The 202,196-nt window shown below is 30.1% G+C and overlaps 1 long non-coding RNA gene across 1 annotated transcript; it reads left to right on the forward strand.

The window, feature by feature from the left end:
- The first annotated feature begins 39,937 nt into the window (after positions 1-39,937).
- On the forward strand, positions 39,938-182,726 carry LOC118065246 (uncharacterized). The gene is made up of 3 exons (XR_004690147.1): positions 39,938-40,175; positions 153,929-153,978; positions 182,651-182,726. It is a non-coding gene; the product is annotated as an uncharacterized lncRNA (long non-coding RNA).
- Positions 182,727-202,196: the final 19,470 nt, after the last annotated feature.

Genomic DNA, 202,196 nt, shown 5'->3' on the forward strand with positions numbered 1-202,196 from the left:
AAAATAAAAACTTAATAATAATTCCCTTACATCGCAAAATTCCCAAGTACTTAACAAACAATGATTAAAATGAATTAGACACTTATAAATACCATTAAAACGATAAGTACAATAATCCAATATATAAAATAAATAAAGTTACTGGAGAAGATAAAAAATAAAAATTAAACAGATGCTGAATTGCAACATGAAATCGCGAAGATTGAGAGAACAAGAGCAGAAGAGAAAGAGGAGAGGAGGAAGAAGAAGAAGGAGTAGTTGGAAGTGAATTAAAAGTTGCTTCTGTGAGCGCCTCGTGGACTGACGCTTCTCTATACTACTTTTGCCTTGGGTTACGAGCATAGCAGGCAGCAGCAATGCCTGGCATCACGAGGTAGAGGACTGGAAGGACTGACTGAAGGGTCTGAGTTGGCAATAGTGAAGTAGGTACTCATGGCGACACTCGGGAGCGGCCTCATTGTCTCTGGAGAGGCTCCGTGCCGCTTCTCGCGGCCCATCCGCAGCATCTCACCCATTCTGGATGGTGCTGAGGAGAAACGAAGCCATCCCCCCTCCTCTCCCCGTCACCGTCAATCTTGCTTGCAGCAGACGTACCACTACCACTGTCGAGTCCTTAGGCTTGTACTTGACGTCGTTCGTCCGTCCCTCAATCTCTTCTTGTGCCGCAGTCTCTGGGTGAGGGTGACGATGGTGTTGCTGATGTTTCGGGCCAACGGAGATACTCGCAAAAGCTATCCCTCTCCCGAAGCCTCTTTCTTCTACATCGAGCTTTAATAAGCTTATGCAGCACTCTCAACTATCGTACCAGCTCAATACCATACTCAGGCCTCTTCCTAACACTTTTCCATTGATCTAGATGACAATAGGGCATTATATTTACTTTCAAACATTTTTCTCTCATTGTCAGTTTCAATATTTTTTATTATCAAATCCTTCCCAATTCTGTTTACTTATTTATACGTTTTTTTTACATTGTACTGAAATTAAATATGATATCTTTAGAGGAAAAAAAAAATTTTTGTTTGAATTAAAACAATTAATTTAATTCAATTACATAAAATATAAAATAATTTGTGAGTATGTTAGATGCAAAATGTATTTTTAAATTAAAACAAAAAAAAATTGAATTTTTTGATAATTTATAGTTCTTATAATAATCAGTCCTTTTGTTTAAATGAAATTCTCAGCATTTCCGTAAATGAAAAAGAATTAGAAAAATTTTAATTGACCTTTTTTATATTAGAATAAAAAAGAAATAGAAGAGACTGATTAACTAAACCAGGTGAAAATTTCAAGAATTTTTGCTTGTCTTGACTCTTCATTCTTCTTCTAGTATCTTTTTTTTTCTGTACTTGTAAAAAAATCTTGTTCATAGTATATCATGTAGTGCCCAACGTCGTCACGGATGAAAGGAAGTGTCTAGCAAGCGTTGAGGAATTTACACAAAGGGAGAACATCTTTCGCCTCTTCTTCTTTTTTTCATCATCGTCGACTCCTCTAGGGATGTCTCTAACCGTCTTGCTCATCAACCAAGCACTCCACTAACGCTGAAGTTAGATAGTCGTGAAATTTAGTTGCCATTGTCTCACAGGAACACCCGATCACGCCCGAGCATTTGTGAGTTGCTGCCAAACGCTGACTATCGGGCCGTGACACGAATTTTATTGTGCCTCTACTGCTCTCGGCCTATTATATCTTTTTGAAGAATAATACAATACGTGAAAATGCTCTCAACATGTTTTTTTTCTGTTTGTTTCCTATTTTTTAATATTATTTATTTCAATATTGATACAAATCAATCAGAATTGTTGAACACTTTGATACAGCATTTTTTCCATTATTTTTTCTTTTATAGAAAATGTTTCTCAAAGTGAATAAAATAATATGATCATATGAAATAGAATAAAATAATCATTCACAATCGATATCAAGTTATAAGTAACCACATGGAAATCAGAGGTGTCCATGATGTTTCTTGGAGATGAATGAAATGTATCCAGATGTAAAAAAAAAGTATATATTTGAGATATTAATAGGATATATCTTATCTAGACATGTTTTTTGTACCTGGATATACTTTGGATACATTTCATCCATTTCCTAGATTCATCATGGATACATAAAATTTCCGTGTGAGGAATGAACTTATCAATCAATCATTCGCTTTAGATTATTAGAAAAATTTTCTAAAGCATCAACCGTTTTTACCTTCCAAATATTTGAACAAGCATCAACCATTCCCCGAATTCATCATCACTTATAGATGAGTAGTGAGGGTAGTTAATTCTTGTTTAGTCGATAGTGTAGTCTGTAGAGAATGTTAGTTGAGAACGTCATTAGCTGTTGAGTCTACCGCAATGAAGCTATAACCATAAGTGTGCAACGAGCGAAACTTAGTGACAAACAAACAGATGTATTGGGGCTATCCTAAGGGAGTTTTAGAATCACTGGTGAAATTGTTTGATATGCAATTTCATTAGAATCATTTCCATGGATCATACGGTTCTATAACCAATCACGTGGATCATCGGAATGTATTGCATTAGCTCGTATACACGTAGATTTATAGAGAGATATAGAGTAGAAATCATTGGATTATCAGGACATGTGAATTAACTCATTACAACGACTCTCATGTTAGATGGAGTGGACATAATTACCTCGACTACAAATGCATTCTATTGCGTTGTTTAATAGCCTAGGAATTTTCATTTAAATTTCATTCCATCAAGAATATTTTATATATTATTGGATAATTTATCCATAAATATTACTAAAATATATTTGTAAAATTACTTAATTTTTTTGCTTGTGAATAAAAATTTTCTTACAGTGTTTTTTGTTCTAATTTTTTGCCTTTCATTTTGTTAGAATCAAGAGGGAAACAATAAATGTGGCAATGAAGTTGCAGTAAAGTAACTCTTCGGTCGTTGGAGAAGGCGTAATCGGTCGTATAACCCGTCCGAGATTCTGCCACGCGTCCTTTGGGTTCTCTACATCTAACCAACGTGCTTCTTTCATTCTCCTATTACGCATTTCCAAGTCGTTGGTCTGGAAACGACGAGATAAGACAGTCTACTCTCTTGCTAGAAAATGGTAGGATCTGCCTATACGGACATAACATTACATTATGAAAGAAATTTTACGAGTAATATTATTTTTTCAGATGTCCACATTATTATCTTTCAATCATTCCTCAATATCTATCATAAGATCATCATAATTATCAATTTGGATGAAGCAGTCAACTTTGTCTAATATATTTTAGCATCATGTTATTTATTTGAAGTATCTAGACAATGTTTCAGTAATATTTTTCACCACTGTTAAACCTTTATTGGATTTAATTTAAAGAAGTTCAATACTTTTTATTACAAACTAATCTGAATATTATTCTTCTGACTACAATACATAACTATTTATTTATTAGTCTTTTTTTTAATCTTTAATTGATAATATAAAGTGTTTTATCTCACCAGCATGCAAAGCATTCCTGGATTGATGTCATCATTCAGTCATGTCCCATAACTGAACCATCATGGTACCTACATGTTGGTCTAGTCATGGGAAGTGACTGGATGATATCATCAATCCAAGAACACTCTATGTAGGCTTGTATATTTTTATTCAATAATGCAGATGATGAAAAATATTTCGAAAACTTTGCTTAATTATTTTAAAGGAATAGATTGATGTCAAGACATTGGCTTCATCCAATTGCTAATTACCTGGTTTGGAGCTGGTCTAAAAGAAATTAGCCAAATAAAACTATTGATGACTACAAGTACTTATTTCAAATCATTTTCTAAAATTCATCAGTAATTTTATCTTATAAACACCAAGCTTAAATTTTCTTTTTATTGTTTATCAACTCCAAGTTCATGAAAAGTTTTTGTTGATGGTAAAATGTATGTATGAACATAATCATTATGAAAAGCTTTATTTAAATATTTATCATTGTTTAAATAATAGTTAGAAGGTATGTACTTTAAATGAAAATTTCCACCGCCAGAGCTATTTCACTCAGTCTGTTATTATTTATGTCATGAAAACTATGATAAATAGAACAAGAATGCTTAGAATGTTTTTTTAGAGCATAAAATTTTTAGAAAAAAAAATATGCAAGTCTTATTCTGAAATTAATAGGTCGAACATAAGAACAACTCTAGGATACATTTTTCATTCTTGATAATTTTTCTGATCATTAGTGTAGAAAAATAGAAATTATAATATTATTGAGGAAAAAATGAATGAAAAAATTTGAAACAAAGACTTTAATTCAATCAAAGCTCTTTATTGAAAGAATTCATTAAATAAATTATCTCTAAGTAACTAGATAAAAAATAAATACCTTTTTTGATAGTACCATTCATGTTAACTTCAAGAGGTGATCAAGAATTACCTACAGTGTTAAGAGTCACCTCATTGAAGATGTGGATCCTAGGATGTTGAAAATTAGTTTGGATTTATTTTGGTTATTATCGTTAAGGTAGAATATAGATAATGTTCTAAAATTATCTGCAGTGTTGTTTAACTACTATCTCTATAGCATGGATCATAAAAGATGTTTCAAACTCACCTTGAGTGCTTCGAGACTATCTGCTCCAGGGTATGTTACCATATGAACCTATAGCATCAATTAATAAATAAATAAAAATGGTGAAATTTTTTTTAGTGGAATTATTAAATTTCTCAGCTGTGCAAATTAATCGTATTTATTTAGGTTGTATATACAATTTTTGTAATTTTAAACTCTCATAAAAAGCATTTTTAATTAATTTCAGTGATGCATGTCAATGAACAATGCTCCTAATTTTTTTTTTGATTTTTCAATACGTAGAATTTTCTGTTGAATTGATTAAAAATTTTTTTAACAGCTAATAAAATGTACTAAAATCGTTAAAGGATATGAAATGCTATTAATCACAATTTTACCATCAGACAAGGGTGATTGCAAACTTGTTATGCGGAATTCCCTTATCAGATACGTTCAAGGTAGTACAAAGTACTCTTAAAAATTCCAAATTACGTCTATTACAATCAATAATGCTAGTGTGAGTTATATCTATGTACTATCAAACTTTTTTACATCTTTTTTTTTAACCCTAGATTTTTTTTATTAAAAAATGGTTATTTTTGAAAGCTCTTAAAAATGTAACATTTAATATTTTTGAAGATGGTTCATAAAAATGTTGAAATAATAAATTCCATTAACCTAATTACGTAAAATTGGAAATTTTTCGATTGAAATAATTTGAAAAATGAAGTTTACAGAACATAAAGTATCAAAGCTGTTTTTTAAGAATAATAAATATTTCAACTGTCTACATAAGCCTTTTGAACTTACTTTCTACCGTCAAGTCTGTGTGATATTAGGTAATAGTTGATGTGAATATTTTAAAGCCTTTAGTCTTTTTTTAACGTCAGTTATGATGACAAATGTTTAAAATATTTTTTCTTCTATTTTCAACAAAAGAAATTGTAACACTGCAAACCTCATATTTAAAAGTGTTTTATCTCAATGCACTAAAAGCGTGTGTAAATGAATATTTACAAACCCAACCAAATATCTATTAAATTTAAATGGAATCACATATATGATTTTTAAAATATTTTCTTGTGAAAAAAACAAAAATATTCTTATAAAAAATAGTTTAGGAACAAATTTGTTTTTATGAGTTATTTTTAGGTTTTAAAATAAGTAATAATTGATAAGAATGGTTGAAACCTGAATGTTTGTCTCCTAACCAGCGAAATTGGTTCAAAGACTGCAGTTTTCTAAAGTTATTTTCACCCAAGATAGTCATACTTTTACGCGTTTTATACAGTAACGAACTTGAAAGCTACAATACCTAACCTATTTTTCTACAGAAAGTTCAGAATCACTTTAGAATGCTTAAAAAATTTACTACAAAATTTCGATAGATTCTATGAAGCATGTAACGTCAATGGCTTCCATATAATGAAGTTAAAACATTTAGACCAACATGCTAATTAGCATATTTCTTGAAAAGTAAAAGATGTTATAAAAAATAGACCATCTTGAAAATATCATCTTGATCTATATATCTTCAACTCAAAGCAGGGATTTCATAGATATGAATTTAATTTATATTAATACTTGGATGATATCCATCATAAATTTTAAATTCAAAAGTGATATTAATATTAGAAGGTTTCGTAGAATTTTCATTAATTCAACAAAAAAGGATATCTTAAGATGGTGATTTTTTATTTAGTTTTGTAGGGTCTATATATGACAGGAATTATAATTTTATTCAGTAAATATGGGGGTTTTACAATTGAAAATTCATTTCCGTCAGTCAAAACCGCCACTTTAACGCATCGAACTCAATGAAATTCCTGACGTGGCAGCCGCATCGAGATTTAACTTGGCGTGAAACGCCTCTCTCTGCTACTTTTCGTTTCACGGTTGCAACCAAAGTCTTCGCACTCTAGTGGATATGTGTACGTGACTTTCAATATCTCCAATTTTCACACGACCACAACAGTCCAAAGAAAGAGAAAAGTCAGAGAGTAACTCTTCGACAGTGGAGTGTGAATATCGTCAGCACTTTTTCACCCTCGTCAAACATATTGTAGTCCCGGTCTCTTTTCAAATACAAAATCACAGCTCTCATAAAAAAATAACAAATTTCATTTTGCCTCATGCATAAGTCTATAAACGCACTAAGAAGATTTCTTGCTACTGTTCACTATCAACAATCATTCTTTTATAATTCTAAAAATATTACTTTATTTATTTATAGCCCAGTTCAGGCGCAATTGAAAATATGTTCAATAAAAAATGCAATTACATTATTATTGATGCAAAAAAATGCGTTGATTCCGAAAAAATTATTCCCAGGAAAAAAAAATGTCTGCGTTATGATTTTTCCGAAAAAATAACTTTAGCCGACTTTAAGCCACACATTTTACTTTATATCTTCTCAGGAACACAAAATTCGAATATACTTTATATGAACTAATTTGTTCTTTGAAGAATGAGAAAAATTTTGGTTACCTCACTTTTTCACATTTCCACTTAGTTTCTAAGATATTTGATCTCAAACGTCATTATTCATCATGCTAACCCACAACTGATTACCATGTGAGTTTGTCGGTATTACAGTGTACCAATCGATTGAGTTCATCCAATTGGTTGGCACTACTTCAGTCTTCAAATTAACCTTTCATAATCTTTTCAAGTTTCTAAATCAATGAATAAGAACAGAACAACAGCAGGATATATTTTTCTTTATCTAAAAAGGAAAAAAAAACCTAAACTAGAAATAAATATTTTTCAGTCAAGACTATCGTGATCATGAGAAGATGTTTTTGATCTAGGAATATCGTTATTTAGTGATTGGTATGATATACTAACTTTTCGCCTGACCATTCATTGATCTACACTACTTAAATTATACCTTCTCAAAGATAAATAAAAAACTGTTGATATAACCATTAATTTCAATGTCTACGCAGATTAAACTCTTTACAGGAAATCTGAAATATGAATTTCTTTATTAAAAGCATAAAAAATGAATAAAGTTATAAAAATACAATCTATATGGTCCAGCTGTCACAATAAAATATTTTCATACAGATTCGTTTTAAAGATTAATTTATTTCTCGTATTTTCGTCTGTTTTTCTTTGGACAGGATTCAATGGTTGAGTGTCACTTACCCATGTGGAACATAATAACATATATTTCAAGTACAATTCGAGTGAATTTCGTTGTTTATCACTGGCGTTGTAACCAGACTAGGAAATATTGGAACGTATGAAGAAATTTGTGCACTTACTCGTGCACTCTCTCTCGTGAGCGCGATTCCGCATTCTAGCCTTACCAGTCGCGAGTATACGAGTCTCACTCCTTTACTCCCTTATCTGCATAGTTTCTCGAGCTTTTAAATCATTGGCAAGACAGCACGAAAACTGGGACATGCGATTCCATCTCTAGAACTTCCTTCCTGAACGTTTGGGCCAGCCCGTTAGATTCCTAGACCTTCGAAAAATTGACACACTATCACTTTAACGATATACAAACATCTATCACTCGCTAAATGACTTAATTAAATTTTTCAACTTGATGAAATATTTAAACGATTTCACCAAAGCTTTTGCTGTATTTTTTTTTATATTATCTAGTATTTTTTCAACTGGAAGTAAATTAACCTATTTCGTTTAGTTGTTTATTGATATTTGTGATCTATAATAATGTATATAAATTACAAGATCAATCAATAAATAATTCTAATAAAATTTAACATTATATCAAATTAATTTGAGTGTCTGAAAGTCCATTTTATTCTTCTATTTATAATTATTTAATGAACTGAAAAATCATCATCACTTATTAACTGTTCTAACTATACTGTCAAAAATAAGACAAATTATTCTTCGTCAAATCATTTTGATCGATTAATTTTAATTCATTAAACAAAAAAAAATTTTTTATTAGTAACAGCGATGATGTTCATCTTGTTTAAGATCTCATGTCAGCTTTAAGTATTTCCAGCCATTACTGGTTATGTCTCGACAGCTTTGCTCCACAAATGTGCCTGCACTGCAGGCTCAATCCCACCCTTTCCTCCACCTTTCTTTCGTCCTCCTCCTTTTACTGTATAACCCCCTTCCTCGTTCGTCTTTTTCGATCCGCCACTATCACCGCGGCAACTACCCCTCAGTCAACCATCTCTTTTACCTTCTATCTACTCCTCTCGTCTCTCTTCGTCAATCTATTTCTCTTTCCGATATACTCCGGTTCCGATACATTCGATTGTTATTCTCTCAGTATCAATGCTTACAGAAAATACCATTTCAGGTAATACACACTTGACTCTTGCGGGATCTATTCCCTCAGAGATTCTTCCATCTCATGGTTGCCTTGAGTTATCAAACATGTTATTTACCACTATATACCGATTCCAATACCAATAATTACTAATATAAAATACATTTTAATGGCTCATAAATTTAAATTTCGTTCGTTTCTTTCTTATTTATTACCTTACTATTTACATTTTTTTTATTCGCTACACTATTTCTTCGTCATAAATTTTTATTGTAATTCTTCGCTGGTTTTATGGTAATCATGTTTTTTTTTTTAATTTAACTCAACTGATTCGAACCTAGGTAAAAATATATAAAAATATATTGAAATATAATTATTCAGCCAAATCTTGTGTTATTGACTATATAGATATATTTAACTATATTTTCATATTTTTCAAGATAAAATATATTTTTCCCATATAGGCTGATATAATAATATATAAATATATTTAATCATATAAGATGACATAGTATCATAAGAGAAACTTTTTGTTAAAATCATTTAATAACAATTAAATTATTTATTATTGATATTGTAATTGTCTAAATAGGCTATTAGCTTTTTAGTAGTCCTTGAATGAATTTTTTTTAATAAATGATGTATATTAAAATATAATTTGATATAATTGTTCAAAATTATTTTTACTCAAAAAAAGTATCAACAATGTGTCTATATTTAAAATCACATAATTGGATAACACTTAAATGATTCATCTATTTGGTTTTATATTATGTTTATTTATTTATTTATTTATGTGATTACACTTTTCCTCAGGACTTTTCGATTTAATTCGTAATAATGTAAACATAAGTACTTATGTACTTAAAAATGTTTCCTGAAATGGCTTTAAATATCGTAATTACCCAAGGGTATAGAGAATGAAGTCCATGAAGTAAAGACTTGAAAATCTAATTTTTTTTTATCATACAAATTATATTTACATCCTTTACTTCATTTAAATATTTAAAATGATGACTATAAAACTATCCACATAACGATTTCAAATATTTTATAAACTAAAAATAAATAATTTTCTATCAAAAAATAAATTTTACTAAAGCTTTAAGAAGATTTTTTTTTAAAAATATTTTTCAACTGATCTAAAATTTTCCCTGAAAGAAATTTCGTATTATTTTTTACTTGTGTTGCTTTAAAAACAAAATAGCGTTTTTATTCAAAAGAACCACATTCATTTCTCTGTTGCTTATTCTTTCAAAGCCTTCAAGCAAACATTATAGCTAAATGTTTAACCAACTCATATCTTCACTAATCATCCTTTCTAAATGAAAATGCTTGATGAATTCCCAACAACTCTTATCAGTCAAATAAAAGAGATTCCTCTGTAAAAACCTTTCAATCGACGTAGAAACAAAAAAGCCTTTCGGTCAAATGCGGATGTAATTATATCGGAAGACTCGGTGACTTAGTTTGCACAAGGTTCAGAACTAACTTGAAGCTTTTGGGCTTTATGCTGCAGCCTTGAATCGTTTTCAGCTAGCGTTCTAATCTATATATCTATTTTTGCTCTCTCGATTCTCATTGTTCAATTTTCTCGTAGTTCTTCTTTATCTTTGGCGCGGGTTACCTTCTCGTGTCGTTTAAACACCTGCGGCTATTTACTTAGGACAGAACGTTCGTTAATTGACTAGCCTGTATGGACTCTTATTAGTTCGTCTTGCGCGCATTTTAGAACTTGATAACTCACACGTGCTTCATTATGATTTCCAAGATATATTTTTTCACATGCTCTCTCTACTGATTCTTCTATCCTTCACACCTCAGTTATTGTTTTAAACAATTTAAACAATTATCTTTATAAAGAGTTCTGCGCGTTTATATAACCTTTGTTTTAAATTAAAAATTAAGAAATAGATTTAAAAATTTATTATTAATTATTGAATTTGAAATATTTAAAAATATTTAATTACAAAAAAAAGGAAAATTAAAAGAAATAAACATTGATTTTATTTGAACAAATAAAAATTAATTATTTAATTAAAAACGTAAGAGAAGGGATGATGGTAACTGGAAGTAACAGCAAAAAATGTCCTTTGAGTGACACTTTAGTTCAAACAATTAAATTATAAAGACGTATTAAATTGTTGTTATAAAAAATAATTTTAAATAAATAATAGTGATAATATTTGTGAAATTAAGAAGAATACAGTTTGGAAGAAAAAATTATTATTTTAGATTAAATAGTAAAAGTTAGTCTCAAATATTTATCTTTAATACATTTCAAAGAAAGAGGAATTTCTTATTTAATAATTAATTTTTGTATTATTCGTGTTTTAACTTGATTTATTATTTGCTAAAATTTTTAACTGGCTTTTAAATTCTTTTGTTGATTTATAAATAATCCTATTGATGTAATCCGATTATTTTGTATTTTCGAATTAAAAAACAATTCGTTTATTATTTGAAATAATCATGCAACAATATTTTACTCCATCTCAGCTATTGCATTAGATGTATGCTGAAAGAAAGTGATTTTTCTAATGTCTTTTAAAAATTTAAGTCATCACAATATATTTGAAAATTAAAAATTTCATTTAAAAAATTAGCAAATTTAATCTTTTAAAAGGAATTCCTTGTATTTATATTAAAAAAAAATTCTAAAACATTTTTTCACAATATTTTGTAACATATAAAATAAATCTCATAATCTTTTTAACGAATCTTAAAACAGATTAACTTTTCAGTTGAATGAAGACTAGAATTTCCTTCATTAAACACTATCTAGATTATCTACATTATAACTTGTAATTATTAATATCTTTTGTATTTTGATTCTTTCTACTTGCTCATAATAGTAGTAACCTACTTCTCTTGCTATTATGAAAGGCATGACCTATTTCGAATAAACGTAAACTTTATGATTCAGAAAAAACCTACTCTACATCAAACAACATTATTTTTTTTTAATAATATCGATTTCTACATCATTGACAGAATTTAGTTGACTAGATTTAATTAATAACAGATGATAGAAACATAATTTCCAGTGAGAAATTACCACTTTGTCGAATCTCTTAATTGAAATTCAATCTAATGAATGAATAAATAGTTAATGAATCACCTGAGTGATCAATCATATTGATTATCAAGTAGTTCACCAAGTATTTCTTGGATCTGTAACTATCAAGTGACATCATTACTATCACATTCAAAAATAGTTTCATTTCATTCAGAAAAATCTTGACTAACTTATTCAAACTCTAGATCCTCGAATAAAACGAATTTAAGTTGTATCTGAAAACAGTTTCTATGTAAGTTCTGATTGGATCAATTGTGATGTAATTCCTCATCTAATTAACTCTGATAGACTCGATTTAATCTGATTTACTTGGACTGGATGTAAAGCCTTGTGGTACAGACCAAATCGAATCAGATCTAATCTAAATGAGACAAAAACTTGTCCACCATCCAATAGCTTCAACATGTAGCCTTCATTGAACTCCCTGATGATAATTGAATAATATTTTTTAAATTATTTTATCAATCATATCATTGATACTCTGAGCTATCAATTTTCTAATTAACTAGAGTTAACAGTTTCAGAGCTAATAGAAGTAGAAGATAAATATCTGATTTAAAACTATTCTTCGATAATTTTATATCATCAATAAGCTGGAGTTAAGCTGCACAATCCATCAACATGAATATGTTTGTTTCCTGAGTAAAAATAATATATATATAACCATATCTAATTATAAATGAGATTTAGTTTGATATACTGATATGTAAATATATTTAATTCTATATTAACATTTAAAGTTGTACAAAATTATTTAAATTCCATATATAATTTATCTGATTATGTGATTATATTATATTAAACATTATATGTAAAAATATCTAATTAAATATTTTTATGTATGACTGTATATAATCATTTTTTCTCGAGTTATTCAAGACAATGCACTTCTTGAATAAAAAACAAATGATAACTGTATTGATGTAATTACCTAATCATATTGTTCTGCTGTAAAGTTGACGTTTCGTATAAAATAATGACTCGTAGCGGATTAGCAATAATATAATAGCGTTAAAGCTGGCGACTGCAGTGGGCGAAGGAAGATTAGGAGTATGGTCTGAGAGCTGGAATAGGGATGACTGGTGGTGGTAGTGGTGGTGGCGGCAAGGGGCAATTAGTTAATTGAGTTGATCGATGGATTTCATTGGCGCGTCGCGCACTGACTCGACGTCTGATTGAGAGCTTCCACTTGATCCGTGTGGACGCGTAATTCGTGTACGTACACGCGGTCTATGTGTCACGTGACAATGAGCACAGCAGGTTTCCAGCATGAACAAAGGTCCAGCGATTCGATATTCACACTCAACCGTTTATCCTTCTCTTCATTCCTCTCATCTCTAACACCACCTCTCAACTCTCTCTCTCTCCTCTCTTACTTTCTTACTCTCTCGAGCTTGCTTTAACTTCTACCCTCGTCATTAGTTGGATACCATGGAATGAGGCAAGCATACACTGGTTTGTCGTTAAAATTATCCCAACTACTGTTGATACTAAACGAGAGCTTTGATACTCTTCCAACATCTGCTACTCCTAGTTAGCCAATTGATTTCCAACATTTTGTTTTGAGTAAACAATGAACATGTTCTCAATTAAAATTTTTATGGAAAGATTTTTTTTAGTTAGTGATAGGTAAAGTGTACATGATGATTAGCAATCATCTTGTTAGAAATTAATAAATGGTGCATAAAATTTAAAGATGATTTTTAACTTCCTATTAGGAAATTATTATAATAAAATTAATTTGTAAAATTCGTACTTACAAATTTTTTTTTTGTAACAAAAAGTCTGTAAATTAAGTTGAATAGAGAAAACATTTGAAATAGATTCTACTTATTCCGTCATTAATTTTTTTTGAAACTAAATTTGTTTTAAACAATTAAAAATTGTTTCAATTTATCGAATGATTATGACAATGATTATATTCAACAAAAATCAATAAAATATGATAAATAATTGATGTGATTAAAAAATTGAAAGATGACAAAATTTTTTCGAACATGTTTTTATAATCATCAAATAACAGCATAATGTGGTAATTATTAAAAGCATTATTTTTAATTGCATAAATTGAATTATTATTATATGAACTAAGTTCAAATATCATAAATTCTGTTTTTATATCAGCAAAGTATTGTTGCCATTACTTAATAGCAGGTTTTCTTCTTCACAGAAACCAGGATATATATTGGTGATCAGCAAAAAAAACAACACTGTTATTGAGTGTGCTATTATGCAGTCATTTTTATGGGCAAAAATCGATTAAATGAGGATTATAAAACAGATTCGTAATTAGAAGAAAATATATTTTAAAGTAGGTTAGTGGCAGTAGTAGCAGCAAGAGCAGTAGTGGTGGTAGTAATGGAGAGCAACGTGTACTACACTCAAAAGGTTGGAAGCACCTAAACCTACAACAAAGTGTTGTAAGCTGGACACCTTAAAAATAAATATTCTGTATCTCGAAACGTTGAGTCTATAGCATAAGTAAATCTGTTATTAGATTGATTATAAAAGTGTATTGATTAACAGTGAACTAAATAATATCACTCGTTAAATTACACAAGCATTAAAAAATTAGCAAATATATAAATTATCATTTCTAATATGTTTTATCACATAATAATTGCATTATGATACTGATGGAGTTAGTTGAACAGCTGACATTAATAAACAGTTTGATTATAATTTATTTGTTAAAAAATTTTTGTTATATTATTTTTAAAATTCAAGCTAATTTCATTTCACTAAAAATATGATTAAATTCAAGTTTGTCTACTGATTAATTCATTTTTTTTTATTTGACATAATATCTAAAAATTTATTCCACCCGCAGGAAATGATCAATAATAAATAATACCCGTATGATTCAATTTAAAATTGGCACTAAAAAATTGCCCACTAATCGAATATTTCAACCCTATTTTTCCAAAAGCTCGGGATAATTTTAACTCACAGTCCAGTTTTTTGTATCAAATCATCAAAAAAAATAAATTTATTCCAACATTGAAAGTAATTATCGGCAATTAGTATTTTTCATCTGTTTTCTTAATTAAAATAGAATAGATTTTATTTTGAAAAAGTGTTTATCAAAAAATCTGCTAAAAAATAAACTGTAATGAATCAAAGTAATTTTTATATCGACTATTTTTGTTCTTGTTTGTTTTTATCAATACTTGAGGGATTTAGAATGAAATTTGTGTCTGCTGAGGATGAATAGAGGTAGAAGTCAGATGTATACTTGAATACAAGGACTAGCGATAAATAGAGATATACCCGGTGAGATACCTATTGTATAGGAACACACATAAGGATAGATGCCGAAGCGCACGCGGTTGCACGCAGCAGTTACGTGACCGGTATGATGATTATGCAAATGGTCGAAGCTCCCGAGTCATGCGTGATTTAGAGCAGAGACACTAGAGATAAGAAGCTAGTCGAGGGTAAAGCTTAGAAATCATCAATAACAATAGGAACGTTTTTTCTCATTTCCAACTGTTATTCAAGCCGTGACGATCGATTGTATAGATTCAACGATTTTCTAAAAATAATAATTCATCAATAAAAAGTTTTTTAACCAACTAATTATCATAATGAAGCTTACGAAATTTTTAATTATTTCCAATTTTTTTTCTTTCAATGTTTTAATTAATTTTAAATCATTTTAATAACAGAATTTAATAATTGAAACATTTCGGAAAAATTCAAATGTTTAGTAATAAAATACTTAAGTGTTTACAATGTTGAACGCCATAAAAAAAACTATAGCATTTATGTAAACACCAAGAAGTGATTAAAATTCGTGTACAAAATTACTAACACTTTTTTTTTATATATATTTATACTTTTTTAAATGTATATTAATATTTCATTTTGAAACGTTTCTTGTAATTTTTTAATTATGAAAAATGTTTAAATTTATCAAAGTGTTTTGTAGCTTTTGTGCATAAAACACTTGAACTAAAGAAAATTCATTTCAAGTTTTGCCTTAAATATTGCGTTTGATAATTGAATAATATTTTTAAGGTATTAAATTTTTTTATAGAGTTAATTCAATCGTCAGATTATTTTTGGTAAATATTTAAATTAATTCGTAAGTAAGAGTGAGAAACTGCGCTGACTAGATCATCAATTTAATATCAATCAATTGTAATTTATTTCAACTTGAGTCAAAAAATCATCTGTTGGTAAATCACACAGTTTTATTTTTTTATCGAGAATTTCTAATTTTTATCTCACTCATTTGATCATTTTCAGAAGCTAAAAAATGACTAAGGACTTACGATTGATCTGAGTGCAGTTTTATTGATCATAAAAAAATCGATGAATTAATAAATCTGTAGTTGGATTATAATTTTACGTGCATTGAAAATTAATAATGACTTAATTATCGAGTAGTGCTCATTATTCGTGTTAAAGCTTGATGTCGGTCAACTGTAGCTGCATGACATAAACTGCTGAGGTATCTATACTGATTAATATTCTTTCATACTAGTGACGAAATAATTTTCTCCAATTTTAATATAAAAAATTTGCCCAATTTTTAGCAAATAACACACTTTGGTGCATTTTTTTCCACCTCGACAATAAAAATTTATATTTTAATTTAATAATATACTAAAAAATATTCCATTCTAATTGAATTCATTTCAATAATTAAATTCTCATCGTAATTTAATTAAAAAAGAAAAACAACTACTCTTGAATAACTATTATTACAACAAACATAATAAACAAAAAAACAACATCAATGTAAAAACATAATTCCACTTGTTTAAAATGTTTTAATAAAACCTTTAGATGAAATTTTCCTGAGAAATATAGGATGCAGCTCAGAGATTTAATTTGAACGCACGTGCGTTTAACATACCGTACACATATTGTTTTGTATAGCAAATACTGTGTTCAGATGCAGAGCAGAAGGACAGTGGTATGAAAACAAGGTAGTTGTTTCCAAGTGTGTAAAAGGAAGAGAAAACATCAAGTAGAGCATATAGAGGTATGGTCAGACGTCCCGGTGTGGCGGCAAACCGAGAGCAGGCGAACAGACAGTAGAAGGCGGATCATATTTCCCCCACCACCCTTATCATTCCCCTCCTTATTTCACCCTTCTGCCACTTGTGCAGATCGCGCGGGTACTCGCGAAGTGCTGAATGCTGCCGAACATTTATCTCTCTCCTTCTCCGCTCTCTTGTTCTCCTTTCCTCTCCTCTGTCGCTGTCTGAACATTGTGGTGGTAATTGCGCAAGCGCATTATTTCTCCTACTCTCCATCAGACAGCGGCGACGGCGGCGGCGATCAACTACCCCACTCTTAGCGAAATCCCGCTCGCACCGCGCCTCACCCCCCTCCCCCCTCACCGCCCCGCGACGAGAGCGCAGTGTCGCGTCGAACCTCTAGCAGAGCGCGTCGCACGTCCGAGTACCGGCCGCCGCCCGTCATCAGTCGCCGTACCGCGCAGCCACGTAACCTCTTACCTTCTTAGTTTTTAGTAGTAAGTAGTAGGGCACCCGACGATTAAACTCGTCAGTAATAAAACCCACTGTGCTTGTGTCCATTAAAATCGGAAGGTCAAGTGAGAATAGACCAAGTTCTAATTTAAAGGTGCTATCGCGGAATTTGTACTACGTGCATTAAAATTCATTGAATTGAAAAATTAAAAATCAAATAAAAACAATCTAGAGTTTGACAGTCTTTCAAGTCCTGAAGACTGAGGAAGTAATTATTAAAAAATAACTCAACAAAAATTATATTCTCTGACGCACACGGCGCGAACACGCGGGCCCTTTAACTCTTTAGAACGCGCGCGCGCCGTGCTGTCGTCTATTGAAGACAAGACAGCAAGAATTGTGTGAATATCCAGTGATTAAAGAGCATAAATAACTGAATCATAGCAGTCTCGACATTGAGAGAAGATACGATAGACTGTGTGAAGGCTTCACGTAAGCCAACAAACGCAACGACGACGAGACTCGTCGCGGCGGCTGCACAAGCGGACAGACGCACGCGAGGAGTAGTCAACAAACAGTCGTGCGTCAACTGATTGACAAAATCAAGAAGCAAAAAGTCGTGTTCCTGTTAGATTTAGCTATCATCCGAGAGTGGTAAAGAGTGACGGAAGATATAGAAAATGGAGCAGAATCAAGAAATAGTTGCAAGCGGATCCATGGCAGAGGTGCCCAACGATCCAGGGTAGGATGATGATGATGATGATAATGATGATCGTCATGCTAAGGATTCTAGATATTTAACCACAACAAGAATGAATGGGGGGTTTAAGTGCAGGCGGACCAGTGAAACTGCCAGTCAAAACCACCCTCGTGTGCCGCCCCTGCTCACGACCTATCTCTTTCTCGCGTAATACCAACACCCAAGCTATGTGAGCCGCATCCAAGCTGCTCTTGCACTTCGATGGACGGGAGAAAGAGGCAGATTATTGACCGTGTGTCCCCGACCTTGTGTGTGATATTATATTTGTAATCATTGTGATCTAGTGGAGATCTCGTGAGACGATTGCTTTTCTCTTCCTTTCTCAATATTATTTTTACCACATTGTTTGCTTTTAAATAATAGTCATTATCAGTGTTCATGTGACTACTTGTCTCTTGCTTATAAGTTACATCGTTTTTCGGTTGTTTCCAAAGTGTTTATGTTGCCGGAAAAAAATCATACCGAGATGTATAGAATTTCGAGAGTTACACCAGGCCACGTGATGAAGCTCCCCGCAGCTTCGGCAATCACGTGGCGTCTTGGATACCAAGGGTGGGGATGATGTTCTCTTGCGGGGGGTAGAGGAAATCAACCGCGTCGAGGGGTAGCTAAATTATTTTGTATTTATTTATTTATTTTTTTTTAAATTTTAATTAAATTTTGTGTTTACGATTTTTTTAGACTGAAATGACGGACTCTTTTAAGCTTTTGAGAACATTACGGTAATATGACCACTTTGAAAAAGTGTGTTTTAAGATATGCTCTCTAAAAAAAATTGTGTTTTAGATTCATAGCAGCGATAAATTTGAGAGAAAAAAAATATGTGGAAAATTATATTTAAATTATTGACGTAAAAATACTGAAATTATTTCAAGTGAAATTCTAAAGCGGATTTTCTGATTAATTTCCGGTGATTAATTCACTAAATTCTTTTATGATACGATTTTCTACGCGATATATATTTTATCCTTCGTGTTCGGATGAAGAAGAGAAAGGGAAACGAGGGAAGAAGAGCAGAGAGTTCATTGAATGATAATAATTTTCATTTATCTGATTATCAAAGTATATTTTGTGAATTGATAAATCGCTCGTGGTCAATAACAATAGGAGTGAAATTTGAAAATTGGTAGAATTGTATGATTAATTGATACCCAATATAATAGTATTATTTGTGCGATCAATAGTCATGAAATTTCTAAATATCAATTGTATCTTGAACGAAATAATCATTATTTCAAATATTAAATATTTTCAATATTATCAAAAACAAATAGAATGTTATTGATTCGAAAATTCTTGTACTTAATCGTAAACTGGTGTAAATAATTTAGATTATCGACTCTATCGATCAAGTAAACAGATTTATATCGATTTAATGAATGAATATTGTTCACATGAGGACAGAGAAAAGCAATCAAGGGTGAATCAAATTTTTATTTCATAAAATCATCAGTCAAGTCGACCTTGTAATAAATCGAATCGTGCTAAAGGGGTGGCACTAAGTTTGAGTGGTTATATATGGATGTGTCCAAGCAATTGAAAAAATATATTTATTTTCCTGTATCAAATCAAATGAAAAAAAAGTCTATCATAAAAAAGCGTTTTTTTGGCAAAAAGTTGTTGGTTGATTTGTGGTGACACCTTGCGTCAAAGAACGGAGATTACGTCGAGGGGGTTGTGAAGCCGGAAGTTACCCTCAGCTGGCAGTTTTTGTTTTATTTATAGTTTGGTTTTGTTTGTTTTATTGAAAAGAAAAAAAAAGGTTATCCACAAATTAAAACAAAATCTCAACTAAAATTCATTCATCAATCTTCAGTGAAATAAAAGGGATTGTAGCTGATGGAAAATCATCTTTCTTTTCCAGGAAAATGTTCATCGGTGGTCTTTCTTGGCAGACCAGTCCAGGTAAGTGTCTTTTCTTTTGTATATATTATTAATGTCATCATGACTGCTCCTTCATGAATAATATTTAATATTAATGGACAAAAAAAACAATGACAAAGTCTGATAATATTTTTGAATTAGATCAAATACTGTGTATTTGAGTCGAGTGTTTGGAATATACTTGTAATGTAAATCGACGTTATAAGCACAGTGTGAATCGTTCATTGGCGATATCTAATCACTTTGACAGCTTCAATCCTAATCTTTAACAAGCATTCATTCATTATATATACTTGAAGCTGATAAATTTCTAATCCATTTTTACATTTTCAATAAAGTTAGAAAAATGTATTATCTTTCAGCAAAAAAGTCATATAATTATAATCATCAATCATTCATATTAATTTTTATTAGCAATAAATAGCTCATTTGAAGTAGGAAAAGCCTTTCGAATATTTTTTTTCCATTATTTAACTGTATTTAATAGTAAATTTGAAATTGAAATATTATTTAAATATATTTTTTATTTAGTTACTTGAACTAAATAAATAATTGACTTCATAAAAATAATTTTATTTTAAGATTTTTAATGAAAATGTTAAATTTGAAGGTTTTGAGGCAGTGAAATAAAGAAAATTAGGTTGAAATTTTAAGGACAGTAAATTTTATCAAGAATTCATCAGATTAAATCAGTGGTCAGATTCTAACTAACTCACTCTAAATACGAGATAGTTTTGGCGTGTGAGACACACACATACATACCAAAATGTTTGTTTGTGTGCTCACACACTTCGCTATCCTCAAGAGGAAAAATTCAAAGAAAAGTATCTACACTGAGAAATAAATTCACTGTGAACAAGTGATATTCTTTTCAACGAATAAATTCAACATTTTGAACAGTCGCAACGGAATATTTTTTGGAATTGACATGATAACGTTTTTATAGATTCAATTCTAATGATTACTTAGAATAATAATTAATTAAAAAATACATTTTTGTTGTGCTCGATTATTTGGAATATAATTACCTGAATATTAATTAGAATTATCTCAGTACATACATTTTTATTATCAACAAATAGCTCATTTAAGATAGGAGAAGCCTAGCATAATTTTATTTTAATATTTAAATTTATCAAATTGTAATTAATATTTATATATTATTTGAAGGTATTGATGACGAGTAATTATTCTCTTTATAATTAGTCACTTTGATGAAGTAAATAATATTTTTAATGAAAAAAAAATGGAAGAAAAGTATATATAATAGTACTATCAATTAAATTGAATGAAATAATATATAAAAGATTTTATTCAATTGAAATGTACTTTTTAGTTGACATAATAAGATCGTTTTTTACACTTTATCACGTCAAGAAAAGACTAAACGAACCGATGAAAATAACGATGAGGTCGAGAGCCTTTTTAAGTAGACAAAAGTCTAGTGCAAATAGCAGTAAAAAATACGAGTAAGCAAAAGAAAAGATAAGACTAAGTTGTGATTGTAATCAGTTGAATAGAGGAACTTGAGTTGGTAAATCTTGAGACTCTATACCTTCTATACCGATGTAAGAGGAGGAAAGAACGATAGTTTGAGCTACGGAAATGCGCGAGGAAGAACTGACGAAGGCAGTGTAGGCTCATTAGCGTTATTTGTCATCGTTACATAAGTCATTCTCGTGCATCTACATTTCTTTGCTCTTGCTTCTGTCAATGCAGTACAAAATGAGCTGAGAGTTTGTGACAATAAGATCCATCTTTGTTTTTTCAATTACTACTTCTTTCTATTAATATTTAATTTATGCTCTATTCCATTCAGTACAGAATCTTTTGAAAATTGTGTATATATTTTTTTATCTACAGTCATTTCAATGCCATTGTTATCTATTCAGTACCACACGTGAAGCCGATGAGAGTTAAGACATGAAAGAAAAATTTCTCAAGGTGAAACGATATAATGTAAATAAATAGAATTTTCATCTTAATGCAATTCACTTCAAAAGTATTTGCAATTTTTTTTTGTCATTTTTAGATCAATATTTCTCTCTGAGAATAAAAAAGATGTACTTTTTTATTTATCTATAATTATTGAAATTATTAGAAAAAAATATTTTTATTCAATTTGTAACTTGTTAGTATTTAATTATTTATTTAGAAAATTAATTTATCGCTTCAAAGCAATTTTACCATTTTTTTCCATGTATGTATTGACTCATACTGAGTAAATTGAATTGATTCTTTTTTAATTCTAGCTTTAGTGAAACGTTTGACTTGTCACAATAATTTATATAGTCTTGAAGTTCATCAATTTCTCTTCCAATATTGATAATTATTTATTTTAACATAAAAAAGAGTAAGATTTTTTATTTTTATTCCTTAAGAATATTTTTTTTTAATACTTTTCTAAATTTGAATAAAAATTATTATCAATGACAACTTTTATAGAATATAAATAAAACTAACAACCTCTTAAATTATCAATTAAAATTTTTCTACTGGATATTATTAGCAATAATTGACTTTAATAAACTAAAATAAAATTTTATTTATTTTTCCATATAAATTTGTTAATGACGGATAACTTTAAAACAAGGAACATTTCTTATTCCAATTATTTTTTTTGCATCTATAATAGTTAAAAACCTGTGAACAAAAATCTATGAAATAAGACTCAGTTCTATTAAAATTCTATACAACCGTTATGACTAGCTCATGGATCACTCAACATTTGATGATGATCTATTTTATTCCACATATTATTGGATCATAAATTCTTATCTCAATTCATTGATTATTTACCTCTCACTCGATTGACTTATCAATATCAGACGAGTCTTTAAACAATTTTTCCCCAAGGGAACTTTTTCCTATTAAAGATCGAATTTCTAGAGTAACATGTTGAGCACAAAAAAATTTTTTACCAAGTTTTAAGAGGTACAAATGAACATGAGCTTTTGTTAATCGGATTGGGCTTCGTTAACTAAACTACGAGACTCGTATTCTCTGTCGCTATGATCCAAAAGCTTGGCAGAAGAGACAGGAGAGAGAGAGAAAAAAAAGGAGAGAGACTTCCCCCTGGTGGTGGTGATGCTGTTGGTACTGAAAAGTCACGGGTATTCCGTGCGTAATTACCCAGCTCCAGTCTATGGAACCGCGACTCGTTACGTTGGTTTTGCAAAGGAAACAGATAAAGAGAAAGAAGAAAAGAGTTTCTGAAACTGCATAAAGAGAAATGGTACAGGATGTATGAGACAGATATATAGTAGTCATATGTATGCATCAACTTTTGCTTCGTCTTTTTCTCCCTCTGACGTTTTCCGACTTCATCGTCGTGTCTGATGCAATCGCGCGCAACCGACGATCCTACTCGGCTCTCTTTGCTATTTTTAAACGTAATTGCACCCGGCCGTTTTTAATGGGCGAGGCCGACAGATGAACTGAGTTTACGCGCATTCGATCAGAAAGAACAAGTGAATATAAACAAAAAATATTTTATTCCATTTGTACTACACAAATATACATTTTTACTTCATCTCTATAATGACTATATAGGGACTTTAATTAAATAATTAAATCAAAACAAAGGATTTCATTTACTTTTTGTCAAAGAGTTTGAGTGAATAGAGAACATAAATGCAGAGTTGAAAACAATATCATTTTATAGTTATCATTTTTTTGTTATTCTCGAGAATGAAATTCACTCATATCTTTGAGGGTTTTAAACAGGCAATTGGATTGAAATAAAGAATTTAGTTTATTTGAGTTGTACTTTGGAACCACTGAATTAAAGAGAGAAATTTACTTTGTTAGTTCAATTTTATTTTTTTTGAAAAATATAACTAAAGTTACTTTATAATCTTTATTACTATTATTACTTAATTGTGAAAAAACTCTTTTCTTGTTTTATGTACATTAATTTATATGAACGTAATGGAGAAAAAATTTATTAAATAGTTTATCAACTAAATCATCTCAATGAAATAATTGTTACTTATGTCACGCCATGAGGCACTATTTATTATTAATTATCGAATTCATGTAAAGAAATATTTTTTATTATATTTTATTGATCAATATTGCATTTATTGATGCTTTAGTGACACTTGAATTTAAACAATTAAATTATAAAGGCAATCGTTGTTATTAAAAATAATTTTTAATAATTAATAGTAATAATATTTGATATTAATAGTGATATATTTTAGGTGTCTTTTAATAATTTCTTATATCACACCTTATGTTTATTAACTCTTCCACAAAAATATTTGTAAAAAAATTTATTAAAAATTACTATCTATTATTTATGATCAAAAGATATAAATATTTAAACAAAACAAGTCTATCATTAGAAATCTATAATTTATTGTCACACTTAAATATCCAACACTTGTAAATAAAATCCATTTTTTACTTAAAAAAAATTTAACATTGCAGAAAGTTCAACTAAAAACATTTCGATATAAGAAATAAATTCTCTGTAATAACGGATAGTTAAAAACATGAAACAAGATAAGATAGTAAAGTTGAATACAATGCTAAAAATTCTCTGAAATACAATAAAGATGTAAAATAAAAGACAAATTAATTTAATTATCCAACACTTTCATTGTACAACAAGTAATTGTTTATTCTGCCTGTATATTTAACGTCTGGAATCTCTAATTAAATACTGCAACTAAAAAACAGTTAAAATTATTTCCAAGACACATTAGAAGTCGTTTAAGTTTAGAAGAAAATTAGCTGTATGTATTTTTTTTGTATACATTCGTTTTATTAAGTTCCTTTGTGTTTTCTCGGTTCTTGTTTAGTGGCCTCACAACCTCTTGTTAGTTGGACGATATTTGTTAACACGTAGCGAGGTCAACGACTCTCACCGACTCGCATAATTCGCAACGACATTTCTTCCGCGTGCGATCTCCGCCACGCGACTAATTTGGTACACGACTTAGAGTATCTTTAGAATAATCTGTATAAAGCTTAAGTTCATATAGTTGTTAAGTGACACAATATCATTCATTCAGAGCTTATTTGATCATCCTCTCTCTCTCTCTCTCTCTCTTCCTCATCTCAGTCTTCCTTTAGCTTTTACTATGGCTATTAAATTATCTGTTTTATTTACTCACATTTTCATCATTTTTAATTCATTCCGATAAGATGATGTTTTTAAATAGATGACCTTGAACGATTTATTTGTGAGACAAGATTTCTCGTTCCTTTTTCAATCTCTCTAGACTATAGACTGTTTCTCACCCGCACACACAATTCTATTTATTTAAATGTGTAGCTTTATAAATGTGTATAATATAAGTGTGTGTGTGTGTATTTATGTTGAGGGAGTAAGTGAGCACGTGCGACATACACAAGAGTACGAATAGAATCGAGGGTAAAAGGAAGAGAGAAGGGGAATCATTCATTCATCGTGTGCAGTATCCTATCGACATTTGTGGTGATTAAACCTACCATTATTTCTGCGACCCACGGACAAGTTCGTAACCCACTTTGCAAGTACAACATTTTTACTTTATTCCTTGTTATTATTCTTCGGCCTTACTCTCACTCATGTCACGCACACGTGTTGCTCAATGTTTCTAAGCTTGTCTTCAGGAAAATGATTAATTATGTGGAAGACAAAAAAGGAAATTTTATCATATGGATTTATTTTTCTTAACTCTGTAGAATGTTACAATTATGCTTTTTCTGTTGGGCATTTCAGTCATTTTCTTGGAATTAATTTTTTAAGAATTATTTATGATTTTCAACATAAATTATGTAACATATTGGTAGCTGTATGATCGAGTGAGTCCGGATATAAAGTAGACTCTGATCGAGCACAGTCGGGTCGATGGTAAATAAGCCTGGAGTGGCAAAGTTTGCTCGATCGTATTCTGGTCAGGCAAGTCCTGGTAACAAATTATAAATGCACGTTTATAAAATCAAGTCTTACAAACCAAATCTTTCCGAGTATTTTATTGGAAAAATAAACTAATTATTTATCGTGGTAATAATATTATTTAAAAAAAAAAAAAATTATTAATACAACAAGAAATGAGTTGACTATTTTTTAAAATTTTTTTTCAACTTCAAAGTCTTCAATTAAAACTTTACTTTTGATCGCTACTGTTTAATCTAAGCCTATTTTTGACTTCAACTTTGTTACTATGTTTCGCTTTAACAGAGTTGAGGTTAAAAAGTTGATCTCATAAAATTTATTCTGAACCTCAAAAATGTATCAATACTATGCAAACAATGTTACAAAAATTTATGATGACATTGATGACCAAAATAAGGCTCTTTAGATCAGTCAAAGACATCAAACTCATCAATGAGATTTATGACTCCCAAAATTCTTACTCCAACAAGTCTACATCAGACTATCAATATTTTTTTGTAAACTACTTTACGTTAAATTTATATTTAACATTGAATAATAAAAAAATATTTAAATAAAATCTCATTGGAATTAAACAATTTGTTCGGTCTTAGTTGGAGTCTTATACAATACAAATATTGAATGGTTTACCAGCGTTGGTAGTCAAGCATGAATCCAATTAAAATTTCTATAAAAACTTCAATCAATATCATGTTCCAAATTGACTTCAAATAGTTACAAAGTCGTTTCAACATCATACATTTTTCTTGCAACATAAAAAGTCAATATTATTAGATAATCTTATAATGACTCACGCATGATACTGAAGTTGTTTGATCAATCGTAAATAAAGCATAGAAGCTATTATCAATATTCTGGTCTGGGTTCGACAAATTGCTCGATATTACTGTTGTGATTAAAAGAAAAAAATTATCCAAGTCTTATGTTGAATTTACATAGAAAAAAATTATTGTGTTTTATCAGATCAAGTTTTATTTTACATAATGAAACATACATTATATATTTTGCAAACATTTACATACTTATTCATTTGTTTAATGTACATCTTTTAAATGTTGCCATTTTTTTTTTCATTCTTATCTTTATGAATTTTTTATTGTAAGCCACTCTGTACATTTTATTGTGGTGTCGAAAAATAATATGATCTTCCTAACATGTAACATGATAGTTTCTTGCAACTTATGAGCAAGAGTACAGTTACATAAACATCGAAGAAAACTCGAATAAAAAAAATAAATGGAATGGGTTACAAATAAAAATACTAGATAGTGAGAATGGAGGTATAAAAAATGATAAGATAAAAATAATACAATTGAAATAAATAAATGTGATGAAGACACATGAGTGTCCGAGCATTTTTGATGTACAGAATCCAATCTATGTAGGTGGTTTAGAAATTTTAATTAGCTTTTAATAATTTAAATTACCCAAGAATTATAAAGATAGAAAAAATATTAAATGATGAGAAATTTATGCTCAAAGAAGGATTTTTTGAATTAATGTCAATGTTTTTTAATTAATTTTATTAAAAAATACTTGAAGAATTCTTTTCTAATTTTTAGAGTTCTTAGTAGACCAAATTTCTATAGAGCTTCTATGATAGTAAAATGTCAGAGTTTATTTAGAATCCCCAGTGGACAAAAAATCGATCATTAATTTTATAAATAGACTCCTACACGGTTTATTATAAATTTCCCAATAATATAAAATTAGGATTAAAAAAAAATCTAATAAAATCTATAAATAGATTTTTTTTCGTATAGGATCCTATCGAGTGTGAAAATTGTATCCAATATTTTCAATTATATCTAAAAGTTTACTTTTTAATTCAATTTTGACGTAACTTCAATCTATTTTTAAAATCTTTTTTTTGTTATCTACAATTCCAACGCCATTTCAAATTTTTTTTTAACTTAGAGGGCCTTAAACTTCACAAAATAGAAATATTTAAATTTAAATTTTGAATAGAAGAAATAATCAACCTATAACAATATATCCAGACTTAATTACACAAATTTTTTTGTAATTACAATCCATTTTAATTCAATATTGAGTAATTGTAATGATTTATTTACGTACATCAGGAGGTCTTATAATATTTTTGAGTACTAAAAATTTTTTTCGGTCTTCACTCTGTAAATCTTGATGGTAGGTCTAGTGGCTTGAACTTCTTTTCGAGTCTGTGTGTGTTCGTTACTCCTATCCAGGATTGTTGAGGCCAGCCTGTTGAGATGATAGCTGAGCCTGTCGATACATCTCGTGCTGAACAGTGCTATTTCTTCTCTGACAGTGCTCATTCCAAGGTCCTTGTGAAATATTTTCACTTGCAACGAACCAGGGAGCATTTACCAAGACTCTAAGAGCTTTGAATTGAAATCGTTGTATTACTTGGATTGAGCTGATGCATGCTGAGCCCCAAAGCTGGATGCCATACCCTCATATTGGCTTGATGATAACTTTGTAAATCAGGAGTTTGTTTTCTAATGATAGCTTTGAATGCCTGCTTATCAACCAGTCGAGTTTTTCAAATCTAAGGTCTATGTTGATGTTGAATGAGATTAATTCTTCAAAGTAATAATTAACTGATTGCTGATTAAAAACCTCCATCTCCAATAGCTTAACCAACTTTTATTGATATTTCTACTTTCCATTCATGACTTTAATAAATTCATGAACTTTAATTACTCAATTACTTAGAAACATGAAAAAAGCTATTGGTTCTAGAGAGAATTTATTAGAAGCAGTGAATACTTGAAGAAAATACATTACAAGAAGTCGAAAAAAGTGCATAAAAGTACAATCATCATTAATTAAAGGTTAAGTATCAGATACAGTTTAAATGAATATTCATTATTGTGATACAGTGAACAAACAAACGAAACTGCTGATGTAATTCACTCATTCACTTTATATCCACCTGCTTCAAGTAAAGTGAGCACTAAAGACGGGATCTAACTTTCTACAGCACCATTACTACTACTACGACTCTCTTACAACTACTTACCAACACACCATCACCACCACCACGGGCTTCTTCTTCTTCACCCTTGTCACCTCAAGCTAGAGAACAAATCGATGTATATACGTCACTTCCGTAAACAACGCAACTCGTTGCTATGTCGTTGTGATCGTTGAGATTTTTCTTTCTCACTTACTTACTTACATCGTCATCGTCATTTTTCTTGTCAGACCATTTGTACAACAATGTATTTATTAAATACTACACGTGGAAATATCTGTTAAAATATCGCTACCTTCAGTCACGCAATCATTGAATAATTGTATGTCTTTAACATAGAAGTCAAATCTATTTTTTTTTATTTCAAATTAAAGCTAATGAATTCAATTAGAACAATATTTTCTTACCCTTATCTGTGATATTAAACTGTTTATTTAGCAAACCCTTTTCAACTTCAATCATTATGCATGGATTAAAGATGAATTATTTATTGCCTTTAATTGTTATCATGTCAATTCCAAAAAATATTCCATTACACAGTTAAATTTTTTTTCTTCAGTGTCTAGTATTAATGGTATTGATAAAATAAATCAACCATGGTCACTTTTTTTTTAATTTAATATTTTTTCGTCACATATTCATTACCAAATATTTGTAAAATATTGATAATTTTTCATGTTAATTTGAGTAATTAAATTAGTAATATTTAGAGACGATATTTAAAACAGTCAAAATCAATCATCTATTTTTTTTATCAAATATATTTAATTACAAAAAAATGAATTATCAATCATCTATTCAAGCTTACTCACGATTATTGATTATAAAGGGAATAAATAATATTTAAAATAAAAAAAAACAACTTTAATTATTGGCCATTTTAAAATGCTTAATATCTGTGATTTTTATTGTAATGTTTAGTGGCTTTGAATAATCAATATTATTCAATCCGGCTTATCGTTACACTTATTTTAGTTGAAATGAAAATACTACTTTATGCCTCTTTAAATAACGCAATTAAAATGCTTCCAATTGCTCCTCAATGGAAACATTATAACTCAATATTCATTCTGACCACTAGGGGAGATCAGGATTAGCGGCTTGTAACCGAGTTGAATTAACTTACTCTCATCAATTAACAAAAAATTTAGCTTCTCTGCGGTTCAAAAAATTTATTTAATTATCAATTCTCATATTCCATTAATAACATTTTTCATCAACATAATATATTATTTTTTTTGCAGTACTACTGTTCGATTTAAAATTCAACATTATAACTAAAATTTTTCATTTTTTAAAACTTCTAAACAAAAAAAAATCAATTAAATTAATAGTATTTAATATAATAAACACTTTAAGTGTTTACTTTCTGAACACTGATATTTTCAGTGCTATCAGCCTAATTTTAGTCAAAGATTAAAATTAGTCTATTTATATTTTTATTAACCCTATTTTTGATTGCATCAGCATTGTACTAAATTGGTGTTTTAATATATTGATCTGAGGTATTTTATATTTATAAAAATAAAGTTGACAAATTTTAATCACTTTATTCTATTACATTTCACAAAGTTAAAACTAGATATCAAAAAATTCCATCAGAGTAATTGCTCTAATAAAATGGGAATAATTTTTTTATGAATAATTCTTCCAAAAATGAATTAACTTCATTTTGTCAAGTCATTGAATTACAATGTACTTCTATTCATCGAATGAAATGAAAGAATTGAAGAAAAAGTGAATATAATCAAATGGTATCGATCAAGTGAGTCTGATATGGAGGTTGATGATGATGAAGTTGATGAAATAAATAGCATTGGTATGCAGATTAATTTGAACGAGTTACTGAAAACACAAATGCTTGAGTTGATTGATACAGTACACCATATGAAATTATAATAGTAGAATTAGCTGCAGTCGAGTTGGATTCTATTATCTGGATGTATTAGTGTGTATCGATAGACGAACCCCTTGGGCGTTCCATTTCCTTGGCATATTCATGTGTGCTGTATGATATAGCTTGAGTTCATTGTTGCAATGAGTCTCACGTGATTGTAAGCCCGAGTGGAAACTATAGTTTGTACTATGACATTAGAGGTTGCATTGCACTTTCCATAGTATTCAACTCGTGTGGGATTGAATTTACTAGATGTACTCTAAGTAACAATAGATCGAGATGCTAGGAAGGAATGACAGTGACAAAACGGAAGTTTGGTGCTTTTATCTGCTTAGGAATCACATTGAAATCATTTTGTTCGATTTTTCTTATCCATTTATTATCATTATTTAATGCAATTATATTTTTTAGAAGATTATTAATAAATAAAGTATTCAGTGATAGTTTTTGTGTGTAAGAGGTAAGATTTTTTTTTTAAAACTATGTCAACAATAGTACTTGATCTATAAATAGGCTCGGGAGCTTGTTTTTTAAGAGGAAATTTATTCAAAAAAAATTTTAATAAAAAAGAAAACTGAAGAATTGTTTATTAAGACAAAAATAAGGCCACAGTAAGGTATTTCTATCGCTTTTGAATTTATTCAAAAATGATCCAAGGTCCTTTAGTATAAAATTAATATTTTTTGTGTTTTATGTTTCTTCTATTATTATTATTAGAGGATAAATATATGCTGAATTTGTTATTAACAATGCTTGATGGATTTGTTTATGTTCAGTTTCTGACTGAAACTTGAACTGACTGGACATTTTTTCTGTCATTAAAATTTTCCAATTGACTTAATAAACGTTTTAATTACTTCCTAATTCTTTTCCGATTTATTTCACATTTTTTTTTTTATTCAAATACGATTGCCTACTCAATCCTATGCACGTAGTAAAACCTGGTATTACTTTACAGCCTCAATTGTTTATCATTATTTTTTTTTATTAAATCTTATGCCTATTGTCATCTTAATACCTATCATTCTTTTTTTTAAAATGATTTCTTTTTTTTTTTTGTAAACAATCTTATTGCCTTTGGGCTTGTGTGATTCTAGCATTGACTTATACTGCTGGACCCATTTACATAAATTAATTAATAAATAATTATTAATTCTAATTTAGTAAAGAATTAATTTCATTCGAAATACCTAAATTAAATTTTCCATCGTAATTTATTTTTTTGATGATTAATGCTTCCATTGAATTCATGATGCCATAAATGTAATCAATTAATACAGTGATTTGAAGAATTTAATAACAATGGTAGCTGTACAAACATAATTAAATTAAAAATTTATTATCAGTTATTGTAACTTATTGAGTACATGTCGAGTTAATATTATGTTTTAATACAATTTAAATTAAATTACATTCAGCATAAAAGTTGATAAAATAAAAAAAAAAAATAATAAATCAATTAAAGGAGTTATCTTCGTACCTGGCAAAACTTGAGATTAAATTGATTAAATGTAACTCTGAGAAACAATTGTTTAAGGAATCAGGGAGAGTATGAAGGTGATAAAAAGGATGTTTTAAGTTGGTTTGAGGCTTGAAAATTACACGGAGGTTTTTGTGGAATTTTCAGGGGGATGTTCGACGTTTGTTGGTCGACGACCGGCCAGGATTCAGCCACCACTTGTTGAGTAATCTACTTAGTTCGCCTGGCGAGCCGTTGAGGGAAGAGAAGAGGGAAGGGAAAAGAGCAAAAGAGAGAAGACATTGAAGAAATGAAAGAGATCAACAATGAACGAAAGACAAGAAAAAAAAATATTCCAGTATTTTTGTTTCCATATATACATTTTTTTGTTCTCTTTTATTTTTCTCTTCCTTCTTCTCACTAATTCTTGTTCTTCTTCATGAATCCTCGGCTCTCTCGAGCCTTTTATCTTTGTCTTTAAACACTGTTCTCTTATTCCCCAGCATTCTCTTGTCTTTTTTCTTCTCTAACTCGACGCTTACACGCGCGCATCTTCATAAATTTTATCTTTGCAGTTCGTAAAAGCGACCGAAAATAACTGGCGGCCCGCCGCCGACGCTGTCGGTGGTAAGTTTACGGTGCACGGTGGTTTAAAAGCCCAATGTTGTTGCTAGCATACGCACATAACGCGTTGCACAACTTAAACGAGCCACGGAATCGCTTAGGCGATGAATTTTATGGTCGAGCGAAATTCTCGAGTGAATCCTCCTTCTTGCTAAGACTTCAAATGCATCTGTTTTGTACCTAATTTTCTATCTTTGTTCATTTCATGTTGCGAACAATTATTTTCTTCTTTCTCAGCCGCTTTTTAGGTTTCTTATTTGCATTCTTTATTAAATAGCTCAGTTCAGTGGAAGTAGAACGAGTAGATTAACGTTTTATCGTAATTGATTCATCTAGAGAAATCGATGTTAGGGGATTTTAATTGTTGGAGAAAAAAACAAATGATTTTCAGGTAATTAATTTTTTTCGCTCGTAAAAAAGATAATCAATTTAAAAATAATTTCGTTAAAATGAAAAAAAAATATTTTTGTTAAATTAAATATTTCATTCACCATGAACTTCTGATTTATTCAAATCTATAATTTAGTCATCTTTTGTTTGTTTTGTTTATATGACAATTTTTATAAACAAAAAATGGCCAGACCGAATTTGTTGAAACTCCTTTCAAAAACGTACGTTTAAATGTACGTACGTAAGTTAATTTTCTATCTTCTTATATGCTTCTAAATGTCTTAAAACATTAAAATTACGAATTTCAAAACAATTACTTCTTGATGACATGTTAAAAATAGTAATTTGAACTATAATTGTTGATTGCATTAAGCGATTATTTATTCAATACAATCTACCATACATGATGATATTAATTTTTTAAAAAAATAAATAAATGACGTTATTAATAATTAACCCATAAATTAAGTAAATTGAGGAATGAAAACGAGCGTTTTTTCGATGACAAAAGTAGTGAATAACAGGAAGTGATTATTTATGGACATGACATACACCTTATCGTAAAATATCGTCGTTCTTTATTACATTAAACAGAATATTTATCTCATAAAACTGTGTGATTAATCTTAAATGTTTCTTCGAAAAGCTCATTCTCTAATCGTTATTACATTTTAAAAGTAATGAATATCAATAATTCCACCTACAACATTGATAAGTTGAACCATAATTATATCATTACAATACTTATTTAGATTTATAATTAGCTTCTTTTCTTATTCTCCGCAAAACTATCTATTAAAATAAAAATAATGTATGGTTATCTTTATTACTTCAGTCTCTAAACTATTAATTGGGACCTCTAGACAAACCTAAATCCAATGACTATAATGAAAAACTAATTTATTTAGTAAAAATGTTATTACCCAACAGTATTTATTATTTAGTAAACAATAAATTTCCCAACAATGTAGCATAGAATCACTCAAGCAATGAAGTAAAACACGAATAAACGTCAGAAACAGTCATGAAATTATATACAGAATGAAATAAATATTTAATCTTAAGGACGAAGTGTTGGCAGTCGTCTTTAACATGGATTGTACGTCCTCATAAAATGCATTATCGCAGTCGTAACCGCGTGTCGTAATTTCGAACACATATGAAGATCATGTGGTGCATATGTGCTGAGTTATGTAGGTTCGACGCATCATCTTGCATATCTACATTACATCGTTTCTCTTGACTCATGTATTTACACATAGAATACATATAACTGTGTTGTATTGGAGCATTGGAGGATGGGGACCGATGCATCGGAAATACCACAACGGCGGTAGGTCCGGGCGCATGTGTAACCGATGCGTTAATGACATTACATAATGTCGAAGTCAATCAATATAATAGGATAGTCTCTATTGTGCCAGCCACATTCTTAATAAGGTTTTATTATTGTAATTCTTCAACTCTTGCAATTACATTGCTCATCATTACTATTCTCCCACAATGTTTTTTCATTTACTTTGCTTATTCAACTTTTTTTCTCCTTTCTTTGTTCTCTGACAATTGATTCACTTTTTTGTCTACGTTTTTTTTTTCAAATGAATAATTGATTGGAGTGATAATATTCTCCAATAACTATGTTGCAATTTTTTGAAATTAGTAACTTCTCATTAGGAAATTATTGTCGTAAATTCGTAATTTTAGCGTATCTTTATGTTTTTGAGACATTCGAAATCATGTTAGAGAGTCTAAAAATATATATATACGTATGTATAAATGAACGTACGTATGTCCGGTTTTTTCCGTTCTCTATATCTCGAGCACCATTGAAGATATCGACTCCAGACTAATTTCATACGAAAGGTAATGCAATGAAGATTTGAAAATAAGTTTGAACAAATTCGGTTTGGCCGTTTTTTTTATAATATAAAGACTGGAAAATAAGTTGAGCAAAGAAGACACTTGAAATATAGTCTACTTATTAGATGATTAATATTATTAAAAATTGAGGTTAATATTAATTTATTATGGTTGTCAATGACTTCACATGGCTCTAGACAATTATCATCTGGGATTACGAAATTAAAGTTTGAATATTTTAATAATTACAACATTGAATATAAACCTGGTTTTTATTACTAGATTCCATCTATTAGTAGGTAAATAAACATTTTTTTTACTTTGTATGAATGAGAAATTCAATATTACTCATCAAAAGAAGGATATACTGAAATTTAAAAGAGTCGCAAAAAGACTTTACGTACATATATTCACGCACCACTGAATTTTCAATGCTTATATTGATTCTTGGGGTCGACGAATATACACATTTACTCACTACGCGCCAGTAGAAAAGGAACGTCATGACTAGACGATGAACTTAAGCTGACGATAACGTTGGATGCTGTCATTCACGTTGTCAATATATTGGGAGGGTAATGCTAGATCTCTTCAGGGACCAGCAATATCTTTCTATAGTAAACAAACTTTCCTTTCGCTCTTAGAGATTCATCTTAGAGTATATCCTACATTATACGAGGTGAATATTTGCCTCGAGTTTTCTCTAAGATGTGTCATCTATTCAATAAAATAATTTTTCATATTTCACGACGTGAATAATTGTCTCTATGCTTCTCTAAAGTTGAAAATAATAAATGAAAGTAAATTTCAACATAGATTAATGTTAAAGAGGGAATTAAAAATTAAACACTTTCGTTTAATTATGTGAATCAATTGTTTTCATTTAACTTAATCGTAAAAAGCAAGTGATAATAAGAATAATTGTTAATTATAATTATTTTTCTATTATTCAGTGAATATTAAAAATTATTCTGTTATTGTATGAACTTTTTTTGATGTACTGTTTAATTTATAAGGTTTATTAATTAATACCAAAAATTTTTACTGAAAAAACAAAGTACACTTGACATAAAAAAGCACTTTAGATTATTTTCAACGCCAACAATACAAAACCTGAAACATGTACGTACACTTGTCCGTACGTACGTACGTGAATTTTTGAACCTTATAAAATGTTTTTAAACGTCTCAATACGTAATGAAATGACAAAATAACAAATTTCGAACATTAATTTTATTACAATTACTTCCTAATGGGAAATTAATAATAAATATTAATTAAGTTTTTGAACAGTTTAAAGAGTTTATTTTCACCATATTATCTTTCAAACAGAATAAATCAATGGATGTATAGATGAAATAGCAACGAGAATTTGAAAATGAATTAAAAATGTTACTTTATTTCATCGTGAAAAAAATTGTTGAGTATTGGCGAGAAAGTAGAATAAATATTTTTTATTAAAGGATTATTTTATATCGTGATAAAAAGTTGTACTAGTTTGTTTACAAATGAAGCCAAGTTTAATAGCAGCCTACATCATGAATTTATCGTAGAAATTATCTATTGATTTATTTAGATATCTAGATAAATATTACAATTTTTTCTCTATTAATGTATGTACATATAAATAAGATATAACAGTAATTCTTGTATAATTAAAAATACATTGATTATTTTAATTTAATAATCAACCAAGTACATTTCAGTGAATCCACAGCAATTCAATCAACGAATCAATTAAAAATGCTGTTTTCAATATTTAATTTTCATTTCGATACCGAATTAATTTACATTTATTTAGACCTGAAATTATTAGCAGTAATGAATGATGGTGACAGTAACAACAATAATAGAAACATTGATTATAATACTGCATAAATATAAATGTGTTATGCGTCCATGTGTTCTTTATTTGAAGTAAAAAATTTAAAAATGAATTTAATAATTTATTATTATTTATTGAATTTATTTAGATAAATATTTTTTTATTATATTTTATTAATCAATATTGTGTTGAATGATGCTTCAGACGAAATTTAGTATGTATTAAGAAAATAGTATCTTTTTCGCATAAATATTTAATTAAAAACGAAAAGAAAAGTAAAAGAAATAAATATCGCTTTTATTTTAACCAATAAAAATTAATTATTCAATCAAAAAAGGTAAGAGAAGGGATGCTGGTACCTGGTAAGAACAGCTAAAAATGCTCTTTGAGTGACATTTGACTTCAATCAATTAAATCTTAAAGACGTATTAAATTCTTATAAAAAGTTATTATGAATAATTAATAGTGATAATATTTGTAAAATTAAAATGAATACAGTTTGGAATAAAAATTATTATACTGTATTAAATATCAACAGCAGCTCTAGATTTATTATTAAATAAAATTTCCAACTGTCTTCTAAATTATTTTGTTAATTTAAAAACAACCCTATGGATGTTATCCCATTATTTTTTATTTTTAAATGAAAGAACAATTAATTTATTATTTGAAATAATCATGCAACAACCTCTTACTTATAATAATTTACGACACCACAAACGCATAATTGAAAAATCAACATCAAATATATAGATATATACATTACCATTTGTGATTATTGAGCCTAGTATTGAAATTGATTTCTCGTGCACTATATTATATTGTCCTGCGGTTTCCTATAGAATTAGGAAGAGCAAGGAGAGAGTAAGAGATAGTAAGGATTCGCACGAGATAGTACCCTTGGGCGATCCACAACAATAGTTTGAATGGGAATGGGCTATCATTGCTAATCGATTGCCACTGGGACATCTTTGATAATGTAATCAGGAAAATCTATGGCCCTATAAAGCAAGAAATTAATTTTCTTAGATTTCTAATTTAATAAATAGAAGCTCGATTTTTTTACAGGTCATTGATTCTTGCTTGTATCATCCTTAATTACCATTCCTACAGATTTAATTATTTACTAATCTTAATAAAATAATTGGTTGGATCAGTTAAAATTGTGTTTATTTTATATTGATGCTTACCAAGTCAGGTTGGCAGCTGAATACAGTTGTAGTACAATTTAAGTGATTTTTCTAATAAAATAATTGAAACTGTTCCTAGAATAGTCAGCATTTGGATCAAAATTGTATTATTATTTATTATCAAAGCATTTATTAAATAAGTCTCTTTAACAAAAATAAATATTGGCACAATACTAACCTATTCCAGGTCCAATGTTGGACCAATGTAGCCAATCTTGATCCAACATTTGGCTGAAAATGGATCAACCTTTATTGCTGCTAAAATTCTAACGACATTAACGTAGAACAACCAATAAATATCTTATGGCAACAAAAATGGTATTGACTTTTCATTAAAAAATATATCATCCAATTAGTGTAAGATGAATATTTATAAACTAGGATTATGAAAATAGCCTCAAATTGACTTGAAGCATAATATTGATTTTTAGAAAGCAGAAATTATTTTCATTCAACAACAATACATACCACACTGAGACCATAATACCTTCTATTGCTAACTTTTGGCAATAAATATTGAATGATGAATTGAATTACACTATGTGGATATTCTTTCAACGATTAAGCAATTTAATTATAACCTCTATGTTCGATTATTTACAACCTTTAGTTTATTTATTGGTTCTCTTTGTTTTTATCACATCGTTTTACAACTATAACAAGTAACCCAGGGATTCTAAATTTTTTTCTCTGACCCTGGTCAAAATTTATCTAATGCTAGCTGAATTAGGATACTGCGCACGTGCAGTTCTATATGCTCAGCACATATCTGTAGTATCTACTGGCTGGCGACTCGATAAATACCGGATTCAATTTCTGCATGAAGTTTCCTAATATACAAATTATATGTAGTATCTCAGCAAAAATTCTTCATCGATTACTACTCATGTCGACTTAATATCATTTGCCTCAAAAGAATTAATTTAATTACCACAGAAAAATGTTAATTGCTTATAAATAATGTTATTCTATATATCTGAGTAAAAATTATCAGGCCTAATAAAGGCCCCATTTGAATCCAAATTATTTTTCGGGCCCATAATGCATTAAATCCAAGTTAGAAAAATTTATTAGGTCCGCAACAAGGCTAATTTATTTATAAAATTAATTCTTTTTGTTAGACAGATTAAACTATTATAATTTTAATAATTGAAATGTTATTAACATCAACTATTATCTAATTATAACGAAATGCGAATGTTATTTAGCATAATTATCACTAATTAATTAATTAAGTTTATGAACCTTTTGGAGAGTGAACAATGAAATAGTTTCTTTAAAGCTACACAATTAATTATTAGCCAAACATGAATTTATATCATTCCCATAGAATAGAAATAATTATTTAAATATTCCGCCAACAGATTAAATCATTCAACTGAAAGTAATTCATTTTTTTCTTAGTATAAAATAATTAACTTGTAAACTTACTGCCACGTTTGTATGTAACTTTTTAACGTAGTACTTAAAATAATTTTGCTCTATTTATCTTCCTACAATCAAGCATAAAAGTCAGCCTCGTAATATCTTTAAGTACTGCGAATGCTCATCAATAATCCAAGAATAAAAACTGAAAAAAAAAGGTAGCATATCTTTAACTGAAATTTATGTGTTTAGATCATCTTTTATAAAGTCAGCAGTGTCTTGTCAAAGTCATTATTTGTCCTGCACGCGATTTCTGTAATATAAATCTATCGTTGAAGGAAAGTAAACCGACGATTGATGTTTGATATATAGTAGAAAGGAAGAGAGTCGAAGTGAGTAGTGTAGAGAGGGGAAGGGGGGATCGGATAAGCGAGAATTTTCGAGACCTTGAAAACGGATAGAAGCAAAGGTAGAGAAGCACACAGTGTAAACAGAAGTAAACGAATTCGACGTAGTATAGGGTCATTAGTCCTGATCGAGCTGGAGATCTATTAGTATTTCTCATAGTGTGCGTGTGTGTGTGCATGAAGCGTAACTTCGTGTAACGAATCAACGCTAGCGATGCTGATTGCGTCTTATCGCTTAAGTAACAACAAGAAGTACCGGCGTCTCGTGCCTCCCAACAGGTGTATACATGTGCCCACATAACCTGACATAGACGAGCCATTAATACAGGATCCATGTGTTTGTGGTAAGTCTACGTATGTTTATAAATGCACTCCTTGAAAGCATGCACCGTCCGTAGCGTCGACATAAATTACCTTTCCATTATCAGAGACTTAAGACTTTGCCATCAGTTATAGCAGTTAAAAGCTATTGAGAAAAAAAATGTCAAGGAGGAAGAGTATCTTTGAGTTTTATGTTTTTAATATTAAACTTTTTTTGGCATTATTTTTGTAACACTGGGGACTATTTTATAAGTAAGTGGTTTATATTGATTGCTTTTTTAAACAAATGAAATGACGGGTCAAAGTGAATTTAACCCATTAAGGCTGGGCTTTAGTAACCTCAAATAACCTCAAATTTGTCTCGTCAAACTGCGTAATTTTGATTGGCTTTTTTCATGTAAAAGATATTTCCGAATATTCAGAAAAATGGTGTATACATTAAAAAACAAAGATTGATTGTGTAAGAGCAATAATAATCGTAGAATAAATAATTTTTTTGTCAACTCTGAGGTGTCATGGCGGGTGCAGTTGTCATGAGTCTTTCACTAAAAAATTATTGATTCTACAATTATTATTGCACTTACACTATTAATCCTTATTTTTCGATATGTATACTACTTTTCTGAATATTCAGAAATATTACATAAATAAGAAAATCAATAAAAATTGCACAAATTGATGAGAAAAATTTGAGGTTAGTAAAGGCCAGCCTTTAGACCCATGGCTAGTACAGCATAGATGGCGCTAAACATTGCGGAATCATCGCAATTTTGGGGAAACATTATTTATTATGGTTGATATAATTTTTTAAAGCATCGAATTTATTACAAATATATATTAAATTAAACTTTTCTATTATTATTTTAGTTTTCAAGGTCGTTATAAGTTTTACATTTATTTAAATTCATGAAAATAATTCTTGCTCCTCATATTTGTTGATTGACTCTGTTCTTTCAATGTGGCTAGAAAAAAAATAATATTCATTTTTTATTTTTAATTTTCTCTTGTGAAATTTGTCTAAATTAAAAATTGTAGAACAATTAGTGAGAGTCGAGAGTATTAAGAAAAAAGTAGGCTAGAGTTGAGATAAAAAAAAACTGGTGAGTTTGCAATTTTTTATATTTACAACTAAATTCGAAGTAAAAAGAATAATTTTCAATTTTATTCCACTAAAATTAATAACATTAATAACATTCACTTCTAAAAAGTAAACTGATTTTTCTTTTTCAAAACAGTTGTCTAAAATTATCATCAATTCCAATCCATTATCATTAGTAACTCTGATAACAATTCAGTCAATTTAAATTGAATGAAAATTTCAAACATCCAATGAACTATCTCGAATAATAAACGAATCTATCAATGAGATATCGAATTGAAGGAAAATAAATTTTCTTTCGAAAGCATAATTGGAGTTCTTTTCGATGGTACATGTATCGAATTTAAAATAGAAATCAAATGTCCAACTGTTCTGAAGAGTATAATAGAGAGATGGGTAAAATTCTCGTCGACCTCAAGAGGAAGAGAATCGATCGGATCGCGAGGCGCGTACGAGGACTCTCGAGGGCGCGCATTTCCGGCGGCGGCACAGTAAATTTTCTCTTTCTGTCTTTCCTCTTCCTGTCTTGCTCTTTCTCTCTTACTCTCTCGGGATTTTACTACTTCCCCTCGTTGACGACGTGGTTGAATCAAAAGTTGTATAATTAATTCGCCGGGTTGCGGTATAACCCGATCGTGTTGAGTGACTATAATTTGCATTTTTATTTTATTGTTTTTCGTATATATGTATTAAGGTATGTCTATGCATGTGTATTTTAGCAGTAAACATAAGACTCTAGTTTTCCAATAGTGTGTATGCGCTTTTAAACTAAATTCATGAGTGTTACGGAGATTTTTAAACAGATGACGATGGATAAATGTGCGATAATTCATACATTTATGGTGTTGTCGCTGCATTGCGGTACAACAGAGGATAGTGTGAATAACGTTTAATTGGCGCGGGAGAATTTACATTTGTGCCGCAGGCTGCTTCGAGCCCTCTCTGCAATCGTGCATCGATAAAAATTTAAAACAGCTCATTGTATTTAAATTTTTGTGTGTATTATATCTGCTCAAATACACATTCTTTTTCCAACATCATTGACGAAATGAATTTTTTTTTATATTGAATTTTTCGATCATGTAATGTTTTTATACAATTTTTAGACCGATACTGACCAATAAGTGAATGAAAGCTAGTATGTATTGGATTAAATATTTAAAGCTAAATATTCATTTGTGTTTGATCAATTCCATCATATATTTAAATTGATCACGAATTTTAAAACCATTGGATATACAGTTTATCAGTTTTATCAATATTTTATTTAAACTTTCGATTTTATCTTGTCAATCATTTTTTAATCAACACAAAAGAAGATTTTTTAGAGATGGAATGATTTTTGGACTTGTTGAAATAATGGATTAGTAATCTAAACAAATGAAAAATTAACTGTTACGTCTGACTTATTAATTTAATTATTTAAAATAAATACAATGAAGATAAAATACAATGAATAAAATAGGAAAATATTAATCTGTGCACCTTTCCTTGTTCAATTAAAGTTTAAATAAGATAAAGATTTTAACTACACTGATAGAAATAAAATAGTTGGATTTCGATTCATCCAACTATTTTAATTATTTATGTGATATAATTGTTGTAATATATTTTTTTTAATTAGGTAATTAACTAATAGAGTAAATTAGTTAATCCTCAACATTAGCTAACAAATAACCATAATTCTATGAGTTATAAATTATACAATCGTTAGTAAACCTATATTAATAATATTATTCACTTCATTAATCTTAATTTTCTATTCATAGAATCATTTTAAATGAATTTAAAATCAATTTCGATTGAAACCATTAACTTGATCATAATAAATTAATATTTTTAATTTATTTAAATTCATCAATATCATGATACTGAAATTCTATATCACTAAACTTGAAATAATTAATTTACAAATTTAATAAACATTTTTAATTCATAGATACCATTTAAATAAAATATTCATCATCAAATAAACACCATAAAAAATGTTTTATAAATTAATGAATCTTCTCTTAAATATTATTACTAAAAAGACTTTTTTTCACGTACAGCCTCTGGGTGTAATAAAATAAGGTAAATGTAGTTCAAAGAATCATTTATTAATTAGATCTAGAAGTGATTTAAAATATTAAAACAAACTTAAACAGTAAAATAATTGTAGAGAGTATAATAAACCATATAATTTCTTAATAGCAGTGTATAATATTCATGGAGAGTTGTACAGTAATTTTTTAACAGTTTAATCTACAATTTACCTTCATAATATATTTATAAAATAGAAATAACAAAAAAAAAAGAAGAAGAAGTCAATAGTGAAATAATTTACCTCGCAAAGTTGATTGAAATGTATCACTTCTATGAATGTTTATTACTACACAAAGGTATAAAAATGGCCTAAAAAAATGATTAAAAAGATGAAAAAATTGCATCGTTATATATCGACGTGGGAGTTATAGCTCACGCATTCGTGATTCACTCTAGTTGTCGGAAGAGAGAAAAGAACGTGGAAGGTAACGAGAAAAAGAGGGGAATTAAAAATTGATTGTACTCACGGCGTGATTCACGTTCATCCTACCTGTGTTTATATTTCTCGTCTCTCGTTCTTTCATTTTTCTCTCTTCTCCTTTTATTTCATCTTTTTCCTCTTACTTTTTATTTTTTATTATCATCATTTCTCGCACTCTTCATTTGAAGTAACGTAAATTCTTTATTAATAGTCTAGTAAATTTGTTCAGACACTTCCGGTTCACTTCCATTCCAAGTAGAAAACAATATGCCAAATAAATTATTGTATCATTTTATTCACATTGTTGATCAATTTTTATGCAAGTTGCTCTATTTATTTCACATTTATGTTGTCTCGATCTTTCATCAGATCAAATTGTTAATTAAAATCGATAATTACTTGTAGTTGTAAATGAACTTTTTTCTAATAAATAGTTTAATATTTTAAATCAATTTTTTTTAATTTTAATTCATGATTTTTTTTTAAGGTATCTCGATTCAGATTAATTTTTTCTAGAGATTTTTTTTTACTACATTAAAATCAAAGCTTTTAAGAAAGAAAATAAGAAAAATCGTTTGAATAAAAAAAAAAATAAATTAATCGTTTGTAATTTAAGTTATTCGAAATCAAAATTTACTGTTCTTTCCATTTAAACCAATGACTAGATTTTTTAACATTCATCCAAAAACGATTTTTCAAATGTTCACAAAAAAATTCTCTATTATAAATACATTTGTAATAAATACTTTGTCAAAAATAAAATTGTATCATACTGTTGCTAAAAAAATAAATTAATAACAATTTTGATTTAAATTCTCCTATAAAATTGGCATTAACCTTTTTTTTCATATTTTTCCAAGTAATAGAAAAATTAATCAATATGGAAAAAGCAACTAGTGTATATATTTATTAACAATATCGATTTAATTTCAAGGAACCTTGAGTATTTTTTTATTGGGTTTGGAGTGATCGAAATACCTGAATTCTTTGAAGATAAATAATATTTATCATTCTATTTTTCATTTTATTTAAATTCAGTAAAAATGGTACTTTTTGTATTTAATTACTCATTTGAATGTATTAAAAGATAAATTCATCCTGATTAATTTATTTTGATTATTGGTATAACAAAGATTTTAGATATATTCAAAGTCTTTTTCTTCTTTGAACTGTAATTGAATAAGAAAAAGTGTACAGATTAATATTTGTCTATTTTATTTAAATCAAAATTTTTATTGCTATTACTAATGTTTTATTTCAAAACATTTGAAGTGTTCTAAAATAACGTCATCTATTTAATTAGCATTGTAGTCACTTTTAATGAACTTGGAAGTGTTTAAAAATTGACTACAATGTTAATTAAATAGACGACGTCATTTTAAAACACATTAAGTGCTTTAAAATAAAACACTAAAATTTGCAGTGTTGAAAATGCTAAAAGTCAAATTAGATGGGTCTCTTATCAACAGTCTACTGAATTTCCTCGAATCTTTACAGCTTACTTGAAGTTCAAAACAGCAACAAAATGCGAAAAATATAGCAAAGTTGATACCAATAGCGACTTACAAGGAATAAGAGGTCATAATTTAGGTGTATGAGGAATAAGAAATGGGCTACAAGACAAAAAAAGTGACTGAAGAAGGTTTAGGCTCGGTCGACGCTTACACCAAAGCGGTCGTGTGGGTGAGTTCGACCCCGCTTAGAGAGGAACATAGGGCGAGAGAGAAAGAGAGGAGAAAGAGGGAATGAGGGTTGGGAAGGTTAGGTTCGCCGGCTCACTACTATTGATTTTTCCCGCCAGACTCATTCCCTCTTCGTCTCACTTACGTTCTTCTTCTCACTCACTTCACTCACCCTCTCTCTCTTTCTCTCTCTTCGACCCACTCGCACTCGGAAATAGCCATCTCGCTTCGATTCCGATCCATGGATATGGATTAATGTCCGCATTATAGTTCCCGCGAAATGTTAGTGTGTCAATTTGTGTGTTCTATTTTTCCCTTTTATTCTCATTACATTTTTTTACATTTATTTTTGTCATTAGGATATCAGCTTTACCATTCTCGCAATCTTGAATACTATTTTATTATCATTATTATTATTTTTTTATTTAACATATAAATAATATTCAGACGTTAAGTGAATTAGACATATGCTTTTTTGTTCCTCTATTTTATTTATTGCTAAATTTTATTATTCATGTTTTTATTTATTAATTATTAAATGTATTAATTGTTCCTTTTCTTTTTATGATTTTAATTGTGACATTCGCTAGATTAGATTTTTTTTTTACCAACATTAAATAAACTATGATTTATATATTCGTGACTGTAAATGCAAAGAGTATTTTTCCTAATTTGTCTGATGTTTTTTGTTAAATATGTAGATGTTTATTCACGCACTAAATGTGCGTGAGTATGACTGCAATGTTTTGTGTACACTGTCTGAGCAGGCAGAAATGTTTACCGAGGGTGTCATGTCAGTTCTCTTGCACACCTTAACAAGAACCTGCCCTGACTCTTAATCAGACTCTTCCCACGATTTGAATATTTGATTTGATGTCAGAAAAATTTTTTTTATCACAAGTAAATTTGTTTGTTAATCCTTTCAAACCTATTACTATTTATTTTTTAACTTATCAAATTACTAAATTACCAAAAAGATCCTTTTTTTCCCAACTAATATTTAAAATTTTTTTTATTAACTGAAAAAAAAAATGTTAACTATCAGACTTAAATATTATTTTATCTTTTAAATATATTAAGATTGTAAACAGTCTAGTAGTTCGAAAAAACGAATTGCAAACATCTGTACAAGTTTCTTGATGATTGTTAAATAACAATTCATTCAAAAGTTACGAACACTCAAAGTCAAAAGATAGTATGTGTAAGCTCATAATGTGAATAAAAAATAATCGCTGGAGTACATATTTGAAAAGCAAACAGTCTAATGCATTATTTCAGCCCCTCAGGATTGTCAAAGTCTGAGCGAAAAAAAAAATTCTATTGTTCTTTATTTTCAAATCTGTTTTATTATAAATCTAAAATTTTCTAAATTTTTTAAAATAATTTTTCTTAGTAGTATGAATTATCAACAGACTATTTATTTATTTCTGAATTTCAAATAATACCACGTACACAAAATTATCCAAATATTACGATTATTAATTACAATAATTCAATCAATTTTATGATAGTTGATGATATATCCAAAATCTAATTACAAAAAAAAATTTTTTTTTTAACAGTAATTGACATATTATATTTTGAAAAAGTATGAACATTATAATTAATCATTAATATCTTGTAATATTAGTCGTTGACACGCATTTTTTTTTAATTAATTAATTCTCCAATATTTAAGCTTTTTTTGATGCATTGTTACGGACAGCATTTATGTTGCGTAGTGTATTATGCACTGATAGAAGAGGTTTGTAATAGAAGAAATTTTTTAATTGCTAAAAAATATTTTTTAATAGATGAAAAATTTTTCTAACTGTTAAAAATCTCTTCTATTAATATGCCACTGTATAAACTACGATGTTCAATAATTGATTTTTGATAATAAAAGTCGTTAAAGAATTTTCAAACTCACCGAAAAATTAATTTAGATGTTTATCTTTAATATAATAATAGACTTACTATTTTGAGGTAATTTTCATATTTTTGCTACACTATCTTAAGCATATCCAATGTTAAGCTATCATAAACAAGCCATAGAAATCGGATCAATATTTATGAAATAGAAAACATGAGCTTGAAGATTTACTTTAAAACGATCAAAATTGAACAATATCAGCAGGAAATATTTTATAAAAATTCTAGATGATAAATGAATCGATAAAAAGTTATTAATAAAGAGTGAATGTAATTATTTTAATATAATCAATTAAAAGTAAAATTGTTTTAATGAATTTTCATGAATAAAAATCATTACTTTCCAATGAGACATTTCTCTAATTTAAAAATATCTAGAGTCTAAATCTAGATTAATCATTTTTCTATCTTGAACATGAATCCTCCGGCGACTTCTCTTGTCTTTTAGTCTCATCGTGCTGTTTCAACATTCATTTTTTTTTCGTCTTATTCGAACACGCATCCCTTGTTTCTCTCTTTATCATCCCTTGTTCTTTCTTTATCATCTTTGTCTTGAAGCAGCTGTCGCACTGTTTGTCTTTCCTTTCATGCACGTGTTTACGCTACGAACTCTATACGTCTCGTCTCTACACCTCTTCTCCTTCCTCATTCCACCTCCTTTCTCATCATGCAACTGTAGGTTTATGCGTACCACGTCGTGATTTTAATGTCTAGCACTTTGACTCTGTAATATTTAGTGTCTTTATGGTGCGGCTCACGTGTTTGCTTCAATGACTGACCAGATGTCAGACAACTCTTATTTACTTGTTTACAAATATTTCCAACAAATCACCTTTTTTTCAATTATTATGTCATAACCCTCTGGATAATTTTTAAAATTCGTAATTTTATCATTTCTTTATGTTTTGAGACATGAAAATTGATATTAGAAGATTTAAAAATATATGTATCTATAATTCGGTCTAGACATTTTTTTTTAAAAACCAAAAGATGATAAAATTATGAATTTTAATAAATTGGAAGTGCATCGTTAGGGCACAAAGTGCGCCGAGACCGATTTTTTAAGATTGAAATGTTTTTTTTTTCTTTTTTCATTTTCGAAGAGAAAATAATTATTAATTAAATGGTTTACTGACTTGAAGCAGAAATGGAAAATTATCATTTCTAGAATTGTATTTGTTCTTTTTTTATTATTAATTTCGAAATGATATATGGCTGGAAATGTTCTGAACATCATATGTATGAGTTGTTTATTTTTTGAATCGGAAAAAATTTTTATGATACCGGGAATGGCTAGGGAAATCAAGAACCAATCTTGATGAAAAATATTCATACGTATAATTGTAAAAAAAAAAAATTATAAACTAATTGGTAAACTCTACTTATTTAATTCGTTGAATTTTTTATCAATTATTTAAAAAACTTAATCTAACTTGAATACTCAATTTGTAAGAAATAACTTTATTAGTCTGAATGTATAAAAAAAGTCCTTTAATATTGAAATAAATAAATAATCATGTATTTAATAAACAATAGTGATTAAAATTATTATTAAATTTTAATGATAAATTAATGTTTTATATAAAAACAAAAGTCATGTATTATTAAAAATCATTAAACATGTCACGAAATAAATTAAAACGTTAATTCAATTAATTGAAAACAATCAATACAGCTAATTAAAAGTTGATAAATTACTTTGCATCCAGATTTTCCAATATTCTATAATTATTACCTAAGGTAGAATAAGTTGTTTACTTGCTTAAATCTTAGTTCTTATTAATTCATAATAATTTCTAACTAATAATTAACTTATAAACAATCCAATAATTAAGGTAGTTTTGTATTGACAGGCTCACAGTTGACAACCATTCTTCTTAATTGATCTGAAAGATCATATTTCTATAAGTTAAGAAAAAAAGAGATTTTATTAGGCCCAATAAAGGTCTCATTCGAGCCTAAATTATTTTTTGCTTAATAGATTTCAAAAAATAAAAAAAATCTTAACTATTTTGGCTACCAATATGTGGATGCTAAACTGCCATAATATTTTTCTCTAAATAAAATGAAAAATAGATAATAGAAAACAGCTAGTGTATTTATCAACATTAGTAAGAGAAGTAAACGACAATAATAATGAAGTATCTGTGGTGTAGCTAGAATATATGGATATTCAAAGTTATATTGGAATATTCGAGAGATACAAAGACTATAGAAATTTAAGCAATTTCGATGGGTGGTTTTGAGTGGAAAGCAAGAGAGCAAGAGTGGGTTTAAACTGGTCATTGGATCGAGTGTGATGGCGATGTCGTACGACGTCGATATTGCCAGTGAATAGAATGGCCCTCGTTGCAAGTCGAGTATCGATATGGAACGTATCACTTCTCTTTCATACTCTCATAGTCTCTTTCTATGTCGTGTATGCAAGCTCAGTTAGGTCAATGATCCCATGGGAGAATTTTTAGGAGCCTTTGAAATCCAATCTCTGCTGAGAATCGTTTGCGAAAAAGCCCTGTATGATATGCAATCATTCGCACAAGTCTGACTATTTTTAATCGAGTTCCATCAATGATGTTTTTTTTATTTTTTTATTTTTTTTATTTGTTACTAAAGTCTCCTTTACTGCAGACGACTGATCGTTATTATACTTATCTTGGCTTTCTCTATTTACATCCCACTGGGATTCTACCGCAATTAATCCCCTCAGTCCGCTTAATTTTCCTGTCGCAATTAGCGCATCGCCTCCTGCTCTTCCAACTGTTCTACATTCTGAAAAGTAAAGTAAATATATATAGTTAACTAGATTTAGTATTTTCACCATTTGTTTAGATTTTTTAACCACTAATTTCATTATCATCCCATAAATCAGAAAGAATTTTTTATTATTCTCCTGCTCGACATTATTTTCACTCCTTTTGTTTTAAAAACTGTGAATCCGTTCATTTTAAAAAATATTTTTGAATAAAGCATTTAATGTAATATACCTTGAATCAACTATAAATGGCTCTAGCTTATTTTTTAACGCTTTGAAGTATTTTTGAAATCGTCATAGTGGAATTAAAATATTCAGTGTTGTTGATCTTTTTCATTATAATAATAATTTTAATTATTTATTATCCTCTTTTTGTTTGCAAAAAATAATGCCATATATTATTATTAGCTATATTAAATATTATGAATGAAAGTTATGAAGTAGAAAAAAATTTTTAATTAATTTTTAAACTAAAAATGATTTATACGAAAAAATATTTCTTCATCCAGAGTCTATTCATGTCCTATCATTTGAGTAATATGAAATAATTATTTTAATGAGGCTTTAAGAAAGTAAATGAAGTGAAAAGGTCAGGAAAAGATTAAATCGAACGAAAATAGACTGTGGAGGATGAAAATTGAGCTACAGTTGACAGAAATATACTAAATTGGTTAGTATGAAATATTAATAGTATCTATTTTTTTTTTTTAATTTTAGCGAATATAAAATTACTTCCAATTATGATAAATTATGTTAACATTGATAAGTAATTAAAAAAAGGAAAATTGTATATACAAACAAAATTTTTTTTTTACATATATTAATGTTAAAATTGTGACGGAAATTTATTTTTTAATGACTAATTAATTTTAATTATCCTATTATGACCTTATAAAAAACGAACTTAAATTTTTAGTCGGGCAGATCATCAAAAAATTCAATAATCTTAATTTTAAAACATTACAAGTTATCAACAGAAATGAAACCCTTTGTTTGCGATTTTTCACTGTAATTTTAATTAAAAATTAGACAAATTAACAGAAGAATCTGTCATTTACTTTATCTATTTTTTTTCTACAAGATTAATCCCAAGGGTTGCAACGCTTGACTTCTCGTTTCCTTCCACCTGTTTTTTTTATTTCTTTTCTTATTTTTCAAGTCGAGAATGAATTTCGCGTCACGAGTAGCACGTGGCTCCAGCTGAAGGGAGTTAGGAAGAAAGTAAAAAGAGGGGTGAACTGAAGGTTGAGAAGAATACCTGCTGCTGTATATCAGTCGTCGACGTAGAAAACTCAAGTTATAATTTTTCTGCTGTCCAGTAAAGACCGTCACCATCTCTTTGTACTTACACACACTTACAAAATAGTCGTCTTTTTCGTTTTCCAACTCTAACACTTTCATTCTGCTTCTCTATAGAAAATCTAACTTTTCTTTTTTTCACCTTATTATCAGTGAAATCTCCGCTGAAATGAGTAATTTCTACCTAGTATTTTGTTACCAATCATGAAAACACTTTTATTTCATTTATCCATTTTTTTTGTTTTGTTTTTAACTCTAAATTAATTTTCAAAATTGATGAACTAATTCTCTTTCAGATAAGATAACCTAGATAGTAACAAATAAATAAGAGAAAATTTTTTTTGTAACATGATTAACAATTCTTTAAAAATGAAACTAAATTTTTATTTTTTAAAATTATAAAGAATTATTTACATTGTGCGTGGGATCAAAGCTAAGACTAAGATTTTAGTTTTTTAATTCACAATATTTTAGCGAAAAAAAATCAAAACGTCGCGATACCTAATCAACATTTCTATAAATTATTTCGATTGGCCATCTTTCCCTCACATGGCCATCTATCCCGGAGTTACCCTAAATAAAAGGTAGAACTCCAATCATAAATAAATACTCCATTTAAAAAAATTACTCCTGTTAGCATGAAAAGTATTTTTAAAAAGGAATGTAATAAAGATGTTCTCTCTAGAGATAATGTAAAAATATTAAACTCAGATGACACCTTTCTCTTTATCTCAAGTTTAATAAAAATGTTAAAAATCATAGACTGATCTCTAGAGTCTATTAAGTGTAAATTACCTCTTTAATAACAATAATGAAATTTTTCTTCATGCTTTACAGGCGATTCATAATATTTATAGTTAATTATCAGCACAGAGACTTTGTTCACAAACTGATTAGATAAGATAATGATAAGTTTTGCCTTGTTAAAGTTATTTTAATTGAAGTAAATATTGTGGTAAGGTGCAAGGGTGGTTTACCCGAAAATTAGGCAGTTGTACGGTTCCTTTCGTTGGTTAGAAAGTCAGTAAAGTCTCTCGTTGTACTCGAGCCAAGTTAACTCGAGCATCAGAAGTCCTAACCTCATCTCTAAGCCACGATACAATATACTTGTGTGAATAAACTCGTATAAGTGTGTAGAGATGCAATTTGAATGTAATCTCAAACAAAACCATTCGGAAGAAAATTCTAATTAATTCTAATTAATTCTAAATACTTATTTATTCACTTATTCATTTAAATATCATACTAGAATATTATCAATTTATTCAAATTTCTTTAACATTTTTTCTCAGTCTAATAACTCCAAAAACATTCCATGAAATTTTTTTTCTGATAATCTTTTAATAAATGGAGTAAAGAAACAAATCAAATTAGATAAAAAAAAATTATTACTGTAGCTACTGTTGATTGTTTCATATTTATATTGAATTACGTAGAAATGAAAATTTAATCTTTTTTTCTTGTAAGAAATTCTTAGAAAAACATGAAAAAAAACAATGAAAACGAATTATATGGCATTCTGTTGATAATATGGTACTCTTTTTCTCTCATAAAAAATAATGTTAAAGCACCATCTGCTGCAAACAAAAAAGAGTGCCATATTACCACCGTCTTCTTAGCAATTTTTTTATTTTTTTTAATATCATTGGAATCATTTGAAGGTATGAGGTAATTATATTGAATTATTTCTACCTGACTGAATTGAAAAATATCCCAGTTTTGTTTTTAAAAACTAATTCCTTTTTTTTCCTGTTGTGTTGAAATATCGATTCAACTAAGAAATTTATTATTCGTTATCATATTTTGCAACTAAAATTATTTATTTATGACAAGAGTGTAAAACTGATTTTTGTTTATTCAACCATTAGTCGTTTTTTCTTATTATTTATTGAAAAAATTTTTAAAAAATGCTGTACAAGAACTCTAATGCACTGATACATTTTTTCATCATAACGATTTAAAAATTTAATTATAATTTAATTATTTAATTTATAATTTTTTTTTCACTCTGTCAGATTCAGCATAAAAATTCCAATAAAAATATACAATTATACTTCTATTCAGTTTGAGTTATTAAAAAATTAATTGTTGGACTCAGTTCTGATGCGAATATTTTGAATTATTATTATTGATCAAATAAAAATTTTTTTTGCATAACAAAAGTGTAGAAAACAGTGATAAGTACCTTTGCATTAGGACATGAACAACAACATACATGTAGACATGAGCTTGTCAAAGGCATGAGAGGAGAATTGTCTTGACTGATTAGTCACGTGTTCGCCCACACTCATTCATTTGTACTTGTCAGTGGTTCTCAATATCAACTTTCGTTACACGCAATATTCGCATATATGTAGGTCAGACTTTAGATATTGTCATAAAAGATACTCCGAGTAGTGCAGAAAGACCATCTCTACTTTCCTCTGTCTATTTTCCAAGTCCTTTCTTTAGCTTCCGTCACGAATAGAAGAGTGGAAGACTTCAGCTCATGTTCTCTCGAGGTTTTGAAATTCAATGGAGCACCTGGTGACACGCCACGATGTTTAGTTGCGTGCGAACAAACCTTGGATCACTTTTGTTCATGTTTTACCTCCCTACTTACGTCATATCATGGAGAAAAAATCTTGAGGTTTTTCTCAATAAAATTTTTCTGCGAATTTTCTCATGTCAATAATGGCATTCAGGTTGCCAAGATGAACTTGATGGATAAAACATGTTATCTGTGGGAAAAAAAAATTCGCTTTCATGAATTATTACGTGCAACAAATTTAGATAATGATAGCTCTAGTTATTTGATGTTCTATTAATATAATTTCTTTTCTACAAAAATTGATTCAAATGTTCTTTTTTGTAATGTCATCAATTGTTATTTATATTATAATATTCAACATTAATATTTTTGAAAAAAATTTAATAATAATGCTAGGTATTTATTATATTTATTTTTTAAATGAGGATTATTAAAAATTAAATATCATGTTATTACTATTTCTATATGCATTGGTGGCATAAATAAAAATAGCTTATAAATGACATTTATAGCTGTAAATTAATCGATGAGAATATTATTTGAGTTAAAAGTGAAGTCTATAAGCCGGAATAAATTAATGCAGTGGTGAATAATAAATTTCACCAACAAAAAGTGCATCAGTTATTAAAATAACTCATTTGATCTAAAACTCGACTGTCTTAATATCGATTTAATTATTGAATATTAACTTATCTAACATGCATAAGTACAAAAATAACAACCTCAATTGTGAGTACTTACAACCAGGAAATGTTGAAACTTCCATTAGAATAACTTTATAAATGGCAGTTGAATCACTGGACTTATTTTTACTGACAAAAGTCATCAAAATCTTTTATTAGCAAACAATATTTAACAATAAATAAAAAGATTCAGTTTGACAGACACGCTTAGGTGCTTTGTACCAAACGTAACTGATTCCCATGAGTTACACAAAATTAATCTGCTAATTTAAGTCTACCTATAGATCTATTTTTTCTACACTACGCGATATAAATGCCGCTCAATGCAAACGTGAATTTGACTATAATTGAAATTTTATTTTTCTTTGTTGCAGGTAAGTCGATGAATACAATGATTTGACTAATGAAAATGCTTAGTGGTAAGTTAAAAATTTTTTGTATTGCACGAACAGTTCAAAATACTTTATTACGAAGTCTGATGTTAAGACGAGCGGAAATATCATAAGGAAATTTTCTTCCAAGATTGAAGGGAATGAGAAAATTCGAAATGCAATTTAAACGGGCGCAAATATAGATGTCAAGATGTTTACTATTAGTTGGAATTGAGCCAAAGATTTTTCTCTGAAAGATTTCCATACGCCTTCCAGTCTTTTTGGCCCTCGATTTTATATTGTCTATCCTTTATTTCTCCAAAGGGTGTTCTATCCTCAAATCATCGACAGTACCGGATGAAATAAAAATTCAATCCCTTCCTTTTCATAAACTCTCAGTAATCCGTGCCAAAAAGTTTCTTTTCAATTTCATACTTTATATATATATATTTTTTTTACTCCAAAAAAACCATCATTTATATTTGAATTTCTTTCATTATTTTAATCTTTGGTTTAATATGAGGTTGAAATTTGCTTTTTCATTTCATTTCCTATACAATTTTCCACAGATCTAATTTCCACTTTAAATATTGAAAGTTTTATTGTGAAATGAGAACGGAAAACCTATTTACTATATTATTAATTAAATAGCAAATTGGCAAATGTTGCAGTTTTTTTAACAGCTGAGTCAAGTTGATAAAAAATTTTATTAGTTATGAAATTTATTGACTTTATGAATGAAGAAAAATAATTGATATCTTATGCAATTATTAAATAATATCTGTAAAAAAAAACAAGAGTATTGACTTTTCCAAGAAAAATTCCTAACTTTCACGATATAATGATAAAACATTTGATTTATAAATAAATAAGTAAATTAATAGATATCTATGATTGATATTTTTTTTTATTCAAAAGTACCTTTAGTAGAGAGTAAAAATTCATTTAATGTAAAATCCTTCAAGCGTTTTATTAAAAATAGCGAAATTTAAAATTTCGACATGTATAAAAGTAAAGGATAATTCATCTAAATAATTTAATGAAAACGTGTGAAAATTTAGAAGCTTTTAGTACTCAAAATAGCAACATTTTATTAATAGTAAAATTTCTCGCTGTTTTTAGAATTAAATTACTAATTATTTTCAAAAATATCCTAAAGCTTTTCAATTTTTACCAATCAATCAATCAACTATTAATTCACCACGTCTTTAAAAAAATAAAAAAATAATCCTTTCGGTAAATAAAATGGCGGAGAAAATATATCAAATATCAAACTATTTTAAATTTTGATTCTATTAATTAAAAAAGGTATTACTTGTTCACAGTAAATTTTTTTTTAGTACTAGAGTTTAAAATTGATTTAGTTTGCAAAATGATATGCAATCAAGTTATAATTGATTTTGAAAATAAAGTAAATTTAATTTGTCGTGAAAGATACAATATAATAAACACAAAAACACACACTTTAACGTGTAGCCTAAATTACCGATCCATTCGAAAATATGTAAACAAGTTTCAGTTTAAATAGAGTAGTAACCTTGCTGTGATCATCTCATTGCAAATAAAGTCTCCAATTCATTATAATCGCGTGCCTTATATTTATTCTCAGTTAACGCTATCCTTATCAAGAATTAATTACTCAATTAATTATTGCTCGATAAAATTGAATTTTTAAATAAAATTATTCTCAACATTCAACTTTTAAAACGAAGATTTTTAAAATAACTCCTAATGTTGAATGAATTATACGCAATAAACGTTTTCGAGATGATCTGAAAAAAGAATAGAAACTAAATTGCGCCACTTAGAATTAGAATGACGCAGTTGAAGTGACTAGATCGCCTTGCCCTGTTGAATAAAGTAACCTGCTTGTTCGTTCAAACACGAGTATTATCCAATGTCTTATATACTTTGCGTTACGCATTACATTCATTATCTTTTCTCCAATAAGTTGTACACGTCTGTTAACACGTGACTCTTCATGCTTCGTAGCGTGCGATTACATGAAGTACTTCATACCATCACCATAATATCTTCTTTTCTTGTTTCTCAAATCTTCAACTTCTTCTTCTTCTTCTGTGCTATCTTTTTTTGTTCATTTTTTTTGGTTTTTTCCGATGGCACCGCTCATCGACCTTCAATGTACTAACAAGTTATCTCTCTGATGACCCAAAGAGTAAAAAATCTATTAAAAATCAACGCTCTTATCGTCATATATTCCCCTTGGTATCACTACAATTTCGATACTCTATAAATTTTTGATTCCTTGACGAAGAATCATAAATAGTTGTGACACTCCTCTACAAATTTAATATTATTATTTTTTTTAATGCTATCAGTTTTGTAACTCCCCAGTTATTATTTTTAACTCATTATTCACTAAATAATTTAAGTAATTTTATATCATACATTTTATACTTAAATATTGATATTTTTGTTTATTAAAAATAAGTAAATACCTAAATTAATTTCTAATTCTTGATGACATTATAAAAATTCTAAATATTAAATAATTACTTTATATTTTTAAAAATGATTAGTATCATCAATTTGATAACTGCATAAGATATATTCGTGACTTAATAAAAAAAAAAAATTTATTACAAAATTGTTGAAAAAATAATAACATCTACTGTCAATGATTGTTACTCTTTTGTTAAAAAAAAACTAGTAGGGTTATTATTGATAAAAAGTTTAATTTTATAACAATAATTAACTTACGAGTACATAATGTTCATTTATTAACTATTTCCTATAAATTGTTATTATTTTGAAAGATACATTGATACTTTCATATAACATTCATTAAAAACTCATGAGATTATTTAGCTACACGTACGTTATATACACAATTTCATGTATACTTTATATTAATAGAGTAATAACATATCTCTACAATTATGTGTATAGTTCTATACATTATTCAACTGTATATTTTCTATAATTACATTATTTATATCTTATTTCAAACGAGAAGGTAAAGTCATTACCATCTACACAAGTCTACACTCTTGTTATAAAATATAAACTATTTATCTAATTAAGTAAATAACATAACATATTATTATACAGATATTTTTTATATTTAATTAATTAAAAAAAACATAAATAATTGAAATAGAAATAAAAATTGAATTTATTGTTAATATAAAATGTTTAAAATGAATCAATTAAATGAATTGTACTGAAATGTAATTTTATTCTATGAATGCAAAATTATATTATACAAAAAACGTAATGTAGCGTGTGCACGAAAAAACAATTTGATAAAAATTCAAACAGTTTAAGATAAAAAATTTTTATAATTATTTATAAAACGAAACTAAACAAAATGTTGTAGTTTATTTATATAGAGAATTCTTATGACAGGAATAAGTTTCTTATTATTAATTGAACAATTGAAATAAAAAATTTCAGATAGTTATAGAGACTCAAAACTTCAAAGTATAAAATAACAATGCAATTTCAAAAATTTATAAACAAATAATCTGATCATTACATAAAAAAAAAATAATGATGCATTTAGCTAATACTTCAACAAGATAATATAAATTTTTCATTTGATTTTGATTCTCGTGATTGTTATTCGAAGATTGGAATTTGATGTTTATTTGAACACGATAAAAATCTCGATTTTACAACGATCAAATGCAGATAAATAAAATGAAGAAAGACGAGTGTTGTAGAAGGACAGCTACTATTATAAGGATCAAATAGCCCGCGACCTTACTCGCATTCTCCATCGACTTGAGATCCCTCCAATCGTCGTAATAAAGTTCTTTAGACTCAAAGTAATTTTTAAAATGTCATAAAACTCATCTCCGCAATAGTCGTGGTATGATTGGCGTTCGTTACGGTATGCGGTTGTGAGGCCATGACCACTGACCAGTACTTGGAGTTACGTGTGGTAACGGGTTACACCTACCTACGAGTTTTCCATGCTAGTCATATATGATCGACATAGTTCGCATGACTGAGAGTGAGTAAGTGAGAGAGGGAGAGAAATTGAGGGAGAAAGAGAGATGACTGATTCTGGATAGTCAACGTCCACGTCCTCGTGCACTGTAACGACATTGAATAATAGAATATTGACTAGCAACTGCGGCTAAAGCCCGAGTTACATCCGATCATTTTGTACGTCCGCTTTGCAGTGAATCAAAGTAAATTAACTTCCAACCCAATATTTAAACAGAGATCGAAATAATTGTGTAAATGGAAACATAAATGATTGTATTTCTTGGATGTTTCCATCTGCTTTTGTTACTCATTTTTCAATCGTTTTACTCATTGTCTCACAATTTTATGTTATTATTTATCGTTTATTAAGAAAAATATTTACTGCGAACAATTAACATTTTTTCTTTCTAAATAAAATCAAAATTTACATGGTAATATTTTTATGGACTCAGTTCTAATGATTAATTAGAATAATAAAAAAAAATAATTCTTAAAAAAAAAACATTTAAACATGCACTCAGAGTGTTGATTAACATTGGAATCACTTTTTAAACACTTTCAAGTGTATTTAAAGTGACTATGATGCTAATTAAATGAATAACATCATTTTAAAACACGTCAAATTCAACATAATATTTTATTGTGAATATTTCCAATTCTTTAGATTAATTAAATCGCCATTTTTTGTTTAACAAAAATTTTTTTTTCAGTGAGAAAAGAAGATTACAGTAAAGACAATTTTTTTTATTCCATTAAAAAAACTGTTTATACATTAATTAGATGTTTCAAAGTAAAAATAGTGTGAGAATAATAGAGTAATGTGTGAAGATGATATTTGTAAACAATGCTTATGACAATTCTTAGCTAACTAAAAAAGTTACAAGATAGTAGAAAATGTTTTAATGAAAACCCGTCATTGTGTGAAACAATTTGTTATTTCTATAATTTTTTGTTCTTATTTTCGGAAGTCTTGAGTGCTTTAAATATAGAGCTACACTCTGAATATACATATATATACTTTTACAAGAAGTTTCTAATGGGAATTTTCATGGTCGCGAATGATTTGTAGACAATGTTCCAACCTACTCGATCTCTCCTACGCAATTCACGTGTGTATGTTACTGTATATATCACAGTGCAACTTTGCCTACTTAACTAGAAAAATGAGACTTGCGTATAGAGTTACTATATTGCACTAATAAAAGTAGTAGTAGTCGTAATAATACAGTCGTAGTTGAAACAAATTCTCGATGAATTTTATCGTTAGCGATTTTTATTTTCTTTCATCTTCAAAACTGAAGTATCAGATTATATCCTAAAGTTTTTAGGTTCAGTTCTTTGTCTACGTTTTTCCATCCTAAGAAACGTTGGGAAAAAAAATAAATTGAATATGCATTTGAATTTTATTGACTTTGTTGATTGTTTTTGTTTTTATTATTACATTACGTACATATTTTGTTTGTTATTCAAGGCAAGTTTCCTTTATTCTCAAATACTATGAACATCTTTACTCTCATATGCATTGGATCTAAAACGACGATAATGGAGTTTTAAAATGCAAAGATAATTTTCAATAGTATTGAATATGAATTGAATAAAAAAATTCAGCTGTTGATTGTTTATTACAGGATAATGGACCAATCAAGTTAGAAGTTCGTTTTCGTCGTTTATTAAAATGTGAAAATAAAAAATGAAATATTTAAATATTTCAATGGAAGTTTGAGTTGAAAATTTTTATTGATATGTTGGGATATTTTTTAATATTTTATCAACTGATTTTATAAATCATCCAATATTTGATGCCTCCTATGCTCCAATTTCAGTACTGTTATTTTGAAGTTTTCAAATATTTTTAACGAATAATTCTTCGAACTTCAATCAGACACACAAACTCTTTTCAAACTTCTTCTCACATATGGAGCCAAACGAACTTTTAGTGAAAATATCTCGAAAACTGTTCTATTTTTCTGAAAAAGTGAAGTGATTTTTACTGGAAAAATGGACAAACTACTGAAGGAATCTTTCCAATTCATTTTTAATTGATACAAAAAAAAATTGACAGACTCCCAGTTGACAACTTTTGTTTTAATTGATTTAAAACATTATATTTCGAGTAAAAATGATCACTTTTTGAGTGAAGCTCAATAAAGGCCCCATTCAAGCCCAAATTATTTTCGGCCCAAAGGTATTTTCGAGGTACGTTATGGCGTGTTGTGGGCCTAGAAAATATTTTTAACGTAATATTAGGCTTCAATTGGATCTGTATTGGGTTTTTTTTAATTTCGGGCCACTTTTGGATCTATTTAGTTTTACTCGAGTAATTAAAATAATTCATATAAATGAAAGATTTTCTTTTATTTCTCATCAACAGCTGTTAAACTACCTTAACATCAAATAGGAACAAAAATAAGTTGAACAGATTGAAAATAATGCTTTCTTTTTCTAATATTCTTCATGAACATCATTATCTTTTATGATATAAAAATATTACAATTAAAAATAAAAAAACGTTTCATTTCCTAAGTTGATCGCATATTAAAGTTTAATATTCCATTTATTAATGTGTCATTCAGTAATCATATTATCTAGAGAAAAATAAAAGGAAACTTGAACAAATGATTTTAATAACGACGTTGAAGAAGGGAAAGGTTGACTCATAAGAAAACTAGTGACTATATATTACAGGTAAGATGAGAAAATAAAAGTTAAAGAATTGGCCTAAGGGTAAAAGCAAGTTTTGCATTGGCGTTGGTGGAGAGAACCTTCGTTGCAGTCGTCGCAACGGCTGGAGTCTTACGCTCCGGAGAAATGTCCAAGGACGTCGTTTGCTCACGTTTGTAAATTATTCTGCTCCTTTGAACGACTACTAGAGCATTGGGGTGACGTTGAGAAAGACTAGCCTTTGATCCCATAGCTCAAGTTGCATTCAAGTCTGAATTCTTGCACTTTGATCGTCGAATTTAGTCGTAAAACTATCGTGTGTCCTTGAATACTTAAAAATCTTTATCTTCTCGAATCATTTATGACGTTTAAGAACTCATTAAAAAGTCTATCCCAGACATTTACTTGGAGTTAGGATAAACTGAGAAAGGATTATAAAAGTTTGATAAGGCGATAAATAATTATCTAATAAAACATCACGAGAATCTAAAACTTTTTATTCCTGATGTTAACTTCGAAATGAGATGAAGTATCTTCTCTATCTACTTTAATTACCAAAACACATTATTCTCTCAACTTTATTCATTTATCTTTCCATTTATTTATTTATTTATTATTATTTTTTCCCCCTTTAATATTATTTTTGGTTTATTCTTCTCATTTGTATTATTCTTATCGTTATATTAAAGCATATTTCTTAAAACTTGAAGTGCTTATAAGTCACGAATAAATCTTCAAAGAAACTTTTCTAGGTAGTAGGGTTTGAAATCATAAAAATTACGATTTTCAAAAGTTAAAAACTTTTTTCTCTTAAAATACTGTTTGTTAATGTTATACCTATTAGATTACAACGTGAAGTATTCAATACAGAATAAAAGTAAAGTAAAATGGGTCTGGCTGAACTCTGTGCCCTATTTATTAAAATCGGTCATTTTGCCATTTCACAGTGTTTTTGTTATAAACAAGAAATAGCTGAACAAAATTTATTTAAACTCCTTTCAAATTTTCTTCATTGTATTATCTTTCGAATGAAATTAGTCTGGAGTACATATTTTCAGTGGTTCTCGAGATATCGAAAACGACAAAAAATCAAACATATATACGTATAAATGTACGTACGTACATCTATTACTGAACCTTCTAAGATGCTTTCAAGTATCTGAAATTGTAAAAAAAACGACAAAATTATTTATCCCTTAAATATTGATGTATAACATAGGTCTAGTGACAGACTTTGATAGCTAGTATATACAATTGAGGATGTATGGAGTCGATTGAATTTTCGGACGGTAATAAATTTGTTTGTATCTTAGTAGTAAAGACAGTCGCTTCAAACTCCATTTCTCGTGCCGTCTGATAACCTTCGACCTTTACCCCTTTACAATCATCGACTCGCGGTAAAGCAGTGAATCCTCACTCTGTGGGGCAATCGATAAATAAAATAGACACCTGGCGCTCCTCGTTTTACATTCATTTCCATTCAAAACTGAAAGACAAAAAATTTATTTCAAGTTTCATTAAAATTTTTGAAGAATAAAATTTAAATTACCGTTGAAAATTTACTTCATTTCTTCATTGTTCAACAATAGAATAATTAACAATAGGACTGGCAAACCTACCATTATTTCATTTTTATTGTTACTGAAATTTTTGATAATTATCTTCAATGAAATTTAATTTACTCACTGAAAATCCAAGAAATTTAAGTGTTTAGTATTAAAACATTAAAAATGTTTTATAATGCAGGATCTAAGTGTTTATAATATTTTTTAACACATTTTGAACACAGTTCAAGGTGTATTAAAATCTATAATTTGTTTACGACATAAACATAGTAAATACTTTAAATGTTTAGTTTCTAAATACTTGGATTTTCAGTGCTTTAGCAATTAATTTTGACTTTTGGTTTATAATTTTATCAACTCAATGAATATTTTGTGTCAGTGACAATCAAAATTATTGTACAAAAATACCATATTTTTAAGTGTAATTTAAATTTTTTACATAAACAAGTAATAAATTCTCTGTAGAACAAGTTTTCCTTAATATTACTGTTTGATTCAACAACTAAAACTGTTTCCATAATTCAAAAGCTTTTTTATTCAGAAGAATCCTTTCTAGTAAAACATTTTCATTTATTTACCAAAAAAAAAAAATCGTGGACAATTTTTATACCAGAATATTTTCACTTCTACAACAACATTTTTATTTTATTCCTGGAATCACTGGAACAGTGATTGGATCAATTAATATCAACTATTTAGAGATATTCTTTCAAATATTTTATTAATAGATTTTCATAAATAATACATGAAATAAAAAATAGGGACTTAAGATTGAAAATGTATGGCAATTGAGAATATTTATTATTATTATTTTTATATTTTTGTTATTATTATTATTATGAAATAAGTTAAATAAAAAACAAATGTAAATCAATATAATGGAATGTAAATTTATATGTAAAAATGTTGAAATACATGTATGGAAATACTTGAGATGTGAATTTCGAGAGGGTGATATCGGTTCTAAAGTGAAATGTAAGTACGATAGGGCAACGAGATGTGAGGAGAGGTAGCTTTCAGATTATGCAGAACTCTATCGTGTATAGTCGTATAGTGGACCGGGAGTTAGAATTGGTGCGTCCATGCCACCAGGCTGGGACAATTTATATGCTAATTTATATGCGCTTAATAACGATGTCCGACGGTGCTTACTGACACGCCCTTTTCAAGAGAAGCCCAGACGGTTGCCGATTAAATTGATCTACAGTACGTTTATACAATTTATTGGGTTTACATTTTTTATAGCATCCATAAAAAATTTCTCACAAATTAATTAACGACTTTTAAAGTGATTGTAAGTAAAGCGTTGAAATTATTTATTTGTTTTCTATCTTTATTTTTAACTTTGTTTTACTTTTATGTTTTTAACATATTTGGGGGATTTAATATACGATTGGAATAAAATTAATTTCGAGGGTCAATGGGCTGTGACTAATTGCCTCGCGCGCGAATGAAATGAGTCGATAAATAAAATAGCAAGAAGCTTGGCCGGCAGGCGTGGCTCATTAGCGTAGATCATCGCGTAATAAATAAGAAGAAAAAACCTTAGGGTGAGTAAAAGAGAGGACAAGTAAGTTAAGAATGAAATAAAGTGAGAGAAGGAAAAAAAAATGATGGTAACAACCGTTGGGCGCGTGGCTTATTAGCCGATCGTTGGACGATAAATATAAGCTTGAGCTACGAAATAAAGCCATATGCATCGCACCCCGTAAATCAAACAGGATTACTAAAGTAGCTGTGAATATAAACCAGCCGAGTTATTTCATTATCTGTCATTTTTGCTTCGTAATCATTTTATACAGGTGTATGTTTTATCCTGAGGAAGAAAAAAATAATTTCTTTTTTATTTCTTTCGGATTGTTGTGTAGTGTGAAAATATACTACGTACTATTAGTCCAGATAATCTGTGCTTAGAGTGTATAAACGAGCTTAACTAATTTGTCAAAGCATGTCGATTTGTTTGAGAGATTAAATAAGATTTGGGATATATTTGTGAAATGGCTGTTGATAAAAAGTATTAGAGTTTGAAATTGTTACAGGTGGTTGACTGTTTATTAAACTATTATTAGAATAATAGGTTTTGGTAATTAAAGATATAAATTATTAAGAAGACATTAAAAAAATCATTGCCTTCTAGTCTACATCTAATGCAATAGCTAAGATGGAGTAAAAGGGTGTTGCATGATTACTGAAAATAACAAATAAATTATTACTTGATTTAAAAATAGATAAAAATGGAATCAAATCAATAGGATTATTAATAAATGAACAAAATAATTTAAAAGCCAATTGGAAATTTTATTAAATAATGAATTAAAATTTTTATATAATTAATACAAAATATTTATATTTATTTTTTTAAATTTTCTTTTCGTTTGTTAAGTAAATATTTTTGCAAAAAATATTTCGGACAACGTTTTATATTTCTTTGCATATTAAATTTCATCTTAAGCATCATTAAACACAATATTGATTGATATTTTAGAGTTGATGAAGATGTATTTTTGTAGGAGAAAAAAAATTTTAATAAATAAAAGTTGTATTGTTCAGAATTGGTCGATAACTTTTCAGCTGCATTGGAATAATAAAAAAAAAACTCCAATAATTTTTATGTAAAAATTTCTCCATCTATTAATCATTTTTCCGATAAATAAAATTGTATGTTTTTTAGAAAGTACTTTTTTACAAAAAAAGTGCTTGAAAATGGTCGTTGATGGTGTCATAAATATCTGAAAATATTTTTCGCACGATTTTTATCTAGTGTATATAACGATCGAGTTTTTTGAAAATATATGTCATTTTCATCGATACGATAGCTCAACGGTTGAAAAAAAAAATGTAAGGTAGTAAAGAATATCTTGAAATATTTCGATATATCACATGTCCGCTGATACGATTGGCTGTTTCACAGCATGGAATCTGGCAACTCGCGAGTTAGGTGAATCCAAATCCACTCGAATAAAAATTAATAGAAAATTTATCGACTTTATTTTTTTGAAATATTTATATTTCATAAAAAAAACCTTCTCAGTAGTATTGATGATAAATTTGACTGTTTTGTATAAATAAAGTACAAATGGTTTGATTTATAATCGATTTTTTATTTGTAAATCATAAACAAAATACACAATTATTGCGAAACACGCATCTGCCTTAAACCCAATTTAAATGAAAAATAATTACTTCGAAAAAGTTTTTTTTTTATTATTGTTATTATTATTATTGTCAGAAAATTTTAAACATCATTGTATAATTAATTCCTAGATATTTTTTTGGTTACTGGACTATTAAGTAAGAAATTAGTTTAATGATGATAATCATTAAAAAAAAATATATTCAAAAAATTAATCAAAGTAATTTTGAATTTATTCTCAATTCATTGACTAAAAGCTATTAAATAACTCGAAGAAAAAAACTCATTTTTTTAAGTATTTAATAAAGAAAAATAAAAACAACTACATATCAACTTTACGTAATTTGATTAAATAGATCGTAAAAAAAAATTCGCAATTTCTTTAGATGATAATTGAAAAGGTTTATAATGAATGAATATATAATACAAAAATTTCTTAAAATTGTTGTCTCACATTCAAAAGAAAATAGTATAATAAAACTAGAAGACGATGATGTAAACTTGCAATATCATCGTTAAGGTGCTCGGAACTTTGACGCGTTTAATGTGTCTCTTGAAGTATTCCAGAGGGGTAGTATAGCAAGACGAGGGATTGGAGGGTCCGCAAAGAGACTTTCATTATGGAGAATGGAGAAACTGTGAGATGACGTTCTCTAAGACGAAGATTATGAAAATTTAACGCAGCTCAGAACAGAGCACATTGCTTTTCTCTCTTGCGTCTTCTATCCTAGTTCATGGATAGACTTTAGTATCATGTTCTTTAGCTTTTCTTTCTCTCTTTCTCTTTGCTGAACCTCGAAGCTAAGAGTTTTCAACGTGCTTCGGACCTCTTTACTCTTCTCTGTTCATTCTTCAACATTGGAGACAACTTAAAAGACTCTTTGATGCGGACTTTAACGCGTTTTTTTATCTTTTATCGGTTTATAAGCGAAGCATAATACTCAGTATCTTCCACCTGATTAACACTATCCTTTTATCCTTTTTTTTTTTGGAATTATTATCTCTCAATTCATTATAATAAATAAACTGAATACCGAGTCCTTTGATCATCACAGTCGAGACAGATATTTTTTTTTTTTTTTGGAAATAAAATAATTTTTTCTGTTTTTGAAGGTAATCCAAGGCTCCTTGTTACTTTGTTATAAACAATATATAATAAATGTTTGATTGAAAACATGATTTTTAAATTTAAAAAATTGAATCATTTTAAAAAGTTTAAAATTTGTATTGAGTTTTTTTTTTTATGAATTTATCATCACTGGATCACTAGACAAAGAAATAACATTGAATCACAACAATAATAGAGGATTAAAATTCTTTCTAAATTTTCTACGAATTTATCTAGAGCACGATATCGAAAAGAAACTCCAAAACAATAACAAAAGATTAAGATAATAAATCAGTCTCGATACATAAACACAGATACTGCAGTGTTTCTTATTGACAAAAACTACTTGGAAAAAATGTCATTGATGGATATTGGCTTTAAATTTTCCCGTGTTTAAATACACATAATACTTTAAACTCTTTTTTTTTGTTTACTTCTCTTCATTTTCTGTATAATTGAATGAGTAACAGATCAAACATCAAATATTAAATCACACAGCTTCATTATCTTTTTTATTTCGTAGCTTGATTATTTTCTACACATTAATGGTAAATGAGAGAAAACTGCAAATATAAATAGCTCTTGAAGAATTTTTTAAATAGACATTTATGCGTTACTTATAAGTAAACAGAATACGAATAAATAAGAAGAGGTAGTTTTGATTTTTTTTTTAGAATAGTTCAAAAAAAGAATGAATTTTTTAAAATTTCTTTCTAATAACTTTTATAACGTTAGTGTAAACATAACTCAAATGGCTATGGCCTCATCGACATTTATTGAACGGTTACATGAAGGTGAAAGATATAAACATCAAAAGAAGGAGAGAAAGACCAAGTGAAAGAGGAAAAAAAATAGAAGAACGTAGAGATAGATCCGGTGACTTGTTAGATCGTGAGTGTTCTTGTTCTGAGACTCGCTCTCGATATTCTTCCGTTGGCCCCCCTGACATTCTGGAGTACTTCTGGGCAAGCCACGACGATGCTGGAAGGTCATATCAGTGGGTTATCACTTGAGGATTATCGTGGGATACAACCAGTTCACAATCCTATACGATCACTCTTGATTTATCTACTTTTTTGTTAACTTTAAATGAAATGGATCCTGTAGGAACTACTTGATATTTTCTTAAATTATCTGTAAATCGTAGAAAAGTATATTTAAATACATTAAAAGACATATACTTTGTCGTCTTTAAATTTTTCAACAAAACTGAATTTAATTGTCAATCCAATTAATTATCTTGAATGATATAAGAACATTTAATGGGTAATTCAAATGATAAATGAGGTATGTAATAAATTTGGATGAAAGACAGAAAATATCTCGAGTCGATTGAAGATTCAGCCTCAATAAATTAAGTAATAACAGGTTGATGATAACGTCTTAATTATACTAAAGAAGGAAGTATAGGATTGTCGTATGTGCCAAGAGAGTTTTAATTAAATTAGCAATTAAAATGATGTGTATATTCCGAGCACACGAGGAGGTATAAAGGACTGGAGGAGATGATTGGAGGAGGATGTCATTCTGGATTCACGTTCCATATTCGGTAAGCTCCGATTTCGTGGTGAAATTCACTTGGGATCGTGAAATCTCTAGTGACTTGATTGAAGTCCTTTGGACGGGAAGACAAACGGGGCGCAAACTGGACTGGCAGGAATGTTTTCTCCCTTCTGAAGCAGTACTTGAAGAAAGGAAGAAAGAGAAAAAGAGCGAGACAACATGGATTTTTGTTTCGACGATAATTGGTGTTCCAGCTCCATTGTGTAACTGGCTATCGGCGTGTACTTGCTCTCAAGCTATCGATACGAGCAATCTCCAGACGGTCTTGAACGCTTGTGAACCGTTCATTCCCTATGACGCTCAAGTCCACTATCGAGATAAGCCGCAGGCTCTCTCTCTCTCTTTTTATCCCTTCAAGTCTTTTTAAATTTTTCCAGTTATCACTTGGTACTTTTATCACATCTTGTAGTTTACTCCGGATTCACTTACTTGTGCATGAACATTGTCTTGTGATGCTGGTGATCATTTAATCAGGGAGTAAATATTCGAATGATTATAACTGAACATCTGGAGAATCTTGATTTTAGATGATTTGTAGCAGTTGTTTGTCATGTTATAACATGACTGATGATATTTATTCTTTCAATCAGCTAAAATAAACTAACTACTACTATTGCTATTGATGGATGTAAATTAATAGAAGTCAATGTAAGCAACGAGACATTGATACATCAATAAGTTATATGTTGAAGACTTCAGTCTACATTTTTCCAGATTTTTTTTGTTCATTCAATTATTAATTCATGATAATAATGAATAGAGAAGAAGGTAGAATTATGGCCCATTTGTTTATTTTTAAGTCCTCTGGGTCGTCCATCAGCCAACCCTTGAATGTATTGAAAAATACCTTCTTGGGAATGAACAGAAAATTCGAGAAGTGATGATTGGTGATAATTTAACTGTCAAAACAAAAAGTGATCCATAATCGTACCTTTTCATCTAATCGAAATTAATAATTAATGTAATAATATAATAACCTACTAGGTTTTTTTTGTCAATAATATTGTTAAAAATTTAATCTGCAGAAATGAGAGAGAAATTCATGAAAGATACGAAGTCATTCACTCGATTGTCTCTTGTACGTTCAACATCATTATCTTTAATTAAAAATAATGATAAATAGAACATATGGTATTTTTATTTTTTTCACTGGGAAGTTCGTCATGTGGATCTTTCGGATTGCACCCAGACCGATATTTAGTAATAGAAATAAAAAACAGTTCATGAGTGATTCCCACAGAAACTGGTTTAATTCCTTCGATAGTCTTACCTCTTAGTAGTAGAAAGACCACAGCTTTTGTGCAAGATCTCTTTCTTTCTCATAGTTTTGATCGTGTCTCTTGTCTCTCTCACTTGGTGCTCTCCAGAGGTGCCGACATGAAGAGGAAAGAGAATCGTGTCCTGAGTTCGCTCTTTAATGCTAATAACCACGCTTCTTCGTGGTCGTCCTCAAGCAAGATAAAGGGAATGACAAGAGAAAGACGTAAAGGGGGAAGAAACTTGAGGCAAGGACGTTGCTGATGCCCACTTTCCGCCAAAGGAAACCTCTCTCCCCTCTACCCCATTCATCAATCCCAAACAAAATCGAATCTCAGCGAAGTTCAAGAACGCTTGAGTGGACTAGTCTCTTCGAAGTCTCATTTCTCTTCTCCTCTAGCGTGCTTCTTCTTCAAACTACGAGTTTTGTTCTCACGGAAAAGACCAATGATCTTCGACTAAGAGCCATCTTCCGTTGTTGTTCCGGCATCTCTTCACGGAATCGATTTGAGATCGAAAACCGGTTCAGCCTCAGGCTTCCGAGGTCATAGAATCTTCCTCCTCTTCCTCTCCAGGATATCCGGGTCAATGATTTTTAAAATTCATCAAAACAAGTGAACTCTTTTATGCTCCATATGGCCTATTACATCAATAAATTGCCCCTTTTATCCCTAGATTATCAAAGAACCAAAACATGCAATCTAGGTTCTACCAAGCAACTTTTTTGGTTGAAATCATTCTAGAAAATGAAAAATTATGCATTTGTTGTTTTATTTCTTCTGACTTATATACTTACAACTCTGAGAAAATATTTTAGTAAATTTGACTATTTAAATATTTATTTTAATGACCATAAATCGATATATTAATATAAATTATTACCAAAAAAATAAGTTTAAATTTTAATTAGTCGTAAAGGTATTATCAATATGCATGTCTAATAGCATAATACATAATGTTAGGTAATTATTAAAAACAGTAAATTAAACTGTATTTCTGTATCTATTAAATTATTTTTTCACTGTAGATAATTCATTCTTTACATTTTAACTTCAAGTATTATCGATAAAAGTAATTCAGAATTAATTATAAAAAATATCCAAGTAAAAATTAAAAAAATTTATGACAGATTAAAAATGTAAATCATCATGATCACATTCTGACTTCATTGAGGGAATATTATTCACAAAACTTTAACTTCAGATGAAGTAATTTTTTGTAAGTAATATTTTTCAAAGAATAATTAAAGAGATAATGAGGCTTTTAATAATTTTTTATGAATAATTAATGGAAAGTATCTGTATAGAATAAATTCACTACTTGAAAATAAACTTCAATATAAAATAAAAAGAAGAAAGAAGCCAAAAATTAATTCACAAAATAAAAACAGTCAGAAAATCCACGTGTTGATGCATAGAAGCATCAACGGGAGGCCGTTGGGAATCGTGTCGTTGGCGAAGTGGGTGGCGCGCGGGCGGTTGCGCAACTAGCAATCTAATTGACGTGTGCGTCGCCTCGTATATTTACGGATGTAATGACCGACCGGTTTGCACGCGAGTTCCTTCCATGTCGTCGTTCTTTTTGATGTTATCTCATTTCTTTCTTATTTTTCCTTTTCTCATGACTTTATCCTCATTCAAGGATAAATCAAACCATCAATACAAGCATTAATAATGTCATTGGGAAGCCAAGAACTGAAAAAAAAAATTACAGAAAAATCATAATGCAATAATCATGACCATTATATTATTATTTATTATTAATGAGAACCGAAGAAATAATTTTGGTAGTAAATGATAGATTGATTTGAGTAGTGATTTAGTCTTGTTAATTTTTTTTTTTGACGGTGCGAAAGATTGCAGGTTGTCGACCGATAATTGGCAAATGAAAAAGCGTCGGGGATGTGCATGGCGTAATACGCAATAATTGGTACTTACTGGATCAACTGGTATCCCATCGTGTTCCTTGTAATTAAAATAAATTAATAAATTAATAACTCATGGAAAAGTAAGATGAAATATCATTTCATGCGTTCTAAATTGGTAGAATCAAACTCTTCACAATCGTACTTTAATTGCCATAAATCCACCAAATAATAATTATCCTTCTTCATAAAAAAAACTTGTGCTATCCATTGGTACTCTTTAGCCAAAAATATGACCACTAATTTTAGTAATTAAAGTAATAAAAAGAAAGTGAATGTATGAGTAGAGATTTTTTTTCGTCAGCAATAAATTCTTCATAATTAAACAATAATTGTTATTGAAAAATATTATTATTACTTCATTAATTTAAATTAACTAGAATCATTCAGCTGCATACAAAAATGTGTGAAAAACTTCTCTTAATGGCAAGGACATTAATTCATTGACGCTTTCGCTTCCATAAGGTTCGTGGAAAATATTTAAATTTAAAGATAAATTGGAAGTAATTTTATGGCAACTGGAATTAAATGCTAGAAAAAAGCTTCGCATAATTACTCAGTTCTTAATAAACTAAATTAAGAGGAACCAGAGTGTGATGGATATTTCTTGGTCCATCTCTAAAAGTGCATAATCCAAATAAAATTTATTAAAGAAAAAATTGGATACATTTTAATATCAAGGTTATAAATATTAATAAAAAAATATTTTATGGTTTAATACAATAATACTCTACAATATATTTCTATAAGTGGATAGAATTTTGTACGATTCAATTTTATTCCTACCCTCAATTCTACGATTATTATTATACTTTATAACTATGAAACAATATCTTGTCTTGTGTATTATTAGATTAGAAGAGAAAAAATATTATTTGGCATCAAACATAACATTATTGTCATTAAGAAATAAACTGAAAAGGATTAAATTGGAATTGGATTCATTATTTACATTCTGAATGTATAGTTAGATCTTTATTGGTAGAGAAAAAAAAATAAATAGAATTATTCTATCAATCGTTGAAATATACAGAATTCAACGTGTTTTTAACCATTCGGTTGGGTTAGGTTCGGGTCAAGTTGCCAAAAAGATTCGAGGGTGCGATACGATTTCCAATTCCCAGTGTAGTTTGATGTCACTAGGGACGAGAAATACGAACGAATAAAGAGAAAGGGTCGACGTGTCGTCAACTGGCAGTTCCATGAAAGTGACAAGGACTTTGCTTGATGTTAGGATCGTGGGATGGGAGGATTTTCTCGTGGTCCCTCTTTCACTCTCACCATGGAAACACATTGAAGGGCGTTGAGTAAAGGTGATACGATTGAAGGGTAACCTCTGAGTCAGGTCGTTGCCCTTGACCTACACTTGAGACAGATTAAAGCTCATTTCGTGATTTTTTCTACATCCACTGCATCCACATATTACTTTTATACAGTCAAGTTATTGCAAATATCAAATTTAATAGAAAAAAATGGTCATTATTATCACCATTACTTTTTACTATAATTAACAACATTGAACAAACATTAAAAACAATCATTTGTTACTAACACTATTTAATTATTATTAACAATAATTTTTTACTGTTATAATGTCATCAATGCTATGCTTTTCACTTACACATATACAGACATTTACTTTAAAACTGTTGTTTTCGACTCTAAGGACCCTCAAATGTGGAGATATGTTGAAATTTGGGATTCCCGAAATCGGACCCATTACAGAAACTTCCCACTGGCAAGTGAAAAATCTAAAACAATTATTTTTATAATTTTTGAAACTTTATTGTTTATAATATTACGTTGTGTTATAATTAATGTTTCTAACACAATTTCGCAACACTTATTACATTCACTTTCACTTGAAATCACTAGAGACATCTTACAGAATAAAAATGTCATCAATTATTCATGTCTCAAACTCATTTTCTTCGTTTATTGTATCTTACAGCTTGTTAACATCACGAATTACCAAGTTTTCATTAAGTTGAAGCTCTAATTTTACAATTAACTTCCATAATCATTTTAAAAAAAATTCTTCCTTGAATTAAATTCATACTGTCAAATAGTAATTCTAATTGAATGCAAATACAACCAAATAAAATGATATAAAAAAAAAAAATAATCAAATAATATTTTTCCAAATTATTTTTCTAAGTAATAAAACTTTTTATGTGATTACTTTGAATAGTGTAAGTATAACAAAGGTTTATTGAGTTGACCCTCTAAAAGTCCAGTGGGTGAGGGATGTCCTTGGAACATATGCAAATGTTGTGGGTGACAAATGATCTTGTTATTTCCGTCATGCTTCTCTCTTTTGTGCGCATGATTGCGTATGGAATATATGTACATAATGGTATACACTGGGTAGACAGTAGTGCGTTGTCCGTAATCTTTTTCAAACTAAAACTAAAGTTTCCCCGGCATGGAGAACTTTCGCTTCATAGTCGCGTAGAGTTTGCCAAGAGGAAATAAAGGAAAAGAAGCCTCAATGTTCATTGAAATGGCAATTCAAATGGCGATTGCAGTTGTTTTTGAATTGGATCAATTGACCGTAGGCTCAGAAGGGGAGGATCAAGGCAAATGAGGAGAGAAAAAAGGAGGGTTGACGATGGTGGTTACGGCGAAGAACTAAATTACAGAGCACCAAGAAGGAAGAGAGTCGCGACACAAGGCGGCGCCTCATGGCTAGCAATTTTCGTGGACGTGACCCGACCTGACGTTTTTCATCGTGACTTGTACCTCTCTTCGAACAATCTCTGAAGACTTTCATTTCTCATATACTCATCTACCAAAGTCTATTAAACCTCCTAGACCTCGACTAGTTACGCTCTAATTATACCATGTCTCGAAAAAATGTCCTTCAGCCATTATCGTATTTTATGAGTCTTAAGTGTATGGGATATTTTTTGCTTCTAACCGTGAAGATTAATCTATACCAGTTATTACTCGGTTGAGAAAGAAAAATTTAATTGAATTTCGCTGCAAAAAACAACTTTATGTCAAGTCACCATTGTTAGGATATTTAAATTTCATTCTAGATAAGTTTTAGAAAAAGTTCAGCTCAAGCTAATTTGAATTAGGATTTTCTTGTTTTTTATACAAACTAATTGTTGAAGTCTTTGACTCTTAGAAAAACTTGCTAGAAATCTAATAATCTAACAGGTAACCTCTGTTGTGTAAAATCAAGATGGAATTTAATTGACTTTTTAATTTGATCGAGTGTTTGTTTCTGCTGCTTTCCTTATTATAAAAAAAAAATTAATACAACTTATAAAATATAATAGATTTTTTAATTTTAGTAATTTCCTTACTCAGAAGAATCATTTTAAATACAACCAATGTTTAAAAAATTTACAATGTTGAACAAAGTGTTGAAAAAAATTAAATCTACTGTATCAAAAGTATTTATTATAATAATTTATAATCATTATAATCGATTTTTGTTCCAGGTGAGTTAACCTCTACGTTACTAATTAAATGATCGATGGATTAATTCTCATCCCAGGTGGTAAGTTGGACACTACATCACTTAATAGTTCTTGTAAAATGCATAAATTAGTAAGGAATTTTCAAATACAGTAGACCCAATTGCAAGAGATTCTTATTTCAACGATAGAATAAAATCTATTAGTTGACTTTACCAACGGCAGGTACGAATCATTCGCCTTGTAAAAGAGTTTTTCCACGTATTTCAGAGTTCCGTTCGCTCTTTTATAAATATTTATCCTCATTTGAATCTGCAGAGTGCACCGACCAACTCTGTCGTACCGCCCGGCGCTTTGGTATTTGTTCTTGCAAATCTTTTATACGTTTCGTACAAGGATTTGCATCCGTAACGGGCTGTGGGAGCTATGGTACTGTTGGAGAATCTTCTCCTACACCTCATTTTTGATGGAATAGTCTATCTCTATCATCCAAGTGATCCAACAACTAAATTTTGTCCAATTTTTTTTTCTTTATTGTCAAAGCTTTCAATACTCTTTTTCAATACTTTCCTTCGTATTCGTAAGTCTCAACAATAGATCTTTAATCCTTTGGTATCAGAAAACTTAAAAAAACTTTTCTAAGTTACATCTAAAAGCAATCGTTTTACTATTCGATTACTTTACTAAATATTTTTATTTCGTAAGTTTCTCCTCTTTACGTTCTATTTAATCCAATCATTCAGAAATTACAAAATAACAACAAATTCGAATTTTTTTATCATCAGTACTTACGAAAGTAATTAGATTAATGAAATGTTTCAATCAAACGTTAAAAGAGAGTTTTAACAGGAAATTATATGGTAGTTTTACTTTGAAGTATATTTAATCCAACATATGATTAAGCAAATTTCCTCTAGATATCTTTTATTACATTTCTCTTTTTTTATAATATTTATCAGTATTAATATAGAGTTGTTTAAAAAGATATAAAATATCGTCAAAAGATCTGCTGGTTGTTTCGCACGCGAAATATTCAAGACTCGAGTCAGCTATTATGACCATTCCAAGAATATTAATTAAAGGCGAGGACGGGAAAAGCCGCGAATGCGCGAGGCTCCACTGTCGTATTTCTTAGAAAATTCCCGAGGTCATGAAATCGACATTCAAAAGAGGGAGAATGAGAAAGTTGAGAGATAGAAGGAGAAAATGAATGCTGTTAAAACTTGTTATCGTTGATAAGGTGACAGAAAAACATTTAGATAAAAATGATTTAATTCGTACACTAATTATAAAAATTATTGAAAGTGTTTTTAAATGTGTTGAATTTAAATATTTACATGCATCTTCTAGAACTCAACCAAGAATAAAAAAAAAATCTAAAAAATGTATTCTAGTAAATTTTTTATCAATTCTTCAAAACTTGAAGTGTTTTAAAATGATGTTGCCTATTCAATTAGCATTATAATTACTTTTAATGCATTTGAAAATAATTACATTGTTAATCACGTGGGTAACGTCATTTTGAAGCACTTTAAGTGTATTAAAATAAAACACTATCAAATTTAAGCCTAGAGGCACAATTGAACTCTTCCTTTAATTACAATAATTAATAACAATTGATTTGTGGTTAAATTTTTTGATAATTGAAATTTTTACATGTTTAATTTTTCACTGTTTAAAACTGGAAATAAACTGTTAGAGAAACATTAACTCATATGCATAAAGTGATTAATTAAAGAAAACGAAATGTTTTTATATAGTTAATATCTTCCATTTTTTATGAATGTAATTGATTGAATATTTATAAAGTTGGTTTACGCTGAATATCATTTATATCTCATTAATGAATAATGATAGAATTTTTTAAATAGTGCCATATTATATTATTTTATTGTTTACTGAATAATTAATAGAAGTATTGATTCAATTTTTAATGTTGAACATTGAATTTTGTTTTAATTTTTAATGGAAAATGAATGGAGACGATTAAAGGAAGTAATTATTATTTCAAATGAAAAAGACGTAGGCAAGTTGAGCTCCACTGTAGCCTACGATATACAAGAGTTTATAAGAGATCCCTGACTCGAGTTCTACGATGTACTTACCTCTCTCGTGCATTTGGTCCAGACGCCCTTGAGTTTGATTATACACCGTTGCGTCTCTCCCTCATCTCCTGCATTTCCACTTGCACAAGCTAGCTTCCTCTCGACTGCATCACATGCGTTTTCAGATGGTGTCCATATTTCCTCGTTCACCTGCACACATTTATAAGTATCGTGAATTACACCTACTCACTACTGCATTCACTTTGTTAAATATTTTCGCTTTTCTCTTATCAAGATTTCATTTCACACTGATACATTTCTGTTATGAATTTTATTTTTAGAGTTATCACACTGGCTATCGTTTGGACCAAAATCAAATTTATGTTCGCCATTTTTAGATGATGGATGAGGCTTGGATTTAGATATGAGAATGGATATATTTGTATTTAAGTATGAAATTCATCTGGTTGTTTAGTCATGTGAATTTATATTTTACGTATTAAATTACACTGAGTGATCTTATTTAGTTGTAGAGAGACTTTTCGTATCGTTAAGTTATTAGAACTCAGTGTTTAAGACGTTGGTGGTTTGTAGTAGAGTCTTGGGCTCAATTGCATTAATGTTTCAAATAGTTTCCACCAAGAGATGAGGACACAATATGGCGGAATGTTCACATAAAAATGGTGAAAATAGTTTTTATAAAGATACTTCTTTTTCTTTAATTTAAAAAGAAACCTTTTGGATCTATTTTATTTATTGGACTCTACTAATAAATTAAATTTTCGTCACTTTTTAAAAATGCATATAATGCAAATGTATTTCAGAGTGAATTGGAAGTGATTGGAATCATATATTTTTAAAATTTATTCCTTTGCACATGGTAGGTTGGATTTTTTTTTTTCGTTTTTCAAGTGAGCATTGTAAATGAGTACTGCATTTCCTTTAGTAATTCTTTATCTGTTCAATAAATCTGTTCTTTACACTGTTTGTTTTATAGTGCCAATAAATTTAACGTTAACTTTACTATTATTTTGTTGATAAACTTTTTTTAAAATGAAAAGAAAAACAGTGGGAATTTTATTACTATAAATTTTCATATGTTATCATTTAGTTTATAATTGAAGTGTAAATTTTCGTAGACTCATCATTCATAGAATTCCCTAGGTAAGTTAGTAATTTTCTTCATGATAAATACTATGTGAACTTCTCTTATGCTTCAACAAAATTTCAATAGCTAAAAGTCCACATACCACACATAAAATCTGTTTTTCAGAGGGTGCATTTGGGGGAGAGAAAAAAAAAAATAAACAGAAGTAAATAGATAAAAAATATGTGGGAAGTAGATAAAATAAAATTAAAAAATCAAGCGAAATATTAACCATGCGAGAGGTCAAAAGAGTTAACTGATTTTGTTGGCACGCATCGTTGAAGTGTATTTTTTTTAGTAATTTTTTTCGTGTAAAAAAAGTGCAAGTTGCCAAAAATTCGAAATGAACCAGGCGTTGCGGTAGTTTAGAAATGAAATAAAACTGCGAAATAATGAATAAAAAAAACTGTATTTGAACTACGCGAGTTTCGCAGTTTCTGGCTGTTGAAAATTTACTTTCACACTTTGTTTAGTACTATTTGTGTGTTGAATGGTTTAGGAAAAAAATAGATATATTCTTGAAAGAGAGAATAATAAAATAAACAAAATAATGTGACATAAAAATGAGTATTTGCCAACGTATAGGGAAAACTTCTTTCGAACACGCGAGGGAATAGCGGATGTGTGTATTTCTTGTGGCCTTCGACTGCTCTAAGACTTCCGGTAATAGCTTGTACTATCACGCGGTTCATTGCCGTACTTAACATCACATTTGCGTGAAAATAAACGCCTTGAATTGGCAGACATCAAGACGCCGAAAACAAGAAAGAATGGTACAATTTAGTTGTAAAAAGGAGCTTGTTGAGATCTTCGATTCACTTTACATATATTTCTTTAAATAAATTCAGATCAAAATTTGTAAAGGTATTTAAAAATATTAATGACTCATTCATTCTATTTATATTCATTCATGGTGAAAATAATCGAAACAGTTGGATTTTAAAGAACTCAACTACAAAATTTTAAATGTATAAATAATTTTTTAATGGCCTTGGTATTATTTTCCGATTAGCAAAAGTATCTCAAAAGTTAAGGGTTGACATTTAAGGTTGAAAATATTTCAAAATTAATTTTGTGAGTACACATTTAACTTCAATTGAATATTTACAAAAAAAAAAGTACAAAGAAATTAGGTCTAGTAGTCTATTTTTTTTTGTTTTTCATTACTATCTTTTGTTTAGTACATTTTCTTTTTCTTCTCTTCATTTTACTGTTTTTTTTTGTTCTTCATTTTTTTTTTCGTTAAAAATTGTCTTCTTTATCTTTTGAAAATAACTATCGCTTGATGCTCTGTAAAATTAAAAAAAATATTCATCAATTAAAAATGATAAATTACTTATTAGAAAAAAAAATTCAAATTGTAGTGAATATTCTTTGAATATCCATTTATCAACACGAATTAATGAATTTTCACTAAAGATCAATTAAAAAATTATATTTAAACCTTTTCAAAAATTGGCTGGAAAGTATTTTAGAGGAATGTTCTCACATTTTTGATTATCATCACTACTCAATGATCAAAAAATAAAAAAAAAAGTTAAACCTTATTTATGAGATTTTTTGTTGAATCGAATCCGGAAATGTATTTTCGTGCAATTTGACATGAAAAAAATAGCAAAATAAATGATACAGAAGTCCTGCGACTAGTGGCGAGATACATCGATCAATCCTGACGTTTCTCAGAACGTCCGAGTGCATGAACGAGACAGAGAAAACGACGTAGGTCGTGGAACTCGAAGTAATTAAATCAGCGTCCCATTAGCAAGGCCCATTGGACCCCGCGTCGTCACGGATTCCATTTAATTAATGCAGAAGGCGATGCTGTGTTGTATAGACAGTCAACGACCAGTTGTCGAACTAAAGCTACGTTAATTCTCAATTTAAAAATTAAATTACTCTTTTTCATTTATCTTTTTTTCCCATCCATTCACGTTGATGCCTGTTGCATCAGTTAGACTATCACTTTGAGATTAATTCCTCAACTACGTGAGATTAGCCAACTTCTTGTTATCAAGAAAATTGTATTCTATCGTAACCAAATCTTAAATGCTATCGACACTGAATATTATTAACTATGATTAACAATTATGATTTATGGTTACTCATTAAATATTCTAGAACTAAAATTTAATATACAATGCTGTTAATGCTTCTTATTTTATTTGAGTTCTTAATTTTGAGTTGGGACCAGCTTTCCTATTTTTAAATCTTTGTTAATTTGTTTTCGGTTCGAGTTGTAAATTTACACGTGATTTGAGCTCGACTATTTTCCCGCTCTAGTTGTGAAATAGATTATTTTTTTAATAACATTCAACGATATTGAATATTTTAAGTATTTGGTGTTAGAAGAAATGAGAAGAAGCCAAGTGGTGAATTGAAGAACAACAATTGAAAATAGTTCAAGAATTAAAATTACTGCAAAGAAGTTATCACTGAATTACCAACTAATAATGGAAATAGGATTCTACAATTCTTTTTTATTTTGTACTCTTTTAAAACGACAGATTGTGAGAGAAGTTTTCACTCACAAATAACGAACTTACGATTAACATTGCCACTTTATTATCTTCCTTATCGGAGCTTCTTTACTTTCTGCATTGTTTTTTCACTCTTTGTAATTAGTCTGACGTTCATTAATTCTGTAGTAAATTCTTTGATGATAAATCTCAGTAATATTTCGCTTTAAGATCAAAAGTCACATGGAAATTTATCAAGTAAAAAAGTTGTTTAGTTATTTTTTATTATGTTTAGTTTTATTTCACTGAATTTGTTTCACTATTTTTTTAATTCAATAAAATTATTAATTAAATCTAGAGTAAAATATTGTAAGATTCTAACACTCAAAAACATATCTTCATTTCAATTTTTCACATAATGTAATTGAGTACTAATGGAATAATAATCTTCTTAAAGCTTGAATATCAAACTGTCTATGTCTTTTACTACGTTGCTTATTAAATTTCATTTATATTTAATCTACTCAAGTATGAAAAATTTGAAATAATATAAAAATGCAGTCTTAAAGTAATTTTGCCTGCTACACCTTCATACTTAACTAAATGAACAGATTATGCACACTTAATTTTATGTTACAGATGCAGTAAAATAAGTTTAGTGCATAAAAATTAACATTAAACTTTTATGTGCTATAAAATAATTTTATTATTGATTCAGAAGGTAGTATTAAAAATTTCTAATACTCCAATATTAATAATTACTCCTGAAACTAAATAACTCCCAATTTTTTAGTTAATTTTCTCATTTTATTTTTCAATTCAAAAGTATTTTATGACTAGTTATTGTTATCATTATTGATTTTCCATAATCTTAAATTTGATTGTTTATAATTGATCAATTTCTACCTTGTTTCATTACTACATAATTAAAATTCTTGTTTTAGTGCTTGTAATTACCCTAATTTCACTCACTTTGAATTCATCAATTCTTTAGATAAATATTAATAAAAAAATGAAACATGTATCAATATTATATCACATATTGCTGTTTATTTTATATTGAAATAATAATTGTACATAAATTATTGTCAAGGAAGATCTTAAGTAGTATATTAGCTATCTCCTATTGTCTAAACCAGGCAGATTTAACTGGTTCTCTGTATTTGACAGTCTGATAGACTCTCGATTCCAATCCTTTGTAATTTTGCAGTAGACCTGGTATTTTTTTTCTCCAATCTAATCAAATCAGTTTGCAAAAATAATACTAGCAATTTATTTGCCAATTTTATTTTAATAATATAAAAAGATCATTGGGAAACATCTTGATCTATAACTTGAATTATTTCTAATCATTTATTCATGAACAATAATTTTTAAATCAACATCAAAGATGTATTAAATTTGCAGCCACTGATGAAAATATATCAATCATTATTAATTATGTATAATATTAAATAAAAAATAATTTGAAAATGATTCCAAACTGATTTTTCATTAATTAACTGTCATCAGATTTCCTAGTATAACGATGGAAAGTAATTTTAATTATTGAATGTTAACAAATAATATAGACTCGATTATAATTAAATAATGGACAATATTTCATCCTTTATTTCTTTTCTCAGTTAAACGCACAGTATTAATTAAAGTTTATTGTTATTTATAATTGAAATACTATCAAGAATTGGGATATTTATATTCATTAAAATGAATATTTTGTTATATAATTGAATAAAAAGTTCTTGATTGCAATACATATAATATTCAATATCACTACCAAGTGGTGAAAAATTTAAAAAGCAATTCTGTTTAATGATAAGTCAATATTTCAATCAGTAAAGATAGTCACTTATAAATGATAGAATAACTTTCCAAGTATACATAATTGTTTTCAATTATGGATATATATTTTTTTCCCTACAAATTGGACTGTTTTAATTGGACATATTTTTAGACAATATTGACTCGGTATTTAAAATAGATATTTGTTAAAAAAGGAAAGTTTAAAAAGTAATGGGTTAATTATCAAGCAATTTAGTCTTCATTCTTGAGAAATTTGTAACAAATTTGTAAGTTTAAGATTATTAAGTGAATATAGTAGAAATTTTATGATTGCAACTATAATGAGAGAACTGAATCTGTTGGGTGATCGTTAGCCCCAACATTCGAGTGGAATAATCCAATTGATCGTCAAGTGTTTTGTGGCTGGGTACTTGGAGAGAAGCTCGTAGGAGTCGCGTTAATGAGCGACTTGCTAGTGGTATTCGATTATAAAGCAATCAGCGTCTCTAGGGAAGGATGGTGGTGTTCTTACTTAACGACGCCAGATGGAAAACTTGCAGACCGTAATTCTTCTCTTGGACTCGTCGTCGTTCTCTTCGTCCTCGTTGTCACCGTCGTCGTCACTGCACAAGAGAGATCCACTTCAACTTTTCTTCCTCGTTGTTTTTTATCGTTACTCGCCCTTAGCTCTTCTAAGAGAAACTTGCAAAGTAGTAGTAGATCCTGCTGTTGCAATTAATTTAACGATGATTTTAATGTTCTTTTTTTTAAGAGTGATCAAGTGGAAATAGTAAAAGTAATCATTTTTTTCAAGTGAGTATAATGTTTTATAGGCTTTAAAATAAACAAATAAAATAGCTCTGGGAGTTCTGTGTGCTCTATTTATTTTTTTATAAAAATTGCGATTGTTAGAAATAATATACAAGTGTTTGATCATACCAAGTTATTTATAATAATATTTTATTAATGTTTATCAAATATAATCATAGTAATGATCATTCGATAAATTAAAACCATTTTTAATACATGTATTTTTAAACTTTCTAATATGCTTTTAAATGTCTCAAAACCTAAAGATATGACAAAATTATGAAAATTAACCCAATAATAACTTCCTAATGGGAAGTTAAAAAGTTCTTTATAAATATTGTTTATGTCAATGTTTAAATGAAGACTTTTTTGGATAAAAATTTAGTTGAAACATAACTGATTTCACAGAGTTGTACAGAAATATTACAGGCAAAAAATTCTTGTGATGGTTGTGACTGAAATTTAATCACTCTTTGATGCACACAGGTGAGCTTTTAACCAGGAAATTTGACCAGAGAAGTTTTACAACTATAATTGATCAATAACAGTGATTATGAAAACTTATTCCAATTCATAAAAAAATTGTAATCATGACTTTCAATCATGTCATGACGATCATGATTTTCTATCTGGGTGAATGAATGAAAATAATTTTAATTCATTCATAAAATCAAGCATTCATATTCTAGTTATTTAAACAAGTGGTTGAGCTTTTTTTCAGATGAAAATATTTATCAAAACAAAATATGCAGAATTTTGTAACAATAACCACTTCGTGCTATCATCAAGTTTCAATTCTCACTAAAAGAGTTATTCCTCGGAATCGAATTACCACACTGGAATTGACATAATTTTGGTCCAATTATTTGCAATAATTAACTACAGTTTTTTGTTTTCCTTTGATTGCTCATAATCGTCTCCATGAGGAAAATATACGATGAAAAAGTAATGCCTTGATGGTATTTCGTTAACAAACAGAAAGTTAATGATGGAAAAGCTAATAAAAGTAATGACATTTTTTTTTACAGCATTATAATATTTAATAGTATCTATAGAAATGGTGACTATAAGAAGTTGATGATGAGTTTATATTGCAAAGGTCATAAGCCGTGACTTATAGACTTAATAAATAGCTGAAGAGACTAACGTTTTCGCATACGAGGTGGTTGCTTCGTGTTACCGGTTATCCGGTGGCGTGTAAACAAATTGGCAGTAATGACGTTGCAATTTGTCAGATGGCCATCGAGAGAGAAAGAGAGAGAGAAGATGTCGATGTATGCGTGTAGTGAGAGGGTGGGAATAATTCCCTAGTGGTTTCAAGCTGAATACCGAGCAATGTGTCGGACGCACGTGCATCGACCGATCGATTTGCATATGTGCAACCGCTTGTTCACTTTTTCCTACTATCCCAGACTCACGTTTACATTGTGAAACAAATTTATAAAATTATCGAGGGATAACTTGACATCGCAGTTGCATGAGTTTATTCATCGTAAAACGTTAAAAAATCGTTGGCATTCATGAATTTTTTAATAGCTAAATTTGAATTTTTATTGATTCGTATTGTTGATAGCCATTTTGATTAACGTTGACCGTCAAAATCATCTAGAACAACAGATAAATTAATCCTCTTTGTTCTTACGAATTTTTATAAGGAAGAATATTTTTAGATCTATTGCACTTGTTGACAATTTGATTTTCTGTAGATCAGAGTATTGGATACTTTTACATCATTTAAAGTGGAGGTTATGTTCAGTTGATTACTGCAGATAAGTAAATAATTTATTCCTTTTTACAAGTCTCCATAGTAATTTCTAGAGCAGGAATATTGTTTGTTTGTCAAAGAAATGTCATATGAGTCTACAAAGGGTTGAAGACTGTTTCAGGAATGAAGCTTCGACCTGTTGCGACCACAGAGCATTTTTTTCTGAACAGATAAAGAAATTATGACATTTGTTGTTTCAATTTTTTTTTTAAATTCCAACAACTTCAATTCAATAAAATCCGAATAAAATTTTCAAAATTAATATTCTAACCACCAAGAAGATAGATTGTTATTTATTAAATACAAAATAATTACGACCTCATTGAATTTTCATGAATTCTTAACATTAATGAGTGCTTTCGTGCTCTAGGATCATTATTTCTTCTACAATATAACTCTTCAACTTTTGCAAGATTGCAAATTTCACTGGAGGATCATGATAGAGTTCAATAGCATATAACATACGTGAAATTTTCTTCTTGAATCTCTTGTGAAATGAGAGACGATTTATTGCGGCTTCTTTCACTGCCATCATCCTCTTGGCTACGGAAGATTTTCAATCATTATATTCCCCATTCACGTCGTACCCCAGGTCCGACAAAATTCCGCGTTCGCCGACGTGGCTATAACGAGCTCGTTATTTCTCCTTTCGGATATAAGATGGGAAATGCTGAACGCCAATCGAATGGATCAATGTTGAAACTCGTTTAGAACTTCTGCTTTTACTACTATCTTCTAGGTGTGGATAATCAGCTCAAATAGATCAAAATAGTGACATGTGATCAACATTGCTAAATTTATTATTTAACTTTGACTTACTATTTAAAAATAGATCGGTGAAGATTCAGTGTTTGCTGTGATTTTCAAACTTTTTCTTAAATTAGGTTTTAGAATGATGTAGAGAAACGAGTTGACATTTTTTTTTAACAAATATATAAACATTAATTTACACTAAGCTAAAGTTTTATCTTAAAGCCACGTAAATCGCACTCTTGTTACAAGTACGACTGAAAGTTTACAGTAAGTAAAAAGCTTTACTTGCATTAAATATGGCTTCCACTTTGGCAGGGAAGTCAAATTTCTACTTCGTGCAAGTCTATTGGTACACTTCTTGGAAGTAAGATTTGTACTTGTCTTGTGTATGTTCTAGGGCGAATTCTAACATTTCCCACTTTTTCTCGATATAGCTACAGCCATTTCTTTTCAACTGAAGTTAAAATATATACCTGTATGAAGTGAAGTTTACCTGAAGATTTATTTTCAATTCTCCAGAGCCATGTTTTTTTTATCTAAATAGGAAAAACTGGGATAAAATGACCTTCTCAGCTTACTAGTATATAAAGGTGGAAAAGTTTTCTTTTTTTTAATAATTATTTTTATGTTTGAAGTCAGCAATTTTTTGCTAATTAAACTTGTGAAGAAGTAAACATTCCATTAATTTACATTAGCCAAAATTTACTAAAATTAAAAATTAATGAAATAACAAATAATTAATGATACTTTAAAGAGTTTTTTTTAATTTAAAAAGTTTATTAAATCAATGAAACGCAGTAGATCATGTAAATTAAAGGCACAAGTAATAGGAAAATTTTCAATTATAGATATAACTATTGTTATGTTTGTTTATAATTAATTGTTGGAATACCTGTCGCTGTCATTGGCAGATATGACGACCAATAAAGTACGTCTCAACCAACTGTACAAACGGATTGGGCTGTAGCAACGGTTTGCCGGGTGAATGAAACCGATGAAAATTGTTCTTCGCTTATCTCTCCATTTCTCTTTCTCTTCAAATGCGTTTGGGGCAAGCACACGAATTAGCCGAATTCAATTGGCTATTTGCGAGTCATTATCAGTAGCAACGAGAACGCGGTTTACTCTCATTCTCAATTCTATCTTGTTGACTTTTCGAAGATGGGAAAATTAAAATATTCCGTTAAATCAATATTTAAAGACAGTCATTGATTTTGTCTATTAATTTCCCCATTAATTGTTTCACTAATGTATTTACGAATAATTGTTATAACTGTTCAATTAATCTATTTATCTTAAACTGATTGGCACATGGATAAATAAAAATTCTTCATCGAATGATCAAAAAATGATTGGAAACTGATCAGAAAAGTTATTACTACTTTCTGATCAATTTCTGATTATTTTAATGTAGTCAAAAATATTTTTTAGGTTGTTATAAAAAATTTCCAAGGGCTCTATTTTTTAATTAAAAATAATCACATTTATCGAAAGTTGATGTAGTTTAACTTATGATCTCTCAAGATCTACTTCTAAGCCACTTGGACTGATCTATTCCTCATGAAATTCAGATTAATTTTAGTTAGAATTGAATGAGTTGAATTCGAATTCAGTGAAATTGAGATTGTGGATGCACACTCATACATGGATGAATGAATCATTCATTAATTTTCTATCTAAATTCTTCTTTTCAATCAATTTGATCATTTTCAAAATTATAATAATTTTTTTAACACAAGCTCTATTCTTTTCTCATCATTTGTCATGATTCATCAAAAATTAAATAAAGATTGGATCCGCATGTTTGTCCGAAAAATGATCCTTATAATTATTTATAAAAAAATTTTTTTTTCTTTCATTACAAAATAAAAAAGACTTCTTCAATTCATAGTTGCATTGTAATTTTAATAATCTCTTTTCATCATGTCTGATCAAAAGGAGCTTCCAAACTCTTTGTAATATGGCTGGGATTTATTTCAATTGTTTTTGAGTATCGAGTTTAGGTTGATTTGAATGCCTAAACTTGAGGAAGCAATTAATCAAAGAATTGTGAAAATTTTTCGCTTGAACAATTGAAGCAAACTTTAAAATTCCTAGTAAATTTTTGCAGAGCTTCGTTTGTTGAAAGCGTAAAGCAGGGGTAAAAGTGCAAGAGAGGGATTGATTAATGCTGCGAAAGTTTTCATTAGTACTCGGCGTGCAGAGTCCTGCACGTTCGGAATCGCGAGAAAAAGTTAAACTGCTTTATATTCTAGTCTCGCCATTTTTCCGGACCATTCGCGGGAGTGAAAGCCATGATGGGTATAACGAAGCAAGGGATGAGACTATATCGTATAGGGGTTGAGAGAGAATACCCAAGGATTAAATAATGCGGTACTGAGAAGAATACTCGACCATTCAAATGACCATAAAAAAAATTGTCATTCAAAAACTTTTATTCTCCCACCCTCTTCTGTGACCTTTCTTTTTTATTGTTTCAATTATTTTAATAACACCTCTTTTAATAAAATAAATCACTGGAATTTATTTTAATACTCACCCTTAATAAGTTATTCTCCAAATCAGTTGATTTTTTTTTTTATTATCAAATATTATTTTAATACATTTTTCATTCAAATGTTGAGATTAATTTTCCAACAGGAGTAAATGAAAATTTTTTTTTATAACTAGTGGATTATTTTTATCAATGTTTCTGCATGTTTGAGCACATTTAATGTATTGTTAAAATGTGAAATAATTTCTAGATTCCAATCTTCCCGCCAAATACGTCGCGTCACACTAGTCAAAGTACTTACACTACGATAGCCATTTTAATTCACGTAGTATTTTTCTCTTATATTTTTTTGTAGGGTTAAAAGAGGTCATTTCGTAAAGAATGCAATTTTTAAAAGTCTTTTACAACGTTTAGGTTTATTAAATTAAATACTAATGAACATTTCTATCAAATTTCTCAAATATGTCATCAAGTAACCTCCCTTTACCCTACACCGTTTAATATACTCCATGTAATAATTATATATTTTTTTTAATTTCTAAAATCTTTCAATATATCCACACATGTTTATTTAAATCTGGCTGTAAATTATTTCTAGTGCCACCTGCTTGATTATCCTTAACAATGATTATTAAAAATAAAAGATCTTTGGCATCAATGAATTAATAATTTTAAATAAATGTCGAGTATTTTTGAACGTAAAAAAAAAAATATTTCTAATAAAATTAATTACGGTAATTTAGTTTAATACTCATCTTTGATAAGTGGTTTGCCAATTCTCTTGAAAAATTTATGGTGAAAAAGTAAAAAGTGGAAATAAAGTAGCGGAAGTTTGATGGAGCTAGAACTATACTGCCTCTAGTGTTTCCCAATGTAAATTACTCTTCTCGCGTGTTTCATCCCCGTTGACTTGAAGTTATTTTTTTTTTCTTGCACATTTTCCAACGATGTTCGATGCTGAGTCGATCGCCGGAAGTCACTAGCCTCGCAAAATTATCTTCCTATAAAAAAAAGAACTAACCAACGACATTTTTATAGACATTGAATTTTCATGAAGACACTTTCAATTTATTTACAGCCACTTTTACAACAGCTATGTCAGAATAATTTAAATGTATGATTTTTTTTAAACAAATATTTTAACCAACTGATTAAAAAGTAAAAAATTATATTGGGATATATCTCAAGTATTTTAAGTCAAGGTTAAATTCTTTTAAGTATTATAAAGTAAAGTCGGAGGTCATGCACGCGCATGGTTTGTTTCCCGCTGATGACGCTTGTTCTACTCTTATATCATATATGTTAGATTGCGCATAAGAGCAAGTACGCATGCCCTGTAATGGGCCCGCGCGCTTTATTCGCTAGCTCAATTGAGTCAAATGCACATTTACCCTACATCCTCGACAATTACATAATGACACAGCATAGTCTCTTCCGCGTAAGTTCAACTTAGTCATAAACATTATTTATTATTTATTTCATCTTTTAAATCGTCTATTAATCATTTGAAAATATCCCATCATCATAAAATCTATTCGCAGTTCAGATAATTATTTATCAAAGTAATAAAAGTAACTTCATAACACCATTACAAATAATGTTTGCAATAAAATTATTTATTATATAGTCTGAAATTATTTATAATCAATAAACATTAATGAAGTTATTTAAGTTAAAAAAAAATATTACATTGATACATTGATAAATAAACCATATTTCATAAGATGGATCTGGGCTTAGTTTCTACTCTGACGATTAATTTAAATCTATAATTTTGTCATCTTTTTATTTCTTTTAATAATTAATTTTTATTGAAGGACTTAATAAAAATACTAAATTTAAAACTTTAGTTTCATTACCAATTGTTACAATTTTTTAAACTATTTTTTTTATACTTTTTATTGAGGTGTAAAACTCTTCCAAATTGCAAGGTACTTAGAAATGATGGTCTATTTATTAACAGCTAATTTTTTTATACTCTTGGCATTTTAAATGCTGCTAATAAAAATATTGAATCATAGCAAGTGATAGCTTTTCGTAATTATTTATCTGAATTTACTTACAAAGTGAGTCAAAATAAAAAAAAAACCATGTGATGATTGTTTTTATCGAAGAGTCTCTTATGTATCAATTGATGGGGAACACGAAGAATGTATTCGTTTACAAGATCGAGTGAGAGTCCGGTTGATTGATCGTACGCGTCTCCAACGCCAAGACTATCATTCATGTTTTCACGCAGGTATACGCATGGTTTTCTGTGAAGCCCGCCGCTGTGTTCTTCCCACAAGGAGTTGAGACAAAAAGATGCCGCCGGCAGTGAGCTTGAAACCAGACACATGAGAGCAAGCAAGATGCCAAAAGACATCGCTCCGGAGGTGAGGAGTCGTAAAAAAGATTAAAAAACGGAAGGCAAGAGATAAAATGAGAGATCCGGTAGCCACCTTGGCTTCGAATAAGAATTCTTCGAGTCTAAACTCTCTGGTGGACCGAAACCTTCTTCGTAATAGTCTGCTCAACATTCAGAAACTTTTTGCTCTTGTTGTTGTTTGTTTCTTTTTTTAATCCATTAGATCTCATATCATTCCAATTATGTATTCTATTAATTAATTGTTATACCAAATCACTTTCTTCTTTGCTTTCATCATCAAGCATATCTATAATTATTTTCTTAACTCTGACTTTTATTATCTTGATAAATTAATTTATATTTTTTGTCTCATCTTCAATCATGATCATCAACCTTTTATTTTTATTCTCAACTTTCAGTTGTTTGTAAATATCACAACGCAACCCGGGAGGTCCACACGACAAACTTCCCAGTGGAAAGAATAAAAATACCATATGTTCTATTTACCATCATTTTTATTATTAATATTACTATTATAATAACTAAATAATATTTAAATGAGTAAAAACAATAAGTGACCTACAATCCTAACTTCTCCTTTATTGTATAGATGAGAATTAGAGTAGGGCTAGTGATTTGTTTCTCTGGTCAGCCTAATATTGGTTGTCACCAAGTGTACATGGAGTTGGGATCAAGAAAACAAATAGCACAGAAACTTAACAAGACACTTAGTTACTACATCACAGTTACAACATACCTTTGGTTGAGACTAATAGATTATTCTGTCAATTGTTGATTTTTTTTTAAATAAAATTTAACTTAAAATTTCGATAAAATGATCAGAGTAATTTAAAAAAAATTATTGAGTTAGAAGAAAGTAATCGAGGAGCTTTTTTGAAGAAATCATAACGTTTTTCTTGAGCTTTCTTACCGAAGAGCTATTGATCTTTGGTTCAGAGGCTGTTAGGAGTCTTTTCCGTCCATAAATTCATCGAGTTATTTTTTCTATACATGCTCATCGGTGCGTGCAGATCAGACGAAGGGATGAAGAGGAGAAGAGTGAAGGGGAGAAGCAAGTCCGATTCGGTTAAACAATGGAAGCACTCTGTGCTCTGCTCGACTGCCGGTGGCAGTGTATAAATCAGGAAGACGACTGTACCTACGGGCTGCGATTGTAGAGGTGTATTCCCTGACTATCGTGATATGGCGACGGGTCTCTCTCTCTGCAGGAGGACAAGGGGATGGGTATGTGTGTAAGCGTCGTCGTCGACGGGAACACGCTAGGGCATGTACAGTCGGTCGCACTACATCCGGCGCACCGGGACGACCTCGATACGTTGTGGGAGACTCCGTGACCGGAATCATGACGTGCTCTCTGTAGTCAAGAGAGAACTCAGATGCTTAGAAGGTGCCATCTTGACATGTCTTTTGCAATTTTAACTTTTAGACTCCTTTCCCTATTTTATTAAAAGCATTTCACAGAGTTTTTATGAAAAAAGTCTTATTTGAACGGTGAAAAATTATTTCTTTTGCATATTCTTGCCATTTATATGCTGGAGACTGCTTTTTGGTTCTTCTCTCATTTACAAAATTTTTCTGACACTTCTCTTTATGCTTCAATTTCTGATAAATTTCTTATGATTATACAATTAATTAAAAATCATTAAAATATCTCACTAGCAATATTTAAATGCTTTTATAACCCTACAATGCATGTTTTTTTTTTTTAGTCTAGCAAAAATATATATTATTCTCTTTATGGTCTAAATTATTTTATGTCATATTGGTTGTATCATATATGTCATTCCTAGTTTCCAAATCATCAAGAGACTGAGAGTAGACTTACGTATGTTGACCAAAATTGTCATTTACGTATGTATCTGTCGTTTTTCTGAAGTAGACAGACGTACGATTTTCGTCAGGAAATTTAACGTCAGAAATGAATGACAATCTGACTCAGAAAGGAAACAGACGGACGTAAGTTTGACGAAAATTCTGACGCCAGGACTGGCTACTGGGGATTGGATGCATTGTAAGTTCGAAAAGGACATGGATTTTTTAATTTAAGGATTATAGGGAATTTTTCGTTATGAGATTAAAGTAGTTGATTTGCAAAAAATAAATAGAATCATTAAAACTCTAGGAAAAATAAAAAATCGATTTTTCCTCATGATAAATTACAATAAATGTCATAAATGAATTCTAAATAATCTTTCTTGTTTTCTTTTAATGCCAGAAAGTTTATAATTCTGTTTTTCCATGCGTTTATTTATTTAGGTCGAACTTTACATACATTCACTAAAGAAAAAATCACCAAATATTGTCTTAAATAGAAATTTATATTATAAATAAAATATCTGTGTTGAACATTCATTTATTTACCAAAAAGTTAGGGAAGAAAAAATTGAAATTTTATTATAAATATTTCATGTTTACATTTTAAGTTATTTTATCTCATGTAATAACTCTGTAATTGTCAAAAGGTTGTTTTGTCATTTCTCAATTTTTCATTCTCTCGCTAAAGTTGGTGTTTAAAATATTCCCATACTTTTTACAAAAATATTTCAAGCACGCACATAGTTAACATATTCATTTCAAAGCTCTTTTTTCCCATTTTATTATGCACGTAATCTCAGAGCAGTCAAACAGAGTAAATAGACTAATAAACAGACTCATTAGATCAAGAAAAAGGCACGAGAAAAAAAATCTCCTCCACTGAATTACCATATAATAGAACAATTTACTCTACTTTCAATCTATGAAGGTTTAATTTAAAAGCCAGATAATAATTAGATCCATTTCAATTTAACTTTCCTCTAATGATAATGATTAGTCCATTTTCTCTATCAGATACTCATCTATTTGTTTGTTTACTCTGTAAAGTATTTAAAATATTCTGTTTGAAAAGTTTCGCATTAAACTTTACAGTCCTTAGTCCAATAGCTTGTAATGGTGAACACTGACTCCAACATGTCTACTATAAACATGCCTCGCAGATTAAATCTACCATTTAAAAGTACAATTCGTTGTCACTCTTTCAAATCTTTATACATAAACGAAATTAATTAGGCTAAATACTATGAGAAGTGGAGTATAATAATTTTTTTGTCAACTATTAGCTCAGAAATAATTTGCACGCATGCGTCAAAATAATTTCTCTGTACAACCTTCAATTCTGCTCTTTCAGTGTTTCGACTATATCCTTTTATAGTCATTAACGTCTGTGAGTTTAATTCATTCCTGGAGTTGCATTGAATTTTCAAAAAACTGTTCTTCCATCCAAAGTATTATTTCACAAATATACTCTCGTTCTATAACATTCAATCACCCTTTCATTTAATGCCATTTTATACTTCATCTCATTTTCTTTTTCACTTACTTTCTACATCATTCTATTGCATATACACTTTCATTCATTCCCATTTCTCTTTTTGCTTTTAGCACTACAGTCCTATACATGTGGGTATACATAATCTTTTCTAAGTTTATTTTTTTATTTTTTAAATAAGAAGATACAATCACACTGAAGTCATTTAGAAGTGGAATGCTGAAGAAAGACTTTAGATGAGATGATGGGGCAAATGATGAGGAGAAAGATAAAAAAATGCAGAAAGTGAAAAAGAGATGAAAGAGGTCAAGAGTTGATGGTTACACAGCACGAGGGATGTTATTTGGTGAATGAGCCCGCATATCACAGTGCTCGGGACTAATCAAATCTTAATAGAGGCGCTAATGAGAGGGCATTCTGAGTCGGTTGTACGAAAGGGGTTAAGAGGAAAAAAAAGTTGAGTTAAGAAAATAAAGAAAATAAGAAAGACTCAGAGTCTCTTGCATTAATCTCTGTGGTTTTGCGGCAATATAACCTCTCCCAACATCATTCCTATGAGCATTCGTCTCACGTTCTAGCAACAATTATTATTGCTACAACTTGAGCAATTTTATCTTTTCATCCCAACCGAGTAAAATCTATCCTTTGTTCGTTTATTCGCTCATTTCCCTCGCTTTTATATCTATTTATTGCTTTGGAATGCGTATAATTATGAACACGTGACTCGTTTAATCAGCCATTTCGGATTCAATTAAGATTGCATGCTTTCGATAAGGCATTTTTAACAGTAAAAATTTCACTGCCCATATGAAAACAAAATATATTTCATTTTAAGAATTAGAAAATTTAAAAAAATATTTTTTTTTGATATGGGAGAATATTGTTATTCAGCCAAATCTTGCTATGAAATATCTAAAAATATATAATTACATAATTAATTGTATTTTTATATATTTCTTAAATAAAATGTATTTTAAACAATATATTTTTACCATAAGAGTACTTATTTTTCTAATGTTACTCATTAATTAATAATTTTATTTATTAAAAGAAGAATATTTTTAATTATCGTTTGTTGTGTTATAAGTAAAGGAATTATTGATATTAATTTTTTTTTCTTTCTATTTCATGTATAAATAAATAAATAAAGAATCAGTAGTGTGAATATTATTTAACAGGACAAAATAAATCAAAAAAAATTCTGGAGAAGTATAATAAACGTATAGAATTGTATTGACTTGGTTTAAAAAATTTGATTATCCATTTAGTCACTTCATTTACATTTGATTATTTTATTCTAATTACTTGTAACAATTTTTACTTTATATTTATTTATTGCATTTTATTGCAGGCAATTGCTTGCAATCAACTGTTGCCTGAGGGCTTCAAATCGAGATAACAGAAAAATGAGTAAATACAATGAGTAAATACAACGATATAACATAACAAAAGAAATAAAAATAATGAAAACGAATATTTTTACGTACCACAGAGGTAAAATTGTTAATAATTATTTCACGAGTTTTTTGGGATCTCTTATTCTCTCACAAAAATGCTCTCTAAAAGTGAAACAGTAAAAATCATTGCTGAATCAGTGAATGTAGTTCAGCATATGATGTTTCGTTAAAATTTAATTTAAATACGTTTGAAAATTAGTATTCCAACAATATAAAATAAAAATAAATAAAAATTAAACGATTTTATCTTTTATATCTGAATCGTATTTGTTTTTCGTAAACTTGCCCTAAATAATGTCCGGTACTGTACAAAGTATCAATAGTTTATTTATAGACATTTTACATTAAATACATTTTATATGTCTTGAAGAAAAAAAAGTCTATTAATTATTGTAATACTTCAAATATTGTTAGAAAAATCTCATTTCTTAATTAAAAATCGATATGTAATATTTATTAATTTAAAAAATAGTTCAATAATGTTTTTACCAAAGTTTTTTTCCAATCTATCTCTTCACTGCCCAATGGAATGCTTATAATTATGAACACGTGACTCGTTTAATTTCCTGTTAGGCGCGCCGGTCAATTTCCTCCCACACAGAGACGACGATCTAACCAAACTATACAATCGATTTTTATTTTATCGATATTTTTTTTTTTTTTTGTCAGTGCATTATATTTTTTTACTCCTTTCCTGGTTCGACAACAAATTTTCTTGTATCAGACTTTTTAGAAAGACTTCATTTCCGTTTTTCGTGATTTCATATTCTTCTACGTTTCTCGAAATTAAAGCATTTTGTTGGGTGGTATTGATACTAGTTGACCTATGACTTTGCAATTGGGGGCATTGGTTTATTTTGTAACGGTTTAAACTCGACTTCTCGTCACGATGCTTGCAGTACCATCACGAAAACTTTTTTTATGTTACTTTACAGTTAGTATTCAGTTTAATGCTGAGCTACTGTTTTATCATGAAAATGTCTGTTCAATCATTTTGTATAAATATACATAACTTCCCATTACAAATTATCACGACTTTCACAGAGTATTTAATTTAAATGAAAATCAATATTTTATTGTTAACAACAATACCACATAATTTTAACTGTAAAATTTGGCTTTAATAAATTGTTTCATTATACATAAAATAATAAATCGATTGAACTGAATTTTAATGTGCAATGTATTTATATAAATTTTTATAAGACTCTTAATCGAATGATTTTATTTCACAAACATTCATTTTATGTTGTATGTCATATGATAGAAGTATAAGAGAAAGTAATTTGCCAATAAAAAATGCACGTAAAAAAAATAGTTACGTTGAACGTTACATGTTATTAACCTGTTATAAAAGGCATCAACAACAGCTGAATAGTTTATGCTCTCTAGCTGCGATGACGAGAAATTTTTTTTAGTGATAACTCAACTTTTACTGATTTATTCATCGAATGAAAGTAGGGCTGATAAGGAATTTAGCTACATTTTTTTAAATAAAGGCATTTTTTATGTAAAAAATAAGCAGATTTTAACAAAAATTAATTGCAGATATAAAGAATATTTGCGTCATAGCGTTTTCTGAAATAAAAATTAACTTGTACTGGTCCGAGCCGACACATTTTACTGAATATGCTATGTCTATAGACACAAATGTTATATATAACAAGTGGAGCAGTATAAACTTTCATAGATTATTGGATGTTGTCGACAGCAGTGGGTCAATGACTTCTCTTGTTGAATGAAAAAGAAATAGTTTGATAGGTTAAGAAAATAGTATTGGTACTCTGCTGCGTGCTATAGGTCAGTTATTCACGTCGGCTTTGTAGCTTTTAAGAGGCATACTTGCACTAGAGGGACGCGAAGATCCCCCTGTGCTTTCACCCTAGGCTTGAATAATGCGTCCGCGTGCACAAAACACGTCTGTCACGTGGACGCCGGCGTCTCTCCACTTTCGCTCTTTATCTTCGTTGCTCTTCATCCACGCCCAGTGATTAATTTTGCTAGAGACACTACCAAAAGGTACTTAGTTGAGATCTACGAGAGAAGCTCTCGCTAAAATGTTCCTCTCTCTTTTTCTCTCTCAATTATTTTTTTATTTTTTTCTCCTTCTAATTTATTCCTCTGCATTTAATTGGTTGTTTTCGACGCTCTGACTTGTTTTCGATGTCCAATCTTTTCAACTCGATTTCATTGCTATTGTAATTGAAAATTTGTGAAAAACTGCATCGAAAAATGAAATTAATAGATTTATTGTTTTCATGAGTCGTATTTTTATCAATTACTTTATTATTTTCTAGTGTTTTTCAATTATTTAAACAATTTATTTTTATAATAAATTCAAGCCTAAAAATATTTTTGGGCTTGAATGGGAAGTGTTGTAGGCCTAGACAATATTTTAGAATTAAGATTAGGCTTTAATTGGGTCTGTATTGCGATTTTTTTTTGTTTTGGGCCTCTTTCGGGTCTATTAGTTTTACTTGGGCATGTTTAGCATTATTGTTTTTATTTAAACAAAGTTAAATGTTGTGATAGTTTTAAAATTTTTTTTAAAAATAAAAAAAATTGGTTTTAAACTTTTTATTTTGTTATTAATGTTGGTACATATTTGAATAATTTGTTTGAAGAAAGTAATTTTTAATTTACATATAATATAAAAAACAAGTTATCGAGGATTGAAATTTATTTAAAGTCAGACAAATAGAAAATTTGAAAAGCAACATCAAAGATTGATGATGCGTTTACTTGGTCGTGGAACAAATTCCAAGTGACCGTGTTCCATAAATAAAGACCAAGTGGATCACCAGGGAGAGATATATAAAGAGAGAAAGAGAGAAGGATACATCTTTCTGGCGGAAACGAGGCACTGAGGTGTGACCTGACCTCATGGTCTCTTTGAACTCTTGGGCTAACATCATTTTTCCTAGCAAGACTTTTGCATAAGTAGTGAGTGCTATGAAAGGAGTAAGAGAGAGTCAAAGAGTCACTTTTATTTTGACGCACTTTGCTCGACCGTCACGCTCCCGCCCTCTCCTACTTCACCTCATCATCCTCCTTGCCCCTAACGACGCTCATTATGTCTGTCGACTGTCTCATTAATTATTTTACGTCCCGCCGCTTGGCAGAGTTTACTCTTGTCACAAATCACGAGCTTCCGACTCTTTCGACAGTTCCTGTCATACTCATTTTTTTCCACTCTCATCAAAAAACAGGTATACACTGTTCGTCATAGAGCTCTCTATTTTTTCCATCTTTTGAACATCTCTAGGAGAATTGTCGTGTTCATTATGACTAAGATTCAAAAATATATTTTTTCACACAGCTAGTCATTTTCAATGTGTTTATCCATTAGCTCTGATTAGTCATTAAATAGATAAGAACTCATTGGAAACATATAGAGAACATATTCTAAAAAACTTAAACATTCTTTGATTTAAAAAAACTAAAGAGAAATGTAATACCATTTACTTCGCATAGTGTAAAAAATGTTTGAAACAAAATTTGTCACAAATTTTATGCTCTACAGTTGTGATAATAGATGTTAACATCATTGGAGCTATAGAAATCGAGATAATCACAAAAACCCGATTTTTGTGACCTTTGACCTTGAATAACTTACGACGCAGACAAGAGATTTTATGAGAAAACTTTTAGAACTCCAAAATGGAGGTGTATATACGAGTTTCCAGCTTATTATCTCTCATTCTGAAGTAGACTATTTTTTTTGCTCAATTGACTGTATTAGTTCTATCATAGTATGCCTTCAGAAATAGGTGTAAATAAATAGTCAAGAGAAAAATTAATTATTTAGTGTATTGTTAATAAAAATATCGAAGATAATAACTGAACGATCGAGTATTAGGTAATTTAAATTGTTTTACAAGTTCAATTGATTGTCAAGTAAATCTGTGAGTATAAAACGAACACAAACGGAATCCAATCTAATTATCTACAATGCGCCGGAACTCGGAAACGACCGGAGGGACAGAGAGTACAAAAGAGTGAAAAAGAATGAAAAAGCACTCTTGGTCTTCCGGTTGCTGGCGTTATTCATTTGTTTGTCCGGAATGCGAACGCGGAAGTCTTTCGTTTGATTCTCGTCGACTCGACGGCTCTTTTAAGAAACTAATCCTTTCGATTCAGCTCTTGCTGCTTCTTCTTGAAGTTTCAATTCTTGTACAATTAAAGCGACTTTCTCATTTAGGTGGTAGTGGTGGTGTTAGAAGAAGTGAGATAAAGAGCTCGTTTCGTTGCTTTTGGAATGAGGGAGAAGATGAAGCGAAGAAAAGTTGGGATTTACTCGAAAATCCTTTTTTAATATCTACTAAAATAATTGACTGTAATTTTTAATGACTTTTCATCTCTTCATCTCATAATATTGAAATTCATAAAAAGAGTTTTTCAGTTTAAAATTTTATCTCAAATTTTTTTTTTTTTACAATTTTATTATAATGTAACTGAATTCGTCCAATAAATTCTATTGAATCTATTAAACAAATTTAAATTGTATTCTCATCATGGCATTTGAACATTAAAATAAAAGAAATATTTTATAACAGTAAAAAAGCCTTAGGAGTTTTATAACAAATAAATCTCGTTATATCGCAAAGTAATATTTCTTAACAATTAAAAAATATTTTTTGCACTGTAACAAGACTATGTTTAATATTTAAGATATAATTTTTTAACAGTTAAGAAGCATCCTTTACTATTCCAATCTCTTCTATCAGTGTAATTAAAAAAAAAAAAAAAACAATTCCAATAAAAACACTTGTATAATTTTTTTATGGTTATAATTATGAAAAAAAAAAAAAAAAATAACAGTTCATAAATAAAACAAAAAATAATTTCTATGAAATGAGTAGTGACTTACAGTGGCAGTATTCTTGGCTATAATTGACGTAGAAATGACTCATAAAGATAATCAAGTAAATGATGAGAAGGAAGAAATAGCAAATGAGCGAAGGAAAGAGAGAGAGACATAGGTGGTTTAAAGTGGAGTTCACGCCAAGCGTGACGAGTTCTCTCAGCAGATCTTTCCATTGCATCATCTGACATCGATGTTTGCAATAATGATCTTGTAAATTGTCTCCCGTAAACAATAACGCCCTTATGAGAATACTAAAGTGCAACATAATACTATGAACATACATAAATAATTCTCTTGAATCAGATAAAAATTTTCACGTTCCAAATACTGTAACAGTATGAATAGTAGACTCTAATCAGTATGTATTGTGGATGCATAATGAACACACTCATCAGTCTGCGGGTATGGCAACTATTGGGTTGTAACCTTCAGCGCGTAATGCAGACGGAAGCCAAGCCACGAGATTTACCGTGTCGTGTTCGATCTCTCGCAAAGTTTCTCGCTGTGAACGCCACAGACTAGCCGTTCATTAACACTGTTTTCATGTAATTTACTGTGAAAGGAGACTCTGCTATTAATAAATAGAAAGAGAGATGAACTGGTACAGAGAGAGAGATAAATAAATATAAGGAATTCAATTCTTGTCTTTACTATTATATATTTTTTTTAAGCTAAATATGTAAAAAGTCATAATTGGCAATTCATAAAATAGTAGTGAATTAGTTTGCTTTCACCAAGTTCGTTGGAAAATGGGATATTGTAATGCTGATTAAGGTATGATTAATGGTCTTTAGTAAACTCTATTGAAATAATTTATTGGAATTGTTCGAAGGATAATAATAAAAAATTATTTATAATTAATAAATAATATTGGAATTATTTTAGGATTTAAAACGTGATTTGTGTAAAAACTATAAGAAATAAGGAAAAATTTCAAGAGACCTTTTTTGTGGAATTATTTTTTATCTATTATTAATTAATTACTAAAAAAATTGTGTAAGAAACTCCTCTGAAAGCTACTATCATTCAATTAATCGTAACGAGTCATTTATATCGTAACAATAGAACAATTCAATGGTAATACAACATAGCAAAGCTAAATGTAGATGAAAAAATAAATCATAAAAAATGATTTACGTAATCAATAAAAGCGACTGATCAAATCACTTAAATAAATCATTTAACCAGAACTAAAGAGAAAAATGAAAATATCGTCACGAGATTTTCCACGTTATAATAAAATTCAACATAAATATCAATTGAAAAAAAATTGAACTTTATCCTTGGATTTATAAACGATTAGTTTCCGGGTTCAGCTGATAATAATATTGTAGCTATTCTTAGTTTCGATCAATCATCCATTTCCATGCAGTTAAATCCTTCTCGTCAATTCACTGATTCAGTATTTATAACTCAGTCGAATGAAGGAAGACCAGAGAATCTTGCTGCATTCATGTATGATGCATATATCATTGTATTTGCAGTACGATATGTATATGTATGTCGAAATGAAATAAAAGTATTCCATGTTGAAATACAAACGTCTAATTCTCATGGTGATACAACCGAATGGTAGGTCACTGTTCGTGCGTGACAATTCGCTTGGTAGTTTTATACGAATCGTGACTCTGTTTCCCATTACTCGTTTGAGAGATAGCATATGCATATAAATCATTTGCGAGTTCGCGAGTGCCGGCGACGTGCACGAAAGTATCTAGGGAATTCGGAAGTAAACCGCGATATTCCTTTCTCCTATTGGGCTTGCCACATATTGAGAGAGGAGTAGGAGAAAGAGACCAAGTTGGCTACCTCAGGCCGCGTTTTCGAGGTGAACGCTTACGTGGAATGTCCGAAATACTCTGGGTACATACAGACAAGTGGGCGTTGCTGGCCCAATTCCAGATGCACTTTCTGTTGCCTACTACTTGCTCAATGAAAAGTATTCCAATTCTCCACCATCCTCCGTTAAATCTATCTCCACCTAATTCACTTTTGTCAGCTAAATTCATCATTCTGACAAAACAAAAAACCCTTTGCCAAAACTAATTCATCAAAATTAGTCAAAGGTATTTGAGACTGACCACTTTTTTATGTTCATTTTTATCCTCATGAAGAACTCTGGAATACTTGAAAAATTTTTTTTTTATAACCATCTGAAATAGAAATTTATTAAACCATTTCGTTTGATAGGTTATATTGTGGTAATGAAAAAATTTGTTTAAACTGAATCCGTTTAGTGGATTAATTAATATTTTAACTTTTCATTGTTTCATTGGCTCAATAACCGTAAAGAATCATTTACTTCATGGTTTCAATAACTTGTGTTCATTCAGTAATAATCAAAAAAGCTCTAATAGGATTTCCATAACCAATTGCATTAAGCTTATTAAAATAAATAAAAGCTATTTTTATTTTAAATCTAGTAAATAATTAAAATCCCTAGGAATATTTATTTAATCTTTATGATGATTGTCTGAATTTTTTTCTGATTTATTCACACTATTTCGTTAGCTTTCTTTATTTCATTTTTATTCAAAAAAATTTGTCATAAAGATGATTTAATGAGTAATTGGACTTTTTATGTAATTGACTAGAAAAAACGCTTTTATATAAAACGAAAAGAATTGGATAGAATAATAAAAATTACAACACTGGCTATAAGATTTATATTTTATTAATATCATTCAAGACATTTAAAATATATTACTTGTCCTTAGGGAGAGAAAATAAGTAAAAATGCTGTTAAAAGACAATAACAATGACACGGAAAAGCATAAAAGAGTTCTGACTTTTCCCAAATGACACGTCGGACGGATTACCAATTTCGGCATTAAAACTACTTTCCCGAGAGTCCATGGAAGCTTGAGTTTGTCTTGGTACGCTTATCCGTCGACTTCAATTATTCATCCCACTCATTCCACTATCTCTACCTCTTGCGTCTAATCTCCTTTCTCTTTCTCTTGTCGACGTCACGAAGAAAACCGCGAGTCTTCCCCTTCGCTTACGCCTCCTCGTCTTCTCTTTTACTCGAGGGAGAACCAACCCCTTGGGTTCTCCACAGTCTCGACCAGAAACTTCGAGGTTGCGCCTCGTCGCGATTTCCGCCTCAAGGATTTCTTTCAAACCTCTTTCCCCTTTCTTTTCTTGTCCTTTCTCCTAGACTAAAGCAAATCATTCGGGCCCTTAATGAGAATCTTGCTGGTTACTACCTCTTATTCTTTGCAAAAGGAGATCGATTACTCTCACTTTTGGGATGTCAGATCTCAATGAAGACTATCAAACCTGTATTTACTGCTCTTCTAAATTTTTCTGTTGTGTTCATTCGGTTTTTGATAAAATAATCATTAGTCTTTTTAGGGAAGATGATTATAAAATTATCTATAATGTTTGCGATTAGCAATTAAAACAGGATTAGGTAAAGGTGCGGAAGATGGAAACTGTAACAAAACTGATGATACGATGTTGCTAGATGGATAAAATTTTATAGTAATTTTACTACTCAATTTACAGTAAAATTTATTAGCAAAAAAATTAAAAATTACTAGATTTTTTTTAATAATAATCGCTCAAAAATTTTTACCGACCAGAACAGTACTTTTTACTTTTTATTTTAATGCACTTAATGTGTTTTAATATGACTTCATCCATTTAATAAGCACTTTAGTCACTTTTGATGCACTTGAAAGTGTTTGAAAGTGACTACAATGTTAATTAAATAGATGACGTCATATTTAACACGTTTAAATGAGTAACAAGAATACATTTGGATTTACAGTGTAAATTCTCCATCTTACCTCACCTTCCACCGATAAAAATGGTGTGCAGTTTTTGATGATAAAAAAATTCGTAAAGGTTTAAAACTTACGGAAATGGTAAGAGAATGATTTTTTTTAGTGTAACTCAGATCGAAAATAATAAAAAAAAGCTCAACAATTTTATATAAATTCCTTCAACTTTTCATGACACGTAGATATTGTTCGTTATAAAAAGCAATATAGGAGTTATGTATCGTCCGCAATGCAGGGCCATTACAATTTATGAATCGACCTATAGGCTTTCTCTCTGAATCGATTGAAATCTGTGACGCTTCGTTACACGAAATTTTTTGTTAGTTTTTTTCTCCTTTGTCCTGAATATAAAAAACCCCTTTCTTCATTTGTATTTCTTTTTTCCCCATCAAGATCTGAAATTTTCGTCCGAGAGTATGGACTCCAGTTGTGTATATCCAGTATTCTGTTGGTTCGGATTCTTGAAAAGAGGCTGTTGGAAAGTCGCCCAATCGCCGCCACATTTTGTCTGTCTCTCTTTTCTTCTCCTCCGTTGAATTTATGCTGCTGCTTGAAAAACGAAAATACCTTTAACATTATTACCTTTATTAAATTGAACGGTCTTCTTTTTCTCTTTCTTCACGCTGCTGTTTACTCTTCAGTTAGTTTTCTTTCGATGCCGATGTAGAGAAGAGTATCGGCCAACGTGGCTTTATGAGGCAACCCTAGGCGTGTCTGGCCATCGCCCAAACTTCAGCACTTCTTTTTCGCACACAACCAACGGACTAACACTGGGGGTGCACTCGCATTTTCCGCGGTTTACCACTCTAATGCGAAACTACCTCACCCTTCGCATTGGATTGGGTTCTTTACAGTACGAAAACTCTCCGAGAAATAAACTTCTTTTGTATACTTTGATGTAAAAGTTTTTTTTTTATACTTTGCCCCATGAAAAAGATAAAAGAAAAAATCCCTAGATTAATTTTATTGAATCTAAAGATTACAAAAAGTTAGTAATAAATTTAATTGACTGTTTTTTTTACAAAATTTCAATGTATAAATTATTTTACTTTCCTTCAGTCTAGTAATTTTATTACTTCTTACCGGCAATCTCAATAACATTTATTTTATGTAAAAAACTCTTGTAATGATAATTTAATATTTATTTTAAATTTAATTTGGCATTGATCAGAAGAAATAAGTTGGGGTTTCGATGAAACTTTTTCTTGACAGTTATTTAATTTTATCGGACTAAGTGAAAATGGTTGTGTTGTGCTTTTTGTTAGAGAAAGACATTTTTTTCAATATTCCATTGTTGATTTAGCTTATATATATAAAATATATTTCCAATTCAGTAGGATCGATTTATCAAAAACTATTGTCTTTGTTTATTTTTCTATTCACTGCATCAAATATTGCGTCGAGTACAGCAGGATAATAAAACAAAAAAAAAAGTGTGCGCCTTTTATCAATCCCCGATCCCGCATGTGCCTTCGACAGTTCAATTGGCTTTTACGTTTCGTTATCCACCCTTTATTTTTCATTGCGCTACCAATTCTCGGGCTATACTGATCTGATGGTGTAACGGGCGTCGACGAGTGTGCATGTGAATTCGCCAGATGATTACCATTGATACCAAATAATAAGCTTAGTGAAAACTGCCGTTGGTGGTAATAAAGCTTTGTTTGGTGTTTATTCTCCCACTTATTGCCATACACATATCACACTCGGCCTTTTATTGTTTTATTTTTAAACAGTTTTACACGATAGAATTGTCAGTTATGGTCAAATACTGAATATTTATAATCACTGAAAAAAAAATCATCATCAGTCACCAAGATTTCAATGAAATTCTTTTTTCAACGCTTTTTTTATCGTTTCATGGTGTCGAAGAATTCATTTTTTATTGTTGTTTCGTTTTTATTCATTTACAAGTGTGTAACCGACTGTAACGAATTCAATGGCTCTTTATTCAATATATATATATTTTATCTATTTTTTTCGATCATAAAAAATTGTGTTACATGTTTTTAAAAATGTATTCATTCATTTAATATTAAATGTGTTAAGTCATTACTTGTTTTGTTATTTAAAAAAAAATGGCTGGACCGAATTTTAAATCGTCTAATATGCTTCAAAACGTTCCAACACATAAAGAAATGATGAAATTACAAAGATTAACCCTATAATAATAACTTCCTGAAGGGAAGCTAAAAATACAAATAATTTTTTTTTCAATTTCAATAATCAACGAAAGTTTTTTTTTATTAGAACAAAATTAGATTATTTCTTTTTTATCAACTATAACGATTGTTTTCGAATGAATTTTTTACTGTGTAATTAAATGGAGTGTCAAATTAATTTTTCTCCTTAAGTATTTACAGAGCAAAAAGAAATTTCACAAACGAGAAAAAATAATGGAAGGAATAAAATTTAAATTACCTAATTAAAAAACAAAATTTTTTTATTCTCTCCTGTAATTTTTATTAGGCAAATAAAGTGTAATCTATCGCGATAAACTTTATGAAGACGTGAAAAGCAGTAATTCCAGTGTGTATCTTGTAAAATAAAACTTTAATTCAAGATTTATAAGTTTACAACTGCATAAAATCCTCTATCTTATGTTTTAATGCAAGAAAAAAAAGAAAAAAAAAAATGAAAACCCTCTAAAAAAGACGGAATATCAAGCGGAGAGTCACAAAATATTCTAACCCTCTTTTAGCCGACTTATCCAGTCTCGTGGGTGTTTTAATTTAAAATCGTGAAGCCGTTGAGTTTCTTCCGGTCGATTGCAGCAAACCAAGGAAGATAGCAAGCGCGAAAATGGCAGTTAAACTAAAAGGACTCATGAACAGAAGTAGTAAAAAAAGACGGCATGAAAGGAGAGATAGAAAAATAGAAGAGGATGTAAGAAGTGAGTGTTGGGTGGTGAGAAACAGTTGGGATAACGTTTCCCTACTCGTAAGTCCTCGAAGCTGGCGTGGAGGAGAAAGGTCGTCGTGTGCCTTATCCTCTACTGGGTTTATTTAGTAGACTCATGTTCTCGAGGTAGCCGCAACGACGTATACATAAATCCTAGACCTCTCCTCGCGTCCTCTGTCACCTCTTCCCCTTCCTCCTTCAACCCCCGACACGATCCTTCAAGGGTAAGATAGCCGGCGCTTACAGTCCGGAACAAACTGGATTTCAACCACTTCAAGTCCAATTCAGTTCTCGCCCTCTTTATCTTCAGCATCGTGATCGTTTTATTATCTTAATTTCTTTTTATTGCTATTAACGATCTTGGTAAATAAATCATCAATAAAAATAACAATAGAACGATTTAGGGACGTCCTAATCACGAATCTGTCATGATTAACATTTTTATCTTCAACAAAAAATACATTCTAATTGAATAAAATTGTTCCAAGTATTGATTATTCTCTTTAACTTCAAGTGTTAGCAGCTGGATTTCTCTATTTACAATCATTGATGTCCTGCGGCTTTTTTTTATCAACACTTCAGTGACAATCGACAAAAAATTCGTTTTATTTTTTTCTCCTTTATAATTATTTGTTGAAAATATTTTCTGAATGAACACGAGATAATGTAGTGAAGAGATAAGGAAGAAGAAACATGATTAAAGGGATTAGGATTGACTGTCGTTAGTGATGAGAGAATTGGTAAATTTTGTTCTTCAAGAATCGTTGATACACACTTGAGAACTTTTTCAATTGGTTATTATCTTCATTCTATCCAGCTTTCTATCTATAGAATTTCAAGCAAAACTTTTTTTCGCTAATAAAAATAACTCCACCTCATTCTTAGTAAATTCCTTTCATCGATTGTGCCTTCAATGGGACAACAACAAAGTTACTGGCATAAATATTGGGTGGGTTTGACAGAGACTGCCCCAATATCATACAAGTTTCTTTACTCCATTAAACTTGGTAATATCTGTGAGGAATTTCAATAGATATATTTGCTTAAAGAATTTTCGAATTAATGAAAAAAAATGTATTCTTAAAGTTTCTTATTAACTTGTCTGACTTTTCAGCATTTACTCTACTCAAAAAATAATCTATTGGCAGTTTAACGGATTTTAATCAATCATTCTCTTATTGTTATACAAATATTATCGCTATTAATTATTCAAAATAATTATTTATAACAAAAATTTAATACGTCTTTATAATTTATTTGTTTGAACTCTAGTGTCACTCAAAGGACATTTTTTGCTGTTGCTTCCAGGTACCAACATCCCTTCTCTTACATTTTTAATTGAATAACTAATTTTAATTGGTTCGAATAAAATCGATATTTATTTCTTTTAACTTTTTTTTTTGTTTGTAATTAAATATTTTTGCAAAAAATACTTCTGACGACATTTTGTATTTCTTTGCATATTAAATTTCATCTAAAGCATTGCTAAATATTGATTGATAAATTATAATAAAAACTATTCCTTAATCATCATTGAATAAACCCACAGAAATTCGAAAAATGACCATAATTTCATCAATGTTGTGAATAAATTTTTAAAATACACATACAAAGTGTTTTTGGATGCGTATAATTATACTATGTGGTCTTGCACGTGCAGAGTGACCATTACGCACGTGCGTGAATGCGTGCATAAAAGGTAGACCCTGAGTGGTGTGTGTACAGGGAGAACACATTAGCATTCAGTAGTCACGCATTGGCGCACGTATTTGCAGATATAACGCAAATAAACCCTCTCCTCTCTGCCCACCTCACAGCATTTTACCAACATGCTTCACACTAATACGTTGGTGGGGGGTGAAGAGCTTGTAAATAGACGGTGAGAGATGTTAAAGGAGACGACCATTATCCTGTCGACCTTTTGTACTCTCATAGAATTTGACACTTATATATAACCATAGATTATCATTTTTCATCGTGTTTAACAACAATGTCAGCCATAAATATCTCAGTTAAAAATAAAGAAATACCGTTTTAAAATTTCTAGCAACTTTTTCTCCATAATTCCTGCTCCAACGGTTTTTTGTTCATCAATTAAATCATCACAATTGCCAACGTCTAAAAATTTTTCAGCAACTTCAAAATTATTCCATGCTGAGGAATCTCGTTTTTTTAACTTTAGTGACTGGACTATTATGCAATCATAAATTATACATATTGACAGACTTTGAAGTGTGAAGAAAGTAGTTTATGATTATGACATTTTATTGCATGATAAGAAATTTTTTGCAGCCAATAAGAAAGTTAGATGAATTAATGTAAATATCGTTTTATTAATCGAACTACATTCTTTTCTGCTTGATATCTCTACATAAACTAACTGTAGTAATTTTCTCTAGCACCCCTAATGATCATAAACCATCATAAATAAACTATAGCATTGTGGTAAACAGTAAGAAGCGTTTAAAAATTTCTATAGTTTGTTTATGATATTTAACGCTGTAGAAACTTTAAGTGTTTAGTTTCTGAATACTTGGATTTGCAATTTATTAGCAATTAATTTTGCTAAGATCAAAATATGTAATATATTAATTTTTCTAAATTAATTCTCGACTCATTATTTGATAATGAGTTATAATAAATTAAAGTAATTTTAATATTTAAAGGTATTAAATACATAATACACTAATGAATTGTACAGTATTTGTGCAGAAATGTAGAATAGATTGTGTTGATTAATAATTAACTGTGATTATGATTGAGAAGTTGGTGAGATTAATTGATTTATGGATAACAGTAGTCATTAGTCATCTATTATTCAATATCATTTAATGTTGCATAGTGATTGCGGCTTTTAAGATTATTTAAATAAAAATTAAAATGATGATGTTTATTAATTACTACCGGTTTACTCAATCAATTGCAACATACCTTTTTTATCTCATTTTTTATTCTGATTGAACTCTGTTGAGTGTTGATGAACATAAGAGTTTTTAAGCCAACTAACAGTCAAAATAAAATCGTATGTTTTAAAATTTTAATTATCAAACTAAAAGCTATTGAGAGCTAAACGTAGTTCTGCAGATTGTTATAAAGCTCAGTATGAAATGTTTGATAAATTGTCCCGATGAAAAAATCGCTATACATTTTTGCAGTCGAGTTCGTATTAACTGGTATTTAAATATAATTATGGTCTATTGATTTTACATTAGTTATTTATATCAATCGCAAATAACATTGAATTTCTACCTTTTTCATAATCTATGTTTGAATCAGCTTTTAGTGAAATAATGATTAACGGTTTTCTCATCGATATCAGCTATTCATTATTTTTCCTTTAAACACAAATATAAACATACTATAGCTATGTGAACTACTATGACATAAAGTGATCATGAAATTATGTTTTATAAAAAAATTATCAATATTTTCAGAAAACAATTTTATTATTGATATTCTGGACTATGGGTTCATATTAAGCATCATGTGGGCTTATAAAATAATGGCAGATCTTCTGCCAATCAGCCAGTTCAGTTTCCTTAGGCTTATCTCCAGCTCTTTTTGTTTGATTGTTATGAGCTTTTTTCTGGTTATTTTACTGTCCAGGTGCATTCCTAGATACTCAACATCATCATTCCACTTGGAAGAATAAATGGAAAAGATCAAGTTGACGACTGATTTATGGAATGATCAATACCCAAAACAAATTCCAATAATTTAATTCCACAAGATGACTTGAAATATTACCAACAAGTCAAGTTAGCCATGTACATAGTGGAAGAATTTTTTAAAACAATTTAGTAATAAATTTCGATTTAAGTAAGCCGTGATAAAAATCACATGAGTTGTTTATATAACGTGAAAACCGCAGTAAAAGAGATATGTAGAGTTTGTGGATCGTTATAAATCGTATGCACATCTTTAAAATATGTGAATGGGAATGTCTTGGACTGTGAGGGAGAGTAATATGTGAGCTTGGTTTGTTTTCTACGTCGTCGACATATTTGAGGGGAGGTTACAGGGTCATAGGAAGTAGCAGAGGTCGTAGTAAAGATGCCATCTCGTGGTTAGATTCACTGTAGTCCCGGTGGTTCTCTTTTCCCCTCGTAAATTGCGCGGGAAATAATTGATAGGCGAGGGAGCAATGTTTCTATTTTGCTGGCAGCACTTGTAAAGGAACTCTTGGCGATTTATTCCACCTCACCGCCTCGCTGCGTCATCTACCAAGGCTGAATAAACGCTCGGTATATGGCCAGTTAGACAACCAGACGAGTAACCTAAAAAAAAAAAAACTGTTTTAAGTACACAAAAGAGAATCTAATTCTTTTAGTTAGCTCGTTTTTCATCAACAAAAGCCAATTTTTTTTCATTAAAATTTTATTCAATCTATGTTAAAGTTAATTTATTTATCCATCACTTGTTTTCTACTTTTTAATTAAAGTATAATTTACTGAAAATTTTTTTAATAATCCTTCAGTAGAAAAACCAAAAGCTTCACAACGAATTCGAATAATTTGAAGGGGAAATAAAAATATGTGCTCCCTGAGAAACATAATGATCGTTTAATTTAGTTAAATTAATTTAAATTCGTAGTTCGTAATAAAGCGAGATTAGTCCTTGATAAAATTATTCATAGTTTAAACACTTTGTACAATAATTATGAACTCAAGTTGACAAAATAAAAAACTTACTAAAACTCTTGCGAATAAAATTACCTAAAAGGTTTTATCTTTACTTCACTATTTTACTTTTTATTCTTTTTTCCATCTAACCACCTTGAACTCGACTTTGCTTTTTCTACGGATTTTAAAGGAAGTCCGTTCGAGATCCTAGCAAAACCGTGGAGCCGTTCTTGGTGAACAAGCTGAACTACAGATTAACTTTTTGCCACTGTAATACTCGAGTACTTAATCATTTTTTTACACTTCTCCCACTCTCATGTGTTTATTTACTGCGAAATTGCTGGAAATAAACCATTAAATTGTATCCTAAGTAATTATTGGTATAAATGGTGTCTTTTTTTCGATTAGATATCCAAACAATAGCTTCAAATATTTTTTTATTAAAAAGATTTACCCATTAAAATGATGATAATCAGGTTTAAATTACCTATGAGAACTTGAAGAAAATTGTGGGAATAATATTTTTCATAATCAACAATACTTTTAATCATTTTTATTTCCCAAGACTGAGTGAGTTGGTCAGATTTTTTACTACTCGAAGCAAAAACCGGTAGAACTTGTTCGAGAGCTAGAGAGGGTGGAATCAGCAGCAGGGATGGAGGTAACTGAGAAAAGAGGACGGAGAAATGAGAGAGAAGGACGCGAAAGTCAACTCGGCGCGCCAACGGAAGCGAAGCTTATATTATGCAAAACATGTGTTGGCCTCTGGATTTATGGCAGCCGTTTCGCTACCAACTACCGTCCCACACTGCTTCGTAAACCTGGAAGAGAGGCATTCATGTTTTTGCGCAAACGCTACTCACGATTCCCTCTGTTGCTCTTGTATACTTTGAGCGGAAAATTCAATTTCGAAACAACGCACGAGTTTCATCTGACGTGATTAGATCCCACTAGAAACCATATAAGTCATTTCTACTTTCCACCACTTTTATGTCCATTTAATCTTTTAATTGTTTAATAACTCTAATGTTTGTTACATACTCGACTATTTTCTACAAAAATTTTTAGGTTCTGACTTTGAAAAGTGTTGTTTAGATGGTGGAATGATTGAATTATGGTTGTTACTTTGAGAATAATGAATCACATGTGTCTGAGGTCCAATTTAGAGTTGTGTTGATGTATAGTATTTTGCTGTTCAGTTCTGTAGTTATCACAGAATTTTTGCCTTTGACGTGAAGTGACTTTTATTTGAATGAATAAAGATCACATAAATACTTATTCTTACATGATTCATTCATGAAATGGGAATTTCAAATGATTAAAGTATGATTTTGATGAAATAAAATTGATCTATAACATTTTTTTTAAATGTAGGATAAGTCGGAGAGAGATGACCATAAGGGAAAGATGGCCAATCGAAATAAATTATAAAACCACTATCTAGATATCGCCAATATTTAATTTTTTTTGGCCATCTCTCCCAGACTTACTTTATTTCTAGTGAGAAATACTTAAAAATCTCAGTTAATTATTCAATTCAATATTATTATATTACTATTAATATTTTATTATATTATATTATGTTATAATAATATATTAATAATATCAATCGTACAAAATTCAAATTTAAAAATTTTTTAATGTACATTTTTTATAGATTATTAATTTAATAATTATTGTTTTGATGCAAAATTATTATCAATTTTCTATGTGATTTTTATTGGAATGAGTATTTATTTATTTACTTGAAATAGTTTGGATTAAAAGTTTAATTTTAAAATAGAAAATTCTGGACTATTAAAGAGAAAATTTCGCAATAAATATTTTCACAAATTGTTGAAATTCTTTGTGGTGCAGTTCTAGCACTGGTTCACTGCTCTGGCATTTATCTATCGTTTGTCACAATAACAAAGTGTTGTTATAAATGTGGATGATGAAAAATGTGATGGAAAATCTATAAATATTTTCAAATTACATTTTTAGAATAAATTAAATTCTAACATAATAATTAAAAAATTAACTCATAAAATTTATTTATTTTTTTTTTATTTATAGAGTAATTTTAAAGTACTAAAAACCATTTTTTTTACAATCAGTTTTTCCGGCAAAAATTAGAGAAATTCGGTTGGTAATGGGGGATGAGATTGAATTTCTCAGGATGCAGAAAGTTTGAATATCATGTAGACACAGGTAAGAGGAGTGAAGTAGATACGCGCGTGCTCAAGCTGGCAATTTACGAGCCTCTCACGTTTTTGCGTATACAGTCGAGCACGTCCTGCATTGCGATCCCACGTAATGAGAATGTACGCGCGGGCGTGAGTCTTCAGACGATTGCACAGATCTTTCGTCTAAGAGTCTTCGCAATTACTTCAACATCTAACATACCTGAAACATTAGCAAATAAATAAAAAATATTCATTTCCATGCTAAAATATTTAAATATGAATTTTAAGACCCATTCAAGCTATTTACATTTAAATAATTTATGTTAATTATTTTTTGCTTTTTTTTTGTTGCAGGTAAGATTCAGTTTTCATAGTAACTGGATAGCTGTGTGCATGATTAGGGTAAGAAATAATTTAGAGGGAAGTAAACTTTAACCAAGGACGAAAAATAAAGTGATTCTCGTTTAGGAAGACGATTTACCCCAGGCACTTTCACTCGAGGACGAGAAAAGAAGAGCACTTCTTTACGTGAAAATATATGAGCTCGTAAATTTAAAGACGTACGCTGTTAAAATCTACACCACGCGTTGCCTACGAATCATTTGTCTTTGTATCATATCAATTCAATGCGCGAAAAGGAATTTTCCATGTTTATGTTTTACTTTTTTTCCTAGTCGGTGTTGATGCTGTTTAAATAATTAATCAACGTCATTTTTACTCATTGTTATTTTTCAACAATATTCAAGACTATTTATCCTCCGAAGAAATTGTGAAAATCTTACTTGAACAATAAATTGTCAGTTGTTGGAAATTTTTGAATTATGCTTAAAACTTTGAACGGTAAATCTTTTTTTTATGCTCATGATAAAGACTAGAAAATAACAGTGAGTTGGGTTGTAATAAATTAGAAAATTTTTGGAATGATAACAATTTCTGTAGGTCAAATTTTGAATGTTTTGATGAGTTGGCTTATTTTTTTCAACTATTGATCAACTGTTCTAATTTGGAACTCACTTCAAATTCACTGCATAAATATTTCATCGTTTCCAGTTCAATAGAATTATTTTTTTTTCTATCAAATTTTAATAAAATGATAACCACTTTAGTGGGTTTTGAGATAATGTTAAGTTAACCAATTTTTTGATCAAATCTATCAGATTATTTCTGAAGTATAAAAAAAATTTTGATTACTCTCTGTTGGATAAAATATTTTTTTTTTTGTCTGAAAATGATTTGATCGATTTCAATAAATTCGTATCCATTCAAATTATTTGATTTTATCAACTCTATTGCATTTTCTGAAATTAAACTCATCCAGCTGTTTTTGACATATCGTTGACAGAAACTGTTTTCATCTGCAAATTTGTTTATGTTGTACATTTGTGTACACAAGACATCTCCCTGAAAATGATACCTATTAAATAACAATAATAATTATTGTTACAAAATGAATTGGTTTTAATTTCCCTTCTATTTAACAAAGAAATATATAAATATAAATAATATATTTGTAACGATAGACAATTAAAGCTATCAATCGGTATCGAGTAGGTCAAAGGGTTTAATTTCAATTTTCGATCAACTATTGATTATTTTATTGATTAAAAATGGGTCAGTCGGTAATTATTAACACGATCTTTCATGGTAATCTTAAGGCAGTTTGAACGTTGTCCATTAACTGACTTTCAATTCCGTCAATTATTTTGGGACAGGGGATTAGAAGTTTCATAGAAAAAATAACCCTGCAAGTACATGCATGCAAGTTTGATGCCCCAATCTGGCCATCTTCGAAGCTTTTTTTGACATCATTTTGAAACATTTTAAGTGCATTGAAATAGAACACTTCTGATATAATGTAACTTTGAGCCAGTTTTCAAATCATTTGTTTGTCCCTAAACGATTCATTGTATGAAAGAAATGTCCTTAAAATATATTTATATTTATATAAACTGACTCTTTACTTTGATATTTAGAAAGCCGAGTATTTGTGGCTCTTATGAAATCTGTAAAAGCGAGCTTCTTTGCTTAATCCACGTTCAGGCGAGTACAGAAACTCGTTGGAGCGCTTCTAATCAGCGGTAAGACCCGTCAAGTTCCTTCTCCGCATCGAGTTACCCCTCAAGCATCTTCGTCACACTTACCCTCATTGCTTTGTGCAAGAACTAAGCAACTTTGATCCCCCGATTCTAGTTTTACTGGGTATGAACCCAACGAAGTTTGTCAGATCTGCTGCATCCTTCTCTTCCATTTCCATCCCCACCACGACATTTTGCTTAACCCGATCATCCCTCTTGGAATCACGTACTTACAATACTCTCAGTACACGTTGACTAGATATATCTGACACCAAGAAATAGACAGAGACAAGAAGTGTGTGTGGTGGAGGAGGTTAATTTCATAGAGGCTTTGGATAATTGACGTGACAGCTGATAGATCCTGTTAATGCTGCTGAACCATAAGTTTAGATGAACAGTGTACTATCATCCCCTGTGTATTCTATATATCAAGGCAACTGATGGATTTTTTATCATCATTTTGATACTTCAAATTTTTATCATTGAAACTATTCATGGAATAAATATTATACCTTTATACTGTAGTGTATATAGTTTGGAAAGAGTAAAGCCTGCTTTTGCTTTCATATTTTATTGATGTTTTACCGTGAAGATTACTGTTGATTTATTTTCTTCTTGATGTTTTGCTGCCTTTTTGCATGCATAAGAATTACTCAAAGAAGAATAAAGATAAAACAACTCTAGTAGTGTTACTTGAAAATCAGGTGTTTCATAAACTTTTTCAATGAAAATTAATGTAGGGAAATAAATCATGAATACATCATTGAAATAAATAAAATTTCATGTTGGTTTTTTTTTATGAATAATTGAAAAAAATATATTTAAAATAAAATAATAAAAATAATGGTTTTGGCATGAAATAAATCTGGATTGCTCATGAATGAAAAAAGACAAATTGACTTGATAAATAGTCGATTCTTGTTGCAAAGAATAGAGTAGGAGAGAGTTACCTTGGAAAGGAAAAACTTAGGTGCACCTGTCGTTAGAAACAAGTTGGTTCTCCGTTCATCCGTGACGTTTCACTGAGTCACATACTAGTGTGTGGAGGAGTACAAGTTGTTGAAAAGCAAGTGTCTGAAAGAAGTTATCGAAATCAGGGTTGGAGTGTAAGGTGAGAAAAGTCAGAGAAAAAGAGAGTGAGAATGAAAAAATAAAAAAGTGAGAAAGAGACATATGTAAGAAGTTGCGTGGAAAATGTCGACCAAGTTATACAGGTGTGTCATTTAATAGGTGCAAACTGGTTTCTACCAGGAACTGTCGTGACCAAGAAAGTAAAAGAGAAGGGGCAAACACTAATATTATCGTTTATATCTCTGACTTACGTTTACACAATCCATCGTTAACGAATTCTCGATTAAATCTTTATTACAATAAATAAAAATCAGCTTGCTTTAAAGCTTTAAATAAAAAAGCTTTTTGGTGGTTCTCTTCCTTCTCTGATATTTGGTGTTGTGCCATATTTATTAACATTGACTCATTAATTTTTTCTTCATAAAAAGAATGAATATAAATTTTTCAAAGTTGATAAACAATTGAATTTTATTTAGTTGCTTGATTAAAAGTCAATTTGGCAACGAGGGGAAAATTAACAAAAAAAAATTAATCATTCATCTAAATTTGATAGAACTAGAAATAAATGGATATAAAAATGAAGAGAAATTGTCGTCTTGTGTCTTAATTGTCTATTTATTACTTCCGTTATTCCATACTGAGAAAATGGTCTTGTAAGAATGGTCATGCTGGGTTATAACATAGAAACAAGTTGAAAGCATGGAAAATTTTATCACATGATATATTCCTTTTTTTCTCTTCTATAAATTTCTTAAGTAAAAATATTTGTTCGGCATTATCAAAACATATGTGATCATAATTACCAAACTGTAGGGCATGCCAATATTAGACACGAATTTTTTTCTTTCTTAATAATTTATTATTGAAAAAATTTTCATTAGAACTTACTCTACATTGTAACAAAAAATTCAGCTACTTAATTTGCATTTAATCTTCCTATAATTGCAATTAATCAAAAATGATTGATTGTAAGAGAATGATAATAAAAGAAGATTATTTAACTTCTTTGTTTCAATATTAATATTTTATTACTCTTATCGCCCTGAACGTACCATAAATAAATTCATGTTTTCTTCGGTTATAAAACATTTTGATTGTATATCAAAGATATCGCGCATCTTTTTGCGATTCCGAGTGGTGTAACGTAAGCTAATAAAATACAACATAGCCCGTGTAACGTGTCGGTGTGCTGGATGGATAATATGCATTTCTACGGTACGTTATGTTATAAGGAAACCCTAGCAAGCGACTGAGGGGGTTGCCCTGTAATACGGATTATTAATGGCTTACAAATACTTTTTTTTAAGACCGACGACTTATTACTCATGAATTTTATTGCTAACAATAAATGAAAACGAATGTTTACTTAAAGAGAATGAACAATTTCAATTTCGTTAAAAAATTTTTTATTGTTACACATTTTTTTATATTTCAAATTTATTGACAGCTTAAATGACTCGAAAAACTAATTTCTGTTGTTAGAAAAATATAATCTTTATAACGCAGCTGACGTCGGAAAATTTTTTACTATGCTTTCGAAAGGGCTCACGTTTATCTCTAAGCATAAACTTCATGATGCCAATGCACCTACCATATGGTTGCATGCAGTATTTCTCAAAGTTTATAACATAATTCTCTTTTATTATTACTCTTTTGTTACTTTATTATACGACCTTCTTGTTAAAATAAAAATTACACAATTTATAACTTTTTAATTATTGATGGCCAATTATTTTATAATAGTCTTATTTAATAAGCTTTTCGATTTGTTTTTTTTTTTTAATTTTCATTGCTTGATTTTATCTAATTAATAAAGAAATAATTATTATATCTAACAAATAAATAGAATAAATCACGAAACATTGTTAGACAAAAATTAATCAAAAAACTAGTTGTCAAAAACATCTCAAGTGAAGCTAAATAGACCTAAAAGAGGCCAAAAACAGGTCCAATACATATTTAAATTCAGAAGGTGTCCAAGTTAAACTCGAAAAAAATTTTTTTTTGCTGTTTTTAAGTTTTAAAAATATTTTTGGGCCTGAATTGAGTGCGTTAAGGGCCTAAAAAATAATTTGGGATCAAATCGGGCCTCCTTTATTATTCGAGATATCTGTGCTAAAATGATATCCAGAAAAAATCATCTTTAGCTAATTTTTTTTCTCATTGTAGATAAATAATTCACAAGTTTATAGGTAATTTAACTACTCATAAAAAGTCGTGCATTTGAATAAGGTAATTTAATATATGAGCCAGATAAAATTTATAAAGTAAATAATTATAGAGGTGTCTCGTACTCGGGACTATAATGTGGAGAATTCATCAGCATCAGACTTGAGGTTTACATCGTCATGTAGAATATTTGAATCAGAGGGTAACACTCATCATACTGTGGCTCTAGTGGCCTTTATACAACACATTGGTGGTGCATGCGATGAGAATGAGGGAGTCCACGAATAAAGCCGTCGAGGGACGTTTTCTACAACATATATATCATGAATGTGGGAAAACAGGGATGTTTATAGAATGAAAGATGATAAAAAGGTTACGATCTTTTAAACAAACAGATTGAAACTTGTTTCAATGTTTTTTCGTTTACTTATGATTAATTAATTCTCTTATTTCAACTCATAATTATTCAATGAATTTAATGATAATATAGCTTTTAAGCTTTACTTTTTTTTCGACAGATAACATAAACATTAAAGTGCTGAGGAATTTAATAAAACAATTTTTTTTATTAGAGATTTGTTTTTTTTTCTTTTTTTTTAAAGTTGGAATATGTTATTACGATAATATTTCATTGATTATGTCAGGGGAATTTTTATTATGTTATTTATTTGTCGACTATATTTATTGAAAGTTATAAATATATAGTAGATAATAATAGGTTGCTAGTAATGAACAGATAAAATGACGAGAAATATGTTGACTCGTTGGCTGGGTTATACAGTTCATAAACTCCCACAAATATCTGTACTAGGTCTGTAGGTCTTTACAGAAAGAATATTGCAGTATTTATAACTTAAAATGATCGATAAAAGTGTATTAAAGTTGGAAGAATTTTTTTTTCCAGTTTTATAGCAATACTATTGCCTACGTAAGTCACTTTATCAAAGGCAGAAACTTTCAAAGAGATCGATTAGTTTAATAATAAACATTCTAATAATCATTATAATAGTTATAATAACGATAAAAAAAGAATATTATATTAGCTCTATCAAATGAAGACGCCACAATACATGAAAATTTTTCTCAATATTTCATAGAATATATGTATATGATATTGGGGTATTTTTTGATTCTATTTTATTTTTTATTCCATCTTTTTCTACCCTTGGCCCTCTTTTCTCTGCCTCTGATATTCATTCGGTGAATTCGACGGATTGAATCTCTCGACGTTCGAAGCCGTGCACTGCTTTCCTTTTTATTTCCGCCGCGGCGAATTTTTGAGGGCGCGACTGGCGGCTCGAGACTTTGCCAATGCGAGCGGAAATAAAATATTTGAAACGTGGCGGAGTGAGGTGGAGCGCGCAAGAAAAAAAAGAGAAGGGGGGTAAGTTTGGATGGCACAGGGTGAGGTGGAAGGGGAAGGAGTTTTGGTGGATAGAGAGAAGCGGGTGGTGAGGACAGAGAGTTGGTTATATCAGCGAACGTCGATGCTGTCGGTGAAAAGTAACGAAGGGAGAAGGAGAAAAAATGAGCGCGGAGAGAGGGGAGTAGTGAGTTCGGTGGCTTTTTCTGCCCCGTGCGCGCGCCCGTTAATCCGTCGATATTCCGGGGTATAAATGCGGGGATAGAATAGTCAAAAGAGTGTATACTATAGGATTGAAATGAAGAGAGAAAGAGAATTGAGCTTGCGGTGAAACCGTCGAGCCGCCGACAGGAGACGCATTACATTTGGCAGCGATTTCACTCAGCGAGATTAAGCTTATTTTCGCTTCGCGAATCTGCCAGAGAGCTACGTTGGTGCTTTTTTCCTCAGCTTCTTTTACTCCCTTGTGGCGCGCCTCCACTGCCACACTCGTCGATATGTTCTTCGCGGTCGCTAATCATAGATATCTCGATCGCAATCGGCAGTTGAATTCCCACCGATCAGATACACATTCATACACTCAGGGGTAGTCGTTTTATGCTGCATCGTAAAAATAATTCACTTGGGAATGGGATCGAATCGACTGAACATAAATTTAAACAAAAAATACATTTAACGACAATATAACTTTAAATTAAGGGATGTTTTATCGATTATTTTTAATTAAAAATAACTTATTAAATTTTGCTTTCATATCAACATGGAGGTTTAGGATGTCTTATAATCCAAAATATTATTTTTTGAATTCTATTATTGTCATAGTAAATTTGTAAAATAATATTCCTCAGATTTAATTTTTAATAATATTATTGAAACAACATAACCTCGTTTGAGACTAATAAGTTATTATGTTAATTTTTTATTTCTTTTGAAACTGCTGGTTTGAATTTAATATACATAAATATAATATTATATGTCTGAAATTAATATCGTAATGAAAAAATTCTATTCATGATCTGATATAATATTTCCATATTAATAATAATCTCTACATAGTTTAAATATTTATGAAATAAAAAAAAAGATGAAATCACGAATTTTCTGTGCAAAAAGTTGATGTGAACATTAAATAGTTAAAGATAGATTGAGTTGATGAAGTAAATTGAAAATAGCAATAATAATGATTCTATTTGAAAACTATTTCGAAGCATTCCAAGTGGGTACATACGTAGTGGGTGCAAAGGGTGAGTTGAAATAAATGAGTCATTGTGAGAGAACAATAGTACAAACGGTGGTATGATCACATAAATTAGACGTGGTTAGGAGAAGGGATAGTATGGGATTGTAGGTATAGTCGTACCTAGAGTTTGGCTAGTCGCAGCAGTATTAAACCTAGCATATTAAATGCACGCCTTGTCTCACTCACACTCTCAACACCACCCCCGTCATGCTGAGAACAGGCCGAAGGCATTCCTGAATCTCCATTCCTGTCGCCACTTATCTCTTTACCTATTCTCAATTCCGTAGTTTCTATTGTCGTCTACTTTGCCCCCCTCTTCTCCTCCTCCTTTAACCTCTGGTAATGACATAATCGCGTGGCTGTTTTTTTTTGTCAATATTTTTCTCGTTTATTGTCTCTATAAAATCAAGGTTTATTTATTTCTGGTTAATATCGATATCGATCTCGATAACGAGAAAGTGTTGGTAGGATATTTAAAACTATAGAAAGAGTTTTCTGATAAAAGGAAAATATTTTTCTGGGCCCTTAACGAGCCAAATTAAAGCTCATCTATATTTTTGGGCCCGTAACACATTTAAATATGTATTGGGACTCTTTAAGACCTATTCAGTCGTACTCGGATAAAAGTATATTAATTACAGGGATCAAAAGATTTAAATTATGTTAAACATACGTCTCACATATTTTTAAACATTCAAATGGTAGAAGTTTAATTTAAATATATTTCTTTGCTTCTTAATAAAAAGAATGCACTTGGATTATTAATGATATTTGAAATGTTTGCATGGATTTAAAAGCTTGTTATGACAAGTGAATGTCAACTTTTAAGTGAAAGTATTAAATTCACGAGAAAAAAAATTTTATTATGATTTCAAATATGAGTGTTTGTTTTTTTTTTCAAAGAATATGTGAGTGGAGGAATGATTGCGTTGATATATGGGTCAAGATAATTTAAATTGGAGATGTTTAAGAGTGAGATTTTAATGGAAAGCTCACCCTTCACCTTTGCTAACAAGCCTCTACCTAAGCGCTACTTAGGGAGGTCTAATTACCGACCGAAACTCACTTTCACAGTACTTAGCCGCTCGTTTTCACGAGCGGCTTATTTGCCCGCGTATTTAACGCGTTTCCGACTCTTCCACCCTCTCATTTCCACCCTTTAACTATCTTAACTCAAACTGTAAAATCTGTAGATTATACACAGAATGTTCTAGACCATATTCTAATTAACAGAGTCAATAAAAAGGAATAGAAACAAAAAGGAAGAATAATTCAAAAAAGTTTCTTGTTATTGAATTATTGAAACCAAGAGTTTTGAAGCTTCTTGTTGAGGATTTTAAAAGCACCCGCTTGGTACTTTTTATCAATAAGAAAAGGGATACTAGTCAATTTATATTCGAACATCGTCGTAATCGGGAAAAACTAAGAAACACGAATCAATTCTTTGTATAGCTTTACTAGGGTACTTACGGACTGTGGCGTTTGAAAATGAGGCAAAAAAAGGCAAGAGACAACGTGATGCAAGAAAGAAAGGGGTGAAAAAATTGAGGTCTTGGAGGCGCGCATCGTACGAGAAACTTTTTCAAGAGTCTAGCTAAAGTACCAACGAGGGTAACTTATCGTAAAGAATCGGCCAACGAGCTTTTGAGATGCTGTGAGGAAGAAGTTGAGACAGAAAATGCGATTGTGGTGTCTTCGACGGTGAACTTTTCTCAATAATTGATTGTTTTGCAAGCAGTAACCTAGTCCACAACGATTCTTACTCTTTTCATTAACTATTGGCGTTATCGATTTTCTTTACTTCAAACAAAAACTTTCTTCTTGTTTGAACAAGGAAAATTATGTGACAATAACAAAATTCAGTACTTTTTATACGTCCTGTAATGACTTTAGAAAATTCTGAAACAGAAAAATTATTTAATTGTTAACTAACCTTCTTTCTATTTCATTTGATCAAAATTTTGAGTCTAAAAAATGAGAGTATTGCATTTGAATAGTCACAGCTAACTTATTTCAATATTGGATCCATGCTATGGATATTTGCAAACATGTTTTCAATTATTTAGATACTCGAAATTACCCAAAGCAATCATTACTATATTTGAATAATTTATGCTCTTGTTAATTATTAATGGTAAATAATTTGTTAAAATTATTACTTAGAATTAGGTTTTATGATAACAAAATATTGTTATTATCTAATGATATTCAATTACAGTATTAAATGTGAGAAAATAATATTTTGAATAAAATAAGTGTCATTGATTCTACAAATTTGTATTACTTTTTTATATAAATCAGTGAAAAAAATATTTATCAAGCCTAATCTTTACTCAAAAATATTTTTGGGCCTGAAAAATAATTGGGTTTCGAATGGGGGTTTTATTTTATAGAAATATGATTTTTCAAAGCAACTATGAGCCTGCTAATAACAAATTACTTTAATAAAAGTACTTGGCAATGCTACTGATTTTTTCCTGTTTAATTTTGTTAATTTGATTTATTAACAAGACTGTGAACTTCATCAATAACCATCTTAAAAGCTATAATGTCAATTGATGGATCAATCTTTTCTGCATGTTCCTGCTTTCCTTGTCGCTGTTACCTCTTTAGAGCTGTGTCAGAGGGCCGACTGGCAGAAATGTCAAATTTCTGAGCTTTCGCTTCAAATCAGTGTTCAAATAAACTGTGCGCAAGGCCGACAAGCGCTTTCTCGGAAGATTTTCTCATTCTCATCATCCTCTTGGGAGTGCTGTCGTTCTTTCGTTTTTTCTACTTCCTCACTACTCTTCTTTTTCTGGCAACACTGAAGATGTCGTTCCACTTTGCTTAAAAGGATGTGCTTTTTCAAAACGTCGATTTGTCTAAAAATATCCCTATCATTTTCCGAATAATTGTCCGACAGTGAAAGAAAAATCATTTCTTATGCTCTTAAAAATATTAAAGTAGTGATTAAAACAACTTCGATTGAATAAAATGATTTTGTTCCCACTATTTTTCATTTATCTGAATAAAAATAATCGTCTCAAAATTGTTTAGCAGAAGTACAAGTTATTTTACAGTTCAATTTTAAATGGTGGTGTTTTTGAGATTTATTTTTCCCCAATATTGTTGATATTTTTTTATCTGACGAACTATCACCGAATTTGTTCTATTCAATACAAGTAGTTTTTTTTTGTGATAAAGCGAAATAGGAAACCAAAAATACTGAATATGAAATTGATCAATGCCTCGGAATACAAAAGAAAGATTTTTTTCAATTTTGTCTTTTTTTCTGTCTTTACATTCAAATCTTTCTCTATTTTTTCCCCGGACACGTCCAAGCATTGACCGCGTAACTACGTTGAGTTCAATCAATTGGAAACTATTGGTCTTTGTAATCTTCGAAATTGTTCACCATGTTATTTTCCACTTTTGTTTGACATGATTGTTGCCTGACTTGCATCATTCGATTTTTTTTTCCTTCAAATTCAACCATAAAGAATCCTTTTACTTCGAGAGTACACACTATTATTTGACTTTTGTTTATTTATGATTTATTTTTTAAATTTTACTTATTCATTTCCCCCTCCGACAGTAAATCTATTTCGTGTTTCATAAAACGTTTTTATTCCAATCACTAAAGGGATTTAATGCAATTTCTATCCGTTGTGCAATCATTTACTGATCTAGACTTCAGTGATTTTATAAAATATTTCATCGCTGTGGATTTATTAAATTTCAATAGAATTTTAACAATATATATACATATATACCTGATGGATATATTTAATCCATTTTTTATTCAAACTACATTTTCGAAATGATGTATCATTTTTTATCGACAATTTTACTCAGTAATACGATTATAAAAAATTGAGTTGATTAAACTTCAATGACTAATCATTTTTTATTGAACTCAAAGTGGCTTGTGAATAAAACAATGAATTTAAAAGGTGTATTTATCTTTTATTTACTTAAAATGTTTTTTTATTGATTGCTGTCTATTAATAAAACAAATCTGACTTTTACCACCTTTTTTTTCTATGACACCAAAATAAAGCACACTCTATCACCACAGCTTTAAGATAATATTTTTCTAAAAAAAAATAAAAAACAAACAATTTTCATATTATAAAAAACTTCACTTTATGTTACCATCGATTTGTTAATGCCTCACCACTCCTTCCACTTTAATTCAGTTTACCTTATTATCTATCTCTAATAGACAGAGTTTAACGAGAAAATTTTGTAAACAATATACAATTATTTTATCACATGAATTTATTTATAACAATATTTTACAAATTACAATTACAACTAAATTTGTTTAAATTTCTTACCAATCTTTTTCATTTTATTATCTTTCAAATGAAATTAATCTGAAGTGGATATCTAAAGTTATCTGAAACGTAAAGAAATGATAAAATTACCAATTTTACAAATCAACCCCATTACAATAACTTTCTAATGGTCTGTTAAAAATGAAAGAAAAATTGATTCGAATAGAATTCTTAAAAAATCATTATCGTGATTGAAGACAGCACCAATGGAAGTGCTTCTGCAGTTAGCTAAATCCACAAAGTGATTATGTCTAATGTATACGCGTTGAAATAAAGGATAGTCCCAAAGAGGCCTTAAGCTTGTCACGCGATGCCCACCCCTGAACAGCTAGGCCTAAGTAAAGGGTCGTAAACAGGAACGACAACGAGGGAGACGAAGATAGAGCAGATGAAAAGGAAAGAATGAGAATGGAGGGTGACGAGCTGTCGTCGTTTTTTTGCTTGAAGATAAGGGGCATGGTTAATGGCGTGTGGATTTTTGGTATACGCTTCATCGTGATTTCAGAGTCCCCTCTGAGTACTTTTATGATTCTTCATCCTTTATTTTACCGTTAAAATCTAAGTCTAGAGTAAACTACTTGGTTGTAAAAATAAAGCGAATATTTTCGTGGAAATTTTATAATAGTAAATATAACGATGATCATTAGAGCATAGGGTACAGAGCATGAGTTAATTAAAGAGAGTTAACTGAGAGATAAGTTGGAAAAAATGGAGCAATAACGACTAGTCCAGCCAGGAGCCTGCACATTAGCCCTCATAACGGCACTTGGATCGTTATAGTCTCCTTCTCCTTCAACAGGTGAAAGAAAACGAGAGAGGTAGCAGTGAAAGGGTCGTGGGAAGATCATTTCCTTATTACTTAACCACTTAATAACGAAGATAGTTCATAAAACCTAGTAGTTACCTGCATTTTCATTTTATAAATGAATGATTAATTGGTGCAACCGAAACCAAGACTAAATGACAAATAAAATTTTAATTGCATTTCTTGAAAAAAAAATTCATCATCACTTCTTTGGTGTTTTCAATATTTTTCCAATAAAAATACAATTAAGACCGACCAGAAAAAATTGCTGCTCCAACATTGTTGAAACGTAAATAGGAATTCAGTGGAAAAAGTAAACCCTCTCTCAGCTTCTATCATAAAAACAACATTTAAGAGACTATTGAGTTTAGAGTGATGCAATATTGATTCCAATTATCTTATGAAATAATAATTATTCGAAAATTTGATATTTTAAGAACATAGAGTAGTTGTGTTGGGTTTTTAATAGATTTATGAAAACAGACATTGATGATTTAATATTAGCTAAACCATTTGTAATAATGGAAATAAATCCCAACTTAGATCATGAAGGAATGAATTCATCCTGTTCAAAATATTGAACTGATGATTTACTACATCATTAAGTATAAACAATCTATGTACTTTCAATGTAGCTATTTACTTTCAAGGACTAAATGATGACTATACTGGCAAGAGCAAGGACTGCTTCATTTTGGAGTCAACTTCAGACGAAGGTTAAATACACTGGTCCAATGTTTGATCAAGGAAAAGCTAGTAGTTTTTTTCTACTAGGTTATGCTAAAACGTCTTAAGACACCTAGATTAGAATTTAAAACTTTTAGGTTTGAGTTTATAAATTAGGATCTGATGTTGAAGGATTCATTGAAGTGCTATTCAACTATCAACATTTGGTACAGTTTATGAAGATGAAGAATAATTTATGATTACATATCATTAGTTACTTTGAAGAATTATCAAACTATTTATGTTAATAATTATATTCAGACATAAAATTATGCTTTAAGATGATTTGGTTGATTTTTTTTTAGAAATACGTTTTAATAAATTAGTTCTAGAAGAGCTATAAGGAAACAGATATCAAGTACTTATACCATTGAAGTTGAAGATTTTAATGCAGATTATCTGAAGCCCTGAATTTATTGGAATTCAAAGAGGATATATTGCAAGATAAATTAATTACAACCTAACTGGTATAACGAATTTGATTGCGTATCTATGTAGAAGGAAACTATTACGTCAAGAACATGAGAACTTTAGATAATACGAAGTAATTGATATCGACGATAATACGTATAAGTTTAACTACTTATCTTTAGGTTATACTTAAGCCAAATCAATAAGTTTCAGTAGTTTCTATTTTAACCTAAACATAAACTATTTTAGCACGACTTAATATAACTTTTGATTCTTTAGAAATATTTATCTATTCAAAGGATTTATTTAACGTTAAATGTAGTCGATAGTCCGTAAATATGAATTTGAGAGAAGATTTTTTGGCAAATTTCCACTGTTTCTCACTTTCATCTTCACGTTACTCTGGTGACAATTGATGTGTCATTTGTCGTGACAAGTGAGTGATGAAATAAGACTAAAGTGCAGCAGCTGAGAATCACAGTTATGTATTTCTTGAAAGATATTTTGACGTTTTTACAGCTGAAGTTGATCTGGTTGTTGTTTAACTGGAGATTTGTCTACCAACATGCCAGATAAACTTTTGATATAATGTGTTTCAGGTTAGATACTTATTACTATCATTGTGATTATTTCTATACAATTTTATCTATAGCCGTAATCTTTTATTCATTTAACCTATATATTTATTTATTTACATCGCAAACTTTAATCATCGATTTTTTTATAAAGACAAATTTCACTGGCCCAAATCGACACATTTTGCTTTATATCTTTTTAACGAAGCAAAATTTGAATATACTTCATAGGAACTAATTTGTTCTTTGGAGTATAATAAAACTTTCGGTTACTTCCATTTTTTAAAATTCGACCTATTATCGAAGATATTTACAATGAAGGATTACCATGTGAATTTATCGATATTACAGGGCATTAATCGATTGGCGGAAATGCGCACAATTCAAATAAATGATTTGTTCGCATATAAGTCGATTGAATTAATTTTTAGACTCTTTTTTTATGATACTTGTTACAATTGAGAGTTTCAGTGATTATTTATTCATTCTCATTATTACCATAACTTATCAACACGTAATTCACACTACCTTTTCTGGCTAAATAAAATTAAAATATGAAATAAGAATGAATGATAAGATAGGGTAAACTATGGCATGTTTTTTCTCTCAATAATCTGTGGCACATGGATTTACATGAGAACGTGGTAATAAATAGCTCGTTCTCGCCTCGTTCTCTCTCCCCCGGCAATACAGCGAAACAATTCTCCTTGAGCTCTGGATAAATTCCTGGCCGTTGTCCAGCGTTCCGAGGTTGTTCTGTTTCTACTGATACTACGAATGGACGCGCTTCGTTTGCTCGTTTCTCCTTGCCTGTTGTGTAGGAAACTATGAAACTGTGGCTGGGAAATACGACGTTTGCTGCTACAGCTGTGGTTTGCTCTCGAATTCAACCGAGACACGAGAAATCGTACGGAACGTTTGCAATATTATCTTAGAAATTAATAGCCCCTATTGAATAAATCTATCATCAATATTTAATATAAAATGCTTACAACCAATGAAGCCAACCAAGAAATTGCTCCAAGTATTTTCTGGAATATAATTTATCTTCTTCATGATTTACTATTACTTTTATTGACTCTTTTTAACGGTTTATACAGGCAAAAAATATTCCCCTATACGTTGGCATGCAGTGTTTGAAACACAAGTAGCAGTTAAGTCGACCCATCTAGTATAAAAAATTCAGACTTGACCTACACTCCTCAGGCCTCTTATGACTCTACGTATGTGCATGCATATTGTAAAAGTATATGCATATATACAGACTAGACTACAAACTTGTCAGATCAACGTCACGACCCTTTAGCTTCTTCCTGTCAGCTGTTGTAATATTCATTTTGTTTGTGGTTTCTACAAATTTTTTAAATCAGCTTTCTTTTACATTTATTTGTTTTTAGGGTGCCAAAAGCATAATTAAACACCATATCACTCTATAACTGTTAAGAATATCATTACTTTGAATCCCAATATTTTTATGTTTCATTCATTTTTTGAATCTTGTTGTTGGTTTTAGACTTTTAGTGGACGACAAGAATGTCGTTATTTTCATGACTACTTTTTTTGTGAATTTGATTTTACTGAATTATTCGATAAACATTCTGGGTGGAATGTAGGGCATAGCTATAAATAATAATATAAATTCCTTACCATTTTTATTATGATAAATTCCAAATTTTGGAATGATTCATATTTTTCTTTTGCAATGCTGAGCAGAATTTTATATTCATTGACTTATTAAATGCAAAGCTGATTTTATTTAAATAAATAAAATATTTTCAAGTTTATGATAATTTTTAAAATCATGAAATTATTGTTCAATTCAACTTCTGTATAAAAAGTAATTTTAATTTTTTTTGTTTATAACAAATTTCTACTGTTATAAACAGTATAAAATTTTTTAATTACATGCCATTATTTATAACAAAATTTCATTTATTTTTATCAAATGTAATCACAGTAATGATCATTCAATAAATTAAAACCATTTTCAATTTTTTATCACAAATTAGAATTTTTATAAACAATATGTAATTGTTTGTAGTAATACAAATGTACGTACGTACATAACATTTTAAACCTTTTAATATGCTTTTAAATTTTTTTAAATGTGAAGAAATGGTGAAATTACGAATGTTAAAAATTGATTTTATAAAAATAATTCTTTAATGGGAAGTTAAAAATAAAAAATTTTTTTGTTTTACGTTCAATAAGATTTATGAAGCTAAAATATTGTAATCTTTTCCCCAAGATTTCTTATTTTTTCAATTAAAAGGTTTTTTTTTCCAACACGGAGAAAAAATTCCAATAAAAATTACCGTGCTCAGCACAACAATCCACGCGCAAATGTCAATTCCCTAAAAAATTAAGACAACCTTCAAAGAAAAATTAGTAATCCTTTTAAAATTTTTATTATAGATTCAATATTTATTAAGAAGAGTAAAAGTAAAAATTCTTATGCAGCACGGTAATATTCGATAAATATTAATTTTTATTCAAACTTTAAACAAAAATTAGTAAGTGACTAGAAAAAAATGAGAATCTGTATATAATTTATTATGATCCGTGTGGTAGGAAAAATTCGGGTGCTCTCCTATAATTTTTTCTATTCTCGAGAGTTTCCGTGCTGGGTCGGGAATCTTCGAATTATCGGTCCAACACAATCTTTCTTTGTATTGTAAGACCGTTCACACAACCAAAAACATAAGCCGTAAAACGTACAATTTAAGACGTACGCGTGCATACTAACATCATAATAAGTTAAAAATTGGTTTGTACGCATGCGTACATCTTACGGCTTTTGTTTTTGATTGTGTGAACACCCTCAGTGCTATAGTTACTTTTTCCATATTGTAAACAAAGATGACATTCATATTTTTCGTTACGATTCAATATTGGCGGCAACACGTTATATCTTAACAATTTATGATAAGCTTAAACGGATTGACGCGGTGGACTCATGGGTAAGCGTCAGCTTGACACACGATGGGTCGCGGGTTCGAGTCCCGGCCGAGATAAAAGTCATTTATATGATTTTTCTCGGGCCACCGTGAGCGGGAGAGGAAGATCTCTTCGGAGAGCCGGGTGGTTGTATCGACGACACAGGTTTTCTGCGTAAGATCCCGATCGTAGGGATAGGGGGGGGGGTAGTATTGTAAAACGTGTGCCGTATTTCATTCCAACGAATTAATTAGTTAAGAAAGTTAATTATCAATGAACCTAATTTATTTATTTATTTGTTTATATAACCAAAAAAATTATCACTAAACTTAAATAAAATTGTTTGTCGGTTACGTAGTTATCACAGCTAACGTTACTAAATTTTCAGGTGCTGTGGAACACTAAATTTTCTGGTGCTGCCAAAGTAATTTTCAAAAAACTGAATGATACATTTTCTTATGTAACTTATAATTTTTGTATGTTGATCATTACTTTTTACTTTTCAGTAAGTTTGAACTCACATTCTTGAGCAGCACGGTAATTTTTGTATGGATTTTTAAATAAAAATTAACGGAATTTTTTCTCCGTGAAGTAATCTTCTATTTACTCACCATGATAGAAGATAACGTTGCAAGATCGCAGTGCAGCGGATATTGTGCAATGAAGCGCGCAATCGAGCGAGCGACTTATCGTATAAAAGCTCGCGAGTTAACGCGATAATCCGATCGACGTTCGATTTTGACGTTGGGATTATCGTCAGACGAAATGGCAGTGTGCTGATGAAGTTATTTTAAGGTCAGCAAAAAAAAAATACATTATTTGAGGAAGAAAAAATATAATGTAAAATGGAATAAGTGATGTGTAGTGGAAATACAACTAATTCCAAAGTCTTCCGTTTCTTATATTTTTACATTACTTCTTGTTTGCTTCTTAAACTTCAACTTTTCATCATTTTGTTTTATTTTATCCTATTTTTTGTACTAATTTAGGTCAAAGCAAAACTTGAACTTCACTACTGCAATACGTAAAATACATTCAAGTCATGGCTTCTAAAACGTTTCATTTGTTCACAGTAAAAAAGCTTTTATTAGTTCAGTAAATATAAAAACCTTTAATTTTCCGAAAGAAACATCAGAATTATTTTTACAATAAGAAAGCAGTGATTTTATTTTCACCTACATAAACTTTTAGTGAAAAATCCAATCTAAGGAATAAATACTTAATTTTCTAACAATTTATTTTTAATTTGTTTAATTTTTGTGTTAAATTCATTTCTCTATTTAACTAGAAATTTATTATTTATTATTATTCAATAATTACTCATTTAGAAAAACAAGCTTAAAAGATGCTTTTTGACTGATAAATTTTTATCATTGAAAGTTGAAATATTTATTCAAATTAAATTTCATTATTGTTATTCTTTAACAAGATGAGAAAAATTACTAGCATTATTTAGAATCATAATTACTCAACTGTAAAGTGTAAATTACATTTAGGTCACAGCACTCATAATTCATGACTTTTAAATTATTTCATTTATTTATGTTCAAATGTTTGTAATACTTGAATCAACAAAAATGCATTTAACTTCAAGTAAAAAGATTTTTAATAAAAAATATTTATATATATGATAAAAAACATTATTACAATCAATTATTTAAAAGATAATTCATTATTAATGATAATATACTCTTTTAAAGATGCTCAAATAATTTAAGAAATATTTTTTCAGGAGTATTTTATTTTATTTTTACGATCTCACTTGTAAGAAGTTGCAATTGGAAATACTTATGTGCTAGTATGTGCTAGTATATATGGTGATTACTAGTGAGATGTCTCGTCGGTTTTATATGACTCTTCGCACACTAGTTCGTGTATGCATCGTCGTAAATGACAGGGAAGAGCATAGATGACTGCAGGTATATGGGCATGAAATAAAAGGAACAGAGGGAAAAGATGAGAAAAAAAAATGAATGAATAGGGTGAGAAGATATAAAAAGGGGTGGCGTGTAAATTCATCGGCACGAATTCTAGTTTTCTGTAGCAGCTAGTAGATGGCGATAGTATTCGCTCTTGGAAATGAGTTTTCTCTCGTTTTTAGATAATATCGAGTACGAAAATGATTTTCCATTGTCATAAAAGAGTGAAAGAGATAAAAGTAATTTAAACAAATAAATATAAAACGTTTATTTGGAAATTGAGATCCATTTTATTCATTACTAAATGTGGCACTACGTGCTGATACGTTCTTCATTTGAGATGTAAAATCAAGAATTAGATTTAAAAATTTATTATTAATCATTGAATTTATTATATTTTATTAATTAATATTGTATTTAATGATACTTTAGATGAAAATTAGTATGCAAAAAATATAAAACGTTGTCAGAAGCATTTATCGCAAAAATATTTAATTACAAACGAAAAGAAAAATAAAAGACATAAATATCAAATTTAATTTAAACAAATAAAAATTACATAGCTGCCTTTTTTTATATAAAAATCAATTATTTACTCTTAATAAGAAATGCTGAATCTAAAAAACAAACAAGGAACATTTTCTAAATAGCCTCTATCAACTAGTGATTACATCTGAATAGGCTACAAATCTGGTGTTATCCATATCGCATATTTTGTATTCAGATTTATAATCTTTCCGCATCGCTTAAGCTCTTTATTCCTACAATCATGACACGTGGTAACGCAGTTTAAGAATAGCTGTGAGTTAATCGTAGGGGAGGCACGCACACGTTATGTTATAATAGAAGGACTCAATTGTTTCATTCTCGTCAGCATTGTCGTGAGGGAAATGACGCGTGGAAGGCAGTGTGTAGTTGGGGTTGAAACACATGATGGTGGTCATATGAGAGGTGACCAAAGTGCTCACGAACATCATCATATAATTCTACATGTAATTATATGAAGTCCGTCATGCAGTTATGTACTTATTAATTATTCGTTTTGTTAAAGCGATTCGTCCAGCTATTTTTCACCCTCTTTATTTTAATTTCATAAATAAAATGCATTTTAATACCATTTTTATCACATTATTATCATAATTGATTGAATATTTAATCGATTCATTTAAATAATTATCAAGTTCTTCATCGCCTCATTTTATTCATTTAATTACTGATAATTATTTAAAGTTTGATTCATTTATTACATTTATCGGTAATTCATTTCATTATAATCAACTATGATTACATTCATTATTATTACCACGTTTACCAGTTAATTATTAATATATTTTACATATTTCGTTGGTTAATTCACATGATTTTTATCAGTATTTTTTTTTGTCAATTTCAGTTGGATGAACAGAGAATAATTGTTTGATGCTTTTTTTGCAATTGGCTGTTCATTCTAGCTGGGGTGGGATGAATGTGTACGTGCGAATGACGTCTGGCTAAGCTAACCAGTAGCTACACGGACTATTCGCTCGTTGGCAGTGATTTAATACCCGCCTGTAGCGAGTGTTATGGAGAGACTCATGGCTTGACAAGAGAAGGGATGACAATGAATGAGAAAAAAGGGGGATAAAATTATTTTGCTAAAGAATTATTTTTTTAACGTCACTGTAAAAATTGTGTTCTAAATTCATTTATCTCATTAATAATGACTTGGCGATATTGTCCATTTTAAATGGCTCCGATCACGACGTTTATTGTCAAAATTATGTAATGGCTTATTACTTTATCCAAACCCAATTGATCTTCTATCCATGACAATTATTCTTCGATAATGTTTCTTTTTTTTAATTATTGTTGGGATTAGACAAAGTTTGAAAATAAAATTAGCAGCAATAACATAAAAGTTAAAAATAAAAAGAGCGTTGTGGGCTTCTTGTCTTATGACATCCGTAAATGTTGCTGCCGGTAAAGTCTCGTTTCTAACGAAAATATTCAAAAAATTTTCAAAATAAACAATAAAATTATTAATTTGAATGATTTTATGAAAAAACTGATAATTGAAAAGGTAATTATCAACAATCAGTCCTGATTTATAGATGAAATTGTGATATTTAGATTTCAGTAATTAAAAGAGTAAAGATTGAAGTTGGAATTAATTCATTATCGATAATTATTTCGTTGATAAATAAGAGGCCTGTGAATATAAACAAAAAAGAGAACGCGATATTATGATAGAAAATATGGAGAAACAGACAGAAATGGAGAGAATATGAAGAGAGAGAGATAGAGAAATGGGGAAGTGGCTTTATCGCGTGTGTGTCGCGCATTAACGGTATTACCATACAGAATCCTAAACGGGTCTGGGAGATTTTGTCGCGGATCGTGGTAATTTGCATGATTGATTGCGCAATCGATTTTCGGTTATCTTGCTGTCTCTATACTACCCTCTTTACTTTTAAAATTTCATTCACTAAAAATAAATATTACGCCCTCTCTTTTTCACCTTCTCTCTTTCCCATTTACTGGCCATTCTTTCGTTCTCTGTTTTATGGATTCCCCAAATGAATAATAAATTTACTAAATAAACCTGATGGAAATATGTACACTATCTTGCTGACGATAAATGCACTACATTTTATTTTTTCTCTCTTAATTCATTCTTTCTAATGTCCTCATGGATCAACTTTCCTGTCAATAATACTCTTTGTCATAACTTTTATTAAAAATCACATCATTATCACTTAGAATAGGATTTTTTGTTGGTAATTATTTCGTAAGATATTTTTAACTTAAAAATGTACAAATTTACGTAGATACATAAATTTTTAACTCTTCTAACATGCTTTTAAATTTCTCAAAACATAAAAAAGATTGTCAGTGAATTTAAAGAATCTTAGCTACGTATAATAAAATATGTAGGAGTTTATAAAAGAAATAAAACAAAAACAATTCATTTACTAGTCAAACATGTTCAGAAATATGTGAAAATTTACTGAAAATAAAGAAGGTTAGTATGATTTTGCATGTTCTTTTTTGTGAAAATTCTCAGCATCTGTTTTCTAGAAACAATGTAAATCTAGAGATTGAGAATCATGAATCTGAAAATGAAAGAATAAACATCCATTGATTTTACAAATAGTGAGATTTTCATGTGTTTATATATAATATTATCTTTATCGAGTTCTTAAGTTGATTGAAGAGAAATCGATTCAAAACTGCTTAGAACTCTTTCAATATATTTTAAGTTAACATAAAGTTGGGAGAATTTTGAATTTATTAAATAGTTCCCAAGTAAATTAAACAAGACTAATTTTTCATAATATCAATGATTATATTTTCTTCAATAACTCGGAAACGGATTTACGGATTTGGCTTAACATTTAATCAGCTTTAAACTACTTCATAACCTAACGACTGAAGCTTTGCTGAATGAAATTGCGCAATTCGTTCTCGAAGTATCATCGAGGAGAGCTTTAATTATACATAAAAAAAATTTACTCAACAATACTTCAAAGGTAGTTTTTAATTTTTTTCTTGTTCCATAGGTAATGAATTATTTTATTCAAATCAACATTAATTGTAGTAGGCATTTTTTAGAAACTCAAAGAACAGTTCATTCATGTTTACTTTGATATAATTACTCATATGAAAAGAAGTGAAGTATGGAAATAAAATCTTAACTATTACTTTGATAAGTCTGTGAAAAAGAATTAGCAAAATTTACATTAATTTTATTTTAAGCTATAAAAACTCAAAAAGTCAACTTTTCTTATTCCTTTTTTTTTTTAAATTTTTTGTTTTTTTTTCATATAGAATATAAAATAAAAACTTCGTCTGATGGCGAGGAAATTTTTTTTAAAGGATTATTCAGAAAAACTTATTTTTATTTACCATTCGAAGCCATAAAACCATTTGAAATCGTAAATTTAATAACTGTTCCCATTTTTTTTTTCTAAATCCGCCATAAAATAGAACATTTTGAGATCAGAATCATGAAGATTTATCCATTTTTCGATTTTTAATTGTTAAAAAACCAAGTCACTAAAGTAAGTAAAATAAACATTTTATAAATAATATTAATCATACAGATAGATTCCTACGATTAAATTTAATGTCGGATATTAATAAAAAAAAAAATAATAATCAATATACAACGATGTCTACTGTGTCATTTTAGCAAAATTTATGGACATATGTTCATACATAATATCGGGTGTAATAAATACATATTTATATCTATCCAAGAACGACCAGACACATTATTAGTGTTTACTAATAAGAACCAATGACAAATGATCTAAATTGACAGAAATAATATAATACTAAAATCCATGATAATATCAACTTGTCATATGTGTCGAGATAATTATTCCAAATATTCACGTAAATAATCATCTGACCTTTTTAAGTAACACATCGATGGAGCTTTAGCATTAATTAGAAATTTTTAAAATTAAATTTACAAATAAATTAAATAACAATTAAAATCATTTCGATTATTTTTCAAGTTAATTAAAATTTTTTTACAATATCGTTCACTGACTGCGAATTATGTCATACAAAAGTCACTCGAGAAAATAACTTTCGATAGTTCTTAATACCTAATGGCTGTTGTGCAAGACATTGTTTTTTTAATAATTTAAATAAAAGAATATTTGAAAGTAACAAAAGTAAAGAAATAGCGAGAATATCCGGTTCGGTAAGGTATTACATTTACGATGGTTGGGTAAGACAAGTAAGAAAAAGAAATGCAGTTGTAACTTGAGACGACACGATCCAGTAATGTCGCGACATGAAGTCGGTTGTAATTTCATATCAGTATTCACTAGCGATTTAATCATTTCAATTGGAATTCTTTTCCTAACTCGTGGAAGATAAATAAATTGAAACACTTGAATGGTAGATATGTGTATAAATTAATGCGTTAGACTATAACAACTTGAACACTTCGATAAATAATTTAGTTCTGAAGATGGCGATAGCTTAGCTCAAGAGTTCTACTGAGGATAGATTGCTTTAATTTAAGTGGAGTTAGACTTGAGAGTAGACTAGCCTGGGTCGTGCACGCGCACCAGCTACCTATCTCACACATAGGTAAGGTTATGGGGTCGAGCATTGAGGCCATGACTGGGCTTAATTTCACCCCAGCTTAACCCTAGATTAGTTTCTACACTTATGTATACAGGTAGATATACCTTAGTTAAAAGATACAACATAGACTTGACCAGTCTTGTTTTCTTTACAATGTGGTTATACCATCTGCTTTCTTATTCAATATTTCTTGCTTAAAATCATTACGTCACATGAATCTTTTATTCTGTTTAGCTCCCACGAGATTAAATCCATAAAAAATTTCTATTATTCTTTAACTGAAATGCTTATTCCAATAAAGTTATTTCAAATAGGATGGATAAAAAATTTAGTAAGCCTGAAAATCGTTAACAATTATTTGCAAAGTCAACTTGAGAATATATTTTAGAAAGCAAAATGGTTTTTTCATCTGCATAATATTCTAAAACAAAATTCTATTAATAATTAATTAATCATTGAGACTCATTAATTAAGCAATCATGTCGTTTCCATTTGGTATATTAAAAACATGAAGCCTTCAGCTTGCTTGTGATAATTAATAATTAATTACTGAGGATTATTGGCATTTACTTTTGAAGGATGAATCACGATAAAATAATGACACGTTTCTGCATCATTTCCGTTGCAAACGAGGCTCGTCCACAAATTGCATTTTTGGTACTCAGCCCAAGTTGGCCTAATGGTGGATGTACTTTAATACTGCTTTTAATCTGTGGCCTGGCCTATTGATAGAGCAAGGGAATAGGGATGAATCCCCTGTGACAGGACAAATTTGCGGGTTGCCGCTTGCGCGAGTTGACGCGAGATGATCCGCTTGCTGTCTCATCGATCTTTTGTGAGTGAGTGCATTAAAAAGTGGTGGCAGAGGATTGAACATACTGGAATAAAATATAAATAAAATTTAACTCAACCTTCTATCGATACTAAATAAAATATTCTATTTCAATTTTTTTTTTTTTTCAAATTCTATTCAATCTTTTTTAATCTTTTAAATTAGAAAAAAAATATTATATTTGTGAATTACATGTTTTAATTTATTGGAATTTTTAACTTGACAACTTAATAATTATTAGCTTTTTCCAGTTGCAATAAAAAACATTTTTTTTTATCAAATAAATGGTAGAAGAAAAAATTGAAAAAAGAAGTGATTTAAAAATACAGTTGTGACGTTAATTATTTTACTCTCTCGAGTTTCATGTAAACATTCATAAATCTCAATCGACTCTGCCACCCTTCGAGCGAATTAAAATGCTCGACGATAAAAATGTCACGCGGATTAAGTTATGTGATCAGAAAATTTCATTAATCGATAAGTAAAAATCTAATTGAAAATTAGGAAAAATGTTTCCTTTAAAAGAAAAAGAAAGAAAATGGTCGAAAGTCCATTCAACTTGGAGTATCTATTTTTGGTGAAAGAAAGAATTAAAATAGAAGATACCACAACTAAAAGGTATTTGATTTTCTCGCGAATTCAGTCTATTCTCCACTAGTCTTCTCTATCTTTTATTTCACTGACGATGCTTGGCTTTCGGGACACAAGACCGCTAATCCAGGCGCTATAATTGTCACAAGTAACGCTAGAGATTATCGGAACGGCTACGACGTCGACCTCATTCATTTCCCTTGTTCTGTCTTCCTAACGTCTACCGAGGATTAGGATTCTTAGTCTTATCTTCCGGAAACCCGATAGCGTGGATTTAGACTCTGTTTTATTTCTTTGCAAAAATGTAATAAGCACAATTGACGATTTTATTATCATTCCAATTAATATTGTTATTATCATTATCTCTAATAAAAAGAAAATAACAAAAACATTTTAATTCAGTATTTTCAATTTTTTCTTCTTTTTTATTCTTATTTTGTGGTATTTTATCCATGAATTGGCGATTCATTATATTGGTACCGGCATGAATTAACAGGAATATTTTGTTTACTATTAACAGAAAGTCGAGAACACATGCTAAACAATAGTATTGGGGTGAATGTTGCTCGAGCAGATAGATATAAAATAGACAATGACTAATGTATTATTTAAATTGAAGATGAGTGCATGCGTATGATCTTTTCCATTGATTTTTCATTTTTTTTAAATTTTTTATTGCGAAGTTAGTTGAGAATTTTTTCAATTAAAAACACGCTTGCGTTGGAGGAATGAAAGTTAGAATGAGAAGTGAGGGAGAAGAGGAAGAGAAGAGTATAGAAATGTCGGTGAGAGTTGAGTTTTAATTACTGTGGCATCGTTATGCATGGTTCGTTTTAGTATAAGACCAACCAACATAGGAAAATCCAACATAAAAATGTCTTTTCTCTCTTTATTTCTGTATGACAATAGAAATTGCGTAAGTTGTAAATTTATTTTAGTAAAATAAAGTTAACTTGACTGCTGACGTTATTTACTACCTCTGATACTTTACCAAGAATCTCAAATGATTTATCTCAAACATTTTTACTAAAATATTCAAACGGGTATCAATAAATAAAAATTATTCAATTTATTCCCATATTTTTACATGATTTCTTTTCTATTTTTTTTTAAATGATAATAAATTTCATAGTAATTAATAATTTTATTTTTTAAAATAGATCATTTAACAGATGACCTAATGGAGATTCATGTTTAGCTATTTTTAATTATTAATTTTTTACCGTAAACTTACCGAAATTTTTAACACATTAAGAAACTTCTTAGCGCTATTTTTTTATAAGAATTTATTATTATTTATTTATTAAAATCTGAAAATTGGAAATCGACAATCGTTATTATTCTTGGTTATAGCTCAGTAGTTCAGGTACAGTTGGAAAGCGCGCCAATTTTGAATGAGTCATCTACAAATACAATCATGAATCCCTTTTTCTTTATCATTGTCATCATTTTATTTTTTAATTATTCTATTAAACATATGATACACCAATATTATTGAAGTGTTCTTCAAGGAATTCGAAAAGATAAAAATTTTTATTTTAGGAATTTTAATTCAGTTGCTGATTTTACTTTTCAAAGCTTGACTGAACTACTTTAAAAATCAAATCTAAAAAAATCTTTTCATTGAATAAATATCAATAATTATAATTTTTTTACTTCAGATCATTTGTTCAAGCTGATAAAAATTTAACTTTCGTATTTCAGGTAATACAGAGCATAAAAAAAGAGGAGCATAAAGTAGATAAGGTCCGGGTATAGACAGACGTTTTTTTTTGTTTCTCGATAAATATGTCATTCCTTTTTTTATCAGTGATAATTTGATATTCTATCGTTACTGACAATCGATAACAGTTCGACAGAGATCGTATCATTTCCGCAGGACAAGCTTTTGTCAAGCATTTGTAAAATATGCATCGGTGTTTGTGCTCGACTCGACTGAACTGCATACCAGAGAATGCAGAGCGAATTCACTCGGCTACCATGTAAAGGTTGCAGATTGTATATGTATTCCATTCCTTTTCTCGCTTTTCATCCCTTTGTTCACAGTTTACGATATTAAATATACAATGAAATAACTGGCACTGTCGTATTTTGATGTTTTCATTTATTAATTTCAATTTTAAATAAGTTCATTGTTCCAAACAATCATTTGTACGGGTAACTTTTAGGTAGACAGTTCAAATAAATTGTTTACAACTGATAAGTTTGTATTAATATTACTACTTATCAATAAATGATTGGGAAAAAAAAGATTTGCAATTAATTCTTTGAGTATTTCACTCGACAAAAATAAAAAAAACTCTTACATATTTTCTTTTATTGTTTTATGTGCTGCAATGTGATTTCAAAACAGTTATTTTTGTTGTAACTTTTATTCCACAGAGAAGCATAAAGAAGAGGTGAATCCATTTCGTTTTATCCGCTGCATTTTTATTGAATTTTTCGAATGAAATTCGATTTTACAAAGTGTCACTGGATAGGAAAAATCACAAGATTTGAGATTTCGTAAAGTGTTGTAGAAATGGAGTGGCGTCAAGGCCAGATGAAGAGAAGAAAAGAGGAGAGAAAGACCGTATGCGTGGATTCGTTGCATATTTAAAATAGTGTTGCAGATGAAAGAGAAATATAGCAGATGTAGATAGCATGAGAAGGTTAGATGTTATGTACATGTGATGGTAGGCAAATAGAAGTAGCGATTCGTGGTTTCCTGAATAATTCTCTGGGAGTGGTTTGCTAAGCGATTTGCGTCACTACCATTGGCGGATGCGTAGCCCAGAAACGAGATATATATCGTTGGAGACAGAAGTAAAAGAGTAGAAGGGACAAGATAGAAACCAAAGTTGAAGTAGGAACTAGAGAACTAGAGAGGAAAATGAGAAAGAGGGAATGATATTTATATCGAAGGTAACAGAGTGCGCCTGTCACGCGGGAAATAAACGCTCGGGCATCCATTGACGCGATAAATGTCGCCGTCGGCCATTAACAACGCTCTCGTCTTGCTTCATAATCAATGGAAGCGATCCATTCCCCTTACTCACCCACCGCACCACCTAACCAGTCACTCACTTCTATTCTATCTCTCTTTGGTACGACAAATTAATTTTCTCTTCTTTATTCTTCCCACTTTCAATTATTCTCGCTATTTTCTATCACTTTCTCATCGTCTTTCATCTCCGGTCTATCTTCTTAACGATTTGTTTGGTTTTCTTTGACTTACTCTCTCATCAGATATTCACTAATTACATGTTCAGCAAATTTATCAGCTTAGACTCCTTTTTTTCCTGCTATTTTTATCACTTTAATGGAAAATAGTTTATCTTGGCCACGTAAACAACAACAAACTTCTAGAAAAAATTCTTCAATATTAAAACTATAGTAAGATTTTTGCTACTTTGCTTGATACATCAGATAGAGTACCATTTTTTCAACTGATTCAGCTTTGTTCGTAACAAATACTCTGCAAAAATATTGTTATAACTACCTGCAGACCTTCTAAACATGTTAATTAATCTCTCGATTCAAATGAATGTCATAGAACCTTCTTTAATTGGTGATCCTATTCAATTATTTTTCATGACTAGACCAGCATTGGTCATCATGTACAATGATAGTCTAGTTGTTGGACATGACACCATTCCAGGAATATTCTAAATAGCTGATCAAAGACTACTCATCTTAGTAATCTTCCTGATAGAAAGCAAGACTCCATCATTCCTAGCCTGACATTGGAGAAGTCTAGCTAAATTTAGCTTGATGTTGATCAAATGATTGACCAAATATTCAACATTTTTTCATCGTACATCAAAAATTTATGAGTAAGTCTTTGATGTGTTATACATCTTTTTACTTCAACAGTTTGCTAGAAAAAAAAATAATTAGGAGAAATATCCAAGCTAGGTTATGATGGTGTTTAGCATCGTAATAAGCTTCATAAATGTTCATTCTATAATTAACAAGATTTTTATGCATGTAATACAATTATAATTCAGCAAGTAAAATAAAAGATCAAAGATGATGATAAAAACACTTAAGTCGAGTAAAATAAACGTTCTCAAAGACAAACTTGTTGATGAGATAATAACCATGTGATTACATGTTTAATTCAGTGTGTTTAAGAGGCTTGTTCGAGATAACATGTGACAAATATTGCTCATAATCACACGCGTGCGCCTGGCATCTGGTAATTTTATTACCCAAGAGTTTTTACTACTTGAAAAGTAGAAAAAGAATATATAGACAGACAAAATTTGTTCTTTATTTTCCATTAAAAAGAATTTTTGCTTTGTTTTTTTTTCTATGCAATTTTTATTTTCTTTTTTTCTAGTAAAAGAAGCACCATCACTCTTTTAAACTTATTCGCTTTCTTTTCTCGTTAAATTTTCTTTTTATTTTTTTTCAACATAAAGTGTGCACGTGCAGCGCTTATGTGACTTTACTGCTGCGCTGGGATTCTTTCGTTAAAGATTACATCGTCAGAAAATAACGACGTAGGCCACGTTGTAAGAGCAATGAAGAATAAGAAGAAGAAAGGGAAGAAAAGACATGATGGAAGAACATAATAGCTTAAGTTTTGCGTCTTTCCAAGATGAATTCCTACGTTAAATGATGTCATACGTTGTTCTTCATCTTCACTCTTTGATTTTTTTTTCTGACTTATTCGAAAGTCAAACTCTCATGAGTTAATTTCCATATTGCTTCATGAAATTATTATGCAAATAAGCAGAAATTTTTTTTGCCAGGAAATTTATCTTTGTCCTTATTCTGTTGTTTTTTTATCAACAATATTTGAACAGATTTCCATAAAACCATGAAAGAATTTTTTTCTAGTTGTATTTTTTAAAAAGAAATCAAAATTATTAAGAAGAAATTATTTAAGAACTTGAAGAGATAGTTAAATTAAATTATGTTGAAACATGTATTGAAGTTCTTGTAAGTATTCTAGAAGGCTGAAGTCTACTTAATAGTCATGATTCTATAAATTAGAAACTTATACTGATCTTGAATCCTGCAAGCCGACTTTGGACCTACTTGAGTTTGTTTATCAAGTCAGCATATAAACAGAGCAAATTCGAGCACCATATTCAAGCTCGGTTGTAATCAGTACACAATATAGGTGGACTATTGTGCTTATGTTTAGTAAGTTTCTAGATGTCTTGATTACACGTTCAAGTATGCCATAGGCTTTTGCAAACACCCATGATTTATGAACAATAATTTTCAACTCAAAGGGACTTTTATTTTTAACTTCCAATTAAAAAAAAATTATTTTGTAATTTTGTCATTTCTTTACGTTTTGAGACATTTGAAAACATATTAGAAGGTTTAATAATATAAAAATTATGGATTTCAATGAATCGAGCACAAAGTGCATCCAGACTCATTTTCATTGATTGTAAATTATCTTTAGAATGAAGTTCATAATCGAAAGTATTTTTTCTGATCGTAAAAACACAATCAGGGTTAAAAAATAATATTTAAATATCCTTCTCCAAGAACTACATTGAATAAGAGCTTACTCGAGAAATGTTTCTTCCATTAATTATATCTTAGAACTTTCTTACTAATTTTCCCAACTTGGTAAAACTTAACGAAAATTTTCGCAGAATTAATGAGAAATTTTCAAAAGGGAATTTTCGATAAAACAAATATTGAATACTTAAAAATGATGAAACATAAATATAGGATTGAAGAGTGAGTTGAAGACTTGGGTGGAAGTATGTATATATCAAAGTAGAAGGAGTCAAATGATTTTGTTAAAGGATGAGGGTAACTGCTGAGTCCTTTGTATAAGGCACAGTAGCACCTAGAGCAATGAATATGCTTGGAGGACCCTACGGAATTCCTCACATTGTTTGATCGGTGTACAAGGTCAACATACTGATGGGGTTACGTCAAGCTCAAAACGACGTTTGCCTATCGCTCGTTCGATTACCATTGCCTCAGGATATACCTTATGCTTGCCTTTAGTTATTCCCTTGTTTTATATTTCATTCTCTAACTCTTTCTCTCTCCCTCTCTTATTCTCCTCTCTGTCCACTCCTTTGGTTTTTTACTCTCTTGCTGTGTTTTACCATTGTGCTCAATAAATTACTGGTTTTTCTTTCGTAACCTCGACATACCTGTAAAATTCCAGAGCACGAATATATTTCTCTCGCTAAAAGATGAAGGTGATATCACTACATCTTCGCTCATACCAGTACGAAGAAATAAAAATCCACGAGAAAATTAACATTAAGTTAATGAAAATAATTTTAATTGAATTATGTTGATAAAAATGAGAAAATTAAGATGCAAAAATGAGTACATTATTTAAATCAGGGAAAGCTCAACAGCTAAATTATTTTTGATTAATATATAAATGTAATTACAATTTGTTTCGATTAAACAATGAGTAATTGTGATAGTTTATTTGCGTACATCAGGAGGTCTTATAATATTTTAGAGTACTCAAAAGTTGGATGCCATACGTCCATATTGGCTTGATGATAACTTTGTAAATCAAGAGTTTGTTTTCTAATGATAGCTTTGAGCGCCTGCCTATCAACCAGTAGAGTTTTTCAAATCTAAGGTCTAGCTCATTAAAAAACAAAGAATGGTGATATTTCTTTATCCATCATCTTGTTGATGTCTTGAAAGATGAAGTTATAAGTAGCTGATTCTTGCTGCTGTCTTCTAAGCAATATTCTTATTCGGGACTATGCAAATCCTAAATGTCCATTTTAGTAAAAAATAGATCAAGCATCAAGTCGACGTCATTAAGTAAAACTAAAGCGAATGCGGAAGACAATCGTGCGAGATTTTGCAAATGTGAATTGCCATTGAGCGACGCAGCTGTCAAGTTATCTCAATGAGTGTCTAGAGTGGCATGGTCAGGTGTTTAGTACCGTTCGTAAGTTCACCAGAGAAGAGAGTATATATTTATAAACTTAAGAATGGTCGTTGGTTTAACGAGAATTAGTCGGTTACTTGAGGAAGTTCAGTGAAGCTACATGCCTCGACGGACTTACGACCACGCCGAGTGTTAATCCCAACCAGGTGCCCGATTATTTTTTTTTTTGTTTCAGTTCCATCCTTTCATCTTACTCTCGGTCAAACAGTAAAAATAACAATAAAAGTAATTTAAGAGCTGAATCAATCGATTTGTTAGTTCGTATCTTTTTTTACGAAGGAAATTAATAGTGTTAATTAACTATCGATCATCACAAATTACTCGGTAATATTGTGTAGTATCTAGAATTATTTATTTAATTATATCATTACTAGTATTAGTGAGTTAAGAAGGTATTTCGAAGTTAAATTTTATTAATTTGCTTGGATAAATTTTTGGGAGTTAGGGAGGTTTGAAACTACGTTCAAGAAATTATGTTTAATTTAAATAAAATTCTTTAATGGTTGATATGGCATAAATAAATTCTTCTTTAGTGCACAATTTTTTTAAGAATAAAAAAAGGTAAATTTATAATAAAATATACGAATGTAAACAATAATGTAATTTAATGAACATAATTTAATTTTTATTTTTAACCATATGTTGTTGTTAAATTAACTAATTTTTTTTTTCATTCAACAATTTCTTTTATTATATTTTTAAAATAAAATATATTCTTTTCCACATGGGTTTTAGTTCAATTGACTGAATTTAGTTGAAAATACTTATTTTCTTTTTTCATAAATTACTATAATTTTTTATCTTAAAAAAAAAAACACTTTATTACAAAAATTCCTCCAAATAAGAATTGATTTAATAAAATAGATCGATTTGTTGACTTGAGAGTTTATGAAATGAGAAAGCAGGGGAACAGAAGAAAAAGAAAACAGAAATAAAAATTGCAGAGTCGCTAAATCTCGAGTACCAACACTGAGTTTTGTCGTTTAAGGAGAGACAGAAAGTAAAATGAGACAGAACGAGCAAGAGAGAAAGAGAAGAGAGTTAAATGGGAAGGGGACTAGAGCTTTTTACACAAGGGTGTCGGTGCTTGGTGGCGTTGCCTCTGGCAGCTATGTAATTCTGTCCGGTAATAAAACTCAGACTCGCGGGTAATACCAGGCTAAATTATCTTCAACGAGATGCGGGAGACCACTGTGTGCACTCTTACTCAAGAGCCTAAGCACTTGTGTGTCTATCCCTTTCTCTGCTTTCGTATTTGCACTCTGCGATGGTTATTTCAGTATGTTCACTTCATTTTAATTGATACTATCAAAATACTCTTTACATTAAGTTCGTTTATTCCATGAAATTGTACATTCTGTTGTTCTTAATCCATATACTTATCTCAGATAAGTTTTCAATTTAAGGTATGCTTTTTTTTCTTTGATAATTGGTATTTATTAAAAGGTTTGAAAAAAAAACTATATGAATCTTTCAATAAAGTCTATTTCATTATTTAATAATCTCTAAATTTTATTTTCTTTAATTAAATTTTCAATTATTTTAATAAATAAATTTTAATATCAAACTAAAATAAAAAAGATAACAGCAAAAATTGATAATGAGTCTGGGTGCACTCTATGCCCTGCTTATGAACTTCTCATTTATTGGAATCCGTAATTGTCATTTTTTAGTTATTATTGTTTACAACAAATTGCCATTGTTATAAAAAATATACAATTGTTTAATCACATTCAATTATTTATAACAATATTTTGTTATTATTTATCGAATACAGTCGTAATAATGATCATTTAATAAATTAAAACCATTTTTAATTGTTTGTAACAAACTGTAAATTTTTATAAACACTATATAATTGTTTTGATTCATGTAAGGTCATTGATAATCATACTTTATTAATTTTGACCTTAATTTTTTTTTAATAACGTTAAAAATTAAAGAAGAGATAATAATGTTTCTGTAATAATATTGAAGCAGCTGCCATCATGTCTTGACCAGTTCAATTCCAGAATGAATTTTAATCACCTGATCAATCTTTTGTCACATTGATTTTTTAGTCTCTAAGTGAAATAGAGGAATTGAGTGTCTCTATTAATCCCATTGAAATTGACTGATTTCCTTTCTCAATTTCATCGTTACCATGAGCTATCGAAGACCGTCGAGCTACTACTAGTGAGCTTCAGTGCTGCAGGAGATGAAGTCTATGTGTATGCTGAAGCTAGATATGAAAATTGAGGCGAGATTCAATTGGATCAAACTTGCCGTCGATTTCCCTATAAATTGAGAAACGAACGAACGATTATCTGCGGATTAGAGAGACTGATTCTTAATTATAGTGTGAACTCGATCGAATGTATCTTTTTTTTTTACCTAAGAAATTAATTCTACAATGTGTGCATAGTTAATTAAATTCAATACAAATACCTTCAGTTCAAATTTACTTCAATTTCAATTGGAAATATCATAACGTTGAAGTAAAACAAAATAATTTGCAGCTTTCGATTTTGTAACTTTGATTTTCAATATTGAAAATAAACTACGATGTTTTTAAAAATTTTTTGAATGTATTTTTTATCAATTAAATAATTCAAAAGATTTTTAAAAACAATTACATTCATATGTAACAAATTATAAAAAAATAAAAAGAGCAATGAAGAGGAGTGATTTTTTTGCTTTTATTGAATTTACTTTTGTTGAACCTTTACAAAAAATTATATATTAACAATTTTTTTATCAATAAAAACTTTAAAAAAAAAGAAGAATTAGATTAATTCTGAGCATAAATATTTATCAAAATATTTGTTCAGTAGTCAAACTTTCAGGTGTGACACAAATAGGAAGTATACTCGTACTTGAACAAATCTTTGTGTTTGAACAATTCTTTTTATTTAGTTTCTTTGCATTTATGAAAAAGTATGGGGGTAAAGAGACAAGTATATAAATAAAAGGTAAGCGTGGCATTTGGTACCACGTAGTGGTAAACCGACGATAAAAGGGAATAAGGTCTAAAACGACAAGCGAAAAACAGAACCTAATCCCAAAAAAATACGTGACTAGAATTGCGTACTGTCTTTCGTTCTACCTTGACTTCTATGAGCCTTTCTTTCTTTTATATATATATATATATTTTTGTTCTTTTTACTTTCCTTGTTCTAATGCTTTTCTGCTATACTTCAACTTGTTTTTCTTTTACTTCCTCGCTACTTTGGTGATTTCCTCGTCGTTATTAATCACACGACATGATTTCAAATTCTTTTGCTCGTAACGTTCCTATTTCAGACTTACACGACGCAAAAGGAAAAAGTCACGCGATTTTGCAGATGTTGGATTACAGTGAAAATACCAAAATGGTTGATACTTTGCCAGTAAGATTGAATTTTTATCTTCATTTTTAGGATGATGTGTCGATTGAGATATATTTCTTGGTAAAAGGATGAAAACGGGTTATTCGGTAGAAGTGAGAAAACATGGTAGCAATGAAGAGTGAAGAGTTGGCGCGAGACCAATCTATATCAAGATCCTAACATTCATACGTCACTTGCTTGATACGTTAACTCGTCCTGCGGTTTATTTTACACGTCAGCCATCACTTCTGTTTCTAGATAAAAAAAAACCAAATTACATGTCACTATTACTCCCGGAACTTTGTATTCATCTTGACTTGAATTACTAAAATTATCCAACTTTCGTGCATTTATATGAAAATGTTTATCATCTTTCTAACTACGTAATATTAAAAATGACATAAAAAAAATGTTTCAAAGTTATTGAATTTTTGTGTAGAGTTAATTCGATCGTCAGATTATTTTCGATAAATATTTAAATTAATTCATGAATGAAAGTGAGAAACTGCGCTGACTAGATCATCTGCTAAGGATCATTCGGTTTTTAATTTACTTCAACTTGTGTCAAAGAAATCAGATCTAAATGGTTATTATAATATTGTTCATTTTTGATGAGATGTACATCAGATATTAGCTACAAATAAATTAAACATTTGTTACATCTTGAATAATTTTTTCTTTTTTACATATAAATTAATTAAAAAATTTTTTTCAATTGACATTTAGTTACTACTTTCTTAAAAGCAAGTAAATAAAAAATATTAGTATTTATTTAAATATTGATTCAAGTTATTTAAAAAAATAAGGTCTTATTGAAAAATTTTTTCTTCCAATTTTTGTTTACTGCATCGTATATTCAGCGTTGACAAAACACCATTTTTTACTGAGGGAAAGAAAGTTGGTTGTTTTGTTGCTTAGGGCAAAATAAATTCAATATTCCAATCCGTAAGAAAATACACTCCGGAGAAAGAGGAAAAAGGAAAGGGGAAGAAAAGTATAAAAAACAGTTTGCCTCAGGATAAATTTTACGAGATCGCACGTTCTTCTCCATCGACTTTGAGATCAACCGCGAGTCATTTGTCTCTCTTGGTTTCTCCCTCTCAGTATGCCTTGAAGTTTGCGAGAAAGAAATCGATCAGTCGTTAAAGCCAGTTTCTTCGAGGTCACGAAGTAGCATCAGGTATATTCTGTCTTCATTCTCCTTGAATGAAATATATCACCCTTAGTGAGATACTGCTCTTGTCTTTTATACCTCATAATTAAGTCATTCCGGCATGGCACCTAGGGTATAAGAAGCCAAGTATCAGGCTCTTTAAACTACTTCCAATGCAATTTATGCGCGGCTTGTAAAAGCAAAGCCGTATTTTATTCCTTACAATCATGTAGAGGATAACGACCTTATAGAAAAATAAAACAAGTATGGGAAAAAAATTAACTCTGTTCTTCGTATTAAATACTCTAGTTTTTTTCACGAATATTTGTTTCGATTTTATGCTGCTACCATCAATTAACATAAAAAAAAAATGCTTTCACATCCAATTATTTTTTATATTCTATCACTAAAAAATGCCCTACATTTTATTGTCAAATAAAATTTTTACTGGTAGAATTTCTTGAATTTATTCTAAATAGAAAAAAAGAGAGACAGTAGTTCAGTAGGGAAGAATCGATAAAAACGAGAAAAGAAAGTTTTTATTAAAAAGCTAATGCATCTAATAATATTAACAAACAAATATTCAACAGATTAAGTGAGCCGAGAGTTTTGTCAATAAACAAGGAAAAAAAGATGAAATAAAAATTCGATAAAAGTTTACTTTAAGAGTAACTTGAAGGAAAAATAAAACTTAAATCGATTCAAGCACTTTAGTAGCGTTTAAAATACCGGAGAAATTTATTATTAAAAACAAGAACTACTACCATCCTCTCTTTCAAAACTATCTTAATTCTCGTTAACTGCTTTATATCTCTTTCTCTCGACCGACGTGCTTTCAGTGGCTCTTCTGTGTTATACGTTGAAGAATTTCTCATCTAAATTTTCTCTTATCAGCTCAGTTAATCATTCAAAAATTCTTTTATTCTGCAAACAAAAGATCAGGTTACTTATGATTTATTATTGTCTCTCTAAATTTACTTCTCTCGAAATTGTCTGTTTTGAAGTTTTTTCTTTTATAATTAAAAGAATTAAGAAATAATCGTAACTATAAATAAACGAACAAAACGTACACTTTGTTTTTGCGTGAGAGCATTATGACCTCGTAAAGGGAACTTATTAAATTTTATATAAGTTTTATGCAGCCACCCCCGACTTATTTTTTCTCAGTCGTCCCTTCTTGTAACATCCAGCCGATCTGAGTGCCGAGATAGCACCAGCAAGCGATTCTACGCGAGGAGTTTTTAAGTGAACTCGAGATTAAAACGTCCTACCAGTTTTTCTCATATACTCTAGATTTTGCGGTGGTATTATAATGTACATTTAAGGGTAACGAAAAATAAATTGTGTAACAATGAAAAATAAAACAATTTATTTTTTTTAACTGAGGTAAACTTTTTGGATTTCGTGTTTTAAATTTTTCAGATTATTTCTATTTTCAAATGACATTTCAATTAGTGGTTTTTAAGACATGACACTTGAAAAAAAATAATTCTATTTAATAGATGTATAATAATGTGAGCAAGAATAATAATAATAAATTTCTATCACATGCAGAAAAAAGAAATTTAATAATATTCTATATTTTTTGGTGAAATAAATAAACAAAAAATGGTGTCCATTGGTTATTTTTTTTTTAATTTAAACAAAAAATATCCTTTATAAAATTTTTCAAAATATCAATGTTTTTAAATTATGAACAATATTAAATAACATCAATTTACTAAAAAAACTAATTATTTATTAGAAACAAAATAGTTCGAATATGAAAAATAATCGATTTGATTCCGATGTAATAAAAATATTTGATTTTGCTGTTTCTGCAACAAAACAAGTCATATTATAGTTTCGGAATAGCCTTGTTCCGGACAAAAAAATTCTGTCCTCATCATAGAATAGCCCTTTTCCTGCAGTTGGTATTGCTGTAGTGACAGGACAATGTCTTCTGCCTGCAATTGAGCAGTCACGTTACTACCATCAGAAAGTCCTGTTGCAGACACTGTTCTGTGATGCCAAAACATCACTATTCTATTGCAAGCACATTTTTTTTTATCTACATCACTTTTATTCAAAATCTCATGTGAAAATTGATTGTTTTTTTTTTTCGTTGCAGGTAAGAAAGCTTGATCGAATCTGATACATCCTGTTTTGTCCAAATAATTGGTGAGTTGCAAATAAACGAAAATCGTAACACTAATTTTAAATACTTCCCCTTAAAAAAAAATATACTTTTTATTTAACTAAAAAAAACTATCATATATTATTCATCGTAAATTTTTTGTTAAAGGAATTTTCTTAATTATTACTTTTAAAGTTTAATAATCGCTTTGAAATACATTTAGTACAATTGAATATAACACTCAAATATTCAATTGAATAATATATTAAATGCAAAGATGTATGTGATTTAAGTTGTGAACTTAGTGAGACGTTTAATTATTATTCAAAGCATCACAATGAGAGTAAGTGATTTTCTGTGAAAATGTTAAGGGGAGCTAGATTCAATCACCATTCAACATCATTATAATACCTAATTAGCCGTGCCTACACTATTCTACACACTCTACGACGATACGACAAAGATTTCTCTATGCAAACTTTACTCTGAGTGTCTTGAATTGATTATTCTCCTTGCAAACTTTCGACAATCATGTTAAGTATTCACCTGTATGCAAAATTTTTAATAAACTACATACGTTTAATTATTCAACAGCATTCTTACATCTGTAGTTAACCACATTTAAGAAATCTTATGACGGTTGTTAAGTTGTTTGCAACTTAGAACTTCACTAATCTACGAATAATTTAAATGCTATTCACTTTTAAATCCTTTTATTTGCAGTTACTTTTTTTTCTTCCTTTTATTTATGATTAAAATGTAAAAATAGTCCAATGGTTCTTTTTTTTTTCTATTCTGCTGTACGATGTTATATTTTTCAACCCAGATATCGTAGATAATTGAAAAAAGTTTCAGTGAAATTGAAACACATTTTTCAACTTGAACATTTTTAATATGCTTTCGTAGTTAGAAAAAATATGTAAAATTCATTTACCTTATTTCTATTTTGCAAAGTATGTGACCTATAAATATACAGAAAAAAAAAACGTGACAACTATGAAAAAAAATTTGTGCTTGACATGTTACACATTGGTGTTCAACTCTCAAGAATACGACTATTAAATAATTAATAATTTCGGGTGCTTTCTTTTTAGGAACACAACAAGATACTGTGTATAGAACAGTGTAGGGAATTGCATGCAGATTGTTATCTGAAATATAAAGATTCAATTCTCTAGAACCAACAATCAAAAATTTTCTTTCATCATTTTCTTTTTTTTTACCATTTATACACGAATATACAAAAATAGATGTCTATTTGATTTTTTTCTCAAAAGAATCAAATAGATATTTTATTTTGACATTGATTAGTGTTTTATAAAGTTTATTAAATAGTGGAAGTGAAGCTTGTAAACTAGAGAATGGACGAGAGAGGTAAAGACAGAGAAGTGAATGTTGAATACGATGGAAACGACTGTCAGATGCCAGGGAAAGATAGATTGATGAGAACTGCATTCGCGTGTTGAATGTTTGGGTTTACTCGGTTGTTTGGTGCGCTCTCACCCTTTCTAGTAGCTTCTGTTACCCTTCAAAAGCTACCGCCGCCCTTTAATGTGAGACGATCACGACGGGATTAAACTGTCAATTTGACAAACTAACTGAATCGACAAATCGATTACCTCTTGACTGTTCATCTTCGTGTCTGTCTCTCACTTGACGTAACTCACAGAGATTTTTTCCTTTGATTGTAGTCAGAGTCCAAATTATCTGTAGAGCTTTGCACACTTGTCACTACGGAATTTCCTGTCATTGAGCTTTTTATAAACACTGTTGAAGTTTAAAAAAAAAACACTTCTAACTGTTTGTTGTGCTCAATACGATTATTTAGAGATGTTTGTTAGGTTCTATTGACATTTAAAATATTTTTTCGTCATTAGAGTGATTTTATTAATCAATAGATAATTGAATGTTACAATCAGAAGTTAATAAATAAACTTACATTGTTCATTCGTTTGAATTTTATTCCAATCAATGTTACAAAAAATTGGCAGCAAGTTACAAAGTCACTGTAAATTTAAATGTTATAAAATAAGCTCTATAGAAATTAGAGGATGGCTTAATTAAGGGCCATATCAACAGTTAGTCTGATTGAAGCTTTCATTAGCAAATGACTTTCAATTTTGCACTCTCTTTTTCATGATTAAAATTTTAATTTTATTGATAAATATTCATGTAAATTAAAACTATCATCAAAATTGTAAATTATGTTAACAATGTAACACTCATTGAATTATTTACATAAATTTCATGAACAAAAGCATTTCACTCTGGTTATTAAAATAGATAAAATGGCAACACCATAGACTGTTTAAAAATTAAATTTTTTTCTCCTAATTATTGTTTTGAATACAAATACATTTTTAAAATTTAATATTCAAATAAAAAAATAATCGTTCAATTGAGGCTCACCATATTTTTTTCTCTCAACAAATAGTGCTCTATTCTCCATGAATTCGCAATAAAAATACACGAAAGACGGAAATAAATATGAAAGAAATAACAAAGAATGTACGGGCATGGGGCCAGCCAGAGGATCCCATGCAAATCAATTCGAGCAAAAGATACAGGCGTGTTAGTGATCGAGCACAAGAAGAAATACGAACGTAAGGAGCGAGGAGGTATGGAAAATCACACCCGAGAGGGAACCAGGAGTGCGCAGTGTAAGGTGTGCGACTGCATTATACCCTCTATCGCCGGTTTATGCAGCCATAAATAGCTTTTATACGCTCGGTAAAGTATTCCCGAAGCACAGTCTTCGGGCCCTGGCTTCCCGCCTATCCACTATCTATTCTATTATGCTACGACTTACTACCCGAATACCTTCACCATCACCCTCTCAACGTCATTCTTCTTCAACCACTCCACCAGCTTCTTCAATGCTTTAAAACTGTCGAGATTTTTCAATCCAATCGAAGTCTTTTTTCCCATTTAAGATTCCTGTAACATTTCAGAATTGCTATAAAATTTAGGTATGAAATTATTTTTGCATTATTTGCAGCCATTCTAAAAGGATTACTGTTTTATCGGTACCTATCTAGGGTAAAGTGAATAAATGTAGGTCGTCTTCGATTTTTCTATTCAAAAATTTAATATTCATCTGATATTCATTATTTTATTTATTAAGTGCATCTTTTTTGTTCATTTGTCAATTTAAAGTGATATTTTAAGATACTTAATACAACTCAAGTGAAATTAAATAGGCTCAAAAGATGGCCTAAAAATATTTCTAAAACTTATAAAACAAAATGAATTTATTATTATATTAAGTGTGAAAATATAAATTGATAATAAATCGGATTAATTAGTTATATTATCTAAATTAATTATTAATCATCTTTGAATGATTCAGTATGTTTTAAGAACTATGTCATCATTATTCCCACAAATATATTCCCAGTATTTTTTATCCGACAGTATTACCTCCATAAGAATTTTTTGACAATATTTACATTGAGAAAATGAAGGAAAAGAATTGAAAAAAAAGGAAGATATTGGATAGCAGGATTACCACAAGACACGCGGCCTGGCGTGTCGACTTGGATACGAAGTGAGGCTACGTTAACTTCCGACTATATTCAACAGACTTTATTGAAGTCCACCCCTGCTACTCGACCACATTGAGTAGCTTCGAGAGGTCGGTACATTTTAATGCTCTGGCATTTCACAGGGGCAACGAGTTGCTGAAGAGAAAGAGAGAAAGCGAAAAAAAAAGGAAGAAAGAGATCCTAGTTGAGTGAGAGTGAAGAAGAGCATGAAATAAAAAGAGAACGAGAGACAAAAAGGATATAAAAAAAGTGGTAAAGAAAGAGAAGGTGAATTATAAGCTAGATAGAGAGCTCGTATTCAATCTAATGCATTCTTGCGATAAAGTTTATTGCTGTGTTACTTGCGTACGTCAAGTCTAGATCTATCATCTACCCCTTGTTGGCTCGTAAGTTTCACAAACCCAAGCACCAGGAATATGGGGGTGCAATACCAACTAACTCCTCTGTAGGGTGAGAAGTTGTATTTCTACTTTACTCTCGTGTACATTTAAAACTCTGTTTCTATCTACTCTAACTTATTCTGTGAGATTTTACAACCCTTGTCTGATTACTCTCGGTCTTTACTACTTCTTTACATCTTTTATACACGGAAAACATCAGTACTTTCCTAATTACTACGATTATAATTATTACTACAACTTAAATGATTTTCATTTCTATTATCAGTTTTTTTTATGTTTACTTGAAATTTCCTTACACAACATTCATCTATTGATCAATTATTTTTTTATAAAAAAAAATCAACACCAAGTTCATGACAAATTCGGAAATGTTCAAGTGTATAGTAATGAAATACTTGGATTTATTTTTAAATGCAATAAAAACCGAAAATATTTAAGCTGTGATATGATATCAATGACAATTGAATACCACAGTTTATTTTTTAAGAATTTCAGGAGGTACTATTGACGAATTTCTTCTGAATCAGACCAATACGATAACGATTGACTTGTTAGAAAGAGGACAGGGACACAAAGAGGAGAATTCCGAATTCAATTCCAGGCAGAGCCGAAAATTCGATCCGTGATGGCATGGTATGGGATAGCATTCTCCCAGCTATCTTCGAGCGTATGAAATTTTGATTATCACTCTAAATAGAAAACGATAGAAATAACAAGAGTAAATAGTTGCAGAAATAAGTGAATAAATAAATAATGTTGGTCGTGACAATAAATTTTTGCTTCTTTGTTATTTTATTAATTTGTTTGTACTAGATATCCATTGCAATAATTAATTATTTATTAATAGAATTTTTTTTAGAATATTATTTCGATAAAAAAATCATTTAGCTTCTTAAAATATATTATCCAGTTCATTTGTTTCTCCATTTTATTTGGTATATGGAACATACTGAGTAAATAAAATATAGTGTCTTTTTCTGACGGGGAAAAATAGGAGAGAATCGTAAGTGATATTAATTGGATGACAAAATGTTTTTGAAATGTTTTCCATCAAATTTCTCAACATCTCAGGTGTCACGGAAATTTCGGGTTGTGTTGGCTATACTCGTAGGTGAATATGGCAGCTCGTAGGAAAGTTAAGTAAAGTAAACTTGGCGTGACGTTGAGAGAACAGACTAGCCTCTGGCTTAGAGATATAGAAGTGAGACTAGTTGTCTACCTCGTGCTCTAGCCGGTTCGCTGGTTGCTTTGGTGGTCTTGTTGTTTCAACTCTGCCTCCAAGGTCCTCCTTCCAACCCCTGCGGTGACTTTCGTTCCCACCCGAAGCCGCTTACATCCGCTGCCACTATTGTATCCAGTCGAAAATAAATGGAAAAAAATTCTCATGTAAATTAAACCTCCCCTCCCTCCCCTTTTCTTGAATATTTTTCTACAGAATGTAGAATATATGACACACTCCATTTTATCCTTCAATTAAAAATTGCAGAACTCGTCAAACAATTTTTTCACGAATATTTTTGATGATCAAGCGAGCATGTGAAACTCGAAAAATTGAATGAATTTTCCATTCTAACGAACTCACCCAAGATCCTCTGGGAAAATTGGGATGAATTACATTGTAAAATTTCATGAGAAACTGGTGAAGAATAATTTGGAAAAAAAATTTTTATGGAACAGGAAAAATGTATAAAAGGTAGTGTATGTAAAAGATGAAAGGGTAATGTATGTTGCATTCGACTCGAAGTTTGTCAGACAATAAATTCAGATGAATATAAATTGTAGATAGTTAATAGATAATCAATTGGAATTCTATTGTCATATTAACAATATCATAACCTAGACATTCCTATTTGTTGGAATCAACTATATTTCATTATCAATTTATTGAACTGCTTTTGAAAAATTTTCCAAACGTATCTATAATATTTGATGTGAAATCAAAAATATCTGGAATGTTATTTTAACATCATGAAGACTTGAATTAATAAGAAAAAAATTGTATTTATGTGTATTTAACTTTAATGAATTAAATAGTCGATATTGTGAGCTTTTTTTTAATGGAAACTTGACATGCATTGTAATGCTCTAGTTTCAACCTTTTTTTTGGAATAATTCCTAACTCATTAAGTTGATTCATAAAGATCGATTTATTTCTCATCGCGTTTCACAACTAGGGAATTATAAAGCCAAGTTTAATTACCGTTTCTTCCGTGTCTTTCTGATCTCGTGCTGGCACCGATTTGTCATTATTGTATATAGTAAGTGAATGAGAGAAAGCTGAAGAAGAAAAGAAGGAAAGAGTCAGAAGAACATCACGATAATGACTTACGTATTCGTAACGCGTTGCTTCGATCGACTGGCAACGAACACTAGGAACTTTTAAATTGATTTGGATTCTCGCCAGTACCAAACGATTTTCTCATTCCCACATATATGTTTGTGCACTTCTACGTTCTCTTTTTCATCCTTACATCTTCGTAAAAGACCTTTTTTTTCGTTTGTTAGCTTCAAATACTTATTGTATTAGTCTGGAATTATTTCCACTTCATTGTAATTCTCCCTGATAATTAGATATCTGCCAAAAACTGTCATCCTTTTTCCGCCCAAATGGAAGTCATGGTAATAATTTTACTTCAGACAAATAGAATTTCGTAGAAATATTTTTTCTACAATTTTTAAAAATTAGTTTTATTCTGTAAAATATGAAAATTGAATTTTATTTATTTATTTTCGATAATTTAATTTTAATAAAACATTTATTATTAATCAAAAAAATATTGACTGGATTCCTTATTTGATTCAGTGACTAAAAGACATGTCGGGGTTTCTTTGTGGACTTGTGGTGCAAGTTAATTCCCACTGTTTTTACAGGATAAGAAAGTTAGGAGTGTATCATGGGTTTAAGATAACTCCCAGCTGGCGAAGGTGATGCTTCTTAGTTCTTGTAGCCGACGGAGTGTGACGTTAACTCCTCTCCTTAGCTACACAGGTTGACCAGGTTCCTTGTCGGTGGTTCGCAGTGAATTATCGCCAGAGTCATTTACTATCTCGATGGCAAATCTTAGAAATTTATTACCCGTAGCCGCGAATGAAACGTAATTATGAACTTCTATTTTTTTATACGTTTTATACAGTTTTACTTGTGAATATAATACATTTCTTGCAAAAGTATCCATTAAAGTTTAAATCTCGTGAAAAAACAATACTATGTTCCAAAAAATTTTGGCCAAGTGCCGCGACAAAACCACTTCAAGTCCTCTAGGCTAATAATAATGCCAATTAAGACCATTGTCGCGTGTAAAAGTAAATAAATAATCAAAAATGGAGGAATATACATTTTTACTACAGTCGTTAGTATAACTGTGGCCAAAATTATTTGAAGGACTTGAAATTCTCATAGACATTTCACGAATCATCGAGGAAATTTTCTCATGTATTTTATCTTTTGAAAATGAAAAATGACCGTCAGAATTCGGTCAGTTGTAATGTAGACTCTCTAAGAATATATACAACACTATTTTTCTTTATTCATCATGAGTAATAAATTTATCAATAACACGTATTAATGGATAAATAAATCCCGGTAACTTGCTTGAGTTGATAAGATTATTACTATAACAATAATTTTATGCAGTGAATTATGATGAGGATAGTGTGAATAAAAAACACTCATGAATATAAATCAGGAATGAGTATGATCCTAAAGGTCTTTACTACCAATTTTCCAAAATCTATTATTTTTATTTATTATCATTTATTTTACACCTTATTTATCATAAAAATATACGTACGAGTAAATGTACGTACGTTCATTTTTAAATTTTTCAATATGTCTTCAAATGGCTAGAAACGTAAAGATATCATTCCTTCTACTGAAAAAAGATTATCAAACTGTTAACAATGCTTGCTGATTGAATTCTTGTGTAATTATTCATTGAAATGTTGAATAGTTAAAAGAACAATAGCAAGCTAAAAAATATTCATAAAAGAATCAGTAGATAATTGAAACTTCTAATTCACTCTAAAAAGCAAATGTTTGTTATCAATCCCAATTATGTAAATTCGACAAAATATTCCCTTATTTTTTTTTTTTCAATAATGACATGTTCATTGACCAGGTAAATAAGAGTAAAGCGGAAAAGCTGTCACGCTTAAAGAAACTGAGAACAAAGCCTTGATACTCCGGATTCAAGTAATTTTGTCGTTTCCAATCGAATTTTTTTTCGACTCAAATTACAACTGAAATTCATCCTGTGTTTGATAGCGTCTTTAAGTATTGGATTAAGCAACTGTTTGAAATAAAGCGCGACGAAGAGAAGAAGGTAAGAAAATGGTTACTAATAGATAAGGAGGAAAAGAGAAGATGGAGAGAAGTAAGAAGATAATTTTCACTCTAGATTTCGTCCTGCAGTGATCCACGACGTCTCGTAATTCTATCCTCGCTTTATCCATGACGCTATCGCTTGCCTCGAAGTTTATTTTCTCATTCCATCTCACTCTTCAACACCAGGAATGTGTTTTCCCTTTTCATTCGCTCTATCTATCTACGACTGAGCGAGAATAAGTTTCGTCCTCAAGGATTTCGCCTCTGGTCATAATCAACGCGAGTGAGATTGCGTTAGTGTCTTCTCAAGAGTCCAACAGACGAAAGATAAAGAGAGAAATAACATCCAATAAGTTAACTTCTCACTTGGTCTGTCGTTTTTTCTGCAATGAAATTTACCGAGTTACGACGCCTGTTAATAAAAGAAAAATAGAAAAAAAAAAAAACGAAAGTAAAGAAATTATAACAAACACAATGAGACATGTAATCAGATTGCCAATGATAATATTAAAAGTCTCGATTAGACCTGGTGGAGAATAAGATTGAGAAGATTGAAGAATTCATCACCATCGCAATGTTGGAGATAAAATTACCGTGATCAATATCAGCAGGAGGTTCATTCAGAAAAATAACCACCATTACAACAACTATCACAGTATTTTCATTACTCTGATTTATAAAAATTCCTCATAGTAAATTTTATTTCTCTGGAAGACTACAATTGTTTATGGAATTTGTTCCTCCGTTTAAGTAATTGTAACGAATTAAAATAATTACAGTAACACCAGCAGAAGAAGAAGAAACAAAAGCAGATTGAGTGAAGACAATTAAGTAAGGTCAGAGAACTCGATTGAATCAAACCCCCTGTAGTGTCAGTGTTACCAATCTAATCCAATCCCTCTCATTTATCTCTTCCCTTACCTCACCACCAATTTTTTCTTGATATAGACACGCACAGGATGCGTAAACCATGAAAACCCTTCAGTTCACCCTCGAAGCTTCTGCTTTAATCTCAGAGTCATCGAGAACGCTGACAATGACAAAGGCTGGGGGAGAATATACTCCTGTGACAATGTCTGTCTATCAAAGGGTTTGGCTTCTTCAGATTCTTTTTCCTCGTCGAGAGCCAATTGTCACCCATGACATCTTCACACTTTAGAGAAAGGAACAGGACATTTGAAGGCTATATAAGAAAGTAAAAAGCACGTGCCACTTATCCTCAAAATCCTTGAACAAATTTATAAAAGCCTACGTGCCTTCAAAATTTACTTTAACCTTTTTTTTTTGTTTTTCACTCTCGATTTTGCTACTTTCCCTCTTTTTTCCACCCACGTGTCACTTTATAGCCTTCATCAGGGAGATTCCCACGTGTGAAAAATAAAGTGGACGTTGCAGAGGACTAGAAAATTGTGTGAAATGAATTGCAAGGGATGAAAAGGGTTTTAGGATGGCATCACAGTCCACTGGAATATTTAGTGAGCTACGAGAATTCTCTGGTGGCTTCCGGATAAGCTTAAACCCGGTTATACATCTTCGAGTCTTTCTTATGTAAATATTAGTTTCGAGACCAAGTCATTTTGAAACCATATATCTATCATTTTTACCCTATGTCCTTGTTGCTCGAATTTTATGTAAATTTTATCGTTGTAAATTGAAAACTAATACATAACTTTGTACTTTGACTAAAATTCTGGGTTTTTTAAAAAATTTTTTTTGTGTTAACCTAGAAAACTTGTGATTTTTTGTTTGATAAAAATTCATATTTACAAGATTTTTGGAAGTTCGTTGAAATTTTAATGAATGGTGCAAAAGACCTGTGTTATTTGATCCTATCCTTTGAAATAATGTAATTCTTCTCAATCATTTACCTATTGGAGTACAAAAATTTAAAAAATTTTATTCGAATTCGATTCGTGTAAATGAATGGAATAATATGAAAAATAAGTTTGTATGATATGACCAAAAAAGTAATAATAAATGACGATGTAATTGGGGCGTAGTGGAAACAGCGAATTAATAGCAGCTGATGAGATTTGATGAATCCGAGGACTAGACCGATTATCATCCGCTCAATCGCGGCGCTTCAGCGAGCTCGACAATGGAAACAGATTCATCGAAGTACCGTTTCGTAAGCGGACGGATATTCTGCGCGCAAATTCAATTTAATAACCGATCCAATCTCGGTGGCTTCAGCGATCAATGTTAACGCTTTCCCTTTCCCTGTCTCTTAGCAGCATCCGCAATCGTGTTGATACAGTCTGAGGCCACCAATTAGTTCCGGAAACTTCGTAGGAAACTGTTGGTAGGAATAGAAAGGACAAGAATGTATTGTCAGAGTCGAGAAAAGCCGAGGACACCTTAGCATTCTGTTAATGGGATGTAAATGAAACAACGAGTCTGTAGTTACTTTACCCATCCTCATGATGTCCAGTCTAAACTTTTAAACAAGACTAATTTGTGTCTACCGTTCTAAGTAATTCATTAGACTCAACGAGAACAAGTAAAAAATATTGATTGAGTATAAGAACTTTCTTTCCAGTAATTCTCATGCAGGTAATTGGTTTATTTCAACATGTAATTGATCTAGGAATGCTAAATTATTGAAAAAGTTACCATTAATTGTAACATCAATACTTTTTTCTCCATTTACGAATAAACTATATGACCTTTGAGAAAAAGTATTTTTTAAAAAATAATTCCAGACAGGCATAGTGAAAACTATAAAATAATAATAGTGTGTTTGAATTTTTAAATTAATTATAGTACCAAGTAATTATTCCATTATTTTTTTTAACCGTCCCAAAGCGATTAAAATACTTTAAGTTAAACATTTTAATTGTAATCTTTAAATAAAATTTTTTAACGTATTTTACACGATTGGATTGATTGCTATTAAATAAAAAGTAGGATATAAAAGTTTGGCTTTGAATAGTCTTTGATCTCAATTCATTTTCAAGCAGTGCTTTCAGTAAGAGATTATCAAAAAATGACATAAAAAACTACTTTTATGAAAGTGAATAAAATATTTAACTTCCATCTAGACATAAAGAGTGTTACAGAAATTCAGTAGCAGACCTAAATGACAACAATTGTCTATATGATGTGCTTCGAAGTGTTTGATGGAATCATCCCTCGCCTATCGTCTAATCAGACGCTTTTGTCATCAGTCGTAAAATAGTCTTAACGATCTAAATGGGGAGGCCTTTAATGCTGCTTATTAGCTCGCATTAGTCTAAATTGCCTTGAAGGGAGAAAGTTTATTGATATATTTCTCTATTCACAGAAAATATACTGTTCCGAATCGTCCTTCGGTCTTCAACCCTTCTGTTTCTCTGCATATCAATTTCCAAGACTAGCTTGCATCTATCAACATACATTTATTTGTTTGTATCTATTTCATTTACTTGAGTGGCCTAATTTTCATGCTTAATGACCGATTAATCGTCGTTATATCCACAAGTCTTTAGCGATAATATTCAATTAAATTGCTCACATTCGACAGAGTATCGATAACCGAAATTCAAGCAGACGCAATTAATTCTCGCACACATGCCAATATTTTCTGTGGTAGCCATTTCGAAACAAGGGAGGCTTGATATGAGGAAAATAGGAGCTAGAAGGGGTTGGTGACGGAGGGGCTTTCAAAACGGTGTAGGAGAATAGCAAGAGGGTGCGGTAGTAAATGCAACCACCAGTGGCAAAACCCCCTCGTTGTCGCTTAAACGCCATCCCCGATGTGCAGACTATCATTCGCCGGTTGTTGTGCCGATATCGGGCATATAGTCCACCGTACAATGTATAACACAAACGAGTTCGATGTCTCTCGCCTTTACAATCCTCTCTGTGGTTTAACAAGAAATGAAACCAAAAAAAAAATCATCATAGTAACGGGGAAAAAATTGTAATTTTTTTTTTCGATGCATGAAAACAACACATCAATATTCCAAGCTTGTCTCCATGTTATAATAATTGTGTTGTGAATGGAAATAACATTCAAAAAGGATTTGTTGTCTATACATTAATAGGTATAGAATAAATTACGATTTATAGACACGTTAATTTATATTTTAATTTTCAATTAATGAAAAAAAACTTAGGGTAGTAATAATGCGTAATCATTAATTTCGTTTAAACAATTTTTTATGAAGGTATTGGAAAACATTTTAGTAATATATGTTTTTGTGAAAAAAAATTAATGAAATTTATTGATGGAACCTGTGAAGAACCTCTTCTGCTGATAGGAAACGTTCAGGTACGTTTAATGGATCCATAAAAAATTTTTTTTTAATTGAAGTTCCCTCCAGTCTCCAGGAATAACTAATTTGATTTTAAATCTATAACATAATGTTGTAAAATAATTGTATGTCTCCATCAATACATAGTTTGATAAACGACAGAATTTGTTGTTAGCAACGCAAGCTAGACTAGGACACATTAGACATATTTATTTCTTTTAATTAATCCTGTCATTTAAATAACCAATTTCTTATATAATATCTCATATTATTCACATTTATTTTACAATATTAACGTTAATTATGATGATGATCTACCTTAATATTGGACTCTTTCATCCAAGTTATTTTCTTATTGAATTAAATTGTAAGTTTTACAAGGCGATCTTTCTTTGTATCAATTTCATTTATAGTTAAAACCTCATTAATTCCATCATTTTTAATGAAAGATCCAATAAGAATGTTTAATATAAAAATTTTACAGTGTATTCATAATCATCAAGAGTTCTTTAGTGAAATTCTTTGCACTTCTAGTTGATGAGAATAATCATGACAAGAGTTTCAAAAGGATAGTTTTATAGACTAAATTCAGGACCCGCATGCAAGAGAAGCGCTTTGGTCTTTCTCTTATCTTACCAATTACCCCTGGATCAGACTAAATTTTCTAGCTGGTCATCGATACTCCGGAAATGGCCTCTTATCAAGGAATAAAATCATATCCCCTTTCCACTATCACCTGCAGTGAGTCCGTTTCGTTATCGTGTGGTGGATAATCGTAACGTCGAGTCCTGGATTAAGGCTAAGAGATGAGCCGATGAATAGGTTGTATGCATAGAAGGGTTGTGGTAGCCTAGGACGACTAGGTTGACCTGGATAAAGGATGATTCAAAGCTACTTTGTGCATGTTTTAATCTAGCCTATGCTGAAATGTATACATGTTCCTTCGTTTCTCTACATATGCATCCCCTTTCTTAGCCCCTCATGTATCCCTCTATCGTAAAAGCTGCGAATCCTTCGGCTACAAACGTGGGATCACGAGGTCTGCAAACAAGATTGTTGCATTATTCGACAACCGCAGCTTTCGAACTTGCGGTAAAACGTCCCCACAAATTCTCCCTTTCATGCTCCCACTGTTCCAATCCTCTATCGCTAGCTTGTTTTATTTTTTAATTAACATTAGCTCTTTCATCATTTATTTATTAATTTATGAGGAAATCCCTTGACAAAAATTAATTAAAAAATTCTTTCTTTTGCACCATTTATTAAAATTTTAATTTGACATTGCTTTGGTACTATACTTCTTGATCTATTATTAATAAGCAAAATACTCAAGTACAAAAAGGATCTAGAAAATTAATCTTTATTGATTGTTGGGAATTTTTATACAACAATAACAATCAAAATTCCTGATCCAAAGTTCTTTAATAATTTTTTGCAATGTTTTATCTTGAATTTATTATTGATAGCAGATCAATAATATAGGCCAAAAAAAAAAAATTTTGTAAAAACTTTTTAACTAACTTATCTAAATTTTTTGTATTTTGGGTGCTGAGTTGGATTTGATATCAGTTTGTTTAATCACCTACAATTCTCCCACTATCTGACATTAATTATGCATTTAAAAAAATCTAAAACATTTTTAGTATTTTCTTCCTTTTGAACTGTTAAAAATATTTGTTATACATTTTGGTTTATAAAATTAATTTTTATTTAATGTTGAATAAAATAGAATGTATTGTAAAAAATTACCATTGCGTCACACAAAATAGAAAATCAGTTGAAAAAGGATTTACTCTCTGATTCAAATTTACTAGAGAAACGTTAGTGTTTTAATTCATCGACTTTTTATTGTAAACTTCATGTTTACTTTCTAATTAAAAAAAGCTTCATTTTCATTCTTCTCTCGGTAAACATACAAATAATAAAAATAATAATAACAAATAGAGCAATAAAAGAGACAAAAATGACGTAAAGTTTGAAAGAGTTTTCTTTTATACCGTTGGGAGAGACACAAAAGTTTCCATCGGTTTTGCGAGATCTCCCAGCTGCCAGAATTTGTTGTACAATGAGAAAAGAATAAATAAAACGAGCCGCTTAAAGGAGTTTAAATATGCACTGAAAATTAAGACTGGAGTTGGGTTTTCGAGATGGCCTGAAAACTTTTACGGATGTTTTCGCGTATGAGTCAAGTCCACTAATAACTTGAAATCGTTTAGTTTGTTAAAAATACTGAAATAAAAATAAGGGAAAAAGGTAAAGACATTTTTAAATTAAAGAAAAAAATATAAAATAAAAAAAGGAGAGAATGAGGAAAGGTATTCAGTGGGCATTTACTGTCCCGTTGGTCCAACGAATAAAGTCTTTCTTCCTCGCAGTCTCTTTCAATTTGCGTCATTACTAGGGTTCTCATAGCTTCGTTCTTTATATCCCAGGATAAAGAATAAAAATCCAGGGATGATTGAATCTATCCACGTTTTAGTTACTTCAAGAGTATGTGTGGATACTTTTTTTAATTAATTACTTTAAAACACTTTGTTAATTCATGAAAGCTGGAATTTACTCTAATGTAATGGAAAAAAAAATTTCCTAGTTGAAATAAACGGGGATATCTTGAAGCTTAGAGTTGGAAACATGATGGTGAAATAGTCCAAATATTCACATAAATAAAACGATCTTCTTCAGCTGAAAACCAACATAAAAAGACCATCAACTTGCAAAGCTTAGTATTTCATTCTAAAACCCCAAGATGAACCACGATCATGTACGAAAAATTACTTTCATGAGCTGTATCATAATCAAGACTAGAAACTTTATGATGTTCTATTTCTGATGGAAGTCAATCAAGTCTTTGGATCTCTTCTACACATTGATAAACTAACCAATCTCATCACCCTTAAAAATAAGCTCATGTCAATTCCTACAAGTTTATAAAGCTGAATCAAGTTGAACGATTCAATCTAGACGAGTTTCTATGACAAGTAAATTCATCAATTCAAAACCTAAAATAAAATACTCTAAATGTAATTGAATTTAAGAGGGAAAAGGGTAGGGACTGTCAATGCCAAAAAGTATAGGCAGCAGGGTATATAATTAGGTCTGGGTTATAATTAGTATGAGGCTTAAAAACGCATGATCGTCATTGGACGAAAGTGCGTACGCCAACATGACACTTGGTTCTTTGTAACCCCGACCATGCCAGCGACACTTGTGCAATGAGATTCGAGGTTGCTATCTATAACTGATTGTGGTTCTCAACTTATTCCTTTCAAGGTTATAGGTTATAGTGATTATCCTCTAAAAGAAATGGAAATAGATGAATGCATGTAAAATAGATGGCAAAGAGATTGTTTCAAATTCTCAATTATTTGGCAGAGTTGAAGTGTCTTTTATAAATAGAGAATGAGGATTGGTTGATTAAGAATCGTGATTAGCATTTATTTCGGTCGTGTTTGGGACAGATTCCATGGCTCTAAACTTGGCACGATGTTGGCCTGGTGCAACCTGGTCCATTAGCCCCAATATCGTCGTAGCTTTTCTCATCATATAAACTTCACTGGTCTATCAGTGTGCTAGAGGTAACAGGCAGAATCACTTGGTGTAGATGTATAAACTCGCTTGACTTTTATATCAACTCCTTTTTAACTCACTAATATCGTATCTAGGTCCCGTGGTGCTATTTTATGCGAGGTCACAACATCGAAGAAGATGCAATTATTTTACTCATGTACATATCAAGCATATGAACGCAATCGTTACAATTAATTCGACTAATCATCTGTAATATATCGCTTTCTGCTTTTCCTATATATTTGTGTCGTGTGAAATTATTCCTACTGACATTTACTATTTGTTTGTGTCAACTGAAATATCTCATTTATTTAACTTTAATTTCTCTACTTCAAGTGTCATTAATTATTATATTTTTTTAAAATAATTTTTTTTTTTCCAAATAAAGACAATAAAATTCTCATTCAAATTGAACGTCATTTTAATTGGATATTTCTTTGCTTTTGTGGAGAGAATAATGTGGAAGATAATAGATGCTTCAAACAGAAAATTCTCTTAAAAAAATTTTTTATTAATCAATTTTTTATTCAATATGTACACATCATCATGACTTTACAAGCAAACAAAAAAATGTGTATGAGATAGAGTTTTTTTTTTAAACTATAATTGCAAGTATTTTGATAGCCTCCTAAAGCTGAAACATATTATTCTTTAGTGATGAATCCCTGAGGACAGTTTCAAAGAACATAAAGGGAACTCTTCTACCCACATTTTCTATACTTTATTTCAGTTTAATAATTTTATCTTTCCAGTAAAAATGATTACAATATGATCATTTCCATCTATTCCCACAGATTAATTACTTTAGACAAGATCCATACATTGATAGAAGAATTTTTTTGAATGTAATATAATTTATCAGCAGCTAATAAGTATGAATAAATAACTTTAGATATCATGAAATGTCATTTGATTATAAATAATATTTATTTGTATCTAAAAAATGCTGAAAAAATTTCAATTGATGTATTTATTCCCGTACAATAAATTCTTCTATCAGTGTATAAATAAATAATGTAACTAAATGAATAATCATTGGATTAAACAAAAATTTTCCAGTATTTCTCGGTTTATTGGCTCTGGAATTTGTTGAATAAATGTAATCAGTAATTTATGATATTCAATTATTTCCTCATTACCTAATATTTTTTCTAATAAAACTAATTCATATACTGCAATTTTCCAAGCATTCCCACATTCTTCTTTGCTGGTATTCATTATTTTTAATGGTAAAAAGGAAAAAAAGCGACTTTAGGAGATATTAAAAATTTTTAAACATTCTTATTCACTCAGAACGAAGTTTCTGCATTGACACAAATGTCTATACTCGTTAGGATTAAATAACGCAAGACTGACGTCATCGATACATGAAATTCACTTGTCAGTGGGTTAATAGAGGTTAAGTAACCACAAGTATCTACGCAAGAAATAACTCATAAATGTCATAGTAGTAGGTATAAACTAGCAGAGAAGATTAGGAAGTTTTCAAGTAAACCAATTAAATGACTTTTTTCCATAGAAAAGTTAAAGTTCCGTAAAAATAATTCGAAGAATTGTTAAAAGGGTGGTATGAGGATAAAACTGCATCCTGGAATCGGATTAAGAAATCGAGCCGGCTGGATATTGCATTTTTGATCGTTCTGGCGCCACGGCGGCGAGAAAAGTGAGTGAGAGAAAGAGACTCAGCAGTGTTGTAATCGTCCGGGCTTTCCTATTGGATTGAATTATTAAATTCAATTTTTCGAGTAGCAAGAGATTTGAATTATTAAGCCACGAAGGTTCCTACCCACACTATCAAGAGAGTTGGTAGATTTTTTTTTTTTCTAAGAATGCAACTTTTCTTCCTTTATCTTTTTTCCCACATTTATCATACGTTCTTTTATTTGGAAACTTTGAAATCATTTTTTTTTATTAGGTTCATTTTGATATTAGCTTTGTAAAGAATATTCAGTTGTTGGAAAAGTAGATAATATTCATGATCCTTTCAACTGAAGTATTTTTTGTAAAAAAAAATTTATAAAATATGGTATAATTTAAATTTTTTTTTGTGCACGCAAAATATTTCAGTAGTTATGAGAGTATGTTTGTTGTTGAAATCATTTCTATTATTACAAAATTAATTCTTAAGAATTAAAATTAATAAAATCTTAAATTGAGCATTCATTGAAGAAATGAAATAAAAATCGACAAAAAAAGAAGCAAACAAAACTTAATACAATTACAGAACATTTCATCGTTTCAAATTGTCTGGAATGTCTTGAGGCAGTATTTTTTGCTTGGATTGTCATTTATCGGAAGACTAGTAAGTTGAACGCGCCGGTGACCGGAAATTGTTTTGATAGGAGAACTGTACGGACATCCTGGAGATATTCTGTGATTCCTCCGGGGTTTAATATTGCTTCTACGTCTATCACATGAGTAATAATAATTTTAGTCATTTCCAAACAGTCTATAGATTTAACGGCAAGTGTCTACTGGCGATCGCTCAAAGTGATTTCCAATTGAAGATGTCAAATGATAGTCTTTGAGGCTGTAAAACATCTGTCCAATGTCCCAAGAGTCATTTAGATGTCTCTCGAATTATCTGTTCACGTAATTCCCGAATCGTCGATTCGTGAAACGAGCGAAAGCCGATCACGTTTCTATCGGATCGTCGTGTGTCCCTCGATGGCCAGTCGACGCGTGAGACATTGGAGTATTTTCTTCTTTGTTCTTTTCATTTTCTTTCCATTCTCTTGTCTATGAAAAGGGCCAGACAGTTTTGCTATCTACAGTCACTACCAAAATGAGCTAGATATTTTCTCAGGCTTCCCTTCTTGTGTTTATCAATCATTGAAAAAACAAAAAATTTTATATTGATGGAAGAGATTTATTAATTGTCAAAAGCCTTGGTAATGAACACTTCAGTATTTTTATAACAAATAAATCTTGTTTAATCGTAAAAAAATATTTCTTAGAAATTAATTTGTATTAAATACTTAAATAAAATTAAATGAAATAATGATTAAATTAATTAGACAATAAAAAGATTCATTTTGATTAGAAAAGAGTGCATGGAGATGATACATAAGAATAATGGGCTTAATCAAAGACTGAAATGCTGAAGACAAAGTTCTATTCAGGAAGAATAATATTTTTTGATGACACTGTACTCCCCTATGGAAAATGTCTCGTAACGATTCATCTATAGGCAACCAAGTGATCTTTACCGGCTAGTTTTACGCTCGATTACACGCGGAGAACGAAGAAAGGATTGAAAGAAGGACACTGTGAGTGCAAGAAAGAAGACTAGGAGCCAGGAAGTCGGTTGAAGTCTCTCAGAAATGAATAAAAAAGGGCGAATAAAAATACAAGAAAGTTCAAAATAAAGAGGAATATATAAAAGTCCAAAGACGAGGAAATCAGAATCGAAAAGCTCTTGGTAAGAGTTTCTCAAGTAGTTGCGGAGTAAAAAAGGGGTAAGGAGAACGTTATGAGACAGAATACAAAAGAGAGAGAAAAAAAGTAAAATTGGTGAATGAAAAAAAAAGAAAGGGCGAGACATATCGGAGCGCTTGGCTTAGCTGTCGGTATTATCGTATGAGAATCTCTCATCGGATCCAATAGTTCGAGCGCGCGGATGTGGAATAAAGCTCATCAAGAATTCAACCCGCAATCCGCATTCGATGAATTAAAGATGTCGTTCGAAGTAACAAGAATGGATCTGCCGGTACGCTGAGGTCCTATACTGCTTGCAGTCGCGACCTCATACCCATTTATCTTTTTTTTTCTTTCTATTTTTTTTTCTTTCACGTCAAATCATTGATGACTTCTATCAAATATCGTCCGATCTGTCTTTGGATTAACCTCACTTGATACCGATGTCAATAGGTCACAATTGGAATACAAAAACATCTTTTTCGTTTGTTATTGAAAACAGCTTTGTTAAAACTGTATATGGTGATTTATTTTTTTTTCAAATTCAGCTATCATTTTTTAAGACAACTTTGCAACTGCTTTTGGTTCTTTTTATAAAAATTCGATTTTTATATCAGATTACGGATAGCAATATCATATTACTGTATATAGATTAGTGATCAAAAGTATTTTGACGAACATATTAATTGCGTTAATTAAAAACAAACAAGAAATACAAAAATGGATGTGTTATTTTTTTTGAAAAATATCCAAAGTATTAGTTTTAAGTTTTATATCGTCAAAATGTTTTTTAGAAAATAATTATTGTTGTTAATTATTATTATTATCGTCATAATAATAAAAAAGTGTATTTAAAAATATTTATTTTATTTTTCTTGACAAAAAAATATTTAATTCATTTACATAAAATAAATTCCATTGAAATAGAAGAATGAAAAGAATAATTCTTATTTAAACTGAGTAAATTTATTCTCTCCCTCAAAAAGCAGTTACATTTGTAGTTTCATTACTTGTCTCTATTACCCGAACCTTTCTCAAGCTCGTAATGCCAAAAATATAAAGTAAAATGAAAGGATTACAAAGCCATTTCTTAGAGGGGAAAATTTGGTTGAGATAAAGTAGGCCGTGCAAGTGTACTGTCGTGATATAATCGAGAATGAGGAGCGAGGAAGTAAACGAAGGGGGTCTCAATGTGCCAAAGAGTAGGTAAGAGATAAAGGAAAGAGTTAGTCAGAACTAGATTCCAAAGAGAGAGAAAGGAAGTGAGATAGAGACTGAGGGAGAGAGTTTGAGTGTCAGCGGAAAATCGAGGGCGGCTTTCGAGACTTGCGCGCGAGTTTATAGACGACGACACGACGACGGAGTTGGTCGTAGTAGTGGATTCGTACCTGCGTGGTTGCCATCATTAGGATGGTGGGCCATAGCTGCAATGCGGGCACCCATACTCCCGGTAGAGGGGTTGCCGTTTGGGGGTTATACCCACTATGCATCGACTATGCACTATCGCGGAATCCCTCCGCCTAACCTCCATCCAACAAATGCATGCAGAGACGACAAGGGTGTAACGTGGCTGGCGAACGTCCAGGTAGACTTCAACTAGACATCGTCATCTAATGTTCCATATACAGGTGTACTTGTACTTACGTGATGCTTTTTCTCATTTCACTTCCTCGAAACTCTTTCATACTCACACAACTCTCTCTCTCTCTCTCTCTCTCTCTCTTCCTAAGAGATGAAAAGTTGGTGATTTATTAATAAAATTTATTTTTGAATCTCTTCATAAATATTTACTTTTAGGTTTTAATTAAAATTTACCGACCGAAGAATACTTTCATATACTTGTTTATTTTGTGTAGGTTACATTTTTGCAACATTTATTTTTGACATACGCCAAAACAGAGAATTTTGATTCTTTAACCATTTTTTTATGTATTTACCCTTGTGGAAAAAATATATTTTAATTTAAAAATATATTAAAATATTATTCGGCAAAATATTTGGAAAAAAAATTCTTTTCCGATATGAGCTATCTTAAACAATTAGTTTTTGTATACAGTTTAATATGTTTCATACAATAATTTTTTTTTTTCCTTTTTTCAAAATGTTCCAATATATTCATGAGTGAATACTCATGGTCATTTAAATCTCTTTCTTAATTATTTCTTCTACCACCTGCTTGATCATTCTCAAAATTTTTTTATTTTAAATAATTATTTTCAAACATTCCTAAATAAAAAATATTTATCTTAATACATCAATTGTCTCTATCTAATTTAATAATGAATCATCGAATTAAAATAATTTTTATTAATCAAAAATAAATCTAAAATAAATCATTAATTACTACAATAAATTATTTATAATTATCTATATATATTTTTAGCATATATTCATTTGATTCTCATAATATTTTTTCAAGCACATAATTAAGTGACTTTGACTAGATTATTTTTAAGAAGACAAAAAAAAACGTTATAATTTATTAATCTCCATTAAAAGCTCTCAGTTAAAGTGTATCGAGCAAAGAGCAAAAATTTTCCATGCTTATTTAAGCGGTTTCATTCTATTTACGTCTATCTTGTTTGAGAGAGCGAGAGAACGAGTGGAGTATAGAGGTTGTAGTTAAAGAAAATGCGCCAGAAGTCGATTATTCCTTTTAGAATGGTGAGTTTCACATCTCTAAAATAGACTGGCATGCGAAAGGAGAGCAAATCTCACAGAGAGGGCTGTACACATATACACACGTTTTACCCTGTAGAATGATGAAAAAAGATAAAAAAATGTTCGAAAGAACAAAATAAAAAAAAAAAATATGTGCATACATCTAGAGAAAAAGAAAACTGTTTATTTATTTATCTGACGTACGCAAAATCGTAGAATGATTGCATCCTCGTTTGTACGTATACTGAAGGAAAGAAAAAATAAAAGGAGAAAGGAAAAAATTCTCTTGGCCGCGGTGCTTTTCAAATTCAGCCGAGAGGCTCGTGCAGTCAAGAGAAAGAGGAAAGAAACATACAAATTGAATTCACATTCAGTGAAATGGGTGATGTAAATTCGTCTGCCAAAAGTCAACTTGCTTTTAAATTAAAAAAAAAGAAAGAAAAAATAGATGCAATTGAATTTCAAAATTGCCATGTTGCATAACAATTTATATTGATAATAAATGACATTCCTTTTGTACAAATATTTGTACCTGTAGGCGAAATTTTATTATAACATATATTATTTCTCTTTTTTTTTATCATACGCAATTATGTAAAACATTAATTTTCATTTTCCAAATTTACCTTCAACATATAAATATAGATATGGCAACTTCACATTTTTTATTTAGATTAATTTATTTTTCATTTCAATTTACTCACAAGCACTTTCATTTAATTTATCACCAGTAATTCTCATGTTTTCATAATTATTAACAATAAAATTGATTTATATCAACCACCATTAATTGTTAATAAATTTTCATTTGAAGTTTTTAGTGAGATTCAATTACAGATAAAATGAGATAGATACACTATGTAGATATTTCGTTAAAAAATAAAATAACCACATTTAATTTAATATTGCTTGATTCACGGAGTTTATAAATATAAAATAATTCACAAGTTCATTACATTTGGGTAAAAATGTATGAATAAAAAATAAGAGCAACAATTGAGTTTAAAAGATTGATATTTTACGTAAAGAATCACGTGAATGACGAGGATACATTTTATATATTTATTTGAGCCGCAAGGCAAAGAGAGTGCTATTAATATTACGATAGAGAAGAGAAACGTTATTGCAGGAACGAAGCGGTAACTCTACGTTTATTCAAATAATACTTTAGGTTGAGCCTTGCGTTCTTAGCAGGAGGTATAAGTAATCTTGGCAGATCCTGCGATAGAAGGGAGAGAAGAATGCAGAAAAGAAGAAAAAAAAGCAGCGGATGAAGAAAAAGGTAAGAAGACGTGCTTGAGGGGGCCAGGGTGCCAAGAAGAAGGGGATAGACAAGGCCATTCGTTTCAATGAACGGCCTTATAGAGTGAGAGAGTCTCCAAGATCTTGCCTTCTTTTTCCTGCTTCACCACGTTCTCCATTCTCTCGTTTAGATCCTTAGAATAAGGATCTGGATATCTCGGCTCGCCTATATAGAACTTTATGCAAGTCCTCGTCTGAATAGAAAAACACTCGAACGCTCGATTCGTTGCTTTACTCTCATCTCCGGCCCTTCCCGCAAGAAACTTGACGTTTTTCTTCTTCTGTGGCGAGAAAGATCTCATTTGAATGAAACCCAAGGTGCTCTTATTCGCTTGGTGCACTTTACCAATATGTTTTGATGCGATCGCACGAGTGAGAAGGGAAGGAAGGAAGGAAGTAAGTAGGAAATCAGGTCTAAAGTAAGCTCGAATTTGCTTCACTGGGCAATCTTGAGACTCCTTATAGATTCCTCATTCAAGCGTGCAACTTACTACGAGTAACAGGCTTGGAAATATTTTTCTATCGATTGTGAGAATTTTTATATCATTTTTATCTTCATTCTCTTCATCAAGGATTATCTTTGCATCGATATTGTTTTTAATTGAGACATTTTTTTCCACTGCATTTTTTTTGTAACTTCAGTAATATTTCTTTAGCAAATCGTCGAATTTGAATAACTAATTTAAAAAATAATTTCTAATTTAATAATAAGTTTCTAAATTAACATTCAAGATTGAAATATTATATGATAATATACATTAATATTACATCTTGACATTAATTATTACACATGAAGAAGGTTGAGAATGTTTAATACTATATAAATTATATTAAAAAATAAAAAATATATAATAATAGATTTTATGTTATTAAGAAAAATATTTTCCATTATTACAAGAACTTAATATCAGTGTTCATTGTGGCAATAAGTACAACATGAAAGAATAATTAATATAGATGCTATACCTAGTAGATGAGTCAATTAAAATGTCAGTAGAAATGATGATCGCACTTAGTTTTATTAGAAGTGACATTAAACGTTGAGTTCTTTTTCAATATATGTCGCGAGTCAGGACACCGTGTAACGCGATCGACCTTATCGCAGCATAATCATTGTACAAGCTTGCTGTACTACCACTATACACTAGGTTGATGGTATGGTGTGTGGCATGGCAGTGTTTGAAAACGTATTGCATTTAGCTTCTCGCGTGTCGCGTCACTCGTCCACGCTAATAAAATAATTACCCTCGCTCGTAATTTATAAAGCGTCGAGGGAGGTCGAGCTTGAATAAGCGTGCACATGGTTGTCGGATAATTTTACTTCGGTTCAATTCCCACGGATCCCGGAAGCGCGTCGAGTGTCGAAAAAAATACACTGGGCTATCAGTTCAACTCATGAGCCAGGGCAAAGTTCCAAAAAGCCATCCCCCGAGGACTCTTTAAGGGTAAAAGCGCAAAAGGTTGGAGAGGGAGAGGACGCGTTAGTGCAAGCACCGTGTGACACAAGTGGGGAAATGATTACAGGGTTGAAAATAAGTCGTGACCGTGTTGCGCAATTAAGGAAACGACAATCGTAAATTTACTTTTAAAAGTATGGGTAAAGGGATAAAGTTCCTGCGACGAAATTGCTCCCATCAATCTATCGAACGATTGGCACTGCGAACAAATTCAAGAGCCATTGACATCAGTATTTTTTAATGTAATAACCAAGATTTTGCATCTAAATGTCCTGTCGCTATTCTTTGTACCCCCGGCATCGTTTTTAACACTTCATATTTAAGCCCAATTATCTGTTAAAACAAATTGCAATAATATCATTACAATTTTGACTTCTCCATTGAAAAAAACTGAAAATTGTTACTACTAACCCCCCGATCTCCTAATAAATCAATATTAAGATCAACTAATTTAACTGCTTGCTTCAAAATCATTATTTCACCCCAAGCTTTGTTTGTATAACATGCAAATATCACGTTTGGATACAATTCATCAAAATGGTTCGATTTCAGCCGCAAACTCCGAATAAACAAACAGATGAAATTGTAAAAGTTAGGTAGTAAAAATATGTGATTTTAAATGACCCTCACGTTTTATTTATTATTTTTACTATCAATATTTTGCTAACTGATACTATTTTCGTTTACCAATTTTTTTTATCCTCTTTAATCGAGTTTTATTGTAATTTTATTAATAGCCTATTACAATATTCATTCTTGCATATTTTTATGTAGTAAATAAAAAATATATTCCTATTAATTTTTTCATATCAAATGCCCTCATGAAGTTTTTATCTATACATTTAAAAGCTTCTATTTGGTAACTCCAATGTATTTTTATTTTTTTTTTCGGTGTAATATAGAACTTTCTGTATCTACTTTCATCGATTTGTAGCCACATAATAACATAAAACAGGACTCATAATAATCTTTCGGTTCTGAATATTCACGATAATTTTTTTATATGCGATAAAAGGATTTAAATTTTTCCAAGCAAGAAAATATTGCCAAAGGCTTAGGATATTTTTCGGAGGAAAGCAGATCTAAAGCTCAGCAAGAGATATCTGTAGTTTATTGAAGCTGAAGAATACTCTAACCGGATGGGCGAGTAACTACCGAGTATTACGAGGCCCTCAGAACAGCCTGGATAAAGCGGCATATAATTAGATGGGGTGTAAGATATATTTGGAGCCTAGCCATATTGGCCAAAGGCCAGGCTTTAGCCTTGCAACCCTCTCAACGAGGGCTTGATACTGCACTCACGTGTGTGTATATTACCCTTGAGCATAGATGTACATGAGAGAAGAGTGTAAAGCATGGCTCCTGCCAGGACAGTAAGGAGAACAAGGAAAAAGAGGACAAGAGGGTAGGGTAAAGGGTTAGAGTAGATTGGTAACACTATGTTATGTGTCACCTTGGCGTTCTCCATTATTTTATAAATCATCTCAAGATGTTGAGAGCGCCTTAGTTGTAATATGAATAAGAATTGGATGGAACCTACTTATTTCTTAATAACTGCCAAAATTCTAAGTCTGACGAGGAATTATGGTCACTAATTTTTAAATTTTATTTTACACATTTTTCATGCAGTCGCGTTGGAGATCGAGACATCTTTACAGCTTTGCTGGAGAATTTTTTGATTGTCTAGGGGAATATTATTTAATTAAGCTAGTTATTTTTCATACTCTGAAAAAATTAATTAATAATTCTAAAACCCATTTCCATAATGGCTATAAGTAATAGTCACTAGCTACTGTATGCCACCTAGATCTTGCTTAGATCCTGTACGACTTATAACACAATGGGCACACAATCTCTGTCGTCCCTCTTACAGTTTGAAATTAATAATTCATAATCATTGAATGGTTTAAAAATGAATGAATAACTTTGCTATGGACTACAATAAATTCAAGAAAAAATTAGTTTAGTATCAATCAAGCACTGAAGCTTGGAGAAAAGTTTGCAAATGGTTTTAAAACTTGAATTTATTTTTTATGATTTTTTTTACCCATCAACTGTCTTGATGAGACCCAGGAATTATTTTTGTTACAATCAAGTCAGATGATACTTAGTTATTTTTCTGGATACATGAGAAACAAAAACTGCTGGTAACATTTAAAAACATATTTCCACACTCTCTGTCAGTAGTGTCATAAAAAAACAACACCATTTTTTTTATTTTCATTTTAGTTTGTTAAAAAACTTTTTTCTGTAAAATTTAAACTGACGTTTCCGAAGTTGCAAATTTTTTTATTTGTTTTTAAACATGGTATTAGTTCAGTATGAAGCAACATACAAGTTTGCGAATAAGTTGGAAATTTTTAATGTGGGATGCTAATTTTTTTTTACTCATTTCTATCAACGTTTGAGATAAGAAAAAAATACAAAAAAGTTTTTTAAATAATTTTTTTCGTTTTATTCTTTCGTTTTTTAGTCAACGTGTAACGACATGATCGCGTGCTTGTGTCTCGATCAGGAACAGATTCGAGGAGAGAGGAATAAGAAGGGGGTTTTGATCTCTCGAAAAATCAAACTTTTAATTCACTTTTAAACGGCCTGCGAACGGCAATTATGAAAGTTTTAGGTAATTGGATGAGTGTGGTACCGATTGGTTCTCGTGAAAACGAACGTCTAAGCGATATATAACACAATGTGAAAATTGCATGCATCAGTAAATTAAAAAATTTTTAATCTTCAAATTAAATTCGAATTCATGACTTATTCGTCAGAATTGGCAAGTGAAAAAATTAGGGAATTTAAGTTGAAATAAATGAAAATTAAGGAATAAAATAATAAAAATGAAAAAATTGGCAGTCGTTGAAGAGAGCTTGGAACGACATCAGAAACTCCTCGAACACGTTTCCTCGTTCAGAGAACAAATTAATTGACGACCTGAGCTAACGACTTTCAAGTTTGATTCTGTAATAAATCTGGAATCTCGTTCCGACGGTTTTATGACCTCGCGTCGGCGAGTTATACTGTGAAATGCGAACGCTTGAGAATGTCGAAGTAGCAAAGCAGTGGAAGCAGTGCAAAAGTTGCAAGTTAATCTATTTTCTCATAAAATCACTCTAGTTTAGCGTTACTCAAACTTCCCAAAAGTATTTCACTACATTATTTGATGTTTCTTAATTCATATTAGAAAGATAAATAGTCATCATTGAAACATTTTTACAAAATAAACAGCAAATTTTTTGCAAAATGACGTTGTCCATTTGATTAACATTGTAGTTACTTTTTACACACTTTATTAGAATAGAAACGCGTCCTGAGGACTGGCCATATAAATAAGTTCCTTATTTCATGCACCTACTAACTCAATGGAAGGCTGGTCAACTTACCTGGCGCCTGTGTAATTATTTCATTAGTTTGAATCATTTTTTTGCAAATTAGGTTTTCAAAAATGGGTGACGTCAAATTAAATAACATTAAATGCATTAAAATATTTCATTACTCAAAATTTTAATTTTATTGTTTGAAAAAAATATTACTAGTTCACAGTCAATTTTTTCCTGAGTGTAGAAATGTTGTATTTTACGAGATAATCAGAGACTTTTCAATTTAGTAAATCTTGTGAAATAAGTCTTAGAAAATGTGTATTGTGGAACGGAATTTATCTTGTCGTCTTCATAAAACTTTTATTCACTTGACTATCATGAAATATATTATATTATATAGTCTACAATGAAAAGATCAATTGTGTTCACATATCTGTTGTCATAAAGAGTACAAACGATGTCATGTTGTATTTCACTTTTATGGTTCCAGAGAGCCTCAGGGAATACTTCACCAAGTATGGAGACATCACGGAAGTTATGGTGATGAAAGATCCAACCACACGCCGATCAAGGTATGTTTCAATTTATTATCATTTTATTTACTTCTGTTCTGTCTATAACGAGTTATCCGCTTACTACCGTCATCTTTCATTATTACTGTAATGATTATTTTTATTACCTTTGCTACGAATCAGTTATATATGGTATGCCTTTGCTAGGTTCAATCATTTTATCCTCCTAGTAACGAATTATTTATTTGACCCATAATAGATGGAAAAAACAAAAAAAAACTCCACAGTTATTTCAAATGTATATATTTTGTATTCCTAAAATTTCAACATGAACCTCAAATAATTTGAGGTTCTCCAAAGCCATCACTGCAAATCCAGTGTATGAAACTAATTTTTTTTTAAACTGACCTGTTCATCCTACACTATATCCTACTCCATTTATAAAATACCACAATAGTCGAGTCTACATTAAAAATCAATGAAGTATTTAATCTACTATGTGATCATCATCAACACCACAAATCTAAATGCCCTAGAAAAATAGTCTTCAATTATTTACCTTCTATTTCAGCATATGTTAATAAATAATAAGAAATTCTCTGAAATTTTTTATCAAAAAGAATCGTTAAAGAAAGGAAAAAAAAATGTTAATAATTCATTCAATTTCATTTATTCGATATTTTCGTATCAACTGACTAAATATAAAGTAGTAATTTTATTTGAAAGCAATGAAGGAGAACGGAAATTATTTTGATTTTTTTTCATCTATACTTAGTAATCTTCTGAAAAATAAAGAAAAAAAAGGCAAAGAAAATGATCGATTAATTTTGCAAATTACGTGAATCTTCGTGACAGTTTGATAATCAAACGACTTACGATTCTATGGCATTTCCGAGCGATTATACCGATTCCTATTATAGTGGATCAGAATTTTCTAGATTGCGTGCTCGTAATTATAGCTACCAACAGTTGGCTTTGCCTTAGGTGGACACGCAACTCTCACATGAGCTCGCGCAATTGTCATAACATAACCCTCGTGCTTTATGCTAATTTAATATTTTTTTCAATTTTTTTCTATATTTTATTTCCTTTCTATCAATCTTCTGAAGTTACCTCGTGACTAATTTTATTATGTTAGACTTTATTTTACATTTATTTATCCAATTACTTGTCTTAAACAGATAAGATTACTTACAAAACTGAGGAACAAAAACAATGTTGTGAAAAAAAAATAGAAAATCTAGATTTTTAAATACCTTGGATAATAACCGTAACATTGTCATGGAATGATTGACGAGTGGAGTACAGTGACACGTTAAAAATACAACAGAGACTAGAGGAAGATGTGGCACGTGTTGCTTCCAAATATTTTTTTTATTCTGTTTTTTCATTTTTGCTCTCAGCATTCTTCGTTCCATATTAATGTACCAACTTGTCTTGTTTTTAATTTTATTTTAAAATTCTTTTTTCTTAACTAAGTGAAGATTATTCAGTTTATTTCCTTGTTCACAATTTTTTTTCGTCACTAAAATTTTTACATTAACACAATAGCTTATTTTTTTCTCTTGTATTATCTCCAGTATTCAAAAAGTTTTAAATACATTTTCTTAACAATACCATGTTAATTTAGAGGTTTTAATTAAAGTCTAATATCTTGGAATTTCAGTTCAGGAAAATTGGCAAATTTTAGTTGAATCGTTGCACAAAATGAGAAGTTAAAGTTGGTGGAGGTCTAATCGCTTCTATTCTTGATCTCCTAGAGTTTGAATTACCTCGCTTAGTCTTAATTTATCTCTAGTTTCTTTGATTTCTAAGACGTTAATTAATCACAAACAGAAACTTTCTTTGTCCATGTAATCTATATTATCGATCAAAAATCCAATAATGAAGACAATCAAATGGTGTTCTGTACTATTTTTCAATCCTCAAGCACACAATTCAAACTATTCACCAAGAAGACTCATCAACTCTATCAATGATCACAATAAATTTAAAATCAATTTCTGTTAAAGAGTCTTCATTTTTAAAACCCAGAGAAAAATATTTATTTCTACTCCAAAAGCTCAAGGCTTGAAATTCACAGTAACTGTCTACTAAATCCTTCGAATTCTAGCAAAGTAAGCGACGAAATTTGTTTGGGGATGGTTGTGAAGTAGAAGGAGAGGATTTTGGTGTCAGTGAGAGGTAACGTCGTATCTCATATCTACGCGAAAGGCTCTGGGAATTTTGCATGGGAACAAGCTTTGCGGCGACTGGAATAAGGGTGGCATGGAAGGTTCGTTACTCTGCGGGTTGTAAATTAATGGTTAACCCATGGTACGACACTCTTGGTCTACGGGTGTTCGTTGATCTATAGACGATGTGTGTGTTGGATCAAGTAAGGTTGCTAATATGCAAAGGTTTCTAACGAGAATCTGTTTGGAATCAGTATAAGAAAACTTGATCAGGCAAACAAACGTCTTTTGAATCAATAAACTTCTCATGTCCCTCATCAATTATCCATTCTTCCACCAAAATAAAAAAAGTTATTCAACATTAATTAATCAATGATTTCTTGTGACTTGATTGGAAAAGAAGGGAAGTAATTGAGCAGTACTGGAGATGAAGAGTAGTAAAGAAAAAATTTTAATATTAAAATCTGAAATTGTAAATTTTATAATAAAAAAGTCAAACAAGGATCAATGCAGGGTTGTTTATTATGTTCTCTTTATGAAAACTTCTTTGTATTTCTATATGATAGAACTGTTTAGGTCACAAGATTGCTATATCATGATTCCTCATTAAAAGAGACCAAATGCTCATTCCGTGGAGTCAGGTAGTTTCGAGGGTGAGAATGGAATAGAAAAAGGGAAAAGAGAACCACCCTCTCATCGACGTCTCATTTCCTGCCTTGAACTTATCAAGACAAATACCCAGCACAGACTTTTTTCTTATATTTTTTTTCTTTAAGCTTTCTTCTTACTTCAGTTGTGGCTCAGCAATCGGAAAATAACTCTAATGAACAAACTATCCTAATTTCTGGTGGAAAGACGGGCTCGACTGTAATTTCCCCACCAACAGCCTCTATTCCTATCTCTCTCTTACTTTAATGTCATCTTTCATTCCCTCTTTACTTCAATTCTTCTAAGATTGAAATATTTTTTTATGTCTGGAGTCCTATGGAAATTGAATATCTAATTAACTTAATTTCTTTTACTTCCTTCAATTTAAGAAATGAAATCTTTTTAGAAGGTTAGTTAACCCTTTCTCAGAGTTAGTATAAAACTTGAAACTTTCTTTGAGACGAAATTTTTAAGTTATCGATATAGTTAGGGCTTTCTGAAATATATAAGAAGGATAATCAAGTGAGAAAGCTCAGTAAAAAGAGTGTGAAAAATGATGGTAAAGAGTTTGAAATTTTCCTGAAGCTGTACTACCATTATTACACCTCTACCACCACCATCACTACTAGAACCTTTGGGGCAATCTGTTAATTTGATCGTAAATCGTCGTTAGTGGAAAATTTAGTTGAAACCTGTCAGCGATAATTAGAGACTTTGCCACAAGTTCACTGCTAGGTTAAAAGAAGAGATAAAAAAATTTAATTTATTGAGTGATTAGCTGCGACTTTTCTTCATTATTAATCTCAGAAAAATTATTATTCTACTAAGAGAACTCGATTTATAATATTCGTTATAATCATCACTCCAAATGGAATCAATTAATGCCATTTTGATAATTGAAATCAGACGGAAAGATTTCTCTCAAATTATGCTGCTATTATTTCTACATGAGTGCTTCAAATTTTTCTTCAAAAAGTTTGTGAAAGTTTAATCATGCCTATGTGTTGTCATAAATTATTATAAAGACTTCCAAAAAATCACTTCCTTTTAGCCATAACAACAATTTAATATTTCTTTATAATTTGATTGTTTGAACTCAAGTGTCTCTTAAAGGACATTTTTACCCGGCACCAACATCCCTTTTCTTACATTTTTAATTGAATAATTAATTTTAACTGGTTAAAATAAAATCGATATTGATTTCTTTTAATTTTCTTATTGTTTTTAATCAAATATTTTTGCGAAAAATGCTTCTGTTAACGTTTTATGTTTCTTTGCATACTAAATTTTGTCTAAAGCATAATTAAACACAATATTGATTAATAAAATATAGTAAGAAATATTTCTTGAAATAAATTGAATAATTAATAATAAATTTTTTCCATATGAGGTGACATCTAAAAATGAATTATTTAATAATACCATAAACTGAATGTTTCCATCAACTGAAAATAAATAAAATTAACAAATATAACATTTGAAAATGATGGTTATTGCGAATTTAACATTTACACGATACGATAAGTGAGGATAGGGTGGCTTATTTCCGTTCGACCCCTTTCAAGTACGTAGGAGTCTCTCATGGTTGGCTTACGCTGACGTGTGTAGAGGATGTGCTTGGTCCGATAGTAGCTTACACGAGAGAGAAATCAGAAAGGACGGTAGATGGTTATGTAGAGTGTGAGGGGGTGGTAAGTAATTTATCAGGATGTCCGGTACGTAGTACTAACCTTTAGTGGACTTGGTCAGTTGAATATATCTTTTCTCATCACAACATTGTTTTATTTCAATCTTTTTCCTGTGATTAAAACGCAATCTTTCCTCCAGACAAAATAAAGAATTTCGAAAAATTTTTCTCAAATTCTTTTTTCTCGTGTAAACTAGAAAAATGTTACAAAGTAAGAATGAGGTTGAAAAGCGGAAATCACGGAACTGCTCACCCCCTTGAATCCGCAAACTTGCGATTCCATGTTCTGTGTACGGATCACGCGATTCCCGCGTTAATTCCCGCAGGGCACAGCAGGTGTCCTCGCGCGGACTCGCATTAATCCAACCCCTCACAGAGCATGGCAACATAGCAGGAAAGAGGGAGAACACACTATCTCCCTAAGGGGTTGCTTGAGGAATACTTCCACCCCTTATTTATTCTTCGATTAACCGCACTTGCCATCGCGGATGCGGTGCGTTTAAATGCCGTAAATCGTATCGCTATTTTACTCACCGATCTAGTGGACGAGTGCAATACGAAACAACTATACGTGCTTTGAATTACAATGTAGACACGCACTAACGTATAATACTAGATTTTATAGACAGAGCTTTCTTTTATTATCTCCTCTGTTTCGTTTTTCTCCCATTTTATTCTTTTTTATTTCATTTTTTTTTCTGCATTGACATGCTGGTTTACGACGTTGACCTCCCGTGTTACTGTTACACAGTCCACCTTGCGAGATACGATGTCATAAAACTACGCGTCATCGTTTTCTGAATACAGGATTTCTGTAATAAAAAATAGTTCTGAGTTAATGGCAGTAACTCATGCGAATAAAATACTTTCTTTTTTAAATTAAAAATTAATGCTTACGTGTCATTAAAAAGGTGGTAATTGGTCTCTACTTAATTAAAGATTTTTTTTTACTTTTTTAATAAATAACACTTTTGTTGGTGAATAGTTACTAATTTAAACAATCAATAAACAGTAGTAAATATCTAGAAAAAATAAATAAATTTGTTTATCAATAATTTCTTGATACACATTATTTCATTATCTCAAGCTTTTTTTTTTTAATTTATTATATTCATTAATGAAATTTTATTACAGCAATGAATAAAAAAATAAACAATAAATTATTGACTTGTGTGCAATAGTATCTAGTTTAAAGGTAAAATACAAAATCAATTTTAAATAAAAAATAAATCAATTGAAGGCTCCAATTATTTGGCAATTTTTTATCAAAGTAATTTTATAACGTTTTAGAACCGTGAATATTAAAATGTAGATTAAATAAAAGTTGATTGATAGACATGAATAATTTCAGTAATATTGAGTAATTTATATCGTCGATTTCGATTATATTACATGAAGAGTAACTCGGATGACTCACGAGTCATAAATTGTGGATTCTACCAATTTTTGCTCGACAGCCTTGGGATACCCATGGATCATGTAAGATCATATATCACTTTTTGTTATACTTTTTGTTCCAGTTATACATATATTCCAACGTCAATTTTTTTATTTATAGACTTTTCGATTTTTGTAAAAAAACATTTGCTTTCTTCTTTATACTACCATATATACCATCTCGGGGTCTTTTATTTTTCCTCACAATTCTATTCTAGTTTGAGACTCGAAAGTCGTCTCTGTACATGGAACACCTGTGGCCGCGATCCGTCAGTATCACTGCATCATGGAAATAGAAGTCCGGATATTAATACCTCGTATGTATGCGTGTATTTAATGCTCGTAGTTTTAGTCTGCGTTCATCTAATGAAATTGCTCAAGCTATACACACGATAGTGATGTCTGAAAGATAAATTACAGACATTTAAATATCTAACGAACGTATCAAAATGGTTTTAGTCATAAAAATTGCTTCTTAGAAGCTAGGAGTTACAAGTGGTGCTATCAAAATGTAAACAGTCATCATTTATATATATATATATATATATTTCAATTGAATCAATTTCCGTCAAGAAAGATGACAAAATAAATGAAATAACTTTGCATTGAATACTTGAAAAAAATTTGAATGTGTGATGTGAGCTTTATTGAAATAAAAAATAACTGGGATTTTAAATTTAATCAATTTGAAAACCAAAAAGTATTTTTTATTTCATGAGAATTTAAATCGTTTGATAGAAGTATGTTTTTATTTGATTTTAAAAAATGTATTGCTGTCGATTACAAATAAATCTAAAAGCTCGTTAAAAACATTTATGCTATGTAATATCTTAGCTAGGCATTAGACAGAATTTATATCCCTCCAGTTGTTCTAAAATTTAAGTTTAAGTGAACAAATGAGCAATTAAAACAATTAAACAACATTACAGAGACTATTATGGCCGGTTAAAAACATTATTGACTGCGGAGGAATATTTTCTCTAATATCAAGCTTGACTGCAGTTGCTATTAAATTTCTTCTTAGTCCTGTAAAATTAGTGGTGGCTTCTGTCCGGCTTAACATTTTAATTACGAGAAGGGAATAGTACTTGAAAGTGGGGTTGGTTTTCGTTGTTCTAACAGTGCAGTATGCTAACATTGTGTCCCGAAATATCTGCAGTGTGGCATTTGCAAACTAACTCAGCATCGTCCACGGCATTGGATAGATTGCTGACCCGCGCATTAAGTTGGTTCTCCAGCTCTTTCACTTCAATTCGTTCCGTCTCACGAGCAGCGTGGTTCCTCCGTAGTTTTGCTAATTAAACGTCTGTTCGATTCGCGGCCTCTGCAACAGACTTGTAACCTACCTCTATCACTAACACTACGTATAAAATTTCCATGATTCGTTTACTGATTTTCAGAACAGTCTTCATGTTAATTCTTTCACTCCGAAAGCTTGTCTTTTACACTAATTAACCAGAGTAATTTGTTCCACACGTCAATCATGACAAATTGCATCGGCTGTACTGGAGATTATTCCAGTGAGTTTATTGGACAACAAAAAAAAACGACCTATTTCACACTGATTCAGACACACAAAAGTGTTGATGTTTTATATCAGTTTTGTCTTTTTCAGATAAAATATTAAAACTACCAATAATAAACCAATAATAAATTGGTTTTCAAATTGACAGATTCTTCTGTAATTGAAATTCTACTTTGTCTAGTTGTGGTGATTAATATTTTTTAAACAATCGAAATTGTTATATTTTATTCAATTGCTCGAAGCTTTTGGCTTTCTATTTAATAAGTATTTTCGAATTAAGAGAATAAAATAAATTAGTAGATAATTTTCACGTCAAAGGACAAAGGATAAAGTGATTGAGTTACACACTAAAGAGGGATCTTCTTCACCCCTTGAGACCTTTTAGCATTATTCCCTGACATGTTATATCCCTGTTTTTAGAATAAATTTATGAACTACGGGTCTATATTATCATTTCAAAGTAGAAAATTAAAAGAATTAGTACTGTAAATATATTATTTTCAAAATTTATTACTTCAAACATTTGTTTCACATAAGGCATAGCTCTAGAGTATTGAAATAGGTCACTTGAGGTTCTCTCTAACATTTATTGTATCCAATGTTAGTAAATATTAAAATAATTAATATTAAAAATCTTCACACTTTATGTGCATTAAAATACAACACTAAGATTTGTCGTGTTGATTAATAAACCAGAGATCCTGAGGACAGGCGATATAAATAATTAATAATAAATAAGAAAAATTAATTTCCATGAAATGTAAGTGAGTACTTAGTGAGTTTATTAGTGGTATATATAATTTAAACAAATAGACCATTTATTCCAAAGTGATAAAAATGGAGAATAAATAAAAACAAGTGACTAATCATACCACAAGCTCGTGTGACTTTTTGGGATTATTTTTCTCTATTCATTTATTTGTTCGTCAGCTGAACACGAGGTAGAGCGAGGCACAAATCATACAGGCTAACATATCCTGCAGCAGTCAAGCGGCCTGGAAACTTTTGCCACCTCGCTTGAGGGGATGAGCAGCAATCGGGGGGGTAGGGTCCAGGAGTTTTGTTGGCGACCAAACAATTCCGCGACAATATAGCATCGGTTACTGTCCCTCTCCCATACTATTTTCACCCCTCTTATTTCGCTCTTTCTCATTTCCTCATACTGTCTCTAATTCGCGTTACGAATTCACGGGGAAATTGTTAAACGACGTTTAAAAAATTCGTGGACTACCATCGTGCACTTTTGCGATCGTTGAATTTACACACACACTCTTCTCTCTCTCTTTCTCTTTTTATATCTCACCCTCAATTTTCATCCCCCTCGTGTATCGTAACTCTTCTGCTGCTCTATGTGTTTCTCGTTCTCTCTTTATTTTGTCCCTCTTACTCTTTCTCATCCCCCTCGTTAATATGATAGCCCGTTACAGAGCACGAGTGTCGCTTTTACGAGCCGTTGAATTCGTTTAATCGAAAATGTGAATTGCCTCGTTTTGCAACTGTAGTAAAAACATTTGACGTACGTGATCAACCGTGTCATCGTTTAAGAAATCGAAATTTTTTCGTCAAATTGAACTATCAAAAAATTACTTTACGACTCTTTTTAAAAAAAAATTCACATTCACTCATAAGTCAATTATACTCGTGCTAATTCTCGATCCATTTATCTCTTGATGGGCTAATATGTAGCCACAGTCATTTATTTTAATAAAATTCTTTGAATATATTTACGTGAAAAAATTCATCAAAAGCTTTTATAAATATTTTGGCAACTTTTTTTGATCATGGAAAATATATGTGGTTATGTACAAGTGATTTCTGAACACCATAAAAAAAAAACCCAATAATAATATCCATATGATAGCTTTTATTTTTGTTATTACATACTTGATTTATTAAGTGCACTAGAATTTTCAGAAATACAACACACGAACATTGCAAAACTCAATAAAACATTGAATTACTTTTATTAAAACATGTTTCGTTAATTGGAGATATAAAATAATATACATTTTTATGATCAATTCTCTCACTTCTGTAATTCAAAATAGCAATTATAAAACCCATTAAATTATTAGACACTAAAAAAAGCCAAATAGAGAATACGTTACTCAATTTGCATCGAAAGTTCTTGACGTTAATTAAAAATGATTGGAGTAAGAAAGTTGCAGTTACATCAACATCCAATTATAAGTAAATAAATGAGTAATTAAGTAAGTCCATTTCTGCAGATTTTAACAAATAGTGTCTAGAAGAATTATAAAGCGAATAAATAATTAACACTAAGAGTTCTTTTTTTCAAACTTAAACTGAATTCAGTTAGTTTGTAAAGGTGATGTTTATTTAAACGACTTAGTTCGACTGTGATTCAGTCATGTATTTTTCATCATCATTGAAATATTTAAGATCCACTAAAGCCAATGCATAATTGATTATAATCAGCTGGATAAAAGCTCACATATTTCTGTGTGTTAAAAACTTGTTCAACCATATCCTACTTATGTTTTCTCTAATAATTAATAACATTAAAATATTTCTTATTGAATCTCAAAGCATAAATTTTTTTTAGCAACAACAAAATCTGTGTAATGTGATCTACTTCTACTTCGACATGAACAATGATTATATAACAATGGTTTAATAATGGTAAGAAAAAATTTTAAAAACATTTCATGCTGGTCAAATGATTACTTTGAATATCTGAGACTCTTAGAGCTTCTTGACCCGTCAAACTTGGATGTAACTATCTGCTATCTTCAACAAGCTCTCGCTACTATTGAAGATCGTTAGCATCCATTGGATATTGTATTGGATTCAACTTTTGCATTAGAGCCTCAGATTGATTCTTCAACTTTTATATACTTTCTAAACAAAAAAATGTAGAAAAAAAGAAAAAATAAACCAAGCAGAATTCCAACCAGCAAAAAAATAGTCGACTATTCGTTATTTTTAAATGAACCTCTTAAATGTGATGGAAACCATTGGAGTTTAAAAATAATTTTCAAGAATCAGTAGGAAAATAAATAATTTTATAAATGAAAATATAGAATTTAATGGAAGAAAAAAACCAATAAAAAATAAAGTAAATAGATATGATGATTTAAATGTAGAAAGAAATTGGGGAGGAAAGTGATAATAAAATCAAATAGAGTGGAAAATGTGGATATTATTAACGATGATTGACAGGTGTAGATAGAATACATTTGGATATTGGCTACTCGGCTCAATGACGTCATTGAACTCGCTTAATCAACAAAGCGGGACGTCAGAATCGTAGCTTCAACAGATAATCTCATTATCGTCCCAGTTCTGATCACCAACGTTAATCGGAGAATAGCGATGAAGCGTTGCTATTTGAAAGCATTTGCTTGCAGTTTACTCCCCCTTCCCATTCACTACCCCTCGAGTAGTTTCGACTATTTGTATGTAGAACTTCATTATCTGATTAGATTACCGATTTATATTTGCATTTCTACTAATATTTTCATCCATATTAATCGAATAAAGACTGAATAAATTCCTAAACAACCATGTTAATAGTTCAAAGTTCATTTCAGCTGATAGACATTATATGGATCATTTGAAAATTTAGATCATTCATTTATGGATTAAGATTATTCCTAAATAGTGTCATTTATTTAATGACTTTAAGCACTCTGAGCTTTTGAGCTTTTTGCCCTAAATGTTATTTTGATAGTAACCAAAAAAGGTTCCTGTAATAATATAAATTAATTAGTATGCATTATTACATGGTAATAATATTCAATCACAGAATAAAAAAGTATTTGAATTACGCACCCTTTTTTACGTAGCTAACCTCTAAAATTTAGTCATGCTTTTATACCAGTCATACTTCAAGCATCTTTTATTTTTTAAAAATTAATCATATAATAAATAAAAAGGAATAACTTAGCTAACTTTTCGTATTTTAAATGCTAAAAATAAAGGAATATGTTTAATAAATAAAAATATTATTATCTAAAAATGAACATCTTGAAGTTGATAAATAATTTTGTTTATCAGTCAGCAGAAAAAAAGTATTTACAAATGAAAGCATGAGCCTTTGATAAAGAAAAAGAGAAAGCATTTTTCCCCACATGTTTTTTTTTTCAAGTGTTTGAAAAATATCTGTATAGACAATTCTCACCCCTTCTAAGACTTTGTCTTAGTAAGCTTTTTCGCGCTTGAGGAAGCCAAAAGTCTTTCTCGCTTGGTGGTAAGAAATAATTGAAACGTCGCTGGGGCTTTGATTCATTTCCCGTGGCTTCGCTTCTCATTTTATGCAGAGCTTTACCATTTCACTTTTATTCTACCCGTTGGTAGTCAACTCTCTTTTCATGAAGGGGATGAAATTCTCGGCGTCAGTCTGCGGGAGGTTTGCGAGCAGATCGCGCGATACGGCATGAGAGAAATGTCAAGCCATGTACTATCTGATTGGATAGGACTTCCTTCGGCTCTATAGGAATGCACTTATCCGATTGGCTCTTGCGATTCCGTCGCGTCAGCTCTCATGTCCCGTCGCGTCCATCTCTCAGATTCCTGCAGATGTCTTGACTTTATACTCCAAAGACCTTAGAGATGAAACTCTAACTTTCGTAAATATCTGATGAAACCTAGAATATTTTTGTGTTTTGCTTTTCATTTCTTTCCTAACTAAAGTGTTCCGAAAGATATCTTGTACTTTCTTCTTCCATGTGGTAAAAACAAAAATGAGTTTTTCTTATGAATTTATAATACATTTTATTGCAGAGTCATATTTTTAAATAAAGATTTTATTTCATTACTCCATGTAAACTATTTTTAATTGAATGATTGAAACAATAATTTCTAATGCTATAAAAATTATATCACGAGTATTTATTGTATTTAATAATACACCGCTTTGTAATTGAAATTGAGCGTAAATAAAATATTTCAAAATATTTAATAATGGGAATGATTTTTTTTTATTTACATAATTATTTCATACTACTGTCAATAAAGAATGAAAGTTAATTAATAAGTTTTGGAAAAAGTAATAATTAGAATTTGATGTCAAGTAGTAAGAGAGACTTTTAATTATCCAATAGATATTTCATTATAGATACATATTAAAACGCTCGTTGAATATACTCATCGTAAATTTATTCCAAGATCTCTAGATGTCATATCAACGTCTTCATAATATCTACAGACGTGCATTAATATTTCCTTCGACATACACATGAAATTGGTTATTTATCATCTCGTGCATGGGGTGTCCTAGATGTTCCGCTACGCGTCAGTTTCGCTACATAGCAACATTATTTATGGCAACATCCGGTACTACTTGCTCTGCTGCTATTTCATTACTGATCATCATCATCATCATCATCGCATTCTCTCTCATTCATTTTCTCTCCCTCTTCTCGTTTACTTTTATCTTATCTCCAAGCTTCTTCATCTTTCCTCCTATCTTACTTTCACACTTGTCCGAATAAAGCTTGTATATATTCTTGACCCTTTGACGCTGGACTGTAAGCTTTTATTAGGAATTTCCAAGTGGTCTTGCTCAGAATAAGAATAAGAAGTAAAAGAACGAGAAATAAAAGACAAAGAAAATGAGGAAGAAAACGTAGAAATAAGAGAAGAGGTTTTTCTTCAAAGGCTAAAATTCTTTTTCTCTTTCCAAGAAAATCCTCGAAGGAAACCGGAAGCTTGTGCACTCTTATGGTCTCTTTCTTTGTGAAAGACGTGCGTCCTTGCTTTTCTCCCTCGCTTACACACTTCGAAAAGCGATTGTTTCCAAGCACTACTCGCAGTCTTTTTTGGAGCTCCTACAATCCCTCTTTTTATCCCACTTGTCTCGACTATTTCAACTGAATCTCGCTGAGTTTGCTATGAAAGAGAACAAAAAAGATAAAAGAGGAAAAGAATAGCGTGAAATCTCATATTTATTTGAAACGATTAAAATTTGTTCGGATAACAGAAAGCATATAGTTTATCAATTGTGTGATAAAAATAGAATTGTCCATTAATCTTATTAAATATACTTTTATTTTAATGTTTTTCCCTTTCTTGAATTCATTCTAAAATTTATTTCGTTAATCTTTCATTTTTAACTTCCCATTAGAGAGTTATTCTTATAGAGATGATTTTTAAATATGGTTGCTAATGACTTCACATGACTGTAAAAAATTATATATTGTTTATAATAAGAGTAATTTTTTATAAACATTGCTATTGATATAGAAAAAACAATTAAAAGATGACAAAATTACGAATTTTAATGAATAGGAAATTTGTCGTCATTTTTAAAATTAATCATCAGATTATTAATTCCACAAATGGATTTAATTTTTTTTGTTGTTGATAGATTTAAGAATCAATTATTAGTCATCAAATTTACATTGTACTTCTGTCAAGTTATTAAACTTTTAACAGACAATAAACTTAGAGTATAATGGTTAATACCATTGAATGACTATTTGAAATTATAGTGTATTTATGGTGAAATTCATGAGACAAAGAATGGAGAATCAGCCATCAAACTCTTGTCACGTTCAATAAATGACTATTGTTTGGTCATTAACATTCTCATCCCTATATTCAGTTTATTCATTTAACTGATCGTTATTCATACGACTTTTAATAATTTTTTTTTTTATTTTTTTTGCTGAGTCGTTTAACCATAATAATATTCACGTCGACATTGTTTCGATGCGAGTGACGCTTTTCATCGAAGCTTCGTCATCCGGAAATTACGCCTGACGCGATGAATAATTATGCACTGGGAGAAAACTAAAGAGTAAAAGATTGTCTCTATCCTATAATTCAATGAGATGAATTGATTTTTTTTTTCTCTTATTAATTCATGTAATAATTTCTTTGCTCGTTCTATCGTATATCTATGTATAAATTATTAAAAAGTTTTTCATGAATATTGAAATAAAAAAAAAAAAAATAAAACAAAAGATAATATTGATGTTCAAGTTAAAGTGGGTCTAGAAGTTTCAATATTTTAGTGGCATTATGATTCCTATAATTTATTCCAGAGAGTAATTTTTCAAGAAAATATGAATGATTTAAAAAATATTTTTTTTTAAATAATAAATCCTGTTTATAATAAACTTGAAATTTTTTATTTTTTGAATACTTTTTGAAAATGATTGGTGCTAATATAAATCAATTGTTAAAATGAAATGTATTTATACAAAACTGATGAATACGAATAAATATTAAAATGTTAAACAGAATGAAAAATTGGAAACAACAAACGTGTTCATTTTGTATGTAGTAAAAGTATTTTTTTTTATCATTCAATTCAATCATTAAACGATGTTAACTCACCTATCGATGGTGAATTGCAAAAATCAAAAACATGTAATATTTCTACTGGATGGAACAATTCATTCATTACGAAGGTAAATGATAAAATGAAAAAAGCGAATTTAAAAGAAATTTTTTCAAGCTTGGTGGTAATAAATTGACATCAATCGCGCCATTAAGCTCCATTATCTTCGTTTAAAAATTTTCCACTATGGTCAGCGGTATTTTACGTTTTTTTCTAACGGTATCAGCTCACTCTTTCTGTCTTTATCTCTGAGAGTTTTACAGTGAATTTAAACTTGCGCATAGAATGGGAAGGTGGTACCGTTTCCCGCTGACAAAATCGGCTTAAGTACTTTTTCACTACCCCAAAGTGCACAAGAATCCGCTCTTGCTCTTTCTGTCTGTAATTCTCCTCTTGTAGAGCTGTGGAGACAGCACCAGTAGCAAAGGGATGAAAAAAAAGTGACCTCCTAGTGTGCACGTTCTCGATACTGCGATTTTGTCCGCGGGAATTTCATTCCTGTGTGGAGATAGAGGTTACATAGAAGGTAAAAACAAAAATGGAGCATTCGAATTGCAATTCGGGCCAAGTCGAGACACGGGAAAAATCGTAAATCTCTTGGTAGAAAAAGACGAAGAATAATCCCTAGAGAATCGAATCACGTTGCGATGTTCCACCGATTTTGTGGAGAAAAGAGAAAGAGGTGGAGTTACGTTGCGAATAAACGGCCACATGGACATAACTATGCGCGTTACACATGCAACGCTTTGGTTTGGATATGGAATTATTGATCTACGAGCACAAGAGAGGATTTATTGCTTGGGATAATGCATTCGGAATGCGTTTAACGGCCGAAACCAACGGCCCGTTCCGCCCGACTGAACGGCGACTTTGTTTAGCTTTCCTTTCCATCGTCATTGGAGATGGGAAAAATAACTGTGTGATACAGGAAAGAACAAGAGGTATAAATGATAATAATAAAAGATGCCAAAAACCAACACTCCAATAACATTTCTAACTTGTCACATTCTACGATAGTTTTGGTGATATGTTTTCCTCACAATCTGTGCTCAGAAAAAATTATCTTCAAAAGTTCTTATAACTTTTAATTTTTAAATAAAATTGCTTTTTATGAAATATTAAATTTGCTGAAGTGTTATATCTTAATGCATAATTAATTTATTGGATGAATTTTTAGTAAAAAAGTGACCTTTCATTTGTTAACTATCATCGAATGTTGATTGATAGAAGGCGACTTTTTTCTTAGATTCTTCTTTTGTACTTACCTTCAATTTAATTTTGAAATCCGTTTGAAACAGTTCATGCACGAAAAACGTTTTATAGAAAAAATATAAAAATTTTGTACACCATTTTGACATTGGCACTAGAGGATTTTCGCAACAGTTTCTATGAGTACTAACATTTAGAAAAAATTATCATTTAGAAAATCGATAGGCCATGTTTTTCGAGAGAATGATGACTAAAAGAATTTAATGTTAAGAAATAATTATTAATGAATTTTGAAAATTAATAAAAACAAATGTCCGAAAAATTTTACTCTAAAAATGACATAAAAACGTGACAATGGTATCTCATTAATGAAAAAAGTATCTAAAAAAAGCAATTTAAGAATAAAAGATTATTTTTTTGTACACGAAGGAATATTAAAATAGCGCATTACAAGCTCTAAAAAGAGACTACGTCATAGGTAAATGTCTCAGTTGTCGTTGCTATGGAATCTTCGAGATTATACTGAAGATCCGTGAATAACTTTGGGAAAAGTTGTCGGATGAAAGAGGTAAAAAAAAAGCCAGAAAGAAAAATACAAGACGAAGTAGTTAGAAATGTCAGTAAAAAGGGAAGAAAAAGCTCAAGTTAACTAAAGCTTTTGAACTTGTGCTGCCATCCAACGAGCTAATGTTACAACTAAAGACCTCAAGACCTTCTTTTCAACCCTCCCCAAGGGGATAGTAAAATAAAAATTGTCCAACATCCCAATCCTACAAAGATGTTGAGAGTTAATGTCCAATCACGTCAAACTTTTATTTTATGTATTATTTGCTTTATTTTCATTTTTTATTATCCATTTTTTCTGTTGTACAATAAAACTGTTGGTAATTTTTTTATAGCTCCGCTCCTTTTTCTGTATTACTGTAAACTTTATTCTATTAATTATTCTTCAATATTTAATTATTCTTTAATCAAATTAAAGAGTTTTAACTGAATTAAAATAAAAATTTAAACAGAATTAAAATAAAACTAATAACTGTGAATAATAATGTTTTTATTAAAATTATATTACTGGAATCTCAAATAATATTAGTTTGAAACTGGGAAAAATACAAATAGGATGAAAATAGGTGTTATATTTCGACTCGAGTGATTATTAGTTGAACTTCTCCAATCATCACAAATTATAACGTAATTGTATTTGATAAAAGTAGAATTAGATGGTCGATAATGAAATAATAGCAGCTATCAAAAACCTATAGTGATCTAAGTAAATTTATTTCCTCTTCTATTTTCCTTTTCTGAGAATTAATGTAAACTGACATTCTGATAGACGACGGTGAGCGCGACGACATCAGGGCAGAGTAAAGACACGAGAGAAGCAGAAAAGTAAAAAAATGACTACGATGAGACACACAATAGCGTTGGTAGTTAAAGAAAAAAAGAAGGGTAGCGAGGGGTAAGGTGGTAGCAAATGGATCTCCTCTATCCTTGAGACCGGAAATGAACGAAATGGCTGCTAAGCGAAAGGGGTTCTTTCTTTGATCGAGCTAGAAGCCGATGAGGGTTGATGCTGGTAACCTAGCTCATCCACTCCTATAAGTATTAAACGTTCAACTTCTCTTTGTCATTTTTATTTCCATATCTCTAAAAGGATGGTATATTTATTCCTAATTCATTCGATCGCATCATCATTATGTGGCGAAATTCCCAAACCATTCACATAAGTTCCAATAATGCATTTCAATAAATTAGAAAGAAAATTTATTCCACCAAGAACTTTAGAAAAATCCATTCGTTTAATTTTTTAGAACTGTATTAAAATTAAATGAATGTTTGTTCTACAGAAAATACCATGTAAGAAAAGTTGTAAGAGCTGAAACATTATTAATGAAGCATAAAAATAGTGTGAAAAGTTTTTTTTTGTTATTATAAATAATCTTTCATGTAGAGATAATAGCTGGAATGCAGCATTTGTGCAGAAAAAATGAGCTATATTTTTATCAAGCGATAGCTGTTGATGACAGAAGACCTACTGCTTCTTTACCAACCTTTTCCAACTCCTTGGTCATCCTCTTGCCTTCCTCGGTTCCTTTATCTTGCTTCCATGACAGAGAATAGATACCCAATGCTCTCGGCTGTAATCTCGTGAAATAACTCAAGCGACGACCTCGCGATTTATTCACCCGGAATCGTCGCTTCACGACTGGACAATGATTTTTCATTTATCTTTATCGCAGAATAAATTTGTTCGATTATGAAAAAAATTATGTTGAAAGAAATCAAGTGGTTCAATTGCACCTTTTTTTTTTTTATTTGAAAATTCAATCATAGAATAACTATTCAGAAATGGAATCGTTGAATTAAAAATTACCATTTACTCAAATAATAAAACTTCGCAATAAAATACTTGAAATTAATTTTTTTCAACCAATTTAAAAAGATTATTCCCATAAAAACTTCCATTTTATTTAGATATTTAGTCTAACTGTATTCTTGCCATTAAACTGGTGATACTAAATTTTATTTCAATTACATTTTAACGGCAATTCCTATTAATCTCTGTATAATATAATAATATCTCACACGATTTTCTATTTGATTTTAACGACTACAAGACGACGCAATATTCGAGAGACTTCTCAATCTCACCCTATGCTCTATCGTCCTCTCAGCTCGCTTCCACCATCCAGGCGACATTCAGGACTGATCCATATGTAACACGAATGAATATTCAACCCTCTAGGACTACTACCACCACTGCTATCACCATTTACTACCATTACTACTACTGCTGGTCGTAAAGACGAATCTCGTTGCTTTCTCACTATCGCTATCACTTCATACTAACCCCAGTTATATTCTTGAGCTTCATGTCATCCTTTTCTTGCATGCTGTTCTTGTCGATACGATTTAGTACTGTTTAACTACTCCGATAGACAGATGTTTTTTTCAATTCTCTATACTTTTTGGTGTATTCTTTTTTTTTATTTAACTTGTTTAATTTTATAGATACAAATTGAAGCAATATTGGGTAGTTGTTTTTTTATTTCATGAATAAAACCCTTCATTTTCGATTGCACAATGTAGGAACTTTTATTAAGACAATAATCAGTCATTCTTCTTTTAAATTCTAATGAGTCGAAACATAAAAATAGAATTTTTCTTTTATAAATATCAACTGGAAAAAAATAACTAAAGTTTCCCATCTTGCCACACACACACAATTGCATTATAAGTAACTACAATGCTAATTGAATGGGCAACATCATTTTAAAACACTTCAGGCGTATTAAAATAAAACACTATCATTTACAGTGATGATGTTCGAAGGACATTTCTAGCGACATCGTATCATCAGTTTTGTTACAATTCCCATCTGACCCCACCTTCTTCTATATACTGACAAAAAAAAGTCAGCTGAACTTCAGAAATTTACTGAAAGAATATTCATGGAACTGAATACACTTTGAGATATGCTAAAAGTTTGCTTCCCAAATGTGTGCTCTTAAAATATATTTCTTAGAATGAATTC

Source organism: Chelonus insularis, unplaced genomic scaffold, assembly GCF_013357705.1.
Source record: "Chelonus insularis isolate UGA/USDA-ARS -01 unplaced genomic scaffold, ASM1335770v1 contig_279_pilon, whole genome shotgun sequence".
Lineage (NCBI taxonomy): Eukaryota > Metazoa > Arthropoda > Insecta > Hymenoptera > Braconidae > Chelonus > Chelonus insularis.